This window comes from Manis javanica, chromosome 15 (genome assembly GCF_040802235.1).
Source record: "Manis javanica isolate MJ-LG chromosome 15, MJ_LKY, whole genome shotgun sequence".
NCBI lineage: Eukaryota > Metazoa > Chordata > Mammalia > Pholidota > Manidae > Manis > Manis javanica.
The window spans coordinates 13,480,609-13,724,401 of record NC_133170.1 but is presented as its reverse complement, the minus strand read 5'-3'; the positions used below and the strand labels follow the sequence as shown (position 1 = coordinate 13,724,401).

General features: G+C 38.3%; 4 protein-coding genes and 2 long non-coding RNA genes across 20 annotated transcripts; 3 read left to right on the top strand and 3 right to left on the bottom strand.

Moving 5' to 3' along the window:
• Positions 1-9,532: 9,532 nt before the first annotated feature.
• KCNJ8 (potassium inwardly rectifying channel subfamily J member 8) lies at positions 9,533-17,256 on the bottom strand. Of its 3 annotated transcripts, none has more exons than XM_073223249.1 (4): positions 17,129-17,256; positions 16,112-16,250; positions 14,825-15,268; positions 9,533-11,034 (listed from the first exon to the last, which is right to left on the bottom strand). In XM_073223249.1, the coding sequence occupies exons 3-4, from the start codon at positions 15,196-15,198 to the stop codon at positions 10,134-10,136; spliced, it is 1,275 nt and encodes a 424-aa protein (XP_073079350.1). In that variant the 5' UTR covers positions 15,199-15,268; positions 16,112-16,250; positions 17,129-17,256; the 3' UTR covers positions 9,533-10,133. The 3 variants fall into 3 exon arrangements, with proteins under 3 accessions (XP_073079350.1, XP_073079349.1, XP_017517801.1); XM_073223248.1 differs by lacking the exon at positions 17,129-17,256 and adding an exon at positions 16,466-16,488; XM_017662312.3 differs by lacking the exon at positions 17,129-17,256 and having other exon boundaries at positions 16,112-16,459.
• Positions 15,277-42,778, top strand: LOC108398362 (uncharacterized). Of its 2 annotated transcripts, none has more exons than XR_012125720.1 (3): positions 15,277-15,386; positions 40,262-40,387; positions 42,641-42,778. It is a non-coding gene; the product is annotated as an uncharacterized lncRNA (long non-coding RNA). The 2 variants fall into 2 exon arrangements; XR_001853402.3 differs by lacking the exon at positions 15,277-15,386 and adding an exon at positions 16,448-16,532.
• On the bottom strand, positions 29,908-137,532 carry ABCC9 (ATP binding cassette subfamily C member 9). 11 transcript variants are annotated; one of them, XM_073223242.1, is made up of 43 exons: positions 136,922-137,051; positions 136,470-136,584; positions 133,855-133,916; positions 133,525-133,702; positions 132,409-132,570; positions 129,915-130,056; positions 125,444-125,565; positions 118,711-118,877; positions 117,496-117,738; positions 115,443-115,637; positions 113,331-113,483; positions 112,684-112,839; positions 110,624-110,758; positions 108,691-108,853; positions 105,392-105,432; positions 104,326-104,468; positions 95,698-95,806; positions 91,255-91,359; positions 84,540-84,612; positions 83,557-83,662; positions 80,232-80,270; positions 78,699-78,800; positions 76,777-76,861; positions 75,414-75,494; positions 70,200-70,337; positions 69,928-70,053; positions 66,013-66,109; positions 63,539-63,768; positions 63,091-63,239; positions 62,792-62,861; positions 61,698-61,855; positions 58,224-58,316; positions 53,751-53,853; positions 45,592-45,693; positions 44,900-45,020; positions 43,503-43,633; positions 42,686-42,764; positions 40,686-40,794; positions 39,308-39,411; positions 36,990-37,123; positions 34,988-35,050; positions 34,094-34,269; positions 32,429-32,565 (listed from the first exon to the last, which is right to left on the bottom strand). In XM_073223242.1, exons 5-42 carry the CDS (start codon positions 132,548-132,550, stop codon positions 34,132-34,134), a joined length of 4,647 nt encoding a protein of 1,548 aa, XP_073079343.1. In that variant the 5' UTR covers positions 132,551-132,570; positions 133,525-133,702; positions 133,855-133,916; positions 136,470-136,584; positions 136,922-137,051; the 3' UTR covers positions 32,429-32,565; positions 34,094-34,131. The 11 variants fall into 11 exon arrangements, with proteins under 11 accessions (XP_017517792.1, XP_073079347.1, XP_017517799.1 ...); XM_073223243.1 differs by lacking the exons at positions 133,525-133,702; positions 136,922-137,051 and adding an exon at positions 137,400-137,532; XM_073223241.1 differs by lacking the exon at positions 133,525-133,702 and having other exon boundaries at positions 136,926-137,060.
• On the top strand, positions 137,117-140,326 carry LOC118972746 (uncharacterized). Its single transcript, XR_012125721.1, has 3 exons — positions 137,117-137,245; positions 137,339-138,692; positions 139,281-140,326. It is a non-coding gene; the product is annotated as an uncharacterized lncRNA (long non-coding RNA).
• A 56,855-nt stretch (positions 140,327-197,181) lies between these two features.
• On the top strand, positions 197,182-212,028 carry CMAS (cytidine monophosphate N-acetylneuraminic acid synthetase). Its single transcript, XM_073223247.1, has 8 exons — positions 197,182-197,545; positions 204,531-204,673; positions 204,813-204,968; positions 206,041-206,174; positions 207,443-207,537; positions 207,909-208,080; positions 208,873-209,026; positions 211,423-212,028. Exons 1-8 carry the CDS (start codon positions 197,286-197,288, stop codon positions 211,611-211,613), a joined length of 1,305 nt encoding a protein of 434 aa, XP_073079348.1. The 5' UTR covers positions 197,182-197,285; the 3' UTR covers positions 211,614-212,028.
• A 12,429-nt stretch (positions 212,029-224,457) lies between these two features.
• LOC108398363 (sulfotransferase 6B1-like) lies at positions 224,458-238,553 on the bottom strand. Of its 2 annotated transcripts, none has more exons than XM_073223485.1 (4): positions 234,993-238,553; positions 228,714-228,808; positions 228,373-228,559; positions 224,458-225,721 (listed from the first exon to the last, which is right to left on the bottom strand). In XM_073223485.1, the coding sequence occupies exons 1-4, from the start codon at positions 235,117-235,119 to the stop codon at positions 225,600-225,602; spliced, it is 531 nt and encodes a 176-aa protein (XP_073079586.1). In that variant the 5' UTR covers positions 235,120-238,553; the 3' UTR covers positions 224,458-225,599. The 2 variants fall into 2 exon arrangements, with proteins under 2 accessions (XP_073079586.1, XP_036876204.2); XM_037020309.2 differs by lacking the exon at positions 234,993-238,553 and adding an exon at positions 233,142-234,975.
• Between the last annotated feature and the right edge of the window lie 5,240 nt (positions 238,554-243,793).

Genomic DNA, 243,793 nt, shown 5'->3' with positions numbered 1-243,793 from the left:
CACCCGCACCAGCTGTACTGGTGCACGTGGAAACATGCTGGGTGCCAGTTACATAAGGCATTTTCTACAATGTCTTCTTCCCTCTTGTCTCCCCACTACCCATGATGTCAAAGAAAAAGAGGAAGGAGCTGTCCCAACGATAGGCCATTCCTTCAAGGTGAGGGCAGGGAAAGAGGGTGAAAAGATCGGGCTACATCTGCCCATTCATTTAAAGCCCCACAAACCTTTCCAGTGACAGGTAAGTAGAAGTTATTCATCTGATTGTGATTGGGGTTTTTAAATACACCAAAAAAAAAAAAGTTTGGAAGTTGCTGAAGAATTCCTTAAGAGATTTTTCTATGCACCCAGAAAGGGAAATTTGACATAGTACACATAGGGCAGTGCTTGCAGAAAAATTTATCTGTTTCATGGAAATATCCCCAATCAAGAGTAGACTCTTTATTAAATGCATAACATGTGACTATAGCCAAGAAGGATTCTGAGGCTCTTAAAACTAGAGGATCCCTGGTAGGGAGGTTTAAGCTCTGAACTGTGAGAAAATGGTTCAATATCTGCAAAGCATCAAAAAGCTAATAACCACTTTTGTCCACTAATATGTGACCAGTTGATTTAAAATGGAAATCCTCAAGTATTTGCCAGTTTATCAGTACTGTACGTATCCTCTGGTGAGGCCTGCCTAGAACAGCTCTTAAATCACATATACCTGATTTGAATCATCTTAACATATAATTTGAAAATGACCATAAGGACCCTAAGAGATTCATTAACGTTCTCTGTCACTTCAGTACTACTGAGCACTCCCATCCTTCGGGGAGTTCTCCTATTTTAGGGTTTCTTTGATACATTTCCCCGGTTTTTTTCCCTTGCCTGTCTTACACTTCTCTATCTTCTTTACAGACTTTCCCCTCTTCTTGTTTCTGTAAAGTTTAGCGAATTTTCTTCTTGGCTGTATTTGGAGTTCTCTTGCCAGGACTATCCATTTCTGTGGTCCCATCTGAGTTGTCTATGCAGATGCCTCCCAAACACACACACACACACACACACGCACACACACACACACACACACAAATACACACAAACATCTGCTCCTTATCCTGAATCTTTTGAATAATGAAAAGCCCAGCCTAAGTCATCGTTACTCTTCTTTTATCCCTTGTCCCTTGTCTTCTCCTCAATAAACCAGTTTCTGAATTTCAATGATTTCCTCTCCCACAATGCCTATGAATCTGTCTCTTTTAACATTCTTCTTACTTTAATCCTAGACAAAGCCCTTATCACCTGTTGCTTAGGCTACAACAATGGCCTCCAGTCTGGTGTTCCTGTCTCCCCTTTCTCTGAACCAACCAACATATTGTTAATGAAATAGTTTTCATACAGTGAGGCTGTGATCTCATCCTTTGTTTTAAAAAGCTCAAAAACTGTCTTTTCCTTCTTCTTCTTCTAAATTAAGTTTATACTCCCCATGCTAGCACTCAAACCCTTCTATTAAATGACCCTAACCTAGTTTTGAATTCATCTCTCTCCTCATTTATTCCTTCCACAAGACTTCATCTTATCCCTTCTTGCTAGTCTCTCACAAGGCCCTTCTTGTCTACTTCATTCACAGCTTCCAGAATAACTTTTAGAAATATATACAAATTAGAGGGTGATAATTCCTTTCAATGTCTCCCCAATCCTTTCAGAGTAAAAGTAGAGGCTTTTCCTTCTGCCTTTCCAAAGGTTCTTCTCCCATGAAAATAATATTTTTAGAGCATACTGAAGACATTAAAAGGTTGTTGGTGGTTTTATTTTGGGTGTGATGATTTTTTTTAAGTTTCCATATCTTTTAGATACATAGTAAAATATTTACAGATAAAAGTATATGACACTGGGAGTTTTTCCAAACAATCAGAGGAGGAGCTAGGGAAGTACAGGGAGGTAAAAGAAGAAAAAAGGTCAGTCACAAATTGGTCCTCACTGGGGTGGGTCATGAGTAACTGGTGTTCATTATACTATTGTCTGCACTTCTGCAAATGTTTGAAATTTTCTCTAATGAAAGATTAAAAGGAGAACAAAGTCACCTGTTTCCCCAGTGAAATACAATTGTCCTTAACGGTGATTTGCAATAGGAAATCAGGGATAGAATCATTGCATTTTGAATAAACACACAGAAAATCTTTTATTCAAATGCAAAAATGTTGTTTAAATTTGGTAAGTTCCACGTGTCTGTTGCTTGCTTTATTTACCACCTTTGCCATCCAGCGTTCCAGATTAAGTACTCTGTGTGTTGCCTGCACTGCCTCCATATGAGCCCTTTTCCACAGCCACTGCCACGTCCTGTACAACCTGGTTCCACTCTTGAAAGCAGCTCGCTCTTTCTCCCAACTCCTGGGCAGAACATTTCAAGTGCCAAGACAGAAGTCACGAGAGATCCTTTCTGCTTGATGGTAGTTCTACCTAACATGGAAATACTGTAAGTTGAATTATGTTCCTGGGTGATTTTTTTAAAAAGATTTAATGTCTAGGTCAAATTTAGGTCCTCTAGAGATGCCAAAATTGTGACCTGCCAAAAAGTGCATCAACATACATAATCTTTAAACATAAATTGTGACCTAATGTTAGGAAACTTCAATTCAAATGCTTTAATTCAAATGCTTCAGTCAGCGTGGAGCCTCTTCTTTTCTCTGTCTCACTGTGATGGCCCAAGTTATCTGCAGCCACAACGCCCCACTGGCCTCCTAAGAATCCCTGGGTCGTGATGGCTGATGACGCTGGTTATGACCATGCCGGTCATCTCATCGTCTACCCACAGAGCAGCCCAGCTCTGCACGGTGCCCACATCTCTGCTCCTGCTTGTGTTTGCAGCCTCTAGTGCCTCTGAACTTTGGAGATTTCTGACATTTGCTGCAAATCCACTCGTCGAGCCACTCTACACATTTTGAGTGAATCTGGGTACTATCGTCTCAGAACTAATTAATTTTTTCCAGTAACTCCTTTCCACCTTCTATATATTTTCCAGAGATTCCTCAGGGTTTCTTTCCCACTGACAAATAGCTTTCTTATTTATGAGGCTGCAGTAGATGAACTGTGATTGAAGTTTTTTAAATGTTGTTACTTCAGTGACAAGAGGACTAACTAAAGGGATAGCTTATCCTTGGGAGCTGAAAGTCCACCTCACATTCAGTTTCCTAGTGAGTCTCTGATTCTCAGCTACCCAACCTCTCTATGTGCCTCTGTGACTGGTAACATGCAGGAGATTAATATGACAGAAGGGGGATTTGGTCACCTCTCTTTGTCATCTTTCCTGCCTTACAATATTCCATTCCAACATATTTAGGTTTGTGAAATGAGACACACAACTTGGGAAGGAAGAGGGACTTGAAGTGATGACCTAGGGATAGTTATTATATATTCTATTTTATCAGTGTCTTTGGTGGGAGATAAGGCTCAGCCATCACCGTCTTCCCATGTAGTCACAGTGGGTCTTTAAGAAGCCTGTGGATGATCTAGAACGAGTCCACTCTTCTCCCCTTCTCACTGGACCCTTACTGCTTTCTTTGCTGAAGACTCTTTTTATTGCCTTATGGTTGACATCAGGCTACTCCTGAAAAAATAATAATTATGATGATGATAATGGTTAAGATTCATCGAGGGTGTACTATGTTTCAGATCCTTTGTGAAACTTGCTAAATCTTTGAAATAACCCTGTATGAAATATATATGTATATTATATCAAAGTAATTGCTCTATCATAATTTTGTATGATTGCATATATATATATATGCCATACATATTTAATATATACATTACATATATTATTATACTATATTGTTTATACTACATAGTATTATACTATATTGTTATAATACATGTATCATATGTTAAATATGCTATGTAAAATTATATACATTCTATTATATATATATATATGAATTGTGTGTGTTCTTATATATTTTAGATATTAACCCCTTATGAGATATATGATTTGCAAATATTTATCTCCTGTTCTATAAGTTGTCTTTTCATTTTTGCTGTGTAAAAGGTCTAGAGTTTGATGTAGTCCCAGGTTTCTTTTTTATTTTGTTGCTTATGCTTTAGGGGTCATACCTAAAAATTCATTACCGAAACTCATGTCAAGGAGTTTAGTTCCTATGTTTTTTTTCTAGGAGTGTTAGTTTCAGGTCTTACATTAAGTTTTTAATCCATTTTGAGTTAATATTTGTGAGCAGTGTAATATAGGGGCCCAGTTTTATTCTTTCACATGTCATTATTCAATTATCCTGTATAAAGGCTAAGCTGTAGTACGGTAACAAAACATGCAAGCAATGAATAAAGAACAAACTTTAAAAAAAGCCCGCTACAATAAAACAGATATTTCTTTCTCATGTGCCTATCTAGAGGTAGACAGTCCAGGCTAGAGTGGCTCTGTTGCTCAGAGTCATTTAGTGTCCCAGGTTATTTCCATCTTTTTGCTCCATGAATTGTGTTATCAGCCTCATCAAAATTGGTTTCCACCATGTATGTGTCTGGTCCATGGGAGATCTGAAGGGAGAGGAAAGAAGGTGGAGAAAGATAGGCTCAGAATTTTTTAAATCAAGTATGGGAAGTGGCCCATTTGACTTCTATTCATGGACCATCTGGCCACAAATAACTGCAACAAAGGCTAAGGAATGTAGCATCACTAGCTGAACAACTCTGTGGTTATGAAGAATGGATTTTGGGGAGTTAACTATAAGGCTGTTGTCACCATCTATTTTAGGCAAGCACTGCAGGAAATAGTTTGAAAAAAGACTTTTATTCTAGTGAGGAGAGATGTATATGATATAAAAAAATGTTATACAATACCAGTTATTATGAAATAACCAATAAATAGATGTGCACATTATGGGGATGAAGGAATAATTTAGGTGTAGGATTTGAGAAGGCTTTGTAAAAGCAATCGTTTTGGTAGAGAATACACAGAATTTTAACCCCAGGGACTTGCAGACTTTCATGGAAGACTGAATGTGAGTAAAGCATCAATGAACCTGAAGCAGTGTAAGAAGTCAGGGCAGGGGGGATAATGTTGAGAAAGGAGGCTAGAGAACAAGGCTGGAAGGGTGTGTTGGAATTAAACTACAAAAAGCCTTAGAGTATGGACTGTGTTCAACAGTCAATGGTGAATAATTGAAGCCTTTTGAAAAATCTGTATATATATATATATATATATATATATATATATGTAGTTCCAGTGAAAAGTATATTTTAACTTCAATTTCACAGATAACTATTTTACCCTCCACTTTTTCAATATTTATTCAATACAAACTGAAGTAATTCAATAGTATGCAGAAATCAGCCTTAATAGTTTTATGTTTTCTCGAGTGATTAAAATAAACACTGTGCAAAGTAATAGTTTCATTTAAATGACCCCAGAGACTATTTGAGTTGGAGGAGGGGTGCTATACAGCACTGCCAAGAAAATTTTTATGAGAACTGGGACAATAGAAAAAGAGTATTAATGAAGATGTAAATAATCTAAAATGAAAGTGGGCTCTGACATGATATTTTCATCTGAAGCTAAAGGCTGATTAAAATTTTCATGAGCTTAATCTTGAATCTGTGCAGTAAATTATCAAGGAAGTGTAATTAGAGTCATTTCCTTCCTAGGTCTGTGGGGAAATTCCCATCACCATTGATGAGAATTGTGCATAGAGATCATGGGAAGAGCATGGCCCTTGGGTTTCCTCCTAAACAGCCTGTAGGATTTGTTATGGTTATTTTAATGCACTGGTCCTTGGAGACACTAATTTCAGTTCTGCCTCTACCTTCAACATGCTGAAAATGACAAACATTGGGGGTGGGAACCCCAAGAGATGTAGATATCTTTTCATTCTTTCTTCTTTATCTACAATTATCAAAGAGGAAACTCTTTGTTCCATAAGTGCCAAATCTTTAAACAACCACTACAACAAAAGTAATTCTAACCCATGGAGGGGAAAAAAATGCTGTCCTACATTCACTAAGTGGCTAACAAATTCTCTGGAAGTTAGATTCTTTGGGAACTAAAGTCATTTCTTTAAGTCACTGCTGATTCTGAGACACTGACGCATCAGTACACTTGGCCAGCGGTATTTAGAAATGTCTGTGATCAGGGGGACAGGATTTTTACTCAGAGAAGTCTTGAGCCAAGTGGCAAGTAATGGGAAATTGTAGAATAGAACTGTGGTATTGGGATAAGGTAAAGCAGGAAAAAATGATAGTTCCAAGGATGAGCAATGTTCTTTTCTCTTACCCAGCAATCAGCAAAGCTATGTGTGAAGCTGACTCATTGTCTTCCCCTGCCTTCTCAGTAACTACGGGTAGGTCTTGATTGTGATTTTGAGATGAAATGTCTTTTCTGCAATTTTGGCAAGTAAGTCACTTTTTCTCTCCTGATACCTTCCATGTAAGATTACTTTGGGAGCAGAATCAACACCTACCATGATTATAAATTTCTGCTCTTCTTCAAAAAAAAGAAACACACTTAGTTATTTTTGCCAGATGATAAACGTCTGACATTCAATATGTACTACTAGATGAATAAATAAATGATAGACATGGAAGTCAAAGCTACCCTATGTATGTAAAAATGTTTCCCTTAACACATTGTAGTAGTTTTTGTACATTACACTATTTGAAGACCGGCAAGTGGCAGATACCAAATAATCAGGAAAAACATCCAGGGGTGGGCAAATATAAGATCTCAGCTGCAGAATTTTTAAGAGTTCAGATTCATGTTGCAAAGATCTTTTGTTTCTGTCCTAGAGAACAAATATAATGCATTCAATTCATCATTTTCGAAGAATCCAATTAAGTTCAAGGCAGTCCTTCATTTCAAGCTTTTGTCCTGGGTGGATGAATCGAACTCTTTTAAGCTCTTTATACACATATATTCAATTAATCATTACACTAATTTATGAGGAGGTATTGTAATCATTTTGATTTTATGTATGAGGAAAATGAGGCAAAAAAGAAATTGATTTTGTCAAGACCTTGTAGATACTGCTAAGTGTTTGAATTTAAACCAAGAGACTCTGGCTTCAGTTTATTATCTTAACCATTATTCTACAGCTGACCTTTGAACAACGTGGAGGTTAAGGGCACCAACCCCTACCCCCACTCAACACATAGTAAAAAATCCACATATAACTTTTGAATTCCCTCAGAATTGAACTACTAATAGCCCACATTAACCAGGAGTCTTATCAAAACATAAAGTCTATTAACACATACTTTGTATGTTACATGTTATTATTGTATATTATAATAAGCTAGGGAAAATATTTTTTTGAACTATTGCAAATCAAAAAATTGTCAATGTATTTATTAAAGAAAATCCATGTATAAGTGGACTCTTGTAGTTCCCACCTGTGTTGTTCAGCGGTCAACTGTTAATCTTACGAGATGGCACTTGAGCAAAGACCTAAATAATGACAAGAGAGATCCATTAGCTTTCTGGGGACAATACTCCAGGTAGAAGCAAAACCATGATACAAATGTTTACAGTTATGCAATGGCTTGTGAGCCTTGGGAAGGATTTTGGTTCTCATTTTTAGAAAAATGGAAAGCCGTAGGCAGGTGTTAAGCAGAGATGTGATGTAATATGATTTAAAAGAATACTATGGCTGCTGAATGAAGACCACAGTACAAGTAGAAAATCAAAGTATTTAACATAAAATAATATTTAAATCCAATACATAAGTCAAAACTATACACACACATATAGGGAGAGCCTTATTTTCTAAAACTAACCTGAATAGTTCTTGAAACTTTTAGCCAGTTAAATATATTTTTGCAAAAATAGGTTCTCAAGTCATTGCAACTAAAGGATTTGCAGATGTTTAGATTTTGGTGTGATATTTTGTTTCATGTGGCTGTCACTAGCTAAATGATTTCCATTCATCTGGTTAGAATCATGAGTCTTTTGTTTGAGAGAGGTGTAGCTCCAGGGGGAAGAATCTCTTATGAAACCAGTGAAACCGAAATAAATGAAGGGAAAGGGTAGGTTGGTATAAACTGCTTTTATTGCTCACACCTTGCTTGAATTCTCTAGCTAGGCCCAGCCCCATCTGTCTCATCCCCACGCGTGCTCTGCCCCCTCAACGCACTCTCTACTTCCCACCTGCCTCTTCTGGGAGAAACTCCATTGGTGGGTCCTTGATGACTGGCAGATGCCAGACCAATTATGTACCAGGAACAGAGGGGAAGTGAGAATGGCCGTTCTCTCTCCGGAGGCTGCTGAATGCTGCAGTGGGTAAACGCCTATTGATATGCAAATGAACTAAGGCCCGGCAGGAGGTTCTGGAAATTCTGCAGTTTACCGCACAATAGGAGTTGAATATATTCATGATTACGGGCTTATTTCAATGCTCATAAATGAAGTAAAATACAAACCCGAAAATCTGTGAAACAGTCTGTACACGAGCTCAGCTTTCCAACTTTCAGCTGTGTGAAACAAGAATAAACTCATGCTTTATCAACCTAGTTTTTCTCTTTTACTCTCACCCTTTCCTTGAAGAAGCAAGATGAAATTAAAATTGATAGAAAATTGAGATAACATTCTCTGCAAGGTAAAGCTATTGCTGCCAGGCCTGAGTTCTGGTATTTCTGGGAAGGAACTGTAGTTTTAAGTTGGGAGGTAGGAGATTCAAACAAAAGGTTATAAGATTTCCATGATATGTCAGGCTAATAAAAAAAAAGCCAAGAGAACATTATAAAACTTGGAATGGAGTATCAACAAAAAGAAATAAAAAATGTTGTTCCCTTGAAACAGCAGATCGGGAGAGGGAACCTCAGGGAGCATGATCTCAGAGGTGACTTTTATCACTGTATAATCTCTATCACATGCCTCCAAGAATGTCTTTTTCTTGAGCTTTAACTGGGGATAATTTTGTGAAAGAGAAACCACAAAGCTACAGCAACTATAAGGAAAATATTTCAATAAAATATCCTGGAAATACAGTATTTCCCAGTGAGGGCTCTTTACAAGAAGTGAGAAGCCAAAAGAGGTGGCTGTCACTTTCGGGAATCCAGTCCTGAGACAGGAACGCTTTTAGCTTTCCTCCAAAGATCTTTGCCCAGTTCTGCTGACAGGCTGCCATGAGGATGACGGGAAATCTCTGGAGGTCATTGTGAAGAACCACGTGAGTCCTCTTAGAGGTAAGGGAGCTAAGCCATTTTTGCCCCAGTTCAGTATGACAGAAAAAAGGAGAAGGTGACACACAGGTTGATACACACAAAGTGTTAACGGCACAATTTTGGGATTCTCCCACCTCACTCCGTTTGTATTTCCAGAGTGAACAATAGAAACAGAGATCTGTGGTTTCACTCACTAAGCATTTCAAACAGAGTCATTCCTTGGCCAACTTTTGTATTTGAGGCCTTTTACTGTTAATGTAACTTTTGGGTTTCAAATTGAGCTAAATGACAGCATCCAATTTTGTTGGTCCCTCCCTGCCTCTGACCCGCGGATAAGGGAGGAGATGCAATGAGATATCGAAGGTCTGAAAGGACAAGCCTGGGGACTCAAGGCTTGACAGCACAAGAGTGGTGCTGAGAGGGCACCTCTCATATTTATTGATCAAATGGTTGTTAACAACAATAAAATTCTGTATAGGGGACTCAAGACACAATCATTAATCAACCCCAAGCCTAACTCTCAACAGTCTCCAATATTCTGAAGCATAATGAACAAGTTCTTACATGGTGGACAAGTTCTTACATGGTGAACAAGTTCTTACATGGTGAACAATGCAAGGGCAGTCATATCACAGTAACTGTTTCTGTTTTGATCACGCATCATGAACTATTGATTGATGGACTATAAACAAGTCAGATATGATTATTCATTTGATTTTTATACTTGTTTTATATGTGAATTCCACACAATTTCCTATACATAACTTATGCTTATCGTCACAAGTATGGCATGTAAGAAACAAGTGTAAGCCGTGACTCCTTCACCTTGTGTGTTACTTTATTGACACAGAAAGTGCTATTGTTTGAATATGAATATCATTTAGTGCATTAAGATACAGAAGGACAAATTATTGTGTTGCCGCTTGGTACAGTCTGACAATGTCATGCATAAACTGTCCACCCTTGATAAATACCTTCTCGGGGTTGTCTGACTGTCATGATTCGGATGTGTTCTGACTTCCCTCTGGAGTCATAAATTGCACCTTTGGCACAATGAGGGATGAGTTGGTCTTTCGGATGGAGTTGTTCCTCCTCATGGAATTGTTTCTTCTCATGGAATTGCGCTTCCTCAGAGAATTTTGATGGGACAGTTCACTCTTCTGAAGGGTCTGAATGAGGATGGAAGGCTTCTCATCCAGCTCCCGGGCACTGCACCTGGGAGCAGCTACTTTCACAGTGTTACCGAACTTGGAGTAATCCACAGAATACACTCCTTCCTCCTCGGTTACAATAGACACAAAGCGATGGCCCCACTGGATCTCCTCAGCGATGTAGGAGGTTCTCGCCTGTGTGGTACTGCCAGTAGTTTCAACCACTCCTTCCAGAATCACTATGACCTCCAGGTCTTGGTTGGCCAGGTCAGTCGCTGAGATATCATACAAGGGGCTGCGCTTGTCAATCACATGGCAGATGATCAAAGGCGCCACCAGAAAAATGTTATTACTCTCAATCGGATTGTCAACAGGAATGTCCAGTTGGTGAATAGGCACCACCTCCCCTTCAGGGGTCGTTGTTTTCTTGACCACTTGGATGCGCACTGACGCACTGATGATCATGCTCTTCCTGAGGTCGCCCACTCGGAACATGAAGCACAGCTTGCCGTTGCGGACGGCGATCACGGCATGGCGGCTGAAAATCAGCGTTTCCGCCCTTCGGTGAGCCTGCGCTGTTTTCATGAAGATGCAGCCCAACATGACCGCATTGATAATCAAACCCACAATGTTCTGGAGAATCAAAACTGTGATGGCCAGAGGGCATTCCTCTGTCATCATTCTCCCTCCAAATCCAATTGTCACTTGAACTTCAATGGAGAACAGAAAAGCAGAGGTGAAAGATCTGTAAAGCGTGATGGTCAGAGAAAACAACGCCATCAGATCGAATTTTGAATTAAGACATAACATGCCAAGCTGATTTTTCATTTTCTTCCACCGAAGGCTATTAAATGATTTTGGAAAGACTAGCCAGCTTGTCAAAAGCCTGATTCTAAACACAATCGCTTGTCTCTCTCTCCCTCTTTCTTTCAACTTTCTTTCATCCCAGATTGACTTGTGGGATGTAATTCTATTAATTTTCCTAGGTCATGTGTGCCTACATCTGTGAAAGCATTAAAAGGATGAGTACATATATATATAGGCCTATTTCACTTTGTGAAATACTTTTTCACAAAGGCATAGTTCACTTGGTGAAATTTTCTACTGGGTAGATGTTTATTATGTATTGCGTGCCCGTGTTTAAGCGACTTGACTCATAAGGAAGGTACCAAGTAATGAGTGAAATAGTTATTATTTACAACCTTTAAAATCATGTTCATTGGCAAGCACTTGCTGTGTGTACCTTTTATGTAGAGAAAGCGCAGCACCAAAAAGCTGTTCAAAACCAATACCAGTATTTTAATAAAAAATAATGTTTGTCATTTGGAAAGGAAAATGTTTTCTTATTGTCTCATTTTGTTTTCTGTGATCTAGAGAATACTGAAGCTGTTAAAGGAAGAATTTGAAGCAGATTAGGAAGTGACTGTGTCAAAATGACATAATTGATAAGAACTTGAACCCTCTGTTCTGGCCTAGCACTCTGAGAGGCAAAGAGAAGCGATCAGTAAGTGTCAGGATTTTCTCAAGAAGCATTTTTAAACTGGGCGTCCATTTTATCTCACAATCTCAATCTCTCTGAGACTTGGTAGGTTTGGGGTGGACCTGGGGAAGGCTTCAGAAAAGCGCTCAGGTGATTCTGTTTTATTCCCCTGGCTAAGCAACACATCTGATTTTTCTTATCATTAACGTCTTCACTTAACCACGTATCTTAGATGGCCATGCTTCTTAATAGAAACAGGGTTAGTCCTAATGTCTGTTCGAATCTCAATTTCAAATGTCTAATTTTACAGAAGATAAACCATGCATAGGCCATCTGTCAAAGTATTATCTATTGATGCCACACACAAGTGAGCAAAATGTTTAAACATTTGAATACTGAGTGTGCACACACTGTACTTTGGTGGGACACTGTGAAGGACAAGCAAAGAGAGTAGATGATTCTTTTGATTAACTTTGAAGTGGTGTGTGAAAATTGCCTTTTACAGCCCTTTTGTTGCTAAAAAGACTCCTGGAAAATCACAATAATTGCTTTTGGCACTAGTTACACACAAGATATGTCATATGACCCAAGAGCATGGCAAAGAATAAGAACAGACCCCAGAAGAGGGGTGTGGACGCACATTGATTTATAATAATGTACACATACTTCAGGGAGTAGTCTAATGATAAAAACCTCCAAATGTTTCATTTTAATGGCTTGGGAGACTATTCACATGTCATATTGTGTATACTGTTTATTTTATGAAAGAATTTAATTCTAAACATTATATAGTGCAAGACCCAGCCTTTTATGGGTATCTGTCATGTTAAACAACCTCAAGACATGAAAGGTTTTAGCCGCTTATTTGCTCTGCTACAGAGGAAATATGTTGGTTTATTTTCTGACTCATGTTAGGAAAGGCATCCGAGTGAAAGGGAAAGCGAGCCATTCCTAAGTGAGAATGATAAAGTGGTAAAATATGATTTGGACATACTGGTGAGTATCCATCATAGGAAGCTTCCAATTTTAATGATATGGTGGGACACTGAACTTAGACAGGAAGAGAAATGCAAACAATTTGAAATCGTGTTAGTCATCTTTTAAATTCCCTTTGGAATTGAACAGAGATTTTTCTGTTTCTGTATTTTGGGTGAAAGTATTTTTATTTATGTGTGGTTTGTTATGACTGAACTGTATGTTGAGATTAAAGTATAAGTAGTATCATCACATTCAAATACAACCAGTAAGGTTTCAACCTTAAAAGATGTCAAATAAATTTTTTTTAGGTAAGAAGTGTAATTTAAAATGCTAAAATCGTCGTGCTAATAAAATCCACTTGTCTCGTTGTATTTGCAAAACCATATTTCATAGTGAGCTTAATATTCACATCAGCAGGAATGCATCAGGAGAATAAATATGCTTCAGAACACATCTTGTGGGAAAATAAGAGCTAGCAATAAAACAGCTTTTACTACCCAGTACAGTCTGTAAAGTTCTATTTAAAAAATCTTTGAAACGATGTCACTTTTGATGACATATCTTTTATAAATTGCCTAATGACCTTTTTCACAGGAAAAGCCAACATATTTGTCTTGACTTTAAAATCTGTCATTTATCTTATCATTTTTATTTCTTTTATCTCCTTTTATGAGTGGTTTACTGTGTGCTTATTAAACATTTCTCTTGATATGACCATGATTCACCAACAGCAGTGCCAATAAATGAAAGAGAAATATTGTAGATAGTGACATTTTACCTACCAATACCTGTAAAACACAGTATTTTAATTGTTTCTTTATATCTGTTGTACGGATGGTCACCTACAAGTTTCCTCTGAATTTTCTTTGAGACAAAAGTTTGTGACAAGTTTAAGACAGAAAAGTATCTGCTTGATGATAAGGCCGTGCATGAATATAGCATAGTTTGCTCTTCTCAGAATCCAAGCTGACACAGACTGGGTTTCTGCTTTTTTGTGGTGCTGTGCTAGTTTCATAAGATCCCAGGGTCAGTAAAGGTCTCATCTTTATAGCTTCCTGGCAGAATGTTGCTTATTCAGTTTTTGTGCATTACGTGAATATGGAAGTTATTCAGAAAATGTCCTGGAAAAGTTTCTAGTATTATTACTATCGTTTCATTTCAGAGGGAATATTTCTGCAATTGTTATAAATTATCCCTGTCTTCCAACAAAACAAAGAGACAAATCACCTCAACTAAATGTTCTTAGGCCATGTGAAAAATATGAGAGGAGAATCACTCAAATCAAATTCACCTTCCTTATCTTCGAAATATTTAAGATATAAGAGAAGGAAGCAAAAGTTAAGCAATCTCAGAACTGTCTTGTTCCTATCCTGCTAAAGTTGAAGGAAAAACCACAGCATTAAGTTGCTTCTACATTAATCTCTTCCATGAAAAATTTGGACCAACTTCCTTTAAAAATCAAGTTTTTCTAGCTCTGCATCTTAGTGTAACTATTAGTATCAGAACCCAATGCAAGTAATTAGCCATTTAAGATCACCTCGATTAAAAAAACAGCTTATAGATATATATTTTATAGACGTATTCACTTCCAGTGGATATTTCATCTCGGACATCCCTGCACCAGTGTTACCCCATTTTTTTTCATTATTGCTGAAAATGACATGGGAAAGAGATGTCATGGAAAAATAATAACATTTGCCCAGTATTTTTGGTTGATCAGAGCTATTGTGGACACTGGGACTATGGACAGAAGCTTTTTCATACTGAAACTTAAATGTGTGCTCTAAGTATGGCACTCTGTGGAATCCTTTGAACCACAACTATTTTTTAGTAACTCGCATATTTTCAAGGCTAGCCCAAGGGCTTGGAGCTCCCCATTTTCAGAGACTCCTCACTGGTAAAGCAGCATTTAAAAGGATTTTTCATGTGTTAATTTTTTCTCTTTTACTTTTTTTGTTTCTGAACGTATTATAGCAAACTTTTTATTTCACCTTCAGTAAAAACAACTGAGTGATAAGAGAGAAAGGGAAATTTAATATTTTTTTCTATGCTGTTTTCTTACCCACTGCATTCTTACCTGACATTAGTCACACACACAGTGGACTCCAAACCACTTTTCTCCATTCCACTTTTCTCCATGTAAGCATAGATGTCCCCATGGGCAAAGGCCACCAGCCACCACATGATGGCGAAGAGCAGCCAGCTGCAGAGAAACGACATGGTAAAAATGACCAGCGTGTGGCGCCACTTCAGGTCCACCAAGGTGGTGAAGGTGTCCTGCAGGAATCGTCCCTGCTCGCGGATGTTCTTGTGCGCCAGGTTGCAGGCCCCGCTCTTGGCGATGAAGCGGGCTTTAGGGAGGCGGTCTCGGATGCGCGGCTTGCGCAGGTTCTCCGCCGCGATGCGCGCCAGCACATACTCCTCCGGGATGATGCTCTTTCTGGCCAGCATCGTCTTGCCACCATAGCCAGCCTATCCACCTGACTCTGACCTGCCTCTCCTTCCCTCGACACCAGTCCTCCTGCACGAGGGAAACGATGATTTAAAACTCTCACCCATCAACACTCCATTCCCTCACCTCTTCAGCCCTTGCATTCAGGGGTCTCTCTGTACGCTCGAGGTGACATGCAAAGATAAAGGTATGATTTTATTAATCTACACACTAATCTAGCTTGTGCTTGAGTGCTGGGATACCAGATAAATTGTTTGGTCGTTATCAGAACTGTCTGAATTTTCGTAGTCATTTTGAACACATTGGTTCGTTAGAAAAAAACCTGGAGCCCTCCTGCAAACTGCAGGCTCAGTGACAGTTCCCTGAGAACTACCGCGTCTGCAGTTCAGTGCAAAATGACTAGCACGCGGCGTCTATGATGAAAATTAAGGCCAGCTGGGTATCACGTGCATTGACTTAGACAATCTAGCTAGCAATATTAAAATTAAATAGGGGAACTTGTTCCTCCGTTATTTTTAGGAGCAGGCAAAGAAAAGGCTGTGTCCCCTTGCTCAGTATGTTTAGTGTAATCTGACAACATAGTAGGAGCTGTGCTAAGTAACTTGAAAACTATATGAAGTATTTTAAATTTGAAGGAAGTATGAGTTGCATTCTTTTTTAAAAGTAAAATTTTCCCATTAGAACCCCTTATATTGTAAATTGAAAACTTCTTTACAACGAAGGGATCAAACATACAAGCTGCAATTAAAACTCGGACAATAAACAGCCTGCGGGCTACCCATAGAGCGCAGAGTGTGCCCCGAAAAGTTCATCCGATCCTGTAAAGCTCTGCCTGAGTTTTTGCATTTTAAATCCTTTGCGGGGTCGCGAACAGCCTCCCCCTCCCTTCCCGGGAGGAGGGTTGAAACTTACAGACTCCGGGCAGCGGGCGCGGCGGCCGCACCTCCCCGTACACGCCGGCCGACGGCGGGCAGGTCCCTCGCTCTCCCATCCCGGCTCGCGGGAGCAGAGATCGCGAAGGCTGGAGGGACAGATCCCCGGGCCGCGTGTCCTAGGGAGCAGAGTTAAAATAATAAAAGGTGCAATTGAATCTGAAACGCGGGGAGGGCTGGAGGAAGGGGGATGGAGGTAGATCTTCCCCTCCCCCTGCTCAGCTCTGCTCCCCAGGCCCCGGCAGCGGGCGGAGGAGGGGCTGGGGGGCAGAGGAGCCTGGGGGCCACGCTCCACAAATCAGCCTCCCAGTTCCGGCTTTGACGCGCGCCAGACCTGGAAGAGCCGCAGGAGTGGCCCGGGTGGAGGCAGGAGGGGGCGCAGGGAGCCGCCTCCCGGGGAGGTAGGGGGCCGGCCGGAGGGGAGGGGCGCCGAGGGGAGGGCGGGCCCTGCGGAGCCCGCGCTTCGCCGGGAGCTGCGACCCCCGCCGCCAGCCTGACGCCGGCGTCTTTAAAAGGCTCCCTGCTCAGGGGGCAGAACTGGCTGAGTTCAAGTTCACTGACAACGAAGGGCATTTATTTATTTATTGTTTTATAACCTGAGTAGATAACCGGGCTATTTCAGATGGATTAAAACCAGGCGTAGCGATCAGACAATGGTCTTCTGAAGCATTCAAGCCGTGTTCACACATACATATTTTAATCACATTTCCGTCTAGTGGAGATGGTAGCAGGTGGAAGATGTCCCGCAGCGCACTATGGTGAACTATTTCTTCACCAGCCAAAGCTAGTTCTCAGGGAATTACACACACGAACACACACACAATAAGGAGCAAAAAAAAAAAAAAAAAAGAAAGAAAGAAAGAAAGAAATAAGTAGAGGGGGGAAAAAATAATAATAACTCGAAGTCTCTTCCAAAGAGAAATTTTAACCCAAACAGGAACCACTGTCAACACTTTTAGAAACTCAAAAGATCATTCTGCGGTAATGGGTTACTTACTGAAATGTTGAAGCTTTTCCATCTTGTCTCGATGGTTTGAGTGATAAAACAGAGCAGTCGCGCACAAGAAAGGTTTTACAGTAAATATCTTTCTATAGCTTTTTGAAAATGAGCCAGCAAAGACAAACGAGCCCTCTCCCACGGGTCAAGCCTTCTGATCTGGCACTTGTGTTAATGGAAAATTTAATTCTTGGAAATTTCATGCGTTTTCCGAGACTCAGGGCAGAATGTGTATGGAGCATAAACAATGTGTTCGTTTAATTACCAGAAGACCTAAAATTAGTCTTTAATGAAGGCAAAGGAAGCAGTTTCTTTCCCCTTGTGGATGGATCTGCTTAACCCCTTCACGCCTGGGGTGCCCGTTCTTTCACTGGTAGCTCCCCTCTCTACTGTCCTTAGTCTTTACAGTAATTTATTTGTAGTTTACAAGTATGTGGGATCAATTTACATAGTTAATTCACTCGTTCTATTTTACAACTGATTTGGTATACAACTTATTCCCTGTTATTTTAGCTTGGGAACATTCAGTGAATACCTGTCTTTTGAAGGTACTTTTTAGGTTTATATACATAAAATCACAGCTGCTATTCTTAAGAGGTGGACCGTGGTCATAAGAAAGATGAGACTTTGATAATAAACTCCGATACAAACAAGGATATGATTATAATGACTGAAGAAACATGACTAAAGTATCATGGGAATTCAAATGAGAGATACTAAGAGGAGGAGACTAAGGAAAGTTTTGTGGATCGTTTGGCATCTGAGCTAGTTTTTGGACCAGATGTATTTGTGGTATGCAAAAAAGCAGAGACAAGACATTCCACAGAGAGAGAACATCATGAATAAAGTTATGGATACCGACAGGAGTGGGACATGTTTATAGTAACAGGCACTAATCAGCATTGATGAAGCAAAGTCAGTAAGACAGCAGGATTGGACGCTGGAGTCCAGTGTTCCCTGGGTAGCTTCTGTCAACACTTTTCTAAAACACATGGCTTATTCACGTATCGTCCTCCACCCCCCATGAAACTGATGTCTGCTAGAGGGCAGGGCTGTGACTTGTTTATCGTTGTATCATAAACTCTAGCTTCTCACGGCTTACATTACAGAGGTGCTCAAAAAATACTTCTGAATCAATGAATAGAAAAGGTAAAATTGAAAAGCATGTTGGGGCCTTGAAATTAAATGCATCAATGGTCTTAAATGCTTAACAAAGAAGTCTGGACAGTTTTCAGTGGGTAGTGGTAGGCCAGGGGAACATTTTGATTTGAGAGCCATACCATAAGGGCCAGCTTTGGGAGGATTGATCGGGAAGCAGAGGCTATGATGGCTTTGAGAATTACATTTCTGGGTAGAGTCCCTTGGGCTCCAAAATGCTGTGATTGGCAGAAGAGGACACTGGCAACTATTACATTAAATAGAGAAGTAATGAGGTCTGGGGCTAATAAGCAACATCAGTGGAAAATACACATATAGATACAAAAGGAATATTACAGAGTCAGTATTAGAAGAGGGAAAAGCCACAGGTGACTGTGATATTCATTGCGGTGACAGAGAAATTGTAGAAAAATTGGACTGAGAAGAGATGAACTGAGGAGAATTATGAGATTGGCAACAAATAAATCCATATCCGAATCATATAAAAATTCTATAATTTTCTATGATGCGTATTTAAGAATCATTTTTTGTAATGAGATATATTCTTCTAAATATGCAATTTTAAGTCAAGTTTTGTTTTCAAGTACAAGCTATACCATACTTTCTATTAGTCAGATCTTTAAATTGATGAAGTGAAAATAAGGGGACTAGGAATACACCTGATAAAGGTCAACTTTTAAGAGCTTGATACGTAAATTTTTGACAGTACAATCCCTAAAAATAAGTAGTAGCCATTTAGAAAAAAGCTGAAGAATACGTACAGTAAAAAGATTACGAATTCCCTTTTTCTTTTCTCTTTGCATTCCCTTCTTGATTTTCTTTTTAAACCTGCCCTTTATGTTTTTTTCCTTTGATCAGTTTTCTACAGTGGGTGGAAGCTGCATGAAGGCTGTTTGTTGATTGTCATCACCACATACCTAGCGTCTGGAATTGTTCCTAGCTTCCAGAAGTAGGCACTCAATTAAGTGCTTGTCAAATGAAGGAAAGAAGGAATAGTACACACAACATAGTGTTTCTCTCTTCCTTGTGGTTCATTCCCTCCTCTCTCCTCCCTTCGTGTGTCTGTAACCATTTCTTACGACCCCCAGAGGTAATGTGTGAAGTTTGGAGATCTCTGTGAAGCATCTGTGCTGTGGGCCCACCTGTCTGCAAAGACTCCCTGACTGATCCCGTTTCCCTTTTCTTTTTACCCTGTCTTCTCCTACCTTTCTCAGCAACTCTCCTAATCGCTCCGCATCAGCAATACTTAAATTCGTGTTGACCTTGGCTGGCTCTTGTTTCCCTTTATAACTTGTTTTATTATATTTTTAATATTGAGCAACATTCAATAAAACGTATAAATCTTGATTTTGAGCTTAATGGAGGCATCCATCTCCCCTAAAGATCTTACTGGACATATAATAACTGCCTAATAAATATTTGTTATTGAATAATCTCTAGTTCCTCCCCCTTTTAATCTTCCTTTTTTCATATTATGGTCCAAATAGTGAGCATTTAAAAAATTAACATCTGAGAAATTTGTGAAGAAACTCTATTAATTTTTCAAGAACACATTTACACCTTAAGGCTTATTTTATTGGTTGACTTATTTCATCACTATTTTGCTGTTGTCCACTGAAAGTTACGTGTGTTTTCTGAACTGCTCTGTAAGCTTCCTGATTGTTCTTTCAGGAACTAATTTGTGCATCGTTCCTGGAGGAGACCAGTGATACGTTTAGCACAGAGCTCACTTTTTAAATCTTAGGATTTTCTTGACTATTCAGGACTCCTGTTAGAATCTGCTCATGTTTGCCTACCAGAGGAATTGATGCAATTGGGAATCAATTCAAGGATATCTGTTTACTTGTAAGTAAATATCTGTTAGGCTTCTTTTAGATGCTTAGAACATTTTATTTTCAGATAAAAAGTTTCTGTAGTTCTTATTATCCTAAAAACAAAGCTCGTCAGGTGCCTTCAAACAAGTGGAGAAAGCAGTAGGCAGGGGCGTTCCTGAAATGGTCTGCTGCTTTGACGATCAAACACAGAGCAGTGAAGTACTTGAAAGTACCTGTGAGATAAAGCGTGGGGTGCTTGCCTTTGATAACCTTGCCTTTTACTCCACTTGGGGATTTTGAGCTCTTGGATTTCCTGAGCCATATTAGACGTAAGAATATGAGAGTCTTCAGTGTAACAATGGGAACGATTCAGCTTAGGAGCCCAAATAGCAGTTGGTCTATTTGTTTGGTGCGCTCCCTTGTTAGTGTCCTCATATCAACCACTTTGGAACTTACTGCTTGGGAATCAGCTTAATAAAACTGTTACATAAACTAGTAATCAAAACAGCATGTTGTAAACTCACTTTTTCTTGAGTTATCATGAAATGGCAATGACAACATCACTCTGCTTATCTCCTCCAACCGGTTCAGGGAACATTCGTTTTGAGATATATATCTACATTTATACGCTTTAAAAGCCTCACTTTGCTTTAAATTAGGTAACCCTATTTCTTCAAGGATATCCATTCAAGCCATTCATGAAAAAGACCCTCACCCAGCTTTCATGTTCAGCTCTTCAAACTTATGCAAGCTCACAGGTGTGACTCAGCAAGTCAGGAATGGGGGCATCAATAACTACCACTACCTTTAAATGTACAGCGAGGTAAGCAGGAAAAGTCCCTGCTCCAAGGCCTTCTTGGGGAGGAAGCTGTTAGCAAACAAGCAGACAAGCAATGCCCTTATATAATTATCAAGGGCCGTGTCAAGATTTATAAAGAAAATAAAGCATGGTAAGTATTAAAAGGAGCTGGGGCCACAAGAGTGGCAATTTTACATAAAGGTCAGAAAAGGCCTTTTTAAGAAGGTGGAATTTGAACAAAAGATCAACTGGGTAAAGAATGCTTTAGGCAGCTCCAGAACAAGTATAAACGAAATGGGTTGGGTGTGTTTGGAGGGCTATATGAGATCAATACATCAAATGGAAGAGAGAACAAGTCAAAGATGAGCTGGGAAAAGTGTATTTTCTGATCCCTCCATCTCTCCAGGTACCCCGTGAAGAAGATTGAGAATCTGCTTGTACTAAGGCTATGAAAGACATTGACCTACTTCTTGAGACAGCTGTATGTTAGGTTATTTTCTTCATTTCACACACAAGTCAATTGGAGCAGAGCTAAAGGACTTACCTAAAGTCAAATACCTAGTAGGTGGACAGTTAAAACAAACTGAAAACATCTGATCCCAAATCCTGTGTTTTTCTCACTAGACAGTATCTCAAAGGGATGGTTGTTGGTTAATCCATGGTCCTGCTACATAAGAAACCCCTGGTAACATTATTTTTGCTCCTCCAGGCTTTTGTAGAGCAAGGATAGAATAAGATATAAAAGCTTTGACTGCAAAATGATATCTTTAATGAGAAGGTGTAAATACTTCTACTAAAGTAAAGTTCCCCCGGAGATTCTCTGGCTCACTCAACTATAAGACACTCTTTGAATTGTTATGAGGACAAGATGACACAATCCATATAAAGTACTTAGGACAGTGACTGACCTGTGATAGATGTTTAAGAAGTATCAGTACTTACTAATATATTAGGGCTGGTTCTGGTTTCACGATGGTCCAAAGGATCTCACATCTGGGTGTGGAGGTGGGAAAGGGAAAGGTACAGACCCACAGATTTCTTTAACTATTATTTAACTATCTTTCCTGATCCAAGACTAAGAACACATGATAACATCATTTTAGAGACTTGATTATTATTTTTGGGACCTACCAACCTTCAGAATGCTAACAAACCAATACTTGTACTGGCTCAACTCTTGAATGTAATGACGACACTGGGGACTGACAGAGCGCTAGCCGAGGCACAGGTATAAAATAAGGACTCAGGAAATCAACATGTCAGTTTTACCGTAATAGTGTCTCCAAGAGAAAGGTGGTTCCTTCAATAAGTGGAGAGTACCCGTGGTACTTATTTTCTGCTGGTAGAGTACACAATGCTAAATAGGGTGCTAAATAGAGCTGATGGGGCTCTTCCAAGAGATGAGAAATAGCTGCTGTAAATGTTCCTTTTCCCAGGACTTGAAATTATGCCTTGATATTCTCGTGCTAAAGAAAGACAAATTTGTGTGAACCTGGGATCTGTCTTGGTATAGGAACTCCTCACAGGCATTTCTGAAGCTCTTAGGGAAAGCAATTCCTAACAATGTCCTTATCTGTTGCTGAGCTTTTACGTCACTCTGTTTTGAAAAATCAGTGACTCATGCAGTGCTTGGAAAGAGAAACCTGACATTTTCCAGAGCCCTCTAGGGTGACTCCTTATTGCTACCTTTCAAAAATGCCAGCTGCAGAGGGATTATAGAGGTTGAAAGTTTTAAAGTGAAATTTAGACTCATTGGCCACAGTGATCATTTGCTGAGATCTTTTTCTGTTGCTTAAATGACTTGGATTTTCCTCTAGGTAAAAATGATCTGTGCCAGAAAGACTTTCACAGGGTCATTTTTCTAAACAGGTTCATATCAGAATTAAGTATTTTGTATTTGTTGCTAATTTAAAATGTCAAATTACTTCACATATTGTTGTAATATAATGGAGTAATAATATAATCTCCTCTCTGAAAACCTATGGAAATTTATTATGCAATTAAGTAAATTTTTTTAAATTGAGGAATTGTGGAAGATTCATGAAATATACTCTAACATTTTATTTAAGTTCATAGAATGTTGGAATCAGAAAGATATGGAATCAATTACCAGTTCTGCCATTTACTTGGTTGGTGGCTTTGAGCAATGTACTCAATCGCTCTGAGCCTCCATTTCCTCTTCTGTAAAATCTGCCTCACAGAGTTGTATAGATTAAATGAGGTGAGTATGTAAAGGATTTAGCACAGGCCAATGACACTTAAAACATAATATTTTCTAAAAAATTAAAACTTTGATACAACCTCCTTAATTAGTAATTAATTCATTATTTATTATTTTAATTTTTTCTTGACCCTCATTTGTTAGTATTTTTGGACTGGTAGTAAATAATAATGGTGATATTAGGCATTTTTTTCTTCTTAGAGATTTTGTGGAAATGCTTCCAGAACATATAATTTACATAGTTATCATCTTAAGGTACTGTGCTTTCCCTACTTTTCTAGCTTTTTTTTTTCAGTCAATGATGGCTGATTAATTACATAAAATGCTTTCTTAACATATACCAAAGTGGCCAATTTTTTTTTTTCCTTGGCCAGTTAACATGATGAATTAAATCAGCAGGTTTTTTAAAAAAAGTTGAATTATTTTTACATTCCTGAGATAAACTCCATTTGGTCACAGTGAATTATTATTTTAATATAATCCTGGATGTGTTTTGCTATTTTTTTTAAGGATATTTGCACAAATATTCTTAGGTGAGATCGGTTTGTATTATTCTTTGTGTGTTATCTCTGCCTGGCACTGATAAATGTTATGAGTATTTGTAAAAGGAGTAATGCATGTTCTTTCTCTAAAGATCGGAATAGTTTGAACAGAACAGGGATTAGTCAGCCACTCCTTGGAAGTTCAGTAATTTTGAAATCATCCTAGTCAGTATTTTTAGGAATAGTTTGGGCTCTTTGAATCCTCTTCATTCTCCTTCCCCCCACCCCCTGGAATCCCTACTTCAGACCTTCACACTTTCTCATCTCTTCTCACTGTTTTTCATATTTTCTTGTCAGCTTGCTCTGTCCTGCATTCTAGGTACATTCTCCACGTTTCCAAAAGAAAGAAGCCTCTCATCATGCAATTTGATTGCTGTTTAATCTGCCCATTGAATTTTTTAAATTTAAATTTAAATTTTAAGTGGCCCTTTTTTCTTTTCTAGAAGTTCTATTTGGTTATTTTAAATTAATTTGCTCTTTTCCTCTCTTTTGAAAACCCATGCATGCAATTATATAACTCACACAGAACACAAATCAAGACATAAAACATGTCTATCGACCTACATTTCCTCTTGCCCTTTTCCAGACTGTTCTCTACCAGAACTAGCTCTGTAATGACTTATTTTCACCATCAATTTATTTTGCTTGTTTTTGAGCTTTGTATCCATGAAATAATACAAAGTTACTCTTTGGTATATGCTATTTCACTCAATTTAATATTTGCTAAATTTGCCTATGTTGTTTTATATACCAGTAATAATATTTAATTGTGTGAATAAGCCACGATTTTTTATCCATCCTCTTGTTGATTTGGGCTGTTTTTGTTTTTTGACTATTACGGGTAAAGTTGCTATGAACATTTCTGTACAAGTCTTTATGTGGACATAAGCATTCATTTCTCTTGGATATATATAACCAGGAGTGGAATTGCTGAATGTTGGTATAGGTGCATATTTAGTCTCAGTTGGAATTGCCAATTTTCCACACTGGCTGTGCCATTTAACACCCTTCAGTGATATAAGAAGGTTTCAACTTCACCAAGGCTTGGTATTTTCAATCTTTGTAGTGTTAATGGGTTGGTAGCTATTTTTATTTGTATTCATGATGAAGAATGATGTTGAGCACACTTTCACATCCTCATTGTTAAACATACATATTTGAAAATCTCTTATAGGTTGTTTTATTATTTCTAAGTCTTGTGCTAATGTTCCTCTCTGCTTTATCTCTTAGTTTTAATCCCGCTTGTTTATTTTCTCCTGTGGTTTTAATTTTGAATGTGAATTAACTTTATTGTTTTCTTCCCTCCGGAGGTAATCTAAGTTGTACCCCAATAGACAGATTTTGTATTTCTTCTTTCTAGAAGTGCAAAGATACCAATATTCTTGAGCCATTTTTATGTAATATCTCAGCTTGAATATATCATCTCATCACTGCAAAGCTGGAATCATTTCATATTTTTTTTGTTTGTTTTTTTTTGAGAGGGCATCTCTCATACTTATTGATCAAATGGTTGTTAACAACAAAATTCTGTATAGGGGACTCAATGCTCAATGTACAATCATTAATCCACCCCAAGCCTAATTCTCATCAGTCTCCAATCTTCTGAAGCATAACGAACAAGTTCTTACATGGTGAACAAGTTCTTACATAGCATTTCACATTTTTTAAGAGGGAAAAATCCTCTTTTGTGACTTAAAAGAAAATCCACTACAATACCATTAGGATGTGGTATATCTAGTGGATTTTCAATACCAACATTTCATATCAGAATGTGCTTTCCAAACCATAAAATCTTTTCACCTTCATTTAATTTGAGATTCACAAAAAGTCAATGAGGACAAAAGGATACTTGTTATCATACCTTTTTGTCTTCCTCTTTGTCAATGAGGGAATGGAAGCGCAGGCTTTACATGCTAAACCTGAGGACATAAACCCAATGTGTGGTGGACCCAAGACTAGAACTCAGTTCTTCTAAGACCTGGTCCAATTTCTTATTCCATATTTTTACAGAGACTATCATAATTATTCTTTATCACATATCACATATCATATAAGTCATTTATTCCCAAGAGAAGGAAATGGATACAGCTAATTTAATCATTAGTCTAGTATAGCGCATGGCTGCGGGTGTGGGCCTTGAGGTCAGGTTTCTTGAGGTTACATCTCTGCTTCACTGAACCTTGGGCAAGTTAGCCAGTTTGAATCTCAATTCTACAATAGGTATAATAAAGTTTACTTCATTGAACTTTTGTCAAGATTAAATGAGATTATAGTTATAAGGCTCATATCATATCTTTTTCGATATATGCTAGCAATTATCTTTTCACCAAATTTTTAATGAGCTGGTTATGCAATATACATTCTACTGATATCTGAACAATTTCACATTGCTCTTCTCTCCTTTTCCCCAAGGATTTTGTTTCTCTCATGTTGTTTGATATAAGATAGCACCAGACATTACAGAGACTATATGATATTTAAGTCATAAATCATTATGTCATCTCTATGTTTTATTGGCACATGTAACTAAGCTTTATTAAAATATTATTTGAGCCAAGAATTTCCCATGAAGTATTAGTTTGCTAATTTTTTCCCCATGATTTGGCCAAGAGCCCAGATGCCTTGTGTTTCCAATATAATATTTTATTGCATTTAACATATTCTAGAAGTTCAGTCAAATGGGAGAAAAGAAGAGAAAAGCTCCTATTTTCAGGTGAAATCTTGTCACCCCATATGGTGGCCTTTTGCCATCTCTCTTCCCCAGGTTGCAAAGGACACAGCAAATTCAGTGCCTGGGCCAAATGTTTGGCATGTCTAAGTATCTGCGAGTGATAGGTCCCTGGGAGAAATCTGTGACTCTATAAAGTGTAATTCTTGGTGGGTGTTACTGCTTGTTTTAAAGGGGTGGTTGTGAGAAAGTATCTCATAAGCTGTGTTATTTAGTTATTCCCATGGGGAAATAAAACCTGGGCTTAAAATAGTCACTATTTGGGGGTGATTACTTATGGCCGAAAATTTTGTTTTGTTTTCTCATTTAAAAGAAAATTACATCCTTCTTTGGACTTTCCCACTCTCTGGAGCAAAGATGGGTGTGGGACTCCATGAAGAATGCCCGAGAAGTTAGTTAACCAGTTCACTTTAGTCCTCATGTGACTGAACAATGGTCTCCCTCCCTCCCATCTTTTTTTTTTTTCAAAGGAAAATAATCAGTAGCCAGCGCAGTATCATCACTCTTTTTCTGGAACTACTGGTTGAGATTTCATTTTGTATTTTGCTCTTGTGTCTCTCTCCAGACTGTGTTAAGTTTTCCTCAGCCTAAAACATGACTTCCAATTGGCATATACTATCTAACCACAGCTTTTTAGGCTGGAGGTCAATCCCTGACCCAAAGTGAAGGAATGCAAAGCTGTCCAGTTACACATAAGATGAAAAAAAAGAGCTGGATAAAGTTAATTGCTTGCTTGATACTTTGAAATAGGCAATCCAAGAAGCAGAGATTGTTATCTGTGGATCCCAGGTGCCAGAAGATTTTGTGTGAGAAAGAAGTGGTTCATAAAGGCTGCCATGTGCAATGAGAAAGAAGCATACAGTGGAATAGGGTGGCACAGAAGGACAGAGGGAAGATAAAGAGTGTGAGACAGAGACAGAGATGGACTTGAGAGAGTGGACCCTCCCTTGATGAGTACTTCAGACTGGTCCAACCCTCACTCTCCCTGAGACCTAATAATTCCACTTTTTCTTGATTCCGGTGCAGAAGTATCTTTTAAATACCACCCCCAGGTCTCCACTCCCTCCCCCTAGTTCAAAATGTCATCCATCACGGAAGTCAGACAGACTTTAAATCAATGACTTGGGGGTTACTCACTTAAATCCTAGCCTTAGTTTCCTTATATGTAAAATAAACACAGTAAAGATAAGCAGAAGATTTTACGCTATTTTAAATATGGTATAAAGTTCTGTACTACGCTGACTAATTATCTCCTGGAATCATACTTTGTTACTTAGAGGTGAGCACATACCTGATATCCAACAAGCTATCAATCAAGATGAAATAACCAAAGATTATTTTCATGTAACATTCTTTAGTAGGGAGACAACCACCTTTAATAGATGCCCAGTTCACTATCTATCTGGACAACCATTATTATCTCTTTATTGAACTAAAAAGAACCAGCCAACTATAACTCAGCAATATGCTGCCATTATTATCTTAAAAATGGATAGAAAAAGTGGGTTGAACCTCCTATTACTGAAAATGCATTTTATGATCTATTTAGAAGTGAAATTCCTTCCTAAAGTGGCTTTAGATCTGGAAGACACTGTTGCAGATTATTATGATTTTAAGAATCATTCTCTTTATGCCATCCATTCTAAGCACCTGCATCTGACTTGTCTATGCATTGCATTAATATGTGATGTAAAGATTCATAGCATTATACTCTTTTTTAAGGCAGCAAGTTAAAATGTGAATGTATACATGCATGCGTGTGGGGCGGGGAGCACACACACGTACTAAGTAACTGGAAGATAGATTGTAACCTGTAAAAAAGGTTAGTAGTACACTTTCATAGATTCCAACAGTTAAGGATTATCTTTATGTCTATATTCAAAAGACTGATGAACATTTTGGAGGTCTGGAATAAATTAAGCATTTTTAAAGATTGTTCTACTTAGCAGGTGTTGGGGCAAAGCTCCAACCACTATGGGCCAAAGAGCAAATACCTAGATATGAAGGAGCTGGCCTGTGTCCACTTGGCTCTGATAATATCAAAGGTCAATAGTCTTTCACTTCATCATGACTGATAATGTGTATAAATAGCATATATTGTAGCTCTAAGGGAAAATGAGAATGAAGTACATTAAGCAGTGTTGGGCTGTTGCTGTATATGAACAATTATTTTATGCAGTGGGCAGATTAAATGATAAATAATAATGGTCTCAGAACAAAGCTCCTTGTCATTACTATGCAGTGTATGTATGATTTGGGATGGTCCGTGGTGGCACTGGGGTTAACAAGGGCATTCTTCTTAGAGCCAATTAACTTATCCAGTCAGGTCTGGCACCATCTATCTGTGTCTTTTTAGAGGGAGGGCATTGTTAACCACAGTGTGAGTGGCTAAGGGAAATTTGCTAGTGCCCATAGGAAAAGAAATAATTTGAATCTTGCGAAGTAGGTACATAGAATGACTATATCAACTCCTATATCAGGGATAATAACACTTGCAGAAAAAAAATGTGGAGGTGGGAAGGGGAATAATCATCTCAGATAATTTGCCTTCTTTCCATAGTGTGAGATATCAATAGCGCAACCTCCTCAAAACTGGTCACATTTATGTACTATGAACATGTGGAAATATGAATGCCAATTCAGCAAAATAATGTACAAATGATTTGATGCCTGATTCAGATGTGGAGAAAAAGCTCTGCATCTCTGTGAAAACATTCTCCCCTTCGATCCCATATTGCGGATTAAACCCCAAAACAGGAGACAGCAGCCAGAGTCCCATCCAGAGCTTCTCAGCTAAGGTTCAGTTAACCGTTCCCCTTATGATGGAACGAAGGCAGTTCATTCAGTGACACTCACAGGCTTGTTTTAGCAATCCAGGATAAGACGATGTCAGGGAAGACAGCAAGCCTACGAAAGTCACCGTTAGTACTTTACGGCTCCATGTCACACATAACAAAAAGAAACTAGGTAGGTGACTGAGGTAGATCGGTGATTCCCCTGTGGGGCTAGTTATGAATCTCATCAGGACGTACTTGCTAGAAATACAAGCCCTTGCCTTAGAAAGTCAGAGCCAGGTGACTCTTTCTAATGCTTGAGAAAACCTATTGTAAGTGACGTGTAGTTACTATAGAAAAAATTAAACCTAAGTTACAGGATACACCCTCTTGGCCACTATTTCATATGCTAAAAGGCCAAGATTGCATTTAGCTTTGGATAATAGGTCAGTAAGGGAATAACCATAGTACTATAAATCACAGAACTCCAAAGGATGCAGTATAAAATAAGTGATGAAAGATATATTGGAAGACGACCACAAGAATTGATCAATAAGCTTTGGGGAAAAGTCGAGACATCCAGCTATTTAATTAGGGATGTAATAAAGTTTATAGACATAGTTGTTCCACTTAAGGAAACTTCCCTGGATCCTGTACATAAAACTAAGGAAGTACACAGCTATGGCAAACGTGAAACAAAATTGCCAATGCCATTGTAAGTCAAAGAATAATCACCCTGTTAATCAAGCAAACAAGAGTAATTTATTGTATAATAGCAAGCAAATACGTTTTCACAGTAGAACAACTGCAACACAGAAAGTGGAGAGAATAATCCACAGTTCTAGATACTAAGGTAGTTATGAAACTGATTGATGGATCAGTCAGCTACACCTATTAGGACCTACTGTGGGCCAGGCTATTGTATTTCATGCCAAGGGCATAAAAACAAGTAAGACATGGTCCCCAATCTCAAGTATCGGTTTCTTAGAAGGGTCTTCTGGTATCTAACTTTGAGCTAGGTTGACTTTTAAAGGCATCATGAGGAGTAACATTAAAGTAGAGGATGCACTGTCCATTAAGAGAAATATTTTTTTCTCTCAGTGATACCAGTAACCTTGTAATTTTTACATAAGACTTTATGCATTTATGACTTTTAACATATTCAAGAGTTAAAGTTAGTAAAATTGATACGGTTTGTAAAATCTGTGAATAAAAAATTTGACTTGCTTAAAGCTGGTCTTTTACAGATATGTACCTATTTAGTCAAACATTATATCAAAGTGAGTCATTTCTATATTCAATAGATGATACAATATATGTTATATAAACATAATAAATGATTAATCAATTTAAAATCATCCCTGACTTTATTCAGCCAATTTAATTTTGTAAACAATAAACAGTTACTCAACTTAAGTGGCTAAAAGTTCTGGCAGAGCCAGCCGCCACTTGGTTATAAGAATGAAAAACATGATTCTCAGTTTAGGGTAATTAGAAATTCTTCTGCTGACATTGCCTGCAGAGTGGTAAAATTTACAAATATTTTGAGGGATTATTTCTATGGGTAATCTAATCTCCCTTTCTTGGTAAGAATGAGATATAATTTGATTAACAGGCATCATACACATCCAGCCTTATAAAAACATTTGCATGCCAGAAATATTTTGAGGAGGATGGTGGAATTTAAAAAAAATTTTCAAAATCAAATTAATAGTTACTGATTCTGTTCTGTTTAGCTTCCAGGAAATGATAGATTTTTCTCCCAATAAAGTTTTGTATATACATAGCAAGAGGTGACAAATTAAGTTAAATAACATAGGGTAATGTTTTCCATCCTTGTGGAATTTATTGTAGGTAAATATCAGGACTCTATTCAGGTGAAGGCCTAGTCACATTTCTAGTTAAACAAGTCATCCAAATTTTCCAAGAGTGAATACGCAACACAATAAACAACACAGGAAAGGTGGGGAGGGCACATCAATTTTTTCCATCAATCGTAATTCTTCAAAATCGTAGAATGCATGCAGATCCTCATGAAATCAGTGACATTTATACCAGAGGGCCCAGAATTGTACTAGGGAGCTCTGGCTGCTAGCATGACCGTGATGGTCACTTTCAGTATTTTGGACTTACTTACATTTAAGCAAAACGACATTAATACACCATCAAAATCTGATGCTCTCTTAATTTGCACATTAAATTAGAACAACGTTTTTGATCCACTTTTGTATGTCCATTAAAATTAGAGCAGGAACAAATGTATACATATGTGACCCCATTGAGTACAAATGTCTTAAGAAGTAGACTCTTTCACCTAGAAATGACACTTGTCTTATGTACATATGTACACATAGATGTGTGTGTATAATGTGGAATTTTAGGGCTCAGGGTCATAACGACATCTAATGATGGATTAAACCATAGAAAGCTTTAGTTGGCCTGCCATTGAAGGATTGAACCTAATTACTCTTTGAACATCAGTCTGGAAAAGGCACATTATGCTTGATACCTTAAGAACTCTCTCTTTACTAGACAGGGAAGTGTGGAACCCTGAGTATAATTCTTTCAGATATGTAAACTCTTGATCTTTCTGGTTAAGGCTTTGGCTTTACAGAGCTACTATAAATGTGACTACTCCTTGGTGACAGGAGACAATTTAGATGAAAAAAAAAGAGATGCTAAAGGAAACATCAGTATTACAATGTTACTGAATATAGGAAATATTTTCATACAATAGGTAATGAATTTGAGTGTTTGATTTTCTAACTGATTAGAAAAAGTGTCCTTTTATTTTCTTCCAATAATATCTGGGGATACCAACAAAAGGAAAATATAGTTTTACAAAAAGAAGCATAATAATACTGATATTCATTGTAAGTTCTATGCCTGAGAGATATTTACCAGACTTAAAATTATGAGAAAACATAGCTGTTGATTTACCACTTGAAGCAGCTTACATGTTTTAGTACAACCTGCTATTCTTAAAGGTAAAGTGGCTTAATCATTAGAAAAACATCAGTAATGAATATATTAAACAGTAATATCCTGGAAAACAAGAACTAGGAAGAAATGTCAGCATAGGAAATACAATATTCATTTGTAAAGTGACATTGTTAATTACAAATTTCCACAGCATAACAGATAAACTTAAAATTGTATAAAAGTTTAAGATGCCCCTTTATGAAGGTCAAGGTGATGATCCCTTAAGTAGGTATAGGTAATGACTGCATTATTTTCAATAGGTATTGTTTGAAGGCATCTCGTCACATGTCTGCACGAACAAAAGAAGCAAATACTCCATCCTCCCGAGCTAAGAGGCTTTCTGGAGTGTCATATTCTAAGATGTTTCCACGCTTCATCACAATAACTAGGTCTGCCGTCAGAATAGTGTGAACCCGATGCTGTGAGGGAAAAGAATACATGTATTTGTTACAAATTTCAGGGTACAAGCCAAAGCAGTGGAATATGTATATTTCACATGAGTTGGGGACATTTATTTATCTTGGGATGCCAGGAGATGCAAGAAGCACAGCCCCTCTTTTTCTAGCTTATTTAATGTATCATTTTAAATACTGGCCAGTATGGCTGGGTCTTGTATGGACTCTATTAAATCGAGTGTGGTTAATATAGCAGTTTCATTTTTTTCATGGAAGTATAAGTAGGCTACTAAGTGTTGGTCAAATAATTAACTGATAATAAAAGCCAGTGTGTATTTCGCACTCACAACGTTTCTCAATTTGGACTACCCATATTTCAAGTGTTTCAATAGCCACATGTGATCCGCGGCTACCATACAGGACCAGGACCATGCAGATCAAAGTATCAGCTGAGGGCAGCCAAACCCAGAAATACCGTCTGTTTACCTGATTCCCAGTCTTCCAAAGAGCCTTCTCCTAACAATCCAAAGTCCAACGTACAACCATCCCCAGGGGCAAAGGCCTGTCTTTTGCATTGTCCTCTGTAGATGGGATAGTCTGAATGTTTATGCTTTCAGAAAAGTAAGCATAGTTGGGACTCACAACCAGAGAGGAAAGGATGCCAACTTAGAACATGCACCATTATTTTCAACATCCACAGACAAACCTATCATTCACTAAATATTAGTTATGAATGTTGAATTTTGGAATTATCAGCATTAAGAGGTATAGACACTCAACCATACCATGCTTCATGCAGAAAACAGAAAACTATCCTTTTGAATAGGTAAGGGTCCACTTTTATCTTCTTTACCTGTCCATTTGGGGAGAAATATTAAGTTCTTTCTCCCCCAAAATATCTCCCCATGTTCTTGAGTGGGAAAATTCTTGAAAATATTAGAGAACCATTTTTCAAGTTAGCCAGTTCTCTTATTAAGTCATTCAATCATTCACACTTTAGTGTGAATGAGTTAATCAGGAGACTATCTTCCAGGGCAGAAGGAACCACAGAGTTCACTGGGCCCTGTGTACAGATGGTGGGCTCTAATGGGGAGTCATTTCCTGCCACCTAGAAAAAGCTGAACTTAAAAGGGTGGTCCTTCTCCCATGAATGAATCACAAAATGGAAGCATAAGCAAGCACTCCAGGCATAACTCTCATTACTCAACAGTTAAACTTAAGGAATAATTTAAATTAAGCAATTAAATCTTCAAGGCAGTAAGAAACATCTGTGTTATTTTTAAGGACACTTACAAAATATTCACAAGGAATCATGAAATTGGTCCTTAGCACAGGGGTAAATCTGGCTCTCGGGTTTTCGTAAATACCGTCTCTTGCATGTATACATTTGTAAGCATATGCACATGCCTACCTCTGCATTAACCATAACTGACACACCTGGTTGAGCTGATGGGTGTGACAATACCCTGTGGTTAGCATCCTCACAGCATCCCTCCCCTTTAATCACGGAATTAGCTTTGCCTTCCTGATGGGAGGCTGTGAAGATAACTACCAGAGAATGGGATACTTGGCAGGGTGGCTCATGATGGTCTACTTGTTGGTCATCACCAAGGTGGAAAAGAGGCCATTCTTTTGGGCGAGCAAGTTTGGACCAGTATCACATTCCACTAAAATACCCTCAGAAAAGACTAGAACAAGGCCTGCATCCATAATAGAAGAGACGCGGTGCTGGAGAGAGAAGAAAAACGGAAAGAAGAGAAGAGCATCAGCAAGAGGGGCGCTATCTGGGTGAGTCCCTTAAAAATAGTTTTGTGTTAAACATTAAACATTAAATGTTTGGTTAAACATTTTAATGTGAGCAAGAATCCATCTGTCTGCAGGGAGGAAGAGAGAAGACCATGGCCTGTTTTAAATAAACTATAACACGAATTACAAAGATTTTTAAGAAATTCTCCATTTTGATGGGTGCTCAGAGAGTCTCTGTCTCGGCTTAGTGGTATCTCACTGCCTCATTTTTTAAACAGTGATATGAATAGAAACAGAAATTAAGTGAAAACAGTAGCAGAATTGGCAGTCAAATTTAAGATTTTGCTTCTGAATCTGCCCATCAGACCATTAGACTACCAAAAAGAGAATTATCCCATACGAACTACCGTCAGTATGTGGAGCAAAATCACAGGCCGTGACTTGCTGGAATCCTTAGATTTAAAATGTCCTATCCTTGTAACTTAGGTAGATGGAGGTAGATAAGAGCCGACAGTTTGGCAAAACAAAACAATATAAATAGAGTATTGCTGATTTTTTTTCTTTTTTGAGCAGACACAGAAACATTAGCAGAGAAATACATAGTTCAGCATATGTGTATTTTAACTGATCAAAAATAAAGATTACTGAATCTTGGAACAAAACCAAAGGAGAGAAAGTCACCTCTGTCCCCCATACTTACAGCTATTGTAACAACGGTGCGGTCTGCAAAAGCTGTCATTACCACTTTCTGCAAAATATTTTCCTGCCAAAGAAATAAATTAATTAAGTCTGAATTTCCTCTGTACTACTTTGTCTTGCCATGATATTTTGCTCCCAAGAACAATGGTCTATCGTGCCCAATCCCTTCTGAGAACCCCGCTCGGAGATCTTCTGTGGAAGGCAGACCCGGGAGCAGGCCCAACCCGAAGCTCCTGCTGGGTCCTTACGTGTCTTCCAAGTGCAAACTAGACTCAGAGATGAGCCGAGAATGGCTGCTAGATTTATTATCAGGGAACCGAAAGAGGAAAATGAAATCGAATGGACATGGAAATGCTCATCTGAGTTACAAAACAAACAGTATGTATTCAAAACTGGTAAGAGTAAAACCCTATCATGGTGTTAACTTCTGGGTCAGAAGAGGGAATAAAGGAAATACATGCCCCAAATTAGGATTTTGATCCATAAAAGAACATTCCAGGCAGAGACCATTTTATTCCCACCACAAACTATTGTTATCATTATATTTTAAAAGATGCTTCTGGGTAAAAAGTCTAACTCTCCTACAGCAAAGCTTGATTACCTAAGTCCATGTGAAGGAATTCTTTCTTCCAATCAAATGGCTTATTGGCAATTAAATTCATTCTCTCATTATCTCTTTCTCTCATCTCTACTGAGGAAGAGGATATATTATCCTTATAATAATCCCCAATAGTGTAAACTCTTAGTACTTAATACTAATTTTGATGTAGTTATGCTTACTTTGTGAAACGGCTTGTTTAGAAACTATTTTATTGCTTTAAATTATGTTAACTTGGAGGATATACAACTTTATACAGATATTTTAATTGATGTCTTACTTAATAAAAATAAACGACGTCGAATATTTCCATGGATATTTAGCTTTTAAACATCTTGAAATGGTTTCATTTTGAGGGGCAGTTTTACCCAATCTAAAGTGATAGCAAGAAAATATAAGGTTGCAGGTGTTTTTCATTTTCATCCTTTCTGATACCAAACTCTTCATATCAAGTTAACTTTTATAAGAACAACACTAATTGCTAGCTTTTTAAATCATAGTTTGTGGTTTAATGTGAATTTTCTCTACTCAATCACAGCCTTCCAGACAGATCCTTCTTGGACATATTTAGTATTTTTAAATCAATTCTTTCAAAAGGCGGTGTCTGGCTTGTTAACATGAATACATTAGGAGGCCATTATTAATTCTAATGAATCCTCCTTCAAACTGCTTTAGAAAATAATGATTGGTTTTGGTTCTTAATAGATTTCATTAAATAGAGATTTGCATCCTTTATTGTAGAACTTCCATGGACTAATACAGTTGACCCTTGAATAACACAGATTTGAACTGCACAGGTCCACTTATACAAGGACTTTTTCAATAAACAGTACAGTACTGAAAAATGTCTTTTCTCTTTCTTATGATTTTCTTGACATTTTCTTTTCTCTAGCTTATTTTATTGGAAGAATACAACATATATATAATACATATAACATACAAAATACATGTTAATCAACTGTTGATGCTGTTAGTAAGGCTTTCAGTCCGCAGTAGGCTATTAGCAATTAAATGTTTAGGGAGTCGAAAGTTACATACAAATTTTCAACTATGGGGTAGCAGAGGCCAGCACCCCTAACCCCCATGTTGTTAAAGGATCAACTGTACTTGAATCCCTGAATACAGTACTCATCAACAAAACCCTGGAATTTTACTGTTTTGAGAATTTATCAAAAAGTGATGGTAAATTTATTTCACGTTGATTGGCGATAAACTCTTTTAAAGAAGGTGTTACGTCTCCTTTATTATAATTTTCAATGTGCTTTTGTCATTTGGTCACAGAGATGAAGAAGACACTCAAAACAATAGTACTGAGGATTCAGACATCAGTCAGGAAAAAATAACTTGTGATTTTCACGTGCGTTTTTCCAACTCATCAGCTTAAATGCTTGGCTAGTGCACTCACCGTGGCCATGTCGATGGACGCTGTCGCCTCGTCCATGATGAGGATGCTGCTCTTGCGCACAAAGGCCCTGGCAAGGCAAAACAGCTGTCTCTGTCCAACGCTAAAATTCTCTCCCCCTTCAGTGACAACTGCATCTAGATCATAGAAAGAAGCCAGGATTTCACTAAAGAGATGATGTAACATTTTCTTCGGGGAAGTAGTAAGCCATGTGCTACATCCTTTAAGAGCATGCTGGATAGCGCCGCGCTGGTGTGAAGATTTCTTATTGGAAAGGCAAAGAGGAATTTTACTTTGAGATAATCAAGACGATCTTGGGTCATCCTATTTTTGACAACAGATGGTAAATTATCTGCTTAGAGTAGGATATAAAATGCTGTTAAACATTTCGAAGACTGGAAGACCTTAGAGATAATTTAATTATTCAATAGAATTTTCTAAGGAGATGATTCGGTATAATTATCTAAGGCCCAAAGAGATGAAGTGGCTCCCCCATGATTACATAGCTAATTTGTAATAGAGCTTGATAAGAAATGGAATAATCTCAACTCCAATATCTTACTCTCGTTCCATTGTACCATCCCAGTGGACTGTAAGCACCAAGCGGGTAAGGACTGGGTTTGTTTTGTTTATCGGTGCATCCCCAGTACTTACTATGGTATCTGACTTAGTAGCTGAACAAAACATTGTTTCACAGATTAATGAATGTTATATCCACGTTATCATTTCCTTTTATTTGGTTTCCACCCACATTTCATGAACTGTGCTATCGTGAGTTTAAGATAAATTCTGTTTCCAAAATATCTCCTTTATTGGAATTCAAATACTTTACTAAAAAGTCCTGGGTTGGGGTGGGGAGGAATATCTATTGTTTATATTCTCACTGCATCAAATTCTTGCAGTTTCTCATGCTTTGGAGCTAAGCATTTATTTGTCCAATTTTAATTTACATAATAAATCAGGAAGATGCTGGGGATGATAAGTGCTTTTCACCAGAGTTGGCCTGAGCCAGATCTTTATCAAGCAATTGTTTACTCTTTAAGACAATAAGTATAAACAGTGTTCAATCACATAGTGTAAATACCACCCCTTGTTGCTTGCCCTGCACTGTAACCCCCAAACATTTGCCCACAATTCAAAGCAGGTACATACAGCTCTCATGTTGGCAAAGAGGACCCTGAAGATGTAATTTCCTGTCTTTCCAACTACTGATGGCAGGGTGAACTTTACAGGCCAAGGGAGAAAGGTTCTATAAACACCATCAATTTCTCAAGTGGACTTGCTGGAGTTTCCAAAGGAGAGAACAAAAATTATTATGGGAAGTTCATCCATACCTCTGGAATTACTCCCACAATCTGACACTGGTGAGGTTAATAAAACTATCCTTAAAGATATGCTGTCTCAATTTTTGTTGGTGGGATGCCTTCCCCTTGGGACTTACTTAGACTCATAAAAAGTATTGTTTTTGAGTGGGTCCTCCTTCCCAAAGAAACTGATAAATAAACATGGTTTTATTTTATAGGTTGATTTTTACTAACTAGACACAAAAACAACACAATTTGGCAACTAGATATTATGTACTGCAATTGGAACATCAACCTACTCTTATTATATTTTTATAATTCAAGGAAGCAGAAGTCCAAAACTAAGCTATTCTCTTTTTATAAAGACTATATCATGAACTTTTGTTGTTCTGTTAATCATGTTTTCATTATTCGTTTGGTTATTTGCCAGAAACTGTACAACCTCTGGGAATGAATTTATTTCTGTGATTGTTTAAGTACATGATTCATCCCTTGTGTGAGTGGCCAAAACTGATCCTGCAGAAGGTAATAAAAAATAGTATCTTCAAAAAATTATGTTATATAAATTTCAGGAATATGCCCTCCTGGCAGCAAAGACAATGGCTGCCAATGTGGAGCAACTGCCTGCTATTGAACGGTACTGAGTGTCCCTTGAACCGAACAGCCTTTTCAATCTTCTTCTTCATTTATTGAGGCTAAGTGATTGTGCAGATCATATGAACAAAATGACCACAAGGAAATACTCTGATGAAAGTGACTTGTACCCACCAAGGGTGAAAAGACTGGAGGGATAAAAGCATTACTCTGGAATGCTCACATAGGACAGAATTTGTTTTACATTTCATTCTCTTGGAACCCCTGCAAGATCATTAGATTCTGAAACGTCCTAAAAACCTTGAGATTATTTAAAATGTAATAGGATGTAATTGATTATCTAATTCTAGCATAAAATGCAGCTAGAGATATGTAGAGTTAGTTGTATATGTGACAAATAAATACATTATTTAGAAAATATACCTAGACCTCCTGGTAGAGATTTGACCATGTTCTTCAGCTGAGCAATTTCTAGAGCCTCCCAGAGTCTGTCATCTGTGCACTTGCACTCTGGATCTAAATTAAATCTGTAAAAAGAAAAAAAAATCAGTTATTTAGTCAATAAATAAAAATAAAGGAATTTTTGCCTGTTTGCTTATTGCTGTTTTTTCCTTAAAATGTAAGATCTTGAACAGTGTGCAGGAAAGAGCAGGCATGCGATTCATGCTTGATGAATGAATAAATGGACCTAATGCTATGGAAAATGATTTTTGATGATGCAATTAGTTTATATGCATGAGATGACATGATGAAATTCATCACTTGGATTCATCAGCTTTCATATTAATGTTTAATGTAACCTGAATAGCATCTAGCAAAATATTCCTTCAGAACTGATGCTAAATACATAAACCTATATGGGAACATTTAGATGAGTCATGCTGTACCCAACACAATAGGAACCCCATAAATATATCCATAGATATCAATTCTCTAAGGTGTCTTTCAATAACTTGATACATCTACAACTTTTAATTAAAGTGATTTTACAGCTAAATATTGAGTGATCTTATGTACATTTTCTCTTTTAGACAAAAGGACAAAATACTTCTTTGTAATTCAGTGGATGGAGGTGGGGAGCAAGAGAGAACAAAGGTGGATGAAATGAGAGACGTGATATGGTGGATGATGCCATGGGGAACTCTGGAGTCAGGCAAACTTTATTCGGAACTGTTGTTCTATCATGCCCTGTGTTTGAACTTGGGCAAGTTACAGTTTCTCTGAGGTTCAAAACCCTCATCTGTAAAATGGGGACAATAATATGTATACTAGAACAATGCTTTGAGGATTTAATGAGATAATGTATTTAAAGCACCTAGCAGATAGGTAGATAACTCCATTCTCTTTTTCTTTTCCCCATGGGAAACTACAAACCAGGCATGGAGAAGATCGTAGCAACTTTGTCAAAGTAATTCTGGCTGGAAGAAAAGTTGAGAGAGAGAGTGGCAATCGAGGTATTAACCAAACTGAGTATCTGCTGAGCCCAGAACAGACGCCTAAGAGGTAGGCAGGGTATCAGTAGGGTGGAACACCTTGTCTGCCAAAGGATCACTGCTCTTAAGTACAGAGGACAAAGCGGCTTTTGTAGAGTGAAAATGAATGAGCAGAGCTCGTGGACATGTAAGGGATTAGCTTCCATGGGATAATTTCTTAGCAACGCTACGGTTTCCCAGTGCAAATTGTTGGACAGAATATTTGGCCTTATCATCTTGATAATCAAAAAGCAATTCTGAGCCAATCATCATATGAGCCAAACGGTAGACGCTGAGGCACGTGGGCTTCTGTTGAATACACCCCCTACCTAATAGAACCGCTGAACAGTATCGGATCCTGAAGAATGATTGAAAGTCTAGAGCGTAGCGTGTGCAGTGGTAGTTTTGAAATGTCTATCCCATCAATGACAATCTTTCCTGTTAAAAAGAAACAAAAATTACAGGCATGCAGTAAAATCACCAGTAAAATAATATTTGTTTACAAATTGGAAGTATTTCTCCAGTTCAGGATTGAACCTGAGGAAATGAAGCTCTCCATCTAAATATTAAAAAACATCATTACATAATGTCTAAGCAAAATATACACCTTGGTGATATTTTCTCTTGCTTATGTATTTTCTCCTGCATGGATTTTCAGTTTTTATTCAGTTTATGTGATTCATACAAACCAAAAGTATTTTTTTCCCTTAGTGGGTCCTCTTCCTTCCAAAATTCCTTTGTCTTGATTCCCGGCTCTATTTTCCTTCATAGCACATTCTCTGTATATTTTTACCTATCTTTTTTATTGTCTCTCTTGCCCAACTAGAAGACAGTTCTAGGTCTCAAACTCCTTGAGGACAGTGAATTTTGTTTTATTCAGTCCTGTGTTGACTGAACAGTATAGTGAATTACAAATAAGTAAATTCTAGGACATAGATATCAAACTTTAATGAATTTCTCTATACTGTACATAGTTACAGAGACTTGTGCAATCTTGATGCCCTTTTCTCAACCTGTTGGAGTAATTGTATTGTATCACTTTGTACAAAGACAGTATTGCGCCGTGGGATGAGGAGGACAGATAAATGCAGCTGGAGTCCCTTTTCCAGCTAGATTTCAATTTGAGAAGAGGCAAAGTGATTAGCTTAAAAGTGGCTTTTAGGAATACTCTATTATCTATTAAGATCTTAATAGCCTAATGCTATTAAAAAGGGAATAGGTTGTTGACAGTCCATATGGGGCCTGAAATCATGTTTTTGCCCTTATGAGGGGCAAGCTAATGTAATATGTTCAGTTATAACCAATGCTTTTTAAATTAAAACTGTCAGTTAATTGTCTCTGGGGCAGGTAACTAACTTACAAGGTGAATCCCACTGAAAATCCTTCAAGTATCGGTGTATTACTATTAGTAGCCATGGGAAGAACAAACAGCTAACTCAGGGGCAGATGCTCATCTCACTCTGTTCCTGAACCTAAACCCAGAGACTGCAATTACCACCGTTCACCTCTGTTGTTCATAGACTGACCTCTTTATCTCACAGAACTGTGTGTAGATTTGACTAAATAATATAAGCTGTCAAGTACAAGAAAAATGTAAAGCTCTGTAATCATCAACTCATTACCGATAATAATAGCAAGCACTTCCTCGAGCTAATGGCCAAGCACATTGCTGGGTCCCCTTTTATTCAAGATGGCTTATATGCTGGCTTATTTATAGGCCACTTGATAGACTAAATAATGTGGCATGTTTTTCTAAAGCGAAGATTTCCACGTATCATATTATTAATAATTTTGTGGATGAATATTTTTGTAGATGTCAAAACATGTGCTTGGCTCTTTACAGCAAAGGCTGCCTCCTCACAAGATGTTCACAGTTATTAAACCATGTCATTAAGAAGATGATAGTAAGTGTCATGTAACAAAATGAATAATGCAGATTACTTATGCCCTTGTACTTTTTCCTTTGACAGAAAGAGATATATTTTTGTCCGAGGGAAGCAAGACAGTCTTCCTCTCTCTTCCTTCTTCTTGAAATGCCACCTCCATCTGCTCCTACTCAAAGAGAGTGGCCTTATTTTCAGTGTATCAGAATTCTATAACAACAATGTTTAGAGCTGACTTTAGGACTAATAATTTTATTTCCCCTATTCTATGTTCTTCTATTTCTGACTGTTTATCTGGGATACATGCCTCAAACCCATGGGTTATAGGATACAAAGTTCTTATAAATATTTGCTTTTTTTCCTGCAGAATAAGGTAAGTTGATGTTGCTTTTTTTTTTAAGGGAAAGCACCACATGGCCACTGAAAAAACTTAGTTGGAAACTCACCATCAAATATATCGACCATTCTGAAGAAAGCCAGAGATAACGATGACTTCCCACTGCCAGTGCGGCCGCATATGCCCACCTGAAAAAGCCACTGTCACTCAGAGAGAAGAGGACTCGGAGAGAAACAGAAAATGGGCAATAGTGTTCTTGACTTGGAGAAGATACCTGGTGAAACTACAATTCTATTTAAATAGAATAAATCATCAGGCTCTTCTCTGATCTCCCTGATGAATTATCATTATTCAGATAAAAACATGGAGTCCTCACCACATCTTCAGTGATTCCATTCTAACTCTGTACGTTTATGTGGTCGTGTTGTTTTACCCTCATGGCTTAATTTTTGCATCTAGAGTATTGTTGGTCTAATAAATAAGTATTCTACTTTACCTTGCAAGTGATGATTTTATAACAAACACTAGGATGAGCCCATTGTTTTTCTGTACCCTTGTTCTTTTTAGAATAACTAAAATGAATCACTTTGGGACTAGAGCTAGTCCAAACACAAAAGCTCTCAAGAGGATATCCAGTGGGCTATTTATAGGGCAGAAATCTTGAAAAACCACGCCTATTGTTGGTCTTCCTGACCTTCATGGGAGACTAATGAACGGCGACAGGACTTGAAGAGCATGGGCTTTATTCTGAGCCCATCGCTCCATTTTTTCTTTTATGTAGATAATCTGACCTGTAAAGTGTAGGTGATGTTATGTGATCCCAGTGAGAATATACTTGGCTGGGATGTGTGAAGAACGTAGGTGGTAATGAGTAGTTCCGACAGAGGTTTTGTCTGAAATAAATCGAATAATAGGAAATTCCATACCTTTTGCCCGGGTTTAATGTAGGCCTTGACATGTTTAAGAACAGGTTTCAGGTTGTTTTCATATCTGACACACAGATCATGAATCTTGATCTCCCCTTCCTGTGGCCAATGTTCGGGCACTTGAGAAGGATCTGGTGGGTGGGGATGGGGAAGGGGAGACAGAGAGAGAGAAAGAGAGAAGGTAGGGGAAGGAGAGAGGATGAGGGGAGGGAGGGGCAGAGAGAAACACACCCGACTTATATACATTTACACACACAAACACACACATTTTTTTCTAACTGAACCAAATTCTATGTTTCTTTTTAAATTAAAATCACACTCAGAGGAAAGGCCTTTTGATTAAGATGTTTAAAAATAGTTTTTCTTGTGTTGTTTTTGGAGTGCGAACCAGCATCCAGTCTCTTCAGCTTTCCATCTCTCAATTCTATTCAAGACAGTGTATCTGCGAATTGATTCATTTGTTCAGTCCGCCGGTCTTCACACATTTGAGTGCCTAAAATGGAAGTGGTGTTGGGCATGGTGGTGGGAATGTGGGAATGAAAGATATGCCTCCGTGTGCCCTGGCGGGGGAAGCATGCAAGTAAGTCAGCATCTAAGTACTGCAGGGAGTGGCCGTGTTGGAGACCGACCCAAGGCACTGAGAACACAGAGGGCGGTAACTGAGAGTTCCAGGGGGGTCTCAAGAGGAGGTGGTGCCTAAATGAATCTTAAAGGGTAAGGGATGGGGGAATTTGTTTCAAGTATATATACAGAGAGAAAAACAGAGATGTAAAGCAAGCGTAGCATGTGGTTATGGTCAGAGTCAAAGGTTTGTGGGTGGATGATGAGAGATGACGCAAGGTAGGTGGGCAAGGATTGGTTCATAAAGCATCTGGTGGTCTTAGCTAAGTTATCTGGATTTTGTCCTTGAAGACCTGGAGAGCTATTGAGGTATTTGGGCAAAAGAATGAATTTTTAAGCATGATATTTACATTTGAGAAGGATCATCCTGTCCTCAGGATTGAATGTCCTGACCATTTTATTCGAGCAAAGCTGACAATCTCAGTATTTTAAGATCCCAGTTTCTTGATATCTACATTAATAAGGATCTTGAGAAAGATTATAAAATAGTTCATAGTTCAGGATGGTAACTAATGTAATGAAGCCAAATATTTTTATAATTCTCTTTAAATATTACTGAATAATATCTATTTGGACTCCAGTTATATTCAACGCTTTTCAGGCCTAAAAAGTCACATCATTTCTGGTGTACCTAATCAAGCAAAGTCAAGATGACAGGGGAGTCTCTGGATATTGAAGTGGAAAACAAAAGCAAAAATGACAATATGTCTGACACACAGCTAACATTTGTATTAAATAAACATTTAAGTGAAAGAAAATAATGCTCAGAACAATACCCATGGTGCCTTCATAGTTCTCAGACTCCATAGTCAAGAAGCTGTTCACTTTCTTCACTGCCCCCATCTGGACTTCCAGGTCAGCCAAGTTCCTCACAACCCAATTCAAGTAATTGGTTATCTGCGTAAGGTGACAAAAAATTAACACATTTAAAATGAAGTAGCAATTTTTGTAATCACTGCATCTCTGGGGATAGGACGACTTGGACAATTAGTGTACAGAATATGGTACAATCCATAAGTGCTACAGGAAGTCAGAAACCAGAGAGAATGTCATGGGATACAGTAGGCAAAGAAGGCGTCTGCTCTACTTCAAGGGTCCTCAAAGGACACTGCTTGGAGAACTGTCCTCTGACAGTTGTATATACCTCTGCACTTATCTCATGTATATTCACATTCATTTTAGAGTCGCCAAATGCATTGTGAGCAACTGAGGATAGGGATCTCAAAGAGCCTTGGGAGTGCTCTGACCAAAGCATTTGAGGAGTTCCTAAAACCTGGTTCACAGTTGTCAGAAATGAATCCATGCTGTCCTGTAACATGCTAGGTTTGGGCCCCAATCTACGATTATTTGCAAGATGTTATTTTGTTATAAATCTCAAACATCTCCTCTAACATGAATTAGAGTTGATAATAACTGTGGAAAGTACCTCCAACACTGAGTGACAAGAGAGATTTTCATCCGTACCTACCGTAAGCGCATACAGGAGACCTAAGCCCACCAATCCGGAATTGGAGGACCCACTAATGGACGCAATAGATGCAGTGAGGACAATGCAGGCTCCCAGATAATCCTGAAAAGGAGCAAGAAAAACCATTAAAAGAAACCTCTCAAGTTCTTAAACCAAGGATTCCAATCAACTTAGAGAGGTGATCACTAAGGGAATACACCTCACTCCTGTTGTGTCCCGTAACATTTCAGAGGAAGGCTCTGAGGCAAGAACCTTAGATAGGGAAGAATGGCAATTCACAGCACATGGCTGCAATGGGAGTGAAGCAATGCTCTCATTATATCCATGCACACAAGGGTGCAGAGATGCCTTGCCAAAAAATTAAGTTGCAATTTGTGGCCCAAACAGGATGAGACATAAGGTTTCTTTTTCTCTTTTTCCTTTTGTATTGCATTGTGTTGCCGGATAAGCAATTATTTTTGGACTTGATTTTCTACTTTAAATTTCATGGTGCTTATGTCAGGGTTGTGATTAGCTCCCTTACGTGCTGAATCAAGGCCCTTGCAAAAATCTGTATCTAATTAACTTTTTGGTATTCATACCTGAATTTTCTGTCAACTACCTGGTCTCAGAGTCTTAGACATTAAATTTTCAGATTCCATGTAAATAAGAATAAGGGTTATATTTGTTCATCAGTTACAAGTGTGGGCATGTCTTAGAGTATCTGAATTGTCTACAACTCAATGACAAACTGAGAAATTTTAAAATCATTAAGGCCAACCTTAAGCTCAAATGAGAGACAAGACATGTCTGTCCATTTCCTAATTGCCTTGTCCTTCCCTATTTCCCAATGTTCTTAGGTATTATTATGTCTTATTCAAAACAGAAATCTTAAAAGCCTATCATGCTGATGTAACAGAAGTCCCAGAAACAGGTACAACTTCAGGAATGAGCACTTTCTAGAATCATCTCGAGTATCATCTCACCAGTGATGACCTTCTTTAGATAGGCACATCTTTGATCCCTTGAAAAACCGACTAGTAACTAGGTGATAAGCCTTTATGGATAGCAATGGAATGCTTAACATGCTGAAGCAGATAAATGAAGTTTCTCGAATCAGCTCACGTGTACACATTCCTGCCTTTTAAAAATACCTCTAAAGAGCAAACAGTTGGGGAGCAATCAGTGGTCCCAGTCTTGTAGTCAGAGATCTGGGTTCAAATGCTGACTTTGCCAATTACCAACTAGTGAGCTTAACTAAGTAATTCAAATCCCTTTGAGTTTCAGTTTCTTCTTTGGAAAATACAAATAATATCTAATTCACAGGAATCTGAAAGGAATAAAAAAGATTATATACTAGTTAGACTTCCCCACCTCTGTGTATCAGAATGTCTTTTATCCCCTGGAAGACTTTCAAATGTTTGAAGCAAGCTTAAAAGTTTGTGTACATCATAAAATATCAAAGGTTAAAAGAGGCACTAAAATTTAATTCTATAATGATTTCCATGATCTTTTCAAAGAATAAAGAAAAATGGTTCAGAGTTAATCCCCTCAGGCAGTAAATTCTACAGAGGTAGTAAATATCCCTTTGATTGCTTCTTCTGATGTATCCATTTGTTAACAACTTGTCACATCCCCTTCAGACAGTTCTTCCTCTTTTTTCCCTTTATTGGAAACATCAACTACATAGATGTAAAATTTAACCAGTCTGGGCTGCTCTTTCATATTTTTATAAATGCCAATGCACTCCCAAAATACTTCTAAAATATTTACAGCAGTATGAATTTTTCCTTCCAGTCCTCTTGTGTAAAGTTAACACTTTTGAAGTTTTGCTATAAATTTATTTCTACATTATCTTTCCTAAAAAGACTCATAAAGAGTTTCTGTGATAAGTCCCAGAAAGTAAGTTAGTACCAGGGCAATACTGCCGACAAGGGGCTCCCAGCTTCATAAAAAGAGATATACCATTTGGCTTCTGAGAAATGTCTGTGGGCAATGTACATGTTAAGGGCTTAAAGCAAGGCATGTTTTTATTAATTTCTATTCTCTACTTTCTCCTGGCTGACCTTGCTGGAAAGAAGAGCTTCATCCATCCATCCATCCATCTCTCCATTCATCCATTCATATATTCTTTTTAAAGTGTAAGTCAGTTCACATAACTTATTTTAGAATTATCAATGCCTTCCTTTGCACTTATAATATATTCAGACTGATGAATTACAAAGCCTCTTTAAGATGTAAAGTCTGGATTCTAGACCTTGCCTCCTCTGACCTTATTTGAGATTCCACTCCTGTCCTTCACTTTTTTCCAACCACGCTGGTCTTCCTGTTCTTGGAAACACATCAACTTTGTTTCTGCCAGTGGCTCTACCTGAGACGCTTCCCACAGGTCTCCAGCACCAGGCTACTTCTCATCTGAAGAGCCAAGGGCCACCTCTTCGGACAGGACTTCCTTTCTTGGCCCTACCCCGGCCCTGAAGCTCTCCTCCATTCCATAGCCCTATTTTATTTTCCTCACACACTTGGAGCTATCAGAAATGTTCTCTTTTGCTTATTTGTTTACATGTTCACTGTCTGTCTACTCTCACTAGAATCTAAATTCCATGAGGACAAGTGTCTTGGAATTTTTACCACTATTTTCTCCAGCAACAAGAATACTCTAAATACACAGTAAAAGTTCAATAATTCTTTACGGACTAAATGACTAGATAAATTTAACCCTTCATAAAACATTCACTCAAGTTTTGTATGAGCCAAAATCCTCCAGATCAAGGCTTCTGACTTTTTAAAGGATTCCTATGAATCATTTAATTCTCCATCAATCCCTTTCCAAACTTTCAGAGTAGAACATGCAAAAATATTAAAAGTGTACATTTTTAATAAGGTGGGAAGTCTGACCTCAAGTTTTACAATCTTTTAATCTCCCACTTAGAATCATAATATGGCTGTCTTTAAAAAGCTTTGCTATGTCTGAGTGTTAGGGGATTTTTACTTTTCTGAAGTCATGAATTTTGCATACCTAAGATACGAACTTCATCATTCAGTTCCAAATTTGTTATTATTATTATTTTTTACTATTTCAGTTGTGGCAACAAAAAAATGAGAAGACACTGCTCTGTGTTACAAAGAGCAGGTCTGGATAATACTAGAATAGAACAAGGCACAGCTGAGATACTGAAACAACAAAACAATCAGTCTAAATAAATGGAAATGAGCAGGCCAACTATAAATATTGTAAAGGAAATCCAAGACATTATACACTTGATTTCTCTCTCTCTCCCCGTTAAATTATTATTTACTATGGGATCTTTATATTCTGTATTGGGCTCTAGTTCATGCATTATAAGAACTAAATGGTAGACTCAATTAGATGATAGTTTAAACTATTTTCTATTGAAGTAAAATGGCAATTCTAGTAATTGGTAGGCAGCTTTATCACAATAGAACCAGCAAGAGAAGTAAAATCAGATGAAGGGAGGGGAAAGAGAGGCTTCATAAACTGAGTCAAGGCGTATTTCCTGGCAAATGCTTTCAAAACTACTTGTAAGGTTGATGGTATGATCATTCAACATTATTATTTTAGCCATTAGTCCAGTAAATAAAAGATGCCAAAATTTATGCCAAGGAATAATGTGTTTGATGCCTCAGCAATAAGGCACAGCTTTCTGAAATACATTTATAGCAAAATTTCCAGGGGATAAACCCATTTTGAAAATCTACAATCTATGAAATTTAAATAGATATGAGAGCTTAAAAGCCAATATATCTGCAACTTAGTATCTATAATGAAGTTATTGTGTTGTTATAAAAGTATTCTTAAGATTGTATATTGGTACTTTAATTTAAAAAATACTCTTTATCATTATTTTAGAAAGTGCAACTGGATACTTTTCAGCTCATTCCTGAGTTACCACTGCTCAAAAATATTTTTTTCCTAAGGAATTGGAAAATTTGGGGAGACGCTTGATGAGAAATTTTGCCTTCATCTGCATAAGAGACATGCAATCTATAGAGTGATAAATTATAACTTCTCCTAAATTTGTGAATTCAACACTCCCCTCCAGAAGGAAAGCCTTTAGTCCCCATGTCAAAAGAGAAGCCTCTTGTCATGTTTCTAGTGATTCAGTGACGTCTATCTATCTGCACGATTATAGTAAAAATTGTAATTTTCTATAAAACAGCTTTGTAAACAGTTAACAGAAACACAGTCTCTTTCCTTGACCTTATCCTTGGAAGTGCATATGTGAGGTGTCACTGCGTGTCTGGGAAAATATATTAGGGTCTCCAAACAAGGTCAGTGCACACCTGTCTATCGCGGCATTACGAACACACACAAAATACTCTGGATTGGTTCACAAAACAGATTCTCGTGCCAGCTCACCCTGAAGACTCTCTTTGGTTTAGCCTGTTGATTCTAAAGACTCTCTTTTGGCTTACTGATGCAAGTTTTCTTTTATCCTTTCAGCACATAGCAAGACAAAACCTTGGAAAGACAGCCTTTAGATAGAGTTACACAATTTTCACAAATGGAAGCACCGATGCCAAAGAACTGGAATTGTTTAGCGCAGAGGGATGAAGGGGAAACGCTGTGCTGAACAGAAGAACGTAAGCAGCACTCAGAGGTTAGGCCGTAGTGACACTCCGCACACAACTGCGGCCCCTTCCCTTGGCACCAGGAGGAAAAAACACTCCCTCTGCTGCCAAAGCAGCCCGGGTGGTCACAGTTCTAGCTTCTTTCCACCAGCCAAATTATTTTCTTCTTTTAGGCTCTGGTCCTTTTTTGCTCTGAATGTGTTGTGACCATTATTTTTTTCCCAATTCGAAATGAGTATGAAATGAACATGGTGGGCAGGGCCAACTCTTCCATAGGGAAAACTGTTCACTCAGAGAAAGGGAGTGACCTGTGGTCGTCCTAACTCTTACCTAACATGAGCAGAAAGAGAACCGAGAGCTCTATCATCTGTCTGTCTGCTGTCTGTCTGTCTATCTATCTATCTATCTATCTATCTATCTATCTATCTATCTATATCATCTATCTATAGATATCTATAGATACCTATCTATAGATATCTATCTATAGATATAGATGATATCTATATCTATATCTCTCTATCTCTATCTATCTATCATCTATCTTTTATCTAAACTTAAATAATAAACAAAAATTGGATGGGGCTCAGGGATCTTGCTAAATTCAACAGTGTTTTTACTCTGGTTTGAGAATGGAAAGAAAGGGAAGAGAAAAGTAACCACAGAAAGCTGTAAGTTTTCTCTCCTCTTTCTGTCCACTAAGGTGATGAGTCCATGAGTTAGAGCCGGTGCCACCCCAGACCTGCACCCAGGAATCCTGTTTGCCTTTTCTAATTTATGCCCAATACCTCAACCTCCTTTTGCCACTTTAGTTGTATTTCTGCTTTGGGAGCTTCAAACATATGTGCTATAGGCAGATATTTTTGTTAATTTACTGAGTAATATGGCAAAGAATAGGGAATAGAGGGGGTTGTTTTGAAACTGTGGATAAGCCCAGTGCAGATTCCCTGGGGCAAACAGAAGTTTTCATTAGTTATTTTTTTAATGACTTACAAGGCAGAATATGTCCAACTGTGGGGTTCAGAGAACAGTTCACACCCTAGTCCCCGAGGTCTTGTATCTCAGCATTCTTATTTTTGACACAGGTCCATTTATTTCCAACTAAAATTGTGTCTCCAGTGATGTGGACATGTCCACAGGAACACAGTAGTAATGAGGTCATTGATATGTGTACAAGTGGGACAAAGGCTATTTCCTAACAGGAGTCATCTACTTAATTTATTCAACACTCCTACCATGGCATATGTTCTTGGATCATAGCATTTATATTCAATTATTCTAATATTCTAAATGTTCTGGTTCTAATGAAAAGTCTCCATATACTCAGAAGAACAGAGACTGAGCCTGACTGGTTTTAAGCTTTAGACACTGGGGTTGCCTAAATGTGTGTGTGTGTGTGCACATATCCACATAAAGTTACTGACACATAGACAATGAAGATAAATCACACACAAAAGACTATGGACCTTGACTTCTCCCCACAGATATGCCTGGAATTTTGCAATAAATCGCAAGTTTCTTACCAAAATTTATCTTTACCCATCAGAAATAAAAGCAAAAGCTTCCTTAATTTTTGTATTAGTCTTTAAGGGACAGTTCTGGTAATGAAACCAGACAGCAAATCTTGGAAGGACTGTAATACACAGAAAACAAAGATAAGACATAATAATAGATCCATTATAAAGTAACAGAAAGAATGGAGGATTCTGCCCATTCTGTTTAAAATATTAGTATTTTCTTTAGTTTTCTACAGATGGAACTGGAATTCTTGTAATTTAGGTTGGTCCAGCTGCCTTTTCGCACAGGGGTTAAAGTAGTGGCTGTGAGTCAAACTCATCTAGCCCGTTCCGAATCTGGCTGCTGGTCTTCTCTAATTTTCCCTAACCTTCCCTTTCTTGGCAGTCTGAAGGCTCTAATATCTTGTCTTCTGGCTTTGAGAGCAGAACATACGGTTTGCTTGGAGATTCTTGTTAAACACTGTCCATTAACCTGACAGCAGGAAGGGCTGAAGAGCAGAAGTGCGAGTCAAGTCAGACACTCACCTCAAGTCAAAAGCAAACACACTTGCCCCTAGAAAACTTATTTGCCCTCCAAATTTAGGAAAATCAAACACTAAGGTAAGTACTGACGATTTTTCCTTGTGATTTGTAGATGTTCTTTCATTAAAATATTCTCTTTTTCCTAATAATAATAATAACAGTAATAATAATAATAATTCTACTATTCAGATATGATTACTTTTTTCCTTAGAGAAAACAGAAATTTAAATAAACAAACAGAAGCTTAAAACAAGGATTTGGGGTTGGGGTAGGATCTAGGAATCATGTTTCGGTTTTGTTATAAATTCCAAGCAATGCCTCATTTGCCTTTATATCTCTAAGTAATTTGGGAGACATTTTGTCCTGCCACCACAACTAGTTGGAAGGAATTTCTTACCAACAGTTGGTGAAATATAATTGTATGTTGCTGAATGATTTCTACACAACAGCTAATACAGTGGTATTAGCTCACAGAAGGGGTCCAAGACTCCACACCAATCTGTATCCAGCCCTCAACGACTCAGATTCTGGTTTGGGCCCCTTCCTTTTGACCTTATCAAATTCCCTCTACTCTCTTTCTTCTGGTTTGTTGAGTTTTGGAAGCTTGGATATGCTAAGGATGCTTAATCAGTGGAAATGAGGTTCTTAACAATAGTACAGATCAACCTTCTTTCCCTTTTCACAACCAGATAGATAATTATTACAAAAAATTAAAACCCTGCAGATCACCCATTACCATCAAAATAGCTTATTCATACTGCAGATTATGCAGACCAAACTACATTCCCCTCCCTTCTGGAACCTGGGTCTCATCTGTCTGTCTTCATGCTCCAGCTGGCTGGTTTATGAACCACTCGCCGGGGCCTCAGGTACCGCTCCATTCATGTATTCATTCATCCACCTCTTCGAAGGGCATTCGCTGAATGCATTTGCTAATCAGTGAACTAGGAGATTTATATTATTTTTTTAAATCCTAACATCCCCATGAGGTACATAATTTTATTCCAATTTTATAGATGAGGAACTGGGACTCAAATTAATTAATTAACTTGCTAGACCAGGTCTGTACGATGACAAAGCTTGTGTCTGTCCTACTTCATACGGGACAGAAAGAGGCAATAGGTGATTAGTTGCAGCTTTTTACATTTTGTGCTCATGTGATCCTACTGGCTTAAAGCATAGAAAGTCTCTATCTCTTCCAGGCCTGTCCAACTCAGTGAAGGAAATGAGTACATCTGTTCATTTGTCAAATTTGCTCTTTTGAAAAAAAAATGAAGTTATGCAAATATTTGCTTTTCCATTAACTTAGGTAATCTAGAAACTAGTGAACACAAAATGAATTTTTGCTTTTTAGGCTATTTGTCTTGCCATTAGTTAAAATGTTATGACACATTTCATCTGTAACATAAACAAACCTGAGCTATTTTAAAGTCCAGAAAATGTGAAGTGAGGACTGAAACTCAGTGGAGGACTAATTTTTACAACTGTCTCCCTCTGCATCAGGCCTCTTGTCTGTTTGGTTTCCATTTCGAAATCATGAAATGAACGTACCGTTCTGACCTCCAGCCATCTGTTGGCAGCTGAGAGAAATAAGTAGGCAATGTTGTTTGTATCTGTCAGTTCCAGCATACGTTGCTTAAATCTGGTTTCATGCCTGTAGAAAACAAAAACATTATGATGCTAGCCACACGACAGAAGAAATAATAAAAAACAGTCACACTTACTACTACACTATTTACTCAACACAGTGACAAACTGATGGGGTGGAATGACTAGTCAATGAACTCCTACGTCCAAATAAAAGCCAGCTGCTACTACTCTGCTGCGCCCTGCATAGAGATGGTGTGTCCAGCACTTCCTTTCTTTCTCAAACCCGTGCTGCAAAAAGGAATCTGCCTGATGACAAAATCCTATTAAAGAGCATTTCATAAATTTTCATGTAATTATTGTGGCCATGAAAACAGAGCACAGTCTATGTTGCAAGGGCCTTGCAGAGACCAGAATAAGTTGTACACAAATGCCATATATTCTACCAGCTTTTTCTTGCACCTAATTTCCTTTCAGTTGTATGGTTAGAGTTGGGTGGGAGGTGCTGGATGAGAACCAGAGAACACAGGAAACTATGCATTTGTAATAGGAAAATACACACTTTTAACTTTCTCTTTTCACTTGACGTTACTAGGAACCAAAGAAGGAAATTGCGGCTGCAAGAAGCACAGGTAGGAGAAATGGAGATGGCAGATGTTCTTGTTCAAAAAGACATCTTATTCTTCAAGGTTCTAGAATATTTGCAAGGATAGTCATTGCATGAAAGAAATTCTTGCTCTGGGGTACTTACAGGGTTCTATGATATATCCAGTTTAGATATGGATTTCTGACCAAATTAAGTTCATACTTGGACATCAATATAATGAGACCAAATTCTGTACAACCTGTGTAATAAAGGAAACTTCCAATAAAACCGCTAACCATTTAAACTGTGAGCTACACTCTCACAGGAAGTCATGCTACATGTTCATAAATGTTTTCTAAGTCATGAAAGTCTTTTTTTCATTTTTCAATTATTTCCCCTGAATAACAGAAATAATGGAAAGCTGGACAATATAATCAAGATAACTGGTTTGAAGGTTCGAGGAAATGCCAAACTGAAATGTGGTTTATTCACTTTCTGGGGCTGTCACTGGGCTTATATAGACCCCCTATCTATGTGTTGTGTTTACAAGGAATAGCCAGATCTCACTGTGATGGCCTGGCAGTGACTCCTGTTTGACAGAAGACTGCCCTAAGACCCCCCCCAAATCTTCAGATCAATTTGCAAAACTTTATAATAAACCATCCCTGTGTCAAAGAATGAAGAAGCCTTGATTGGGGTGTTCACTTGGCCCATAAAGCCATCCATACAGGCCAATATAAAGCAGATACTTGGTATCTGTCCAATCAATTTGATCATTCCAATATGCCAAACCAGATAAATCAGATAATTGAGTCAGACAGCAACATCTGATTTACAATAATCAAAGGATTCAGCCATCAGAGCCAAATAATTACCTCACTTTGAGTTATGCAGCCCTGACCCAGATGCCATGCACAGGGAGACCTGTGCTGAATGGCAACACATGAGGTGGGACTAAGCAGTCCGAGGACCATGACTGCCCTCATGATGACCCTTCCAGAGATGAACAGAGTGAATAATTAAAAGGTAGGATGGCTCACAAGGTTCTAGGATTTACTGAAATAGTGGATATGAACTGTGAAGCGTTTTATCCACGTAAAGGCCATTCTTTCCATACTTGCCATGCTAGGTTGAGTTTCATCCATTCATTCAGCAACACTGAGCAAGGACCAACTCTAAGTGGATCATCGGAGTATATGTATGAACAAGCCATGACTTGTGCCCTTGAGGAGCCCATTGTTTGGTGAAGGAGATGCACAAGGAAGAACAATGCAACACAGAAGTTAGTTACATGGCCCTATGCACCAAATGCTACATAACATAAAGGACTGGGAAGATCTGCGCTGAGCAGAAGGCAGGAGACTGCATGGAGAGTGGGAAGAGAAGGGTTAAGCAAGCTTTTCCAGAGGACTGGGCGGATGGTCTGAGTTTTTCAGGGATGAGCTGAATTTTTCAGATGAACAAGGGAGGACAAAGCAATGGAGGAAGGGGCAACAACATGAGAAAATCCAACACGTTAACGGGTTCAGGCGCTCGAGTCAGGGTCCTCCCCCTAGACAACTGCGGCGATGGGGAACTGGAGGTGGGGCCGGTTGGACCAAGGCCAGTGGACTACATTGGAGACGAACGTCAAACACTTGGTTCTGACAAAGTGCTTTGTCTGGGATTCTTCTTTCTCTCTCTTTAGTTTGAGGATATTGTTTCAGATACACTCTTAACGAGTTTGTAAATGGAGTTGGCAACAGTCTGAAGCAGCAGATAGAGGGGAGGGGTGGAAATGCAGTGCACATTCTTTCTGTGTGTTTCTATTTGGCAAGAAACCTTCCATTTTCCTAATGGAAACTTTGACACACTCAGTCTGTATCTTTTCATCCATATCCAGCTCATCTTCTGAACATTCTTAAACCTTTATTTTGTCAGACAAAAAAAAAAGCAAAGGTCACTGCAATCTCAGTCTAATTTAACTGTGATACTTTCGTGGTGAATGTCTTGAGGGAATTCATTGCTGCCTGTAAGTACACCAGAAACCCTGAGTGCAGGGGAGGAAAAGCAGCCTAATCAGTAAATACAAACTTTCCAAAAAAGCTGAAGACTCTGGGGACTCTGGGTAGCCTGAGAGAAGGGAAGAAGTGGACGGAAAAGAATGTGCTTGATTCTCAACCACAAGTACCAAATGTAAGGGTTCTAGAATTTTCTTCATGGGAGCAGGATATTACCACCACCACCCCCCACCATTTTAAAACTTCCTTTGGTTTAAAAATGCTGCAGTTTGTGGGTTTTAATATTTACTTTAAGAATGAACTCCAGAAGACCTAAATCTGGATGAGTGGGATGCAGTTACCTTTACCTAAAAGTTGAGGGTCGGCTTTTCTTTTTCCCAATAATTCAAGGTTTGAAAATCAACACATACATTTTGTTGTTCTTACAGTCACCGGAATTTTGCTGGTGTAAAATTAGGAACAGTCATGCCGAGTCCTGCTTGTGTGTCTAGCAAAGAAGGTAAATGAAAAATCTAGATCTTGACTCTTGGTCAAGTTCCTATTTCACTGTAAATCATCCTCCTTTCCTTTACGGTGCCTAATCTGATTCTGGTCCTCATCTGTCTCAGAAAATGACCTCCCCTTGTTCTTCAGGGAGAAAAGAGAGGCTGGTTTATGTTGAACCTGTCAACTTGCTTCTGTTCCCATACCAGTTCACCTGGATCAAGGCACTGTTCGCCCCCCACTCACCATGTCATCCTGTTTTTTAATAGCATTTATCTGGGGCCATGTCATGGTAATCTTTACACACATGGACAGCAAAAGTAGTTCCTAGCACCTCTTCAATATTCAAGTAAATTAATTTGAAAGGAGTGGTTTGGTGAAAAATGTGATCTTTCATATGGTGTACTTATGAGCACCACTGGTCATGGCTGATTACTACTAGAATATAAGTTTTGTCTTAACACCCACACTCAATGCCAATAAATAGTTTTGCCATATCCAATAAAAGGCATGGTGTACTCCAGTGGGAAAACACACCACTGCAGAGAGTATGAATGCTTCCTGATGAAATTGATACACGTTTATGTGAAAATTCTGTGATGTATGTTGCAAATGGTTGTATCTTTATATTCTACTTTCTCACTCAACTTTATGTGTATACAATAATATACATATCTTAGGTTAGAACAATCTGTGATAAATATCAGTACATATTTGCATTTAGGGCTTCAGAAAGATATACTTTACATGTCAATTTTCTGGATTAAATGATGTATTCAATAATGCCATCTTCTTTTCTGATTTTACTTGAATAGGGAAAACAGCGCCAGGTAATGTTTTGAGTGCTAAGTAAACACTCTTCATCAAAAGCTTGGGTTATTACACTGTTTACCAACATTGAGGAAAATGGATTAAAATAACATTGGTGTAATAATATTTCTTTTGAAATTATTAGTATTATCAATACATTTATTTCAGCTTGTTTACTGGGTGCTTCTTTGCTGATCACTGTGGTTAGTGATTTACATGCATTATATCAATTAGTCCAACAACCTTAAGAAGTAAAATTGATTGCCCAATTTCACAGATGAGGAAACTGCGACTAGGGAATTTTTAAAGCCTGGTCTAAATCACACAGTTAATGTCTTTCCAATATGGTGCTTTATTCTTTCTTTATTCTTGTTAAAATTTCAGATGATTAAACTCTGACTGATCATTTACTGCCACATTTTTCTGACTTCTGGTTTAAAACACGGCCAAGCGCACAGTGCGCATCCAAAACATGGCAGCAATGATCAGTTATTTGTAGATACATATTTGTTGATGATGTAATTGCCTAATCAATAAAATGGAAACATGTTTACTCACCTAAATGCCCGGATGGTGGTGAGTCCTTCAGCTGTTTCTGAGAAGTGGCAAAGCAGAGGGAGCTGGGTACTATCGTCAAGTTCTTGGAGGTCCCTAGAATAAAGACAAGCGTAGAAGTAGACTTCACATACATTCGGGCTCAGAGGCCACAGTGTTCATTCTAAATTAGGGCTTTTATTTGTAACTGCTTTCCTCTAGCACCCAATTAATAAAAACTTTAACCGCTCAGCAATCTAAAGAGAAAAAGAAAGATGGGTACATAATAAATTCCAGTCCAGCCTGAATATGACGTCTTGTCCAAAACTATCAGCTCTTTACAACAGCTAACATAAACTGCTACAAGGGCACAGGTGAATGAACAATTAACCCATACCTACCAGAGGGGTAATATTTTCTTTGAGCAAGTGGAATTTAGGTCAAACCTTAGCATGGGGAGGACTTGAGCAAAACAGACAAGAAGTGTATTTGAGCTGAGAGAGCAGGAAAGCAAGCACAAAACACTAAAGATCCTGGCAAGCTCAGTGTGGCTGGTGCCCAGAATCCTTTTCTGAGTGGTGGTGTGGGAAAAGGGAGTACGAAGGATGGGTGAAAGTAGATGGTAAAGGATCCTGGGTGTCTGGAAAAAGAATCACTGAAGATGAGAAATAAGAGGATCGGAGCTGTGTTTAAGCAGCATAAACTTGGGAGCCATGGCAAAGGATGAAAGAGAAAGGGTGAGTTAGGATAGTCTATGTAAGAGATTTTCTTTATGTTCTGAATTAGTGTGATGCCAGGGAGATTGAGAGCAGGGGGAGGGTTGTGAGGCAGTCTGCCAGAAGTAGCCTTCTAAACTGCAATGATCAATTAGGTGTAGCAGGGGGAAACAAAGGGAAGAGTCAAATATGGCTTGGGTTGACTACTTCTAGCTTAGCAGATCTGAACAAGGATAACGGTGTTTACCAGGGTGGGTGACATGGAATCAAGCAATTTGAAGACAAAAACAATGACCGTAGCTTTGGCCACAAAGAGTCTGAATCTCCGACTTCATGGAACTAGTAAGTTCTCCAAGGACATACTTGTATGTGTGTATGAAATGTTCAGTGAATGTTGGGTGGACAAATGTCTGAATCTGAGCCTTTTCCTAAAGATCCACACTCATGACAACTTTTCTTAAACCATGTAAGTGAGCACTTCTAGAGGACAGGCTGAGTTGCACCACATGTCTCCACACATTCCTCTTTTCTCTTAGTCTTTTTTTCTGCCCTTCTCTAGGTCATTGGGTAGCAGCACTGACATTCACCTTCCAGAGTCATTGAACTGAAGACGCTGTTACATCATCTTCAGCAATGACCTTAGGCCATTTTGGGCTGCTGTGTAGTCCCACAGACAAGTGCAGAGTGTTTTTGAGTTTCTAAAGTGGATTTGTTCACTCTAGAAACTGCGGGTCAGGGGACAGAAGGAGGGGAATGAACACGAGGGATGTGAATAAGTCTGCTATTTTTAAACATAAAACTAAGTCGGCTATTTGTAAATTTGACACAGACAACAGGTGGTCACTACATTTGAGGTTTGTAGTGAAGGGGAAAAATTAGGAAGGAAGAATCTTTGTTTATAGGAGTGCATTTTGTGAAACCCAAAAGGTGAAAGCACAGCTTGCCCTTGTCTTCTTGTAAGTGGAAAATACTTATTTACAGAGCTAACCACTTACAGTCACATTAGACCTTTGACTTTAGATATTCCAAATTTCATGGCGTTTCCTGTAGCTAGTTCCCTAACTTTAATTCCCTTTGATATTTACAAAATACGTAATAGTCTGTTAAGTTGCCTGGGCTTCTCAAAATGGATGAGTCCTGTAGAGCTTTGATATCTAGAAAGGTCTTTTCGTCTGTGAGATTTAATATCACGTGATCATATTTGCTACTTTTCAGATAATTTCAAATAAGAATGGTTTATAATCCATTATCAAAGTTGATTTTTTTTTAAAAAAAGATCATCCCTTCTTTATTTTAGGCACTTACTACCAATGTTAACAGATTATTCTCACTAAAAATGAACAGAATCATAATTCAAATTTACAATGGACTAGGAATATTTGCCTAACCTTGGCATTCTTTTGTATTGCTAAGGGGCAAAAATAGACCCAAATGAGTATGTGATGGGAGTAAGACAGGACTGTTTCGTGTTAGTGCTGACAAGGCAAGGATGTGTCTGGAAACAGCCAGCGGAAGTGAAGTAAGTGAGCTGTTTTGGCCCCTCCAGCAAGCAGGCTCGGCCATAATCCCTGAAGAAACGAAACGGTGAATTTGATGGCTAGCCTCTCCCTTTTGGTCTGAATTTGCTATAAGAAAGGGGAATGAGGCTGAGGATGAAAACACCCTAGATTTAATATAGACTTGTAACATATAAAGGACCCGAATTCATAGTCCTGAGGGAAAAACAAATATATTTTTAAATTAAGACATATTGTTTGATACATTCAGAGTTTCTTAATTATAAGCTTGCCTTTTCTTCTTGCCTTCCCTGACTTTTCATCATCTTCCTGAACTCAAGTCTATTAAATATTTGGTTTACTGAATAAATTCAGTATCTGCCTCCCTATCCCAGCACTTAATCCACATTTATACTTCATATGTTTTATCTTCCCAAGAGACAGTAAGTTTCTTGAGAACAGGTTCTTGTCATGTTGATCTCTTTATCTGCCAAACGGCTTACACAGTTATTTGCAACACAGTAAATGCTTAAGATGTATATTTTAAATAAAGTGATTATTGCAATGATATAGAATTTACTACACTGTTTCAAGCAGGGCTTCAGTTAAACTGGAAATTTCAAAATGACTGGTACTATATGTATTTAACTATTCAACGTCTCAGCACATGAAAAATTCTGTGTTAACAGAAGAACTTAAAATTTATGGCTATCTTTATTTATTTGGCTGGATACTGAAGAGCATGTTGAATGATTCAAACTGAAAATTTCCAATCTCTTAAAGCTATAGCACTATCAGACATCCAAGATACTTTTATAGCTATCATTCTGATTTCTCTCTTTAACCTTTTTTTACTTCTACTAATTTTTTTTTAGAATGTATGTTAAGCATTTGAAAACATTTTACCCATTTTTCCCACTTGTGAAATATAATGATATTTAATCCCTTACCATTTAGGACTATATTTGATTTCATGAATTTCCTGTCAATGTTATGTTCAGAAAAATGGACCATGGAATGAAAAATTTGGCAGTTTGTGGAGTCACAACTCAATATATGAATCCACATGTTGAAATATGTCCAGGGCTATGAAAAGCTCAGACAACCAGTTACAGAAGCAATTATAATAGATCTCAATGGAACAAAATATCGGAATAGGTTTCACTGTGTTCAAAACAGGTTGCATTTCCAAATCCCGTGCCTCATCTTGAAAAACAAGCAAATCTGTATAACAGAAAATCAAATGCATACACTTTTGGAGATGAAAAGAACATTGTTTTACTTACTTAGAGGCCACTCGGAAGTATTTCTGGATAAAATAAAAGGCGACCCCAAGCGGCACAAGAGCAACCAGGAACACGGGGGTGGCGTAAGAAATCATGCCAATGGCAGACACGCAGAGCAGTGTTGAGCGAGTTAGAGATTCCAAGGTGGGAGGGATGTGCTATTAAGAAGGCAGTTTGAAAGGAAGATGTTTTAACAAAAATAAAACATTGGTTATAATGCAACAAAATATTCATTGTACATTAATGTTAAGTTACATGGTTAGTTACAAAATAGAAACATTTACATTGCAAGCAATTCTTCCCTCTAGCTCCACTCCGTTCCCATAGCTGAGTATAATTAGATGTTGACCTATTTCCTTATCATCGGTCAGTTGTCCAACTATTTTAGTCAGTTGCATGCATCAAACATTCTTTTTCTAAAGTGAGGACAGTTTAGGTGTTCCTAAGGCCACTCTGGAAAAATCAGAAAAGGCAATGGCTAGATTTGGTGGATTCTTTTCTCAGTCATCCTAAGGAGTCTGTTCTTCGAGTGATCCAACTTCAGAGTTTGAAGTCTTTAATTTCAGGACAAACTTCTAGAGGCCTAAGGATCTAAGACTAACAGGTCATCCTTGAAATTATCTCTAAAATATCACACCATCTGAAGTGTCTCTCATCCAAGAACCAACCTAATAAAAGTAAAGGACATCTAAGGCAGCCTGGGGTACATTTCTCTACTTCTTCTGGGAGACTTTGTATAGAACTAAACTTTATAGAACTTTACTGTGAATGGAGATGCAACATTGATCAAAATCATTCCTTTTTACAATAAAAAATTTAAATGTTAGTTTATCTTCTATTTCTCTTTATTTCATGCTGATTCCCTAAGTATCCTCTTCTACATGTAGAAGTTATTTTGAATTAATGTTTTCCTTTAAGATTTTATTCTAGAAATCATTTATGCATATGATATTGCTATGAATGCACAGAGGCTTTCATTTAAGCTTTAGAAATCCTCTATTGTTAATAGGAATCATGGTTTATTATATTAAAATGTTACTGAGTGTATACTAAGAAATTTATTTTTGAACTTGGAAGTAACTTAGGCAACTCACCTGATCAATGATATTTGTATCAGCTGAAAAGCGATTGAGAATCAGGCCCAGGGGTGTGGTATCAAAGAATCTAGGCAATAAACAGAATGGAATGTAGGGCAATACAAAACTCTTTGGAACCTGAGCACTGCTAATGGGTATCTTGAAATGGGAGTCATGAAAATGAGAATATCCCTATTCATCTGTTCAAGGACTGAATAAGTTCATTAAAATTTCACTTCTCACTTAACTTTTAAAATGTATCCTTTTATAAAATATCTTGTGTGTGGGAGCAAAAAATATCTATTTTTTTTTTTTACCTGATTGGTCCAAGAATTATCTTATTGAGGAGATTGTGGTGAAGATTTTTAGCAGCTGTGAGACCCATCCATTCTACGGTGAGAGATGTAACAAGGCAGAGGAAAATACCTGCCCCACAAAGTATGCTAAATCCAGCCACATAGTAGGTCTAAAGAGCAACCGACATGAAAAAAAGCACATAGGAAATCATACATTTTTTTTACTAGAACACCAAATATCAAAGTCGAAATCTAAACATTACCTTTAAATGTTTCATATGATCAATTTAAAAAATAAAAGTGATAACGGACAATTTTTTCTCTTCCAGGTCCTGTTCTGATTAACTTATTGAATCATTACACAAGTCCTATCCTATGACATTCGAGCTGTTAGCATCTAACTAAATAAAAGGGTATCACTGTTAATCTCAACACTTCCTTGATGATTTAAAAACAGAAACCACTGTACCTGATCAGCTTTCCCAGTCTTGTTGATACTGTACTCTGATGTCCACGTGGCCAGCCAATAGTCTATAGCTACAATGACTGAATGTTTCAGAAGCTTGGAGAAAATCATCAAGAAAAGCAAGAAGAAGCCTCCAGAAGTAAGGTACCGCCAACAGGTTTTCCAGGGCATTTTAGTCCTGAGCCTCATTACAGTGGACATGTCATCATCTTCATCTTCCTCCTCTTCTTCTTCTACACACAAAACACTTGTTTAAGCTTCAGATGGGCAACAGGTAGAGAGAATGTGCATTATCCACCACCCCCAAAAAACATACAAATCTCCTTCAGACTTACAGAAATACAACTGTCTTAGGAATTTTAAATGCTTTTAGCAGGGAAAAACCTGATTGACAAAAAATAGGTAAAAATGAATGAATAAGTGGGAAATCAACATAAATTCTCTGTGTGAGATAATTTGATTTATTATATATCAAATCAACTGGAAGTATAGACTAGAAGTTTACTAAGTTACTGAAGGAATTGTGTTGCCAGTACAATCACATGCCTGGCTGGCAAACATTAACAATTTTTTGGACTCTCAATTTCTGACTCTGTGAAACTGCACCAGGAGGAAATAGGTTCTGAAATTTGTGCACAGCCCAAGAGGGTATAATCCACACTCCCGATAGCCCTTCTTAGATGTGGTCGTGGAGGAGCATAGATAAGAAAAACCATCCAGAGGACAGAGGACAATGGACAATGGACAGGGAGTTCCTTTCACATACTTACACCATGTGGGAACTCCTAGATGGCTATCCTAAAAACACACTCCATTATGACAGCAGGGAATTTGGGCATTTCATGACCAGCAAAATTTGATCATTTGCATGGTCCAGTGACTTAGGCATTTCTCGTCCTTTCCTTTTCCAAAGGCAGTTTCCCTGTGTATCCCACTACAGTATTTGAGCAGGTTGTGGGTACGTAGGATAGGTAACTTGCCTTTGGTTTATAGGTTGTCAGACCACAGAGACCCAAATGAGGGTATGACGGAAGACTTAGCATCATGAAGGATACCAACACTGAGCTGGCTGCAGTAAATGAAGAGGTCTCAGATAATTTCTCCTCGGGTAAGGGTGGGTCAGTGTGTGAGAAGGACTAGCTTGGAAATTTGCATGATCAAAGAGGGAGGCATTTGCAGCCTGTTCCCCCAGGAGCCACTTTCTGTTTTTATATTAATTAAAATTTCAACCTGGCTATGGCTCCTCAGCTAGAGACAATATTTCTTCCCATTCCCAGTACCTAATCTGTCCATGTGATGAACTGGCCGATAGTATGCAGCAGAAACAGTATCTGCAACTACTTTGCTTCTTCCCTTGGTAGCTTGAACAGGACCAAGGGCAGCAACCTAGTAGGTAATACATACCATACTGGGCTCTTTCATATACATTTCTTCATTTTACTCTATAAGGAAAGTATTGTTATCTTATTCTATACCTGAGAAAATGGATTCACACAGCAAGCCCGGAACAGGGTCAGCATCTCAGGTGGTATACCCACCCTGGAACATGGGTCTGGGTAGCTGAGCATGACTCTACTTGTAGAGTGTGTTAGAAAAAATCGACTGAGAATTCTAGAGGCTGATGGCTGTTTTCAGCACCAAATATTCTTTAAAAATATTTTTAAACTGAAGAAATCAAACTGCAAAACCCACTCATTCATTTATTTACTCAATGCATATGTGTTAAAGCAGTGAATAATTATCATCTGAAACATAAAGGGGGCACATTTTGGTGTTCTTTGGCTTGAAATAATAGTTTTCTCTAATTCTTCATTGGCTTGTAGAAATGCAGTCTTCAGCAAAAGCTGAACAGGAAAAATGAAGTAGAGGGCATGTAACTCTATGGACTTAAGCATGATTTATCTTACAAACTTCTTGGCAACAAATATCAAGGCAGTGTAATTCTTTCATCTCATTCCTCGAGTTTCCAGTAAATTCTTTTCCCCTACTATCTCTTATTAGATCCATAAAGTTGACACATAACAAATGGCTTTCTAATTCTCTTATTTTTCACTGTTGTATTGTCATGAAAACTCCATGAGGACTTACTACATGGTGCAAGTAGAAATAGTTCAACTATTCTCTCCATAGTTCCCATTTATTGTTTATTTCTAAGGGGCTGACCTTTTATTAACAACTTGATTTGGTCATTATACTAGACCTCTCCAGTTTATCTGAGCAAGGTCTAGATCTATTCTCTCTCAGCTCTCTCTCACAACACACTATGAGAAACTCCTCGAGATGCCTGCTGATGGATTACACACAGCTTTCCTTCCCTCCTATTCTTTTCACTTTCAGCTTGATGTATTTGGTTTGGCTCTTTTCCCCTGCAATGCGGTTTGTGATTCCTCACTGGCACACTCATGCATCGATTGCTGCAACAAAACCTTCGCATTGTATTACCATGGAAACATTTCAGGCAGAAGAAAAAGGTCTACCTTCATCTTCATCCTCCAGTTGGGCTTTAGCCTCTCTCGAATACATGGCTCTTCGGAGTGTCTTCCTCTCTAAAGTTGTTTGGTCAGCTTCCATATCCTACGGTAAAATTGGAGAAGCTATCGTTCAAGGAGCTCAAAGATACAGGAAGATCTGACTTACCCGTCAATCAGGGACGCATAAACCAGTATTTCTTTGCGTTTCCCTGTGTCAGGCTCTCAGGTCTCCCTAGAGAGCTGCAGCTTCTGTCACAGGAGCAGTTAAGGGGCAATGCCCGAGATCTGTAGGAAGTGCTCGGGGGTACAGGGTAGTAAGAAGCCAGGAAAAGTAGGAACGCCGTGATGGAGCCAACCCAGGGGAGAGGGGACCGCCCCCCCCCCCCCGCCCAGCCCTGAAGCATAGTCCCACCACTGTTACTTATTTTACTTTCACATCATTTTCAGATACTCCCTGTAGCTTCTCTAACTAAAGATTTATTTATATTCATGAACACCTTCCTTTTAAAATGTGTGTAGTTCTAGATTGGTTAAAGCACTATTGTTCATCCGCTATTATTCTGAATTATTAAATCAGAATGAGTTTCTTTAACATCTCAAGAAGGTAGCTGCACAAAAGTAAGGGACTTCCATGGGAATGGAAGGAAGGTAGGTCATTTTGAAGCAAATGGGAAAGGAGGGTACTTATTTGCCCAGCAGTTTAGGAGAAAGCCCTACGAGGCAAAAATATGCAGAAAGAGAAGGGAAAGGTGCCAGAAACAATTGGGAATTTTAAGGGTTGCTCCAGGCTTGTCCTGAGCTGGAGAAAGGGAGAAGTAGTTCATTTTCTCCTCTTCTCTGCCTCTAGCACACCCACCACCGTGACTTGAGAACAGCAGTATCCGTTCAGGTACTCTGTGGGTTAAAGAAGCTTCTGTAGGACAGTCTGGAAAACTAACCATAGTCCTGTTTCTGTGGGAAAATGCATTCTGAGTTCCAAACAACTGACCTACAGTCTTTTGGAATCTATGGTAAGTTAAGGGATCCTGTATATGTTCTACAAAAAATAAATCGCAGTATAACTATTACATCAATAAACGAGTAAGCCTTTGTTGATCAATCTCTAGGTAGTAATCTTGGTTGCTGATGTTGGTTTTTGTTTTTTCGCCTCATACAGCACGTGTGATTTAGGAGATTTACTATTCTAGAAGGCTCTATTGCTTCCAGATTCTTGGTTACAAAAGAGTAAAAGCACAAGTGTCTCTTGAATACTTTTGTTTTCAGAGACAATTTCACCTCACCTTTTAATTTTGCCTAATGATCTAAAACCCAACACTTGTACATGAGATTAGATCAAACACAAAATTAAAGAAGGCCCAACCCTTTGTGTATAATGTAATGAAATTAAATGAACCTACACGTTGAAAAATAGGAGATTTGGTTCTTTTTCAACTCTCCATGCTGTGTGAGCAATAGATTTAACATCACAGATACTTAAAAATCTTTAGAGTCATAAGTGCTCATATTAAGCTCATGACAGTTCAGATTTTAAAATGCATTGATATTTGGATTAAGTAAGCATTGAATTTAGTGCCATTTAGCCAATAAATATTTATTGAATGCCCGTGACAGGTCGAGTCAATGTGAGGGCATGGGCTGGGAAAGGAAGTGTCAAACGATGGTAGTTTATTTTGCTTAATAACATTATGAAGATAACAGTTGATGCCTCCCAAGCTAGAATTTTTAATATTTAAATCAGCTAAAAGTGCTGCCTCCTTCTCCCTGGTAGTTTTCATTAGTATCCTTTTAACATATTCTTTCCTGTTTACTCCTTAAACCTTACACTGACAGTTGCATCTAAAGCCCTGGGGCAGGATTTTTGTGGCTTTCGGTTTCACCCTGCTTCTCTGCTGGCTTGGTTTATTGTGGCTCCAGGCCAGCCTTTCTCACCCTTGAAGCTATTGACACTTTGGGCCAGAGAATTTTACTGGGCGTGGGGAGGGGGGCTGCCCTGTGCATTACAGGCTGTTTGCAGGCTACTTAGCATCCCTGTCTCCTGCCCACCAGAGGCCAGTAGCACCTGTGCCCCAGTTGTGACAACCAAGCATGTCTGTAGATGTTGCCAAACATCCCCTGGAAGACAGAATTGATGTGGGCTGAGAAGCAGTGCTCTAGGCAAACACTGGATCCTGCCTAGGATCCAAGTGAACATAAACTTCCCCAAGGTGTTCTCACAGTCTTACTCCCCACGGCCTGAGGCTGCCCGCCTTCAGGTGACGTTCGGGGGCTCTCTTTCCCTAGGTGGCACTGACTCCCTTCATCCCCAAGCGAGGATTCTGGACAGGCGCCTGGTTCCTTCTGGCTTCTACTGGCCACCGTTTCACCTCACAGCTGACCTTGCCCTGTCCACACCCTAGCTCCCCCCCTGTCTCCCTCAGCTGATCTGTAACCCTGTAATGTGTCTTTAATTACAGAGCTCTCCTATCTCAAGTGCTCATTTCACATCCAAATACAACTTAACGGACTTTCTTCCTGGCTTGCTTAACAGTCGGTATTTCTATAAAATCAAGCCAACAGCTCGCTCGCTCGCTCTTTTTAATTCCAGATCTTCTTTCCAAAGTAAACCATAAATGGCCCCACTCCTTAAGCTTACGTCATACTCTTTTGTCCCTGGCATCTACATCACTGAAAAAAATGTCTTTTGGCGCCTTCTCGGTAGGCTTATAATCAAGCTTCTCACAGTTTAATTCCTAAATGAGCATCTGCTGATTGCACCTTGTAATGTTTTTTAGGTGATTATCCTCATTTCAATGGTTCTTGGATTTGTCCTGTTCTACTTAACAATTTTTACGTATATCTTTTCATCCTTAGCGGTTTGCTTTTGAGATCTTTGCCAAATCCACAGAAAACAGAGCAGTTCCAACATTTGTCTGACTTTATTTTCCTCTTTATTGGAACAGATTCGTTTATTCTTTTAGAAAATAATACATTTTAATTTCTTGGTAATCTCAGATATTTGCTGAGATAGATATTTCCTTTTATAATGCTAATTCCTGGCTAGGAGTGCCAAATTCTGGACACTTCCTAGTGCCAATTTAAGAAACATTTTGAAATGTACAAATTCAATTGATAATTTCACCTCTCAACCAGGAGGTTTTATTTCAGTTCTCAGCCTGGTTTCCCACTCTATTACCACCTCATTCAATGACATACATGCATCGTAGATAACATTATACTGCAACAGTTGAGACAGATCTGGGTTTAAGTGCAACTGGTACCACTTGTAAGATACACTGTGTAATTTTAGACAAGTTACTTAACCTCTCTGAACTTCATTTTTCTCACATGTAAAAATTAGATCATTTCTGGGGGTTTGCAAGAATTAAATGAGATCATGCGAAAAAGACCTTGAAATCGTACCAGTATAGAATCTGATCACCTTCCTTCACCTGTCACACTATCCCAGATAGGCTTTCTAACTTCACCCACAACTCATAACATCTCCGTCTCTCACAGTCATCTAAGATTTTGTTTTGCCCATGATTCTTCATTTGTAGGTGGTGAGTGAAAATATTCTCATTAGTATAGAGGAGGAAACTAAGATATACCTAAGGAAAAACAAGGTCAAGTAATGATAAAACATGGTTCGGCAAGTAGTTTACATTTTAAACACACATATAATTTCAATATGGTTCAAATTTAAATAAAAACCCCCCAAAATCTTTTTTATACTTCACCCAAAAGCTATCATTAGAATTTATAGTTTCAAAGTAGCCTATTTGTGAATGATGTATATACAATTACTTTGGATTTGAAGTGAGGATGTCATCAAACATTAAATGATAATACCTTTTTGTAAGTATTATACAGCATATTTTATAGCTATGCAGTATATGTATGACTCCTTGGACCCTGAACTCTTCTAAACCATGAGCAATTTACCTTTTCTAATTCTTGATCTTGCCGATTCATGAGTGTTTTCCAGTGCTCATAAAGCTCAACATCTTTGGTCTGTATGTCCTTCAAGGTGCCTTCTCTTAGCACAGTTCCATCTTTCATGGCTATGATCTAGGGGAAGCACAGGTTAGCAGAAAAATGCAAGAAGACTTAACTGACAAGTGAATTACATGTATCTCAGAAAGCATTTCTTAATGTCCCTATTTATTTATATGATTGCAATATCAATATTAATGAAACTTCTTCTAAACTCTTACCCAGTCAGCATGTGTTAGATACTGTAATTTGTGAGTCACAAGAACCAGTGTCCGTTTGTCATCTTGGAGAAATTTCAGGATCCCTTCCTGCATTAAGTGATCACTTAAGTGGATGTCCAGGGCAGAGAACGGATCATCCTACAACCAGCAAAATGGAGAGAAGATGAAAATTTCCTATACTCTTTATGCAATTCAATTCCTCTAAAAAGTAGAAATACAAATAACTCAATGCAAATTATCTCTCAAATCCAATGTATGAAAAACAGACCCTGCATAACTTTAAATTGTCAGAAAACTTTTATCTTCTCTCTTTCACCTTAAAATTATTTTTAAATAATTTAATAATAAAATAATAAATGTAATAGTAATAAAATGACATTATCCAAAGTGGTTTGAATTTTTATCTATAGACTCTTCAAGTTTAAAGACTGACATTTCTCAACTAACTTTAACAATAGACCAAAAGAAGAATGAAACAATAATTGGAGTAGTTGAATTTGAAATCATAAAAACAAGCATAGACTCCAGACCACGATGGCAACATAGCAGGCTCTGGAATTTTCTGCCTCCCAGGGATGCACCAAATATACAGCTACACACAGAGCAATTCCCTTTGTGATGAATCCAAAAACTAGTTGAGTGACTCCTATACACTGTGCAACTGAGAAAATATCCACATCTAAATGGGTAAGAAGGTAAGAAATACTCTCCCCACAACCTCCACTCCCCCAGCACAGTGTCCTAGGAACCCCAACTCCCAGCTTCTCCCTGAGGAGCAATCAGATGGGGCCACACAACGAGTGCTCCACCTTTTATGGCTGCTACCCAAAGGACAGGACCCCCAATCACTTAGCTCTGAAAGTCAGTGGAGATTGCATTGACAAGTCCCACAGAAATGTAATAACTTCAGAATTAACTACAAATGACAGTTCAAGCATCAATATACAGGGATGTAGGAAAAAGCAATGTTTCCACAGCAGTGGAAAGAATATCATTGCTGGCAGCGTGATATTGACAAAGGTGTCTCCAGTTTCAAGATGGAACTTGAAATCACTGGTTTTCAAAAATCAGGTAAAGATCATAGAGGCAACCCTCCTGTTTCTGAAACACGTTTCTGTTTCTGAATCCAATCAAACCCTCAGCATCCTTAGTGACACACACCAAACTATTCCAAGTGATTTTCAGACGATTTTTTTCACATAGGAAAAAAATAGGACTTGGGTTAGAAATAAGTTTTTAATGATAATTCGGTTTGGTTTTCTATAAAATTCTGATTTTAAATGTTATGAGATAATAAGGCACAATGGAAAGTGCCTTCATTTCATTTGTAAAATGGGGATAATGAAAGGACCCGTCAGCACAGACGATTGCTATAAAGATCAAATTAGCTAATGTAAACGTCTCTGCAAAGTGTTTTTAAAGTATTATTTTATTATACATGAGGCGATGGTGAATTAACACTGTGCTAATAATCCCTTTGAAGCACCAGGGTGAGAGTTTAGTGACTTCCAGGAATCTCTTAATAAGGAGGAGTGTAATGATCAGAGCACAAGCTCAGGAATCAGACTGCCTGCGTTTGTGTTTGTATCAGGGCTTCACATCACTATCTGTGTGACTCTGGATAAATTATCCCCCAAAGCCTCAATATCCTCATCTGTAAATAGCAGTGATAATAACAACAATGTCAAGCCTACAAGATTATTGTGAGAATTAAGCAAACAAACATGCATAAAGTACTTAAAACCATACTTCAGTCATAGAAAGAGCTTAATAAAGGCTGCTATCATTTATGTGCCATGACTTCATTACTGGGTATCTATGTTGTAGGGAAATGTAATCTTTCATACAACTTAATAACAATCTAAGTTTGATGGATTGAGAATCATTCCTCAAGATTATGTGTGTACATTAACATTTTGGGAAGACACTTTCTTTAAAAGCAAGACAATTTGCCAAATGGACAAGTCAATGAATAACCGGTTCTTCATTTCCAAGAACATATACATACATAACCAAAGTTCTCACTAATATATTCTTTCCTAGAGTCAATGAATCTGCTTAAGTGATATAGTTTTTGTACGAATATTTTTGGAAATAACTTGTTATAAATATATTCACTGACACACACAGCACACTTGTAGATGCCATAAAGCTTCAAAAATAACTATGTGCTTGATAAATCAATGAAATGTTTTCATGGCTTTGATACTGGGTAAAGGCCAATGTGATAAAATTTAATTAGAGCAAAATACAAAGCCATTCAAGTAATTATTTGTACAAGGGAGATCCTGAAAGTGAGGAGTGGTGTCTTTTTCTCCTTGATTTCCTCTACCCAGCACAGAAGACGGCACCAAGGACCTTCACTAAACACTGATGGATGGAAAGGAGGGGCGGGAGGGTGGGACAGAGGAAAGGAGCAGGAAAAGCAAAAGGCAAAGCAAGAACAACATAGGCGATAACTTGTGAGCAATGACTTTTTAAAAAATACCAGTTGCTGAACCACTATGTTGTAGACCTGATACCAGGATAAGATTCTATACCAATGATACTTGCAAAAAAAAAAGGAAAGAAAAGTTCTCATCACAAGAAAGATCCTGTGACTATTTATGGTGATGGATGTTAAGTAGACAATGCAGTGACCATTTTGCAATATATACAAATATCGAATCATTAGGTTGTATACCTGAAGCTAACATATTATATATCCATTTTACCTCAGTGAAAAATAAAACAAAACAACAAACAAACAATACTTGAGAATCTTAGCTGATCAGAAAAACAATACTCAAAAGACATGCAGTTCTAGCCCAGACTCTATCACTTACTAGTCATTGGTCATTGGGTAAGTACCTTACCTTCACCTGCCATCTAACATTACCATCTAATAGGAGGGTACCATGCACCCTAATGGCATAGTCTTAAGAATCAAGTGGAAAACACTGTGGGTCAGAGTGCTTTGTGGATTTTTAAATAAGGAAAGAGTAAGATATCATCACTTGGGGAGAATTAATTTGACATATCAACAGTATTCCATTGCTGTTAAAAGATTTTTCAATTTTAAGTTGGAGTGAAGTAAGTATAACATTTACATCCTAAGATTCAATAGTTTTTAAGGTTATCTGAGCTGATCACAGTGCATGTAAAACAAGCTAATTCAAAGGATTCTGACAAACACCACTATATCCAGGAATTTTTAAAAGTTGTAAAAATTGTATTATTGCGGAAGAATTTAAAAAGCTAAACTGGCTCAGCCTAGAGAAAAGTAAATTAAGGCAAGTTGTGAAAATAACATTATTCAAAATGTTGAACTGTGGCTGCATGAAAGAAATATATTTGCTGCTGCAGAAGCAGAATGAGGATCAATTAATGGAAAATATGTAGAAGCAGATTTTAATCACATAATAACTTTCCAGTAGTAAGAGCTATCTAAGCTACGCAGAATAGCCTCCAAAGACGGGCATGTCCTAATTCCCAGAACCTGGGATTTTAAGATTAACAACTTTGCAATGGGGATATTATCCTGGACCATCAGATAGTCCAAACTAATTACATGAATCTTTGAAAGCAGAGAACTTCCCCAGCTGGGAAGATAGGAAGATGTGATCACAGGTATGGTGTTGCTGGGTTTGAGGATGAAGGAAGGCAGCCATGAGTCAAGGAATGTGGGCAGACTCTACAAGCTGGAAAAAGCAAGAAAATTGACTCTCTTCTAGAGCCTTCATAAGGGAACATGGTCCTACTGACACTGTGATTTTAGCCCAGTGAGATCCAGGTGGGACTTCAAAACTACAGAACTGTAAGATAGCACATACCATTTTAGCTGTCAGTTTATGGCAATTTGTTACAGCAGCAACGGGAAACCTACACATTGACTAACAAGGAAAAGAGTGCCTTAATGATAAGCAATCTGTCTTCAGAAAGTCATCAAAAAGCTGGTAGAAGTGATATGACCAGTAATCCTATAATAAATGGGTGGGAATCTACAATCAGTTAGCCCTATGACTTCTTCAAATTCCATGATTCTACAATTTAAGTAAGAAAGGGTCATTAATTGCAAGCAGTACAATGAACCAGGATGAATATCACACCCAGAGGCCGTTGGTCTCTTTCAGTTTTCCAAGTCATTTGGGCCTCAGGTGGTTCAGTCATTAACTGATCCCAAAACCAGGAAGTTATTTCTAATTATGGGTCCATACACTATGAAAAGGATTTACAATTATATAGTTTAATGTTAGATCCTGCTGTAGCTTTTATGGTGTTTGTTTATTTTTGGGGGGAAAATACTGGGGATGTTTTTTTAAGGAGAATAACCTGAAGTGAATTTCCAGTATGTCCAAATTGTATACCTCTGAGTAATGGATCCAAATTTATTGGGAAACTCCCAAGCTAACCTACTTTTTGAAGAGGTTCTAGAGATTAGATGAGGGGAAAACTCTAAAGGAGGTCTGGAAACCAGACTTATAAGTGGTTAATAATAATCGTACAGAAGGAGAAGTCAGGGGAAGGATGCATTTACATAGTCTGCTGCTCTCTAATATTCATACTTAGAAGCTAAGTTATTTTGGCTACCACCTGCTGCAGGAGCCAAACTAAAGGAAATTCATAATCAACAAAATCATTAAATTTTATTTATGGATCTATAGGTAGACCCAAAAATTTAAACCCAGAATATAAGGACACTCCATGAAGCTTTTTGAAAACACAGACTCTAGACTCTGCCTTGCAGATTATGATTCAGTAGATCTAGGGTGGTACCAAAATGTCTATGGTTTCAGGAAGCTTCACAGTCAAACCTTACCCACAGCCTGAGTTACACACCACTGCAACGGAGAACTATGCTTACTTACCCCACGTCCACCAAGAGTGTATTTTGCAGCCCTTCTTTCTCTGCCAGCAAATATAAACGGGAAGACCTACAATTCTGTCTAGGTGATCCAGCACCATATTGAGTTTTTCATTAATGATCGTCATGGTTGAGAAACTGATAGAAGGAACCACTTAGAGCACCTCAGTCACTTGGAGACTAATGTGGATCTGCCAGTTCTCAACTTTACGTGTTGATCTGATTGGTGCTGAGGACTTGTTTCCCCTGTATTGTTCATGATTTCACCAGTTCGACCATCTTTCCTTTAGTTACTTGACTTTTCTCTTTAAAGATTCATTTATCCAGAGGGGAAAATTAAATAGAAATAAAAGTAAAGGTCTTATTCTCACCAGGAAGACAATGTTGGTATTTTGATAGAGAGCACGTGCCACACAGATTCTTTGCCTCTGACCCCCACTCAGGTTGATGCCCTAAAGAAGAAATATCCACCTTTTCCATTAGTAAATGATCTGTTGGTTAAAAAAATTCTCTTTAAAATACAAAATTCTCTAAAAAAATACTAGATTAATGGGAATTTATTAATTAAACCGTGATAGCATTGGTGAGATAATGAAAGCTGACCACTGGTTAATACTTGAATTATATTAAGGTAATTTTTGACTGATAACATTAACCCTACTTTCACTGTGATAGAGAAGCTCTGCTCTACCACAGCATTCATTAACCAAAACACTATTTTTTTGATAGTACATATATATATATATATATTTATAAGTGTTGAAGACTGTAAACAATTCCAAAATTTTTATGTTTTGTGAGTTGTCTTCAGTTTACTTAACATATACCTATTAAATATATTACAAGTTACATTCAACAGAACTAAAAATGCATATGCTTTGATAATCAAGAACTAATTATAAAATTTTTAAAAATTAGTATTTATTGAGAACTTAGTATGTGCCAGGTTTGTGTGAATGACTTTGCATTCCATATTTCTTTTATTCTTCATAGTAATTCCAATATGTGGGCATTATTCTCTTATTTTGCATAGAAGAAACTAAGGCTCAGAGAATAAGAACATACTCTTAAACACTATACTATATGGCAAAGATGAACAGCCATTAAGGACACAGACTACAAAGTCAGGCTGACCCCAGGTGCACCACTAACTGTGATATACCAAGTTCTTTAACCTCTCTCAGCCTTACTTTCCTCAGTTACCAAATGCAGGTAACTGATTTGCTGTAAACATAGGTAAACGCATAGAGAGCCTTTTGAACAGTACCTGAGACCTATCAGACTTAAAATCTTTAGACAACTTACAATCAGGTATAAATAGTTTTTGGTTGGTCAGAATAGAATGGTGCCAATGAAAAACACGTTTACACAAAGGAAAAAGAACACTTTAACAAGAATAAGTAGATGTTGACAACAGTGGAAGACGTTGTCAGAAGCAATCTCAGTTTCCAAATCAATTGACAGTAAACTCCACATGAAAACACATGAGATCAAAGGCAAGGACTGCTTTATGGTCCTTGAGAACTCTTGAGTCGTTAAGTTAAGTACATGGTGGTTACTCAACCAGTACTTCAGGGAGAATGGCAGCAAAGCTGCAGTGCCCCCAGTTCTGGAACTTGTCACCAGGACAACACACAACTTCTAAGCTCTCTGATTTCATTATTCTCCATTAAAGGTTATTGAAGATTTTTCTAGATTTTTATTCCTTGTTTGATTAAACTATACTCAGCTCACCCTCTCTCCAATTTCAGTTTGGTCTCCAAACGGTAGTAAGTCAATGTCTGGCTGAAGAGAACAGGCATCTGTGACAGCTTTGTACCTTTGGGAGAAATTTTGAATTTTGAATCACTATTAATATGCTTCCCAAAAAATAAGTCCCAGGTTCTGTATCTAGGGAGCCAAAATACAACATCTGGTGAATAACTTAGTGTATATGAGCCTCTATAGTAGGTTTGTGGATATAAAGATAAGTAGGTATTGGTTCCCATTCTTATAAAGCTAGTACAATGGAGCAGAAGACTGATCCAGAAATATACAATAAAAATGTGTCCTTAATGTAGGTGGGTCACGGGGAAGGCTTATAGCACAGAGAAGGCAAGTGACTCTGCAGCATCTTACTACGCTGATGGGCAGTGACTGCAATGGGGTGTGGTGGGGGGGACTTGACAGCATGGGTGAATGTTGTAACCACAATGCTGCCCATATGAAATCTTCATAAGATTGTGTATCAACAATACCTTAATTTAAAAAAAATGTGCCTTGTCAGGTGCTATAGTGGGAGTAGGTATAAAGCACTCTGAGGATACATAGAAAGAAATGACTGACCACTCAGAGAAGTGAATGATGCCTTTGCATAGGAGGTAATGCATAAACTATACCCAGAAGCATGAGTCGTAATTTTCCACGAAGAAAATGAGGGAAAGGAAGCTTAAGGAACTGCACAAAAGTGGAAAAGCTTAGGGTGCAATGAGTGATGGCAGGAGGCTCACTGGGGCCAGTGTGCAGGCTGTGGTGGGTGTCTGTGCGCACTTGCACACACACGAAGGGGAGAGGACGTAGGAGACGATGAGGAATGATGGCTCTCAAGCTGCTCTAGGCTGGGACTGGAACTCAGATGACTGGAAGGACAGTGCAGCATGGGAATTAGGAATGCCAAGGGAAATATCAATGGTTTCATTGCCGCACTTAGTCTTAAAATACTCAAGTCACTTCTTGATTCTTCCCTGTTCTTTTCCTGCTCTTATTTGTCCATCCTTATCCTAGCGTGATTTTCTCTCAACTGTCTCTTCTTTTGCATTTCAGTCACCCCCAGGTGTAGGCAACAAGCACTGCATGCCTGGATAATAACTCCAACAAACCTGTAAATGTCTCCTTGCTCCTAATTCAGATTCATCCTATAGACGCGTCATGTCACTTCCCGATTAAACATCACATTTACTCTGCTATTCTTTCTAAAACTTGCTGTGCCTCCTCAGGATGCACAGAATTATAACCAGTTGGCTTATCCACTAGCTCATCTCAGCCTTCCTTCAGTCTAGTTTGTCCCTATACACAAATCTCTTTCTGTCTGGTTTGTTCCCAGGCACCCAACGATCCCATGTAATTTAGGTTGTTCCTCCCACACAGTCTGTTTACTCTTTCCTCCCCTTTCTTATGCTGTTCGCTTGGCCTAATTCTCCTTAACTTTCAAGACCCACCCTTGTGAGGGTGACTTCAGGAAAGGGTCATGCCTTTGCACACTACAGTGGGATTTAAAAGACAGCATATTCCGGCTGCTCTCAGTAACTAGACCCCCTCAGGTCCCACATTCTTCCTCTTCTCTCCACAGCTAACTCCCATTCTGCTCTTGACTTGGATTTTTCCTTGTGCTTCCAAAGCCCCAGCACCACCAAACACACACCTACACACACACTTCAATTTCAGCTGCTTGGCTTCTGTGTACAAATCATTCTCCGTAAGTGTACACGATGGGCTGAAACTTCCACCTGCTTCTCTTTTAAAAGAGTTGACTCAAAAGACCTGCTCATGGGGATGGAAGTAGGGCAAGCAGGGAAGAAAGGAAGTCCCAGGTATAAATGTTCCAAAAACCATGGGCTAAACATAAGGCTTAGAAGTAATTGCTCACTTAGTTGTAAACTTTACACATTCAGAATTACCTCTGCTTGTTGAAAGGACTGCCAAAGGTAATATTTTCTTCTACTGTAGCATTTAATAGCCAAGGTTTTTGAGCTGCATAAGCCACAGAATACCTGTTCCTACTGGGAAATGGAAAAGAAAAAAACACCAAAATCACACAATGGTGCTGTGCTATATGTGTATTTTAATATAACTAAGGAAAATAAAAGTTGATAAACTACCTCAAACACAAAAATGGAAAACTTCTAAGAGAGAAGATTTTAACAACCAGAAACCTTATTAATTAATGGCTAAATACTCCACCTAAATTAAAGGGATTCAAATTGAATAGAAATGTCACGCTGTGCAAAATTTGGTTTTGCTATGCTAAAGAAATGTTTTAACATAAAAACTATTAATTGAAAATTTGTCTTCTAAAATGACTATAGTTATAAAAATAATTAAAAGATTATTAACAATGCATTCTCTCCAATGGCCAAAGACATTTCATTTTATAAAAAAGCATTTGACATAACTATGAATTTTATATGCAGACTTTAAAAAAAGACATGACTTGATACTATACTATGTTTGTGGCTTAAGTATATTAATATATTTTAAGGTAATAGATAATATACAAATATTTCAAAGCAAAGAATGATATCCTGAGGAGTCTATTTCAATATTGAAATAAATACACATTTAAAAACTATGTATTTCAATACATATTGAAATAGTTTATTTTATTTTTTTAATGATAAACTCCTCCCTCTACCCCAGGTTTTTGGCTTGCAAATTCTGCCAGATGTCTATACATCAGAGTTTAATTTGCAATAATTAAGAAAATGCACGTGAGCTGAAGATAAAGAAGATTGATGGGATTGGCATAGGGAAAGGGTCAGTTTAGAAGTCACACTTCCACAGTTAGTTCATGGTCTATAAGTACTAATTAAGGAATCAAGGTTATAAGAGAGTAAGGTTAAGAAAAAGAGTAGTTAGAAATGCTCGGACATCATCCTGAAACATATGTCATAGCAGTTTAGAAGACATGATAATATATAGTATGCCAGTAGTCCTTCAGATCACCATACATGACAAAACAGTGGGTCCCAACCTGTGGCAAGTCTGCTTCCACTTCCCTCTGGTCCTTCAACTATTAAGTGTTTGTTGTTTAAATAAATGAAGCTCTCGGCTCTCCATCTCTACGGACAGATCCCATCACTGTTTAACTCATAAACAATACATACATACATATCAATTCTTGCCTTTTTACTTTAAGTCCCCAAAACAATTTGCTGAGAACAGTCTGAGCTTCAGCCAAAGTTGAGACATGCCTGATTCATGGAGAGGAAAACAGTTGGCACAATGGACCACTTTATTTGGCAAAGCAATTTTTTGAGCAGCCTGAAAGTGTTGGGAACCACTGCGATTGGAAATACGCTAACAGATTTTAATAAATTACTTTTTACATTATCAGAATGAATAAAATGACTAGGAATAAGAGATGGAATATCAAGCAAAGGCTGAGGAAGGAAGTTACTCTTATTAAACACAGATTAAAATAGAAATAATACCTTCTGGGTGCTTCAAAAGAGGGTTCAGATTCATTTACACTGCAAGTATGGCAAACAATGTTCATTAATTATGAAATATAAATAACAGAATGAATGGGGGCACGCATCAGGTAAGAGATCAAATAAACATCAGACATATTACACAGCTACATTTCTCAAATGGTTTTGATACTAATTTCAAATACAAACCAGATAAATGATAGTCTTTTATGTCCCCATCAGGTAAGACATAATTACTTAGTAAGTTTCCAAAATATAGATATAACACTGCTTTTTTTCGAACAAAATTTGGGTCCCTACAGTGACCTGGGTTCTGGCACCAAGTCTGTTCCAATTTAGGTAATCTCTCTAGAATAGTTTCCTAGGCTGTATAAATATTCAGTATCTTCAAGCCTCCTTACTTTCAAAATTCAGATTTAATCTATTTAAATTCCTAATTAGCTGCCATAAGGTATGAGATACATGAAAGTTTTAGACCCAGTTGGCCCTTAAGGAACTGGTAAGACAGACAGACTTGCATAATAGGTCAAATTGCAACATTCGGGTGTAATTTTTTATAAGATTTACGTGAAAGGTGGTGTTTCTTAAATTTAGCTTTATCCTTATTATGGGGAAAAATTGAGGGCCTATTAATGTTACTGTTCAACACTTTGATTAATATTTGATTGAATTCCATCATTCTGAAGACCTGAAATCAAAACCATACACATAATTAAAGTTCTACAATAACTCCAAAAGTAGATCCTATTTGATTTTGGAAAGAATCATATGCTTCTGTGGAGAAAATTTACCTAAGTATGTTACCTAGTGATGTTTGGCTTAAAGTTAATTAACATGTTTTCATGACTGTACATTGCTAATGGCATCTTGGTATGTTTAATAGAGGCAGGAAAAAATTCCCTTTCAATAATGATTGTTCCCTGATTTAAGTTGCTCATAAAAGTATAAAGTAATGAAATATGCAGTTTCCCAAGTGATATTTTCCACACAATATGCTTTAGATGCCAAGAAATTTGGATTTTATTGTTTTTAGTAGTTAAAAGCCAATACATGACCTCAACGGTTTTAGTTAATCTAAGGAAGAGAGAGGACAGTTGAGGAGGAGCAGGTGTGTGGCAGAAATTAATGGATTAATTTTCCAACTGGCTGTCCAGGCATAAATACCTACTAGACATGTAGAAATGCCCATCAGACACTTGAAAATGTCAGGCCAAACTAGATATACGATTTTGGAAGTCATCAAATTTTTCAATTACTATTGATTAAATTCCAACTGTATTTATTCAGTATCAATTCAAGAACATTTACTGATCATCTCCTAGTGCCAAAATACTAAAGATACAGTAAACAAGGAAAACTTATTCCTTCTTTCCTGCTGCTTTCTATTTTGTGGGAGTATGACAGGGAATCTGGCAGGTGAGGTGAAGGATGCTATTCAGAGTACAGAGAAAGGACACCCGATTCACCTTTAGCAAGTCAGAGTAAACAATGCAGTGGATGCCAGAGAGAGAAGAAGAGGGGCTAAATGAAGAAAAGGTGAGAAGTATTTCAGGCCAGATAAAATACATACTGGATGGCTTTGGTGTGCTCTGATCATACAAGGAACTTACGTAAATCCAGCAAGGCTAACATGTGAGTGTAAATGGTTGGTGAAGAAAAGTATGTAGGGAACTTAAAAAGTGTTCACAGCCAGATAATGAAGGGACTCATAAATCATTTTACATAGTTTGAACCTTTCCTTAGAGCAACAGAAAACCATTGAAAGGGTTTAAACAAGAGAGAAATGTAAATTCAGTTTAGAAATGTCACTCTGACTCCAGGATACAGCAAAGTGGAGGGAGCAAGATTATAGCAACAGAGAGACCATCAGATACTGGAGATAAGAAGGCAGCATCCTGAACTAGGTAGTGGTAAATGAATGAAGAGAAGCATACATGTCCAAAGACACTTAGGATTGTGTGATTGACAAGCTGCGAGGGGATGGAGGAGAGGAAAGAGCCATGGACAGGGAAGACAGATGAGGCTGTCCACATAGTGGAGGAAGACAGCAAATTCTGTGTATCAGACACACTTACTCTGAGGTGCCTAACGGACGTGTGAATGACCATGGCCAGGAAGCAGAATTTGGGGCTCAGGAGAGTGTTCTGGTAAACAATGAAGGGTTCAGGGTGGTTTTCCCTGCTAGTATATGCCTTAGACACCAAGGACTTCGGATGCCATCTTACATAAGTGAAAAGTCAATAAACTCCCAACAATTCTAGTTTACTTCATTAGAGAACAAAGGAACGGGAGCAGGTAGAGGAAACTAAAGTCATGGGAAGCTATGTGATTGCCCGGTGAGAACAGAGACAGAAAAGAAGGGAACAAAGACAGAACCCTGAAAAACATCCCTATTTAACCAGTGGCTAAGGAAGAGAAATCTGGAGATGGGACCAAGAGCAGCAGACAAAAGTTAGGAGGTAAACACCACTCTGAGTTCTGGAAAGCAAGCAAGGAGATGTTAGATGTTGCCTAATGTCCCCTAGAGGCAAAATCACTCCTGGTTGAGAAGCATGGTCTACAAATCAATTTCATAGATAAACTGTAGCCAATTTCCTCATAAACTGTTTATGGGGAGTCCACTTGGTAGGTGAAACTAAATAAATGTGATTTACTTTTTATTACATAGCTATGTAATATTATGCTTCTGAGTCACTTATTATTGCAATGTGCTTTGAAGACCTCAAACCAACCATTCAAGTATCCAGAAGAAGCTCCATGCTATGTACCTCCTTTTTCAGGCTTTAGGGTTGCACAACAAACAAATGTAGTTTGGCCTATCCATATCTCTAACTGGATACTTTTAGTGTCTATTTTAATTTTGGTATGATGAGAAGTGACTGTTTTGTCAGCACTTTATGAAGATTTTGGTATCAAAGATTACTTGATATTTCTTCTGTGAACATTGAACCATTAAGGCTCTGTTTGCATTTAAGTTTTATAATTAATACAAGTTTTCCATAATTATAAGATGAGTTTCTTACAGGATTTCTTTTATTAGAAGATGCATTTTTAAATTATTTCTTTGAGTGTTACCCATTTAACTCAAAAAAATCTGCCTTTACTATCCCATTCTTACTTTTAACTCAGCAATATTCTAGTTCATGAGACAGCTTTATTTTTATGACATTTAAGTTTTCCACTAATTTAATTTTTTTTAAAGCTGTGCTTATTTCTGAGGGGATCCTCAAACTCCTACCATGGGAATCTGTTGTTCAGATCTCTTCCTTTGGGAGATCATCAGATGTGTGACGGAGCTACAGAAACCAGCTAAAAATACACATACTTGTTCCAGTGAACTTTTCCTTCCAGTGTCTGCATCTCACCAAGGATGGCAAGGAGAAGAGAGGACTTCCCACATCCCACTTGACCCACAATCATTGTTAACTGACCTAGATAAGTGAAACAAAGGACAATTGCAGGATGAGATGGAATTCTCTTAATGAAATAAAACCAAATTACATTTAGAAAAGGATTAAGTTTCACAATCAATGGTCCGTTTTGGTCTCCAGCAATAAGGTATCCAAAATAGCTCCTTTCCATTACACATAAGTGTCATAAGGAAGGGAAAATTAAAGATATAAGTCTTGATTTATTTTTCAAACTATAAGACTAGCTGACATTAGTAAAAAGAACAATAACACTAATGTTTAAATCATCTAGATTAGTCTTAAATTTTTATTCAGTTCTTCCAGAAGAAAAAGAACAGTTTTGATAAAATTCATAGTTGGGATGAAAGAGTTTTGAACTGTCATTAAGATGTTATTTCATTTTCTTAGTTTGATTTTCATGTAAAATAGAAAAATCCCAAGCTTCTGGCCATGAGGCCACATGAAAAAACTATTACTATTCCATTACCCAGACATTTCAAATAAAAATTACTAGATATTTGAGCCTTAAATGTCTTGAAAACTTCGTCAATCTTCCTCACAGATAGAAATCATTTTCTTATATACTCTTTTTTAAATCCTTTCTCAAATAAAATGAAAAATCAACCATACCATTATTTAAATGGAATAAATCAGCAAACGAACCAATAACATTTCATTTGGACAGTAAATAACTTGTCCAAAGGGTTACAGTTTATACTGAAAGTCAGGCCTTATCATTTCCAGCCATTTCCACAATGAAACAGTGGGGCTCACGAGCTGCATGGTACAAATAAATAACTATAAATAATGTTTATGTCTTTTAAAAGTTTTTTTGCTAGGCTCAAGTATCTTGGAAATTCGTGCCTGTGATAACTAGCAAGTAACAAATGACTCTTACCTGTTGGAATTCGAATATTTATATTGGATAATGTAGCTAAACCACTGCCCCATGAAAAGTACCCATTTGTGACCTAGAAAATAAGAATACATAGATTAAATTATGAATTGTGTATATGTGTGGAATTAGAGAATATTTTAATTGAAATAAATTTTCAAAGTACTGAAAGACCTTTAATACAAAATAGAACACACAGTGGTATAATTCTGATTTAGAGTTACCACTATTTAAAGGTATAAATGAAAAAAAAAAAGAGTGGAAGTGAAGGGAGGGTCTTTGAATTAGTGATATTGTGAAGAAAACTAAAAATTACAACAATTTTCTCTGAAAATTTGGGATTACTGGATCATTTATGGGTGAGCATTCTTAAGAAATAATCATCCCAAATATTTTTCTATGTACACCTTACATTGATTATTTTCTCATGGCTACACAATTCCCAGAATCCTGGTGGTATAAAGAACAGAAATAGCTACCAATTATTACGAGAAAATGACTCTGTTAGCTGAGAAGGAAGATTTTGTAATAAATGAGTTTTCTGAACTATGTAGATTTACTGCCACTCACTGAACATAAAAAAGAAAAACTAAAAGGGGAGGGAAATAAAGCACAGAAATAAGGCAACATAGCCTTGTGGTATAAACCTTAACAATCAGTAATGGGGTATAAACCACTGCTTATACTCATCCAAAGCAATCTATTTGTTTTAATAGTCATCAATATTTAACACTTGATAGTTTTAATAGGTATAAAAATGGGAAACAGAAGAAGTGCAACAGTACCCAAGGATGGGGAGAGGTAAATAGAGACAGAGGAGGAGAGGGAAGGTATCTGAAAAGTCAGAGGAAACCAAAGTAAGGATACATCTTGCTCATATACTACCATTTTGTTACAAAATCATGAATGATAAAATTTCTAAGCACATCATTGCTTAGGAATTTTTCAGAGTAGATTGGTGATGTCTAAATTGTAATAGATACCTAAATAACTCTTCATAAAACAATCAATTTAAAGGTAAATAAAGGTCACTTGAGAGGGTTAGACTATATTTTTCCATGTAGGTTTTCTCTGGCTTGAAAATATATGGCATTTAGTAATAGCCATCATATAGATATGCCTGGAATAGGTCCTGGAAGGAGGGCAGCATGGAAGGGCTGAATTATGGATTGCTTTAACAAATATTTGATGAGAACTGACTCTGTGTTAGGACTGAAATAGGCTACAAAGAAGATGTAATGTATCCTTCTTCCTGGCTTGAAGCTTACAATCAGTTGAGTAAATATATGGTGGGGCAGCAAGTACAAGACAGTGTGGACTAAGTAACAAATAAAAGGGACAGAGAGACAATAAATGCAATAGCACTTCAGGAAGAAAATCATTTATTTCTGAGATGAATAAAAAAAAGCCTTTTGGTAAGAGGTAGCTTTTTAGCTAGTTTTGGAAAATATACTGAATTTCAATGAAGACATTTCTGGATGAAGAACTACAATAGAAACAGGTCCAGGATCAGAACACTATGAGACATGATTTGGGAAATAATAAATAGAGTTGGCTGGCGAGAGCAGAGGGTTAAGACATTGTGGCTAAACAACAAATAATCAAATACTGCTCAGAGAGATTATACAGCCCCCAAGACTGAGTATCCCTCTCTCTCTGAGAGAGCAGTCAAGGAGGCTAAGAGAGGTGCAGATACACATGGGTTTGGAAAAGGGCCCCCAGGGAATGGGGGATGCCCTACAGAACACCCTGCATGCTTTCATAAATGGGAAGTGAAGGTTATATATTTGGAAAGAGGCAGATGGAGAGATAAGAGGAGGCAGGAAAAGAGTGGTGACAGTTGCAGAGCTACTGAAGGTCATGGAAAATCATGCTGATTATAGGTATGCAGAGGATTGCCAAGAGCTACTGAGGGTCAGGGGGAGCTGCAGAGAATAAATCTGTGGTTGTGTCAATTTGCACCATCGTGTCATGTCCTCCATTGTACTCAGCAGCCTGATTATAGGAGGGTGAGAGGCATGAGGCTGGATTGCTTACAGAAAGGTGCTAAGGACTGGGGAGAAAGGAAAGGCTTCAATTCACTGGAGGTTTCGATGAGGTTAAAAAACAATGTCAATGAAGGTGAGACCTGAGAGAGCTGGGGGCTAGGATTGGACGTCAGTGACTGCCTAGTACAGCAGAGTTTAAGATTTCAGAGTTTAACATTTCAGCAGGTCCAAGTGTGAGGTAACAATGTGCAAATGGAGTGACAGTATATTAAGGGATTTCTGGGCGGGGATGCTGGAGACGTAGTGCACTTAGAAGTTTAAGTCATATCCACGGGTGGCACCAACTCAGGCAGAAAGATGGGCTGGGAAGCGGGAACCCAAATTTTTGAAGGTGGGGTAGAGATTATGAGGTCCTCTGACAATGGTGAGAGTAGAAAATGCCACAATTTCCTAAGAGCGTGAGAGGAAAGATACGGTCTGAAAGCAGCGGGGAAGAACTAGAAGGCAGCGTCACCTCCTGCTTTGGTGCTGCCAGAAGTGAAAGAAAGAACAACTAAGCTCAGAGACAACAGAGGTGTAGGACCAAAGTTAATTTCTGCTGTGATTTGCACTCCCATGCCCTCCTACCATTTACAAAATAGTCTCCCTTCTTCACCATCAGGATTAAAATCCTGGCTTCCCTCACTAGCTGCCTGACTTTGGAAACCAGCGAACACAAAAACCTTTGTAAACGTCCATAAAAGGATAGGTAAAAATATGATCATCATATCATGGTTCATCATAGAAGAAGATGGGGGCCAACCCAGGGTCCATCACTAGAGGAAATGCACCCTACAGAAAACAGTAGCACAGAGGAAGAAACAAACCGCCATAAGAACACTAAGTATGCTGAAAGCACGTAGATGCTCATGACAACACTTCATTTTTTACAAAGACATGAGTATGTTGAGGCACATACCCTGAGCCCATCAGAGCTAGTACCAGAGCGGTGGAGGAGCAGGGAGGAGTGAGCATTGGGAATAAAGGGAAAAGATGAAATAAAATGTAAAGGCAGGAGTCAGACAGACACAAAAAGTCACATGCTGTATGAGTCCACTTATGTGAAATACTCAGTATAGGTAAATCGATAGAGACAGAAAGCAAGTAGCTAGGCACCAGGGTGGTGGGGACAAGGGAGAGTGACTGCTTAGTGGGTGTGGCAGTTTCCTTTCGGGGTGATGACATTGTTGTGCAATTGGACAGAGGTGGTAGTTGCACAATATTGTGAACGTACTAAATGCCACTGAGCTGTTCACTTTCTTTTTTAAAGTTAATTTTATGCTATGTGAATTTTACCTAATTAAAATAATTTTTGAAGGTTTAAAAGGTGGGCTTTACATAGACCATTGTCCATTTCCTCCTCCTGACCTGTGGCAGTAAAATGCCTGAATATAGTTTGTCAAAAGCTCAGTAAAGCAAGGGGTAAGGAAATACCAAGTCAAAGTATAAGGTACAGCACAAATCCAGATGTAAGCCCTGGTGCATCTAAGCCTCCTGCTCCCAAAAGGGCCAAGACGAGCTAAGATATTTTAGAAGAAAAACACAAGGTATAAAAATGTGTCCTAAAAGATGTCAGTGTTTGTTAGAAAACTGTAACGATCATAACAGTAGAACACTGGACAGAAAAATAAATGAGAGAAAAATAAAATTAAAGGCCAGCAATCTATCCAGACATGTAAAAATCTCTGATGCATGATATACTGCATTGAAGGTCAGTGGGGACAGTGATCAATACACAGGGCTGGGACAATCGGATATCATATAAAATTAAATCAGACCTTACTGGCTTACTAAATGTAGTAATATTATTACCACCAATAAATTTACTACTATACTTGTGTTTTACTGACTTCTCTGCTAAATTATATCCCTACTTCATACCAAACACAAAAATTGATTCTAGGTCGATTCAAGAACTACAAATGAAAGATACAGCTTCAAAGATTTTAGGAGCTAATATAAATTACCTTCATGACCTCTGATAGGAAAAGTTTTCTTAAATGAGACAAAACACAAAGCATTTGCCATAAAGAAAAAGTTGCATAAACTACACTACATTTAGAATTTGTGTTACCATAAAGAGAGTCAAAAGCCAGGCTCCTAGTGGGAATTCTGTAACATATATAACTTCTGAAGAAGGTAAAAATGTGAAGTATAAAGAAGTAGTATCCAGAATTTTTTAAAGGAAAGGACAAAAACCCAGCAACTCATAAACAAAGGAAATCCAAGCCCAAATGCCAATACATGAAATGGTGCTCAATCCCATTAGAAATCCGAAAAATGCAAATAAACACCACACAGCAAGATACAACAGCACTTTTTGGCAAAATACTGGAAGCACTGGGGAAGATGTGGAGCAGCTGGAACTCTGAACTACTAACTGGTGCAAGGGTGAATTGGCACAACCTCTTTGGAAAACAGTTTTCCATTATCCAGGAAAGCTGAGGATGCAGATGCAGGGGCTCAGCAAGTGTTCACGACAGACCCCCAAATGACATAACTGACAGCCCATCAAAAGTAGGGAGGATACATTTGGATACATTCATACGACGAGACGCTGCATCAGCAATCAGAAGGCATGACTTACAATTTCACACTGCCACACAGATGAATTGCACACACATAGTGCTGAGCAAAAGAAACAAAACACACCCACAGATGCACATACTTAAACCTGAAACGATTTGAGTATGTTTTGGGGGGTTTACATAGCAAAGATGATCAAGGAAATGATGACTCTTAGAGTCAGGGTGGCAATTATATCTGGAGGGAGAGACAGCAGCCAATGGGTGTGCTGGACACCGTGGAAAGAGCCGGTGATGTGCTTTACTGGGCGGTGACTGCATACATGCTCGCTTTTCATTTAAGATGGGTACATATACATCTGATGTGCTTTTCTGTAAGTATGTTGTATTTCACAATAAAAAAAAATTCAAAATGAAAATAAATTATTCTCAATCTGAGAATGTATCACCATGAATAAAAGATCAGCAGCCTCGAAGGTGAGCCATGTAGTGTCCACGGCTAAGCAGGGTTTTTTTGCAGGGATTTCTGGTGCATGAAGGGTCATTTGGGAGGAGAAAGTCATGATAGCCTACAGTTTTATGTTAAAATGAAAATCAATTTCACAAGGCACATGGAAAATATTATTTTTAAATTCCTACTCTACTGAGTAGAAAATATCAAAAAAAAATAAAAACTGACCCTGTTTCTTTAGTCACTAATATATTAGCTGTTATCTGAGCATTTTGGGGAACAGCCTTTCGAGTCTCATTCCTTACTTTGTCATAGCCTAGCAGTTCACACCCTACTTGCAGATTGTAATTGCCTAGGGAACTATCAGAACTATTTTTAAAAATAATGCCCAGGTCTCATATTCATAAATATAAATATACATTTATTTATTTATTTTATGCTCACCATAAGTGCAGCTACCATCTGTTAACCATTCAGTTTTTATAATATTATCGACTATGTTCCCCAGGCTGTACATTTCATCTCTGTGACTTATTTATTTTATAACTGGAAGTTTTAACCTCTTCATCCCCATCACCTATTTTGACTATTTCAATATATCTCATATACATATGTGTATGTCTGTTTGTGTCTGTGCGTGTGTGTGTGTGTGTGTGCGTGTGTGTGTGTGTGTACATATATATATATATATATTTAAAGCTTTCTCAGTGAGTCTCATGTACAGCCATGGTTGAGATCACTAAAGCTCTCTAAAATTCACATGGCATATTTTATCCTCAAAACAACCATCCTGAAATGGCATCCACACCTCAGAATAGGCAAACTGTGGCTCAGAGAGGTAAAGCAATTTGCCCAAAGTCACACATCAAATTAGAGGGAGAGGTTGGGCCAGCACTAGCTTATTCCATCTAATAACACATTTGTTCCAATTGCTCAGCACCTATTGCGGGACAGGTATTGTGTCAGGCAGTAGTAAAGAGACAGAGAATGAGATGCGGTCCACACTGCGTGGGGCCTCCCTCACCCTCCGATTGGGCGAGGCAGTGCTGGGAGCTGCAAGCCCCTAGCAGCCAGCAAAGGCTGCTTTCCAGGACTCTGGTGGGTCCGACATTCAAAATCCCTTGACCACTGCAGGCATCTATCTGGTCCAGTCCCTGCACTGACCCCTCCTTGGGCCTTATCCCAACTATTAATCCCCAGCCTGTGCTCCTCTGGTGGCCTCTTGCACCTAAGCACACATGCCTTGGGAGAGTACGAAAGGCTGAGTTTGCAATGAGATCACAGGCCGTACTGGGAAACTGGGTGAATGCATGCAACAGTAACATTTACTTAATGCAACAATTACTATTTAATTTTTTCCCTTAAAAACTGGATGTAGCATATTGATGTTCTCTATAAAATCAATTTACTTGGTAGACAAATGTAGGAGTAGAAGAGGAAATACATTGGATACCAGCTTCTAACACAGATTCAGAAGAGGGGCTTATTTTCCAGCTATTAAAACAAAATACACTGCTGGAATCAAACCGTGGTCGGGAGGGGAGGAAGAATGGAGAATTATAAACTCATCGGAGTGTTTTTGAAAATGTTATGAGGATTGGTGATCCCTGTAAAGAGGCTTCAAAGACACAATTTAGGACACTTTCGCAGAATTTCGCCATAGAATGGTAACGTAAAGGTTTCAATTCAGTTAAGAACCTAGGAAATAAATTAACCTTTATTGCAATGTCCTCAGTCTCTACAGGACGTAGACGTCTTGCTGGCTGCTCATAGCTGTCCAGGTGATATCTGCCAGGCTGCTTCCTGTTTATAGCTTTCGGCTGCGGCATTACAAATGGAAAAGAGCCCAAATTGAAGCTTTATGAAAAACTCAAGACTTTACTGAGCATTAATTCATATTGCTACTTCACCCTTTGAATTCCAAGAAAAAGAAAGAAGTGAAGTGAATATCATATTTTAATTATTTCAATGGTTATTCCAGAAAAAACACAAATGTTAACAAAAAAGTGTTGCTATGGTTTTAAACCTAATTCACAAGCCTTTTAAGAAAAATGAAAGTACAAAGAGGTGATACTTGCAAACGGAAGTATTGAGCCCCACACTAGGTTTTAGACGTTCTTCCTCCAGCTATCCAGATAAGTATACCCAGACAGTGAAAGCCTGTCTTGTCAAAAGGCAAGTGGACTCACTCAGGTTACCGTAGAATCTGTTTGTTAGGCCGTCAGGCTCAGAAATGTTCCAGGAGTACATTTCTGATCATCCTCTGCATCATGAAATTTTGAATCTGATGGACTCACATAATCAGATTAGGCTACACACCACCAAAGGACTCACCATGGAGTGAGAAAAAAGCATAAAATCCTAGGATTTTTTTGTCCAAATAGGTATATTATCTCATAAGAAGGTCCATAAGCATTATAGAATGGTCCAGTATTTCTCAAATGTTATAGTGATATTCCTAGTCAAAGGACTAATGTATCCATTATAAAAAGAACACCAGGTAGATTGGACAGTTTTTATGTACTTAGAATGAATATGTTAGGTCATAAACAGAAATCTGTTGTTCTCTGATTTTGAATTTAACTTCACATAGGAAGAGGCAAATGGCTAAAGAGAAGGTAGAAAGTTCAGCTCTGTAAATGTCTAATTTAGAAAAATTTATAAGCTCTCAATTTGTCCCAGGACTCTAATAAGTAAGTATTTCAACATAAATAATTACCTATGTAATCAAATACCCCATTGGGATTGTGAACACTAAATAGTGATACACTTTAAAACTGCTAAATAACCTATAAAAGCAAAGCATTCTAGAATTGTGAAAAATTTTTTTGGCCTGGAATTGCAGGTTTCATTATTTGAAAAATCCATTGAGTTCTACTATGGGAATTAGGAATGTCCTCAATAGTCAGTAATTTAATCCAAACAAGATATTGCTCTTCCAATTTCCATCAATTGGTATATCAACAAAACATCAAACTATCAAATCATACATTGCTAGGCTACATGCAAATAAATACACAGATTTAAAAGCTACTGAGAAGAGCACATTGTCACACTGGAAAATATTTAACCCATTTTAACTTAAAAGAAGAGTGTTGATGAAATTTTTAGTTCAGCTTTCTTTTTGCAGTCCTCACAGATGTCCCCCAGAAGTGCATCGCACGAGCTGTTTCAGAGAGTCACGATCCTTGAAGCTAACTGTATTTTCCACACAAGACAGGTCTATACCTATATGTAAGTTCACTGTCTTCTAGAGTCTTTGGTTCTATAGTAGTATTGCCCCCAGAGGTCCACAAGCAATGACTTCATGTTCTTCACAAGACTAAGGAGAGGGCGGGCGGGGATGTGTTGACAGAGATTTGAGCCGGAGCTCCACAGATGTGATTTGAAGAGACCTTGGCTCTAAGCTGTCACTAATTCTCCACGGAGATGCTACAGCCAAAACCACTTAACTCGAAGCTTTTACAGAATACATAGCATCTTAAGAGCTCTCAAGAAGGAGTTTCCATTAGTGTTATTTTCAAACACACAGTTTTTTTTTTTACTCCATTTAAAAAAGCTTGCCATTTGTGGTTGGCCCATCAACTGTGATGAACGACCCTGAAAGACATCAGAAGTCCAGTCTGGTTTCAATAACCCTGAAGATATTGGATGCGTTTGAAGGGGACTCTTTTTCCCTTCCAAAAACCTTCTCTCGGTTCAATTTTTCTTCTATCCCTCATCTCATACAAAAGATTCTTCTGATTTCCCTGCCTCCACAAACTTGACCTTCTCCATCCCCATTCATGAGGTCATCTCACGCTGCTCATCCCCACACCCCTGAAAAATGAAATCAGCAAGCTCTTGGGTCATCTCCTATCCCCCAAAGTGTGACAAGGCTGGGTCCAATCAAATGTCTGACTGCCCTACTGCTTCACAGTGTAGACGCCCTATAATGTGTTTGTCTTTGTGTCCATGTCCACACAACAGCAAGCATGCAATTTGAGGCAGTTAGTCCAATGTTTATAGGCATGGGTGGTGGTTTCTTCTCAAAAAACTAAATATAGAAATACCATTTGACCTGCTATTAAGATTCCTATTAAGACCTGCTTAATAAAATAACAGAGAGTAAAAAGATAACTCCAGAAGAGCAGAAGAAAACAGCAGGTCTAGATATAGCCAAGTTCTCATCTTAACTATTTTTAGTTAGTTTTCATTTTAACTAGTTTTTTTAGATATGATATAAAGAAAAATTTAATGTAGATTGACTTCCTGGTTAAAGCTTTCCAAGCCTCAGTTAATAACAGGAGACTGCAAGTGCATTTTTGTTTGGTCACAAAAATGGTCAGTATATTCATATTTTTCTCTAAAGTAACATAAACAACTAATATTAACTTATAAATGAGTTTAGAATAGTATCTACTGTTAGAAATATGCATAGTAATTTTAAAGACTTTCTTCAGATTTTTTTCAGACACACCTTTCAAGACGATGGCATAATCCAATCCCATTGATTTAAATATTTTCTAATGGCTAATGATTCTTAAATTTACTTCTCAATGCTGACTTGTCTTCTTGGATGTCAACAAATATCTCAAAATTATCACATGCAAAATATACTTCTTGGTTTCACCCTAACAGCAACCTACTCATTTCTCAGCCTTCCTGTTTTCAGTTAATGTCTCCATCATTTATCTAGCAGTCAAGAGCATGATATAGGACACATCCTTGAGTCTTTTCTTCCTCATCCCCTCCATCAGTCTATCAGCAAGTTTTATCAGCTCAACCTAAAAAATGTACACCAAATTTGATCACTTCTTCACAATGTCCACTGCAACTACCAACACAAACTAATTCTAACCATTATCATTTTTTACCTGTTATTATAATGACCTCTGTACTGATGTGTTCTTTCCACCCTTTTCCCCACTTGACTACTCTCCATCTAGTCATCTTTTAAAAATATGAACACAATTATATTAGCCCTGACTTTAAAACCCTCCAATGGTTTCCTGTTGTGGGAAATCCAAACTCTCTCATAGTCTGTAAGACCCTCAGTCCTTTCTTACCTCATCTCATCTCTCCGTTCCTCACCAGGTTTTAACCAGAGTACCCATCTGCTCCTGAGCACAGAGAATTTAAGTATCCTGCCTAAAAGCATTTAGTATGTAACACACCGACCAGGTCCATGACCACGGTACTAGCTTGCTTAAGCCCCACCTCAGGGCCTTTGCATCAACTAGTTCAGTTCTTTTCCCAGATCTTTGCAGAACGGTACCCACTCTTCATTCAGGTCTCAGCCCGAATGCCAGCTTTACAGAGGAGCCTTCTCAGAAATGAACACCCTGCCTTGAGTATCCCAGTCACTCTCTAATACCTTCTTTTATGCTCTTCCCACAGCAAAATGATCTCGTGTTTTACTACTTTATCATCTGAATACCACCTCAGGAAAGCAAAGTCAGTGATAGGAAGGATCTTGTCTGCCTTGTTCATAGCTACATTCCTAGGTCTTGGCACAAAGAACAGGATAGCCAATAGGAGTGGAAACAGAGGCAAATACATAATAAATGTCATGTTACATATAATACATGACAGACTAATACTGTTACCAGGCTTCATGTGGATACTAAGTAATATTTGCTTAAAGGATAAATAAACTGGCTCAGGAGTTTTAAGACTCAGGTTGTAATTCTGGCTCTGCCACTTACTAATCTAATGAATTTCACTGAGCCACACAACATGCAAACTCAATATACTCATTTAGAAAATAACAATAGGTAATGTTATGTAATATGAGTCAAAAGACACAATGCATCAAAAAGCACTTTTTAAACTAAAAAGTGTGATATAACTTAAAGGTATTATAAGAATATGGTGGAGTTGTAAGCTTGTTTTTATTATTTTTACATAAAGCTTGGGACAAACAACCTCTCAGTGTCTTTATGAACTGAACATGTAATGTCCCCTCTTGAGGTAATTTTTTGATCATGTATAAAGACAAGCCTTATACTTCCATTGATTTTAGACTTGTGAAGTTTGTTGTAGAAACAGATGGCAATTCTTTCCATAGAGCTTAAAAGCAAAGCTTACCATTTTTTCTGATTACACCCATTTTAAATCTTTCATTTTTTAGAACGATCCCTGTTCACAGCTTCCATAACCATAAAAAAAGCACTTACAACTCCAGTGTGTTTCTTACAGGACTCAAGAGGAAGAGACCCTTCACCGGTTCGCCAGCTGTCCTCACCGATCTCGTCACTCAAGAGAAACTCATTCAGCTTTTGAACACTGTAAAAAGCAAGCACATGGATACAAAATAAGGGTTAAAAATAAAACCAGCGACAATGAAGTGTGACCTGAATACACAAACTTTTCCCCACTCATTATCACACTGAGCAAGCCACCTCTGAGAATCATTTCTCAAGACCAACTAGGAACTCAGCTCAGGAGAACAAGAACTCTAAATTGCCCAAGAATGATGAGCTCCTGGGACCCTGGACTTTCAGAATTAAAACTAGGAAAGTCTCAAGAAAATCAGATCAATTGATCACCCTAAATTCAGCCAGACTTCTTCTGTACTTTTGTTTTGCAATTATACTCCTTGGCAGGCCAAGAGACTCAGGGAGGAACTTGAAACAACGTGGTTAAAAATAATACTGTAACATTGAGGGGAATACTCTTATTATTCTAATTTTACAAATGAGGGAAATAAAGTACAGAGAAGTTAAGTATCCTGCCTAAAAGCATTTAGCGTGTAACACACCAACCAAGTCCATGACCATAGTACTAGCTTGCTTAAGCACTAGGTATTGCACACACTTTCTGGACCTCAAGGGAGAGGGCCCTATAGAAAGGGTTGCTACTCAAAGTGTTGGACAAGGGACCAGAAGCACCAGCGTCACCTGGCAGCTTAGCACAAACAGACAATCTCAGGCTCCACCCAAAACCTCCTGAACCCAAATAGGCATTTAACAAGATCCAGGCATGCTTCACAAGCATGTTACAGTTTGAGAAGCCCTGCTCTAGGAGAGAGAGGTTTGCAAACATTCTTTGCTATAGGGTTCTCAGGCTGGGTACAAAGCTCCTCAGCCCACCTACCCCCTCACATTCTCATTCTTTCAAAGGAATCTTGTAGGAGAGTAGCAAGAGAAAAGAATCAAAGAAAATAGTAACATGATTTGAAAACATCCTCCTATGAATATAATAATACATTAAAGAAAATTCTGTAAGAAATGCTCCTTTAGAAAGGGGACCCCTCCTACACTGTTGGTGGGAATGTAAATTGGTTCAGCCATTGTGGAAAACAATATGGAGGTTCCTCAAAAAACTAAATATAGAAATACCATTTGACCTAGTAATTCTACTCCTAGGAATTTACCCAAAGAAAACAAGATCCCTGATTCAAAAATACATATATGCACCTCTGCTTTTATTGCAGCGCTATTTACAATAGCCAAGATAGGGAAGCAACCTAAGTGTCCATCAATAGATGAATGGATAAAGAAGATGTGGTACATATACACTATAGAATATTACTCAGCCATAAAAAGAAAAGAAACACTACCATTTGCAACAACACGGATGGAGCTAAATGGTATTATGCTCAGTGAAATAAGCCAGGCGGAGAAAGACAAGTACCAAATGACCTTACTCACTTGTGGGGTATAAAAACAAAGCAAAACTGAAGGAACAAAACAGCAGCAGACTCACAGACTCTAAGAAGGGACTAGTGGTTCCCAAAGGGAAGGGGTTGGAGAGGGTGAATGGGAAGGGAGAAGGAGACTAAGGGGCCCAATAATCGGCAATCACAATATAGGCAGGTCACCAGGAAGGCAGTTCAGCATGGAGAAGATAAGTAATGACTCTATAGCATCTCACTACGCTGATGGACACTATTGCAATGGGGGTGGGTGGGTGAGGAGTTAATAATATGGGTGAATGTTGAAACCACAATGTTGTTCCTGTGAAACCTTCATAAGATTGTATGTCAATGATACTTTAATAAAATAAATAAATAAGTTTATTATTAAAAAAGAAAAAAAGAAAAATGAACTCAGTCTTCATCTTAAGAAATTTGCAAAAAAAATCAAAGAAATGTTCCTTTAGCATGGCAGGAAGCTGATAATAGAAACACTACCTTGGCACACGCAGCACCCACCACAGGGGAAATGCTGCCTTTGGTAGGAAACTCAAAAATACATATTTGAAAGAAAAGGTTTATTTATTTATTTAGTTTTCATTGGAGATTGTAGTCAAGTGTCTCCAGGGGGGTCTGCATACTTTGTTGCTGTGAAAGACTGATATAATGAAGAAAAGTAAACTTAATTCAGTCTGTTGCCCATGATTTTTAAGTCTTTTTGCCTTGCATGCCATAGAAACTGCTCCCTTTCATCAGAAACACAAAGATACATAAAATCCACTGGGGCCGGCTAACTCTCAGCTTCCAAATTACATTTACATGAACTAAAAAGAGAAAATTGTTTAAGAAGTGCCTTAGCTGAAAAATATTCCTTTGTATGTATATGCCCCGTTTTGCTTATTTATTCATCCACCAATGGATATTTTTTATTGAAGTATAGTTGATACACAATATAGCATTGGTTTTAGGTGTACAACATAGTGATTCCATAATCATGTACTCATGAAATGCCCACAACAATAAATTTAGGTAACCATCTGTCGCCATACAGAGATATAAAATTTACTCTATTCCCTATACTATACTTTTCTAATCCCCATGACTTACTTATTTTATAATTGGAAATTTGTACCTCTTTATCCCCTTCACCTATTTTGTCCACCTCCCCACTCTCCTCCCCTTTGGTAACCATGCTTTTTCTCTGTATTTATGAGTCTATTTCTTTTTTGTTTGTTCTTTTTTTTTAGGTTCCACATATAAATGAAACTCTCTGGTGTTTGCCTTTCTCTGACTTATTTCACTTAGCAAAATACCCTATATGCACTGACGGATGGGCATTTGGGTTGTTTCCACTTTTTGGTTATTGTGAAAAATGCTACTGTGAACATGGGTGTACAAATATGTATTCAAGTCCCCACTTGCAATTCTGTAGGGTTTACGCTGAAAGTGGAGCAGCTGCATCATATGGTAATTTTATGCTTAATTGTTTCAGGAACTGCCATACTGTTTTCCACAGTGGCTGCACCACGGTTCTGGAATTCTCCACTCATTTAAATGTTTTAGAGTTACAACAGCCTGGATGATTCTTGAAGATGTTGTGCTGTGTACAATAAGGTAGGCACAAAAACACACAAATATTGTGTGATTCCACTTATGTGAAATACCTAGAATAATCAAATTCATAAAGACAGAAAATCAGTGGTGGTTACAGAAGCTGGAAGGAGAGGTAAATGGGGAGTTATCATTTAACAAGTATAGAGTTTCAACTTGAGAAGATAAAAAAGTTCTGGAGATGGAGTGTGGTGACCAATCAATTGTACATCTATGTAAATGAATTTAAAGCCACTGGACTGTACACTAAAAATGGTTTAAATGTTAATTTTTATGTTAGATACATTTTACTGCTAATAAAAAAGAATTTCAGACCCAAGAAAAAGAAAAAAAAAGAGCTTCCACTCGTGTACTCTCTGAGTCTTCATCAGCAAAGCCTGACCCTACATACTAGAAAGAGTGTTAGCAGTGCCTTATGAAATGGCATTTCACTCTTCTTAAGTGGTAGCTATTCCTTCTTTACTTTTTTACTGAACTATGATTAACACACAACAGTATATTACTTTCAGATGTACCACATAATGATTCACTATTTGTATATATTGCAAAATGCTCACCACAGTAAGTCTAATTAATATCCGTCACCACACATGGCTATGCAATTTTTCTTTCTTGTGATGAGAACTTTTTAGGATCTACCTTAAAAGTAGCAATGAAAGACCTTCTTTACTTTCATAGACTTTGTTATTCTGTTTTTACATTTTGAAGAGACTGGATTTTAAGGAGCACAGCTTTGTCAATCAAAGGCACACCTGTTAAGCAATTTCACACGCGGCCTTGGCACACGAAGGGAAGTACGGGGCCAGGATCACTGGACTTTGTCACTCCAAGTCTAGCAGCTACTGGCACACATTACTCAATGAATGTTTGTTGAATACATCAAGGAAGGAATAAACCAATGATTCAGACATTTAAGTAGTCAGCTGACTCAACTCTCCATTTCACTGACATCTGGAGCCAGTGGTTTCTGAGCATTACTGAGACATAGGAAGAACTTTCTTTCCTCTTTGTAACATCCTCCTTTGGAACTCCAGTTTAGGGAATACTGGAGGGCCCCAATACTAACCCTTCTCTAAACCTCCCCCCATTTTTTCTCCTCTCCTGTCCCCATAATTCCAGGCTATCTGGCTGAGGGTCCCCTGCACTGCTACTGTGTCACCGTTTGGTTACTGTCTCTCTCTCCCACTAGACTGTGAACTCCTTAAGTGCAAAGATGTTCATCTTCAGAATCTAGACCAATGCCAAAAATATACATAGTATTTACTCAAGAAACGTCTGGTGAATGAATAAATGGGTAATACAAAAAGCATTTCCTGTTCCTATGAGGTCCTTTCAGAAATCACAGAGGCAAAACAATTATGGAAAATGCATGAATCCTGACCAAGGGTGAAGTAATTTCCACCGAGGTGCCAGGGTTATATTTTAAAAATCCAAATCTGTTCATACAACAATCCTCTCCTTAAAATAACAGACGGCTCGCCTTTGCCTTTCAGCATCCTTAGCGTCATCTGCAGGCTGATTGGCATTTAACTCTCCCGCTTCATCCCAGGACACTTTCCACATCGGAACCTTTCTCCAGCTACACCCACCACTTCTAGCCCCCTGAATGCACTGACATCTCTCACCTACTTCCTCGCCCTTTCCCCTTGCGTATGTTGCTCCCTCAGATAGAACACATTTTCCCTTTTTCTTCAACTGGCCAAGTCCTACTTCACCTTTAAGAGCCTACAAAGCAGCCACTACTTCTGTTAAACCTTCACCGACCAGACGGCCTTCTCTCCGTGAGCTTCAAGATCCTCATCCATGAGCACATGGCATTCTGCGTAGAGCTCCGTAACAGCATAACGCACCGTGATGTAGTTAGTGTCCCCCCTGCTCTCTCCAACTAGACAGTGGTCCCCCTGAGGATTTCACTCCACCTTTTCATCTGTGCGAGCCCTAATGCCCACAATGTACCCGAAGTGTTAACATATACACGTAGACCTATGGAAGATACCTCTCGGGAGCATGGAATGGAAATAGTAAAATGGTGGTAAATTAGTAAAATGAAAATTTATAAAATACCTAAAATATTTAAGCAATGTGCCAGCCACCCTTCATGTAGTATCTCATTTAACTGTCTCCACTACCATAAGTAGGAGCTATTCCTGTCATCATTTGACAAGTGATGAAACTGAGCAATGAAACATTGAATGATGTGCTTGAGATTGACTAGTGAGTACGCTGTAGCAGTGCTGGGGTGTGAGAGCAGATGTATTTGACACCAACCAATTTCCTAATCCTGCTTCCACCACCTTTACAGTTCAGTATTTTACTAGTTTCTCATTTGTTTAAAAAATTCCCAAAAGTTTTTGAGGTTTTATTACACACATTATGTTTTCACTTTTCAAGTTTCACTTGGGGTGTTTAGATACACTTCGAGTACTTTGGACAGGGGCTGTGGTAATTGGGAACAACTGATTTTGTTGCTGGCAGTTACGTGTTTTTCTTGTGAGAAACACGAAATTTGGGTAGGGACCAGATCAACATGTACGTATGCTCTATTATAAGTATCAGTAACTACCTGACAGAAGGTAATTACAGGAGATGAACAAGCATACATTCCTTTGGGAGGCGCATGAGAGAAAGGACACAGTTATTTTCCAACAAAGCAAGGGGTTTGCTACGCACGTTTTCCCTTGAGAAAAATAACATCTTTGGACATAGATGTTGCAGTGGACATCAAATACCACAAGCCTAAATTCAAATTATTTATAAAAGATGCAACATATCAACTCATGTTCTCCTCCAGAAAAGCAAAACATGAAAACTATTTCCTTACAAATAAAGCAAAGTGGAAAAGCGAGGCAAGTATCCTGAAAAAACACTCTTACTCAAGTATCTTGGTATCTTAGTGTGACTTTTCCAAGTTTTCTTCATTTCTTCAACTCTGCTTTGCAAATGTAGACTGGTACACATCATCAAAAAATGTCCAGAAAATTCGAATTGTGTGCTAGTGAGGAGATAACCTGAATCATAACTGTCTCTTTCTTCTATTTTATTATGTAAACATGGAGTCTCACCCACTGAGCAATTTTGGCTAACAAGCCAAACATTTTTAAAAGAAAGCATAGAATTTTCCTGTAGCACAGAATTTTACATGGCATAGGATTTCCTGCAGTAGAGAAGTTCACACGTCTCTTACATGCACGTGTAACGCTAGTTTGGGAGTATGCTTCACCATCATTCTAACCCACCAAATTTCTGAATGCCTTTAAGAGTGCAGTGAAGAACTTCTGACTTCCACAGTTCTGACGAGGAGGTTTCAAAATCAGCTGACCAAAGTCTCCGATTATAAACAGGCTGCTCAATGCGCTGTGGGCCAACTGGCATCAAAGACTGGTCACGGATCCCCAGGCACAGAAGAAAATGCCAAGCCCAGTCAACACTGGGAAAACACTTGTTTGGGTTCCCAGAACCAGCACACAGTGGGGAAAAGGATTGGCCCCCTCTGTCGACCAGTCATCTGTGTAGGACCCACAAATCAACCACTGAGACTCATTTCAGAGAAGTCAGTTTTTATAAGCTGATTCTGTTTGGCCTATGGCTTGGGAAACCTGGAGCTGAGCCCTGAAAACAGACTGGCCTTTATCAAACTGGCAAATGCCTTTTCCCTTGCATGTAAGGGAGAAAGGGTGCTATGCAGAAATACTGGGAGTGGTATCCACTCTCAACTATGCTAAGATTTACTACAGCAGGACTGTATGCTGTGGCCTGGGGGACATCCTAAGGTTTTGCTGTTGTTTTCAAATCAACTCTGAAAGTCTTTCTGGCGTGTGGTAACCCCCGATTTCAGAGGAGTTATCTGTACTGCTCTCTATCTCCCCTTCAAGCAGTAAGTCACATTCCAATTAAAAATGCAACCATGAGAGGGACAGCTGTTAAATGGAGAAAATGAAAATAAGGACCAAAATAGCAGACTGGCCATTTATCAATTTTATTGTTTGAAGTAGCTTCCCTTCCAGAGCACTGCCTAATTTGGAAGTGGTGCTACAAAAATCAGTCACTGAGCTGTGCAAGTGTTTCAGAGTCGGAACAATACAAAAAGGAAAGAAATGAGGGCAGATGAGGCCCAGAGGGCCTGATCTTTAAACTAGCAGCTCCAGAACTGGTTACTACTGACATTTTTACAGAAAAGGATTGAAATCATGTTCTGATACTATTTTAACCAGTCAGAACTTGGTTTGTAGTAAGATAATACATGCATCTTACTGTTATTTGGTATTAAGCCACTGTTAAACCAATATAAACTATTGCCTAAAACTGGAGAGTCTGATATTTTGAATAGTAAATACTAGTTTTTGTAGTAATACAAAGACATTGGGAAAATTATCTAATTTTAAAAGACCTTACAAGGGATATTCTACATTGATATCAATGGCAACACCATACTTTGCATAGTTAAGGTCTCGGTTTTCCAATTATCCTCATTATTGCAACATCTTGGCATTTGTTTCGAAGGTCAGAGGTGGATAATGACTTTATGAAATGTGCTGAAGTTTTATAAGGTTTATAGGACTTTATAGCACAAAGCAAAATACTACTTTAAGAATGCCTTGTTTATAAAGAGTGTAAGTAGATTATGGCACAAACAGTGCTGTATAATGCAGTTTGGTAGCACACTTATTTATTTAATACAAGTAAATATGGAGAGAAATGGTTAAAATGGTCATACCATAACACAACTATTTTTATTGTTGTGCATTGTGGAAAACTGCAAGTCTGAGACAAAGTATATACTGGTCAAAACTATACAACCATATTTGAAATGAGCAAAACAGAATGGTTTAGCAAAATCTTTCCATATGCAGAGTCTATGAGCCTGGAATTCTTCTTTCTACAGAATTAAACTAAAATTGAAACAGTAAGTATGCATCGATGGGAACATTCTCTATCACTGTTGGTGTATATATAAACTGGCACAGTTTCCCTGGAAAATATTCCTAAAAATAAATCTTAAAAATGTGTATGCCTTTTGACCTACCACTCTTTCAATGGAAAGCATCATAGCCATATGCATCAAGGGCCTTAAAAATGTGCATATTGTTCGAACTAGTATCTCCACTTCTAGAAATCAGACTTAAAATAATTAAAGAAAAGTTTAAAGATAGTTATTTATCTCAATGTTACTTACATTATTCATTTTAGATAGAATGTAAAAACATTCTAAATGCCCGTTAGAGGTAATCGTTAAATAAGAGTATTTCCAAATAATGGACAATCACATAGTCAGCAAACATAGTGTGTTATGATCTCAGTGAAGGGAAAAATAATAAAAACAATAAGTGAAATAAGGAGCCAAAAGCTACATAAATTTGAATGTTTTATTTTAGAATAATAATTATTTTCATTTTAGATTAATTATAAAAGACTGAAAAGTAACATACCAAAATTTGAGCAATGATTATCTCTGGGCAGTGATTTTAATGTTCTTTTTTTATACGTTTTCAAATTAACTACCATGAATGTATGTTATTTCTATAATCAGGCAAAGAATTTCGAACGTTCCAGAGCATACCTTATGATGGCTTTGACCGCAAATCTGACCACTGTGGAAAGCAGGAAGAGCGGAGTGACCAGGATGTGAAAGAGAGACAGGGAAGCAAAGGCTTCTGCAGGTTTTAGATTGTTCCCACTAGCGTAGGCATGGGTCACAAACGTCTGTGCAAAGAAAGGATTTCTTTAGAAAATGCTGGAGAACATTTCACAAACACTTACATTCAGTTTTACCAAACTAACATATTCTGCTATGCCAATATGGCTACTACACCTGTGAAAACAATTCCTTGGCCCGAATTTTTCCCTAAGAAAACTTACACTTGCTATTAGTAGAGTACTTAATGGTTTACGCGTCATCCTAGTGGTAAATTTGTGTGAAAGCCAGATTAGATCCTATTTATAAATTAGGAAACTGACTTCTGTCAAATTAAGTGAGTAAGGGGAATAACTGTGAGGAGAACCCCAGAGCTCCCAAAATGTCAGGCTCTTTGCAACCAATACTAAATTTTCTAAGAGAAAAGAGAACATAGCACTGTCTTAAGGTTCCTACTGGGGATCTTTACTGAAGTTGTCAACACCGATGTCCAATGCAGGCTTATTTACATTACTAAATATAATACTAGTTGTCATTTTAGTTTGAAATACAATGTAATTGCTTTACACATTCTGGTTGTTGATCTAACACTATCCTGTTTCAAGAATGTCTGGGAACCAGGTCATGGAGATTAGAACAGTTAGTTCTCAACTACTGTAAATTGTGCTCCCAGGGAACATTTGGCAATGCCTGGGAATATTTTTTATTTTCATGACTGGGGGATGCTAGCAGCATGTAATAGGTAGAAGCTAGGGATGGTGCTAAATATCCTCAAGCAGAGGGAGGGCTCTTACAACAAAGATTTATCTGGGCCAAAATGTCCAAGATGTCTTGGTTGTGACACCCTGCCATATAACTACTGCAGTGAAGACACAAAGAGGACACTGGCAGAGGTGAGGTAATATATATTACCACCCACACATTCTTGTTCATAAATCATTTCTAAACACTGACTTAGTACCATATCTAAAAGCAAGAAAAGTTGTCTTACAGCAAGAACAGCCGCTATGGGAATTGCTGCATTCATGAAGACTGTGGAAAGAAATCAAATACATTAGTTACACTGGACTATGAAACACTTTCAGTAGCTTTAATTAGTCATCTATTATTACTTCTCAACTTTCCTTGAAGACAAGAAGGACCAAGTATATTACATAACATTTTGCCTGGTGTCCACAAACATTTCTCATTATGTTTCCTTGTTCACACTTGCATGAGCTTCCACACATTAGTCTTAACTAGAAAATATTTTTCTTTATTGAGAAGTTATTTTGTTATGAAATGTTACAAACAGTAAAATTCAGATAAAATCATCTTTAATCATGCAGATTATTAGAATTTAACAAATGTGCATTCTTAAGATTATTTATAGTTTGTATTTTGTGTGGTCCACTAAACTAACTTAAATGTATAAAATTAAGTTATTACACAAATTCAGAACAAGAATTTGACATCACTTCAAGTTCTTCCTATTCTATCATAAAGATGAGAAAGAGAATCTCATGGTCACACAGCTGGGATTCAAACCAATGAGGTCTGGTTTCTCAGAACGTGCTCAGCACCACTTGGCTCTACTTCAACTCAACAGCTCACAATTACCGAGATATGATGTGAGTACTGCACATACACTCTCATAGTTAATGATTACATCTACCCTACATAATAATGAGGAATCAGCTTAGGAAGGGTGAGTAACAGGCCAGATTCCAAGCGAGGAAATAAAAGACCTTAGATTAAAGCCCAGATCTTCCTGGCCCAAGAGCTTTATGTTCTTTCCACTGCTCCACATAGAGCTCTATCAAAGTAAAGAGAGAAAAATAAAATACTGTCTTTTTGCCTTTTACCAATGAATTAAATCCATAAACAGCACACACGACCATTTGGCAATGGAGATCAGGAAATTAACAGAATTTCTTTTTCCTCCAGACACTATCTCAACTGGCAAGAACACTGACTCATAAAAGCAGAGATGGGTCTTCAGGTCTATTACCATTTGTCCTGTTTAACTTTGCTTTCCGATATTTTCAGATACCACTGATGGAGCACATCTTCATTTCGCAGGCTTTTCTAAGCACTGTACATACATTATCTTATCTGACCCTGAATACATCCCAGCTTCTTGATGAGGACACTAAGACCCCACCGAACACTGACCCAGGTGTAGAGCTGACAAGTTGCTGGGGCAGGATTTTATTTCAGGCCAGCTTACCCTCTAAGACCCAATGGCAACCAGAAAGTTACACAGTTGACTTTCTTCTATTACTGTTTTTTTTTTCTTCTTATGGGGCTCTAAAAAGACCTTTATAAAATATTTTAGCAGTTACTGAGCAGTTCACATTGATTGCCTCATTTAATTCTCACATGGTGCCTGTGATTTAGATATATGATTATTACCCCACTTTAAGATGAGGAAGCCGAGGGGTTGAGCATTAGACCATTTGCCTGGTGCTGTATATGAGATAATTAGTACTAAGTACTTAACACAGTGACTGGAAAAGAATCAATTAACAACTCAATCAACATGTGTAGATTTCATTATCTATTTTTATCTTTACTATGATCCTACATGGTAGATATTATTATCCCATGTTACAGATGGAAAAATTGAGGCTTGGAGGGTATAAATAACTTGGTCAAGGCCACACTGGGATGAAGTGGCAGAGCCGGGATTCATAACCAACTCTATTCAACTCACATAGTCCAAGCTTATAACCACCAAGACCTCTGTATTTAACCAAATCATAAAACTTGGAAGTGGTTCTACTGGAAGTTTATACCAGGACTCAAGAATTCCTGCTGTCTACCATAAATACATGATTATGCATTTTTACCTTCAAGACTTTTTGTTTTTCTCCCCTAATATGGCCTCCTCTGTCCTTTCTCCTTTTATATCTGACTTTGCAAAAACCAACCCTCATCTCATGCCTGGAGATGGAGGAAATGGATTAATGACCCACCTGTGCCATTAGGAGCTGGATGATTTGGGGGAATTTCAAGTTACTTAATCTTTTTCCACCTCAATCTTTGAATTTCTAAAATGAAGTTAATAGAATCCAAATCATTGGACTATTGTGAGGACTAAATGGGATGATGTATATAAAGCCACTTATGGCAATAACTGGCTGAGAATATCAATTTATTATTATTATTGTTATTATTATTATTATTTTTGGCTGCATCCATGCTACCCATGAGAATGTCAGTCCACTGCAGAGTGGAATGTATTATAGGAATCACCAGCTTAGATACTATTACATCAGCAAATAGACATCGATCATTCCATCTTCTAGCATTTTGATACCATATTAGCAGTGGTGCACAGGTGGAAGATAAATCTTCCTTCTACTTGTGCATCAAATATTAGGGCCAGAATAAATAAGTTATACAAACCAAAGTATTTCCTCTAAATCCCTATCACAAAAGAAGTGTTTATAAACTCCAAGAACTAAAGTAGTTTAGAATTCAAGAGGAAATAATATATAAACCTCCAAACTTTTAAGTTGTTAAAAGTCTTGGGAACAATTAGAGATGAGCAAAACTCACACACAAACCAAATGAAATATCGAGGGGGTAGTTGGCTAAGTTCATAAGAATTGTACTAATATAAACTCATTATTCTTGACGGTACTCAATGTCACTCTTTGAGAAAAAAAAAATTTTTCTGTAACGATAGCTTTTTAAAATTAGAGTTGAAGGTAAAACTGACCTGTATTTAAAAGTTTCTGAAATGTATTGGAAAAGAAAGCTTTATGTGAATATAATTTGGCTTCTTTCACTTGGAAATAGACATTTTTTGTCCATAATTGACAGAAGAACAGTCTTCAAGAGAATATAATATAAACTCCCAACAAGACAGGTAAGACAACTGAAAATAATTTTTAAGAATCTTTGGGGATAAGAGGGTCAATAGCAATACAGCTAAATCAATTTAAATAAATGGAATTTTACTGAGAACCCACTATCCATCTTAACTGTAACTGATAAGAGGGTTTGGGTTATAGGTTTTACTGTCATCACCATCCCCGTTTTACAGAGGAAGAAACCAAGGATTTCAGATATAAAGTTGCAAAAGTACACACCTTGTCAGAAATCAAATTCCAGTTTACTGGATTCTAAGCCCAGGCTAGCCCAGCATATTAATATAAACAGCCTCATGTGGCCAGTGGCTATTGGACACACACAGGGAGAAGACAAACGGGCTCCCCCTGAGGTCTAGAATGTCTCAGTGGTCACAACCTACGTGGAATAGGCCAGATGCTTTCCGAGGTCCTTAGAGCAACAGCAACTTACTGGAGAGTGATGTGTAAAGTGCAAAGGTTTTTAGACTGGATAGTTCTTTCATTCGCGTTTCTTCCACGCTTTTGCAAAAGATGTGCTCCCAGGCATATAACTTCAGAAGTTTGATGCCTTTCAATATTTCGTTTGTTTTCTTCAGTCTCTCAGTGGAATAATCCTATAAAACAAAGAAACAACAGTGCAAGCTGCACCCAAGTGGATCAGCAAGGCAGGATCATGCAGCGCCCAGGGACTGAGGAAGAGATCTTGACTCCTGCCTGGCTCTGCCACTAATTTTGGCTGTGAGATTCCTGGGAGAAGAAGCTAAACCTTCTGTGCTTCCACCTCCAACTTTAAAATGAAGAATTAACTGAGATGCCTTCAAATTTCTTTCTATCTGAAAACTTTTATGTCTCTGTTGCTTTGGTTTCAATAAAGAACAGTTAAGTTTTGCATGATTTCCTCCAATAACATCTGTAGATAATATATGCGGACATTTAGAGAAATGACAGAGACTTCTAGTACTCCTTCTAACATCTAAAACACTTTATCCTCCCTTCAATGCTATCATGTATACTTAGAAGAAGAGAAACAGTGAATTTAAGAAAAGTTAGTTTGCCTCTTATTTGGGAATGTGAGGGTACGATGATGTGTGTGTTCACATTGCACCTTCATACCACACTTACTGAAGCCAAGCCTGTTATCTTTAACTTCAAGAGATTTCTACATACTTCTTCATAAGCTCTTCCTTGCTGAAATTGAATTTATTGTTTATCAACAACTTGGATTAACTGGAGAGAGATATTTTAGCAGATACAAAAGCCTGTTTAGTCAACTGTTTCAACCTCCTCCACCACTAAATATTATATAAGAATTACTAGTAAAGTACATTATGAGCTGTGATCTATGAAAAGGAGTACTCGAGTGACCAACAGGCAGACTGGAGGGAGCAGAAGTTGCAAAGTTTGTTTGTTTATTTGTTTATTGTCTCAACAGGGTCATAGGTGCTATCAAATGATTGTTAAATGAGTAAACAAACACGGTTAGGACAGCTGAGTGAAAGATAGATGTTTGAGGATAGTCATGTCTTTACTTTGTGCCCCTCTTCCACACCTTTTTGTATTTATGTCCTGGAATAGAGAATAGAAGGTTGAGATAGAAACAGCAGAAAAGTAAGTGATAAAAACCTTCGCATAACATGCAATCATTTGTCACTGTGGAAACACCAGCTTGGGAAGGAATTCCATCAGTGGCAAATCCTCATGTTTTACGCCTGATTTACAGACAGCCTTGCTCATATTGAATCAAACTTTGTTTCTAAACATGCTGTCAACAATTTCATTATTTGCAAGTATTTCTTTAGAAGAAGCCAATTCTTGCTCAAATAAAATGATTTCATAGCCAATTGAAGCCAGAAAGGGTCAATAATTAGGCTTTTTCTTGCTCGCCAAGTTGACGACCATGAACATATTCAGCCAGAGCATCTGCCCCTGAAAAGACTTAGTGTAACTCCACAGATCACCACATGGTTTGATTCAACCTCAGGGAAACTTAATTTCAGAGGCACAAACCTGACTATTTATTTGTTCCTTGATCCACTTCTCCCATGTCCATAATTGACATTCACTGGCCTCAAAGTGCACTTAACTGTGTATTCGCTAGGCAAGTGATCTAGAAGAAGATCCAAAACCTCATCTCCTCATGGCACTCAAACACTTCAGGAATTGTGATTCTGGTATTTTGAGTCTAAGGTCATCAAGCCTTAGATTTCAAACCCACTTTTAAAAATCATTGTGCAACGCAAAAAAGGACCAATTTGCTGCCAAAGTTGAAGAAACGTAATCATTTCCAAACCATTTTGAGTGGGATATATTCATTTCTGATGTTTTAAAAATGAAACAGCATTACTAGACTCTCCTAATCAAGTTTCCAAAAAAAAATTACTTACAAGGGTGCTTTTCTGAGCCTCTGCTAACTTCGTAGCAATGAAGTACTGAATTGGCGCCAGGAGTACAATGACAGCCGCACCGACCAGTGCACTTGATCCCAGTAAATTATAGAGCAGAATCACTCCCATAATGATCTACAAGGGGAAACACATGGAGAAGGGGAAATGAAGGTGGGTGCAGGGACCACTGCTTGAAGGGAAATATTTTTTAGTGAAAATGTAGTATTTCTGAAGTCTTAATTAGCAATTAAATTTATCTGGAAGCCAACGCAGCTGTGACAGTTGGGTTTTACTGTGATTTATTTGGTGAAGGCTAAGTAGTAGGAATTCATTTTTAGTACAATGATCTGTGCAACTGGTGTTAAACCAATTTACTGCATGAAGTTGCAGAGTTTTCCCACGATGCATCTGACCTTTTACAGCAGTCTTCACATTTTTAAAAGAATATGAAACTTTTACTGAAGACGTCACCCACCGTAAATTTGACATTCCATATTCTCATGGACTGGTACTAACCGTTCAAGGCAGGGAGGGTGGAGAGGAGGGGGCAGCATTGTAACATAAGTGAGTCCGGTGGTCGTTGGTGGACCACAATGGTCTGAGAATGATCTGAGCTCCTCATATCCTCAATGACTCCAGAAGTCACGTAATGACAAAAAGACTAGGCTTAACTAAAACTATGAAGAAGTTAGAGTTGGTGCCCCATCTTACCTTACTTCCCTTTTTAAATTTATTTTCCAAAACCCAGAACTGCACCTCTTTGATCTGCCCTCTCTGGTTTGCCACTTTCTTCTTTCTTTAAAAACTCAGGATTTGATTATGCTACTTTTTCACCCTAATTTTTTTTCCCAGTTGCTCAGCTTATTATGACTCAAGATGCCAACTCATGAACTGTGTCCGTGCAGCTAAAACATTTAACCCATGTCTATATCCTAGAGATAACTGCTTAAAGAGGCCTTCTGGAAGCAATGGCATACAGTTACTGCCTAACCAGTTGGCCTCTTCAGGAAACCCAGTCAAAATGAAAATTCTCCTAAGGTCACCCGTGGTGCAGTCATTCAGAGGCAGTCTGGGATTCCTGGTGCACTTTAAATTATACCACATAGACAGCTACCTAGTTGATCTGTGGATAAGCATATTTTGATAAAATGAGACAAAGCATATTTTAAGTCTTACTTTGTGCCAAGCACTGTGTATCATACATACTTTTACTTGACCTGTATTTCCATTAAAAGTGAAAAGACGAACAATAAATTTTAAAACTACCATATCTTCCTTATTATTTATTTTATGCAGTTTAATATTGCACAAAGACACAGGTGACGGGCTGCACCAAATAAGAGCTACAGGTTAAGCTCTGCCTACAGCAAGCAAAACTTGAGATATTTAAAAATATTCAGCATCATACAGAGAAAAAAACTGAATATATTTCTTTTTCCATTTTTGACCAAGAAGGGGGGAAAACCGGTCTTTACTAAATAGCGTGTTCCATAAGAAATACCGAAATTTTTTGCTTAGTTTATGAAGTTTTACATTTTGTAATATACCATGATTGAAACCATGGGATGGAGTAAAGCAATTACTCCATTTAAAAATGGTGTAAGAGGGTTTGTCAGAATGAAAGGGGTCAAGCTCTGGCTCTGTGACTTGCACAAATTTGGGCAATAATAATAACAACCAACAGTTACTGAGAGCCCATGAAATGCAAGGCATTATGCTAAATGCTTGACACATATTAACTTATTTAGTCTTGACAATTCCAGCAACTCTATGAGGCAGATGTTTTCAGTTTCCATTTTTCAGTTAAGGAAACTAATGTTTCATGGGGCTTAATACTTGTGCAAACAAGGGTTAGAGCAGATATATGAACCCAAGCAGTATAATTCAAATTCCCACTTTCTTAACCTATATCATAGCATTTCTTAGACTCAGCCTACTTCTCCATAAAAAGGGTATAACATTAGCACATTGAAAACGTTCGCCCTTTACTGAGCTAAACACCTTATACTCCTTTTGTTTCATTTCCTCTGCAAATGAGAATCTTACTTATATTGACCTACCTGAACAGGCATTGCCCATAGATTAGGACACAGGAACAAGAACCACATGAGCTGATTAGTTTCAATGGCGACCAAGTTATTGATCTGTCCGAGGGTCATCTCACCCATGGATAAATTGGATGTAGAGAGCCTAAGGATTTTATTGTATATCATGGCCTGCAAAAAAAAAAAAAAGTACCTGAAGCTCTAAATTTAATAATTTGCACTATGTTTATTTATTTTCACTGAAAAAAAATTTTAATTTCTTGAAAAAAAAAGGAATACAAGCCCTTTCATACTATCTTCTCAAGTCAACCACTGTTTTTCATTTCAGCAGTTACTTACAGCCTTCAACTAAATGCAAACTTAATTTTTCTGGAGATATACTCAAAACATATAATCAACTTTAAAAATCAGCTCTAGAACAAATAGAAACAGAGATAAGTAAATGCAAGATTTAAGAATATTTTTCTTATATTATTGTTAAAGTTATTTTTAATTCGATGGGTTTATTAATTAGCTCTGTGTTTCTCTTATGAAGTAGATCCTAGATGTGTTGATGTCGCAATATTAAAGTGAAAACAGAATGGAAAAACAAAACTGAAGCCACTACCCTTCTTCTCTGGATGGCATTCTAGAAGCAAAGACGATTCTAAGCTTGTACGTACCAGCAGAGCTCCACGGAGATTAATGCCAGTCTCTATGGTCACATAGTAGGAAGCCTGCAAAAATGTCCTTTGCAGAATAAGGGCCAAGAAAAGAAGGACTGCTAGAACATAAGCATTTTCAAGAAATTCCTTTGATGAGAGGGTTTCCGACGTCTTGCCCCGAAATAAAAAAGACATAAATTAAAACTAGCCTTTTCATATACCAGGTGTACAGTTCTTATTTATCAAGTGATGCATGATTTTTAAATATAAAAGCCCAATGTTTTTATAATACAGCAGCTATTACAGAATGAGCCAGAGCAAGGCAGCTATGGCTTTTCCTCGTAATGTCCACAGATCAATGCATAAAATCGTAAATGAACCATTAAGATTGCTGGTGATGCCTCAGTGTAGAAAAAAAGGTATATTTAACTTTTCAAATTTGAGTACATTTTCTGCAAAGAAATACGTTCTGCCTTATTTAAATGGGAAGTAGACAGAAGTTAATTTAGGCTGTAATGTAGAAGTGGAAACCATAAGACTAATAGTTGTTTAGAAAAACAGATGGGGCAAAATACAATTTCTGGAGCCTTATTAATTTAAAAGAATTCCACACAGTTGACTTTTTCTGATTTTCATTGATCTGAATTTACATTAAGAAATGCATTATAAAATACAGAATTTGGTCATTGATCTCATCCATGCGACACTTCCAGTGACAAAACACAACTTAGGAAAAACTGTCTTAGTGGGAATGTGACTGAAGTCATCATAAAGACATAGAAAACTGACTGACCTTTGTCACAACAGCATATGGTGACTTGTGAGTTGTGAGGAAAAGTTTTAACACTTGAATAAAGTACATCATGTCAGTCTGAACATTTCTCACTTTTCATGGTTTAGATCCATTAAATTCTATTTCTGGTCCCTCCCTCATTTTTCATGGGGTTACATACAAATGTATAAGTTCTCTTCCTTTTCAGAAAAGCATGTGGTTAATACACGTAAGGGAAAGGTATAATAGAAGAATTCCATGTGGAATTTAGATATCTGTATGTAGTTAGGCTAGTAGGGACAAAACACCACAAAAGTGTATTCAAGGGTAGAGATAACTGGTTTACCTCAATAATAATTGAGTACTAAATATGCCAGGAACTGGGCTACACATTGTGGGCACAAATCTGAACAGTCATTCTGTTTAAAGAGCTTACAGCCTAGAAGGTAAGCATATCCATAAGTAATAAGCTTCACTGTAAATAGCATGTATATAGGGACCCACATGAAATAAACCATGTGTTGGGCAGTAAAAGGAACATCAGATTCCAACTAGGACAATCAGAAAAGCTCCACTCTAAAAGGCATACTTTCATTCATTAAAAGGCAGCATTTAAGGCAGGCTTTGGAAAGCGTACATGTTAACAGGGGAACAAAAAAAGGACAGGAAGTCAGACGGAGAAAACAGAAAAGGAAAAGACCTAGACTGGAGTTTCTGTCCGTGCAACTAGGGAAGTCACCTGTCATCTTGGCAAGTTTACAAGGAATTTCATGATGCAGACTTTCTTAAGAACAGAAAATAAAAGATTACATATTTATAGCAGCAAATATATAGTATCTTATATAGCTTTCAAGATAATAAGATACTATCTAATAAAAGTATCATAGTGTCACTTGCCCTGATTATTGTGAAACTGAGTGATGACTTTTATCACATAAGAAAAGAGAAATATACATACCACACATCACATTGCTAGCATTCTCACTCACAGGCCTCAAAAAAGTGACTCAGCCACCCCTCATGTACTTGTGCAAGAATATTCTTGAAGGACTGCTATGCAGGTCGACTGAAACAATCAATGTGAAACTTCCGAGAATAGTTTCTGGCACCAAACAGATTCTTATGAAATACTTACAGGCTCTGAATTCAAGAAATTATTTTATTGGCCAGATCCATTCAGTGAATACATAAACCCATTATTTTCTCTACAAGAAAAACTATTTTCTTTCTCTTAAATGCATTCAGTTCTCTGTAAATATACCTGTTTGAACTGCTCATAAAAACTGCATGAATGAAAAGTAACAATTATAATGAAATCTGCCAATAACATGCTTCTTTTCAAAAGCATGCAGACTTACTCCTGTTGTATTATTTGTCCCATTCTGGGTTTCATTCACACGCTGAACTATCCCAGATATGCAGAGAGGTCCAGCAAAGCCCAGTAAGTCAGCAAGATAACGGAATGTGCTGCTAAGTAGAATTGGTCGCCCAAAAGCTCTGTACATTGCTAGCCATATAGATGGAGTCCTATTTGGATGATCTGCTACTTTTTTCTGAAAGAAAAAAATAAACCAGATGAACCAAAATAAAATGCTTAGAGCAGCAATTAATCTCAATCAACCAATCTCAGTAACTATGGAAAGTCCTTCTGATATTTCTGATGATATTTTAAAAGTCTGTTAAGAGTCCCTGTTAGTATAGCACGCATAACTCTGTGTCTTTGCATTCTATGCAAAGAATAGCTGCTGGATGCATTTCACTGAGAGAATAAGGAGTAAACAGGCCAGTTTGTCAAACACTTTGTATTATTTTTAGTTGTCAAAGGTTGACCCGAAATTCTTAAGGCCAAGTTAATTTTAATTCTCTTCCATTTGTAACATCTGTATCTGTCATGAATATTACCAAATAACATTGGATGGAAAAGGAGATAGTAGAGTACAAAAATCAAGGTCATTGACAGACTAGTCATTTCTGAAGTTACTAAACAACAAGATATTTACCCATCAAATTACTATAAGCTAAGCAAAACAAACACCCCCCCAACTTCATTGTTTCTCTTACAGGTATTTGCTGTGTGGTCTCTGTGAAGGGTCTCTGTGAAGGTCTCTGTGAAGGGCAGTCAATAATTTTTAAAGTTGTGTTTGGCTAGTGTTTCTTAATTATTCTTCTAAGAAATGCAAACTGAAGAATGGCTTATATGCTTAAGCCAACCCATGGCTTCACGCATCAAGTGCTGTTTGTCAAATCATAGTTAAGTCTTGGAAAGAAGAATAATAAAACTTTTCTTTGTGGCAAGGACTGTGCTTCATATTCAACTCTCTGTTAGATGAATAATTTGATTCTTCTTAAACGTTTATTGATAAAAGGCATTAACACACCAAGTTCAAGCTAATCCGTGTTATAAAGAGCACTTGGAAAATTTAAACTATGCTTAAGCTATATTGTAATCTTTACTTTAGCAGAAAAGTTTAAAAAATATTATGCAATACTTTTCCCAGAGGTGAAACCAGAGAGATGACTCAGGTTCATCTGTAACAACCATTTCCTGCAACATTAATTTCATAACACACATTTTGAACACAAAAGAAAGGTCATTTTCATCATTTACCATAAATGCTTTGTTGGTGTTGATTTAGTTGAGCCAAAAGCTCTTTAACTGATTCACCATACCCTACTCCTTTCCAATGTTGTTGTGAATACTAACAATTTTAATTACAGTAAAATCTGTAGATGATTAGAATGTATAATCCATGTAACACCATGGATAGTATACATGATTACACAGAATGGTAACAAGGCAAACTGAAAATATCCAAAGACTCTTTTTAAATTTTTTTAAGCAATTATAAATACTCGAAGAAAGTACCGGAAGAAGCCAATTTTGGTAGACATGAAGAAAAATAACATGGAGTATGTAGATGATGCCCCTTTTTTAAATTTCATTTCCCAAGTTTGGGATACACAGTCCAAGTTCCAGTAAATAAAAATAATTTAAGGATTATAATTTCTTAAATGTGGCTATGCTATGATCTAGTTTACCTTTCTATAACAAAATTATTGACAAAATACTTGAACAAAGACCAAAAAAATCTGGACTTTTAATGTTATATAACAAAAATTAGGTATGCATGACCATGAACTTAGTTCTTAATTTCTACCTGGTTCATTGAAAAGGGCGTGCTCTTTTATCCCTCCTCCTGTGTTGATTGAGCAACTGATATAGCATAGCTATCTTTCATTGGCTTTTCTGATATATTTTCAGTAGCCCAATTAACATGACGTGAAACTTATGGGAAACACAAATGAAGAAAATCTGCTCTTCCTTCACCATAGCTTTTATTTAAGCTTGTGCTTTCTTATTTACTCAATCAATTTTCTACAATTATCGACATGAAAAACATACTAAATTACCTTCTGTTCTTCATATGCATCTTTCAGGCAAACATAATTTGTTACCGCCCTCATTGCTATTGGTAATTTTCCAATTGCCTTCTGATCAATAGGCTTTTTATGAGCAGATATGATAAGTGTGTTCATCCACCAGTATGTTGCCTTAGACAGTAAATTCACAAATGGTTGAAGAAATCTCACACCCAAATCCTGGAGGTCTTCAGGAGGCTTTACTTTCTGAGGATTCATGAAGAATACATATCTCTGTGGCAAGAAAAGTTACACAGAATAACATTTAACTGAATTCTTTTTCCACATATTAAAAATAAAATTTTAACCTTTTCCACATTTTCACTTCAGAAGGCCAACATTAATATCTTAATACCTCCTTCCATCCTTTTCTGAAATAGTCTTTTAAATAGTTTCCGTTTGATGTGACTAAATTAACTAGTTAAATGCCAGAATTTCACATTTAATTCTTTTGGAGCCAGTTCTTAAAAACAACTACCCCTTTAGAAGACCATTATTATTAAAAATAATCTTTCATGATATCCTGTAATAAGGTCAACTAAATGAAGATTTTTTTGCATTATTTAGATTTTTTTAAATGTGTTAGAGCACCATTTTGAATCACTCTATAATTTGTGGTTTGGCTGATGTTAACTGTTCCACTATTCCTTGTACATGTATTTTATCATTCATAGCAAATTCAAAGTGCCCTGATAAAAAATAAATATTGCATTATCAGTCACCAGTATGTCACACAACATAAATGGCAGCATTAGATGGTAAAAAGTACAATGGATTTATAATCACAAATCAGGTTATCTCTTTAGAAGTTTTTCAGTGAAATAAGCAAACTGGATTAAACTATCTTCAGTCAAAATTTCTGAGAACATAGTATTTTGCATAATCTAAGTGTGCTTGGGGCCGACCATGGATGATGGTATTTCCTGATGAAAACAGTTTAATCTGTTATATTTGCTGAACATAATGTTTGGCACATAACAGGCACACTCAGTCAATATTTATGAATGGACAAATAGATTCTAGGGGTACGTCGAGATTTCTGGAATATTAATGGCATGGAATTAAGTGATTAGTTCAACTTTATATTTATACACATAGATGATACACATTTGTTCATCCTCTTAAGTACTAATTATTGGTTGATTGTAATCTCTAATATTGGAGTCTGAATTTCCAACAACTAAGCAAAAATCAGTAGATACTTACTCTGACCCGAATGACATTGATCTCCACGGCCATCAGGAGTCCGTTCAAGATGACCATCATGCCTGTGATGCAGAAACGCAGGTCTGATATTCCCCAACCAAACTCCCAGTACTTGACCAATTTTATGGTTTTTGTAATAAAGGCCATTACCCAATACAGAAATAGGGCTGGAAAAAACAAGAAAAAAAAAAAAAAAAGATGCAATCTTTCTCTGATATTTTTTTAAATGTCACCGAAATTTCAATATAAATGTAATGCTTTCCAATAACAAAGATAATTTCAATATTCTGTTTACACACAATGTATTTAAGAAAACAATATATATGCTTCAGTGCACTTTTGTAGTTTTGAAGTGAAGGTATGGTGAAGACTTTAAAATGTTAGTGCTTCCACTCTGACTATATGTGATAGATGGGCAGCTATAAGGAGACATGTACATAGGGATAAACTACACTCTTCAGGACTTATGTGTAATTCTGTACACTTTAAAATTGACTCTATCTCCTGGTCTTATTTTATTAGAAGTCCCAATTACATGAATCATTCACAAGTTGGTATATGTGGAATCTATCCAATAAGTATGTGTGTTGCATAGCTAATGGCGTTACCCTGGTATAAATGTGGAATCCACATACTATATAACTGGGTTTCTGATGTACAGATGAACAGGCAAGTGATGAATGACTCTTCTCACCAAAATGGTATCAAACACCACACGCACCCACAGAGCACAGAGAACAGTAAACCTAGAGAGCAAACCCAGCCCTTGAGCAGTGGAGAAAGAAAGGTAGGGATCTATACCATTTCTTGACAACAGCCAGCATTTTACAGCAAATATGAGACGGACACAGAGATTTTCCTAGAAATCTCTTGTCTGGGATTCGGTATACTTTGAACTTTGCAAAAGCATCAGAACAAATGAATATGGGATGAGAAAGAAGAAATCTAAAACACCTATGAGACAATCCACTGTTGAACAACATTTATCAGAACCAGAAAGTTTAAAGGTGATCACGACTTCCTTAGAGAAAAAGAACTGACAATGGGCATATAAATTCATCATATATCTTATTTTAGCTTAAAATCCAGGGGTTGTCAGAATGGATTTAGAAAAAAAAGACCCAATTATATGCTATCTAAAGAGATTCATCTTAAATATAAAGAAACAATAGACTGAAAATGGATGGAAAAAGATATACAATGACCTGGAGTGGTTATATTAGCATCAGATAAAGCAGACTTCAAGATAAGAACACCTACAGGAAACTTTTTAAGAATTTAATAATGATCAAAGGGTCAATTTTTCAGGAAGACACAATAAAAAATTTTCATATGCCTAATAAAAATTTAGACAATCTGTACACTGTCAACCACCTTGAATTGATATTTATAAGACAATATGATATTTAATGTTAGAAAAATACACCTAAATATCTTCAGAATATATATCCCTGCTAAGTGTACATGGTAATGATACAGACTATATACTCACTCAGAAAAAAAGTAACAGAAATCATATAGAATATGTTCTCTATTCACAATAAAATTAACATCAAGAACAGTGTGTTGATTTTCTATTGCTGCCTAGCAAATTACAACAGGTTCAGCAGCTTAAACCAAAACACATTTATTATCCCACAGTTTCCATGAGTCAGCTGGGCTCTCTGCATGAGAGTCCCACCAAGCTACAATCCAGGTGTTGGCTAGAGCTGCAGTCTCACCAGAGGCTCGAATAACTTGGTATTTTCATATTTGTAATACTCTACTGGCTAGAAGTGAGTCACAGGGCCCACACACACTCACGGGGAAAGGATTATACACAGTGTGAACACCAGGCACAGAGATAATGGAGGTAATAATATGGTGAGATTATTATTCGGGTCCAAGATGTCTAGAAGTCTCCAAACATTTGAAATTCACACATTTCTAACTAACCACATGTTATAGAAGAAATTATTAGAGACATTAGAAAATACTTTAACTAACTTATAATCAAAATGCTACATATTAATAATTTAAGGATAGTAACTAAAACAGTAGTAGTTAAAGGAAAACTTATGGCTTTAGATATTTATTTTATGAAAAATGACAGTTCCAAAATCAATGATCTAAGTTTACATCTTAAAAACTAGGAAAAGAAAAACAATGAACAAAATAAAAGGATGAAAACAGTAGAAAGAAGTGAAAATGAGTGACAAAATGAACACACCTACCAAAGCCAACAAAGTTGACTTTTTTGGAAAGATCAAGAAAATTCCTAATTAGCTAGGCTGATCAAGAGAAGGGAAACACAAATTACTCATATTAGGAGTAAAAGAAAAATTATCCCTACATATCCCTTGAAAACTGTAACCTACCACAATTGAAATAACAAGAAATAGATACTCTGAAGAGTCACATTCAATAAAGAAATTAATTTATAATTTAAAATCCTCCCTTGGTTAAAAGTCCATGTCCAGATGACTTTACTGGTGAATTCTATTCAACATTTAAGGAAGAAACAGATTAACCTTATACAATGTCTTTCAGAAAATAGAGAAATAGAGAACACTTCCAATTCATTTTAAGAAACAAGCATAAACCAGCATATGAAAACCTGACAAAGGTATTACGTGAAAATAACAGGCCAACATCCCTTACAACATAGCTGTAAAAAACCTTAACAAATAAACTCTTGCAATATATAGTGTGGATAATATGTCATGACTGTGTGACTCAGCCCAGGGGTGCATGGTTACTTTATCATTTGAAAAAACAATTCGTTTAACACATTAACAGAAATATAATTGTCCCAACATATGCAGAAACAAATCTTTAATAGAATTGAACATTGATTCATGATTTAAAAAATGACATCTCTGGGAAAGCTTTGAATAGAGGAAAACATACTGACCTAACAACGATCTTCTATGAAAAGTCTATGATTAACTTTGCAATTCATTAGGAAAGACTGACTATGTTTCCCTAAAATCAGTAGCTACACAAGGACTCCATTCGCACCAGGTCTATTCTGCATTTTGCTGGAGGTCCTAGTTAGTGCAATATGGTGAGAAAAAGAAAAAGGAAAAAACCACAACATGTGAAAAGAAATAAGTATAACTGTCTCTATTTTCAGATGTTTGCTTATATGGAAAACTCTAAGGAACCTACAAAGCAATAATTAGAAGTAATACATGAATTTACACGGTTTCATGAAACAAGGTCAATACACCAAGTGAACTGTACTTTTAGAATAACAGAAACAACTGGAAAATAACATTTAAATACAATTCAATTTAAAATAGCAATGGGAAAATAAAAACTTAGTATAAATTTAACAAGGCATGGAAGACCGCTACACTGAAAATATAAAACATTACTAAGAGAAATGAAAGGAAAGTTAAAAGAACTTGAAACACAATGTTGTTAAGATGGCCATTCTCCACCACATTGTTCTATACATTCAATGCAATCCCTATCATAATCCCAGTGGAACTTTTTTTTTTGGTAGAAATTGACACTCTGATTTAAACTAAATATGGCAATGCAAAAGAACTGGAATATCCAAGGCAATCTTGGGAGGGAGACAAAGAAAACAAGTCATATGAGTATATTACATGATTTCAAGACCTCCGAAGTTACTATAATCAAGACAGAATGGTCATGTCATAAAATCCACATATAGGTCAAAGGAACAGAAACTGCAGAGCTAAAAAATAGAGCACACTGAAACAGTCATTCACTTTAAATTTTTTATAAAGATCTAAAAAGCAATCCAATAAGAAACGAAAAGCCTAGTCTACAAATGGTGCTGGCATATATGCATATTCATTTGGAAAAAAAGAGCTTTGACACCAACCTTGTAACATATACACAATTAATTTAAAAATGGATCATAGTCCCAAAAGTAAAAACTGAAACTATAAAGCTTCTTAAAAAAAAAACAGAAAAATATGAGGGAAACATATTTTGAAGAAAGGCAAGATGTAAGACACAGAATACAATAACCATACATGAAAAAAGATAAATTATACTACATCAAAAGTAAAATATGCTCATCAAAACACCCTGTTAAGTAAATGAATATGAATGCCACAGACTAGGAGGAAAATATCTCAAAACATATATCTGATGATACACTAATATCTAGTATATACAAAGTATTCCCACAACTCAGTAAAAATGCAATCCGATTTAAAAAATGAGCAAAGATACAAACAGCCACTTTACAAAGATAATAAATGGACAATAAACTCATCAAAAAGTGTTCAGCATCATTAGTCATCGGAGAAATGCAAATTAAAACCACAGTGTGTTATCAGTACACACCCACCAGCATGGCTAAATTAGAAAGATGAAAATCATCAAATGTTGGTGAGCATGTGGAACAAATGGAAATCCCACACATTGTTAGTGAGTATATAAAATAAGCCACTTTAGGAAAAGATGTGGTGGTTTCTTAACAAATATAAACATTTACCTACCTACCCTATAATCCAGCAATTCCACTCCAAGGTATTTACCCAAGAGAAATGAAAATCATATATCCACAAAAAGATTTGCACATCAATGTTTATATCAACTTTTTTTCATGATAGCTAAAACCTGAAAACAGTCTAGACAGCTGTGAACAAGAGAATGGAAGAACTGCTTTATTTATACAATGGATCCAACAACTGTAAGAACAACAGACCAACCAACACGACACTGTGGATGAGCCTCAAAAAATTATACTAAGAGAGAAGTCTTGCGCAAAAGAGTTTATGCTGTATGATTCAGTTTATGTGGACTTCTAGGACAGCAAATCTAATGTACGGTAGTGAGGAAAAAAACAGATTAGATGTTGCCTCCATAGAGATTGACTGGTAAGGGGCACAAGAAAATTTTCATGAATGATGGCAATGTTCTATATACCGTGACATACCATGGTTAGGCAGGCATATGCATTTGGCAAATGAAGATTTCTGTACTTCAGTGTGTAAATTTAATCTCACAAAATGAACTATAAAAATGTTAACTCTAATTAATGATATGCATGCTAAAATAATCAGTGGGTTATTAGCACACTAATGCCTGCAACTTACTTTAAAATGTATCAAAAAATAAGATGGATGGAGGGATGGAAAGATTTAGATATGTGATAAAACAAACAATACAATGTGAATTGAAGAATCTAAGTTGTAGGTATGTGAGTATTCACATGGTTCTTTCAACTTCCTGAATGTTTGATGATGTCATAATACAATGTTGGAACAAAATTACTAGTTCAGTGATCTTAAAATAAGTGTAATTTTTCTAGGACCAAATATTTCTCTCTTTAAATATTGACAAATGTACTATCTTTTATCCTTATAAGTCCTTCCAACAACATGATCACATTGTATCCTCTCTGTTATATCTAAAAAATTACCGATTCTGATCACATTTCTTTTAAAACATTATTAAAATGCACATTCCTTTCTAATCACATCATGTAAGTCTTAAATCATCACCAGTTTTTCAGACACTTTATGTCCAGCATATCAAATTCCCAATGATACATATTTTTTGTTGCTGCCCATTGGAAATTTCACTCTTTCTTTTTGGCATAAAAACTTCTGTGGTAACATCTGCCTACCATTTTGTACTGAAAAGCTTTTGACAAGCCTTATAAATTAATATTTAACCCCATCTACTTGTTTTTATTGGATTCCTATTGCCCAATCATATAATGTGACAGAAAATAATCAGTATTTTCTACTTATCCATTTAAAATTTTAATGTCCTCTGGACAAGCAAATAAAATAATATTTGTGTGGTTTTATTACTACTTCTCCTAATTTCTGTATCAGTAGTCAATGTCATTTTTATATAAAATAATCCAGTGAAATCTGTGAAGCCTACAGCATCATAAGCATTCATTCACGCAAACATGACTCTGCCTACAATTTTAGGATGTATGGTTCATAGGCCCCTGAAGCCCATCCTTGATCTATGTTCTATACCTTCATCTCAGCTCTTTCTGGAAGCATACACCAAGGAATGCAAGGATGGGTCAGAGCATTACATGTAACTAATTGGGATGAGTTATATTGTTTTAATATAAGACAAAAATAAAATTAAGAACACTTTGGACAGCCTCTTGTTTCCAGGAGGCAAGAGAGGCTAAAAAACAGTAATGTTAGGCATGATACCGCCGTGAGAGGCTGTGCTGTGGGGCGCCTGCTTCTCAGGACAGCATCGTGCTCGGCACGCTCTGAAGCGCACGCACTTGGCTGCACCGAGTCCCCAACATGCCTCTGCAGCAGTTCTAAGAGTGTGATAATCCCACCGCATCCGTGAAAGGCTTAGACTCTCAAAAAAATGCCTCAGGTCTCTAATAAAAGGCAGAAACGTATAGAACTAGATGAGATGAGTTGGTCATGGGCAGAGCGGTGCAAGAGCTCCTCGAAAGAGCTCTGATTCTTAGGTTGCAGCTTCTGCAAAGCAGAAGGCCAGCACACTCCCTCCACTCTCCTGCTGCCACACACCAACTCATCACTGGGGGCATTTGCTCCAAAACAGATGTCCTGGGGGGATGGAGTTTTCACGGCTTAGAGCAGCGCAGCTTGTCCCCATCTCCACATTTACTGGGATTCTACAGAAGAATTCATTATTGTGGTTTTCCCACGCTGCCCAGTCCCACCCTCGCTGACAGCGTTTATTATGAGGAAGAAGGAAGACAAACAGCCCTTTTTTGGGGGGGGTTGGCAGGAAGACACGTGATCGTACTTACCTAAAAGTAATTTAGGAAAATTTGATGTTTCAATATTATGATAATATACTATTGACGTTGTGGTGGCAATAAATCCCATCACCGCCGGCATGAAGAGGTGAAGGTGACGCGACTCACGCCGTCTGCGGAGAGCGGTAAAACATCAGGGTCTAGAGCCGACAGTTACACAGAGTTTCCCATTTTCCTCCCATTTTTTTTTTCACTGAAACTCTTAGTAATATTTAAAATACAGAATGCAGTAGTAAGAGAACATATAAAGGAAGACATAATTGGAGAGTCATCACGCAGCTGTAAGGATTTATCCTAACGTGGGAGGCCAGGTAAACACAGCTACGTAAGACTTTAAAATGCGTGCGACCAAAGCAAATGTTTAACTATTAATACTGAAGGGCAAAAGTGCTGAAATAATATAACACCTAAAGCAAGCAAAAACAATCGACGGACTATGTACTTTAATATATTGTGTAAAGTGTATTTATTCTTCTGATAGCTTTCCTAAACTTTACAGCCTTCGGTGGCTTCTCCATTTTCATGAATTCATTCAACACATACGCATTGGCTGGTCCTGACACAGTATCAGATTCTGAAATGCAACAGTGAACAAGAAATAGTGTCTCTGATCATAAAGTCTAGAGTGTACAGAGGACAGGAGCAGTACAGAGGCACCTGTAGCACGGGTGGGATTGTGAGTGTGTACAGGGCTAGCGCCTGACTCAGAGAAGGCTTCGTAAAGGAACTGACTCTAAAGAGTTGAAAATGAGGACTGCTATCCAGAGGAAGGAGAGAGGAAGACTGTTCCAGGCAGAGCATCCAGATATGTTCAAGGGAACTACAAGCAATTCAATATGATTGCAAGATTAGACCTCATCTTCAAGGTGATAGAAATATAGAGAAGTCCCAAGGTGCCTGGGTGGAAAGTAGTGTGACCGAATAAGATGGTAAGACGATGAACAGACGGGAGGAAAGAAGCTAGTAAGTTCCAGCAGATCTCTGCGGGTTGTGAGGGTGTCTGATAAACATGCAAAGGGAATTATCTAATAAGCAACCATATGTAGAGATTTGGAACATGACCAATGATACGCTTGGAATCATTAATACAGACATGCTAATGAAAATGTGGAAGTACAATGATAGCATAAAAGTTGGCTTAAAAACTACCTGCCACCTCCCAGAAATAGCTCAAAATGGGCAAAGACAATAAGTAGGAAATAAATATTTCATCAGTACAGAAATTAAGAAATGCTTGTAATACTCTTATTATTGAATCAAAGAAAGAATCAAAAATCACTTATTTAATATTTAGGAAATTTAAAAATTAGCAAATTACCTATAAGGTCTGTAAACTGTGGTCAAAACCATAGCCAGAATAAAGTTCATAATCTCAAACATATTCAGTAAGAAATTATTACAATATGTTAATTAAATAGTTGATTCAAGAAGTTAGAAAAAGAATGACAAACATCATTAAGGAAGGCAATAATAAAAGATGAATAAAGATAGCAGCAGCTACAGTAGGGTTTTATATTTATTGTGGCATCTCTTTATTAGGGATTTAAAGGGTATTTTAACCATGCTAGTATTTTTACTAGGATTGTTATTCTCTTGTTAGTACTCTACTTACAAAGTTGTATAGGTTTTGAGTGGTATCCCAGCCCTATTCTTTCTCTTAAGATCTATTATTTTTAGAGTATGTTTCACAGATCTCAATGTCCTGGTAGAAACACATACACCCATTATAGCAGAAAATCTTTGGTCAGAAAATTTGGAAGAATAAAAATGCATACATCATGTCAGACAAAAGAATAATTTCAAAAAATAGGAAATGATAAAAATGAAAACAGTAATATTGAATATTTTAATATAAGATTTCAGAGTTTGATAGATTAAATAGTATCAAAATAATCAACCCACAGGATTTGAGTAATCCAATCAGTAAACTCAATAAAAAACTGTGTCTCCTACAAAGAAAATATATTCTAATACTCATTAGGAACATATAAAATAATCAAATATTTTATTATTTTGACAATGTTTCTAAGTCCCAAAAGGTGCTCTAATAACAAACCAATCAGATTAGACTAAAGAGAAAACTGGAAATGACCCATAGACCTAGAGTATCTAAATCAGAATCACAAATTATTTAGACGGAAATAAAAAGAGAGAACAATTCTTACCACACCTGTGCAAAACAGATGAGGATGTTCCAAAAGAAAAATAATAGTTTCAACATTTGTATTACTAAAAAGAAATCAAATATGCAATTAGGGAAGCCTTGACATTGTTTCACTAATTATAATGAGCTTGTTATATTTTATGTAAAGAATAGTTCATAAAGGTTTTGTTCCAAAAAAAGAAGGAAGGAATGGTAAACAGCGTCAAATATATTAGTATGATATGGAAGCAAAGGTGTACATTAAGGTGTCATTGACGTTTATTGGAATTCTTGTAGAAGCAGTTTCAAGAATAGGACAAGGCAAAGAGAAAGAACAGTAAGTTTTGAGTTTCAGAAGTAACTGGAAAATGACTTTTTTGAGAAGCCTAGATAGAACAGGGGAAGGGAAGAAGTCTACAGCTAACGCACGGGAGGAGGTAGTGCAAGATAAAGAGTGCATTTTTTGTTGATTTTAAAATGGGCTCCTTACATGACTACCGCTGCAAAACAAGTTTCTACCATTAGTATCCGTCCTCATCATTAGATCAGCCTCTGTTCTAACGCTGACTGAATCTACACAGCAACCATGCGGCTGGAGAGGAGGGGTCCTCCTTGCCTATACGATGCCAAGTTTCTAGGAAATATTGGACTGATCTATCCTCCACTTCATTCATACACAGAGAAACCCACAGTCCGCCTGTATGTTAAAGGAATAAAAAAATGAAGACTGGAATTGGCTATGCCTAATACAAGAAAATACAAATACGCCAAAGGGTTTTGCTCAGTTATCAATAAGATAATAAGCAATGAAGCTTCTAACTGTTTGGGGCTGTGGCATATCTTAGAGTCTCTGATTTTCCTTTTTATCAGAAACCAAGACGTGCACATCTATTTAAAGAACTGTCATAAAACATTACAAAATAGTTGGCTCCATGACAAAACCTTAGAAGTTTCATTCCTTGTTAATTGCAACAGAAAAACATAAACAGATGTCAGGAGAGTTTCTTATTAGATAAGAGGAAAGTGATTTTTGGAGCTTTCTTTAAAAAATATATGACCTTTCCATATCTATTCTTCAGTGAATTATGTACTATTTAGTATAATTTCATAAACAAAAATTTCCTATTACTTGAGTTTACTTTCTGTTACTATGTGATTAAAACATTTTCCCCACATTATGTTCAAATTTATAAGTGGAATTCACTATATTCTAATACAAACTTCTAATGCCTAATACAAACTTCTTTATAAGAACAACAAAATTCCTTAAAAATGATGGGTTTCATAACAAATCCTGATTAACATAGTTTTATGCTTTGCCTCAATTTGTGGCTATATCCTCACTGGTTCTCAGACTTCTTTAATGTCTGCTTCTTCATAAAATAAATGGGAACGTCTGAGAACTGGTTATATATTTATATACAAATACATAGCTATCACAGCTATATGTGAATATAGATAATCTTTTAATTTATACCTATTTTGAAAGATAAAGTTAACATCTAAGTGTTTAAAGGAAAGAACTTTCTGCAAGGGTTACACACATAAGGAGCAAAGAAATAGAAAACATAAATGAGCACAAGACACAGGGATCCGCACTTGTGTTCTTAGAGAAATTATGTAGCAACACAAAAATATAGACAAAAGCCATGATTAGCATATACCGTTGTACCATATACCACTGTCCCCCCTTATCTGCAGGGGATACGTTTCAAGATGCCCAGTGCATGCCTGAAACCATGGATGGTACCGAGCCCCACATATACTATGTTCTTCCCCTATACATACATACTATAAAAAGTTTATCTTATTAATTAGGCACAGTAATGAAGTTTAATTTATCAATTAGCCACAGTAAAAGATTAATAACAATAACTAGTAATGCAATAGAACAATTATAATAATACTTCGTAATAAAATTTGTGTGAATGTGATCTCTCTCTCTCAAAATATCTTATTGTACTGTCCTCATCCTTCTGCAGGTGATGATGTGAGATGGTAAAATGCCCACGTGATGAGCTACAGTGAGGTGAGTGACTAGGCATCAGGACGTAGCATTGGGCTGCACTCGACCTTCCAACCTCTTGTCAGCAGGTCAGAAGGAGGATCATCTGCTTGTGGACCACAGTTGGCTGTGGGTGATTGAAACTGCGAAAAGTGGATCCGCGGATAAGGGGAGACGACTGTACAAGGACTGCCAGCCATTGTTCCTAATAAGCTATGACCAAAAAATTAAGCCTAATGTGGTGTGCTCTTAACTACCATCCATATCAATATACCCACTAGCGTAGTATGATCACATGATGTCGAGTCACTTACGAATCTGAAACAATGCCTTCTGCTATTTCACAAACATGTACAAACAGAAGAGCAAATGTAAGAATCCATCTCAGGTTATGTCCAGGAAAATGAAGCCATGTGTTGTGATGAATTTGTACTTTTGAGCTTTGACTTCCCCACCCTGAAAAAAGAAAAAAGTAAAGAGATAAACCAAAGGATCAGTTATAATCACGGAAGTAATCTACATTGTGATACACTTTGGTGAGTGTTCTGAAACCTTACTGCTTTCTAGGGTAGCAATGGAAATTCTGGTCTATTTCATTATGTGAAAAAAAATAGTTTCAATTGAATTTTACAAGACTGCCTAGGTAAACACATTACATTTTTTGTATTGCTCAGAAATAGCACCAACTCTGGGTGACATGTGTATTTCATGCTAATCAAAGCTCTTACTGAGAACTCTCTGATTCATTCAAAAGGCAGCCAAATTAATGGTGATGTTAATAAAGGCTATCTAGTATCTAAAATATTCCAAAACACGGGATGTGTGGTGGGACTAAAAAAAAAGCCATATTTGGTGTTTAAATATAGGACTCATTAGTTGAGTCAACTCTTAATCATATGCATATCATGTGAAAAAAATGATAACCTATGAATGGGCCAGCATTATTCAACAGTGGTGGTGATATTTTCTCAAATTGTTTGATTGTGGAGAAGCCCCACATTCTTCAAGAATTAATGAGAGACTGTGCTTGAAATGGTGCAAGAAGGAATGTCCGTAGGGACAAAAGCATTTTTTAAAAATAAAACTGAGTCATGTCTCTTAGTTGTTCCCAAATGGATTTCATTATTGGAAGATTAGTTACATTTAACATGTTCTACTAGAATTTATGCTGTAAGGACTGCAGGCAAGCTCAGTAAGTCTTTTTTGCAATATTATTATTTTCCTTAAACCCGATACTTCTTTGAGACTTGTTCATGATTTCTCACTAAGTCAATAGCCAATGAATGTTACAGATGAATATTCTATATTTTTTTTACTATTTCCCTTTGACAATGTTCAGTCACTATTTAATTCACATACCCTTTTGCCAGCCTGTGTTTGATGCCAGAGATGCAAAAAAGGACTGTCACAGTAATTGCTCTCAAGAAGTTAACTGGATGTCAAAAATGAATTATTAATTGTGGAGGTGCAATAAGAAAATGGATGTTCTATTTTTGGCCAAAAGATATTCTTAATGTCCTACAAATTATACCACATAAACAATAGTATTTCTATATATGGCCACACTGGTCCCAATGTATTTAATGTCTGTACATTTGCTTAACATGAATAGCTATGTACCAAGAGTCATTCTGGCCTTGGTATGACATATGTCCTATAACAGAAATTCTTTGATTACTGGTAAAATACTAGGCACATAGCAGTCTCTCAATTAATACTTGTTAAATGAAGAAATAAAAATATAGAAATTATTTTTAAACTTTCTTTTAAAACAGATACTAAATTATGCCAACTTAAGAAAAATCAGTCTCATAGCTTTTGCATTTATTTTTATGATCAAAACCATATATGGGAATATTAAATACCAAATTCAAAATAGCAGTTATCTCTTGAAGACATAGGAACAGAGGCTGTGGGAAGATTAATAAGATCGAGAAATAGTGCACAGAGGGATCCACTTATATTCTTATTGTTAGATTTCTTAACATAAGTGGTGGGAGGTTCAATGGATGTTTATTATATTATATTAGTCTGTCATTTCTATATGTGCAAGCATTCTATAATTTTTTTAAGTGAAAAGGTCTATTTCGGTTGTTTGGGGGAAGTTACAGTTGGGTATAATTGCTCTAAGTAGTTGAATTTTGTGTATATAGAAACTGTAAAATAATAGGGGAAAGTATACTTTCACCTTTTTCCAAATAGTTTGCACATGGACCCTTCCTACCTGAAACACCCCTGAGCACTCCTACTCTAACTTGCACACTCTGCGTCCTTAAGTCCCCAGAGACATCACTCACTACATAGTCTTCCCCACCAGTCCTAGGAGAACTAATTGTTCTAGCGGATTGATGCCCAGGACAATCTGTTCCTATATCTTATATGGGCTTACAATGTGGTATAGTCATTTTGACTTTGACACATCTGTTTCACTGGACAATTACAGTGACTGTCCCAGGCATGTACTGTGTTTTACCCATTTTCCCTCTCTTCACCCACATAAAGCAAGTGCCTAACAAGTGCTGTAAATCTATCTCATTTCATTCTTTCCTTTTTTCCAAAAAAATAATAAACTGCTGCTGCTACTTGAAGTCCATTTCTAAGAAGACATGTGATTTCTGTTTTACTTATAAAATATCATATGCCAAAAATATAAGTAATTAGAAAACACAAAATGCTTGTTCTTTCCTCACAGACTTATATATCAGGTTACATGTTGGAGAAATTGTCAATATTATACCAAATCTCAGCCATTAATAAGACCTTTTCATCAATATTAAGTAATGTAATATAAAACAATAGACTACTTACCAATAAACAATATTGGAAAAGTGATAAACAACAGGAACACATGAGGGACCAGGTTGAGGGCATCTACAAAGCAGGGATTTTGCAATACACCATCATAGATATTATACGATGAAATGTTGTTACCACAGAACGAAAGGCTCATTTCTTCTTAGATGGCTTATTCTGAAAGGGAGAGAAAAGAGAAATTAGCTCTTATCATGGAAGTTCCCTTTCATAAAATTACAGCCTTAAAGAAGGGGTTATATCATAAAATCAACCCCCTTTATTTTTGTATTAAAGTAGATAGGAAACCCTATACCATTTGAGAGTTTCATATAAAGGCCTTATATATCCTATAATTTTTCTTTCAATACTTTTTTCAGAGAAAAACACTTTCATTTGGAAAATACATAATATCTACGAACAGCAGCACCTCAAAGGAGCATATGTTTGAGTAAAATGATTTCAGAGAAAAATAGTGATTTATCAAGAAAAGAGGAAGAGAAAAAATGAAACTACTGATCAAAAAGACAAAATGGTGTAATATCACGTTTTTCTATGTTCATTCACTGAAAGTGCATTAACCAACAACTTCGGTTGGACACATTTACTGCAACACTTCATTAGCTGGAAGAAATACTAATACACAGAGACCAATGTGGCTGTAAACAGCCATCAGCCTTTCTCTGAAGACTATTAAAATCAAGAGCTTCAGATAAATTAAATACAATTCAAGTGACAATTTAATGAAACTATATTGATCCCATAGTGAGAGACTACTCTTAACATGAAATGCATCTTAATCAATTTTGAAACAAAGGATATCTTTTAACTGGAAACCTGTATTCCATTAGAGCAGAAGTAGACAAACTTAGAGAGGAAACACAAGATTTTGTCACCTATTGTTGGGAATTTGGCTTCTACTTGAGTGAAATGGATCCATTGGGGGGTTTTGGTCAGAGAAGGACACACTCTGACTCACACTGTAAATGAGTTCCTCTCATTGCTGGACTGAAAAAGATGATACAGGAGCAAGGGTTTACTCCCTCAAAATACTACTGTGAAATTCCAGTGAGAGGTTTAGCATTATGAAGACTTTTTAAAAAATATATCGCTTACTATTTATTTAATACCTACTCAGTTCTGGAAACTTTGAATACATTATGTTGTCTTCAGAAGAACCAGGCAATGTTGGTGGAGTTATTTGTATTTTATGGAAGCAATACTGTAATTTGCCAACCAGCAAAGTAGGGGAGAGCCACACCACGTATCTGACTATAAATTGTTCTTCCCACTCCATCATCCAGCCTTGAACCTAATTTTTTAAAGAAAATATCTATTCTTATTAAAGTAAGTAGCAGTTTAAGATTTTAACCTCAATGGACTTTGTTTCTTTTCCATATTTATATCACATTGGATTCTGAGTTAGGTTATTAAAAGTTTGGAAACATTTGAATAAAGTAGTACCTTTTCTCTCTTCCCTTTCATTGATAACTGATTTAGCAATGGTCACAAACAATACTTTTTCCCTAGGAAAAAAACAGAGTGTTACACAGAACAGACTGGCAACAAGGGGGTGAACTAATGGAGAAACCAAATTTCAAGCAGAAGTTTTATAAAGCATTATATGAATAGGATAGTGAGTTTAAAAACCTGTATGTTTACAGTCTGTAAATGCTTATAAGGAATTCCTCTCATATTATTTCTTGTAAGCCCTTTCTTTCATAACTCACTGATATGCTCCCTAAAAGTCAAGACCTTTCCTCATTAAAAATCTCAAAATGAGGTTATATACTTGGCAAATCTTTAGCAACTATTAAGGTTCTTAGCTGGATAACAGACTTAAAAAGGACTTGAGAGATTTTTTTTTTTTAAATAAGAGTAAAATGGAAGTTTTGTATCATACATTGTATCTACATGAGGTGACGGATGGTAATCATTTCATAATATATGTAAATCAAGCCATTATGCCAATACATCTTAAACTTATACAGTGATATATGTCAATTATTTCTCAATAAAAATAGAAAAAATAGGAAAAAACAAAATTTTAAATATCAGCTAGTAGTGAATTTCTAAGCCTATTTCCTTTATTTAGTAGAAATGATAAAAGGAAACTTTAAGCCCACTCTTAGTTGAAAGATATGTATAAATTGTTTCCTAGAATGAACCAGGAAATAATATTTACTTTAGTTAGTTTTAATAATTTTATCCAAAATTATAATATTCCAATTGGCCACATTTATAAATCTTGACACTTGGTAATTATCACTGAGCCAGATGCTTAAGTATAATCTGAATTTGCAAAACACAGACTTCATTAACTGTAAGCATTGCCTACGTGATATTTAAATCAGTCCTGAAACCTATCAATTAAGTTAACGTTTGGGTGAATGTGTTAACTGTAGAAAGAAAATATCAGAGAAGTACAACCTGAAAAAGCCAAAGAACATTTTCAGCCATGTACCTGATGTCTGGAATTCTAGGCCATCAAGTAACTGTAAAAATACTTCCTGATGTCGACCATGTTCTAGGCACTAGGAATCCAGTAATGCACATGACAGAAACAGTCTCTGGGGGTCTTAGACCATAGAAATCAGTCGACACTAATCCCAGTTGTTCTTGGTAGAATGTAAAGGTTATGTGCTACCAGGCAGGGAAACAGACAATGACATAAGCTCACTAAGGCAGGCAATTATTTCAGATTGGCAAACTGTAGAACAGATTCTTTATTCTACCTGAATCGCTAACCTAGTATGTCCCCCTGGCCCCTAACCTGTTCTGCTCACCACCTCTCACCACCTCTGTCCTTTTGCTTTTGCTTCTGCCTCCTGCATCCTCTTCCCCTTGCCTCTTAGCCTCCTGCTCCAACATACGGTATGCATGAGGCTCATTCTAACAGCCAGTGCATATTAGCACTCAAGAGACACAAGGAGGGAAGGAGTAAACTTGTAGGTACGCGGATGATCACACTGTGTTTACCAAAGGCATTTCATTCAATCAGGATTTTTAACTAATTGTTAAATCCCAATTAGCAATTAGGGTTTCCCTCCCAGAACCCAGCTTAAGTTAGGGAGCAGGATAAATTGCTGCTCCTGCTGGCTGAACTTTGTCACGTGACACCCTTCCCACCCACCCCTGGAGCCGTCTAGTTCAGCTACGCCCTCATAGGGGCCCAAGCATCAGGGAGAAGGGAGAGAGAAGGAAGACCAGATAGGAAGACATAACATTTTTCTCCCCACAAGCATAAACCCACTGAAAGACGTTCAAGTGCTTATGACAGTCTATAGCACTGGTGAACTTGACTGAATGAAATTTAAAGACAAGTGTCAAAAGTGAAACTTTGATTACAGGGACGGTCTGCAGGGCAGAAAACATAAAAAGGAAGTAGTCCTTGATGACCAACTTATGATCTCATGGTAACAATACTACCCTTAGTATTCCTATTCTTTAATATGTATTGTATGAAGTTCCCCACCCGTGGGAGCTATGAACTTTGGGTTGAGCTGATGAATATAAAGTAAATAAAAACTGGCACTCTTTCCTGTTCATCTAGCACAAAGTGTCAGTCTTAATGGAACAACAACCTCCATTAGAGAACTTAACATTCTGGAACTACCTGAAGAAAACATGCTAGAAGCAACATAATGCTTTCATTCTTACATACAAAAATAACTTATTGTTTAGTTATTCAGATATTAACTATATTATGTTATGCGACAGAAATATGACATTTTTAAGATTTTAGGACTTTACCATTATCTAGGGTCTTTTTTCAGGATTAGATCACTTAACAAATGCAATAACTTCTTTGAATTATTCAGTCGATGGTTCATAAATATGAATTAAAGGATGTCTGTCTGCCTATATACCCGTGAATGCCAGACCCAAGTAGGAAAATCACTTGCCAAAAAATGATCACTGATTGCTGATTTAGTGCCTGATCTGAATACACCAAATGAAGGTCTATCACAAAGTAAAGGAAATGTGGGAACTACTCAGCAGATAAAATCCCTTATACAGGCGCTTCAATGGGATTTTTTTTTAATCCCAAACAGAGCAAACAAGCAAAAAATAAATACCTTGGGCAATCGCTTGCCGTAGCTTCAAACACCTACTCGTGCTCTTGGGCAACCTTCAAAACACGGGCTTGCTACACTGTCTTAAGCATATATTTCAAACCAGGACGCAGGACTCCTGAAGAGTAAAGAGTAACAAAAATTAAGCAGATGGAAAGCTACTTCATGAACAATATAAGAAATGTCTAAGAAAGAAAAAATATTAGGAATAACTCCTTGCACTATTTCCAGTTGGTTTAAGTAGGAGCCGGCAGAGTTTTTCTAAGTAAAGCTGGAAACCTGATCCCCACGCCCTCTCTTCGGCTGGGGCCGGGTGCCTTGATCCTAGAAATAGCAACTGTGAAGGCAAAACGCACCGGCGCCTTTTGGTCGCCTAAAGGTTAGCTCAAAATCGACAGCTTACAGTTATTCTTAAAAATTTTTTAATGATATGTACGTAAAAGACACGGACTCACTCACTCCGAAGGTAGTTTTCCTCCCCTAGCCGAAGCACGCAGAGCGCCGGAGCGTATTATTTTTAGGGTGGTGGGAGATCAGCTGCTGCCTCCTATCGGGTTTCTAAATTACACAAACTGCTCTGAGCTGGGGCGGACTCGGCGACTCCGAGGCAGGAAACTGGGCAGAAGCCCCGAGCGCAGCGCCTCGGTCTGGAGACCCTCCTCACCCCCGCGCGGCCCAGCTTTCTGCATCGGCGCGGCAAACCTGGGGTGCGCGGTGCGAGGATTTTTACAAACACCACTAATCCGCCGTTTCCCAAACTACATTAGACACTGAAACTTGTAATATATGATTCAATGATTCACCGGAGTCGGGTTTTCAAACGTCAAAACATGCAAGGTACCCACTTGCACTTGAAATTTTTTTTTTCCCAGGCTCTCTACGCGCCCTTCGATTAACCCCGCAAGGAAGCGAGCGGGTGGGGGGCTTCATCACCTGGCCCCCCGAGCGGACCGGGGAAATGAGGGGCTCGCTCCAAGCAGGGGAGCCCGCTGCCGGGCTGTGCGCTGCGTGCGAACATCTCACGAGCGAGACAGGCTCCAGTCGGATGCTCGCCCCAGCGACTCGGGAATCCTGGCGGCTTCTCCGGACCGGCGAGCGCCGCGCTCCTTTGGGGCGACCCTTCCTCCAGCTCCCCGAAAGTGGGGCTTTGGTTCCCACGAGCATTCCTCCCACCCCTGCTCCCGACCAGAGAGACGATTAATTCTCAAGGACATAATGTGTTTAAGATACACTCAGCCCGCGGTCACTCCCCGCAGGACGCGAGCGGCGGATTTTGCCCCAGCCGAGCCCTCTTCGATTAACACTCGGTTTTCTCCGGGGTCGGGACTCAGTCATCCCGAAACAACCATGGTTTTCAGCAAGTGTCGTAAACTGATGGAGGACGGGTGGCGGGCTGGGGCCTCCGAGGCTCCGCGCGCGACCCCCAGGGGCACCGCTCCGGGCCCGAACCCCCAGGCCCGGCGGCCTCTCGGCCTCTCCGACCCCGGGGGCAGGAAGCGACCCCCGCCGCGCTAGCCCCGGGGGGGGTCCCCAAGGGCGCCCCTCTCCGGGGAAGGTCGCTGCGCTCCCAGTGAGCGCCGGGCCTAGTCCGACCCCTGACGCTGGAACGCACGGCCCCGGGAGGCCTGCGCGGCCCGTGGGGCGGCCCCGGGAGGGTCCCGAAGACCCGAGCCCTGAGGCCTTTGGAAGTTCAGCGGCTGCACCCCGGAGCTGGAGGCCACCACGCAGGCGCAGGGAGAAGAGCACGTGCTTCAAGAACCGGGAGCCGGGTACTGTGGGTGGAACCCGGACGACCCGGGCTGCCCCGGCATCTGGGCAGAGAGAACTGGAAATAGGGGGGCGCAAATAACCCCCAGACACAGGCTGCAGCAAATCAAGTAGACTTGGGTTTTTTGGTTTTTTTTGTTTTACTCTTTTTACTAAGTTCATTTATAAAGATTCAAGTCACGGAATTGTAGAAACTTAGGGAATTATGGAAAAGCATGTGAGAACAATGAATCCCAAACCTATAAAACTGCTGAAAATATATTGTTATAGTTTAACAAACAAAAAAGAACACTTTAGTGCAATGATTCAAAGTATGGATGCAGGAGCCCGCTGCTGTCATATCCCCACTTCTTACCTCAGAGATTTTGGACAAGTCGCTCAGTCCTTCGTGTTGCAGTGTCTTTACCTGCTCAATGGGACAAATAAAAAATACATATGTTTCATAGGCCTCCCATGAAGGTAAATGATATAATTCCTTAAAATGAGGAGAGTGCCTGCCCCTTTACTAAAAGCTAATACTTACGCTATTATTATTATATTTTTCTATGCATATTTTGTTGGCGCTCACAAAATAATTTGTCTCCTCACAGTATCTTCTAAAACACTTATTTCCCCAATAGAATTTTAAAATCTTTGTAGAAATCATTTAAATGGCTGTATACTCCGTGGTGCGGCTATACATAATTTTAAATCCATTTTCCTATTGTTGGACATGGAGTTGCCAAATTTTCAATGCCCCATTTAATCCTATGATGGAAATTTTTACAATATTTTTTCTTTGCAGCAGATGATTTCCTGAAGGTACATTCTATGAAAAGTAATTATAGGGGCAAAAGTAGTAAATATTTTGAGATCTGTGGCTCTGCAGTTCAAAATTACTCTCCTAAAAAAGTTTGTATTAACTGCCCACAAACTATATGAGATGACCTATTACACTTACAGTCAAACCAGCATTGGATATTCTTATTTTTTTATCTTGTAATTTGATAGATAACATGCAATTCTTTATTTAATGAAGTATAATTGACATACAATATTATATTTCAGGTGTACAACATAGTGATGAGACGATTATATACGTTATGGAAATGCTCACCACTGGTAAGTGTAGTTCCCACCTGTCACCATACGAAGTTATTACAATATTATGGAGTACATTACCTATGCTGTACTTTTTATCCTGTGCCTTATTTGTTTTAAAATTGAAGCTTGTACCTCTTTATCCATCCTCTACCCACTCCCCTCTGGCAACCACCAGACTATTCTCTGTTTAGGAATCTATTTCTTTTTTGTTTGTTTTGTTTTTGAGATTCCATATGTAAGTGAAATTAGATGGCATTTGTCTTTTCTAATTTATTTCATTTAGTATAATACCCTCTATGTCCACCCATGTTGTTGCAAATGGCAAGATTTCACTATTTTCTATGGCTGAGTAATATTCTATTGTATATTTATACCGTATTGTTAAAAATCTATTGATACAGTGATGGACACTTAGGTTGCTTCCATATCTTGGCTATTGTAAATAATTCTGTAATAAACATAGGGATGCATGTATCTTTTCAAATTAGTATTTTTGTCTGCTTCTGGTAAATACTCAGAAGGTCATATTAGTAGGTCGTATGGTATTTCTACTTTTAATTTTTTGAAGAACGTCCATACTGTTTCCATAGTGGCTGCACCAATCTACATTCCAACAGTACATGGAGGTTCCTTTTCTCCTCATTCTCGAGAACATTTGTTATTTCTTGTCTTTTTTGTTACTAGTCATTCTGAGTGGTGTGAGGTGATATCCCAATGTGGTTTTGATTTGCATTCCCTGTTGATTAGTAATGTTGACTGTCTTTTCCTGTGTCTGTCGGCCATCTGTCATCTTCTTTGGGAAAATGTCTCTTCAGGTCTTCTGCCCATTTGCATTTTTGGTGTTGAGTTGTAGGAGTTCTTTATATATTTTGGATATTAGCCCATTGTTAGATAAATCATTTGCAAATATAATCTCCCATTAGTTGGTTGTGTCATTTTGTTGATGGTTTCCTTCACTGTTCAGAAGCTTTTCAATTTGATTTAGTCCCACTTGTTTGTTTCTGCTTTTGTTCCCTTGCCTGGGGAGACATATCCAGAAAAAAGTTGATAAGACTGATGTCCATGTGTTTTCAACAAAGTTTTCTTTTAAGAGTTTTATGATTTCAGGTCTTACATTTAGGTCTCTAATCTACTTCAAGTTTATTTGTGTGTATGGTATAAGAAAATGGTGCAGTTTCATTCTCGATGTAGCTGTCGTTTTTCCCAACATGATTTTTGAAGAGACTGTCTTCCCCCCACCACTACCACTCCTTGGATATTCTTATCTCATTTGATTTAGATTAATTGATGATATAAGTGTGGGTTTATGTCTGGGCTCTCTATTCTGTTCCACTGATCCATGTGCCTAGTTTTGTGCCAGGATCCTACCACTTTGATTATTATAGCTTTGTAGTATAGTTTGAAATCAGGGAGTGTGATACCTCCGGCTCTGATCTTCTTTCTCAAGATTGTTTTGGTTCTTTGGGGTCTTTTGTGGTGCCATACAAATTTTAGGGTTATTTGTTCTGGGTCTGTGAAAATGCGAATTCTTTGTTATTAATTTTCAATCTTTTTTGAAATAAATTAATTAATCTTTCTATTCCCTCTATTGTGAATGCCTTTTTCATACATTTGTCCATCTAATGGGTCTTAATGAAGTTTCTTATCATTTGCATGAGCTTTTAAATAAGAGAAAGATATTAATCCTATTTCATAAATATGGCAAATATTTTTCCCAACTTATCATTTAAATAAATGATAGTGGTACTGCCTTTACAAAAAATAACAATGCTTTATTAGAGCACATACCATGTGCCAGATCTCCTGCCCAAGTCAGAGGTCAGTGGTGAGTCAGAATTCTAGGGTCTCTGTCTTCATGGTGCTTCGTTCTGAGGGAAAGTTTACTTAGGCAAATTTGCTGCTTTTTACTATTGCATTATATTCCAATGCCTTAGATAATAAATATTAACCTTCATTTATATTTATATAAAGTTTTTATTTTAGTTACATTCTGGAATTTATTTTGGCACATTCCATAGAATGAGAACCTAAATTAATATTTAGTTATACAAACACCATTTACTGAATAATCTTTTTCCTCCACCCTGATGTGTAATGTAATACCATCTTTGTCATGTACATATAATTATTTTATAATAATATCTGTTTCTGGGCTAACTATTCTGTTTAAGGATCTGTTGTTCATTATTTTCTGTTCTATTAGTATAATCAGATGGATTCGATTATTATAGCTTTAAGGTATATTTTAACTCTAGTAGTTCCAGTCTCCCCTTTTTACCTTTTTCAAAATTTTCTTAGCTATTTTCTTTTGGAGATTTTGTTGGAACTACATGAAATCTAGAAAGTCATTTATAAGTGAATATATTTTTAATGTTTTGTCTTTCGACCCCATTTATTTAAGTCTTCTTTTTATCTTATAATGATTGATCATACAAACTTCCTATTTTTGTTTTCATATTTTATTCTATTAGGAATGAACCATTTGTTCATATTTTCTAGGTTGTATGTTTGTCTTATATTCAACCACTGTACTTAGGTTTCTGAGTAATCCCAGTGTTGTTTTATCAGGTTACCTTGACTTGCCAGAAAATATGATTTTATCTGCAAGTACTGTTATACTTGTGCCATGGACTGCACATTTGTGTCCCCCCAAAGCTCTAACTCCCAATAGGATTGTAGTAGGAGGTGGACCCTTGGGGGATAATTAGGATTAGATGAGGTCATGAGGGTGGAGTCCCCATCATGGGATTAGTGTCCTTACAAGAAGAGAAAGAGACCAGAGCTCCCCACCATGTGAGGACACAGCGAGAAGACAGATACCTGCAAACCAAGAGGGCCCTTACCAAGAACAAAATATGCTGATACCCTTGATCTTGGACTTCGCAGCCTCCAGAACTGTGTCAAAAAACTACTTGTTGTTTAAACTACAACAACCCAAACTAAGACAACTTGTTTCTCCCTTTCAAATACTTACAGCTTATCTATTGTGGGTAAACTTATAATATTTCCAGAATATCTCACCTGGCTTTAGTGCATCTCCATATCAACAGGTGTTCCTCAGGGGTGGAAAAAGGTAGTTCATCTCCATATCAGTGGGTAAACCTGGGCAACTGCTTATCTGAACCTGAGAGGTCAGGGGAGGTCTGGCTTGCTTCTGCTAGAGCAGGAAAGAGAAATGGCCCTGGACCACAGTTTGTAAGCAATAAAAGGATTTTAAACTTTATTTCTCCCTTTGACTAAATTCAGTTTTAGAGGTATTTTGCCCTGGGATTTCCTTTTCCCCAAGTTACACTATATTTTATCTCTAATTTTATATACTCTAAATTTCAGAATGGTGTTAAACAATATAAGAAGACAAAACATCCTTTTTTTAATTAAGAATATATACAGCATATATTTGAATTAACTTTGTTAAGTATAACATTCATAAAATAAAAACAATACATTACACATGTGAAATCCAAAATGTTTTGATATAACTATGATCTTCCCAAAATATAGAATATTTCTAACTCCCTAGGAAGTTCTCTTCTGCTTCTGACTAGTTAATCTCACCATCCCCCACCTAGGGTAACCACTGATCTGAGGTCTCTCACTAGAGATTAATTTTGCCTATTCAAAAATGTCATATAAATGTAGTCATACAGTACATCATACTCTTTTGTGTCTAGCTTCTTTGGTTAAGCATAATACTTTTAAGAGTCATCCATGTGGCTGTATTTATCAGTAGTTTATTCCTTTATATTGCTGAGAACTCCATTGTGTGGATATGTCACACTGAGTTTATCAATTCACCTGTAGATATAAATTTGGATTATTTCCAGTTTTTGTCAGTGATGAATAAAGCTTCCATGAAAATTTTGTAAATACAGTTTTCATTTTCTTGGTTAAATGCCAAGCAGTGAATTTGCTGGACATACGGTAATTATATATCTAACTTTCTAGAAATTGCCAAAATATTCTCCAGAGTAATTAAATTATACATTCCTTCCAGAAAAGCATAAGTGTTCTAGGTCTTGCACAGGCTTGTCAATATTTAGTATCATCATTAAAAAAAAATTTTAATCCTTCTATGAGGTATAGACTGGTTCTGGATTATGGTTTTAGTTTGTCTCTTCCTTGTGACTAATGATTTTGAACATATATTTTCATGGGCCTGTTGGCTATTCACATGTCAGCTTATGGGAGGCTAATTCTAAGACAGCTCCCACAACCTTTGCCCCTGGTGTTAATCCCATGATTACCTTAAGTTACTTGGCAAAAAAGGATTTTGCAGATGGAATTAAGATTATTAATCAGTTGACTTTAAAATAGGCAGATGATCCAGGTGGGCCTAAATTAATCACACGAGTCCTTTAAAAGCAGAGCATTTTCTCAGGCTAGTGGCACAAGACAAAGTCAGATAGATCTGAAGAAGGAGAAAGATTTGATATGAGCAGGTTGCCCCTGCTCAGATGAAGATGGGCCATAACACAGGGACCTGAAAGTGGCCTCTGGAAGCTGAGCACAATCCCCAGCCAAGAACCACCAAGAAAATGGAGACATCATTCCTACAACCAGGAGGAACTGAATTTTGCCAACAACTTGAATAAGCTTGGAAGTATTCTTCCTCAGAGCCTCCAAATAAAATCCCAGTCAGGCTGGGACCTTGATTTTGGCCTCAGAGACCCTAAGCAAAGCACCCAGTTGAGCCCACATGAACTTCTGACTTACAGAAGTGTGAGACAGTAAGTGGGTATTGTTATAAGCCACTTAAGTTTGTGACAATGTGTTACAACACAGCAGCAAACGAATACATTTGTATATCAGCTTTTATACCCTCTAGGAGAGATCTTATTCACCCTCATGGCTTTAACTAATATGATTTTAGTGGTTAAAAGTATTGACTTCCCTGAAAGTTTTGTCACTATGTGCTGTGTGGCCTCAAAGTTATCTTACTTCTCTGAAACTCAATTTCTTCAGCTGAAAACGTGCATGATAATGTTGTTATCTACCACACTGAGCTAGATTATCGTATCCATCCAACAATGAGAATTCTTGGCATGATTTAATGAGATACATACTGAGCAAAATGTTTGCTGTGCAGAAGGTAGTAAACAAATAACAATTCCCTTAGTTATTATTTTAAGTTAGAGTTCTCCAAAGGGATATCCTGCAGGTACCTTTGGCAAATACTGCAATACTCTCTGCACAGCATCTTTTTCCTAAGAATTTCCCTCTCTTGATCTACCTGGTTACTGTAGGAGTTGGAATGTTAGATTGTGACCCCAGCCTCCTCACCACAGCTCATTTGATGTGTGTAATGACTGTGTGATCAAAGCTAGATCAGTCAGGATCTTTCCCAAATATTTTGAAATTGGAACTGAAAAGAAAAGAGAGAGAAAAAAGAGCTCAGTTTCTCCCTAAGTGACTGACTGATAGAGAAAGAAGGGAAGGAGATCTGCAGAGAGCAAGGACTAGAGACAGGAGAGAGGCTGGTTGATAATTTGGTGCCTTAATCTAAGCTAACAGGATACCTCTTCTCAGATTGTTTATGTCGTCTCAGGATCCCTGTGAATTCCTCATTTTTCTTAAGCAAACCAGAGAAGGACTCTGCTATCAGTGATGGGAGAAAAAAGTCCTAATAGCTCATCTCAAACTCACTGCATCTGTAATTGAACTCACTGTTCCCAACACCCGACATTCCCCCAATTCCCCATTTCTGTTCACACTGCCACTTGCCCTATACTCGTACAATTTTGACACTCCAAATAAACTCACCCAACACACACATTCAGTTGATTGTGAATGTCTATCAGATTTACCTCCTAAGTGTACTATGACTTTCTTGTCCTTCCCCACCCCTCTGCTACTGCCTTGATTCATGCTCTTGTAATCGCTCACTGAGGCTATTTTGACACCTCCAAACTGGTGTTTCAGTGACTGAACTGTCTGTCCTCTCCACTTGCACGATTTCCACACTTTGTAAACCCACATCTTAGCAAGTCACTTCTCAATCCCTCAGAGCACGCTCTGCCAATGAGCTGCACCAGAATGAGCCCACGTGTTTGTTCAAAGCGCAGATTCCTGGGCCCAACTTTGCCCAGACCTACTGAATCAGGAGATGGGGCCTTCCAACAGAAATCAATATATTTTTAGAAGTGTCCTAGGTGATTATTAACATTTAAATTTTGAGGAAGCATAATCTACTCAATAAAAGTTCAATGCTTTGGTTTGCTAATTTTCCCAGTCATATTTTTAAATATCATCCAAACACATTATGCTCTATACACACTGTACCACCACTACCCATATATATCATTTTTAATGTCTTCTAGTTCTTTTCCCATGCTTTTATCTACTTATTTTAAGTTCCCTTCTCTTCCTCATCCAGCTATTGAACATAGCTTATTAGTCATATTCTTTATGCTTTATGATTGTTGGGATTCTTTTATCGAGCTGTACTTTGTATTATATTTACTTACATGTCTCTCTTCCCATGAGATTTAAACTTCTTGAAAGCTAGAACTATTTCTTCTTCAACTCGGTATCTTCAATATCTATTGCAGTATCTGGCAAATAATAGACAGTCAATGAATATGTGTTGAATGAAATACGAGTTTTCCAGATGATTGTCCCTTTTTACTCTTTATTTTGCTATGGTGTTGCTATAGGCCAAGTGAGGCAAAAAAGAATAGAATGCAACAAAATGCCCAATGGTACAGCAAGGAACTGTCTTGCATAGCTCTAGGTAGCTTTCCCTGGGCCTGATGGCCTGTAAGCCTTGGCATCCACGGCTCCCTCAGACTAGAGGGTTCCTCATTCCAGGTGGGCATAGTGGCCACCAATGCTCAGGTGTATGTCTATGAACAACTGACGAGGCATCAGGAAGCGGTAGCCCCCATTTGGCCACTAATACACTTATCTAGGGCATGTCCATGGTACTGTCTTTTCATTGGTTAAGTGAAATCACAATAATATTCACTTTATGAGAATTAGATTTTTTTAAATCAGGCCAAATCTAGGTACACTTTATTTCTTGGTTGCAAATTGAAAATGACCTGGTAAAATGGGGGAAAAAAGGCAAAGAATTATGTAAATGTATCAAGTATTAAAAATAATAGATCGAGTATGGGATAGGGATCTCAAGGCTAGTGGCTGCAACATTCTTCCAATTCAGTATATGATAGTATAATGTTCTCATAACTGACTATTTTCCAGGATAATTCCCAGAAATAGTTTTAAATATTTGTAATTACCCAGGGCTAAGGTGATTATAATTTAACTCTGACCTTTCTTTCCTTACTCAGTTAGTCAAGGGCTAATGAAATCGCTGTTGAAGGTCAAATGCAAACTCACCCTTGTGCAGCGGTTGTGCTTCTCTTCTTTCTGCAGGTAGTTCCAGCTCTCTATTTGTCCCGACTCTGCAAAGTAGAAAGTTGAAGCCATCATCGACATAACTTAGGGAGTAACTAGAAGTATTAGGAAATAACACAATTATACAGTAATTGGGCTGAAGAAGGAACCAGAAGGGGAGAAGAGAAAACCCTCTTATCTTTATGAGCCCGTCTGGAAGGCACAAGGATTCTCTTCTCTATTCACATCTCTGTTCATAACAGGCAATGACTGTGTGCCAGGCACTCAGCGAAGCATCTTACTCAACCTCACTACCATTCTATCAGCTAAGTACTTAATAATCCCTTTTACGCTGGTGAAGATACTAGTGAACAGGTAATAGCTGCATTTCTCAGCACCCCCACCACCAATCTGCCCCAGTAGCATTGGGAATGCATTCAGGATTATCCCTGCTGTGCTTGAGAAGCATAGGGAGCATTGCAGAGTAGAGGTAAGTGAACAAGCAATGGCAATACGTTTGCTTCAGAATTAAAATAGGGTTAGGCATAATTTTGGAAGGCAGTCAGGAAAACCAGAATATGGATATTGGTCAAGAAAACTTTCATGCCTTTAAGACCAGGAAAATTTACTCTTTTTTTTCTGAAATAAAAAATATATTATTGGAGTGCCATGTAGGCATAATAAAAATGGGAACTATAGTATATTCCTCTTTCCCTGTCTCTTTCCACACTCCTAAACCAGCTCCACCTCCCAATTCTCTATTTAATTGTGCTGGGAACTCAGATTTAAAGCCTTAGTGTGATCTTGAACTCATTGCTCGCTTTCTCTTCCTCTTCCCCCTTCTTCCTCCAACCTCGTACAGTTATTGACTCATTCATGTCACACTTAACAATAACTTCCATCTCTTTACTTTCTCTCTGCCTCCCTCCTGTCTTAGAGGCTCATTAGTTATTGTACCAACCACGTCACTGGTCTCTCTCCACCTAAACCATTGTACACACACCTATTACATTAATACTCTTAAAATGCATCTCCAGTCGTAGCACTACCATCCTCACACATCTTCATGACTCACTCATCATTTAAAGTCCTCACCGAGCTTGCCTCATTCTCACTGACCCTTATACTCCAATCAAGCTCTATCACTAACAGCTCCGCTGAATCCCCTGCTCTAACCACCTTGAAATCCTTGCTTTTGCTCATTCAGCTGCCTTTCCCTCTCTGAATCCTGTCCTGTCTCACCGCTCTTCCCAAACACCTCATTGTCTGCCTCACCCAACTGTGGATGTAGCAAGTGCAGTAGGTATTAAATTGATCGCTGCAGCCCTTTCTGTAATTGCAGTCATAATCCACCCTCAGTGTGCGTTTGGGGTGTTTCCCCCACAGAGCTCAGGCTCCAGTTCCAGCCAGCATGCTCCTCTCCAGGTCAAGGTAGCCTAGAGCAGCAAGCAGACGTGGTGGCTGCTGCCCCTTCTCTTCTCCCTTCAAGTGCAAAGCATATCATTACGCAGAGGACAAAGGAGAACAGGCCAGTGGACTCTAGTCAAACAGTCTTCTATCATCTCGTAAATCATGCCTTGGCCCCCACTAACCTATAGCAACCTTCACGGAGAACTTGGTATTCTCCTACTTCAAGTCTTTTTCAAATAAAAGCAGTAATTCAAGAGGAGAGAACTGCAGAAGTGAAGGGCAATGGGCATCAGTAAGAACACTTGCAGGTGCGAGCACAGTAGGATTTTTGAGTCAGGTATATTGTTTTTAAAGCTGTGAACTTTGTTCTGAATCACGCTATAGTTACAAATATACGTGGAACAATAGAAACCAGAGAACCACTGCCCCAAAAGTGGTTTGTAGAAGAGAAGGATACACCTAATATTCATATAAAATGAAAAGCCTAAACAAGATCTGTTTCTCCATTAGTCTGCATCTTATAAATCTGGACCTACCGACTCATGCACATGCGTTTAAGACTGATGTTCAAAAGCTCCTATTGAAGATGTGAATTCAGATGAACTTCCTAAGGAAATACTATAAAAGGACATGAGGTTAGAGTCAAAAAAAAGGAACATGCTGTTGTTCCTGGAACAGATCACGGAGCCTAAGCTGGGAAACAGATCCTGAGGGCATTTAATGAACTCAGATAAGCAATAAAGATTACATTGACTCAGTCACGTAATAACAATTTTTTACTCTTTTGCAAAAGTAAACCCTATAAAGAGCACATTTCCTTTATTTATGATTTATTTTGGGACAAAAACGGTATCTGTCTTAAGCCAAAGAAAGCACAATTCATTAGATCTTGATGAAAGTGAAGTCCTGAAAATCAACAGGTTGATTTGATTCCACCAGCCTCACAGAGCATTTGTTTCTTGAAACAAAGCATATTAAGGCTTGGATTAATTAAATTTTTCAACAAATATTTATTGGCTGTCTACTATGTGTCTCACATGTGGTAGGTGAAAATAGCATTAAATAAAATAGACATACCTGCTGTCTTCCTAGAACTTTACACCTAGCAAAGAAAACCTTTTAATAAATAATTTTTAAAAAACATTAAAAAATAAAGTGGTGATAAGTTTCACACAGGAAAAGTACAGAATGTGATGAGAGCATATTATTGCCAGATCAGACCTAGTCAGGGAAGTTTAAACCTATGGAAATAACATTTAAGCTGCAGCTGGGAGGATGAGGAGTAAGCTTAGTGAAAGGTAAGAGAGGTCAGGGAAGATAATCATATTCTAAGTCAGAAGGACATGTGCAAAGGCCCTGCGGTAGAAAGGGCTGCACTGATAGAAGGCCAATGGCTGAGGTACACTAAGTTCAAAGAAGAGTGAGGTAAGATGAGGCAGAACAGGTAGATCTTGGAGTCACAATAAAGCTCTTGAATTATATTCTGATATCAATAAGAAACTAACCAGCAGGTACACATTTAGGTTGTTTCCTCTTTTTTTCTTTTTTAAATACAAGCCCATATAGAGATGCTTTATGCTCATCTACTTTCTTATGTTGAATTATTTTTTAATACATTGCTAAGAAGAGACTTACTGATTTAATTGATAGAAATCTCTTCATTTCTTATACTATATATTAATATAATAACAATATATATTACTTTGCAAAAGCAGAAGCAAAACCATATATATAAACAAATTACTATCACTAACCTTCATCAGTATGATTTTTATTTTGTACATTTTGCTAGTTTATTAATTCTGTTAACTAAGGCAACATGAGCTGTTCTGCCAGACCCCAAAAGCTTATTCTTTATTGATATTATAGTTCAGAGCTCACGTTCCTGATGAACAGATGCCTTTCCTCCATGAGTGACTCAGGACCTCCGGGTCAAGACCAACTGCTGGTCCTGCTGTCTCCTACGATAGTGGTTCCCAAGCTTTTGCTGCACATTAGAATCACATGAGGGCTTTTAAAAGTCCTGATGCCAGCATTGCACCCCGTATTAATGAAATCAGAATAGCTGGGGGTAGGAGCAAGGCATCCAGCTAGCGACGGGAAAAGAGTGTGGAGAAGGCACACGTGCTTCCTAAAAGCCTTGTCTCAGAAGTGACACATATTCCATTGATTAAAATGAGGCACATGCTCATGTATATCTATAAATAGGGTTGGGAGAAGCAATCTAGTTGTGTGCCCCAAAAGAGAAAAAAAACAGTTAACAGTCTTTGTCACAGAAAATATAAAAAATACATCATGTGTTGCCATTGCATGAAGTCCCATCCTTTAGTTACTGTTGAATGTGATTTTTCATTTTTCCTCCACATATATGAGATTGTTTCAGATAATTTTGCTTTCATCTGGGTTTGGCATCTAGAAAATCAAAAGTGAATGTTTCCAGAAATTTATCATATTGATTAATATCTAAGTAGATACTCAAAAAGATGAGAGATGAGATATGAAGCCATTAATTTAAAATCAGGAATGAATTTTGTCATTAGTGTCATTGGTTTTGATAGAGGATCAGATTTCTTGGCATACATTTCCTTACACAAGCAGGGCATGTGTACCACTGTTTTTCAAAAACGTATTTGTAATAGGCTCTCAAAATAGAGAAGTTTTGGCTGAGGCCAACGTGTACCAGATGCTAAAGTGAGGATGAGCACCCCATAGTACTTGCAAAAGCTAGCTGGCCAAAACCAGCTAGATAACTCTTAAAGCTCCTGAGCCCATAGGAGTCAGGAGTGAGCCAGCAGAAGATGACTTTTGAAGGGGATTTTTGGAGAAGAGTCTTTAAATAGAGCTCCCCTAATGGGGAAGAGAATGAGAAGTTTTCTCCTAACCCCAAGTCATGGGAAGGGATTTAAGGAGGCCAGTTGGGGAGCTCATTACATGTCTCCTGATATCTGAGGGACAAAGTGAACAAATACTGCATGGCGTCTGATAATTCTAAAAGGTGAGAGACTAGATTAACAGGTGAAGTTTGAGATGTACTAGAACTATGCTCCCATTAGCTGTGCTTACTCAGCATTTTTGCCTATGACCTCCCCAGGAAGTGGGGGAGGGCTGTCCTGTGTTTGTCTGGAATCTCTGGGTTCTGCTGTCTTAAGATCTCAAGTAAGGCTTTCATTTTAACATTCTATTGCACATTATTTCAGTCTTATCTGCTTGTGTTGTATAAAGAAGGCTCTGGAAAGTCCAAAAGGAACAGGTCAGCCTTTTAGTTTTTTTCAAACAAGATTAAAATAAGATAAAATGAAACCCCTTAGCAAGCTGTAAAATAACATAAAGTTGTAAGATATTAATATTATTTGGTGTTTATTATAAATCCTTACTACATTGAAAAGATTGCTAATCAAAATATAATATAGGAATATGTAACCCTATTTCAACCAGGTTTGATTTGTCTGGAGCTTTCCTGTAGTTAGTATCCAGTCAAGACTTACTGGGTTTAAACGTGCCAAGGCAAGTGACAAGCATAAAAAACAACTAAGTTCACTTAAAACATTTTCCATAGTTCCCTTTCTCTTTCCACCCCTCTCCCCATTTTCTTGTTTCTATGGAAAAACACCAGGGAAAATATTTCCAGGAGTTATTTTAAAAGACAAAGAGGAAGTTAAATGAAGTGAAACCTCTCTTCCAAAATACAGTAAATAAACACACAGACATAATTCACATCTGAAAACTGACCTATTAATTATAAAGACCAGGAGCTAATATTCCTCCTCACTGGAAAACAGCTTAGTCAAAAGATAGGAAAATATACAAAACTTTATGGAAGAAAAGATTTATTTCGAGAGGCAGAAGATGAGATATGATTAAAAATGGAAATTCTGAGGGGAAAGGGAAAAAACGAGCAAGCAAATTTTATAGTGCAGGGGAATTTCTAATAAGAAGGAGAAGAAAAAAAGAATGTTTCATTCATTTTACAAGTACTGGTAAATTCTTCTTATAAGGGAAAGTAACAATTAAAGTAGCTATAAATCCATGCAGTCAGTCCACAATGAGCATAAAATGGGACCTGTCTTTAGAACTGTTGGGAAAATGTTTGTTTTGCACAACAATTGTGTGCATCCATGTTGCCATCCAATGGGGCATCTATTTCTAGCTCTGCCCCAGACTGCAAGGATTGGAAAAAATAGGGACTCATAGACATGAACAACTTGACCAAGTTCCTATTGCTAAACACACAGCAGAGTTGCAATTGAAATCCAGGTCTGAATCCAAAATCAGGTCTCTTTTAACAGTTTTGACTTAACCGTGTTCCCAAGAAATAAAAAAGAATGAAAGTCCTGGGGAAGAAGGGAATTCTTTTGCACAGAATATCATCTCGCAGAAGTGTGTGGAGCAAAGACAGTGTGGCATAGCCTTCCTACGGGCCTCTGTAGAAAGCAGATACCAGGATGAGTCAGGACTGCAAATGGTTTATTGGAGATCACACCACTTGAAAGGGGAAAGGAGGAAATAGGATTGGGCAAGGGGGAGCTTTCGACCATGACACAGACACAGAACACAGACCTGATGAAAGCCCAGGCAGCCCAGTGGGGGTGGCCAGAGCAAAGGCTGTCCAAAGCTAAGCCTCTGTAGCACCTTGTAGCACCACTTTGCTCAGTCACTTGCTGGGCAGCAATGAGAATGTGACCACTGTTCAAAAGCTGAGGGAGCCAGATGCTGGAGATGATCATGCCCGCACTCCTCTCCTCATGGCCTCTTGAAGGGGCATGTGAGTGGAATTCCTCAGTGTCTGCCACCGATGCACAGAACAGTAGCAGAGCTTGGACCATTCAGAAAGAAACAGCACATCAAAGATCATTATTCTGACCCGACGTACATATCCTACATTTCCTGAGTCACGATAGTTTGGACTTAAGTCTACAAAGACAACCATTTTTCTTAAAAAATAATTGGTAATGCTACTTATTCCACAAGAAATAGAGTTCCCAGAAGTTCTTCCCAAATAAATTAAGGATGTCTAATGGGTATCTTACATGAGTCCTAATATCATTCTGTGGACAACCATGGAGGAACCCAGTTTTTCTTAGCTCCTGGTTCAGATCATTGAGTTAAAAGAGTATTAGTTCTGCCATTGTTACTCATTGACAGGGGCACTGCTGCCCAGCAAGTACCACTGATGATGCCAAGCAGCCCAGGACCGAGGTTCTGATATCTGGTCAGGGTTCTAATGGCTCAGATACAGAGAATAGAATGTGCTCAACTTGCTCTTTATCATTACCCATAGCACCGATGCCACTTTTATCAGCACAGCTGACATTCTGTCCCTTGGTCAGCAAAGCTGCTACTTCCAGATGACTCAGTGTCTCAGGGATGTTGGAGAACAACAGCTTTTTGAGATTTTCCTTGCTTTTTCATTGCAGCTCCATGGATCTCAAGCTGAGAGTGGCCCGGTTGATTGATAATCTAAGTGATAAATGCAAGTAGACTCCCTTCTAATAATAACATACTGGACTTGTCTGAACAGCTGTCATATGACTCTCTCCTATCTTAGGGGTAGTTCCTTCTTGGTAGGAAAGCAGATCCTTGTTTGCTCCCCACTCCCAGTCTTCCAGACTTAGGCAGATACTCTTCATCCTAGGATGAAAGCTGAGATTCCTGCAACATTTACTGAAGAGTTTCCCACATTCCTGGGGAGTGGGAAACTAATATCAGAAAGGAACTGAATAGCTGATCATTTTTATAGCATAATCTGTGTAAAAAACTGAATACAACTATCATGTACAGTGTGAATAGTTATTCTCAACAAACCCTTTCTCTGTCTTTATAAAGAGTTAAAGAACTCTCCCAGACAGAATAGCAGGCCCCACATGACCATACGTGTCACAGGTCTGTTGGCCAAACTGGGCAGAATCAGCACACAACATTCCTCATGAATAGTCTTGAAACTTCTATTTGATTTTTCTGTGTGTTACACTAATACCAACCTAGAATGTTTTCCGTCTAGCTACTTGCATTTGAGAAAGCCAAAATATTACTCAATACTTTGGACCTAGAGTTTGAAGAGTTCAGTATCAGTTCTCAAGTTTGCATCTGAATCATTTGTTAAAAGTTTCCTTTGCTAGAAAGCTAAAGGCTTCTTGCACACCCTTATTTGGGCGGTTCACTTTAACACAATGTTAGGAGGGGCAGTATCGTGTCATTACATTTAGGAAAGCACTAAAGAAAAAAAATCAGGTTTTAAGACTTCAGTCTCATTTCCCTTCATACATTCAACATATGGGGATTTTTCTGTTTCTGTGGGATAAAAGGAAAACTGCACTTCAGTTCTTTCTCCAGCTAGCTCAGGTGCATTATAATATACTCTACAAAAAAGAGTATAAGAGAAAATTTTCTACCAATTCTTTTCATGCTACGGAAATAAAATACATTTGTAGGCCATTGAGCACCCAAATAGACGTTCACCTCCTCTTCTGAGTATAATGGTGACATGGTCTTCCTCTTTATACTTCTTGAGGATATCAGGTTTTCCACAATGCAGTTCCTGGAACTCTTTGACCTCAGAGCTGTCTCTAATACCCTCTCTCCAACTTTTCTCCATCATTGATCTTAACAATTAGGGCATGTTTAGTGTCCACTCAAGACAGTTGGGGTGCAAACCAAGACTAGAAAGGCAAGAAACTCACTTTCAGTTCGAATTTGAAATTCTTCCTACATAAAACTCATCTGAAAGAGAGAAGAGACAGAAGATCCATAATTGGAGGATTAAGTAAACAGGAAGCCAAAATAGGGATAAGAGGAGCCCTTCCACAGACACAGCCCAAAGCCTCCAACCAGACTAGTGTGCAAACATGCCTGCAGCCCTAGGAGGTGCTGTGGGAGGGGTGTGGAGGGACCATTAGACCAGCTGATACTGGAGTGGAGTTTAGTCTTTGCACAGGACAGGAGATTGGGGTTTGGAGCTGAAACCTTGCTAAAGACCTTTCCTGGAGGAGCTGTGCCCTTAATGTAAAGAGGAACTAGGGAGGGGAAAAAATGGGCCAGCAGCCCAGGGGGCTGACATGCAAGTTCATCTTGACTTGTACGCTGGGTAAAAACAATTCTTAAATGAGAACCCATTGCTCATCTCCCTCGGCCTGCACTTTTCAGAATAGAAACCCACCTGGTATCGGAGAATCCCCAAACTGAGAAGCATACATAAATATTGGCACCTCTCCGGTTACACTCCCAAGTGCCTGGCAGAATCGAATGCAAAACCACTCTGGGAAGATATTGTAGTGGATAATGTCACTATCTGTGCTTTGCCCAGATCACCTGGATCCATTTTCAACATTTCTTCAAGTGGGGGATCCTTCTTTGGTGTGCTTTCCTATCCAGCACCTATTGGACTTTCTTTTTCATAGAATTTCCTTCCAAGACCCATCCCACCACCCCATGCTTTTCACGGCTCCCTAGCCCGCAGCCACTGTGTTGTGACTCCAGAGTCCCCTGCAGGATCAGCCTGAGATCATTTCTGTGGGCCTTTGCCTGAGATCACACCCTGGTTCAGATTCCTCCTTTTCTCTGTCCTGTTTTTTTCCCCACTTCTTTGCCAGTTTCCTGGGAACACTTCCTTAATAAGCACTACCCCCGAGCCCTCATCTCAAATGTCCGTCTCTAAGGAACTCATCCCAACACACACTCTCATGGGATATTCTCAGCAAAATAAACAAGCACCTCTAAAGATGAACTCTCTAGAAAAAAAAATTACAGAACACACAAGGGGAAAAATCCATCTGAGACAAGAGTCTGCAGAAACAATAACAGAAGTATTAGTGCTACAAAGCTCTTTGTGTAATAGAAAAACAACTTGACAGAATATATAAATTTTCCAGGAAATAGAAAACTAAAAGTGGAAAGTATGACAAAAGTTTAAGAGATATGGGGAAACAAAGAGGAGATTCACCATTGGTCTAACAGTAGTTTCCAAGAAGAGAATAGAGAAACTGTTGGAGAGGCAATATCTGAAGTAATAGTGTCTGAGCAGGTTGCAGCAGTCATAAAAAAGAGGAAACAACACAATTCCTTTATAGCATAAATAAAAACTAAGTACATCTGAAAGAGACAATGCACAACAAAAAAGCAGGATGAACATTTAAAAAGTAACCATATGGTGAGGATGCATAGAAAGCGGAACCCTCCTACACTGCTGGTGGGAATGTAAACTAGTTCAACCACTGTGGAAAGCAATATGGAGGTCCCTCAAAACACTAAAAATAGAAATAGTATTTGACCTGGGAATTCCACTCCTAGGAATTTACCCAAAGAAAACAAGTTCTCAGATTCAAAAAGACATATGCACCCTTATGTTTATTGCAGCACTATTTACAATAACCAAGATATGGAAGCAAAGTAAGTGTCCATTAATAGATGATTTAATAAAGAAGAAGTGGTACATAAACACAATGGAATATTATTCAGCCATAAGAAAGAAACAAATCCTATCATTTGCAACAACATGGATGGAGCTAGAAGGTATTATACTCAGTGAAATAAGTTAGGCAGAGAAAGACAAATACCAAATGATTTCCCTCACTTGTGGAGTATAACTACTAGGTAAAACTGAAGGAACAAAACAGCAGCAGACTCCCAAACTCCAGGAAGGGACTAGCAATTACCAAAGGGGAGGTATAGGGGAGGGCAGATGGGGAGAGAGGGAGAAGGGGATTGAGGGGTATTCTGATTAGTACACTTGGTGTGTGGGGTCATGGGGAAGACAGTGTAGCACAGAGAAGACAAGTAGTGACTCTCTAGCATCTTACTACACTGTTGGACAGCGACTGTAATGGGGTTTGTGGGGGGACTCAATGGTATGGGTGAATGTAGTAACCACATTGTTTTTCATGTGCAATCTTCATAGGAGTGTATATCAATGATAACTTAATAACAATTTTTAAAAGTAACCAAATAGGAAAGACAGATTTGTTATAAACAATAGATTACTAGGCATCTGTAATGCAGAGCAATGCCCAAGGCCCAAGGACAGCAGTATAGTGTATGCAAAGTGGAAAATGCCTGCCAACATAAACTGTCACTAAAGAGAGAGAAAATAAAGACATTTTCAGAAAGTGACTGTGAGATTTTATAATGTAACAAAGTTATTTTCCTTCAAGAAGGAAAACGACGTCAGGAGGGAGATGCAAAAAACAGCGTAGACCAAAAAAAAAGTGGGTAAGCATATTCGCTCAAGCAAATCAGCACACACACCAAAAACCACCATCCCCACAACAAAAAGGCTTCCTTTGGGCAGGTGAGGGCTTAAGAGTGAGGTGAATTTCGGAGACAATAATGTATGAGTAAAGCACAGAGGAGATCAGAGTCAGCACATTCTACTAATTTGATCATTGTCTGAGAAGAGAGTATAAACCCTGGTTATCTTTACACTTTCTATGAACACTGGATTTTTCTACTTGAAGAACTGAAAGTGAATGGTGGTGTGTTCTTGCCATACAATAATAAAAGGAGAATGAAAGGGAGTTTTGAAAAAACATTCTTTATCCAACAGGAAGAGAGAAGAAAGTGCATAAAGTAAAATATAGGAAGTGAAAAAGCAGAAAGATATGGCAGTGCCAGCTGCTATGGTGGTAATCGGTTTCAGGCAAAATAAACCTTTGGGTGGAAGGAGGCATTGTTGTATTTTAAAAAGCCTGTTATAAAAGGAACAGAGCAGTAAGAAGATACATCAGCTCTGAACTTGTATGTGCACCTAACAATACATATGAATTATGATAATAGAAAAAACAGAAAACATAAGGAAAAGATGACAAGTCTATAGTCATGACTGTAAACTTTAGAACTGCTCTGTCAGTAAGTGATAAACAGATGGATGGGAAGTTACTAAAATATAGGTGATTTGAACAGCACAGTTAACATACTTCAAAATACACACATATAAAGACTTACATTTCATAATTAGAAAAAAAGTTATTTTGAAGCACTCATGGAACATTTACAAATACCTTGTATTGGGCTGCAAAACAAGTCTCAACAAGTACCACAGAATTTATATCATACAGACCCATGTTTTCTTACCTCAGCAAAATTAAAAACAAGATAACCAACAGCTAAGCTCATACATTTGGAAATTTAAGAACACACTTCTTAACAATTCAAGTGTTAGTGAAGAAATCTAAATTGAGGTAAAAACAATCTGTTATAAAACACTACATGTAAAACTTATGGGATAAAGTTAAAGCAACGCTTAGAGGAATTTCATAGAGTTATGTTCACATAGTAGTAAAATGAGTAAAATTAGTAAAAAAAAGAAAAAGAGTAAACTAAACATTAAAATCCAGAAGTGAAAAAAAAGTACACCCAAAGAAAGCAGAGTAAAAAAAAAAATAATAAAGATAGGGGCAGAAAATGACGGCAAAGTGAAAAAATAAACACAATAAAGTGGATCAAGAAACGAGTAATCATGATGATTTATGGTGAAAGTATATGCAAGTCTCCATCTGCGAGGGCTTCCTGCCACCCTCCAGTCCTGTCTCCCTGCCTGACCCCACTTCCTAGGGCCCTTCCTCTGGCTCACTGGCCTTCTCTGTGCCCCTCAAACACGCCAAGCTCCTTCCTTCTGTAAGACCTTTGCTCTGGCTCTTTCCTTTGCCTGGAATTCTCTGCCCTTGCATTGCAAAAGCATCCATTGCCTGCATGTTTGCACTGAAAAAAAAATGTCTATTGAGGATTGATAATGTTTCCCGGCCTGTGCCAGGGGATACAGCCGTGAACAGATACAAGCAGGAAAATGACCCCATGTAGAGCAGGAGAATGTATATCATGACAGAAGAATATGAGGTCAGGTGGACAGGTAGGGACCAAATCTAAAGTCTTTGTGCCACACACAGGAGTGAACATGTCATCTTACAAAAAGCAGTGTATATGACAGCCATTTGTTTCAACACAAGAGAGTAATTTTAAGTTTATGTTTTGAAATTTGATTTAAAAAATAAAGAATGTTTCGATTTTGTTTGAATAAGACCTCTTTGGTTGTAATTATTTATGTGAACTCCATTTTTAAAAATACATTATATTTTATGACTGCATAATCTGTATAATTGGTAAAGTGACATATTATTAATAATCAACTTTGTATCCTGCTTTATATAAACATAAATATTGAAGTAGCTGTGTATCAAACATTGTAACTCAAATATGTACAAACTTAGAAAGTGTTTTCCCCTAACTGGTGTCACATTTATGAGCCCACTGAATCTCTCCTCCTCCCCATCATCATTACATCTAACATATCCTGAGTATTTCTGACGTTCAAGACACTGTTCTAACCCATTTAATTTTCTCAAAAATCTCTTGGTGCAGGGACACTTAATTGCTCCAGGTCACATAGCTAGTAAATGGAGGAGCCAGGATTCAAATGTGAGAGTTTGGCTTGGAGCCTGAGAGCCACAACCCCATGCTGATTGCATCCTTCCTGATGAATTCAGGGCCGCCCACTGAGTTGTGTCCCCAATCATTTTATGAAAACGTGTCCTGTCCAGCTTTGGGTCATCTTCCTGTGACATCCTTCCTCTGCCTCCCTGACTTTCTCTGCCTACCTCCAAGGCGTTCGCTCTTCACAGGTTTCAGCTGCTGATGTCATCCTCTGGTCTGGCTCCTGGAATTCAAGCTCCTGGCCAAAAACGGCTGTGGTCAGGCACTTTCAGAGGGATGGAAGGGGGTCCCCATCCTTAATTAGATTCACTCTGATGTGAGTTGTCTCCACGGATGTGGGGGTCTCCATGTACATGGCATCTCTCCTGAAGTCAATGCCAATCCCCAATTTTTAGAATCCCCTCAAATTTCAGAATATTGCAAGTCTAGTCCTCCCCTGGTTTGGAATTGGAGGCTAGTTAATGCTTCAGGAACTATACTCTCAAGGTGACATTATAGTTTCTGCTTTCCCCCAGGGTTCTGTGGGAGTCACCACTTTGTAACCCCAATCGTAGGGTACCCCATAACTTAGCAGTAGGGAGCAGGGGACAGTCTTTGTACTTACAAGCTGAAGTGATAGTGTCTTTTGTTCTCAGCTGTGAATGTAGCAAGTCCTGTACCAGTCGTAACACCAAGGGATTACTGCAAATGTACATCATATCCTCGCGGTCACATCAACACATTCATGTCAGGGAACCACTGAAAGAAAGAGCATCAAGAATTATAGGGACCTTATAGGGTATCAATGACTTCTTATAGTAAACATATCCTGCTTATTACTCAGCTCAAATAAGTTAACATTAAAATCACGACTTTTAAAAGTCAAAAACAGTATGAGCTGAGCTTTCTCTTTTGGTAGTAAGATCTACAGTTTACTTTTGAAGGATTAATTTTTCTACCAAATGCCAAAAATGATATGTTTTTCTTAGATAATATAAACTTTCCATCTTTATATTAAATTTTTAAATAAAGTTAGCCATGTTTGGTATCGATTCTGATCATATTTATTATATACATGTATTATAGTGTGATGATCAAATAATTAAGTATTAGTGTAATCATTGGCTCATCTTGAGCCTACTTTTCTAATTTGTAAAGTATGGTTCGTACTGCCTACCTCATTAGGGTCCTAGTGAATGAAGCCTAAGCAATAACATACATAAAGCACGAGGATAGGCACTTAGTGCACATTAGTTAGTTTTCTGTCCTCAGGATTGCAATATTTTTTTCCTATAATTCTTTGTCTTTGATTCAAAATTCCTTGAGTATTTTTTTAAAACATCTTTACCAGGAAATAACATAGTATGTTCTCTGAGTTCTATAATTATCATTCATTCTGAAAGTCCTTTTTTCAGAGGTCTACTTATTAAAACCAAATCATAATTATATTGCACTTGGCCAAAAACTATTCTACCTACTTACTGTTGTCTTATTTCTGCTAATTTATAAGAAGTTGGCAGCAAAGTCCTTGAGAGTATATGGCCTAGTTTTCTAGATACTATTTAAAGGATGGACTTTTAAAGTCCCAGTTGGGAAAAAAATCCCTTGAGAAGATTTCAGCTATCCAAAGCAGCCTCTCCAACTGCCCCTCGTTAGCCTTACTTAGAAGGAATTTTTCCTGCCTCGTTGTAGAAGTTGATCACCTTCACAGACTGTTAGACATCCTCCCCACTTCTTGCCCATTTGTTTCTGAAATTTTGTAATTTCCTATATTCCTGTGAGTGTGAAGCTCAAATTCTCGTGGCTTTTCTTCTGCAATGGTGCTCCCCCTAGTGCTGAGTTAAGAGACTGAATATTCTTGAGACAATGTAAGCATTGTGCTAATTTAACTGATAGAAATGGTAACCAAAGAAAGAATTATAGCATTTGCACATTAAAAGCATGTCTCTGAGTCTGGGATAGGGTCCTGTTCAGCACCCATCTGGAGCAGCTTTGCCTCCTAACAAATCCTTTGAACCAAACTGCTGAGGGAGCACACAGAATAGAAAAAAAATTATTAAGACTTTGTCTATTTTAAATTTTTACATTTAAAATGTGCCTTTTATAGTGGTACCTAAATGTTTAGAAACATCTTATCCTAAAACAGTAATATTTAACTAGCTATAAAAAGATTAGATAATTAAATCTTTAAATTGTTTTTACGTTTTTCAAAAAATGAGGTATGTGATTCAATACACTTGGAAAGAACACAATGGAAAGAAGCAGTTTCCACTTAGTGACTCTGACAGTTGGCTGTTGTGCCCACAGACTTCTGGGGAATTCATCTGCATGTCACAGGCTAGAGCTACTAACTACATGAGTCCCATGATCCTGTAGAGTTGGTGACAGCTTCTGGCAAAGCTTACTTCACCCAAGGAATGTTCCTGTGCAGTCTTCTCAACAGTCAGCTATTTGCCTCCAGTCCTTACTTTTCGCCTCTGTCCCCCAAATTCCTTAAATCTACACATCTCCATCCTCAGGCTAGCCATGCTTTACGCTTTGACTTACAGGCTGTTGGCTAAGATCTCTACAACTCTCATTTCACATTTGGAGCAAGGACTTCCCATTTGAAGTAACAGTGATAGTAACGACCCTATCCAACTTCTTGTCATGGGAGGCCATATGCTACTCAATTATATTTACAAGATACCTATATGCTTGGAAAAGCAGCCCATTGCTTTGATAATACAGTTTACAATCTGCAGAAAGTAAAGCTTGACAAAATCACCTGGCCTGGTTGGAAAATGTAGATAACCCAGTGACTTTTCAGCTCTGCCCTAGGGGGCCATGCCAGAATTTCTGGAAGTATGGTAGTCATGAAATTTTTATGTTTATCAGAAAGAGCATGGGTTCTCAACAGTTGAGACAAAAGGTCTAGTTTAGAGAGGACTTCCTTTAAGAGTCATGAGGGTTTAAGTCTATGACTTTACCAAAATCTCAGTAATAATCTCAAAAGTTTACAATCCAGCTACAGAAGAGTAATCTGAAAATAACTCAATATCTTTACTGTTATTTCACAAACGTTGTGAGGTTTTCATGGCCCCTCTCTTCTCTTCTACTTTTGTTTTTTTCACTCCACAGTCTTCGCTAGGATTTGTCCTGCTCTTAACCACTTCCGTCCTGATTCCTCAGGCAAAGCTCGCAAACACTCAGCTGGGGAAGGTGGAACTATCCCCAGAGGGTGAGGGAGGAGAGGAAACCTGGCAGACAGAGTTAGTACCGCTTAAAGCGGGCAAAAATAAAAGAGAGGTTAAGACACACATGTGTCAAAACGTTTTAATCCACCTCATAAATGTGTGTGTATCAGGGTTGGAGAAGAAAAAGTGGAAAATCCCTGAGGGAACAAAATACCCTTGGTAATTTCTATCCTGGTCATTCTCTGAATGTTTAATAAGGTGCAGCGACACTCTTACTACTTCTTAAAATTATGGAAGCAAACAGCTGATTTTCTGTCTTCGCTTCAATATCCAAGCCTCAGCATTGAAGGAGCACCTGGCCTGCATGGGCTACTGGTTAAGACTCAGGAATTTCATCATCAGGCTAATCATAAAGGCATTATCAAAAGATAAGGCAAGATGTGAGTGTAATGAGGGTTTTTATCTTTCAGGTCAGTAGTCTATCTAAAAGAATTAGATAAGATTATTTCTTGGGTTAAATAGCACAAAATTTCAGAAATATTGCTGAGGTTCAGACATTTAGAAATGTCATATTTCTTTGTGCCTGAATATGATACAGACTGTCTACACCTCATCAAGTGTGCTTTCTGGACTACAAGTTTAACTGTCATGTTAATTACTCCTGGAGATTCTGGGTTTACTAATGACCCACTTTATGTATTAAATACGAAATTTTTTCCCTATGCAGCGCTAGTCGACAGAGCCCTTAACACTGTCAGAATGGAAGAGACGGCTTTGCAACTGGCATTTTTCCTATTTGTAAGACTGTAACAGTAAAATATAATGTATATGTGCCTTAGAGAATCTGTTTTTGCCAACACAGGAGAAAGAATCTTCTCCACCACCATCTTCAGGATCCTGCTTAAAAATGTGGATTGTGCCTAGCATTCTGCTGCTGGTTTCCTGTGGCTTCTGATTCTTAAAACTGCTTGGCATGTAACCAAGCCAAGCAAAGGGTCAGTTAGGATTCGGTTCAGTTGCATAAAACAGAAGCCCTTCAGAAACTGAAAAGCACAAGTTTATGCTCTGGTGTTTAGTGAAGATCAGAAAGAGGGCAGCCTAGGTCTGAAACAGCGGCTCCCTGGAGTCACGGGAACCCCAGAGAAGCACAGAGCTCTCCCACCCAATATACTCACAGGCGCCTTACTTCTGTATGTTAGGCAGCCAGGAGGAACATGCGACAGAAAGACCAAAGGGTGTACACTGCTTTCTTTCAAGAACTTTTCCTAATGATAGCACACTTCCACTTTCACATCATTGATGGTTCTGCATAAGATCAAGTCTGAAAGAGAGAGAATAGATGCTGGACTATGTAATCAACAGTCTCTGCAACAGGAGGTGGTTATGACAACATAAAAAGGCACTTTGAAATCCTTAGATGAGTCTTGGGATAATGTAGCAGTTCTCACCTTTCTTCAGTGCAGAAGGGTGAACGACGAATCTCTTCCCACTGCTTCCGGTCAAACACGCAAAGGATGTTACCCGTCAATCTGGGACGGCATGGGTTTGTGCCTACGATCTGGATCCTACTTCCAAGAAGCGAAGTGCTTAGTTAAAATGATGTGTTAGGAATTTTTAAAATCTGACAGGGCACATTTTTTTCTGTTCTCTCCTTTCCCCATTTTTTTCTTGGCTTTCCCACCCATTTATTCTTCCATGTGTATTTTAGGGTCATTTTTGAATTAAAAATATTAGTATTTCAAAATTGCCCTTTCTTTTTTGAAATGGATTAATAAGAAATCTTGGCTCATGACATACTCTTATTATTGGCTTATGCATGGTCTGCCTCTATTCAGTTAGTTAAGCAATTTTTAAGAATGAAATAAGCACTTGCAAATCTAGCCCCCAAAACAAAAGGTAGAGCCTTGACAACAATCTATTCCGTCCTCAGGTTTCTCCCATGCAAGGCTACCATTGCACTTCTTTCAACGTATTCAAAGGTATTTTTCAACTTCACTCAAATGTATTCAGTTCTTATTTTATACATCCAAGAAAAGATCCTCAGTAGTTCTAATGCTACAGTTTTAAATCCTACATATGGCAAAGATTGCTAGCTGCAGACATTAATATCCATTCTCCCTTTCTCCTTTAAAGAAATAGTAATGGTTTGATTCAAGTGGTAAAGGGCTCAGTTAAAAGACTCCATTTCCTAGTATCCCCTGTTGCTGAGTGTGGCCTGTGGCTAATTTCTGACCAATGAGACATAAGTGAAAGTTGTTAGATGACATCCTTAGAAAGGTTTATTAAAGTGGGGATGTACAGCTACAGTCATGCACCATTTGACCTTCCTCTTCCTATTATTATGGATGCGATGGTTGGATCTCCAGCAGCCATTATGAGCGTGAGGCAAACTTGATAGAAAAGCCATTCGCTGTGGATGACAAAGCAGAAAGAGTTAAGAAGCCTGAAAATTGTAGAGCCATATTAGCCCTGGTCTGCCTGCCTCTAGAATTCTTTTTAGTGAAAGAAAAAGAGAACTTCTATCTTGTTTATGCAGGTCCTATCTTGTTTGTAGAAAGAAGTCAGGAACCTGTTCTAAGAAGAACAAATGGACTAAATTGTCCAATACTTCTCCGTGACGGGAATGGGTAAAAATTTACACCAGTGGGCATAGGAGATGCTCAAAGAGTTTTAACCCTTGAATGGCCATAACAACAAAGACAAGTATTTCCTTTAGTTATCATTCAGTAGTTTTTGACACCTAGGTTTATCCTGTACTAAAGCTATTGACAAAAACCTCATCTTGCCATATTGATTCTGACAATAAGACCCACTAATGACAATAAGCCTAAGTCTGAAAGGCTCCTTTCCTCTTGGGAAAATCCCAAGAAAGGGCAATAAGACAGAAGAGTGAGTTAAAACTTGTCTAGAATAACGGAAGCTTCTCTGCAGCTTTCAACACCAAACTACTGTGAACAGTGTATCCTGCTCACATTCCTCCCCACCAAGTCAGGTTTATATTAATCGATCAAAGCTTTTTTCCCCTTAATCCCAAGATTTTTCAAGTTGTTGGTTTGTTTTCCTCCATTCATGTGCTCCCATTATTCTCCATATGAAAAAATAATCATAGTTTTGCTACCGTGGGAATGCCTTGTTGCTTAAAACAGATGTTAATGACAATTTGATTAAAAGGAAACATCCGAAAAGTCAAAATGACTGTGGGAAAGAGTGTCACTACTCCTCGGGGTTAGAAAAATATAACTCCATTGAATCGACACACTTGGAAGGCTGATGTCAAAATTCTTCCTTCGGTTGTCTGTCCGTGTGAAACAGACTTGTAAGCCAGTCCCAAAGCTTTCCACACTTCAGAGATGTCTCCCTAAATGATTGGTTTTGACATTTTCTGTGGAAGCAAAGCCAAAATATTCTTCCCAGTTATCATGGACTGTTCCTTTCTGCCTCTTAAATTCTACACTTGAAGTAACCAGATAGTCTATACCCTGGCTGCAGTCTGGGGGTGTGGAGAAAGGAAAGGGGAGAACCAGATAAGCTGAATGAAATACTTGCTAAGGATCCAGATTCCACTTAGTCTTCCAAGATCCTCTTCTTTATCGCTTGTCAGAGACCCCTCTCTCCAGGCAGGGGGTGACCCCTTCAGGCTGACTCATTTTTTTCCATTTCAGTTCAGTGCTATGGAGCCAGTACTGAGGCCGTCTGATGGGAGGTGGGGGTCTCTACCCTTAAGAGATTTTGCTTGACCTATTCATGGATTCTTCCCTTAGGCTGTTTCCTCACACCTTCTCTCCATGTTGAAGGCTGTGAGTGGTATTTCTCAGAATCTCATCAGTTTCTCTTTTGTTTCTTGGATGAGGCTGAGAAAGAAGCTTGTCCAGACTCTGGCTTCTATTTCAAAAAATAAAATTTTTGAAATCTTAAGATGTATTCCCTAATCTTGTCCTGTGATTGGTTTCTTCTGGTGAATCCTTAGCTTTTCTCATTATTATGTTTGGCTACTTTCCTTTGGGTATTGGGGCAGTGAGATTCTGGGCCACTGTATCACTCTGCTATCCTTACTTGCAAATGTTCCCACTTTTCACATGCAGGAAACCTCAGTGGAGAATGCAGGCTTTGTGGGGAGGGTTTAAGTAGAGGATACAAGAGAGAACCATGAATCAGCAATGATCTGCCTGGACCATAGTTCTTCCTGAATCAGATGACAAAATGAGATATCTGAGTCTGTCTTATTCATCATTGCTTCTTACATAGAGGGGGAAGAGAAATAGCAAGTTCAGATGTTAGAATGTTTAAAACCCTCCCCAATTGCAACATATTTTGATATACTTGGATCAAATCTACATATGTAAACAAAGGCAAATAAAACAAAATATCAGCTAATTATCAACCTTAGATATTTCCTTTTACTGAATTCATTGGAAAATTGCCCAAGCCCTCCTTCTCAACTGAGTTTGCATGGATGTCCAAAGAATTACAGCGTGACTTTTAATTTAGAAGTCTGATGTTATGCACAAGCATGTGTGCGCATGCACGCGTGCACACCTACACACACACACACACACACACACACACACACACACACACCCTGACTTTGGAACTAGGAAGAAAAAATTATAAACCTTTATACAATACTTTTGCTTCTTTAAAAGATAAGTTGTGTCCTAATTCCTTGCTTAATGACATGCAAAATATATCTTTAAGAACTCAGCCCATGAAACTATTAAATTAGGAAATCATTGGCATGATAAAAACCTTGCTTAATTTCTAAAAGAATTCTAAAAATCCTTTCAGCATGTAGCTTTTTCTTTGTAGATCCATTAAAAAACTGGTAGGAGACAGAAGAAAATTCAAAGAATTAATACTGCATTTTGATACCTACTTAAAAATAAGATTTTTCTACCTAATTCTTAGAGGCAAATCTAAAACACAGAAATATAGTCTTAACTATGGGCAAAACACCGCCATGCAGCTCCAGAAATGGTAGCTTCACATCTAAAAAGGGCTCTTCAATTCAACCAGCACTTTGGCCAACTAGTGCTTTTATTTTTTTAATTTTCAATAGCTACTTGCAAAATAATCCATATTATCAAAAGAAACACTACCCTTATATTTAGGACCTAGTTAGCTAACCCTCTAAACTTACAAGTATTAATTATTTTAACATTATTCATTGCATAAGTTAATTAGAGCACTGGCAAGCTTTAAAACTGCTAATAAGACTGCAGTGGTCCTTGAGAGATATTTAATATCTGCCTAATGACCTGTGGGAAATCTGCCCCATTGGTTCCACAACACCAATTACACAGCAGGTACTTAAGATTTAGTCTCTCCAATGATACTTATATCTAATTCTCTCATATGAATGTTCTGTTCTATTCTGTTCTTTGTCAACAAATAAATCATTCACTAAAAACATTTTTTAGCACCTACTATCTTTTCTCTTGTCCCACATGCACAGTGAAACTTGCAAACTGAAAACATGATAAAACAATTAATAAAAGATACTTGCTCTAAATGAGCGCTATGCCGTCCATGCATGTCTGAATTTATAAAATGGTTGTCTTTAGGTATATGCTTCTTAAAATAAGAACTCAGTTTGGAATGGACGCTGATTCTCCTTCAGTAGATTGCATCCTTCGAGTTTCATGCAGTTAGTGATGTTGGACATCAACATTTTCTTTAAGTCACGTGTTCTTCATGAGCTTTCTTGATAATTAGAAATTAAATAATTTAACATTTCAATGGAAATGCACTTTCATCTTTTGAAGCTCACCCCTGTCTAAAGGATTTATTGAAAAATGCTCAGGCGTTATCAAACAATGAAATATAAATAAGTAACTGCAGATTTCTACCATTCAATGAATGTCAAACACTGGAGGAAAAGGTTCATGCTGTCCTGCATGAGACCTATGTGAGGATTGCTCCGCCCACAACTGCCTATATATATATATATTTCATGTAACCCTAACCTATGACTTCCTAGGTTCACCCTAATCGTGACATCCTAACTGGTGGTCTGGCAGCTTCCTGCCTCCTGCAGGCAGTGGCATAGCCCATGGCGTAAATGGAAGGCCTTTGATGGGTGAGCAAGGGCAGCAAATTTGAACATCTCTCTACCACCACTGAGATCGGCAAGATGTCTTTAGACGGACCTTTAGTCACTCCACATCCTGCCATTTAAAGAGAAGTGTGAGTTACGGGGCATGAGGGATGATTTTGGAAAAGGGAGACAGGTTGTAGCTGGACATTGTTCAGACTTAATTGCTTTACAAAAGATTCTTCATCACAACACATCTCACACTCTACCTGATGAGATCATTGCAGAAACTAGCAATGAAAAGTGGCACTCTAGCAAGCTGATACTTTTTATGGATTGTTTTAATGCAGTTATCAGCAATAATGCCTATTTAGAAGATAAAAATGTAGACAAACGCTAAACCATTCAGGAGACCAGGCAATCGGTATTAACTGGGACTGTCCAGGAAACCAGAATATAGAGTTTTATCTCCTATTTAGCATTATTTATTGCAAGATTAAAGATGAGAAGCTTCTGGGCATGAGAAAACCAGGAATCAGAGCAGCTTCGGGGCCCTCAGGGACTGGAACCAGCAGTTCAGTGTCACCAGGTGCCTCTCTCAGTCTCTCTCTTGCATCTTTCTGTGTATTGGGTTTACTTCCCCGGGTGTGAACCAGCTCCTTCCACATGGCTGGGGTCCTGGCCTGTGGCAGCTGCAGGTTCACATCCTCCCACGTTCACTACCAAAAGAACCTTCTTCTCCTAATTTAAATATCACAGGTAAATCTCCTGTAGAGATCAAATACCCAGCTGTATTAAAAAGTCATTGATAATGTTATCCTTAAAATGATAATAATGAACATACACTTTCCCTATGTGTTGGACCCACAAAGATGTTCATAGCTATAGGAACCACAGGGAGTTGTTTTATTTCTTCCAAGTATTATGGAAGCTGTGAAATGAGATAATGAACTATGGAGAGAGCAACAAAATAGATCTTCAGCACCAGAGTTCAGAGACTGTTTGTGCTCTATGCAATTGTATTGTTATATTAAAAATTAGTTCTCACCTACACCTTTCTTCACAGTGCAAAAGCAATTTATGCCCTGGAAAAGAATGTTAAAAGAAGACTATAAAGGCATACCAAAAGAAAAAGCATGTTTTACACTTTGAGGATAATTGAGGCATATAATCTAACTATGTTAATGCCCTGTTTCCTGTTTCCCGTACAAATACCACCACTAAAAGATCCCCTTTTCCCATCTGTTCTATGGAGCATATATATTCTAGATATATAGCACTTTTCAATGTCTTGGCAGAAATTATGGCAACAAAAAAACTGGTTAATTTTCTAGAAAGGGGAGAATTAAAACACATCCACCTCACACACAGATTTTTCTTAACTCTCCATTCTTCTTCCCTAAATCATTATTTTGTTTGAGAAAAGTGCTTAACTTTAGTTAGTACATAGATAAAAAACCTATTATTTCAAGTTGAATTGAAGCTTTGTCAAATTCAAGACTACTCTGGAAAATGCAGAGATATTCTCACTTAGCAATTAAATATAAAGCAAAAATATTTTTATTAACAAATTATATTAGTAGTGAAATTTTTCGATTTGAGCATTATTAATTAATTTTGTCCTGTCTGGTCACTGTGACAGCTTGGCTGTGAATCCAGGCACCACCACCTAGTTGATGAGTAACCGTCAGCAAGTTAGTTACTCTGGAATAATTCCTTCCTCTGAATAATGGGAATCATTTTAGCTTCTTTAGTGAGTTGTTACAGGAGTAAATAAGATGATATATGGACAAGCACTTAATATAGAATGTGGCATAAAGTAACACTCAATAAATTGCTAAATAAGCTTTGTTATGGGTTGAACTCTATAGCTTAAAAGATAGCTATCAGAGTTTTCTGTGAAGTAGAGTGAATCCTCACCTCATGAAAAGTATCAGATCTTCCTCCGTCTTGGAGGCACCAGGTTGTGGGACCCCCATAGGCTCTGGTAGTATAATGATTAAAACAACAAAATTTATCAATGAAACAGAACATGTCCCTGAACCCTTCCAATTTCATCCACTTTGTAAATTTTTTTCTGCTTAGAAGGGATCATAATTTGAGCTTCCTAGGAGTATAACAGACTAGCATAACAATATAAATTATTTTGGGAGACAGGTAAACTGCTTGTCTGTTTCAGTTTACTTTGGACGGTTCATTAGTCTAGCTAGTTCATTAGCTGGAATTGCTACTTCATTTCATCCCGTGATTGATAGCGGCGCACAGGGGTAGCATCAATAGCGGCACCCAGGGGTGTAGCATCATTGTGTTGAAAGGGATTTATTTTAAGGTAATTGATCATATCTACCTGCTGTATGTATGATACTTGCTTTTGGTTTCTGAGGTACCGCGTTTAAATTCTAGCCTATTCTTTCCGCTCATGTAAAGTTTGTGGCAGGGACTGAATGTAAGTCACCTGGAGTCTTCAACAAACTAGCTTAGTTCCTAGATAAATGGATCTTAACATGTGGCTATTGATCTGAATGGCACTGTTGTGTATCCCGGTCCTCCTGTTCTTCTCTCTGCGTCGCGAGGGCTTTGTGTCGGCATAGGCAAGAACAGCACGAAGGGAATGTTAAGCCAAGTATCACACAGGACAATCTTCTCTCAACTTGCAGGCATTTATAGTCTCTCAATCTTTTCCTTCCCTTCTTCCACATAGTGACATATAAGGACTTCCAGGGTTAAATTACATAGCCTTAAATTGGCCCCTCAGCTGCCAGAAAATTGAACTGAATCTCTTATAAGCAAAAGGAAGCTGTTCATGTGGGAAGTGTCATTCCCATGGGACCTTTTGTACAACTGTACAAATTTAAACGATATATCTGGGGAAAAGAAAGGATGTGGGAAAAACTTAGTAAGTTTTTCTTGTGTGTTTGTATAATTTCTACTTTTTTGGCCAAAAGAAGTAATATGTAATCAATGGATTCACATGATTTTGGCTCTTGGTATTGAGCCAAATTGAAAAATAACTCCTCTCCCACTGAGGATCATCCCAGGCATTAGTGTCTCCTTTGTGTTGTGAGAACCACATCTTAGGATGTTTCCCTTGTTCTGAAATGGGGAGAGTGGACGTGCAGACCTGAGCACCATGCCTGGCCATTAACACTCACCAGCTGTCTCAAGACTTGAGATCCCAAAATAAAAGTGATGTGAAACATCCCCAGGCCTAAAATGTCACTCTACTAATACTGGGGCATGAGAGAGGGAAGAACTTTCTGTGACTCTCAACTATAGTTTAAGTGCCAAGAAGGACACTTTTCGTGTGGTATTCCATGAAACAATGGGCTCTGTGACCATCTGCAGTCACCAGAACAGCCAGGTGTGGAATCACAGATGTGTGAGCTCGGTGCAGAACAGCACGTGGTCTTTGCGTGCACTTTGCCCTTTACACTTTGCCCTTTGAGTCATTACCAACTGGAGTCTGGGACCAGAAGAAGAGTCTACTCCAGACAGAAGTATCTTGCTCTGTTATTATTTTCCAATCCAAATTTAGGTCACAGGGTCAGTTAATTTTTTATGGGAATCAAAACAGAATCTAGATGGGTTGTTAGAGTACCAAGTAAGCAGACTGATCATAACCTTGTCAGGATAATTTTATGGTATAGATGAACCTACTTGGTTCTTTATAAAGGACTAATGGGTTCACTGTGTAACACAACTTGAAATATTCTACTCCACTCATCCAAATCTAGGGCATAGACATAGGAGTCCAACATAAGTGTTCCACTTTAACTCTTACTTTCTTCTAAATTAAAATAAAATAAAATCATGTTCATCCTGGGCCAGATTGGAGTTAGAGGTGAGTCTAGAAGATGAGGCATCTCTGTGTTAAGTATGTTCAAAAATCACTGACTATCTGATTTTTCATATTTAAACATATTTCTCCTTAAAAAAATAAGAGAGACTGAGTGGTGAGTGTCATAGAAAGACCATGAGCTTACACATCAAAACTAGGTTTGAACCCCAGCTGTGCTACAAGCCATGTGTGATGGTGGTCAAGTAATTTTATCTGCCTGAACAGAAACCTCCAAGTCAGCAGAATTAGGTCAATGCCTACCTCACAGAGTTGCAAAGAGTAAATGATAATGTATATGTTGAAGGTCTATAGTATTATATGTATGTTAGCAGCCCAATTAATATCCATTTCCTTTCTTACTAGGCAATCTGGATCATTAACATTCCTCAAATATTAAGCACCTACCTATTATACCTTAAATCGTATAATTGTATTTTTAACTTTGCCATTGTCTAATATTTTGGAATTTCTTTCTAGTGGGCCTACCATTGGTTCAATCAGTTTTAAAAGAAAAAATCTATTATGAGAGTGAATCATCCTTCAGAATGAATGATAGTTTCTAAGTGAAAACTAAGTGGTCTTTAGAGATCCTAAATACTGAAAAGCTGTGGTGTACAGTCCACCTCACCATTCATTTATTCATTCATAATTTAATGCATATTTATTGATCACCCACAATATGCCAGACACTGTTTTAGGTGCTTATAGAGAAGTGACCCAAAGAGACAATAACTTCTGCCCCTGTAAAGCTTATGTTTTAGTGCAGGAAATAAATAATACAATAAATGTTACATCAAAAGTAATATATGCTTTGGAAAAAGTACAGAGTAATGTAGGAGAGAGGGGATGCTGGGGCCTAAAATTTTAAATTATGAATAAGACCCTCATTATACTCCTATTTAATGTAAGACATGAAGAAAGCAAGGAAGTAAGAGCAAATTATGTAAATACTTATAGGAGACCCTTTCAGGCAAAAGGAATGGCAGTGCAAAGGTCCTGAGGTAGGGCACACCTACTGTGTTTGAATAAAAGCAAGGAGGCCAGTATAGCTGGAATGGGGCGGGAGGAAAAGTGGTAAGCCGTGAACTCAAAGACTGATTGGAAGATTATTGCAATAATTCAGCTAAGAGATGATAACTGATTGAGCCAGGGTGGTAACAGTGGAAGCAGGAAGAGACGGGCAGCCAAATAGGACTTCACGACTGATTGGAAATAGTCAAGAATGCTTTCAATGTTTTTGGCCTGATTAACTGAAAGAACATGGAGTTGCCCTCTACTGAGATAAATAAGACTGGAGCCTGTTGGTGGGAAGAAAATTTGGGCGCATTTAAGTTTTTATTAGGTATCCAAGTAGAATTCCCAGATAAACAGTTGAATATACATCTGGAATTCGAGAGGATGTCTAGGCTAGAAATAAACATTTGAGCACCATCACCGTAGAGATGGTCGCCAGACTCAGATGGCACACCGATCCCACGATGGCACGCCCCATGATTGTGCGGAACTTAAATATAACTCAGTTAGCAACTCCTACTTGTCTTCTGCATCAGGTCAGCCTTAAAGTAATACAGCAATTCTGTTTATATAATTGAATCTTCGGATTCAGCAACATGGAGGCCATTGGCAAGTTTTCAGAAGCAACAAAAAAAATTCAAGGTTAAAAAAAAATCAAGTTAAGGAAGACCAACAAAACTCTGATTTTGATGTGAAATTTACTTTGAATTTCTTCTTTAAAGTATCAACGTCTTTTTTAAGTAGGGGGGATGGGTAGGCCGTTGCTCGTGGCTAAGGAATATAGTCAGTCCAGTAATCTAGCACTGGAATGATTAACACATCAAAATTATTCACCATACTGAATTAAAATGTGAAAGTGTAGACTTCCTATCAGTAATATCATCTTTATCTACACAAAAACCCTAAGTAGTTAGAACCAGTAGTATTTCAAATTAAGTTTGAATAGAAATTTTGAATATGTCAGAAGTAAATTCCCAGGCTTCAGACAACGGTGCATTCCTTTTTGAACAATATTAGGCATGACAACTTCAATTAAATAAAAATAAATTAATTTGGCCTCTAAAGAGTACATACTTACAGTGTCATCTATTGTTTGGTAGTAAAATCATCTCATACTGGCAAATTAGGATAAAGAAATAAAATACAGGTATCTTCTTATTATCACTAATTTCTTTTTGGAAATCAGGCACTCCTTGTGATAACACTAACTTGGAGAATATATCCCATTATTTCAATGAGAAAAATTAGAATTAGCACATTAAACATCAATCCAAAACCCTTACCAATTTTATAAAAGATAACAAAAGCTCACTAAAGCATATATATGTATGTATGCATGCATACACATGTATGCAAACAATATCATAAATGTTTAAACATACTTTCTGATTACCAAACAATAAACATGTTTGTTTAATAAACAACTGTTTGTTGACCATTGACAAATTTTTCAAAAAGTCTATAAGTCATTTCAATTTTTGGAGGAATGAAACTCCAAATTTTTTCCCCAATCATTTTGTTTGATGTTATATTTACTATAGAATTATCTCTAGGGTATGTTGTGAACTGAAAAAAGGTAGATAAAATTGTGTATAATCTATCATTTACCTAGGAAAAGGGAGGGGGATATTATATATTACTGTGGTTATATATAGTAACAATATATTATATATGTATATATACACACATATATACATACATGTGTGTTATTTTTTAAATGGGCAGATAAATCGTAAAGAAGTTAAAAGCAGTATCCTGTAAAAAGAGGGAGCAATTAGAGCAGAGGAAAACGGATAGGAGCAAGTCTTCATTATATATGCCTTGTTTAGTAGCTTCAACCTCTTAAGTTATAAACCACAATTAAATATGAAAAAGAATTCCAGTAAACAAGGTGAAAGGAGGGAAGTTATATTGAGCATTAGTAACATAAATAAAGCAGAGTCTTCTAAAAATATTGTAATGAGGGATAAATACATTCCATGAAGTTAAGGTGTGAAAAAACCAGAAGTCACTTTTTTTATTGAAGTATCATTGATATACAATTTTTTATTGTTTTCAAATATACAGCACAGTGGTTTAACAGTTCCCCATATTGTTAAATCCTCATCTCCACTAGTGCAGTTACTGTCTGTTAACATAGAAAGATGTTACAGAATCATTGACTATATTCTCCATGCTGTACTAAATCTCAATCAGAAGTCACTTTTAACAGGAAAACATTAAATAGGGAGAGTTCTGTGGGGGTCTGTTTGCACACTTTGATGAAGCTAGCAAAGGACCAGATACCTGTAACTAATATGTGTTACAGACTCTTCCATACCTTTGATTGACCTGAAGTCAAGTATTATCATTTAATTTCAAGTATTCAATGGTCTCAGCAAAATTTTATTTTGAAGATTTTCTCTCCTTATTCTCCTCTTATTTTTATTTCCTTTGGAATCAGCACAAAGGTGTTTTCTTCATTTGATACGATTTATTTATGGATTCCAGTAGGATATAGGTCTTTGTGTTTCCATAGTAGCAGAAGGTCATTGTTTTGCTGTTTTGTTTTCTTTTCCCTGTGCTGTAAGCACTTTGCATCTATAAGGAAATCGAGCATCATCTCACCTACCAACACATTAATCATTCTACGATTAGCTTTTAGATTGGTAAATGGCAGACTTCAAAGATGAGATTGGTGAAGTAAAATGAAAAAATTATAAGTGCAATTATCCTGATGTTTGCTTCCCTTCCTTCCTGTCCTTTTTCCATTTGCTCAGTCTCTCAGCTAATATTTACTGAATTCCTGCTATGTGCAGGCTCTGGGTGTGCAATGGTGAGTAAACTTGGCCTCATGGAGCTAAGTGTGAATCACAGAAGTAGGAATGGTATGGATGAAACAAAGAAAAGTATATAAACTGAAGGTACTAGTAATTTTTATTTAAACAAGTTATTCTTCAGCCCTCATTAATACTCCATTGTGTTTAAAAGTAAAAGAGAGTTCTGAAATTCCCCTGTGTCCTATTAATAGGTAAAGAAAAAGAGGTCTGGGAGGAGGACGAGGGAGACAGAAGGGCAGTGATGACAGGGCAATGATGCTTATAGTATCTGATAGCCTGGAGACTCCCAGCATGCCCCTCTGAAAGGCTCATTTAAGAGGGCATGTACTCCTTGAAGTCTGTCCTGATACTTGCAGCTGGAAGTCATTTGTTTCCTCTTTAAACACCCCAATTCTATTATTTTTTTTTTGGTATTCACACTGCTCCACTCACCTCCTGTTAACTCCACTTAAATAATGCCTTCAGTAATAACTTGGGGATAAAAGTTGTCTCTTACTCATTCTAGTGTCTTTTACATAATAAGGACCTAATAGTGTTGATCAGATTAAACCTTAAAAACTCATAATTTGTCCTCCTACAACCAAATGTTACTGAAATCAAAGTGACTTGTTTATCACCTATTTGATCATTTATGTTTTACGTAAGCACAAATATTTCATACAATGAAATGTTCCTAGTTTACAAACTGTTCTATCATAGCTCCTAAGGGAGCACTTTAAATTTAAGTCACTTCTTGAGCACTCCCAAACAAGTCCCACTGAATGAAATCAAATTCTTTTCCAGGTTACTGAGCCATCTTTCATCCTCAATGAATAAACTTTTATAAGAAGAATAAAAATGGCAATATAAAATCTTTGTTTATCAGAACCCTGGTAGGAGATAACCCCCCAAAATAGTGTGAAGCATACAAAAGAGAACTCATGTTTGAAAGATCAAATCAAAAGCAGACAAAACAGGTGAAAGTAAGATTTGCACAATTTTGTTTACTTAGCAAACTGAACAACATCAGGAAATTGGTCATACCATCCAGAAGTTGAACATATGCAACAATCGCATTTTGTAGTCGTCTCTGGGGAACACTCTTTCACAAATTTTCTGCAAACAATGCCTGTGAATTCAGGTCAACAACAATTAGAAGGAAAGTGTTAACAGAGGTGGTCTGAGGAGCAATACAATACCCACTATTAGAGCAATCATAACAGTGTTTAGCACTAGAAACCAAAGGGATTGAAATGGATTTAAAATTGTAATCATGGTGACAGACCACATAGAATGTGACCCCAAAGTAAGTGCTTCCTCCAGGCGCTCCCATGATCTAGTGAAGACTGTAAACCTCTGGTCAAGCATAAGTTCTGGTTAGGATTTTTAGCTTTCATTAAAAGATTACTAAAAATAACATAACAGTAGTTTAAGATTTAGGTAACAAATCAAGTCAACATAGGAGTTTATTCTATTCAGAGAGAACAAACAATAAAGACTTCCAAGAGTGTCTGAAACATTTGTGGTATTTTTTGAACACTGTGGGAAGAAAAATCCTAGGTTAAGATTTTCAGGACTTTGTTCTTAGGTAAACTGATAGTTTTGGGTCTCTAACTTCACTCAATTCTGATTTCTTTATTAAGAATGTAAGTTAGACCCTCGAGGGCAAGCCAAGATGGCGGTGTGAGTAGGACAGTGGGAATCTCCTCCCAAAAACATATGTATTTTTGAAAATACAACAAATACAACTGTCCCTAAAAGAGAGACCAGAAGACACAGGACAACAGCCATACTACATCCACACCTGCGAGAACCCAGCACCTGGTGAAAGGGGTAAGATACAAGCCGCAGCCCGGCGGGACCCGAGGCCCCTCACCCCAGCTCCTGGTGGGAGGAGAGGAGTCAGAGCGGGGAGGGAGAGGGAGCCCAGGACTGCTGAACACCCAGCCCCAGCCATCCGCACCAGAACGCAGACACACAGTACGTGCATCGGGTGCTGGAAACTAGGGAAAAAGGACAGTAAGACCTGTGAGCGGGTCCCGCAGCCGGCACCCCTGGGACAAAGAAAAGCGAGTGCTTTTTGAAAGCCTTAAAGGGACAGGGACCCCACAGCTGGATGGAAGCATCCCGGGTCACAGTCCAGCAGCTGGAAATTCCAGGGAACTCCGGGCACACTAATCCACCTGGGCAACAGCTCTGAGACCCCTCACAGAGGTAAACAGTCAAACAGCCCCCCGTCCATTAACCCTCCCAGCCCCACCACAGCAGAGCAGCAGCCTGAGGCTGGCCATGCCCAAAGCAAGGGAGCTTCCTCCATACCGGCCGGGCAACATACAGAGACCCAGTCTACATGCAATTGCCCAACACAAGCCACTAGGGGTCGCAGTTGTCCCAGTAAAGAAAGGCCAGGAGCTAGTGGAAAGAGTCTTGACTCTCCCAGCTGATTGATGCGTCAATAGCACTCCACTGCACCTATCAACATGAAAAGGCAAAAAAATTTGATCCAGACAAGACTAATCCAGACATCTTCGACATCTTCTACATCTTCCCCTGAGAAGGAACCTGGGGAGATAGATTTAACCAATCTTCCTGAAAAAGAATTCAAAACAAAAGTCATAACCATGCTGATGAACTTGCAGAGAAATATGCAAGAACTAAGGAAGGAGAATACAGAAATAAAACAATCTCTGGAAGGACTTCAAAGCAGAATGGACGAGATGCAAGAGACCATTAATGGACTAGAAAACAGAGAACAAGAATGCAGAGAAGCTGATGCAGAGAGATAAAAAGATCTCCAGGAATGAAAGAATATTAAGAGAACTGTGTGACCAATCGAAATGGAACAATATCCGCATTATAGGGGTACCAGAAGAAGAAGAGAGAGAAAAAGGGATAGAAAGTGTCTCTGAAGAAATAATTGCTGAAAACTTCCCCAAACTAGGGGAGGAAATGGCCTCTCAGACCACAGAGGTACACAGAACTGCCATGACAAGGGATCCAAGGAGGGCAACACCAAGACACATAATAATTAAAATGGCAAAGATCAAAGACAAGGACAGAGTATTAAAGGCAGCCAGAGAGACAAAAAGGGTCACCTAAAAAGGAAAACCTATCAGGCTATCATCAGACTTCTCAACAGAAACCTTACAGGCCAGAAGAGAATGGCACGATATACTTAATGCAATGAAACAGAAGGACCTTGAACCAAGAATACTGTATCCAACACGACTATCATTTAAATATGAAGGAGGGATTAAACAATTCCCAGACAAGCAAAAGTTGAGGGAATTTGCCTCCCACAAACCACCTCTATAGGGCATCTTACAGGGACTGCTCTGATGGGGGCACTCCTAAAAAGAGCACAGAACAAAACACCCAACATATGAAGAAGGGAGGAGGAGGAATAAGAAGGGAGAGAAATAAAGAATCATCAGACCATGTTTATAATAACTCAGTAAGAATGTAAGTCATTCATAATGCCCCATAATATAGCAGTTGAGGGGGGCACAGGGAAGGCATTATAACAGAGAAGACAAGTAGTGACTCTATAGCATCTTACTATGCTAATGGACAGTGACTGTAATGGGGTATGTGGTGGGAACTTGATAATGGGGGAGTCTAATAGCCATAATGTTGCTCATGTAATTGTATATTAATAATAGCAAAAGATTAAAAAAAGAAAGAAAGATCAGCATCATGAAAAAGCAATAACAATTGCAAAAAAAATATGTAAGCTGTTTTTTCTTAGGAACTCAAGATACTCTACTGAACAATTATTAAATGTTAGTATCCTTAGTTATCTTTTTATCATTTGAGTTTATTCTTATTAGTTAAGGTATTCATCAGGCCTTCCAATAACAAATAAAAATAACACAATAGTCATCAACCTTCCATGTTGGTGGTAAGATATGACAAAACAAAATGTAAATTCTATGTTTAGTTATATTTATATATACACTATAATATAAATAAGTTTATAATTTGATTTAGGTAACATCAAGTTAAATGTTAAATTTAATTATGACTAAATAATTAAATTAAATGATTTTAAATGCATTAAAATGACTTTTTGGTATCAACTTACATGTACATTGGGAAGGTATACCTTACATGTACATTGGGAAGGTATACCTTACATGTACATTGGGAAGGTATATGCTTAGTATACTGCTTAGATATCTTGTATACCTTCCCAATGTACATGTAAAATGGAATTGGTTTCTACCTGAACTTTAAGACTCCTAATTTAGTTGACCTTTCTTATATTTAATAATCAGATAATTCACACTTATTTTTGGTAGGGATTGTGGGAAACGTATGATTTGGCTATGGAATTAAATTCTTTGTGCCTCCAAGTTTATTTTATCCCATGAGTATCAACTATGCTCAATTTACCTTTTATTTTATATCCCATAAAATTGTAATAGCCAATGACATGAGAATTTTATGATACCCAAGATCTTGACATTATGTATCATAAAAGAAAATACACAGACATGGTCATTAATCCCCACCCTTTGGAGTTTTGACCTTTATCCTGGTATTTTATAAGGATAATACACTTTTAGAGAACACTAATATGGTGCAGAAATATATTGAATTTGAAAAATAGACAATAAAAGTAGGTTTTGATGCATGTTTCTGGCATAGTAATGAGCAGTTATTAAAGTTATTAGCATTACTCATTATTTATTTGCACCTTCAGTTAAAAAGCACATTTCACTGTTGTGAATCTAAGTAAGGCAAGATTCAGTGTAGCAGGTAAAATAAAGTTTCTCAAGTAACCAAGTCCTTTTCTAGGTCCCATCAGCTTTGGAGAGCCTTAAGGCCTTAGAACAGGCAGTCATTTTATGTACACCCAAACACATAAGGAAACTCACTCAAAATCTTAATCTTAAGAGACTTGAACAAGTTATCAACACTGGGTGAGTCGTTAAGAGGCAGAAAGAAGTACAGGTATACTTTGTTTTACTGTACCTCACAGATACTGCATTTTTTTAAAATTGCAGTTGGGTGGCAATCCCACATTTAGCAAGTCTATTGGTACCATTTTTCCAACAGCCTTTCCTCACTTCTTGTCTCTGTGTCACATTTTGGTAATTCTCACAATATTTCAAACTCTTTCATGATGATCTGTGATCAGCGATCTTTGATAATATTATTGTAATTGTTTTGGGGTGTCATGAACCTGCACCCGGGTAAGATGGTAAACTTACTAAATGTGGTGCGTGTCTGAGCACTCCACCCACCAGACATCCCCTGTGTCCTTGTTCTCAGGCCTCCCTGTTCCCTGAGACACAATATTGAAATCAGGCCAGTGAGAAACCCTACGGTGTCCTCTGAGTGCTCCAGTGCAAGGAAGACGCATGTATCTCTCATTCTAAATCCAAAGCTAGAAATGATTAAGCTAGTGAGGAAGGCATGTCAACAGCCAAGACAGGCTGAAAGCTGGGCCTCTTGTACCAAACAGCCAAGTTGTTAATGCACAGGAAAAGTTCTTGAAGGAAATTAAAAGCGCTACCTCAGTACAGCTTCTCTTCAATTCTGTGAAGGCTGACAGAGGTTAGGAAGCCAGCAGAGGTTGGTTCATAAGGTTTAAGGAAGGAAGTCATCTCCATAACATGAAAGTGTAAGGTGAAGCAGCAGGTGCTGATGGAGAAGCTGCGGCCGATTATCCGGGAGATCAGCCAGGATGATGAAGATAGCTACAGTAAACTACAGATTTTCAATGTAGACGGAACAGCCTTCTATTGGAAGAAGATTCCATCCGGTCCTTTCATAACTAAAGAGAAGAAACTGGCCTCAAGGCTTTAACAGACAGGCTGACTCTCCTTTTAGGGGCTACGTAGCTGGTGACTTCAAGGTGATGGCAATGCTCATTTTCCATTCCAGAAATCCTAGGGCCCTTAAAAATCTGCCTGTGCTCCATAAATGGAACAATGAAGCCTGAATGACAGCACATCTGTTTGCAACATGGTTTACTGAATATGTTAAGCCCACTGTTAGGATCTACTGATCAGAAAAAGATTCCTTTAAAAAAATTACTGCTTATTTACAATGCACCTGGTCACCCAACAGCTCTGACGGAGATGTACAGGATTAATGTTGCTTTCATGCCTGCCCACACAACATCCATTCTGCAGTCCATGGATGAAAGAGTCATTTTGATTTTCAAGTCTTCTTATTTAAGATACACATTTTGTAAGACTGTTACTGCCCTAGATAGAGATTCCTCTGATGGTTATGGGCAAAGTCAATCAAAAACCTGCTGGAAAGGATTTGCCATTTTAGATGCCACTAAGAACATCCATGATTGATGGAAAGAGGTCAGAATATCCACACAAATGGAAGTTTGGAAGGAGTTCACTCCAACCTCAGGGATGACTTTGAAGCATTCAAGACTTTGGTGCAGGAAGTAGCCGAGATATAGTGGAAACAGCAAGAGAACTGAGTTAGAAGTGGAGCCTAAAGATGGGGCTGAATGGCTTCATCTCTGGACAAAACTTTAAGGAGCTGCTTCTTATGGATGAGCAAAGTAAAAGGTTTCTTGAAATGGAGTCTACTCCTGGTGAAGATGCTGGGAAGACTGTTGAAATGACATCAAAGGATTTAGAAGGTTACTTCAACTTAGTTGGTAAAGCAGTAGCAGAATGTCAGAGGATTAACTCCAATTTCGAAAGAAGTTCTACTGTGTGTAAAATGTTTCCAAACAGCATTACATGCTACAGAGAAAAAAGCAAGGATAAGAAACACCCAAATTTGAGATAGAAATATCCTGTTTCAACATATGGCACCAAGTGGGCATTTGTGCATTCCCTTCCTGGAAACCATCCAAAAGCAATGAGGAAAAAGAGAAACAAAAATACTAAAGTTGTTTTTGGCAAAACTACAAGACAAGTTAAACTCCGAACCATAAAATAGGTGAAAGGGCTTTCAAAGGGAATAAGGATCAAGCAGGCAAAGCCCACAAGGAAGCAGGGAGAAAACAGTGCTGCTGCTTGAAGAGCTCCAAAGAGCCAGAATAAAAGTACATTTCCTAAAACAGCGGTGCACACCCTAAGGTACAAAACCTTGTATCCCTGGCCTGCAACAGTGGGAAGAAGAAGCATGCATTAACTGCAGGCATGCATTTGGGTTCCGAATATTGTTGCAGGCGAAGCCAGATGAGGAATCACATACAGGTGACGTTTATTGATGAAGGAGTCTGTCTCTGCAGCAGTGAAGAGAGACTTTGCTTTGTTAAATACACAAACCTTAGGGTTACCTACCCAGCACTTCTGCCATGAAGCCTCGGTCTGCCCTCATTCCCCTAAACTCCTGCAAATAGCTGGAGGGAATAACCTGTTTCACCATGAATTGTTTAAAAAGAAATCTGTTCAGGATCCACATGAAGACACTAGAAGGAGGAGAGGAAGGAGAAGGAGAAGAAAGGAACAGGAAAATCAACTGACAAGTTAGGGAGACTTGTTAGAATAATGTTACCAAGGTACAAATAAAAATTATCACCGGATATTTATATAAATGAGAAAAAGCTTAATCAATATACCTCTATGAAACAAGAAAAAAGAGTGGGGAGATTCAGCAGCTTGACAAAGATTTTGTGGGGAAACAGATAGAATAGAAACAAGGAGAAATCAGAAAGAAAGAGAAAACAAAATCATTCACAGAACAAAGGTGAGTTCAAAGAAGTGCAAGGGGAAAATAGGAATTGCTGAAATACGATAAGGTAGAAAAATAAGGAAAGTCCACAAAATGGAATGAACACTTAAAATGATCAAAGGAAAAGTAATGGAATTGTACGAGTCAGAGCCAGGTAAAATGCACATCCTTGAAATTCCCATCTAAAATAAAATTTCAATGAAAAAACAGAACGTGTATTTGAAGCTATGTTCAAGAAAACTTTCCTGAAATAATAGAAGACATAAATCCTTTCAGGGAAATTTGATCCAAAGCAGCATCATGATGTAGCCTATTGAAGTTTCTGGACTTCAAATAATCATTAGGAATGCAGATATAGATAGACAGATAATAGATGATGATACGTGAGAGAGAGAGAGAGAGAGAGAGATAGACAGATATAGATAGAGGAGTGGGGAGGGTTATTTAGTGGTTGCTAAAGTTTGAACAATAATCATTACTAATAATAATGAAAATAATAATGACCAAAATGTATTAGATAACCTAGATGAAAAGAACAAATTCCTAGAAAGATGCAAAATAACAAAACTGACTCAGTAAAGAACAGAAAATCTGAATAAGCCTATAACAAGTAACAGGATTGAATTAGTAATAAAAACTTTGCACAAAGAAAAGATGCCACCCTACGTGGCTTCACCTGGTAAACTCCACCAAATGTTTAAATAATTAATATCCATCCTACAAAAATATTTCAAAAATATAGAAAAGGGGAAACATTTCCCAACTCATTCTATGAAGCATTGCTCTGATACTAAAATCAGACAAAGACATCACAAGAAAACTAGACACCAATATGCCTTACAAAGATAGACACAAAAATCTTCAACAAAATACTAGCACTTCGGTTTCCTATGGCCTCTATACAAGTAACACAAATGTGGTGCCTTAAAACAACAGAAAATTTATTCTTTCAGAGTTTGGGAATTGGCCGTATCACTCCAGTCTCTTTCTCTGTGTCACACTGCCTTTTCTAATTATGTCTTTAATCTCCTCTACCAACCTTTTATAAGGACACTTTCCACTGCATATAGAGCCCACCTGAATAATCTATCTCAAGTTCCTTAACTTAATCATATCTGCATAATCTTTGCTCTAAAGATTAGTAATCACAGGTTCCATCCAAGAATTACATATATATCTTCTGGGAGGCCATTAGTCAGCCAACCACAACTAGAATACCAAGTCTAGCAACATATGAAAAGGATTATACACTACAACCTAGAGGGATTTATCTCAGGAATGCAAGGTTGGTTTGACATTCCCCCAAAATGAATCAATGTACTATACCATATTAATAGAATAAAGGACAAAAAACACATGATCATCTCAATAGATGCAGAAAAGGCATTTGAAAAAAATCCAGCATCTTTTCATGATAAAAACACTCAACAAATTAGGAATAGAAGGAGACTTCCTCAACCTGATAAAGGACATCTATGGAAAAGACAGAATTAGCATCATATGTACAGATGAAACAGTGAAAGCTCTTCATAATAAATATAAATCAGATAAAAATGTCTATTCTAACTACTAAATCAGATAAAAATGTCTATTCTAACTACTTCTCTTCAACCTGGAGGTTCTAGCCAGGGCATCTAGGCAAGTTAAGAAAGAAAAGCCATACAGATTGCAAAGGAAATAGCAAAACCATCAGGAGATAACAGAATCTTCTATTTAGAAAATCCAAACAATCCACTAAAAATTCGTATAGCTATTAAATAACTTCAATAAAGTTGCTTGAAGGTTAAGACAACACCTTTACGCTATAACTCTGGACCGCTCTTCAAGGAGAGCTTATATTCAATTCAAGGAAATTTTCTTATACTTGCTCTATCACATGTATTTTCACCACTGCTCACACACAGCTACCAGGTATAAAAAATAAAATCTCAGTCACTTGCATGGCCTCCTCCATGTCTAGGGTAATGTCGACATTGTAGGGAGCTTATATAACAACAAAAAGCAAGGATGAAGCATCTGTTCTTGGTCCTTACTGCCAATTTATTCTAGTAACTGCTGCCACAAACTGCATTTCAGTCTGGTCTTTAGTTGTGCATCTGTGCAGGTCACACTGTATCCTCTTTGTCATGACTATGAGAACAATGGACCATAAGCCTGGTTGTGTCCGATACATATGATCTTCCTCTTTGCAACCTCTGTGCTTCCTTCTGGAGATACAGGAAGCTTGGGGAGGTCAAGGCCCTTCCTCTCTCAGTTATCCTCCAGTGCACAGAAAATCACTTGGCTGTTCCCCACATTAAGCTAGGAGTGAAAGTCTGTGTTGCTTTGCCTACATATACATAACCTGTAGGTGCTGTCTGTCTGCACTGAACCATGCAGTGGCATGGACCAGCCATGGGGTCTTGCCATTTTCCCAGTCCCTGCTTAGGAGGAGGTGTTGGTCCTTTCTGTGCTATTTTATTCATCTTTAATTGAGGTATAATTGACATATAACATTGTGTAAGCTTAAGGAGTACATGTGTTGACTTCACATAATTATGTATTACAATATGATTACCACTGCAGCTTTAGCTAATGTGCCTATATCATCATATAATTATCATTTCTTTTTCTGTGGTGAGCATAATTAAGATCTAGTCTCTTAGAAATTTTTTTTTCTTTTGGTCTATCTTTTTTTTTCTTTTGGTATCATTACTATAAAATCACATGGGCAACATTGTGGTTACTAGATTCCCCCCATTATCAAGTCCCCCCCCCCACCCCATTACAGTCACTGTCCATCAGTGTAGTGAGATGCTATAGAGTCACGACTTGTCTTCTCTGTGCTATCCTGCCTTCCCTGTGCCATCGCCCCCACCCACGTTATGTGTGCTAATCGTATAGTCTCTTAAAAATTTGAGAATAGAATACAGTATTGCTGACTGTAACCATTATGCTGTACATTAGACCTCCAGAACTTATTCATCTTTTAGTTGTAAGTTTTCACCCTTAAACTGCATCTCCCTAATTCCCCTGTCCTTCCTGCTTTTAGAGTCTTCAAGCTTAGCTGGTGCTTTTGCTCACCCCCTCTATTGGTAAAGCCATTCTGGACCAAATTAAGTAAGTGAAAAAGAAGAAACTCTTTTACACAGAGTGTTTAAAATACATACACATAGCAAAGACACGTTCACATGTACTTAACATAGCCAAGGACATATATGAAACACATGAGGGTGTCTGTGAGAAGGAAGGGACAGTGAGTGGGGATCAGGAATGAAAGGGGGAAAAACTAAGAGAGGGCCCTCGCATGGACCAGCAGAGGACCGCTGTCTCAAATCCCAGCACCCAAATTTAGGGAATAAAACAAAATAAAATATTTTGCCCAAACAGTAGTAGGACAATTAAGTAATAGGGAAAACACATCAGTATTTTTCAAATACTACCAGTACTTTCATAGTAGGATCTTGCTATGGAAGCTCAAATTTATTTATTTCCATTTGTTTTTCTTTGGGCATTAAGAGGACATTGTAAAATTCTCCATTTTTCCCATTCCTTGGACTTTCTAATGTATTTCAGACCAGTTTTATAGATCCTTGTCTCTTCTCTTTATGTTTGAAAATATGGATGTTGAATTTTAAATTGCTGTGTTTCAAAATTTCATTTTTTGTCAGTTAGAAACCAAAAACGTTTTTCTAGTATGATAATATTATAAATGTTAGTGAAACTGCCAATGTATCACGTGTGAAGATTGAAGAAGGTTTCCATTACATATTTTATTCCCCATATGGCATATTTAGTGATTTACATATCTGCTCTCCTCCATGAAATGTTAAGTTTCTTTACATTTGGAGCTGAGCATGAGTGTGTGTGTGTGTGTGTGTGTGTGTGTTTAATTTACATAACTCTGCTGCAATGCTCAGGAAATTTAGTTTGCTCGGAAAAAGCCCTCAATAAATGTTTGTTGGATGAAGAGATGGGTGGTTATATGAATATACTGTGGCCAAAAATATATACAGTGAAAAACGAAGTCCTTGTACTTTCTGTATATGCTGTTCTCCCATCTTTATCAAAACGAAAAAGAAATTCAGTCTTCAAAGCAGGAGAATTTCAGTGTCATTATCCTTTTCCACATCTCAAGCTTACAAGGTACCAGAACCATTTGACTTCATAGATAAGAAAACCGTCTTCATGGTGCTGGTGATGGGATGCTTGTAAGTAAAAGGCAAGGTGAAAAATAGCTGCTCCTGTATTAATATAACCCAATAAAACAGATTCAAAAATAGTACCCAGAGCTTAAAAACACCAGGGTTACTGAATTAGCAAACTCTTTTCATGTTTTTTCCCAAATTCTTGGAGTCAGAGGTTATGAAACAACTTCTCCAGCCTGTGGGAATAGGGCCACCTAGTGGTCGGAAAATATCAGCAGCCTTCCAGTCTGTGGTTTCTTCATCCGTTTCACCGTTTCACCATTTCACCCTGCCTTCGGCGAAGGCCTCACGTTCATCCCTGGGAGCAGTGTAAATAAATCCTGGACATCAGTTACGTGTATCAGGATTGCTAAAACTGACGTTAAGACCCTTCCATTATCCACGTTTCTTCCCATAGAGGAAGTAACAGAAATGATAAGATTCCAAACTGTCTGGTTCATGTAAGAACTCATCCTTCCACTGAGGTCCCTCAAGCCTCCCGAGGACTCCTTAGGAACGTCTACTATTTCTCCAAACAAGTCCTAGCCCATCAGTGACATTATGGCTCTTCTGGCACTGTCTCCCCACCACTACCTCCCATCGTGGGCGCTGAAGCTTTTCTTGGTTGTGTCCAGAACAGCCGCCAAGAAATCTAGGAGAAACCCCTTGGCCTGGGAGCAGTGCAAGCCCTCCCCTTGCCCTGTGGTGGCACATTTCTCACCCAGAGCCCTAAGCATCGCTGCTTTCTGCCCTCATCCCCAGCCTCTTCCTGACCTCAGTGCCTTTGTCTTCCTTCTCCATCTCCATTTACAGCACCCAGGTGCCAGCTTGTAGGACCTGGCAGAGGACAGACACATGCCATCCTCTCTGGCTTTCCACTCTTGCCCAAATACTCAAAACTCCTCCTCTGTATTAGCTTCCTGTTGATGCTGTAACAAATTACTTCAAACTTATTTACGGCTTGAAACAACTCAAATTCGTGATCTTACAGTTCTAGGGTCAGAAGTCCAAAATCAGTCTCACTGGGCTAAAATCAAGGCATCTGCACACCTTCACTCCTTCTGAAGGCTCTAGGGGAGAATCGTTGTCTTTTCCAAGTTCTTGAGGTCACTTGCTTCCCTTGGCCCCTGGCACCTTCTGTTTTCAAAGCCAGTAGTGCAGTACGTTCTCTCTGGCCTCTGCTTCTGTTTTGACATCTTCTCTCTCTGACTTTGACACCTGCCACCCTCTTATAAGACCGCTGATGGTTACACGGACCCCCTTTCTCCCCACTCCTTGGATAATCCAGGACAATCTCCTCATCTCAAGATCCTCAACCTACTTGTACCTGCAAAGACCCTTTTATTATGTAAAATACTCACAGGTTTTGAGGATTAGAATTTGGACATCTTTGGGGAGCTGTTATTCAGCCTCCTGTACCTTTCTTCAGTAAAACATAAATGCCTTGATGAAAACACAGATAACTGAGTAGTTCAAGATCCATCACCATTTTTGTCAATCATTCACCAACACGAGTAAATTTGGAATCAAACTAATAGTAATTGTAACCAAGTATCAGTTGTTTATAAGTCCTTAGAGTCCTTGAACCTGCTGAGGTTACCTTGTTCTTCAAGATTTCAATTAACTTTGCCCAAACTCCCATTCTACACATGGCTGGACTTCCAGTACCCCTCTGCAGACTCCGGGGAGCCTTGCATGGTTCCTGCTCATCACTAGTTTGAATTTCTTGCTTCTGAAGTATTATTGATTCCACTCGACATACTACACCTTGTGTGTTTTCTCCCACTCTAACTCCACCTCATCCAAGCCGTGCTCTTCACATTTTCTATCCAAAATTTCATCTTCTCACTCCAAAGAGCCTCTGAAAGCATTGTGCTTTCAAAGAAGCCTCAGTTATCTTATGAAATATGAAACATTGTGCCAGCTCATGAATTAACATTTTTTCTCTAATACATAAATATTTCAATAACTCCATTTATTGGACCTTTAGTGTATGTTACTTGCTGTACTAAAGGCTTTTTATGCATTGTCACTTAATCTTCAAAACAATTTAGGATGTGGTCAATATTATTATTAGATCTATGAAACAGATGAAAAAACAGACTTATAAACGCTAAGGTCAATCAACTAATATGGTAAAGGGAAGATCTGAGCACAAAGCATGACATTCTGCTCTCTCTAGCATCTTCTAATCCCATGCAATGATCTTCTGCCCCCCCACCCGCACATCATATTGTAGCCGTTGGAGAAAAGGGCATTGTGTTAACGGGGGCAAGCTGGTATTTCCAGCTTCCTCCCAGGCTCATGGACTCCCATATGCTTCAAAGGCACAATGCTGGCCAGTCCCATGCCCAGGCAGAGCAAGAGCAGTGCAAGTGACCAGGACACTGGCAACTTTCTGACATCTCCTATAGATGAGTCACCTCTGTCCATAGCCTCCTTCCCCCGTTACAGGCTCTTTCAGGAGTGGGGTGGGACCTTCTGGCTGGGCCCTATTAATTTGGCTCTGTGTGACCTGGGGCTAGCAGCTGTCTCTGCTCAAGGCAAAATCTGGGGGCAATGATCTGGTCAGGTGACCCCCCTCTTCATCCTCTGGTCAGAGTGACACCCTTGTGTCTCTACCTGCTTGGTGGCTTCTCTTGGAATAACTCCTTCCCACCGTATTCCAGACTCCATGGCAAGCACGTGGTGAACAGCAGAATTCTCCGTCAGCCACCCTTCTGGAAGTAGCAGATGAGGGCGTCTGATAAGATCAGCAGTGGCCCACTTCTAAGGTCTCCTGATTTCCGTGGCTTTCCCACCTGCTTGCCTGAGAGCCCCACCTACACGAGACAAATCACCATGTGGAAACATCTGCTGCTAGAGCCTGTCCGTCTTGAGTCCAGTGCTCTTTCCACCAAATTAGACTTGAACTGGGAGATCATTCAAGACTGGTTCTCATAGCACAGGGGTTTAGAATCCAGCTTCTAGAGTTCAGGACTGCGTTCAAACCTTACCTTGACCACTTGGCAGCTGTGGGATCCTGAACAGGCTTAATGTTACTTTGTGGGCTCAGTGTGCAACTGAGGGTGATGTTAGGTCGTTAAGGGCTGTTCAAAGTTGTAGTGCAATGATGCAGGTAAAGACTCAGCAGTGTGCATGGGACAACAGTTCTCAATAAATGGTAACTATATTGTAAATAATAATATATCCCTCTAGAAAATGGCCATTCTCCATTAACATCATCAAGGTGGTGGACATCTGTTATTTACCACATTACGGTGTTCCGGAAGCCTTCTCCCTTCAGGGTTAGTCAGAACCTTCTCTGGAACTGTTGGCCTTAAATGTAGTCTTTGAGAAACTAATTCCAGAGCTTTACAGAACACTAAGTCTTGGTTGCTTCCCGGGCCCGTCTGGCTTTCTCTGTAACAGAGGATGACCCTCCCGGCAGTTCTGGTTCACCTGCTTTCCCCCACCTTCTCTTCTCCCAAGCCAGTCACAGAACAATGGTTTAAAAGCATGTGCCATTAAGGGCCTGATGTTTTGTCCAGAGGTTCTCTAACTGCCAACAGGTTTTTATCAGATGCTTTTAATACCACCAGCAGCTCTGCCGCCTTAAGGCCTGCCCCTTGCCGGGTGCTGCCATGGGGGTCTGACGGAAGCAGCTGAAGGCCTTCCAGGCTCTGAGCTTAGTGGTTCCTCCGAGAGTCACGGTCAGTAAGAATTTGGTAAAGAGAGAGACAGGTAACGTCCAGCGAGTCCTTCCAGTCTTAACAAATAATCCAAGCATCCACAGTAGCATTTTCCTGCAGATTAATCCTTCTCTCTGTTGCTCTGTACAGATTTTCAAGTTTTCTGCACCTCCTTTCCACCCTGCTTCTTGGAATCATTTACCTAGCATTACCGTATCTATATGAGTTTTTAAAAATCATTTACCATGATGAAAATTCCAAAGATACGTTAATGCTAGGTAAATGATTACCGTATCTATATGAGTTTTTAAAAATCATTTACCATGATGAAAATTCCAAAGATACGTTAATGCTAGGTAAATGATTCCAAGAAGCAGGGTGGAAAGGAACTGCAGAAACTTGAAAATTTGATATGAGTTTTTAAAAATCATTTACCACAATGAAAATTCCAAAGGTTGTTATGTTACTCTCAGGTAGCCAATGCCTAGTCAAGTTTTATAAGGTCATAAACACCAAACCATTTATGACTTTGTTTGCCGTGGAAGCCCTCTTGTTCAATACTCTTGTCCCATGCACACTGCTGAGTCTACCTGCATCATTGCACTACAACTTTGAACAGCCCTTAACGACCTAACATCACCCTCAGTTGCACACTGAGCCCACAAAATAACATTAAGCCTGTTCAGGATCCCACAGCTGCCAAGTGGTCAAGGTGAGGTTTGAATGCAGTCCTGAACTCTAGAAGCTGGATTCTAAACCCCTGTGCTATGAGAACCAGTCTTGAATGATCTACCAGTTCAAGTCTAATTCGGTGGGACGTGCGTCCTAATTTAGGCCTCAGCAATAGAATCTGGCCATGGTTGAAATTTCTCCTCTTTGTGTGCTGTCCTCACAGCATCTTGGACTACCTAGGATTTGGCAACCATCACGGACGTAAAAAAATGTACCAATTTATTGCCTATTTGGAGTTTATTAATGTAGTCTGGTGATTCGTCCGAGGAATCTGGGGTTGGAGTGGACTTCCTTCTTTCTTCGGCTATTAAAAGAAAGATGAAAGGAAGGAAGGAAGGAAGGAAGGAAGGAAGGAAGGAAGGAAGGAAGGAAGGAAGGAAGGAAGGAAGGAAGGAAGGAAGGAAGGAAGGAAGGAAGGAGGGAGGGAGGGAAGGAAGGAAATTCGTCACAGCAGTCACAGTAAACAAATACACTAGTATTACTGAAGACTTCCGTGTCTGTGGTCATAAGGGATATTGGTCTGTAGTTTTCTTATGTCTACGTCTGGTTTGGGTAACACGTCAACCCACATACCTGAACACGTGCCCATCAAGTTCATCTCCTCTTCTGTCACCAGCCGAAGCTAGTCCTGCCGCCCAGAACCACCCGCACCCCCTGTGGCCTGCGAAAGGAGAGTCCACGATTCTTCCCTCCTTTTGCATCAATAATTTTTCCCTCTCTACTTCCCTTTATCACCATGCAACCCGGTTATTATTTCCCACCTCGTAATTTAAAAATCAAAAACCTCTGGCTCCCCTTAACCCTTCAACGACTGTCCCTTTCCTCTGTCTTTACCCCAAAACTCTTGAGTTGCTCATACTCACAAACTCCACCTTCCCTCCTCATATTCCCTCCTTCATTCCATCCAGTCAGGTTCTGCCGGAAGACCTGCTTCCTGAAGATCACTAACGACTCCCGGTTGCTGAGTATAACAGTCTTTTCTTATACGATCTTCATAGCATTTGATAGAACTGATCACTTTGTCCTTCCAACCTTTTGTTCATTAAAATCCCAGGCTATCGCGCTGGTTTCCCTGCTATGTTAAGGCCATTCTGTCTCTCTCTTTTGTTTTCCCCTTTTCATTTTCTCAATCTCCACGCGGTGGAGGGCCCTCAGCCTCAGTTTGTAGAGTTCTTTTCTGCTAACTTCTCATTCTAGCTGATCTCGTCCAGTTTCTTCTCTCTTCTATCGACCACCTCCTAATATACCTCATCTTTTAATACTTTCTCTGTGCTGATGACTCCGAAGCTCTCTCTATATCCTAGATCTCTTCCACATACACATCATCTCCAGGCCACACACACAGTAGCCCACTTTTATAACTCTGTAGGTGTCTCAGGCCTCACATGTATGCAAAAGGACTCCTAATTTCACTCCCTAAATTGGTCCTTTTATAGTCTTTTCCATCCCAGTTAATAGTAGCTCCTTCCTATGAATGGTCAGGACAAAGAGCCTACTGTCACTCTTGTCTCCCCCTTTTTCTGTCACGCTCCTCTGGTCTGACAGCAAATCCTGTTAGCTTAAGCACTTTTCATCATCTCCAATGTACTTTTCCAGTGCCTAGGAAAGAACGTGACACATAGTAGTCATGCAATGATGATTTGTCAAAAGAATAAATGAAGTGAATTATGTCATGTTCCTACTTCCTGTAACTTCCTTGACAAAGTTCAGCAGGGAATATACCTTGATGGGCTGCAATGTGGCCCATGTGTTCCTCTCAGTTCTCATCGTCTGCCACTAACCAATAATCACATGCTCCAATTATAATGGCCTATTCAAGTTTCCCATGTCAGCATTCTGTTTCATTCCTCTGTGCCTTCCATAATGCTATTCCCTCAACCTAGAACATTCTTACACTTTGAAATAGTTTTCCAAGAGCTATCTCAGCCAACAAGAATCTCATGCCAGCCTAGACAGCCCCTGTTCCTGCCTATCTCAGCGCACACACTTCAGTCATAGCACAAGGCCCCTCCCACTGAGGCTGGCCCGCCTCCCTCTCAGAATTCTAAGCACCATGTCCTAGTCACCTGGCTTCAGTATTCCTAAAGCGTAGTACAGGGCCTAGCTTTGCAGAAGATCCAAAGAGTTATGAAAGTGGGCTAATGCAATAAATGTGAACAAATGAATGAATGAAAGGATCCCTCTGTGTCTTGTTGTGTTTGTATATGGAATCATAAAACAACAGGTAATAATATTATCTTTCACTATAAATATGAACCAATTATTCTTTGGCAGCAGTACTTCACACTCACCTTTAAAGGATGGATGAGTCCAAATACTGGCTTTGAGAGTTGTTTATTTTTACTTCTCCAAAGTAATTCAAGACACACTAACATTTCTCCTTCCTGACACAGTCATTCCATTTTTTTAAAAATCTATTTTATTGTGATAAGAACACAACGTGAGTTTTACTGTCTTAACAAACTTTGAAGTGTACATTATTGACTATAGGTATAATGTACAGCAGATCTCTATAGTTTATTCATTGTGCTTAACTGAAACTTTGCCTATTGATTAGACAAAAGAAAAACATTAAATGGGTTTACTCTATTTTAATTGAAAAAACTATTTATCAAAGTTCCATTTGCCACATATTGAACTGGATGAATCACCTTCCACTTTTACTACCACCTTCTCTCTCTCTCTCTCTCTCTCTCTCTCTCTTTTTCTATCATGATTAAGATCAGCCAGTTGTCAAGTCTAACCAAAATTGTACCATAACAATACAAATAATACAAAATGCTTTGTTATCATAAGATTGCAACTATAAACAAAAGTATGTGTGGGCAGACACTGGAAAAGGAATATAAACTTCAGTTCACTGGCATTTAATGAGCACAAAGTGACCCACACATTGTCCTGGATGCAATTACAAAGAAGGAACAGTCCCTCTCCTGGAGGAATCCACAGTCTCCTGGCATTTATGCAAATTGCTGTAATCTCCTTTGATAAGTAACAGTGGTGCTCCTAGTTCCAGCTTGGAGGACACTGATGTGCCACAGGAGTCCGCCTACTTGGGGCTGGTGGCCACTAGGGTTTATGAGCCTCCAGAGAATTACTGCGGCAAGTGGCAAGGATATTACTAGTGAGAGCTAAGATCGTTTTGGGGGTTGGAGAAAGAAGAGTATTTGATGAGCAGAGGCAGTAGATGGCCTCCTCACGTGGTTACCAAAAGAAATCAGTGTCGGTGTCTCTGCAGCACAGTAACTGCAAAGGTCCAATTCAAAAGACCAGTATGCAGGGGCAAACTAACCTGTAGTGCTACGCACTGCACCAATGGCTGTTTACAGCCAACCTTCTCCCTGTCTTTGAGTACAGCACCTCCTCCCAGAACCAGTCCTAGGAAGGGTTGGGTCACTAGCAACTTCTCAGGCAAGGAGATGGGAAGTTGCCAGGGCCTATCCTAGGACCCAGAACACTAGAGGTTTAATCTGTCCCCTTCAGAAAGGGCCAAAGTCTGAGCAGCACAAGGCCTTTGTGCCCTTCTTGGGAGGGACAGCAATACCACTACCTTTCACTCCTTCTGGGTGTGTAAGTCTCTACCTAGGACAGGCAAGGAGAGGCTCTGTTTCCAGATACAGGCTTGCAATATTGGTAAAAGACAAAATGGGTGTTAGAGCAGATACTTTCAAAAATCCGTAAAAAAAAGGGGTGTGTGTGTGCATGTGTGTATCTGCCTTTGAACCTCTTGGCTGGATCAAAAGGTTTAAATGATGCCATCAGGCCTCCTTCTCTCTTCTCCTGCATGTTCTGGCCCTGCTTTCTTCAGTGTGGTCTGTCTTCCAGCCCATTTCAGAACAGCAACTGTCCCCCTCCCCCTTCCCTCATCCTGCCCTGAGGAATCAGGTTATTAGGGTCCTTAGCACCCAAAAGCTCAGCAAGAGAAAGATCCTTTCTACCCTGGAGTCTCTGAAAATTACTGCAATAGGCTCTTCTTGGTAATATGCCTGTACCTAGACCATATCAGGATGGTGAGACACTGGGTCCACTTGCTTAAGGCACACACCCTCTGGTACAGTGCAGTGAAAACCCCATCAGGTAAGAGAGGTAACGATTTCTAAAAAGAAAAGATTTTTAGCAGACCAAGAAAAGACAAAAAACAAACAAACCAAGAATAAGTGATTACGACTCTAGAGGGGAACAGTCAAGATGACAGAAAATGCAGAGGTAGAAGCATTTTGAGCCCATAAGGAGAGCCGGGTTTTTTAAATGTTGAATTTAAGGCGCCTGCACGACAGTCGAAGGAGATAATCTCTTGGAAATAAAGAGTCAGGAGCATAGCAGAAAGATGTTTGCAATATATTAAATAGGAAACTGATCCATGTTAGGGTGCATCAGGGTGCAGTGGGAAAATCACTACAATTCTTAAGCGGGGAAGTTCTTGAGCAAAAAATCAATAACCTGTGTTACTATTTCAGAAATCTCCGTGCAACGTCAAGCCCTTCCTAGAAGCCTCGCTGCGCTCCAGTCGCCTCTGGGGTCTCTCTGCTCGGCCTGGGGTCGTGCCCGCGGGTCAGAGCCCCTCGGCCCGCGGACTACAATTCCCGGCGTGCTCCGCGAGGGGCGGGCCGCGAGGGGCGGGACCAGACGCAGCAGCCCCAGCGAGCGAGCAGGCGGGCGGGGAGATCGGGCGGCGCCGAGCTGAGGTGGCGAGGCAAGAGCTCCCGGATGTGGAGAAGCTGGGGAGGAGGCGTGGGAGGAAGATGGACTCGGTGGAGAAGGGGGCCACCACCTCCGTCTCCAACCCTCGGGGGCGACCGTCCCGGGGGCGGCCGCCGAAGCTGCAGCGCAACTCCCGCGGCGGCCAGGGCCGAGGCGTGGAGAAGCCCCCGCATCTGGCAGCCCTGATTCTGGCCCGGGGCGGCAGCAAGGGCATCCCCCTGAAGAACATTAAGCACCTGGCGGGGGTCCCGCTTATTGGCTGGGTGCTGCGTGCGGCCCTGGACTCGGGGGTCTTCCAGAGGTGCGCATGTGCGAGAGTGGGCGGTGCGGCCTGCGCGGGGATCGGGCGGGCAGCCGGACCGCCGTCGGGGCTAGGGCCCCCGGGCAGCGGCTCTCGGAAGGGGCGTGCAACGTCCGTGGTGTTGGGGCCCTGGCCGAGAGCCCGGGGAGGACGGGCTCAGCTTCTTCCTTGTTCCGTAGCCTGCTGATAGTCATGCTTGCTGTTCGCGCCCTTGAGAATGCCACCCGTTAAAAGAGATTTCCTCTTCTCATCCGGCTCCGCCGCCCGGGTCGATCCATAGGGAAAAGTAAGCAGGCCACCGCTGTGAAATGTCTGCGAAAACTGGTGAACTCTTGTAGACAGAGGCCATTGGGTTTTCCCACTTGCTCAGCCCCTGGTAACCACTTGGTGCCCATCGATTAGGGAGGCATCAGGTTCATGAATGGAGCGGGGGTGTCAGTGCTTTCTAGTTTCAAGCTCAGCTTGGAGATCTTTTCCTGACCTTTGAAAAATACTCTAAGTTCCCTGCCTGTGAGTCAGCACTATTCAGAGGGCTCCCTACAGCTGTGCAAAGGTGAGAGACTGGGAAAGCGTACAGCTGGCTGTTTCATAGTATGTTTGTAAATGATTTTATCATACATTTGGAACCTGGTCTGCCCTTAAGACATCTTTAAATGTGCAGGATGTGCAGACGTTGCCATATGCCATATTAGTCAGGAGTTAGAAGCTGATGTCACTCATAAAGGAAGAGAGATAGGAATCTGTGCCAGGAGTGAGTCTACGCATAGTAACTTCAACTCAATTATGCTTGAGTTTGTCACCGTGGAAAGTAAATTGTTTTAACCTTTTGATGTTTGGGTGTTGGTTTTTAAAGAGGTAGTTGTTTTTGAAGCTTGTTAATTACATTAACACATGGATAAGTGGTTTTCATTTAAATAATTGTTTTTGTAAAAGGTAACCCACAAGGTAGGAATTTACCAATTTTCTTAGTGTTTTGATCCAAAGGAAACCCTGGGTGGAGCAAAGTAAAGGGGCTGGCACCCGGAAGATAATATTAATGTAGCAGGAAGTGTGCGGAGGGGAGATAGGGAAAGACGTGGGGATTTGGTTCAATTGAGTAAACATTTCTGAGCCCTCATTTCTGCCATACACATGCAAGGGAACACCCCGGTGAAGGTGACATGGTTCTGGTACTTGTGAAGTTTGCAGACTTCTTGGACCTTTTTTTAGCCTCCTTACAAAGGGTACCCACTGAAAAAAAAGGACTGGGGGCAGCTACATCCAGGCAGCAGTAATAGCCCATTTTTGTGAAATGAAGTAGAGCTCGAAATCACTGTAGGCTAAGAATAAAACTCATTTGCGACTCTGGTGGTTGCTTGTCAGGAAACTCCTTTCGAACTGGCATAACAAAAGAGGTAAGGCTTGTTTGAGGTATAAGGAGATTCAAAGGCAAAACGCGATTCATCCATTCAGCACGTACTGACTACCTACTGTGGATGTGGTACTGTTCTCTACTTCACCAGAGGTTATAGCGGCAGCAGTGGGTGTCCTTCTGTAGTAGCAGTCTCTTGGAGCTTGCATTATAACAGGGAGAGACAGACAATACACAAGGTTCTATCTGGCGGTGATAAATAAGAAAAGCAGGGTGAGGGGATGGTGCCCTCTGTCGCCAGAATCCTGTTGATTGGTTCTTTTGGATAGGCTTTCCCTTTATGGTGTCAGAGAGGTTATGCTCAGAACTGCAGAACTCTCAGCCACATAACGACTCTGTGCAAACGTCTGCACCCAACCATACTCCAATATGGTTTCTAGCAGCTTAAGGCGGTGCTCCTAGGATGTTCCCAGCCCCCCTTAAAATGGCTGCCCGGGAAAGCTCTTTGCTGCCAGAATTTACTGTTTCAACAATAACCCTGTGATACGCAGATAGCCTCCAAACCGCCTCCCTCTTGGAACAGTTACTTCAGAAAGCTTACAACTATAAATGCCTTCTCTGCCCTTTGGGATGTAAATCTACCCCCTGAAAACAGTTTCCTCAAGGACTTGAGAGCCTTCTCTTTGAAATGCAGACATTCTGGAATATCACTCCCACTGTCCTTCCCAGAGTCTGTGGGTGGATAAAGGCCTACATTCCATGGGTGCCTAGCCTCAACTAACACCTTGCCTCCTGTCATAAAGTTACAAGTTTGTTTCTCCTCTGGATAAACACCAGTTAGCAAGCCCAGATGGCCTAGTCACATGGTCTAGCCCCTTGACCATCCCTGGGTGTCTTCCCCTTAGCACACCCTAGCCTTTAAAAAGTCTCCAGCCTTTGTTTTGAGTTCAGTTCATGCCGAATTCTTGTCCTTTTGCAATTATTAATGAATAAAATGCGTGTTTGCTGTTGTAACTAGTGTCCAACTTTGTTTCCCTCCTCACGTTACTCCTCATACTGTTCCATGGTTAAGTATAGTCAGAAAGAGCTGCCCTCGTCACAGCTAACTAAAGTCTTGTTGGGTCTCAGTGGGTCCCCTGCCTGCTCATCCTTGCCTAGAGAGCACGGCGCTTGTATTGGGACAATTTAGCTGCATCTCCACTCCTGGAGCCATCCTCAAGCACGTGACAGGTTCATCAAGAGAAAAATTGGAATACGATACGAAAGGCCGAATAGACGCTAGGAGTGAAATCCTACAAATAGCCATTATGGCAGACATTGGGGATTTTTCTAAGAAATGAATGGAAAACATATGCCTATATTGAACAATTATTTTCCTGTGTCCATGAATGCATTTGTACAAAATTCCATGGAAGAATAAATGACTCTTGAGTGTTAACTTATTCTGTACCATTTTTATTTAGTACACCTTGACTAGATATAAGATCCTTGATGATAGGAATAGTATTTTATATGTCAGGCCACTTATGGTATCAGTGTACCAAAAATAGTAATTGGAAGAAATAAAATGAGTATTTCCCTTAGCCAGCAAAGTGAGCATAATCTTTCTCTGTCTTCCCTAATTTACAATATTAAGTAATGTGATTTTATTCTTTTCAGTTCACATAGCTGCCTGCTATCTGGCATCCTTTCTAGGAATCGGAAGGTTTAACTAAAAAGGTAGTAGAAAGGACTAATGCTATTTCCTCCATGAAATGTTTGTGGATCCCCTCAATGGAAGGTAATTGTACATTTGCTTTCCCCTACATAGAGCAACATTGGTCTTACCTTCATTTAGTGCATGCGCTGTGCAGGGAGGTAAGATCATAGACCATGGAGTCAGACTGTATGGGTTTGAATTTCAGCTTCACCATGTATTACTTGTGCCACTTGGGGTAAGTCCCTTTGTATCTCTGTGCCTCATTTTCCTTATCTGCAAAATGGACTTGAGTGTCTACCTCATAGGCTTGTTGAGGGAATTGAGATAATGTATATACAACCTTTAGAATAGTGCCCGTCATTGGTGTGTGATTTTTCCTTGATATTTCCCCTTGTATTAAATATTTTACAATCTTCATCTCTTGTATCATTTGCAGTTTCCTTACTTGTGAAATGGGAAAGTTGTAATTATCTTCCAAAGTCCTTCTAGTGCTAACATTCTTTGACCTTGAAGAGTTAGTGGAATATGTCCCTGTGAATCAGGGATCCACTAACTTTTTCTGCAAAGGGCCAGATGATAAATATTTTAGGCTTGGCTGGCCAAATGGTCTGTGTGCTCAATTCTACTATGACATGTTGTGAAAGTGGCCATAGCAATACATTAATGAATGAGCATAGCTGTATTCCAGTAAAATTCTACAGAAATAGGCAGATCATTAGCCATATTTGGCCTGGGATGACCCATGCTCTGCTAGGTGAAAAGCTTGTGAGCAGGTACCATCTTTCTACTACTGGTCTGCTTTATATATTAGAACCTCAATTAGAATGTGTTGATTGGAATTTTATCAACTTACTCTGAAGTGGCAGCAGGAGTTTGGAACAGTCTTGCTGCCTCCCACCCTCTACTTTCTTCAACAAATATTTACCTTAGGAAAGAATTGAAAATTGTTGCAGCCTGGTTTGTGTTTTTCAGGGCTGGAAGATATCTTGGGAATTATTTTGTTCAGAACTATGATTTGACCTAATTGCGGCAGACTTTTCTGGCCTGTTCAGAATCAATAATATTGTAAAGGTTGCCAACTTTACATACGAACTTGAATAGCTAGCAGTCAAGAAAAGTGCTGAGAGAAAATTTTTTTCATTCAGTAAAAAGTTGTTGGAGCTCAGTTTGTAAGAGCTTGAACAGTGGTTCGGTGCTGTGTAAATAGATCTCAGAGTGAACTGGTTTTTGAAATGTTGCCTAACATGAAAAATAAGCATAAGGTCATAATACTCATTTCTAGGGATGGATTTATGATCAATGAAAAGCCTGTGCTCTGTCATCCTTTAAGTGGCAGTTTATTATTTGAAATAATCATAGTCACTGTGAAATTCCTGTTCATCAAGAATGTTAGGTTTTTCCTTGATATTTAGGAAAGTAGTAGGAAATTTAGGAAAGTAGGATATTTAGGAAAGTTAGGAAGTAGTATGACTTCCTTTGAGGCTAAAGCCATTGGCATTAGGCTTTGACATTTACAGTATACTTGATCTTAAATTTTATTAGGCCTGTTTATTCACTTGCTCATCATTCTCTTTTGCCCTACTTCATCCGATTCCCCTAAACCAAAGGAAAATTATCTACTTATTTTATCTCATTAATAAATGATGATCATTGTATATTAAGTGTACATATGGGATGCTATTTTCATACTCCTTGTGCTTTTGCCACACATAATGCATACAAATTACACATTTGGACCTCTGAAGGTCTGAAAGCAGAACTTCAATTTTCCTTCCAATAGTCAGTGTGAAGATTAAATGAGGTTGTGTATATGTTCCTTTTTTACCATTAATATTTTATGACTTTGGATAGTCACATTTATTAAATGTTTATTATGTGTTGTGGTTTATATTTAATCCTCATAACATATGTGGTAATTACTATTATTTTCACCTGTGTTTCTGAAAATTGAGCCTCGGGGAGACTATAGGTTTTGCCAAAAGTCATATTGCTAGCATGTGGTAGAGTCAGGATTTGAACCCCTTCCTTCAGATCCCATGCTATTAACCATTTACAGTTTCATTCGTTCAGCAAATATATATCGAGCCCCTGTTATGTAGCAGGCACTCTGAAAATACTTTGTAAAAAGCAAAGAATGATAGAGAAGTTAGTTACTGCTTCTCTACCTCTCTTTCCCTAATGGTTTAAAGGGAATTAGAGTACTATGTGGTCCCCTGTCTTTACTGGTAGCCTAAGAGTTTCTCAAGAAAATGGACTGCACAGCTCCACTGTCTAAGGCCTGAAACAGAGTAGGCACTCAGCAAACGTTTCATGAGTCAAGAAGTGAATGAGTGATAAAAGGGAGGTGAAAAGGAGCAAATACCTCTTCCAAAACCTATTTTTATTTACCTTTTAAGCATTTCAAAAAGATCCCTGAATCCTGAGGTGTTGAATTTTCATTACAGAGAAGACCAGAATAATAAAGTAAATGGCTTCAGTAATTTATTTCAATTAGTGACGTAAATTAGATGTCAAAGACCATTCTTTTGCTTTTACTGTTTACTTTTTATTATGTAACTGTCTTACCACTCTCCCTGAACAATTTTTAAAGTTCATTAAGTTTTTATTGGTACTTTACTTCGTTATATACCTTTGTGACATTTCTCCAGTAAAAAATCTGTCCCAAGATTATTTCAAAAATCAAGGAGAGGAAAACAAGGGCTCCTATGTGCTTCCCTGTACATAGTGACAACAGTAAAGAAGACACTTCTGAGCCAGTGGTTCATTGTTTACTTGGCTGCCTTAGAAAAAATTTTAGGGGTTGTTGACTTTAACTCTAGATGTAGGTCCTCTTTCTGCAAATGTTGAAGGGAATAAATGCAATTGAATTAATAAGTGAAGTCCAGAAATACTGGAAATTTTTCTTTCGTTTCTGTCTTTACATTCTCGACAATAGAGCCCAGACATTTGAAACATGCAATTCCTCTTTCCCTTGGTAGATGTTGAATGCAGTGGATAAAAGAAAAATATACACATATACCACAGACTGTAAGTCATTAAATTGTCTTTGCATAATATCAGTTAAAATGTGGCTAGAGTAGTATTCACATCTTTTGTTTCTAGCAGTTGGGATTTGTAAAGGTCCAGAAAATTTAACTTCAGTAGAGACTAGCATGCCTCCTGAAAGCAGCATTTCATTGAGTCTTAAGTGGTGAGCTACATAAGCTGTGGTTAAAGGAGCAGTTAAACTAAACTCTCCTGAACCAATCAAGGCATGTTCTGCATGTCTAATAATTGTTACCAATAACTGTACTTCAGTTGATTCTGTGTTCAAATGTTTATAGTATACCCATTGTTAGTTGGCAAAAAAAAAAAAGGAATGTTGAATGGTCTGATTTCTTTTGAGCCCAGACGAGAGAGCATTTAGTCTCTAATAAACTTGAAATTCTTCCAGCTCCATGATTTAGTCAAGCCAAGACCATTTCTTTTTTAACAGGTGTATTAAAATATTTTATACAGTATTTTGGATTTGGATATGGAATAAGAAATAGGATCTTCTTTATTTCCTTTAGATTTGGACCTCTAATGCTACTGTTGTGCTTAATACACCAGTCGCCTGAAAAATACCAAGTATCATTTTTTTCCAACTTTATAACACCATACATATCTAAGGCTACATAAATAATATTTATATACATAATAAAAGTTTAAATGCACATGTGAATATAAATATATCTGGGACATTTCTCATGCAGTCGTTTCACAATATAGTTTACAAAAAAAATACTTCATAGTTCTTTAAATTTATATTACCTCGAATCTGCAGTTTATTTTAGTGGTATCTCTTCTAACGTTATAGGAGTTATATTTTTGAGTTGCAGAGCTCCTTTTTATCTCTAATGATTTCTTATAGTGATTTGGCTTTTTATTTATTTATTTTTTAAATACCTATACAGTGTGTGGGTATCAACAGACCACGATGAGATTGAGACCGTGGCCAAACAGTTTGGTGCGCAGGTTCACCGACGAAGTTCTGAAGTTTCAAAGGACAGCTCTACCTCACTAGATGCCATCATAGAATTTCTTAATTATCACAATGGTATGAATTTAATAGTCTGAATATTCAAAGTTTTATGCTTATCATTTCACAAGACTTGTCTTGACATTTGAATTTAAGATCTTAGTCTTGCTTGCTTTGAAGGACTTTGATGTCCTTTCATTTGTTTTGTCTTTTTAAGAGGTTGACATTGTAGGAAATATTCAAGCTACTTCTCCGTGTTTACATCCTACTGACCTTCAGAAAGTTGCAGAAATGATTCGAGAAGAAGGATATGATTCTGTCTTCTCTGTTGTGAGACGCCATCAGTTTCGCTGGAGTGAAATTCAGAAAGGAGGTAATCTGTTACGTCAGTCTTTAGTCATTTTATACAGAATCAGTTTTTTCATATAAAAATATTATTTAGGAATAAGAGGGGTAGAAAGGAAGCAATAAAAAGAATATGTGATTCTTAACTGTAGTAGGTAACAATATTTAAAATCAGTTCTAAGCCTTGTGATTACTGAGGCAAAACAGAGGGACCGAATTAATTCTCTGCTTTTACTTTTTGCAGAGGGACATTCTAACCCTTTGTCTTTTGAGACAGATATGTTATTTTTCTAGATCAAACACAGTTATGTTTGTTCTAGACTTGTTTGATAAGCTCCATAGAAATCATTTAGAATTGTGGGAATAGAAATCTTCCACCAAAAAGGAAGACCTCAAGAATGAATTGTAGAATTTAGTGAAAAGACAACGGAATCCTGTATACCAATACTGAGGCCTTCATTTATATAATGTTATAATCATTGATGTTGATATTGCTAAGCCTTCATTATTAAGGATAGTAATAAGTATACAAATATTCCTTATTATGCTTAGTATATTTTAAACTACTGGTAAGAATATATATGTAGAAATAGTTGGATCAATATCAAAGTTTCAGTAATTTAGTGGAAAAAATCTTCAGTTTTTGATAATAATTCCAGAAAAAGTAATTTTACAACCAAATTAGATAAATAACACATATGTTGTATTTCCATAGAAGCAAATAATGAGTAGACTAAAGGGCTCATATATTGAATATGGTATCTTATGACAAGTTGAGTTCTTTTGAAGCTACTTTAAGGTTGCCTTAATGTTCTCCCAAAACCTTATATTTGTATAAGTATCTTAAAACCTCAATTATTCAGAATTCCTATAAAATATTTTTCTATTAAGTAATAATTATTATTAAGTCCTTATTAAATATGGTTAGAAGGCAAAGGTTAATCATCAAACTTATTTAGGGACTTTGTTCTTTAAATAATTCTTCTAATTAGACACAGAAATATTCTATATTCTTAGTTCATTTTTGCTTTTTTAAAAAATACCAATAAACATTTTCAGTATTCAAAGCAATGTCGACTTACATAGCTTTTTGCTTTTAGTTCGTGAAGTGACTGAGCCTCTGAATTTGAATCCTGCTAAACGGCCTCGCAGACAAGACTGGGATGGAGAATTGTATGAAAATGGCTCATTTTATTTTGCTAAAAGACATTTGATAGAGATGGGTTATTTACAGGTTTGTGACTTCACTTTGCCAAAACCTTTTAAACCCTTTTATATGTATGCTTTGAGTTCTAGGCAAGAAGTAAGGCGCAGCTCAGAGAGGAAAGCATCAACCCCTAGAGGAAAGGCAGCAGCTGACAAGATTTATCATCTGAGGCTTTCATCCTACAGGCTTGCCCCAAAGTGATCTTTCGGATCCGTATACAAGGAGTGGAACTCTGTACAGCTCTCACACTGAAATAAGAAATGAATCAAGTGTTGAATGTTTTACATGTGTTCTTAAATTTGTATTATTCCAGTCAAAACTGTTTTTAATCTATGGTTTGTTACTGTCGCTTTGTGATTGAATAGAAATCAGTTGCTTTAAAAAGAGAAAAAGAGTTCTAACCTGGGCATTAGGAAAACTGGATTAGGGTTCTATCTCTAACTGTGTAACTTCAATATATCATTTTATCTATTTGAGTCTCATTGCTCTCATTTTAAAATAGAGGGGTTGGCTTTCTCTCTCATCTTTAGAACCTACATGGATACATCAAATACTGTTTGTTCCTTTTAGCTGTGGCAGGTACTTACTCGGCCCTCACTATGGACTATAGGAAACAGTTCCCATACCGTAGGTCGTCTGACTGCATAGGAACAGAGTAACGTAGACATTCTTAGCCCAGTTTTAAAGAGCCAGAAATAGCAGCTCTGAAATTGTCTCAGGGCGTGAACAGGTAAAATGGTACTATCAGGATTTGAATTGAGGTCCTTATGTTACTCAAAACTAGGATTTTAAAAAAACCCACAAAACTGTACTCTGTTGTAAAAATTCTAATGCAAATTATGCTCTAAGGGAAAAGTATTTTTTTCTAATCTTCTGGTCAGTGTGTGAGCAAACTGTAGACTGGCTGTTCAGTTAAGTTTGCATATAGATACTACCCTCCACAAGCTGTTTTGGGTAATGATGGGAGAGACTGCCAGAAAAAAGGGAGATCCAGTTACCTGGTAGTCAGAATACTGGAGGATGGGTATTTCCGCTTTTTTCAATCTTAAAACAAATCTACCTAAAGAAAAAGGGGAAACTTGCATGGAATGGATAGAACTTGAAAATGTTCAAGGTTTTTGGTTTGAATATATATTAGAAACAAAGCTTCTAAAAATATCATTTGTATGTCACTTCTGGGTTATTCCTTTTTCTCTCCTGTAGAAGTGAATTCATTGTTCTGTTTTACAGTAAACTTCTTAGTATGTGTGAGTGAATGTTAAGAACAGTACTGATGGCATTTGTACCGTCCTTAGGGTGGAAAAATGGCATACTACGAAATGCGAGCTGAGCACAGTGTGGATATAGATGTGGATATTGATTGGCCTATTGCAGAACAAAGAGTATTAAGGTAAAAACAAGACTTGTGAATTGCAAAGCCTCTGCACTGGACCCAAACAGACTTTTAGTAAATAAGTCTATTGGACTTCTACACTAGTTTCTGATAATCTAAACATTTTAGGATTTTGTCATTCGTTTGTTCATGTGAGGAAGATGGATACATAAAATACACCTACAGATGGCTTATTCAGTAACTTGAGAAACAGTCTGGTTAGACCACACTACCCGCAGTTCTTGCACCATAAGGTGAAGTGTATATGCAGAGTAAGGGGCATGTTTGAGTAATTGAACGGGAACGGGTTGTTAAGTTTGCTGCTGTGAGCCAGTGGAGAGGGAGTGATGAGGATGCGCTTGTATTCAGTCTCTCTTGGTTCCTTTTAGATACGGCTATTTCGGCAAAGAGAAGCTTAAGGAGATAAAACTTTTGGTTTGCAATATTGATGGATGTCTCACCAATGGCCACATTTATGTATCAGGAGACCAAAAAGAAATAATATCTTATGATATAAAAGATGCTATTGGGATAAGCTTATTAAAGAAAAGTGGTATTGAGGTATGTGCCCCCTGAAAATAGCAATATTTTTTGTAAGGTGATGATTGAGGGTTAAGCTGCATATGAAGGAAATAGGAGATTACTACCTTACTATTATCTATTAAAATATTTGAAGTTTAGCCTTCACATGTCTAGAACAGTCATACTGTTTTCTGTTAGATGAATAAAATTAGCAAATTGCCATTGAGAAATAGTATTTCATGCTTATTTAGTAAGCATAAACATGATTTTTAAATAGGAGCTATCTAGTATTTCACATAGGATTTTGCAACAAAAGGTTGTGTAGAACATAGGTGTCAGCATTTAGAAGAAAGCAAATATCTTGTGGATTTTTAAAATGTAGCTTATGATTGTTAAGTTTAAATTCAAAATAACAATACTTAATGTATTTTCAGAAATGAAAACTAAGATAACTTTTTATAATTCACCAGAAATCTTAAGTATGTGTTTCTAAGCAGCACAAGAGACAGCTAGAGATACTCCTCTGGATAAACTGACTTATAGGAGAATCTTAGATTAATATCAGGCAATGTGTGTTGTATTTTTTACCTGTAGATAAAATCCTTTCCACTGTAGAAAATAGTGCCCTTCACCTTTATTGAACTATTAGAGATAAAATGTTTTAAATTTCATTACTTTAAAATAACGGTTAGTTGATTTTACTTACTTGGTCCTTCAGAAGGTCAAAGGATCACTCACTTGTGTCCGGTGTTATTTACAAGGTATTACTTTGCTGTGAAAGATTTGTTTCCTTCATTTTCTAATTTTCCCTTCTCTGTTTTAAAATTTAAGGTGAGGTTAATCTCAGAAAGGGCCTGTTCAAAGCAGACACTCTCTTCCTTAAAACTGGATTGCAAAATGGAAGTCAATGTACCAGATAAACTAGCAGTTGTAGATGAATGGAGGAAAGAAATGGGCCTGTGCTGGAAAGAAGTTGCATATCTCGGTGGGTATTATTTTTATTCAGCCATAAAAAAAATGGATCAGGTTTTGTTTTTTTGTTTTTTTTGAAAGAAATAGGTAAGAAAGAATATTCCCAAGATTGCCATAATTGTAGAGAAATAGGAACTCTCTTATGCTGCCGAGGAAAATACGTTGAGACAGCTTTGTAGAGGTTTAATTTGATGATATGTATCAAGTGTAGCCTAGTAGAATGGTTAATGACACATGCTTTGGAGTCAGACACCACCACTAACTAGCCTGTTTTGGTAAGGTAAGCCTTAGTTTCCTCATTGGTAAACCGGAAATGTCAAGAGTACCTATGCCGCAGATCTGTTGTAGGGATTATGAGAAAATCTGGGTAAAGCATTAGGAGATTTCCTAATACATAGGAACGGCACTCTGATTAATTTTTATTATTATTAAAATGTACATACTTTTGAGCCCTGAAGTCCAATTCCAGGAAAGAAATTGGAGAAATGTGCCAATAGAATGTCCATAAAATGGAATACTGTGTATGAATTAAAAACAATGCTGTAATCTGTAGTTACTGACATGGTAGGATGTCACAAGTTTTTCACTTAGCATTAAGCAAATGTATTTATTAGCTGTCCTCTATATGCAGGCTTGGAACTGGGAGCTGGGACTTTTAACTGCTTACAGAGCTTATAGTCACAGATTATTAAAGTACATAATAGCTATAAACCACTTATGAAATATTTCCAAAGGTAATGCCTTGAAAGAAGCATATGATCTGAGGACTTTAGGAGTAACCTTTGAACCACATGCAATGATTCAATGCAGAAAATACTACAGAACTCTTAATAGTAATATATAATATACTTTTTCTAAGAAGAAAATTTTAATGGGACATATAACAAATTCTAGCTATACATATTATCTGTGTGACCTTATGCAAGATTCTCTAAGCCTCAGTTTTCCTATTTATAATATAAATGCAAGTCAAACCTTTTAAGGCCTTTGGAAAGAAAACTGAAGATAATATACAATGTTTTAACATAATACCTACATATAGTAATAAGAATGTATATCATTTGTGTAGGTAAAACTAGAATAAAAACACTAAGATGTAGTGATTATCCATAAATAGTGAATCATAAATCAAAATAGATCTTGATTTTTTTTGCCTTCCTTTATTAAAACTTTCTACCAAGAATATATATATTACTTATATAACATTAAAAAGACTATAAAAAGCAGAGGCTATAAAGTCAAGAAGATAGAGAATAGAATTCAGATTTTTATTTTAAAAATCAGAGCGCTGTTTCATATGGGCCCCATAAGTATATAAAAATATATTCTTTAAAAATATCAACACTGAGATAAGTAAATTTTAGCAAGTAAAGCTTAGTTTGAGGAGTGGATTATACAAAGAAATGCTTTAATTTTCCTTGTCTTTCAGTGAAAACAGTGCAAATTTCAATACATGTAATAAAAAATTACAGTGGATAAATGTGGAACAAATTTTAAACAACCTTTTTTTTTTTAACCAGCATTTTATTAGTATTTGGTCTATAGTATAGTAACAATTATACTTAGAATGGTGAACCTAAGATACTTGTAGCTTCTGAAATTTATCCGAAACAAACAAAACAAAAACAAAAAACGGGGAGAGAAGCAAGGAAGGAAAGGACGTAGCCAAGTCGGGTGGCAGCAGTTCTCTAACAAGTAAATGACATACAAAGCAGACCTGTTACAGATTCAAAGAACTTAAAATATATATAAAAAAATGTAATATGTGGACCTTGTTTGGCTTTTGATTCAAATCAACTATAAAAAACAATTTTGAGACAAATAGGGATAATTGAAAATGATATTAAGAAATTACTGACTTTGTTAATTTGATAATACTCTGTCACTCTTTTAAAAAAATATTTACCTACTAGTGATAGGTGGTGAAGAGTTTTGGGGTAAAATATGATGTCTGGGAATTCTTTTCTCACCCTGCCCTCTAAAAAACTAAGGGGTGAGGAATAGAGAAAAATCCTGATAAATGATCCAAAACATTGATAATTATTCCACATGAACTTGGGATTCGTGCATGTGTTTGGAATTTTCCTAGGTAAAAAGTTTAAATAATTCATTATTTTATAGAATTTCTAATAATTATTATATGCATGGCAATCAGAAAGCATACTTCATTCTCCTCCTTAACTGGTAAGGGTTTATTCTGAATGGTTTAGGAAGAACCTTAGACCTCGGTTACACTCGTAAATGCTTTCACACATTTTTGTTGCATCTATGCTGTAGTATTCTTACAGGCAGTGCCTTAAGTCTTACTGAAGTTACAAGAATTACTACTTACTGGTTGGTGTTAGCATTATTTAGAAAGAATACTCTTTGTCGCATACGTATTCAGCCAGTGTTTCTTTTACTCACTAGGAAATGAAGTGTCCGATGAGGAGTGCTTGAAGAAGGTGGGCCTGAGTGGCGTGCCTGCCGATGCCTGCTCCACCGCCCAGAAGGCTGTTGGGTATATTTGCAAATGTAACGGTGGCCGTGGTGCCCTCCGAGAGTTTGCAGAGCACATTTTCCTACTAATGGAAAAGGTTATTAATTCATGCCAAAAATAGGAATTACTATAACATTGGGAAAGAAAATATTCAGCCGCCTTCAGCTACTTTTATTTTTGATTCAGTACAATTCCATGTTGTAGTGTTCTAGAGAGTGTAATTTGATTTGTGATGTATCTTAATATCTTTTAAAGCAAAGTCTTCTCAAATCATCACTCCAGAATCTTCTCTAAAATAACTGTCCTCTACTTCTCTCTTTATGCAAGGTAATTACTTAGAAATCGATACAGTCTTTCTCAGAATTTTAGTAAATGCAAGTGAGAACACCATCAAAATTGACTTTGTATTGTACCCTGTAAACCTGTGTACTTGTGTGCTTTTAATGATACTGAGATATTATTTATTTGGGGGGTAGTGTGTCTGGCTAGACATGCCCTTCTGTTAATAAAATTACATTTCACAAACTTGATGAAAACTGCCTTGTTGCTGTAGAAGAGATTTACCAAACATTCCCTGATTTCCTTTAAACACTGACTGCAGTCAATGCAAGGAGCAAGCCCTAAAAGTATCAGCTGTGAAGTATCTGACTGTACTTGATATACGGATACATACAGTGCATGTATACAAATACAAATATCTGAAGAAATCAATCTATTGTGAAAGTTGTATATTCATTTGGAGTAAATCATTTATCATTACCTCTAAGGTCACAGTAATTTTATGAACTAAATTTGGCTATCACAGTTTTACACCCACCACAAATCACTCCCCTGCCTGCCTAGTTAAATTCCCAGAATGAAGCATTATCATAAATGTGGGCACTTACCTAATAAACACTAATCGTTTCTTGTGAACCATTTACATCTATTTCCACTATAAAAGGAATTTTATGTAATACTGATAAGTAGCAAGCCATTCAGGCCAAGCTACATAGGATGCTCTTTTCTTCTGTTGAGACTGGGTAGGCCTGTAGTTTGGTGTCTGCCCGTATAGGCCAGGCGCAAGTTGGGAGGGGGAAAAAATACATCTTGTGCCTTCATTTCCTTTGCACCTTGTCCTGGTTTTCTCCTGTATTTCTGGCTTTTCCACTGCTGGCTTTATTTTCTCCTACTCTTTAAATTTACACATTTTCACAGGTTCTGACCCCCTTGTTCTCAGAGACCACATATTCATTCAGTTTCAGCTATTGTCTCCATGCAGATGAGTCCAAAATCTAGTGACTCTGAAATCTGAGTTCTGGTTGCATGTCAAACTAATCGTGTTATAAGCCAGGCTCCTGGACTGCACCTCTCAAATTTGACTTTATCATTGAGTCATCACAGCCTTACTAGATTTCTCCTTTTCATTTCTAATCAGGTACCAAATCTTGAGCTTGATACTATTAGACCAGTACTATTTCAGCTTATCTAATGCTGTTGCTAGATTCACTTTTGACATGTTTGCTGTTCTCCTTTACAAAATCTTTTAGTTACTCCGTGCTAACCACAGAATGTTTCATCACCATTTCTAAATGTTGCGACAAAACACAAAAACGTTTTGTCAACATTTCCCAGTCCAAATGTACTCTGGGCACAACCTCATTATTTCCAATCTCAGTTTCGACTAATTCTTGTGGGTCCCTCCACGCCAAACAAGCTATTCTGTGTAATTTGCCAACAGTGCCTCTTTAACCTGTTCTTCTAAATCCTGCCATTAATCACCACATAACTGAATGCATCATTGATTACTCTGGAGTCCCACTCATTACAGTGACCCGAAGCCAAGTACAAAGAATTAAGTCCTCACTGGGACCCCCACTTCCTGTTCCCAACATTGAGTAGGGAGCTTAGAAGTTGCTAACCCCTTCCTTCCAGCAAGAAAACTGGACAAACAAAATCAGAGACTTCTTGGACCTATCAGAGAACTGAGGTCAAAGGACAAACAACTTTCCAAAATCTGAAAAAAAAGGCACATCAGAAACAGCACCTGATAACCTGGAGCAAAAGCTGCCGGGTGCCGCAAACGAGCAGGAGCATCTAACGTGACTTCGATGAGTTGCTGGAGGTTGAGTGAGCACTAATGTGAGGGTGAGAAATGGGCTGCGGTGGGGAGGAACTCCCCTGTAGAAAGCCCGCAGGCTCTCATATGGGAAGGATCCAAGAAAGATTCCCCTAGAATGAGACCAAAGAATGATGATATATCTCTGGTGAAACACTCCAGATCCTTCTCGTAACAAAGGCCTGCTGTTTGGTAGAAAGCACATCTCCCCAGCAGGCAATGCTGAAAACTTATCCCCAAATGGGAGAAGGGAATTCCACTCCACTCCACTCCTGCCCATTCCAGGCTGATGGAGGAAAAAACTCCATAGTAACAGGTGAGAAGACATCATGGAAACGAACTGTGAATGCTGCAGGCAGGAAAGACAGTAGAAGCAGGGGAAAGCTGTACCCTTCCTTGGACAACAGACAAACACTTGTTAAATCCATATTCCCAAGACAAGCCACCAAAAGACCAAGATTAAAAGGTTTTAGAACATTCCCCCCTTCCATACTTGACACCACACCAGTCAGTCACCAATGTAGCAGGATTACAGCTGAAACGGTTACAAGACATAGACCCTGAGAAGCCATACAAAAGGAAATCTTAGAGCCAGAAACCAGGACATGGAGGAGTTGGAAGTCTGGTACCCATAGCTACAAGCAACAGTAAATACAGCCCAACTCCCAGCAAATGAACATAAATTTTTCCACTAAAGAGCTACTTGTCTTGGTGCCCTATTACCCAATAGCATTATCTGGCTTTCAGTGACAACAACAAAAGGCATGCCAAAGGGCAAGAAAAAGCAGAGGCTGAAGAGACAAAGCAATCAACAGATCCAATCTTAGATGTGACACAGATGTTTGCATCATCAGGCAATTGAGAGAGCGATGATTCATATGTAAAGGGATGTAATGGAAAAAGTACACTACATGAAAGATCAGAGGTAATGCTAGTGGAGAGATGGAAACTAAAAGAATCAAAAGGAAATGCTAGAAATTAGAGAAATGAGGAATGCCTCTGATGCATGCATCAGTAGACTTCAAGGAGCTGAGGAAAGAATGGGCAGACTTAAATGTTGGCGTCTTTATTTTGTATTTTCTGTACATACCTGAATTACATGTGTCTTGCCACGGTTTTTAGCCCTGGGCAAGTTCACTATGGATTCAATGAGACCAAAGAATGATAATATATGTTCTTGGGCTGAAAGGGTTCATACCCAACTTTATTCCCACAGGGACAGATCAATCATAAGAATCCCATCCATTCAGAGCAAGTCTGCACACAGCAAGCCGGTGTCTGCCTCTGGGCCTCTGTCCCTGCAGCTGTCTCAGTCTCTGTCCTTAGTGCTGCCACCACTCCAACTTCCGCTCTCCTGCAGCCGTGTGGCCATGCCCCCACGTCGTCCAGAGCACGGGGCGGAGCTCTTATATAGAGAGTCCGTAACAGTGTATTGCCCACACACGTGTAGTGAGCGAGCCGACCAGGGCCAGGGGAGAATCCTGGCCACAGGAACCCTCACTTTATCCACACTCAACCCCTCTAGGATTCTTGCCTCTCAGTCTATGTGCCCTCAATCTTCTGCAATGGTCCCTGTGTGAGAAAGCTGGAACACTGTAACCAAATTCCATAACAACAACAGAGGCTACAACAATATACAAACAACAAAAATTACAACAAATTATAATAATCCGCAAGACTGAGGAGATCCCTTGCCACCACATGGTCATTGCAGGTGTATTCAAACCAGTTCTACTCAGATGAGTTAACCAAAAGGACCGTGGTGGGCCTCACAACACCCACCTTCTCCAGCCTCTCCCGCAGATACACAGGCCGAGCTTGTTGCTTTGTCTCTGGCTCTTGCTTCGTCCTCAGCGGCCAGAACCGCTGGTCTGGTTTCAGCTGTTGCCACAGCTCCTGTCTGTTCGACTTTCCATCCAATTCCTTTCTGTCTGCTCCTGCCTTTATCACATCAACCCACATCTGGGTCCCCGTGAACTACACGGGGCCCCTTATATTCTCCCTTTGAGTAGCTGACCATATTTCCTTTTGGGCTTTCATTGCTTGAGCCTGAGGATAGGAGCGGAGCATGGGGTGCTCCACGGCCTGGGGAGGGGGCCGCACCCCTCCCGGAGGAACCCATGGTTGCTGAGTCTTTATTTTCTTTTGGGCTGCCTACCAGTTTTCAAGCAGGTGGGGTTTCAACCAAGGAGGAACGAATGCCTACGGCACCAGCAGGGCCTCCACCCCCACCTGTTCGTCGGACCTCCGCTCCTCCACCACTCCACCCTTCACCTGCCCCCCGGCACCCGGCAGCCTGCGCTCTCCTGCTGCCCCTTCTCGGGCCGCTGCCCCCTCTAGGGCTACTCCTTCTCGGGCCTTCCTCTCGGGCCAGCATGACACCCCTTACCGTTTCCACAGCACCTTGTAGTGACGCCATTTCAATCACCAACAAACTTTTTACCTCCTCAACTGCTCCTCACAGCTCACGTTCTCTGCTTCCCGAAGGAGGATGTCTTTCTCCCTTACAGCTTTTCTCAATATTGTGAGAAAAAACTCCCCACGGTTCCGCAGCCTCACTCACGGGCACTCTGTGTCTCTAAGGAATCCCCTCTTTTGCTGAGCGCCAACCTCACTGCCTCAGGTGTTGCCTCCCCTCCTCCCAGGCTTGGGGTGGAGCCCAGTCCTCTAGGAGGCCGCCACGTCAGACCGCATGTCCACTGGGGGGCAGGCAAAGGTCTCCGCACTCAGCACAGGCCGCTGAAGCACTCCTCCCCGGAGGGCAGCCCGTTCTGTTCCTCTGTCCACAATGAATCAGTCCTTCCAGCTGTTGCCAATTGTCCTGCCAATGGGTTTTAGCTCCGGACAAGTTCACTATGGATTCAATGTGACCAAAGAATGACAATATACATTCTCAGGGTGAAAGGGTTTGTACCCAGCTTTATTCCTACAATGGCAGGTCAGTCACTAGAATCCCGTCCACTCAGAGCGAGTCTGCAGGCAGCAAGCCGGTCTCTGCCTCTGGGCCTCTCTGCCTCCGCAGCCGTCTCAGTCTCTGCTCTCCTGCAGCCATCCAGCCGTGCCACCGTGTTGCCCAGAGCGGAGCTCTTTATATAGAGTCAATAGCAACATATTGTCCATGTAGTGAGCTAGCCAATCAGGGCCAGGTGGGAATCCTGGCCACAGGAATCCTCACTTTATCCACACTCAAATATTTAAAGAGCCATGTGTGACAGTCTTAATGTGAAGTCTTAATTAAATTCTCCTGTTTCTGGACTTTGTTTATTACATACTGATATAGATCACTTTCTCCAAGTCTAAACGTTTTTGTTAAGAATGTCACTTTTGATGACCTCGCACTCTTGTATGAACTGGTTGGGAAAGTTCTACTACTAAAAATAGTACTAAAGAATTTTGGCTTACTCATGGGTGATATTCCTAATGCGGGACCATTTCATACTTTGTTATTGCATTGCTCTCAAACTAAAGATAAAGTAGATGGATGCAATATTCAGTATTTGTATGCTGAGAAAAGCACTTTGTTTAACATTTTGGCCACTGGGTGTCATCACAGATCTAGCTTTTAAAAAGACGGCATTTAAACCAGCTGATTGGAAAGTAAGAGAGTCTGATGAGATTTAACAACATGCTTTCATTGTTCGACTTTCATACATTGAACACTAATTTCCACTAGAGGAAATTCTTTGTAAAGTACAATTCCAAAATATTTTAGTCTTTTTTCACAACCAATCATACAGAAATAAAGTTTCTTCTAACAAAGTTTGGGGAAATGGGGCAGGAAGGCTAAGGCTGAATGAAGAGGGGGAATGAGTTGAACTATTGCTGTATTAAGGGCCCAGAGCCAAGTAAATAGACACATTCCTAAAGCCCCCAGCCCTGTCATCTGCCTACCTCGGACCATACAAATGACCTCTCTCTGGCTTCTTTTCATCATCAGGACCTCCACAAAGGAAGTGCCTTTATTTCCTCCATTTGATAGATTAAAAAATTGAGGCCCAGAAAGATTAATAACTGCCCAAGATCAGACCCAGGGCAGCAGAGCCAGAATTCAAGACTGAGGTCACTCCCCAGGGGAGCAGATTAGACCTTTGGTGAAGGCAGTGTTTTCAAAGTGCAGGGGTTCCTCAGCCACCTTCATCAAAATTGTGTATAATCATCCTTAAACATAATCGTTGTTCACATACACATTCCAGCCACATCCCAGACTCAGAACTCTGGCTCAAACCTCTGGGATAAGATGTAGGAATCTGCATATTAGTAAAATTCTAATTTTGTCAGTGAATTTTATGCACACTAGATTTTGAGAATCCTTTATTTAGAGGAGTGAAGTTGGGAAGGCCTCCTTCCCTGGAAAAGGAAGAGAACTGAGCCTCTGAAAGGATAGCAGGGATGGATTTGGGGTTCAGGACAACCCCATGACCCTCCGTAGCAGACACTTCATATGCGTTGGGGACCTCCTTCATTTTTACCAGCTTACGACTCAGATTATCACCAGGCCCCAGTGGCCCCTTCCCATCCCAACCCACCCTCCTCAGGACACACACCTGTGCATGTGTGGAGGTCTCCTCTGAATCAGGGGTCTTCAACCCTGACTGCACACTTGAGTCCTTGCAGGGAGCTTTCCCAGGCCAGTCAAGTAAGAAGCTCTGGGCATGTGGACCAGAGAACTGGGTAGTTTTAAACAGGTTTTTTTCCAGGTGATTCTCATGTGCATCTATCTAGGTTGCTAACTCCTGTTTTTGAGCAATAGTTTTCAAATGAAATGTTCAACAAATACAGGCGTACCCTGCTTCTTGAAGGTTCGTGTTAGGCCACTTTGCTGTTCAAAAGACCTGTTTTTGCCAACCAAAAGAAGCATGAAGAGGATTTTTGCTGTTAGGAAAAAGGCCCAAAGTGAAAATAAGAGTTTAACGTGTTTCGCTGTGAGCTATTACAGAGGCCGTGCGCACCCCGAGCAGCGGGAGGTGCCTCCTGGCTCCTTCCTGGGAACCACTGGCAGCCTCTCAGCACCAAGCTCCCCGAGCTTTGAAGTGTCTGTGAGCATCTGCGTTTTATCTCGATTTATTTTGTGCATCTGTCAACAAGATGTGTCCTAAGATAGCAGAAACCCCCAAGAGAGATTATTTTTAGTTCTGGGAAACGCTCAAAACTGTTTCCATATAAATTAATGGTAATTGTTTCTGCCCCTTGTGCTATTCTGACTTACAGAAGGTTTCACAGGAGAGCTCTTCTTTCAGATAGCAGGGAAACCCATACCTTAAAGGTGGTGCTCCTGCAAGTTCTGCAAAATACACTTGGAGAACCTGTCTTAATTAATAAGAAAGCAGGGCAGGGAAAAGAATGAAAGGGAATTTTTTTTTTTTAATGTTAGACTGGTCTCAGTCTAGGCACTAATGCCTTCTAGGCAATATTAAAGTATGACTGATTATCGGATCCAGACACCAGGTGGTTGTGAACCCACGTCAGAGACTTGAGCAGGCGGGCCTGCCAAGGGGCCAGCAAACTCAGCCACATTCTCTTTCTCCTCCTGCCAGGACAAGGGGACCAGAGGGTGGTGTTTTGTAAAATATTAGAGCTGACTGACCTTGTGGGCATTTCGGGTACATTTCCTGCAGAAGAGCTGCAGGTTGGGTACATCCCATACATGTGAGGGGGCCACTGCCTCCCAGTGGCAATCCCTGGGGCTCCTTTATGGAGCCCAGTCCTGATCCCACACAGATTCAGGCCCCTAGGGCTCTGTCATCGCACTTACCTTGTTTCGTTGTCACCCTCCACTTCTGATGTAAGACTGAAAAGGCAATACCTTCTGGCTTATCCATCAGCACCTTCAGGGTCTGGTACAGCACTTGGAGTCCCTCCTAAAGGATTCCCTATCCTTTTTCCATTGCCTGCAAAAACAGTGGGCTAGTTCTCCTAATGGAAACCCCCTTACGTCTGCTCAGCAGGAAGCCCGATGCACTGGCAGCAGGAGAGCAGAGGTGGGAGCCGGAGTAGACAGGAGCCCACGTGGCTGGGGACTGCGCCACACCTCCGCGCCCTGTTCCTTCCACGCTCTCCCTGCGCCCGCACTGCTCCTCCTTCCCGTGCCTTGGGCACAGGGACGTGGGGATTCGGGGCATGGGGAAGGGGCTGACCGGGATGAGCCCTCACGGGTCTTTGTGTCCATTCTCCTCATTTTATAGAAATAAATATTATGTTACTGGACAAGTTCTCTTTCTTTGAATTTCAACTTTTTCATTTTATAGCAGAGACCCAGGTGGAAGCCGAACTCCGAGGGCCCACATCTCTGAGGGAAGCCAGGAACTTCCTCACGCCAGCACATTGCTGTCTTCAACAGTACAGCCACCAAGCTGTTAGGTGGAAAGACGGCCATGAGCAGCTGGGGAAGGGGAAGATTGGGTTCAAGGGAAGACTGCCCAAACTCTGCCCAGGTAGGAGTCCCACGTGACGACAATGAGGGCTTTGCTGGGACCAACTGGTCCCAACCCGATCCCAACATGGGCTCAGTCGAACAAAACAAGGACTGCCCCAAACACGCCTCATTGGAGAAAACGTCATGCACACTGAGAGGGATGGCTGTACAGGTGGGCCCATCAATCAAGAAACACCACCTTGTCAATCAAAGAGGCACCTCCTAGCCGGAATGCAATATGTAGGCCTCCCACCTAGTGGATTGAAGAAGCCTTTGTCTATCTTGACTCTGGCCGGCTCCTCCCTTGGAGTGGATTCAAACAAAACTTACCCTCTGCTTTGCTGTTGTGTTTCTGCCTTTCAATTCCTTGTGGAGGCGGGGACAGGAATGGAGGAGAAGGAACTCAACCCCTAATAAGGTGTGGCCTGACCCGTGTGCTAGTGTCTGGTCCTTCCTGCAGCACTTGGCCCTTTGCCTTGATTGACATCCTAGAAAGAACAGGGCCCAGGCCTTCTATTTGCACTCTCAGAGGGCTCAAGACATTCCGCCTCAGGTTAGTGAATCTCATTGGGAAACTACGTCATCTCACTGGTTACAGAAGCTTTACAGCCTGTTATAAATCAGAAGCTAAACTCTCACAAAACAGGATACAGTTGACCTTTATTATTAAGCAAAAGAAGAATGAAATATTTATTGAATTGGTTAGAACTACTTTTTGGAGCAAAATTAGTATTAATGTCATTAGTTTGTATGTTTACCTGATGATTTTTAATACCAGTTCTGTCTGGAGTAAACTTCTCTAGATTGTTTTCCAACTCAGCTGTATATCACCCAGCAGGATTTAGCTGGTCACACTAATTTATTTTAATTAAAATTCTCTTTGGGTCAAGTACTCAGAAAAATGTCCTTTCTCCCTAAAATCTGGCTAGTTACCATAGGGTGTCCTCTTTCTCCCTGCCTGCCTGCATCTCCCTTCAGTTGTCATTTATGCAGATTCCAGTAGACTATGAAACTTTCACAAATGAAGAAAATTGAGAATATCCAAGACCTATATTTTCTCACCTCTATTAGAACAATTTGATATTGTAAATTAATATGAACCACTGAAATAAATAACAAATTTGAATTGAACATAATCATATTTTTTAAAATATACATATAGACATAGATTGGCTCAGATTTGTACTCTTATTATTGATTATAGTTTGAGATTTTCCTCTTCATCCTAGGGGTAATGATAACCTAGTAAGTCAAAGATGAAATATTAGTAAACCATAATAGGTATATACCAATAACCATGGTGATTTTAAGCTCATGATTATATCACAAATGAACAAAAAAATTCCCAAACTTATTTACCCAAATCTGTTTAGTTATGGATTGAGGTTATGCTCCTCACACTTCAGAAAGGTAATAATTGAAACTGTCCTTACATAAATGGGGCACACACAGTGTTTCCCTGTAGTTTCCTAATTGGCAGCTCAGGGGGAGGGGCTGCTAGGTGGATTGGTGATTCCTTATTTACTCATGTTTCATGCAGCTTTCATCCAAAATTTCCTACTTCCTCCTCTGCTAAGTCCTTAGAAAATTCCTTCTAGGTCTGTACCTGTGCATTTAGAGAAAGGATCAACAATTCTTTTATTAAACTAAAGTTAAAAATAAATAAAATCAAAGTGATCTTTATTTAGATGCTACATTATTCCTCTTTGACACCAATTTTCAATGACCTAACTTTAATTAATATTTGTAACTGTGTAAATGAGCTGCTTAAAGACAAAGAGTATTTCTATTTTATAATCTTACACATTATAAGGAGAAACTACAAAAAAAAATTGGGAAAGTTTAAAATTATGCACACACTGTATGCACCCCCACAGACCACTCCAACGGATTTACTTAGGTGATAGCTACAAGCTATTCTTATCATTGGTAGTTGATCTTTGCTTACATTTATGTTTGAATGAAGATTGATAAATTCATTCATTACACACAGGAAGGATTAAGAGGTGTTGAAAAGCAAGAATCAATCGTATTTTGTGACTGGTTTGATTTGGAAAATAGAAGAAAAAGCAAAGAGTTAAATATGACCCCAAGCATTCATGCCCACAGGACCAGGAAGCTGAATGGCAGGCAGATAGGAATGTGTTCATTCATTCTTTCAATCACCCATCCATTAATTTATTCTTCCATTCAACACAACTTTTTGAACAATTTGAGGGCAATACACTGCATCAGTCACTGAAGAAGCCTCCTACAAACTCTCTGTACGTACATAATGAAGTTGGGAAGGAAAGACTTGCATAATGGAACTAGTTAAGTAGTTAGAAGGAAATACATGGTTAGGTTGAAAAAGAGAATTGACTAATGTAGACATGAAGTAAGAGAATACAGAAATAGGATCAAAGTGGGTGATGGTATTGGAGCTGAGTTTTCTGGAAAACAGAATTCAACTGATCCGTGAACTCAATTCACAACCAACATTTATTAAGCATCCGTTATGAGTGCTGTCCTGGACTAGGTAAGGTGGAGGATACAGAAATGAACAGGACATGCTCTAACTGGCAAGAACCTACAAACTAGAAAGGAGACAAGGCCCAATGGTTAAGTGTGGAAAGGAAAATATAAGTGAAGGAATGCAACAATATGGATAGATCTAGAGGGTATTGTGCTCTGTGAATAAGCCAGGTGGAGAAAGACAAATACCAAATGATCTCACTTATTTGTGGGGTATAAAAGCAAAACAGAAGGAACAAAATAGCAGTAGGCTCATAGACATGGAGAAGGGACTAGTGGTTACCAAAGTGGAGGGGTTGGCAGGGGTGAGGGGGAAGGGGAGGGGGCGTGGGATAAAGGGGCACAATAATTTGCAATCACAATGCTGATGGGGATGGTAGTACAGCATGGAGAATATGGTCAAAGATTCTGTAACATCTTACTGCACTGATAGTGACCACACTAGATAATAATATCGGTAACTGTCGAACCACTGTTGTATATTTGTAACCAATGTAAGATTGTAATCAATGACACTTTAATAAAAAAATATTCAAAAAAAATATATATATATACAAGTGAAGGGTCACTGGAAGGCCAGTCAGGGAAAAATGAAAAGCACTTTAGGCTGGGGACATGGAGAATCAGAGCAGGCCTCCTGGACCTGGTGTTAAACCGGGTATGGGGTGAAATGCATTCAAGGCAGAAACAAGTAAGTGGAAGTGAGGAAGTGCATCCAATGGGAGCTTAGGAGAGTCGTTAGGATTAGCAGTTACTTAGTAACTACAGAGAGGAGGGGGCAGGGCAGAGAAGTGAAGGAGGAAAAAGAGTGAAAAACAGGTGATGGGGAATCAAAAGGGGAGTGGTGGGAGGCAGTTGGGATGAGGAAATGCATCTGTAAGTTGTTTTGTCAGCTCCAAGGAAGTGAAAAAGCAGAGTTCAGGGGGAGAGATCCGGAACTTTCTTGGAAAGAGGAAAACCCACATGCGCTTGGCTATTAGGGCAATTAGTCTGCAGCACCTCCCCAGACATTGCCATCATCGCACAGACGCTCTGCAAGTCTTCTAAACTGGCTCAACCGCCCCACCTCCCCTTTCTTGAACCTTCCCTCTGGGCCCCAAGGAACAGCACAGTAGTCAGTGGAGGGATTCTTCTCTCCAACCAGTTCCCTGGTGTCTAATAGACATTTCAAGCTGCATGACCATAGCAGAAGCCTTGATCCATAGCCCATCACCACCCACCACCAAAGTAATTCTCCTGCCAAGCCTTGGCATCTAAATAAATGGTACCCTCTGATAGTCAGTTGGTGAGTCAAAAATCTAGGCTTCATCTCTCCCTCCATATTAGTAGATTAGATGGCTCACTATCCATATTAAATCCTGAAACTGGCCATTTGTCACCATTTCCATGTTACACGTTTAGATGATTGATCTTCTTTAATTTCCTATCAAAACTGTGTTTCAATGATCCCACAAGTACCTCACAGATTTAAGATACTATAATGTCATCAGATAAAATCCGATTTTAGTTCTTTCAGTCTTAATGATATTTGCATGCTGTGAGACGATACAGCCTCCTAGGACTTGGTGCCGTAAACACTATACTGCAGGCATTGCCGCTCTGCACATCAATACCACGGAGACAGCTCCAACATGAAGATGAGGACCTAAAGACCACACCTGATTGCCTTTTTCATTCACTAACTTCTCTCACCTACACCACTGAAAAAGCCCTTTGTCCCTGCACCTCCATGTCTAGGACAGTCCTTCAGCTAGTGGTCAGGGTGATCTTGTAAGAGTATCTGTCCAAAAGTCTCACTCCCGTGTGGAAAAACCTGCAGCTAGCATGAAACCACACCTGACTGCCTTTCTCATTCTCTCACCTCACCTATTAGGGCAGGGAGATATCATAGTAAATAGTAAAATGTTAATTTTGAAGGAAAAAATCTGAATTGCATGAAGTCAACAAGTATACATTTTATTCATAACAAATAGGTACATACAGAAGATATATGAAGATCTAATACTGAATTGTGATAAACTTGATAAGAATTTCCAACAGATTTTTTTACTAAAAATAAGATTCACAATATATGGAGGTACAGAATCAAACTGTCTGGTTGAATTAACTCACTAAACCCTTTTCCTTGAGTTCTGATATCATATATCAGAGTCATATATGATACACAATTTTGATTTCTCACTAAGCCTTGGGTTAGATATTATGGCACAGACATAAACAATGTGTTATAGATGTTCATAACTTAGGTAATAATTCTAAAATAAGTTCACTAAAATTTCATTACACTATCCTCTAGGCTAAACCTACAGAATAATATTCATTACAGGAGAGAGAAAATTATAGAGATTGGATTAATGCTAGAAATGCTACTGGGAGAAAGAATACATATTTAAAATACAGTAAAAAAATCATAAACACTTCAAGGAAAAGTATACTTTTCAAAACTGGAAAATAAGAAAATTTGTAATTTAACTGATTCTATTAAAAATAAAGAAAATACTGGAGTGCCATGCCAGTGTTAATTTAATATGAAAAAGTATTTCTTCATTTTTCATTTTCACTAATATACTGTGATGATTTGATATAATCTACCTATTAGGCGTTTCCACATTAGTAAGATTATGCTTGTCATTGTTATGACACTGGAGAACATTTCTACACAGACACCAGGGAATGTTGAAATAAAAATGTTTGTCTAGAGGTCATGATAGTCCAAAAAGGCAGAAAATAGATTCTTTTCAGACATGTTATTTTAGATAATCCTCACGTGTTTTGTTGTATATTAGTAGTTTGTAGACCATCCACAGGAAGGCTTTCTCTGAATAGAAGTAATCTCCTTGCCTTATGAATATCTTGAAAGCAGATATGTAATTTAGCCATTCAAAAATTGTACACTTCCTTTGATTAATAATTCTCTGCTATCACCAAGCATGATAATAGTTTTCACACATGACACTTTTGGTACATTCATAAAGTGTCCATTTTTCACTGAAGGAAGTATCTGTTTTCAATACTGGTGAAAAATATTTATGTATTCCCCAAGCCCTGCACTGCATAAAATGGAAATTGGTTTCATTTCCCATTTATATAGAGGAATCTTCAAAGTGTCTTGCCAGTTCACTGTGTTTCATTTTCTCACTGAATAGTTCATCAAAAACTCTCTTCTGCTTTGAAGTAAAGTAGTTTATCCAGTCACCCACTGCTCCTGTAAAAGTTCAAAACGTATCAGACAAGAACCCATTTAAATGTACAGTATTCACAAAAGAAATCTGATTCTTAATAAAATGTGAACAATTTTATCTCTTGCTGATAAATGATGGGGGATCATTGTGTTCTATTTGTTTATCTGCTGTTTCTAACTTCCTCAGTAATGGTTACATATTAATTTGTGCAGCTCAAAAAGTTATTCCTTAAAAAGAAAGCAAATGAAAAATATTTAAACATCCTAGGTATTATAAGTACGATGTGAGCAAGAAACTTAATCCAAGCATAAAGCAGATGAAGTGGACATGATGATGCTTCATTTATTTATTTCCCTGTCTGTGCACTTCCACAGCAGTGGCTGTGCTGATAACACGCCACAGGGTAGCAACTGGTCCCATTTTAAGGAAATGTATTGTACCATATTGGTAATAGAGATCTGAAAATATAATCACCAAGTTACTTGCATGCAGTCCTCACCTTCAATATAAGGAGTTTGGAGATCAAAATAAGACATTATACTTCATACAGTCCATCAGCCTTTCCTGATCTTACAGGCCACCTTGTCAGTCTTGGCCATGTGTCAACCCCTCATCCATTCCACACACTCTGCCACACCCAACCCTGGAATTTGTCCACCATGGTCTTTGCCACTTCTGGCCCCAGTCTTCATCCCTGGGGTCTTAGTGCACAAGAGCCAGTGATGCATTATTTTATCCCTCCATTATAGACTGTCTCATATTGTTTTCTATTATCTTTTCCTCCCAGTTAGCTTACAACTCCTCCAAGTCAGGGACTATGATGTTTTGTCCCTGTATAATCTCACCATACCCAATCTAGTGATGACTTTAGAGTGGGTATGCAAGAAAACCTGTGGTTTGATGGAATGTCAGACAATGTCACCTACAGAAAAGAAATATATTGCAACCTAAGAAATGTTTTATGTTGTTGATTTATAGTCCAAAAGATGAATTGAAGAAGAAGTAACGTCAAACTCTTTTGTTTGCAAGGGGAAGGAAAGGAAATAGTACCAGAAGGAAGATCCCAGAGTCAAGAAATGACATCGCTTCTAACTGGGGCACAAGGTCAACTTCCTGAGGTCAAAGTGCCTGACCCATGATTAATGTTATCAGTGTTACTTATCAGTCTTCTTTAGTCTTTCCTGGTTCCCCCTCCCAGCTTCCGGTATCAGTTCACCTGAACCTTTACTGTCTCCTTTCATTTGACCTGCTTTTGTTTGCTTGGTTTCTGATTTATTCTTTCACATTTTCTTTTACTTTTTTAAGAAAAATTCTTTTAAAAAATAATATAGTAATTACATATGCACATAAGCAAAAGAAGAAAAAAAATCAAGAAACTATACCCAGCAGACACGGCTAACAAATTGGCTGGCATGCTCCGTCTAGAAAATACCATCCAGTTCCATGGTGGTTCTAAGCCTTTCTTCTTGCTAACTTGCTGGAATGCATTTCTTCCCTGTCATTTTCCCGGCACAATCTTGCTCGTGTTTACAGTCCCATATCCAATGTGACCTCCTCACCTACTTTCCTAGGAGAAAATTCTCTCTCCCTTATTCTTGTTATTCATTCATGTTTGCTCATACTACAGTATAGCTGTTATCAGTTAGTATTATGGTCTAGATTATGGTCTTTTGAAGGGCTGGACTGTATTTTATTCAATTGTTGAATCTTGGTTCTTAGAAAATAGTTTATTAATAAATATTTGCTGAAATAAATTCTCTCCTCCCTCCCAGCCCTGGTTTTGTGACCACAAGGAAGTAAAAGATGAACCAACAAGACAAAATAATTTGCAAAGTTAAGCCAATATCTGATCTATTCAGGTTGGCAAATGTTTGTTTTAGGAGGAATCATATTCAGTGGAGCCAAAAAATGGAAATAAGTGTTTTTCAGCAAGAAACCTGAGTACATAAATGCCAAAAATTTTGTCTTTGTAAGTTTTGATAAATTTGAAAATATTTTCCCCCCTGATCTGGATTAAAATCCCCATGGATTTCAGAACAATTCTGTATCCAGATGCTCCCAACCTGCTTCTAAGTTAAACATTAAGAATTAGTGGAAAATACTTATTTCCTTCATGTTTCCATGCAGAGGAACATCTTTAGATAACAGTCCCAGATTCTCTTTCCACCTCTTACTTCTGCAGAGAATTATTTGATTGGTGGGTTTGGGAAAACGCACTGTCCACATTCATTAGCTCTTTCTCTTTCCTGAAGAAAACACGTATTATGTACCACTCTCCACCATGTTCTAAGTGGCTGCCTCAGTTGTGGGGACCGAAGTACATTTGATTGGATGTGACTGAGTGAGAATGTTTGTAAAATTCAGTGTAAGTTATTAGCAAATGCCCTAGGCTGCAGACCTGAGACACATTCTTCAAAAAGCTTTATTATTTCCATCTGCTTGACACCTGTGTCTTTCTCTCAACTGGTTCCTAACCGGACATGAAAATCTTCATGTCTTAAAAGAATTTGGTCCAAGAATTTCATTTAACAAATATTTACAGAGGGATGAAAGTGCAATCCATTGTGCAAGGTATGGGGTGCACAAATTGTGAAATGAGAGGTTAATAATGATAAAATGAAATTGCTTCCAAATATAAGCTCTAGGCAAAGCACCACATCTCTTTCTGACTTACCTTTCCTAAATACCAGGTTCCTATTACATGTGAGGGCACAGATGGTATGATTTGAATCACTGTTTTCTTTGGCTGCATTATTTTTCATTTCACTGAATGATGTTTTCCAAGCAATCTTATCAATTTCATCATCACTCATATTTATATTGAGGAAAGTAGTAATTTTCTTTATGCTTTTAGAAAGGTCCTGAGCAATAAGCAAAGAAATATTTTTAGAAAACATAACTCATCAAAACATGAAATTCATTCCCTAAAACCTAAAAACAGAATTCATGGATTGATTTCCTGTTTTAATCAATTTGACTTAAATTTTGATTATTGAAATGTTAGGAAGGACTTACTTTCTTCATTTTTTCATAGAACATAGTTAGAATATTTTTATCATGTTTGTGCTCTTCCCAGCTTAAAACGTGATCAAACCAGGATCCATACACAACTGTAAGAAAGGTGAATTTTGTGTTAATATTAAACATTAAGGCTCTACTTCCCTGTGTTTTCCCCATGTTGGTGAAGTCGTCAGAGTAAGGTACACACATACTAGACTCAGGAGAGAGAGAGTTTTCCTTAGAAAAGCTCCATTTTCACAATTGTTTCAACAAAATACAATATTGAGAAAATGAAGCTGAATGGTGTTGGGAAGGAAAAATTTTCCTCTGTGCTTCAAGGTTCTCCCAGCTGGTCTAAGAATCAACTTGGATATATATATATATGTCATCATGAACTAAGAAGGGAATTAGGGGTCCGGGAGCTCAAAGAGAAAGGCAATTCAAAGGACTATGAAAAAGAGTAAATGTTTGGCAGACAAATGTTTGCTGGGCCACACAGAAGGAACAGGACCTTGGAGAGGAGCTTAATAAAACAGACCTTACTAAATGCCTGCTAGTAGATTTATCTAGGATGATAGCTCTCTTCCTAGAGCAGGTCTTCTATCTGAATTCTTTTACGCAGGTAGAGGCAGAGATCCAAGGTTCTTTCTGACTCTGTTAGGTCTTGACTGTTTTCAGCTCAATATACTCTGCAAGTCGAAGTGGTACATCTGGGGGCAGCCTGCCCTTGGACCCTACAATGGCACTATCTTTTAATAAGATTGTGGTGTCTTTTCCTTATTTCTAGTAAATATTTTTTATCATCAGAAGTGACAGCGGAAACACAGAAATACACATTTGCCCAATACTTGTGTTCTGATAATCACTTTGGATCTTGGGAGAAACTGAGAATATATCACTTTCTTCCTGTAAGGTGACATGCTTTTCATAATTGTAAATTCATATATAAAATATTTATAAACATCCTCCAAAAAAAATCTATTCACTTATCTTAGTTCAAGGCTGAAAAATACAGTCTTAGGGAGTTTTTAATAGTTATTACCTCTTCATCGTTTTGCTAATTGGACAGATTTTTTTTAAATCTCCAGGGCTTAAAAGTAAAATATTATCATGCAAAATAACCCTTACAGCAGTGATACTTAAAGACAAAAAGTAAGCCACCACAGAAAATTGACTAGTTTAACAACCTAAAGCACGAAACAGAGAAATTTAAAACAGTAGAGAGACATCTTTCTAAGCATCCTTTATCATCCTAAAACTTAATACTAGCTAATGCCCCAATCATAAGAGCTACTCTACTTGCAATTTCATGAAGATCTGCTAGCTATTAATTCATTTAGTAAACATTTATTAAGCCATTAGTGTCTACCAGACATTGTGCTAAATACATTTTGAACATTAAAGCTTAGAATAAATTGAAGTATTATCAACTCCAAATGAATGGCAATTTTTCATGGCTTCACCTCCCGAGGAAGCAAAGGGAAAGAAAATAGCCATAATGTATTAAAACAAGAATTTCTGGACTACATGATATCATTACAGAGTCAGCCCAATATTTTACCCCATGGGCCCGGAGGCTATATAATTAGAACTGGTGCTTAGAAATGCTGCCCTTATACAGGCTTCAGTTATCAGTTATCTCATTGTTATTTCAATGAGTTACATAATGATTTATCTTAGAATTACCCAAATTACCAAATCTATGATGAGGGATTTATCTTCAAAGAATGGCCAACCATTTTCCCAGGCACACGGATGTGGTAGGATGACCGATTTTCCCTCACACAAATTTAGGAAGTTAACTCATCTCTAGTACCCCAGACTATGCTCACAGTCTCAACTCACCTTGCCACCTCCCCTCAGCAGCCACAGCCCAGCCCCTGTGGATGATGTCAGTGCTGTCAGGGATGCTGAACTCTGTGGCCTGGAGGCAGGGCATGGATGGAGACCCAGTGTCATACCTGGTGGTTAGTTGTAGTTGACCTTGCCCATTACGGTTTTTCAGTAGAAAATGTATTCCAACGTACCTCAAATAGACTTAAGAATAAACTTTTGGATCATAGCCTGATCATAGTTTGAGAGCCAGCTGTTCTATTATTGACCACTTAATTTACACTCTACTTGTTCCAAAAGGATTTAAGCCAGCCAAAAAAAATCTAAAGACATCAGAAAAACCGTAAAGACTGCCTTTGCCTTCCTTACTGATATAGAAAATTACAGTTTCGGTTAATTTTTTTAATCAGATTACGTGTCCAAGTTACTAGTATACCTATGGCTTTAAAGAAATTATAGCTTCCAGAACTGAGCTGAAACCTTCCTTTGATGCAAAATGATGTTCTCCACATCCTTCACATAATACAGAATTATTCCACCACCTCCTGTCCCTTTTTCAGCCTGATCCCTTTTCAGTCTTAGGATCTGCAGACTATGTCAGCTTATCTCACTGCTTCCTGCCAACTTTCAGAACCCTTCCTATAGAATCCAGGCCCCTTTAAGACTCACATCCTTTGAATAAGCCACTCTTCCATCCTTGTCTCAGTCGGAAATCAACCTTTTGATCTCTCCCCTATAGCCACTGAAGACTGGTTTTAGATCACAATCTTCTGCCATCTCAGGTCCTGTCCACCAACTGGAGTGATTTAATGGACAGTGTTAAAATTAATGAAGGGGAATCTCATTGTCCCTCAGTTGCAAACGCATGGGACAGAGAGAGACCTTGCAAGGTGACAGGGCTTTAGAGACCTACAGCTTTACTACCCAGTGGAAGACAGAAGATTTCCTCCGCCCCTGGCAACAGCCCAGCCAATGAGACACTGCCACAAGCCAGCCAATGAGAAGCTACTATACTTCAAACTCCCAGTTTACTAAAAATCCATTATAGTGGATTTTTATTTTTCTGCCCTCATAACAGTCCCTCCTAAGACCCCACTTTTCTCTATAAAAGAGCAGTTCTCTTCTTCTCCCAACTTGCCTGTGTCTTTGAGGTAGCTTGCATGTCCCAAATTGTAATTCTCCACTATTCCTGAAGAAACCCATTTTTGATGGTACAATAATTGACAGCTTTATTTTTAAGGTTAGCTTTACCTTCTACAAAACCCTGCTGGGACCATTTCTGTCCTGTCTTCACTTTCTTCCCCTTATTCAGCCCCTCGGGTTTTTTTGTTTGTTTGTTTGGTTGGTTTTTTTGCCAATACTTCAATTCCTGCCCCCTTACTGTTTTTTCCAACCACCTGGAAAACACCCATTATTGAATCAAAACCCTTCAACTTCTTTTCTTATTGTCCATTGCTGCTGAGTTCTGTGGAAGAAATTTACACAACCCTGTATTTATACCACTGCAAATTCATTTTCCAGTCTTAAGGGCCCCAAGGCTGACTGGAAAACCTAATTGTCCTGCACTGATACATTTTCCTAGACTTCAAATCAGCTACTTCAAACCTCCCACACTTTCTGCAAACCCTCAGCCCTGCTCCCATATCCAGTTTTAATAAGCATATTAATTTCTAGTTTCTAGAAAGCACTCTCATTGTAGATAATTGTGCAGAAAACAAAACTCGCTTTGGTGAAGTGGCCTAGGAAATGGAGTTCTGTAAACTTTGAGAGGAGCTATAGGAAAAAAAGAGTAAAATGCTAAGATATTATTTCATTGAGATATTAATCTGTCAAGACATTTCCACAACACAATTTATAGTTGTTATTTCATTTGAAAACCTAAAATGTATTTTTAAACTATCTGAAAGATAAATTGGATGATTAGATAAATGTGTAGCTGTTTATTATATTGTCTTGTCAAATAATGTGTATTTATGTCTATGGTTTGGAGATGGATACAGGATATCATGATGCCTCAGTTGTACAATAATCTTTCTAGATAAATATCTACTTGTAACAGTTCCAACCTAATGTGAAACTATTTAGAAGTCTTTGTGTGTGTCTTTATAAGACCATGTCTAATAGAAAAAGTACATAAATTTCTATAGCAAATTTTACCTATTACTTAATTTGAAGTTCTAAATAATTCTACAAAATAGATAGTTTAATCAGTCCTATTTCATATTAGGGGCCTGGACCTCAGATGGTTAAGCTACTTGCCCAAAGCCACACAGGAGTAAATTGTAAAGTCAGGACTTGGAATCATTTCCTCTGTCCTGTTCTTTCTACTGTATCATATTGTCATTTGCAAGAGAAATAATCTTCCTCTCAAAAAAACCACTGAAGACCACCCCTAAACACAGTCACATACATATCACATGCACACAGGAAACCAAACCACCATGGCCTATAAAGGGTAAAAACTGAAGCTATTGCTCCCACCCAAGTAAATAAAAAAAGCTTTAGTCATTAGATGACTAGTCCTGGTGTAGACGAGCATCCCCAGGCTGGATTACCTGGTTGCAGGTAATCAAATCAAATCCTTTCACTATTACAGATCTATTAACTCACTGACGAAGGTGGACAAAATCATCTGGAATTCTTTTTCCAACCACACCAGGCCCTTCCCAGACGTTCTGCTGCAACTCCCGACAGTGTGGTGGGTCGCAAAGGCAGAGACTCCAGGACAGCTAGTTTGCATTCCTGCGGATGGCCTGGATGCCTTTTCGCAACTCACTCACAAATAGCCTCTCGAAGCGGAGCAGTAAGAGGCCTGCTGCACCCAGCCGTGGTGCCCTCACCCCCAGAGGATCTCTGCCTTCTGGACACTGTGCAGAGTAACAGAAACGGAGCCGAATCAGAGCTCATGCCAGTGCGAGAGAGGGGCGGCAAACCACAGCGCTAATAACTGGAGATGAACGCAGTGTTTCTTTTCTTGAGGAAAAGCAGGCTCAAGATCTTCTTTTAAAAAAATAATTTGTACGTTTAAACTCTGCTTATTCCAAAAATGGAATTGAGGCAGAGTGAGGCATGCTGACCATCTTCAAATATTTAGAAGGCTCTCATGTGGAAGAGGGATTAATGATCAGGGGGACAGTTTTTTGCTGGGTGTGTTATGGCACAATGTGGTAAGAGCAAAGATTTGGGAGCTGACACCTGAGTGTAAATCTCAACTCTGCTCCTTATTAGTTACACATCTGTGCACAAGTTATTTGGCCTCTCAAGGTCTGCACTTTGCTCACCTGCAAAGTGAGGATAGTAACATCCACCTCGCGTGTTCTCACGAGAAGAAAATGAGATCGTGTTAGCAGAGCATTTAACTAAGTGTCTGTGTCACACGGTAAGGTTTTTTTTTTTCTAACATGTCAGCAGTACCAGGAGGGGAAGTGCTGCTTTGGGGCAGGAGTTGGGGGTGGGAACCTGTTGCTACAGTTTGACAGTTCAAGTTTAGCCTCTGCAATTCTTGGAGATGTTGTAAAAGTGATTTAAACAGGTCGGTGTTTCAACCACACGACCTTTAATGGACCTGTCATTCCTCAAACTTTATGATTCTGCTAAATGTGTGCCATTACCTAAGGAGGAGAACAGAAAGAGGAGTTGAAATAATGTGAGCACAGCATATCCTCCCACAGTGAAAACAGCAAAACAAAATATTAAATCCTGTTGCTGGTTAAATCCTGAGCTCCCACTGTCCTCACACTAAGGTTACACTTGCTGCAGCCTCTTTTAAATTAACAAGTGAAAACAGCTATTTGCACGTAAAATAGTGAACCAGCAACTAAGATGTACTCTAGTGAGAGATGGGATTCTCTGGGAATAATATCCCATTACTAAATCATGTCTCTTCTAAATTCTGTATTGTCTTGGAATAGTCTTTTTGTTTCATGGAAGGCTTGGGAATTCAGAATTTTTTAAAAGTGTTCCAGACATCACTGAGTCAGGAAAAATGGAATAAATGCAAAGATCATGCATGGTAGCAGGACCAATGTGTACTGCACACCTTCATCTAACCACATGTCATGGTGTTTTCAGGATAAATTACTTTGTTATTTTTTTATTAAACCAAGCATCAAGATGCCTAATTCTTTCACACTTGGTGTATTTGGGGAATTTTGTTTTTTTTGTGGGCACACTGTTTGCACCGTTTCATTTTCCCTGCAGGTATATATATAAGGCACCTTGCGTGTGGCCAGCAGGCTTTAGCTGCACCTCCCCACACTGCGCCTGCCCATCTGTACTGCCCCCACCCTGGTTGGAAAGCCTGGGAAGAAGCAAACTGAGAGAGAACGGCTTAGAAGCACAGAGCCATCTATGCAAAGGTATTTCTGAAAGTTAAGAGTCATGTGAAACTTTTGGAAAATGCTTTCATTTTGAGCAGAAAGGTACTTGTATATTCTGAATAACAATCATTGACATATTTACCGTCTCCTCTCAGGAACAGCTCTAAAAACGCAGGCCAGGTTTCTACGCCAGGGAGATTGGGGTTGTCTCTGTAGTAGTGGAACAGAGAAACGGCTGTATCTTTTGGATTCCTAATGATGTAGATCATCTGCTTCAAAGAGAATAAATTTAGTTTGGCTGGAAAGAGCCCCAGGACCAAACATTTCCTAAATGAAAGCAGCAGCCAAACTTACCTGGGCAAGCCACGGGTTTGGGGCAGCTGAGCTGGTTATTAACACCGACACAGGCCAGCGTTTCTCAAAACTTGATGTGCATGGGAATCATCAGGGGATCTCATTCAAAGGAAGAGCATCCGATGTTTCTAACAAGCTCCCAGATGATTGTTGAAGCTACCAGCCCACCGACCACACTTTTTCAATCCATGGCTAAATTTGATCCCACCTTTTTTAGGATCAGGCATGAGAAACCCCTGCTCACTTCTAGGGCAAGATCACCTTTTTAATACCCATTTATTATAAAACATGATATACATACAGTAAGATTTCTTAAAATTGTCTATTCTTATTTATTACGAGGAATGATGTTCTGGAATTTCCTGTTTCTACAATTTTATCACCCAAAGAGTAGGGGATCTGAGATACCCTTTCAATTTATATGAACACTGCAACTGCAATTTAGTTCGATTCAGTATTTATTTAGTACCTACTATATGCCAGGCAACATTCCAGATTCAAGGAAAATAATGATGGGCAAGAGAGCAACGGTTCCAGCCCTCTCAAAGCTTACAGTCAGGTGAGAGAAGTGGGTCATTAAAGACGGTCTTGACAATGCCGTGTTATGAGGGTTTAGTAGGGAGGTATACAGTGCCCTAGGGGTATGTAAGAACCTCAGGACATCAGGGCAGGAAGCTGGATATTCATAGGACTGTTTTCAATCAAAGTCAACATTGCATGAGTACCAGATGTTTAACTCACTTTTTTAAATTGACAATCAGGCTGACACGTTTTACCCAGGCAAGAAAGGTTTCACTGAGTCATTTTCATACATAAATATCTTTCTATATGGTGTTCATATTCCAGGAGCTGTGTGTGACCCACATGAGCAACCCTGCTTCTCTTTACTGGAGACATGTGCAAAGGCCACTCGGCACAGGAACAAAGGGCCCCCTCAGCTCCCCCGTTATCCTCTCTCCATCCCAAGAGAGCCTTGTGGAGTAACCCAGCACCTCAGGCTTTCTCTACCTGCTCCCAGCTTCCTGAGCAGATTCACAGACCCCCAAGCCTCAGAGAGCACAGTTTAAAAATCACTTCCTTAACAAAAAAGGATACAATGATAGAATGTTCAACCTTAGCCATCCAGTTAGAGAACTGTTTTTGGTAGAAAGAAGAGTATTCTAGGGCCCTCGGAGACCCTCAGAATTATAGGTCAGTATTATCGAGTGGGGAAGTCATCAGAAACCATTAATACACACTTTACCAAAAGAGGTCACAAGAATGGAATGTGTAACTATGTATGGTGACAAATGCTAAGTAGGCTTATTGTGGTGATCATTTTACAATATGTACAACTATCCAATCATTACGGTGTACATCTGTAACTAACATAATGTTATTATGTCAATTATGCTATTTAAAAACACAATAAAAGGATGCATTTTAAGAAGTTGTAACACATATTTGGGAGAGATTGAGGGATGTGGAGAGAGGGCAAAATGGTACTCTGGAAAAAACATAAACCATTAACTAAATATTATGAAATGAGCTGAAAACATGGATTTCACATAAGAGAATTTGGAAACATAGAAAAGAAGAGACAAAGATTGGGAAGAAAAGTATAGGCAGCCAAGTAGGGTTGAAAGCTGGCAGGAGAGATTGATAGGCCCCTCTGGCACAGTAAGGCTTGTCCAGTCCCTTAGCTCGCAGGGCCAGGCCATCAACAGCAGAAGATGTCGTTACCCTGGGAGACCAGGGACAACCAGGGAATCTCAGTTCCCATTAGGAGTCACAAGGAAAGGATTGTACCTCAAGGCGGTACCCTTAGTGTGGTGGTTACAGGAAGCACCTTAACCTCTCTCAGCTTTAGTTTCTTTATAAAAGGAAAAGTAGGTATTCTTATTGTTACAATATAGTTATAAAACACAGCTTAATCTCTGGAAGTCATCTATTTTCATTGGTACTGCCCTGAGTAAGGGTTATTGTTTGCTAGACTCCTTTCTCCCCAAATCTGTCTCTGTCTTAGAGACAAGTCTGTTTGCAATGAAAATACTTGGTTGAGTGAAGGTGTGATCAAGTTAGCACACCTTCACCTGTTCTGATAGATTTGCTGGGGACACAGGCAAAACTCTATGACCTTTGCCTCTGGTTTACTTTTACTTGAGCAGAAGAGTAGACGGTGTGTGTGGAGATGTAATGGTCATAGAGTTACAGTCATAGAAAGTTCTGCTTCCATCTTTGCACATTTGACTGGTAGGTTATTTTTGTTTTTATTTTTAGAATATGACTGACATTGTTTAAAGCAGCATCATTACTGGGAATTTGTTACAAGAGACACATGTATCTTGCCTTTGTTTTTCAAGTATTATTCCTTTTTTTCAGATCAAAACAGAATCTTAAAATGCTCCTTATACAGACATCAGCAAAGAAAATAAAATCCAGCCCTAATGCCATACCATAGAAAACCACTTGGCATTTCGATAAATTTACATCTAGTCCTTTTTTTGAATGGGTGTAAATGTTTGTTTAATTGAATTGCAATTATTTAGTACATATGGATTCAAGACATGCTTTGTACTTCTTAACCTTATTCCATAAGCACTCCTCCATGAAAACAAATTTGAGTAAGAATCATATGAAAATAGAAAATATTCTTTTCAATTCCAATTAACTTTCAATGTAATAATGTGTGTGCTTTAAAAATAACTTCGAGTACCTGTTCTTTAGTGTTTCACATACATTTATGTTTTTCCTCTTTTCCTATAGAATCCTTTGCAAAAATAATAGATAAAATAATTAAAATAAAATCAGGGCAATTTTTCTTTCCCTAGGCATCAATGGCATCAATGTTTAAAAGTAAAAAGACTAAAACCAGCTTCAGGATAGAATAAGACGTGTCCAGTGTATTATAATTGACATGCCAATGTAATATATTTCTTTCATTACTAAAAGACTATTAAAATAACTCTTATGAGCTGGATACTGTAGTGAGTCCTATATGTGCATTTTCTTATTTAATTTTCGCTACACTGTATGAGATGGATACTCTTATTTTTGTATCCAATAAGGAAACAAAGGCTCAGAGAGCATCAGCAATTTCCCAAGGTCACACAGCTTGAAAGGGGCAGATCAAGTATCCAAGGCCAGGTTTGTGATGCTCCCGTCCCCTGCCCTTAACCGACGAACTTACCTTGCATTGTTTTTGTTTGATATTCACTGGTAGCATGTTGTAGCTCAAATGGGTTGGAATAACTTCTCTTACGATACTCATTTAGCTCTTCAAATTTGGAAATGTCTCCCAATTCAATAGGAGAAGTTAGAGTAATTCCAGCATTGGAAATGTTCTTGATGACCTCTGCAATCCAGTGAGTGCCTTCACACAAAAATACAATGAAGCCCACGTTTTAATCACATGACGATTTTGAAGAAATGAATACAGATCATTAACGTGAGGTTATAAGAGCAATGAATGCATTGATTTTATTATGTGTACTTATTATTACCTCTTGATGCCCATTGAAACCTGTTGAAACTCTTGAGACATTAATTGATTTCATAAGAAGAATCACATTTTAAGGAGCATGAAGAAATAGAATTACTGCATATGCTGTTTCCTCGGCGTGAAATGCTCTTCTATGCTGCCATTTCTTTAGCACCTGCCCCAAGTCACAAACACACAGGTCTTCCCATACGCAATTCCTACTGTTCCCACCAGCTCACGTATCTTGCTCTTTTGTAAACTGCCTTCTGAGTCCCCAGGGCCCTGGCATAATTGCTCATCTCACCCTTTCTGTCCTGCCGAGGTTGCGCACACCAGAGTATAGTTGCTATTGCCTGTATTTATGTCTATCACCTCATTTCCCCTTGAATCTCATTTTCATTTGTGCACAGTTACAGACTAGCTGTGAAACAAAGCACTGGAACAATGAACAGATGCTATTTCAAACATCACAGAGATGCAAACCTACCAGGAAGTCTGGAAGGAAGACCACTTCATGTTTATAAAAGGCAAACGTGGATATGCTCCAATGTTGCAGACAATAGTAAAGAGGAGCACAGAAGTAGAGGCTTGGAGGGGAGGATGTTTTGCTAATTTGAGATCAATGTCCCTAAAGAGTTTAAATCAGACCTGGTTTCCATTTTTCTCATTGTCATTCCAATGAGATACAATAGTAACAAATTTGCAGTTGAATAAACATTTAGGGATTAAACAGTACTCTCATTTGCATTATATATTTTAAATCTAATACCGTCTTAGATTATGGTGTTAGTAAGTAAAATATTTATAACATTCATATAAACATGACTCATATAGTTGTGATATTTGTATTATTGTAACGAAATACATTGATTTATTCAATGAAGAAGCAAGAATACACAGTTTTGTGCTGTTGAAGGGGACCTCCTGGCAGCTGGTGGGAGATGTCAATTTATAGGCACCAATATGTACAGTAGAAGCCTTGTATATGGTTGGTTACATATGGTATAAATTAGCTACCTGCTCCAAGAATCTTAAACGTATCATAAATTACTTTCTAAACTAACATATCAATTTAAGGTAAGATATATTTATTCACTGAGCAACCTATTACATAAAAGAAAAGAGAGAGGTATCTGGAGGTGATTATTTAATCCCCATTGAAACAATATTTTCCAGTAAAAGAGATACACATATGGCTTATATTTATTCTCAAAACGCACCCTGGGAGATCTGGCCCTATGTGAACTCTGTGCCTTCTAGTAGGAAGGGCTTATTGGGTCTGACTTAGAATAGATAAGGGGACTACAATACACCCACAACCCAAAGGGACTCAGCTCTTATTTGCTGAACCCGTGCTCGCAGGAATATGCCCATCCACAAACGTCCACTATTCTGGAAATAGCAACAGGCAATTGGTCACCTCGCAAAAACAAAAATAATGTTCATTTTATTTTGATTATCTCCTGAATGACATTTTTCATAGTAATGGTCCTTTCAAGGGTGTATATTCTGTATATGGGAATAAACTTTGAATATTAAGACATACACCTTAACAATAAAAATATTTACGGTTCCTTATTAGCCCAGGAGAAAAAAAATTATTTATTTGTAAACCAATCACCAAGTATGCATTGAATAAACACCATTTATCATTATGCCTGATATAAAGTATGAATAAAATGTTATAATGATATAGATATCATGCTTATTTTATATATATGTCATCTCATGATAGAATATTTATATTATCTATGTATATTCATATGTCCTCATGAATAAAATAGAAATAAGGGTGTAGTAAAGCTCTCATTTCTCCAGTTGAATTTTCTCAAAACAATTTTCAGCTCTCTAATGTCAAACTTCTTCATTAAAATAACCATTTAGGATACTTAAATTTCCTGTGGGAAAATACTTAAAAATACATTTTTTATAAAAATTATTATATTTCCTATTATTACCATAGTTATTCACTTTAAAAATATATTAAAATGAACTTTACCTGATTTTGGATAGGAAACCAGAAACACATCATCTTCTCTTGCATTGAAAGAATCCAGGGAATTTAGAAGTTCTTCTGAAGACATAGCAGAAAAGAGGATCCCCTTGAATTTATGAAGAACATTTGGCTGATTCTGGGATGACATCTTTCATCAAATCAAACAAGATGAATTTACTAAACACTAACTTAACACAGGCCTCAGAGCAAGTATGGTCCTTGACTTAAATTCTAGCTCTTTGGCAACATAATCTTAATGTTACTGAGCTGGCATTCCAACTAGAAGAACATATATATACCTTTTGCAATTCTTCACTAGCGTAATTTTTAAACCATAACTGTGCCAAAGTCTATGTGAAAATGATGTTATCTGAATTTTGCTGATAACACACATTACAAAATATTTCCTCTAACTTGACCCTCAGGATAACTTACATGCAAAGCTATCAAGCTAATTATTACAGTAAAGGACTAAAATTAATTAAATCCTTTAGCCTAAACAAGGAAAGACTCTTAGTAGCAATCAGGGATTATATCCCTGTGGAAATTATTGGTAAGATCGAACTTCTTGTTAATATTAGCGCACAGTAGAGGAAGTAGCTCGTATGTATTGCATTTCAGAAAAAGGGGAGGAATGGAGTGAGAAAACACAAACTTTTCTTCGAAATGGCAGATAAAGCTACGACTAAAGATGACATTACGGAAAATAGACGAGGAAAGATGACGTAGGAATCAGGAAGCCCGAGCCTGGAGAGAGAGACGTGGAGCTTTGACGTATACAGGAAGACTTTGGTTGAACAAAATAAACTCTTGCTAAGTCATTTTGAGTTTTTTTGTTATAATATAATATTGTTATATTCCGGATTCAATTAGACATGGCACCAAAGTGCCCAAATACTCCAGTGAACTAAGTTGAATCTTTTGTGTTTACTTGTTTAACCATTAGAAGAAACATACATCAACAAGGAGATGAGCAGCATTTTAACTGAGTACAAAAAAGTAGAGGTCCACTGTGTAACAAATAATTGAAGAAGAAAGATATACATTGATAGTGGCAGATATGAAATTTAGGATAACTATACACATGGAAAAACCCAAGAAAATCTGCAAATTGAATATGCGAATTGAGTATGGCTGCTGGATTATGTGGACAATACATGAGATAAATTGTAATTCTGTATCTTGCAACAATTAATTGAGAATAAAATTAAAGAAACAATACCATTTACAATAATATGAACAAATTCTATAGAAATAAATCTAGTAAAAGATGTGCAGGGCACTGAAAACTACAAAGGAGTATTGAGACTAGTTAAAGAAGACCTAAGTAAGTGGGGAAATATGCCATGTCAATGGACTAGAAGACTCAATATTTTTTAAATGTCAAAATGTTCTTCATCGACCCATGCGGTCAGTTCAGTGTGATCAAATCCCGACAGGCATATGTGTGTTTATGTGTGTGTGTGTGTAAATTGACAAGCATTTATATGGAAATGCAAAGCAGCAGAATAGCCAAGGAAACCATAAGAACAAAGCTCTAAGACTTAAATGACCACATTTCAAGATTTACCATAAAACATCACTCATTAAGACTGTGACCTGAGTCTAATGCTACACATATAGACCGATGGAACAGAATATAAGATCCATGTTTAAATGGTCACTTGATTCATGTAATTCAATAAGAAAAAGACAGTCTTTTTAGTGATTGGTGCTAATTCAACTGGATCCATATTGGGGGAAAATGATCTTACCTTATACCACATACACAGAAAAATCTCAAGATGGATCATAGAATTAAATTGAAAAAAGAAATGTTTCTAGGAAAAAATATAGGAAAGTATCTCCATGATCTCTGACAAGGCAAATGTTTCTTAAACATGATACACAAAACCACTAACCATTAAAGAAAAAATTTATAATTGGACTTGACTAAATTAAGAACCTCTGTGATTAGAGGTCACCATTAAGAGAACAGGGCAATCCGCTGACTAGAAAAAAATACTGTAATACATATATTCAACACTGTAGTCACTTTTAGATTCTTTAAAGAATTCCTACTAAACAAAAAAACAAGACAACAACAACAAAAAGAAGAGCAAAAACCTGACTAAGCCTTTGAAAAACTGTTCAACATCGTTAAGTTGTTGAGGAAATGCAAATTTAAATGAACATTATAGGAGAGATACTCTTCCAGAGTAGCAGACATGAGAAGCTCTGTGGACCCACTCCCTGGGGAAATAACCATGAAAGGTGACAATTCTTTGAAAAATAAACAAATAAACATTTAAAATCTCTAGAAATGGTCCTAAAATCAGGCAACAAATAAGGAAACATTTATGAACAAACAGTAAAGTAGAAGGATTTTTAGCTCTTGTTTTAAAAAAAGAAGATGAGGAAGACAGAAAAGGAATGGAGTCGGGTGCAGTGGGAATAGAAGCCCTGCTGGCTTCAGACATAGAGAGGCAGTCAGTTGGGTGGAACAGATCATCTTGAGAGTTTTGGGTACTGGGTTCAAAGAATGAAACCCCAGGGGAACACTCAGCGATCAGCTGTCACCAGAGCTGAGCAAAGTTTTCCTTACTGCAGTGACAAGGCAGAGTTTTCAAGTGGTCTTCTACATTTGGCAGATGGGTGCTGAAGAAAATCTAGATAATAGAGCAGTTGTAATTCTGATGGTGTGTTGTTGTTTTCTGTCTGGAATGATGGGAAATACCTGATACTGGAATTTCTTTATGTACTTAGGTTTGCATTTCAGCTTTATCTCTCTGTTGGTGGTTTGGCTTTTATCTCAGGACCATTATGTTTCAGGAATATGAAGGACTGGGAACCTAATTGTACAGAGGTCCACAAGGCTCCAATTATTTAGAGAAATCTGAAAGCCCATTTCATATATTTAAAGAAAGCTAATGTAGGAAACACCAATTTTTAAATTTATAATGCAGCCTACATGTTTAAAACAACTCTTATTTTTCTAAATACAAGTAATGCATTTATCAGAGAAATTAGAAACACTGAAAAAAAGTAATATACCTTCAAGACTATTATCCTATGAAAAAAAAAAGACTATTATCCTATGGATATTGGCAGGACATGAATGTTTACAAAAATGAAACCGTTTTCTCTTGTAACC

What these genes read in the sequence shown, in the direction of transcription:
- KCNJ8 (XM_073223249.1), bottom strand. Translation starts at nt 15,198, where the DNA reads ATGCTGGCCAGAAAGAGCATCATCCCGGAGGAGTATGTGCTGGCGCGC. An exon ending in GTGTGTGTGACTAATGTCAG is followed by an intron (nt 11,035 to 14,824) that starts GTAAGAATGCAG and finishes CACGCTTTACAG; the next exon opens with ATCTTTCACCTCTGCTTTTC.
- ABCC9 (XM_073223243.1), bottom strand. Translation starts at nt 132,550, where the DNA reads ATGAGCCTTTCGTTCTGTGGTAACAACATTTCATCGTATAATATCTAT. An exon ending in TTTTCCAATATTGTTTATTG is followed by an intron (nt 130,057 to 132,408) that starts GTAAGTAGTCTA and finishes TTCTTTTTTCAG; the next exon opens with GGTGGGGAAGTCAAAGCTCA. An exon ending in TACTTCCGAGTGGCCTCTAA is followed by an intron (nt 58,317 to 61,697) that starts GTAAGTAAAACA and finishes TCTTTATTCTAG; the next exon opens with GGACCTCCAAGAACTTGACG.
- CMAS (XM_073223247.1), top strand. Translation starts at nt 197,286, where the DNA reads ATGGACTCGGTGGAGAAGGGGGCCACCACCTCCGTCTCCAACCCTCGG. An exon ending in GAGTGAAATTCAGAAAGGAG is followed by an intron (nt 204,969 to 206,040) that starts GTAATCTGTTAC and finishes TTTTGCTTTTAG; the next exon opens with TTCGTGAAGTGACTGAGCCT. An exon ending in GAAAGAAGTTGCATATCTCG is followed by an intron (nt 209,027 to 211,422) that starts GTGGGTATTATT and finishes TTTACTCACTAG; the next exon opens with GAAATGAAGTGTCCGATGAG.
- LOC108398363 (XM_037020309.2), bottom strand. Translation starts at nt 233,271, where the DNA reads ATGCAAACTAGCTGTCCTGGAGTCTCTGCCTTTGCGACCCACCACACT. An exon ending in GATTTTGTCCACCTTCGTCA is followed by an intron (nt 228,809 to 233,141) that starts GTGAGTTAATAG and finishes CCTTTCTTACAG; the next exon opens with TTGTGTATGGATCCTGGTTT. An exon ending in TCTATGAAAAAATGAAGAAA is followed by an intron (nt 228,560 to 228,713) that starts GTAAGTCCTTCC and finishes CTTATTGCTCAG; the next exon opens with GACCTTTCTAAAAGCATAAA.